Raw genomic sequence first — 221,755 nt, 5'->3', positions numbered from 1 at the left:
CAGTCTAACGTTACAGTCTAATATCACATGTTAGTGTTACCGTTTAGCATTACCTTGTGTTACAGTCTGACATTACAGTTTACTGTTACAGTTTAGCATGACAGTATAAATGTTACAATCTAATATTACAGTCTAATGTTACAATTTAGCATCACAGTCTAACAGCAGAGTATACTGTTACAGTTTAGCGTTATTGATCACCATTAGCCTCCCTTCTGTGTCCACGCAACCAAGGAGACAGTGATTGGCAGAGCGTTACAGTATGTCACAACGGCATCAAATGAAGATGGACCACTGCAGATAGCCTAACCATGGGGGGTTCAGTTCCTAGAGCAGCCTCAACTTTTGCAGTGTAGCTGGGGGCCAGAAGTTGTCAGAGGAGTATGAGATGGTGCATGAAAAATGCCATGTCTTCAGAAAGGAGACTGATGACATTTTCTATAGGTACAGAATCCTCCAACTGAGGAGAACGAAGCTGTGAACTGGATGGCCAACGGACAAGTTTCACTCAGTTCAACTAAGGGGCGAACTCAACGAAAGCCCACAAAAACACCCACGCATGTCATCGTTTAGCAACAGTGATGTTCATTCCAGGAATTATATAAGTTGGAGTTTTTTTATTCACTATTTGCGAAAAGAAGTTTCCAGTTTAAGTGCCCTTAAAGAAAAAAAGGTGAGAGTGCACTTCAGATGAACATGAGTGTCACTCCTCAGTGAGACATGTGACGCGGCTCTTAAAGTGACAGTGTTTTGTTCGTACTTCACACCTTATTCGGTATGCTCAGGCTCAGCGTGAAGGAAAGCACGAGTAGGTCCATTCCAATCTGGATACTCTCCCAGCCTCCCCAGACTGTTTTATTTGGGGGTTAGACAAAGCATCATGGGAAAGGTGATCAGGATAAATCGGGGCTCTTTCCCTTTAAGGATCAGATAGGTGTGCTACTTCTCCTGGGCTTGCTTTGAAAGAGGTGTGGCCCGTCTCCTCCTGGAAGCGACCTCAGCCTCCGTGTCAAGGAGGTCGGGGAGCTGCGCCTCTGAGAGCCTGGAGACACACCTGCAATTTGTCAGCCCTGATGAAGCACCGTCAGCGTCGACGCACTCCTGCAGCAGAGACTGACGCTCGCCTCCGGTGTCCTTGCTCCATCTTGATCACGCTCCCCCGTGTCTCCACACGCCAGCGGCATGACGGAGCCGTACATGCAGACGCCGCATCACCCACCCCGAGCGGGCGGCTTGCACACCGCTCGCAGAGGGGACCGCAGGGCGCTGCGGTAATTCTCCCCTGACGACGGCTTTGGACTGAGGCCAGGGCTGAGTTCTTGGGGCCTGCAAGCCAGTGCACAGCCACAGCACGGTCTGCGTTACAGCGTCGGTATCACACATTCGCCAGGTGTCATTTATTGCCGTATAAATCGCACAATCCGTAGCTAGCTAATTGGCCCCTGCGAGTGGCCCCAGGATCATCATAGAGGAGACACTGGTTACATTCTGTAATTCTGATTGGTGGTTTGGGCTGGGAGGTGGAGCATGATTTCCCAGCAGGCTCTGCCCTGGCCAGGGACATTTGCGTATGCGTGACCCGAGATTCTCATGCCTGTGTGGTGCTCAGGGGGCCCAGGGGAGGTGAACAGACCCTGGCTCTGAGAGGCTGCCTCTTGTGGCCAGAGGTGACACACATGTGGGTTTAATTTGCTGATTAATCAGCCCGTGGGTCCGTCTCACGCACGAACCTGACTCCTGCAGTTCGTTGTGGGTAAAGCCGGCACATAATTACAGAGAACAACCGTTTAACGCTGCGAAAACCAATGTATCATACATATGGCCGCAAAAGACTTTATGACAAGCCAGAACATAATATTTTTAAACCTCCTGGAACATAATCAAAAACTCGGCAAGGGGGGGTGGGTCTGTCCAGGGCAATAATCCCCGTACAGCAGGTCTGCTTACAACAGACTGGGAATGTTAACCACCCTGAAGGCTGAGAGGAGCAAAACCCTTTAATCTGATAGCTGCACAAGTGTGTCATGCCGGGCCACCGTGTGCGGCTAGGGGGGGGTTACAAGCCTGCTTGGGTTTGGGGGGGCGTGGGTCACCTGCTACACCAAGCGAAAGAGGCCCCAGATCCAGCCAGCTCTGTAGCTGTCCTCTCACACCAACCATGAGTGGAGTTTCCCATCATCCTTTGCGTGTTTTCAGGGGTAGCTGATATGGGGACATTCTTCACCCATGAAACTGCATTTAGAGCTAAAATTATAAAATCTCGTTCTTTGTTATCGCCTTTCGGTCTCATGGCAACAGGCAGGCAACAAATTTGACACAAAACTTGTAAGGTGGAATGCTGCCTCCTCTTAACCTACTGGGATGAAGTTTGGTTTCTTGATAGAGATGCTCTTAGCCTTCCTGGCTGGTTAGACGCCGCCGCTCCCCACATACATACACTTTTTACTGTAAACTTCTGCTTGTGTTTGGTCTGCTGTGGACCATCCCTGCTCTTCACGTCAAGGATGTTCTGATCCAGAAGGACCTACAGCATATCCCACTGAATAACCAGCTACATTTCTCAACCTTTTTTCTTCATAATACAGGCCGGTTCACCAAGAGGCACCTCCTCGGAGGTACACGGCGAACTCCTTCGATCCCCAGCCTGATTGCCGCTGCCCCCGTCTCCCCGGCTCGGCCCAGCACTCAGGAGCCGAGGCGACGCGTGCCAAGACCGAGCAGCTGGACAGCCAGACAGAGTTTCGGACCAGAAGGGCGTCTAATCCACCGCAGCCTGTGATCTCAGAGCCTTTCTCACCAGGGCAGCTCAGCTGGTGGAATCACTCTCATTACTGGGGTTGACGTCTCAATTTCAATTTTCACTGGGGTGGGGTGGGTGGCTGGGGTGGGGGGGACACACCTGTTGTTCCCACTCACACATACACTAATAATAAAGCTGGTTGAGAAGAGCTGGTGTTTTCCTTTCTCCTCAACCTCAGAGGCAAGGTGCACAACACACCCCCCAATAATCCTCTCCGGCTTTCAGGTTCTCTGTGTTTAGACAGCTTGGAACGTGAGGGGGGACAGGGTGTCCACACAGGGGACAGGCCCCCCCAGACACACTCACATACACACACAGCATGAGTATCTGTGTTTGCGGGTATCCTGCTCCGTTTTTCTGTAATTAACCCTCCCCATATTTCAAAGAAGCTAAAAGGACAGTTTTCATGCTTTTAGCTTAACAGCGCTTTCCTTGTCGTTATTCCCACAAGGTACGTTTTATCCAATCTCTGACACCTGATGTTGTAGGGTCATGTGTCACGCCTGGGTGTAACAGGGCTCTAGGTGACAGTGCGATGGTCCTGTTAGTGTTAGAGGTCCCTCAAGGGGGTGGGCAGGGGGCGGGGGCATGCGTGCCACACCTTACAGAAACTCACATACAAAGAATGTGCTGACAGGAGTACTGACAGTCGTCTGTGTGCCGGGATCTGCACGTGCTCTCAGCTGTGCATAACTCGAACCCGGGGTCCGTGCGCAGCCGTCTCGACCGCTTCACACTATTGGGCAGATTCAGCGTCCAAGTGACTGCGACAGGCTGGAATGATCCCTGCTTTAATCAAACGTCATCCCCTCGACACAAGGGCGAGAAGGGAGCTTCAGCTCACACTGTGTATGCGAGACTGCGTGCATGTGTCTCTTTAAGGTATTCCTGCCTGGTTTTGCACTCTCCCACTGCCCTGCCTTTGTGATAATGTCTAAGGCTTCGTAATTAAGTACAATCTTTAATGGGGTTTACGAGAATTTGCCCGTAATGTGATCCAGCAATTAGGGATTATTGTCTCTGAATATTTTTGGGCCAGGCACCCTTGAGAGGAGTGGGAAGGGATGAGGGTGCTGAGAAGCTGCCTTACTAACCCCCCACCCTTTCCCTGGGTTGCGGTCAGGACCAGACCTAAGGATCACAAAGGAAACTCTCAAGGCCAGATGGGATCTGTGAGCCATGGACTCGAAAGGAAGATTGTCAGCCAGGCCTAATTTTAAGTGTGTGTGTGAATGTGGGGAGGAGGGGGGAGTGGAATCACATGTGGACAGCGATTACTTTTCTAATGTAAAAGGAATAGCACTTCTTCAAAGCAGTTGTTCCAGCACATTCCAAGTCTCCTGTCCTCGACTCAGATCATTGTCTGGAGGCCGTCTTGAGGAAATCCACTTTTTAAACCTTTTCACGCTGCTGTTCACCGACTCCAGCAAGTTAGAACAAGTGAAGTTGCCCTCATGAGGAGGAGGGAGAGCTGATGTCTGCACGTACGGGGGCCTTTCGCGGTCCGCCTTTGCCGCAAACTCGTCAAACATGATTTTCCTCCTCCAGCTCTGAGCAGGCTCGACCCGCCACCTTGAAGACGATCTGTCATGTGCAAGTCTAATGGCCACTGTGTCTTACTGAGAGCCCAATAAACTTGCTCTAGGAGTCCATTCCCATAATGCACCTGGACTTGCCCTCTTCCATGAGCCCTCATGAGGTGTGCAGTACTTTCTTATACTCCCTTCCCTTCCTTTAAAGTGGGAAGACAGAGCCTGTCTGGGCCGTGAGCATGACCGCTAGATTTACAGGGTCACGTTCAACTGCAGAAAGCTGGAATATTCCATGGTTATTAGCGGGTCACGTTCCGAATGGTGTGGAAATTACGGGCTCGGGCGTCATCGTAAATCAGGAAGCCGCAAGAAAACGACACCCTTGTACACAGACAAGCACACCGCCCCCCCCCCCCCCCGACACACACACATTCTTTAAGGAGTTTCTAATTTATTATCTTAAGTGAAAGCTGACAGGATTCCGCTCCATGCTAAACATTGCTCCCAGTGAAAAATATATAAGAGGGCAACGGTGGCAGCTATAAATTATAACCTGTCTGGCCCTCAGCGTATATCAAACGGCGAGCCCTGAGTTTTCCGAGGCGCCCCTGAGCCTGGGGAGGTCCTCCTGCAGTTACTCTTACCAGCCAGGGGTTAACCTGCAGCGGCCCAAGCCGTCACGCTAGCCAGTTATGCTAATGAGCCCTCCAGATGTTTGTTTAAAGCACCACACTCACACTGATTAGTCTACAAGCATTGCTGGTGTTGGAAGGGGGAGTGTCGGCTCCCAGCATTTATAAGCGTGGACTCCTCGCTTGTTTTCACTTTCTGGGCACTGGGACACTCCATGCATGGGCCCCGCATCCTGGCACATACCTTTGGAACGTCCAAGTGGAACTCCCGAACAGATCTTCCGAACGGAATGCCGCAACAGAATGCCCAGACGAAAATGTTCTATTTGAATTCCGGATTCAGTTCTCAAGAAAGTTCATGAAGCAGGCGGATGACCTAATGAGGCCGAGAGGGGAGCTTTGAGGATGATGCGCAGTGCCAAGCGTTCACTCTGTGACGGATAGGACGACCAGGCCAGCGCTAATGATCATTTTGGGAAAGTAAATACGCTCACCCTAACAGCGATATTTCTTAATTAAAACGACTTCCTGTGGAATTCTCCACGGACAAAACATTATAAATCTTCCCGCTCGCAGTGTTCCTGGGAGCAGAGCAGGATAAAATGTTTAGGTTTAGAAGAGGAAATCTCCCCCCCCCAGGCAAACCCCAAGTGATAATTAGGACTCCCCATGTCCCTGGTCACATGACTCATCCATGTACACCCACGCCATGTGTGTGTGAGAGCACATGTGTGTCTTTATGCATGTGTCTGCGTGCTTGTATGTTAGCGTATGTATGACCAATATGACCATCTATTGAAATATCTGGCCAGCAACTTGAAAACATGTGAGGTCCCCCCCAACACACACATAGATATCTGCCATTGGGGTGTCAGATGAGGACAGCGCAGTAGGGGTGTGAGAGTGTGAGGGGGGGCTTTAAGGTTCTTGGCCAGATGGTCACAGATCTGGCACACACACTCATTATGTCAAGGTCGGTGGGATGTCTGAGACCCCCCCCATGGTGCCATCGTGGGGGATGGGGCTCCGTCCTCCTCCTTGGTAATCCCTGGTCATTGTGGGCCAGGGGTGTCAAGATCACAGCTGCTGCAGACGTCTGCGAAGTCTTTGTGAGTGTGTGTGTGCAGGGAGAAGGGGGTTGTGAGGCTCCTTCCCTTAAACACCTTCTCCCCCCCTGGCACTCAGACAGCATTTGCTGCAGAGCAGGGTCCCGCCTCAGGGAAAGGGCCAGATTAGCCGCGGCTTAAGGATCCGTGGGCCCGACGCGCCGTAGCTGAGACGCACGCCCCACACGCCCCACACGCCTCGTGTCTCGGTCGCCATGACCTCATCCTGCATCAGCTCGGGAAAACACGCCACGGCATGATGGGAACGCCCCCGGAGTCAGGCCCCGAGTACGCCAATTGGGGGGGCTTTCTGAACGCCCGTGTGCAGTGCTCCCCGGGTCTTACCTGCATCAGCTTGGGAAAACACACCACGGCATGATGGGGACACCCCGAGTTTGGGGTGGCTTTCTGAGCATGCAGTGCTCCCCAGGTCTTACCTGCATCAGGTCGTGGCTGCCCTCATTGTCTGCCTGTCACTGATGAGGCTCCGGGCGAGTAGGGGAGCCCCAGGGGGCGCTGGCAAGCAGAGAACAAGGGGAACCATAACGAGCCCGGGCCTCTCTTAGAGGCACATAGGCCCCCCACTCAGAGGATGAGTGGAACCTGAATAGACCTCGACATCTGACAGAATGTGGTCAGGCATTTAATTAAAGGAGAGAAGAGCTGCAGTTTCGTGTCGAGTGGAAGCAGCTCCCCGAAAATGAGGAAAACCAGCGGTTTCCTTCTGGTCTTGACGGCTGTTGGCTATCTATCCGTTCTGTCACTCTGTCAGAGTTTATGGGGCCACCATTCAAATGGACCTCCGGGGGTACAGATGGCCCCACGACCACAAATTCAAATGTAAGAAATTACTCTATAATCAACAAAGGGTTGGTGAGTACTGGGGGGTAGGGTGGGACCCAACATGAGTGATTATGAGGGAATCGTCCAACTTAGGGTCACTAGCACAGTGGCCCCGCCAAACCCCTCCCCCCCCCCCCGCCCCGCACCCTCCACCGGTGTCCCGTGGACGTCTCCTTCCTGTGGGGACTGACCACTATTACATGCAGAAAAGGTGATTATGGTCTTGCTGACTATATTCCCCTTCCTGACAGCATAAATATATTCATCAAACAAGACAATATGTCATATGCTTAAATTTTTATTCACTCACATACTTTCATAAACACTCAGGAACACAAGTGAGAATTTATAAATACTACCTTTATGTCCTTGTAGAAAGGTAACGGTCTTTTGCAGATTCATGCGCTGATGGATTAGCATCATTTTTACTACTATTACAATAACCTAGACTTTTTACAAGCCAGGAGAGAAGCAGCAGATCTTGTTTGTTCAGCCAAAACTGCATTAGCAGCCCTCTGGGTGGCTGAGCTTTTTCTCCATAAGAGAGAGAATAAGGAGATGTGGGGGGGCAGAGACCCAGAGAAGGTCGTGTTTCTCACAGTGTCCTGAAGATTAGTAGCCCTTGGTGCGGGGACCCTGATTGCTGGCCCCGGATGTTGGGCGGGCTGGGTTAAGGCCCCCCGAGGTCTCGCTCCAGGTAGGGAGCAGACGATGTCAGGAGCCTCGCTGACACCCCCTCCCCAACCCCTGTCTGCCCCACGCCGCGCATTCCTGATACACGCCGGCGTGTTATGAGTCGGAATTCGCCAGGCCGTTCATTTGGGGGATTGGAATGACATCGGTTACAGATGAGTGGGCCTAGCGCAAACTCTCAGGCCGCGGGGGCCAGGGAAAACAGAAGGCGGTATAAATCACGCGGAAAAGGAGGGAAGGGCGGAGGAAAAGAAAGGAAGGAGAAGATCAACAAGGAGGGAGCCACGGGAGGACGATGGGGAGCTCTCACTGGTGCTGGTACCTTGTTAGCAGGTCGGCTGTGCCATTTCGCCTGTCTGCCAATGTATCCTGTCATGTCCGCTTTCAGGGACTCGATCGCTCTCTTCCTCTGGCTCTAAAATGCAGACTTCACTGGCATCTCATGCAAGCAGAACCGCTGTGCAGATTAATAACATCAAATAATGAAAATAACTGGCATGCTTCATAATGAATCCGACTTCACAGACACTGTTTAAGGCATCACTCAGGAAGGCTTCTTATTCTGGCTGCTCCTGTCCCTGCGGTTGGTGTCCAAAGGCCCTCCAGCCTGTCACAGACAGACAGGCCGACAGTCACTGGGCCACAGGCAGAGCAGAGAGCCACCCCTTCAGATCTTCTCCCTCATGACTTTTTATTGAAATCAGTCTCACACTGTCAAAGAAACTATATCTCTGGCTACCTCTCCAGCCTCACATGAATCATGAATCTGTCCTCCCTGACTGCTTGTGTCCTCTGAGGATCTGTGGACCCAGAGTCCGTCCTCTCTGACTGCCAGTGTCCTCTGAGGATCTGTGGACCCAGAGTCTGTCCTCTCTGACTGCCAGTGTCCTCTGAGGATCTGTGGACCCAGAGTCTGTCCTCTCTGATTACCAGTGTCCTCTGAGGATCTGTGGACCCAGAGTCTGTCCTCTCTGACTGCCAGTGTCCTCTGAGGATCTGTGGACCCAGAATCTGTCCTCTCTGACTGCCAGTGTCCTCTGAGGATCTGTGGACCCAGAGTCTGTCCTCTCTGATTACCAGTGTCCTCTGAGGATCTGTGGACCCAGAGTCCGTCCTCTCTGACTGCCAGTGTCCTCTGAGGATCTGTGGACCCAGAGTCTGTCCTCTCTGACTGCCAGTGTCCTCTGAGGATCTGTGGACCCAGAGTCTGTCCTCTCTGATTACCAGTGTCCTCTGAGGATCTGTGGACCCAGACTCTGTCCTCTCTGATTACCAGTGTCCTCTGAGGATCTGTGGACACAGAGTCTATCCTCTATGAACACTCTGTTATTGTCTAAGATTTTTATGAATTTCACACCATATGTGACCTCCTCCTCATCCCACACTCTGATTCCCCCCATCCCCACAGTACCTACCATGCTTCACTGTGCTGGGGTTTATAGGGGGCACTGTGAGTTTCCTATAACCTGGGGGGGGGGAGTGGGCAGCCAGCAAGCACAGAATGAAACAGCACCGCCCACAGCGTGTCACCCTTATGGCGGGCTCAGGATGCAGGGTCAGTCTCCCTGGGTGCAGGAGGGGCCTCATTGATCAGGACAGATGTCCGACAGGCTCCTTTGGCATACAGATGCGAGAACTCACAGAAGCACTCTTATTCATTTATGATTTACTGGTTCAAAAATATTACTAAAAATATAACTATAAATAAAAATGTCATGCCATGAAGCATAACCACAGAGGCGAGCTGTTTATACAACTGAACAAACACTTTAAATAGCATTTACACATTTACCCCCATATCAGCGGTGGTCACATGACTTCTTCATGTCGCTGTGGTCCAAGCTCTCAGTGTCTGAACATGGGGGGTGACAGGGTACTAGCCAGGGGGAGCCCAAGTGTCAGAGGGATGTATGGGATGTGTCGGGGGGGGGTCACTGTCTCTCTCCTTTCCTTATTCTTTTCCTCTCCTCTTTCTCTTTTTGCCTTCCATGCTTGTTTCCTGTCGTCCTCTGTTTCTCTCCCCCCCCAGTCTATCTCTCTCCATCTTTCTCTATCCTCTGCTCAAGGTAGGTCGGAAGTCAGGCAATGGCAGCCAGGAGGGGGAGGCATGCAGCCCGGGGGGAGACATAAAGCCAGAAAGGGGGGGCACACAGCCGGAGCAGGGGGAGCAGAGGACCCAAATGTGAGGGGGGACACGCAGCCAGGAGGGGGAGGCGCGCAATTACAGAAGGTGGGCATGCAGTTAGGAAGGAGTGGGTCATACAGCTGGGGGGGGGGCATGCGATTATGGGAGGGACGGCACACAGCTGCAGTGGGGGCACGCAGCTGGGAGGGAATATACAATTGTGGAGGGGGGGGGAGGGCACGCCTTAACCGCAGCCCACAGGTGTTATTGGCAGCTAATCACAGAGCAAGGAGACGTGACTGTGGCTTATGGGGGCCGCAATGTGGTTAGGATGCGGCATCAAGGAGGAGCCAAGGAGGAAGTGTACCCAGGGAGCTCCTGGAGTAACTCCCCCCCACCTTCTGCTCCGAGGACACGCCCAGCTGCTCTTTCACAAGAAACGTTTTTGTGAATGTATTACAGAGAATCGCTTAATTGCACAGCAATGCTGACAGGAAGTGGCATATCACTCAAACCCCGCCCTCCTCCCTCACCTGCCCCTTCTCCCCGGGGGTTTTGGCAAGCTGGGCTGTAATTAGCGCACCTTGGCCCTGACAGTGGGCTTGGAGAGGTGCAGGAGCAGCCCGTCCCTGGGCAGGGCCTCAACGGAGGTCTGAGCTGGGGGAGGAGGAATGTAAAAGCCCCGTGGCTGTTTACCCCACACACCTGGGCCATGGGCCGCCCCGGCACACGCAGGCACCTGGGAGAAGAGAGAGCAGACTGCAGAGCGAGGCAGCTGGAGAAGGAGAACGAGGCAGCTGGAGAAGGAGAGCGAGGCAGCTGGAGAAGGAGAGCGAGGCAGCTGGAGAAGGAGAGCGAGGCAGCTGGAGAAGGAGAGCGAGGCAGCTGGAGAAGGAGAGCGAGGCAGCTGGAGAAGGAGAGCGAGGCAGCTGGAGAAGGAGAGCGAGGCACTGTCTATTCAGACGCCCAGCAGTTTGACAGACAGCTTGGGGATTTAGACAGGCATGGTCAGCATAACCAGCATGGCGCATGATCCAGAGCAGATAATCAGCATAACGACAGGATAACCCTGGCTTACCCATGTCCCAGCATCCTCAAGTCAGAAGGAAGTGACACCAAGAAGATCTTAGGGTTAGTGAGTTAGGGTTAGGGGATTAGGGTGAGTGGGTTAGGAAGTTAGGGTTAATGAGTATGAGTCAGTGGAAAAGGATATGGTTAGTGGGTTAGGATTAGTAGGTTTGGCAGTTAGGGTTAATAGGTTAGTGGCAGGTTGGGTGAGACAAAATACCGATAGGGCTGTTTTTATCGCCGCCACATGCCGTGTCTTTGGAACCCGAATAGAGCAGACTGTGGTGTGAATAAGCCCTGATACATAGCTGTTCATACATCATGGATCACTGATTACCCTCCGCTTTGCAAACCTACAGCCCCACCCCCACCGTGTGGTTTTCACATCAGCAGGAGGACTGGGGCTCTGGGGCTCTGGGGCTCTGGGGCTCCAGCCCTGTTTGTTCTGCACATCCCGGTAAACGTCCCCTGGGCAGCAGTCGCCCTTATGCAGGATGTCCCCAGTGTGCTGGGGCAGTACAAGGGCTGGCTGCCCACAGGACAATCCCCAGTGTAAATAATTACCAACACACAGGGTGCCTGAGCCTGCAGCTCCTGCCCCCGCCAGCCAGGCCCCCCTCTGCGACTCCCAGGCCAGGGAGGGTCCTGGACATGGCCAGGCCACTGACACTGACCTGCTGACCGCACACCCTGAGGATCTGTATCTAAGGCAGACCAGCGGATGGCAGCCGGCAGCCCTGGACGCCCCCTTCCAGTGCTTAAGCTAAATTACTTGAGTAAAAAAACTCCAGTAAGTAACAAGGTTTAACAATCCAGCCTGACACTTATCAGCCGTTCTGGGCCAATAAGCAAAAAGCGTCAAGCCAAGCCAATGACACTCGATAGCAGGCAGCTGAAACACGAGCGGAGAAGGGAAACCGCGAGAACTGAAGTGTCCGTCCATCACGGCCACTCATGTGTCAACGTAAACACCTTCCCATCTCACGAGCCTCCACATGCCCGCCGACGGCCTCGTAAGCGGCCGCGGGACCGCGGGCTGCGTCTGGGGGCTGCTTCTATTACCCCCCAGGGGGTATCAGGCCCAGGAGGCAGCTTCATGGCACGTGTTACTCATCGGGTCGTCAAGGGGGGATGTGGCGGAGGGCCTGCTGGGGGGGTGGGCACCACCCACGGAGCATTCCTCGGGCCCCAGTCCGACCGCGGGCAGAGTGCTGGCTAATTTGCATCAGTAAACATGCGGAGTGTCCCTTCAAAGCGATGCAGGAATGCCGTGTGTGCGGTGGGAGCGTGAGCGCCTCACCCCCCCCATGGCGAGCTGTCAGGTAAACACGCCGCAGAGTGGCCGCCCAAGAGAGTGAGTCCTTTTTCGGAGAAGGTATCAGGGGAGAACCAGTGCTGATGGGACACCTGATATGGCTTCAGAGAGGTGGCGCCAGTGGGCAGGGTGAACACAGTTTGGGACCGACGAGACCTTAGCGAGCAGCCAAGGGCACATAGGTGCACGAGTGGGGTGTGGGTGTCCCTGAGAGGGGGGGTCCCCCTTTAGTATCTGCTGGACCCGGTCCACCTGCAGGACACTGCCGAGGGGAGCAGAGCAGACAGATAGTGATCACTGTGACAGTGAGGGACTAAACTGGATGCAGCAGAGGGCAGGGGACAGAGCTCAGAAACAGTATTACTTTGCACAGGAGCAGTTTGAAAGGGCTGCCAGAGCGGAAAGCCCCGCGTCAACGAGCGGGTTTCTGGACATCGGGACCTGTTCCTGGGGATGAGGTAAACAGCCAAGCCCTGCGAGAGCCTACCCCCCCGCCCCCCACCTCGCTTTACACCAGGTGCTCTTACACTCCAGTGCCACAGAGGGGAGCTACAGCTTTTGCTAAAACCCACAGCAGACAGAGAGTCCGAGAGGCTGGTCAGAGATCGAGAACGAAACAGGCGACTGCGTATCGACACATGATGCGGCAGGCGTGTTAAACCCGTGCCTACGTGTTCTTGTGCGTGGACACGTGAGTTTAAATTCACACACACATGCGGACATTTAGCCTGTATTTTTCCAGTTATATCATAGTTATATATTATATTATAAACAAAAACAAGATCCATGGATCGGAAGGTATCTCCAGTCTGCATGAAATACATTTAATGATTTTTTTTGAAAAACAGCATTTGAACCTCGTGCTGCATGAGTAGCCATGACGATGACTGATCATTCTTCTTCACTGGCCCCCTGCCCCTCTCTCTGGCGAGTGTGAGCAGCGTGTGATGGGTATATGGGGCCGTCCTGACCCCCAGCCACCTTTGCCTTGTGTTCCCTCATCCAGGGGAGTCAGAAGGTGTGGCCAAAGGAAGGGCTGGTCTTGACGTGGGGGTGCGGCATATGGGTGCGGCAGACCATCCTGCTGTGGCCTGGACCACAATTTAAATGCAGCAATGGCCACAGATGACCGGGAAACTTACGGCTGTGGGGAACCGCTGAGGAGAGAATGAGACCGTTCAGGGTGACGAGCTCAGCGAAAGGACCACCCTGCCGTTAACGACCTTCTTTATTAGCCCCGTGATTAACAGCTTCATCATTCAGTGTTCAGTGTTATCAAAACTTAATTAAGACAATCAGACAGTGGCTATATGATCTCGGTTGTGATGGGGTCTCACCAGATCACAGAAAAACATTCACCACTCAGAACTGAGCGCAAACAGCAAAGGAAACATTTCATGAACTAAAAACAGGGACGTTTTCTTTTCCAGATGCTTTTCATAAAAAAATAATAATAATAATAGTAATAATAATAAGATTAAATGTATATATGTATTCCTGCACGCTGTCTTATATAAGGTTATCATTCTGTGGAGGGGGGGGCTCCCATGGGATTATTCATTCCCCCCCTTATCATGCTGAGCCATCCTCCCAGACTCCTGCTGCAACGCCTCTCCGAGGCAGTTTCTGCGAGTACAAGACGAGGAACCTTTTCATAAACGGGGGGTGGAAGGGCACGCACTGACAGGAAGATACAGATCTGGCTATCCATGTTTCGGCCCAGCCCAGTCTCATCGCGGTTCCGAGTTCCGGCACTTTCCATAACCGTCCACCCGGCCCAGAGCAGTATCAGCTGAGCCCCCAGTGCATCCCAGTGGACATGCCATAGCTCACCAATCACCTAACATTGCACTTTTGAGCCTGTAATTAGCCGCCAGCCGTAGTCTTGCACCCCCCACGGAGAGAGCCTGAGGGACGGGGGGGGGGGGGGGGGGGGGGCATAGGCAGCAATGTGAGTCACACACATGCAGACACATGGTCCTCCATCGCTCTCTGTCACCACACTTCCCAAGAAGAAATCAAAACAAACATATGGAATTTTGGTGGGGGTATGTTTGGGTTGTCGATGTATTAAAATAATCAGCATATGGCCCCCAAGCCAGGCCCCTCTGACAACTGTGATTTTGACAAAGTATGCAAGCACGTGCACTGAGTCACAGTGTGGACTGAGTCACAGTACACCCCGAGTCACAGTGTGCCATGAGCTACAACACGTAGCATTCCCCAAGATACAGCATGCCCTGAATCATAGCACGCTCCAAGTCGCAGCATGAAGCGAGTCACGCTTTGTATACGTCCCTGACCGCCATCATTGAGTAGCCACGGGGCTTGATGAAAAAGGTATTGTTGGGTGTGACTTTGGAAGCAGGAGTGAGACCACTGACCGTCCTGGTTTTGAAGGAGAAAACGCGGCCTGTGTCTGTCATCGTCTGGCCCCGAGCCCCCGAGCGGCCTCTGAGGGAGGTCCATTCCCCACATTGTTCAACAGCCATGGTACCTCCTGATCATCACTAGGGCACCACCCTTCTGCGGACCGTCCCCTGACTAAAACAGACAGCTACAGTTGCAGCAGTTTTCCTGCCCCCGGCATAGTCCGGTACTGATGGGACCCAGCCTTGGAGTGCAGGAGGCCTGGGCTGCCCGCCCATCCACCGCTCTCCGCCGGGTCTCCTCCCTGCACTCCTGGCCGTTATCATCGAATCTACAAGCCCTTCATTTCCTGTGCTCGCCTACGGGAACCTCACATGCCTTCCGGTCCGGCGGTCATCTGATGTACCCTTCCGTAAAATACCACAGGGGTTTGGCATTTCGTGGAAGCGGAGGAGTTATCGGGTTACACATCCCAGACTTGGCTGCTTCCCATGCAAAGTATTCAGCACGAATCGGCCGGGGAGACCCAGCAAGGTGAGCATGGCGCGTTCAGGCCAGAGCATCTCCGCTTAACGTTCAGGCAAACGCTACTGCAACTGACAAGGCCGCGCCGCCGCTCATGCAGTCTTTACGCCAGCCTCCTTCGGAGGAGCGACTGCGTGACGCACTGGTCTGGCGCTCACCAAGTTCACGGGCCGCCGGTTCTGATTGGTTAAGCGGGTGGCGGTAGTTGCTGGGGCCATGCACTCCCAGAGTGTCTTCAGACCCCTTTGCCAGAAACAACATGAAAGCTTATGGGATTTAAATAAATTCAGACTGGGGGGGGGGGGAGATAGGGGGGGCTGAGAGTAGAAGCCATTCAGGCTCAAACAGGCGGTAAAAGATTTACAAAAAACGGAGAATTCATGCCTGCATGCTGCATAGGTGTGTGGGTCCACACAGTGGGAAAAAGCAGCCTTAATTAATTTGGGCGATCAGCAGGACCCTGGTTCCATATCATTAGTTCCTTGTAGCAAGAATGCCAGCTATTCAGGCCCTGTCCAATCACAGGCCAGGAGAGAAGAGGTGATGATGTCCAAGGAGCTTGAGCAGAGATAGCAGAAGTATACTTTTCAAAAGCTAAAAGCTTCCCAGTTTTTAAGACAAAGGTGTGGGGGGCGAAGACTTTGAAAATAAATCTGCTCTCAGGACCCAAAACATTCCAGCATGTTTGCGCATTCTGCGTGGCAAGCCAGACCGACCAGCACCGGCCCGCTCCCCTAAAGCGAGGGGGGACCTCGGCCTCACCTCACAGACCAGACCACCAGCAATCACATCATTACACCTTCAAAGTCGAGCCCTCGGGACCGAGGGAAGGAAGAGCTGCAGAACACACACCTCCAAACCGGGCCACTGGCGGCTGGAATAGAGGGCCCTGGCGTATGGCACCCCCTATTGCGGCGTGACGGTGACCCGCATCTGCTGGTCTGTTCCGAGGGGCCGAGGGGCCGAGGGCCAGGCCGCACAGAAGATCCAGGCGTCTGTAGGGATGTGTCGAAGGCCACGGTTGGCAGCTGTCAGCCCGCTATTTGTTAGCTCTGTAAAGACGTGCGGAGAGAAGGACTTCCCTGCCAAATAAACAAATAGCAGTCCCACACATCTTCTGTGAGATCTGGGCTGGCACAAGGCGACGGCGATGCTATCGCCCCTGGATGCTGTGCGTGTGTGTGTGGGGGGGGGATCACTCTCTCTCAGATGTTCCTTTTATTTGAAAACCAACGGAGATCAATCCTAATAAAAATGTTGGTGTTCTTCCTGAACTGCCCCAAATCAGCAAAAAAGCCAAACAATTTTGTTCCTAATTACAGAAATTTTGTACTGTGAAAAATTTTAAATGTGTTATACTGTCTACCTCGCTATACCCCCCACAACGTCGTTTTTTATAAAAAAAATCTTATTAACAAATAAAGCATGTTTGCTACTATGATTTAATAAAAATATATAATTAATCCCTTACTACAACTATACTCGAAATATAAACATAAATCTAAATTAATTCTTTGAAATTTCAAATACAAATGGTTAAATATTGAGTATTTATTCTCATTTAAGCCATTAAAACATGGTCGAAGCATTCGGCGACGATCATAATATTGCAAGACAGAAGTCGTGGAGTTTTGGAGGCCATTGTGGACGGTTTTTATATTAATAATAGTTGTTGTTGTTTATTTTATGGCCCGTGTATGTTTAATTATAAAGCGTAAAGCTGTAGGCGTGCAATCAATGTCCCTTCATATACATCTAAATTTTGTCCGCATGTCTGTTTGTGAGACTTGCCATTGGTCGGTTGTGGAAAGAAGGAAAATTGGTTAGTTTCAATCTGCTTTCAAAATGCCGTTCGCGCTTATATTTCATCTATATGTGCCCTTTGTGTTGTAAATCAGAAATAGGGATAGCCATGGACAGCACTGCATGGTCTGTAATTAAGGAAATAAGTGCGTGATGTGCATGAGAGAAGCAAAGGATCATGACCAAGGAGAGAGAATGAAATGCATGCCTGCCGACTTCACATTGGTTAACATGCGCACATATTGCCCAAAAAACACAGAGTTAAATGCAAACAGGCAATGTGAATACTGAAAATGTAACATGAATTCATACGATGATGAACTGATGTGATATTTATTAAGTAAGTAAGCAGGACGATAGTGGTCCTCTTCTTCCTTATCGCCCACCATCGCTGCGGTTTTCGTGACATTTTGGGATTTCCTTTGCGGGTGGGACGACATGTGCATGCGCAATTCTGCAAGTTAAACGCGTAGATACTAGGGACACTTGGGATAGCGGATTTACTAATGCGGCCGCCCACTTGCGTAAAAGTCTATTGTGTTTTTATGTGCATGTCCTTACTCAGAAAATGACCAAAAATAAAAAATGAACACAGTAAAACAGGAAAACTAGGTTTTTCGAGCCAAAAAGGAAGCGTGTTTGCTGTAAGATTTCAAACTCCGACACTTTATGGTCTCTTTACATTGTCACATTTTCCAGTCCGGTAATTTTTGCGAATTTGTTTTTGTTTTTAGGCCCACAGTCCACACTAAAATAATTAATGAAGAGGGTCCGACCTGTTTCCACCCAATATGAATTAAACAGACGTATTGTCGGGTACTGGTATGAAAAGGCGAAAGCGCTGCGCCGTGTGCGAGGAACGCACAAAACATCTGTATTGCTGTGAGCAGAAATGAGAGCAGAAACGGATGGGTGATAACGGGCATGGCTTAGAAAACGGGCGCTTATAGGCGTTTTACACACGACGGCACTTCAGTCTTATTTTGTCTTTATTATTTGTCAGGTTTGCACTTTCCCATTAGAGCCGTGTGGGAGCACAGATTTATATTAGTAAAAATTATGATTTTTTTCCAAGCTTTTCAAACGCCCGCATAACAATGTTATTCTACAACTTCACAATGTCCTTGACTAAAAATAAACCAGGGATTTTATCTTACAGTCCACCAATTACTTGCTATCTATCTATCTATCTATCTATCTATCTATCTATCTATCTATCTATCTATCTGTCTGTCTGTCTGTCTGTCTGTCTGTCTACGTCTGTCTGTCTGTCATCTGTTTTACAAATTCACATTTGTATTTTAGTCATAGGTTATTATAGTTTTGACATACCTATCATCATTTCTAACCGAAAGATTCGTAAGAACGTGCTTTTAAATAATTAAACTAAATTTATATCCACTCCAAAATCGGGTATTTTATTGCATCGAAGGCCTACATGTATAGGTGGGAAAAGCCAAGTCGAATTAAACGAGTAATATTTTCTCACTTCAACATATAGCGTCGATTCACTGAACTTGTGTAACATAAAAAGTATTAATAAAATGACAATCAAAAGTAGAAAATACCTAAATAATTAGAAGGGCGCCAAAAAAGTAACATTTAATTGACTAATTTTCAGGTAAATTAGTGAATATACCGGCGACTGAAACGTGCATGAACATTCGGAGCTGTTCCGTTCTTTATTTCATCCGTCATTAGTTCATAATTGTAAAAAGAAATGGCAAATATAAGCGGTACAGTAAGTGCCAGTTAAGAGTATATATTAAGAAATATATTCGAATCTCTTAATAAATATTGTAATATTCATTGCATAATTTACAGTGTTTATATTTCAGGGCGCCAATGTTATTATGATTTAACAAAAACAATTATTAGGCCCATATGAAGAAAAGACCAAATGTGCTGTTTCCGGTAAAACACGCGCGTTTTGGAGGAGATACAAAGACATGTATATATATATATATATATATATATATATATATATATATATATATATATATATATATATATATATATATATATATATATATATATATATATATAATTTGCTTTAATTGCTCGGATTTTATTTATTTTTTATTTTTCGGTTTCTATTAAATTTCAGATGGGACGAAAACTATTCTCACTTTTAGCCACAATTTCCGTTGTTCTTGATGCTACTGTGGTCCTTGTTATTGACTAACGAATATAAATATAAAAAATAATGTAAGGTTATTAAAGTTAATAATTGTCAGTCAACTGTCTGAAATAAACATTGCACCTACGTTTGCCGTTCAGCATACGTGAAAGCCGCACATTTATTAAAGTAAAAGCGTTTAAAAGTGAAAACTCCGAAAGAGAAACTTTATACCTAAAATAACAATCCGCTTTCCTATAATCTGTCTTGGTCGAAGTAAGAAACAGTTACTCTTTTATGTCAATCACATACGACCATTTTAAAATTAAAAAACAATATTTGCGTGTGGGCGGGTGTGGGTTGGTGTGTATCGGGTGTGTAGGTGGCAGTGGGATGGGTTAGTAACAAAATGTCCACAGTATTGTCCAATGGCTGGAGAAGGGCTGTTATTGCTGAAATAAGACTCCAAACTTCCCGTCTCCAGGCGGCAATTACACTGCTGGATGAATCACGTCAACAAGTTTGCATTTAAAACAAGACTTTGATAAAACTCGCTTGCCCTTTCAGTCAACTTTTTTGCCGTCTTTTTGTGCATAGGCTGTTTTCACAAGAAATAATTCTGTCAGTTCCAACGGAATGCTCCCAGATTATTGGTACATTACAGACACATTTGTGTACATTTAGGATAAATCTCATGTTTCGAATTAAAGAAGGCAATTTAAAATGTTGGCTTCATGTTCGGAGTATTTTCGAGATCCGAAGATTCACAAACAGAAATTAAAATCAACAAACAATGCTGATTTTCGCCATAATCAATGAAAAAAAAAGATGTTTATAATAGCAATTAAATCTTTCGAAAAATTGCTTGCCAAACTGCTACATAGATAAATGATACCATTCCATCTTCCGATCATTTAGAAAAATATTTCTACATTATATGTCGTATTAGAAATATAGCATTCGGCTGTTTATTCGTTTCAAAGGACAAGGCAAAGGACACCAGGGGTAACTATTCAGTGACTCGACTGTCAGCGGTCAACTGCTAACTTCCCCTGTCTTATTCAAGGATTTAAGCAAATATTTAGATAGGCTAGTGTTTTATATATGGAGCACGCGGCCCAAGTCCCTGCAGACTCAGTCACGCCGTATGAAAGTTACAATTATTGTTGCTGGTTCCTTTGACACCGTGTGATTTATTATCTGCTAATTGATCTTCGGTCTTAATTAACATCCGACCTTTCTTGTCCAGGAGTTCTGTACAATTGTAAATATCAGTGGGAGCCTCTTTCAGTCCATGATCTGGACAAACGCAAATGTTGAGCAGTTGCTTTGGATAAAGTGATAGCATGGTTCTAAGCATTGGGAAATATTAAGCCTTACATTAATCAATATATTTTAATAAATAATCAATAAGGAAGCGCAAATGATGTACCTGTGTGCTGCTAAACGTGTTTTTAATAATGCCCCGATTATACTTTCAAACGGACTACGGGGGCCGAGCATCAAAAAAATCGCAATTATCTGCATCCATTTTTATCAGCCGGCGCTTCGGTGTTTGCCAATGGTTCAGAACGTGTCTAAACATATTGGACATCCGAGAAAACATCACACTTAGCCGTGTTACTGGCGTGTGGATGGTCTTTCCCCATTTATCATGTTTCCCCAACAAAACGTGAAGCGCATTTCAGCGAACCACATACTACATGAAATATACATTAAACGACGGCACGTTGCCAGCGCAAAGCTTCTGTCAATACAATGCAGCTACAAAAATCATTTGGAGCTTAGTGTGCAATCAAGGCATATTCTGTCCAATACATCAGTATGCTAAATGCATGTATATGTTCCATTAAAATGCACGTGCCATACTCTAAAATTAGAATTGATATTAAACATCCCACTGTGAAATAATTTTGCCTACAACTACTGCTTTTACACTTGCTGTGGGGTTTCAATTTACTTTAGTTTTCATTTAGTATTCGAATTCATAAATGTATGACGTTTTATCTACATTTGACTTTGTACGAAACCTATTGCCCAGGAAAGCGCAAGGTAATGGAAGACTCGTTTAATGTCAACAACTGGGCTCAGGGCTTAAACTGAAATGATGAATTACGTTTCGCGATATGGATTTTATTGAACAAGCCACGCGTAACTCATGCTGACAGAATATGGAATCAAAACAGGACTGTGGCCAGCAGAAGAACATTTATTGCTTAAGAAATGTGTGCCTATAAAAGGACACTTGTTCTGAAGCTCAGGCGGGGAAGACTGAGCTGCTGTGCGCGTGGGGTGGAGAGAGGTGCGTAGGTGAGACGGGCGCTAAACTCGGAACTCCGTGGTGAGGCGGTTAAACGCCCGTGGTCACCGTAGCTACACGTATCCGCGATCTAAAAGCGCTAACGCATTTAACACTGTTCACCTCTCTTCATTTACTGCGCAGTAGGATATTATCAATTAACCCAAGATTTACCGTTTGGGTGCGTGCAAATATAACTCACAAAAAAGGCTCGGGGAAAACCTGCAAATAAGAAATGCGAAATGCATAATTAATAAATTAATATAATTAAATTACGTCCTATTATTGATGTCCGTAAATTACTCATATGACTGTATCATGCTTTAGGCAGAGCAAAAATACCAACCAAATTACATAATGCATAATCAAAAAAACTGGCTACATAATAATATAGCGCCGCAAATAAGAACAAACTTATATAAATTTAAGAGGCATGTAGAAAAAAAGATATGCTTTAGTTCGTTGAAGCACCGACCTGGCATCACTTCTCAACTTAACACAGCCTCCGTGCTTTGTATGGGTTGCTCATATTATTAACCTACCCACAATGAGGTATTCAAATAATTACAGTGATTGTGCGTAATTCTCTCTGGCTTTTAACATTATTTAATTCACGCGAGAAGCGTCATATTCTCGAGTGTGGTTAACCGGAAATCTCAACAGCGTGTGTGGGTGACTTAAGAAGGGATTGTCCAGAAATCCTCATCCTCATTTCTCTTACGTTTCGTAATACATATTTTTTTTCCAAATGTTCAGATGTGTTAGTTTTTCTTATAGGCCTATTACACCAAATTATCTTCAGTTCAACTAAAGTTTATTTACGTTTCTATAACCATTTTAATTCAACAGGTTTTAAGATCCTTGATGAGTACACAGAGAACAACTAAACGTTTTTAGGAATTGTTTCTACCAGGACCAAGCGCCGGTCTGTGACTCTCATCCTCCCGGCTAAACAATTTTCAGTGTTTTCTCTTCCACGCGCCGAGGTTGAATTTGACGACACTTCAGTCCTGGGTAACATTTACGTTGACAGGTGTCCTTGAGAATGTGTTTATCTCGTGTAGAAAAACAAAAAATAATTCAATTATTTAAATACACCTGCTGAACCCCAAGAAAACACTACATTAATATTGAGAGAGTAATATCGCTCAAAATTCACAGTTATAAGAAAATAGAAATATCAGGCCTATATATGAAAATCATAAACGGTTAATTTATGTGGATTTCAGTGCTTTGATAGAAGTTCTTCACCTTCTTCTAGTAAACATCGCCCTACATTAACAGACTGACCACAACAACACAGTTATCGGGGTTGTGAGACATGTTTTCTGTCTTCATAAGTAGAGTTTTAGGTGTCTTTGATATTGAAAATATACGATCACCATGCAATCTGATGTCGCCTTTTATAGAAACACAATTTAAATTAATTTCATTCGAACTTGACAAGCAAATAATAACAAAATATATACTGAGATGTAAGACGTCATATAGTTTACATGGTACGATTTATGGGACTACCGTATATTTGCCGGGTATTATTATCAGATTAAGCTGATTCAAATGTTGTGTGATTTATAACTTTGGCGTGTCACAGTAGCAGTGTCTCGGATGAATTTGACGTGCGTTTAATTATTTGTTTAGCTTAGTTAAAAAAAAATTGATACAGACGTCTTACATATACGTATAGAAAGAGGAATCCGACAGCCGCGGTTTCCGAATCTGTGTAGATATATAACGTGTTCGGGGTCTGTCTTGAGCCCCGAAGCAGTAGATTTTGTTATTTTAAACGTAACAATATCAGTTACATTTTCCAAGATGTTCACATTAGCATTATGATAAGGAATTTAAACACGAAATTTACGTCACATTTTACACATCGAACCTGCTGGCGATTATAGAAGTTGAATATTAGCGGGATAAAAGAGCCGCAGCGCGTTAACCTCGAACTCAAAATCGTAGCGCATTTTTCGCCTCGTTTTGTTAATACCAAGAAAAAATAAGTTCAATTAACCACTATATGCTTCGTGGAAATTTTTGCCAATTCGTCTAAGTCGGCTGACATTAATTTCCAAATGTTATTTAATTTTTTACGTAGCCTATTTAGCAGATATCATACCAAGATTGAATGGCTCGCATTTTAAACTGCATTACGTTGCGATATTAAAAACACTGGTTTGGAAAGAATTTCAACAAGTGAACGTTTAGTAATTTAATTACAACTTTGTGGTATGTGATAAATATAGAAACTCACCGAACCGAATTGTTGAAATCAAGGAAATGTCGATTACTTTATTTAATTAAAACCATTACGACTCCAAAACTCCGCACAGAATCATAATTGAATAGTGTATGCAATCCGCCGAGGCTTGGCTTCTAAGTTTAGAAGTAATACGGTATGCGGACAGGGGCTGAGCACACCTGGTGCATAAAGACGGGTGCCAGGGAGAATGAAAACAGGAAGCGTGCAGCCTGGGTGCGTCAAGTCCCGCAGAAGCCCGTTAAAAAAAAAGTTTGCTTGAGGAAAAATCTATTATTCACTTTAGATAAACTACCACTGTAAAATAAAAAGAATATTGATGATGATAATGACGATGATGTCACAAAACAACAATGGCAGTAATTGTGTTTTTACCTACAAATATTTGTTACTAAAATTTACCAAAATTTTGGTTGTAATATGCGGCTGTTATTTATAATTATTTGTGACCACAATGAAATGTTCATGTACCAACAGGAAAGTACAGGTATGGGCTACTCCAAGCGAGTGTGAGAGTAATCCAGCTGATTCCCGGCGCACAAAGGCAACAAATTGGAACTCACTGCATTAACAAGCCTGGACCAACGTGAAAAGCCTGTACCTTTCATACAAGCGGGCACTTTGCTCTGCCAGGACGTCTCTGTGCACATTTGGGAAGAGGAAAGAAATGTATCTTCAGCCTGTATCTGTCTGGCGTAGACTTGTTCAATGAAACGCTTCACCGGTATCGCTTAAGCGCGCTTTTGTTGCTTTGGCTCGGGGAATGATGTGTTGAAATTTGCGTATGCGGGATCCGATAAGGACTTTGCCTCATTACGTCCCAATAAGGACGCAATTGATCTAAGACAAGCGCTGATCTAAGAAAAAACAAAAGCCCAATAATAAATGGTCACTGCATTTTACACATTACTGCTACGCCATATTCTGTCATTTAAATTAACAGGTAACGTCATACATCTACGCCAACAATCAACACATAAAATAAGGCATCAATTTAAATTAAATACATTGTTGCTATACTTTTTGACCCCTTTTTCTTCAAGCTGTGCTACAGGCATAAATTTTGGAGTCTCTTGTGGCCCATCGGAACGGCCCCGGTAGCCTTTTACATTCTGTTGCATGGCTTCAAGCACGAATACGGGGCACATTCCAGAATACCCTCCTTTTTATCTGCTTCTGATTTTTGTCTGTTATCACCTAAGTATTTACAAAGGACGCTTCCGACGTGGCATTGATTAAGTGTGATGGAATCACTGAAAACATCAGATAAAAAAGATCGGAAAACACAGACAAGACTTATTGTAAACTTTCTGAACTTTAAATACTATATCTTTATGTGTTCCGAGTAGCCTAGTTTGTTGTATGACAGTATATTGATGGGACAGCAAAGCAAACTTTGAATTGTCACGCGCCATTCAAAGCCGTACCCAATAGGCTACCTGCCGAATTAAAATACAGGGGTAAAAGCATTATTAGAATATTAACTGACGTAAATGTTTGTTCTTCTTGCCCAAATTGTGTTGAAGTACACCTGAATTCATTTTTACGCAAAGAACTAGATCAAAACAGTAGTTCATTTACGGTTGGACGCACAAACATACTAAATAAACACCGCTAAGCACAAAGGATCGCGTCGCTGCTGCTAACTAGGTTATCCCATTAATACCCCGCTGCTTTGGCCTGTTATTCAATCGCTCAGGTGTAAATTAGATTAAATCCAGTTGCTATCGCAGCCGCTCAACAAAACATAACTTTTGTTACTATTCATTAATTATGAACCTTGATAATCTGATAACCAGCGAGAAGCTGTAACTGCGAGATAAAGGTCAAGTGCTTTTGAAAAGCGCAACGCTTATTATGTTACACTGGCATGAGATTTCCAGTTAATTTATTTTGCAATGATGGCCTCAACTTTAGTTTAACGATTAGGCACCACACAAACCGGCCTCATTCACTAAAACACGACATTCCGAAAATACCAGCAGTACCGGTTAATACTAGCAGTCTATACTTAAAAACAAAAATAGGAACAGTATTGTTGCTGTTGATTCTGTGCGATATTGTTTATATTGCACGTGCAATTGTGCGGCAAAATGAAACAAAACACCAAAAATAAGATTTTGGTCCATTTCTACTTTTCACGACTATTATTACAGTACGTATGCATTCATCCTGCTAAAAATGTCATTATTATATTTGATCCGAAAATGTTATTGCATTAATGTATTAATGAAACATAAAGAGGAATGAAATCTGTAAACATTTACATTTGAAATTTTAATAAATAAGAAAGCAGATAGATAGATAGATAGATAGATAGATAGATAGATAGATAGATAGATAAGCCACGCATAAATGTTTGCAACAAATCGTTATGTATATCCCCATTTTCAGGCAAAAGAGTAATACTTCTAAAAAGTAATTATAAAACCTGAAGAGAAGAGTGAGTGTCAGTTTGCAATAATATGAATATGATATATGATATCATCGTATTATTGTGCAAAATAAAAATATGAAAAATGCATAACTTTAATGCCGGAAATCCGCAGTGACGCGCAATGTTGTTTCGCAGTGAATACAAATATGGAACAGTGATTGACAAGGTCCTATTCAAATTAAACATGCAGTGGAAAGCGTGCACGCTTTTTCGAGCTGAGCAGGGGAGGCGTGGATCTCCCGCTTTTGACATTCCCCCTCAGTAGTTCCTCTCCTCAAGGCAGAGTAACTTACTCATATGACATCACCAAGCCACTGAATGGGGGAAGTTCGCCTTTAAAGAAAGTAAAACTTTTTTAGGATTTGCGCTGTCAAAATACGAGAGAGACTTCTTAAAGCTGGCGTTATATTTCAGAATATTTTTTTCAGTGGGAAGGAAGCCTCACATAAAATGTTGACATTTAATTTTAAACTTATGTATGGGAATGGTTCCTTTTGAAAACGGTGAGCTGCAGTACATCGCCAGCGGCCCATCACCAACGAAGTTTGTATCACAGTACAAAAGTTGCCACTCACCTTCGCTTTTTTCTTGGTTAAAGTAGAATATTCTTTAGTCTGGGAGCAGCACGCGAAGAAAGCAGGGGGACCGCTTTTCTCGACCCGATTTCTCGCATATGGACGACAGCAGTCCTCTTTCTCCAAAGGCAAATGCTTTCAGTATTGCCTCTCTGATTTCAGCGGCAGAACAAGCAGGAAACGCAACATTTGACAAACACGGCACTGGCCCGGACAAGCAAGACCAGCGTAACTGCTGCAGATCCTTAAAAATGCACTACAGTACTGTCACAAGGGAAATGGAAGGTATGAAATCGCTTTGTTTGTTGTCTGTTTTCCACTTTCTTTAAAGAGTAACTTGGTCGCATGTTTTTTTCATGCAGCTGTAAAACGCGACTGCTTCTGTACCTTACAAAGCGCCAGTCAGATGCATCAGCTAGTAGCGCGATGTTAAAATGCAGTACTCCCCGGCTGTTTGCCCGCAAATTAATTCTTGTGCACTTAATCCGCTGCATATACAATGTGCACAACTTACTACCATCCGGATAGCTAAATTCAGGTAGATATCTAGCCGCCGAACACTGTATAGTTTGGATTGGGAAAGGCAATGCCTCAGTACTTATAGAATAGACTATTCAGTCAGGTTGTTAGTAGTTCTGTGCATAAGTCTCCAAGTAGCACTTAAAAGTAAAATAATATTAATAACGTTAAAAAGCTTTTGGGAATTACGTATTGGGTTCGACGCGTCTTGTAAAAGCGTGTGGACACCAAGGTATTGAATCTCAAGTGATCTACAAATTATTAAAACGAGGGTATAGATGGGCGTGGGGATAGGGGGGCTCGCTGGGTCGTACTGTAGGTACTGCTCGTAAAATAGTTAGATATTACCGATTAACACTCACGGGACCCACCGAATTCACGAATGGAGCTGCACTTGACAGAATAAGAGACTCGCGTCCAGTCAAAACCCACAACATAGCCTATCTCGTTTGTTAGCGTACAATAGATGTTTGTTTACCTTGTAAAGGGGTACACACCGCGGTGCCAGCCAGCCTTCCTATTGTTAGGGGGGTCGACGTGGGCGATACCCTTATCCGACAGTAAATGGGTGCCGGATAGCCCATTAAAAGGGGCGCACTTCTCTGTCAATCAGCCTCGGCCCAAGGCGAGGAAAGGCACATTACCTGTAGTTCCTTATCTAAATAGAAATAAGAACCGGTTTTATCGTGAAGGGGAGGCCCTATGCGGAGATAAGAGAGAGGTCTGGATTGCTGAGTAGCATTCGGCGGCAGCGCAGCGAACAGGCCGCTTAGAAAGCGATCCACAAATAAAGGGGGAATACGGTGTGCTTTTCATTGAAGACTGTGCATTAGTTTTACCAGAAAGAGAAAAGAAGGATTCTTCTGCGAGGACATTAAAGGACCTGAAACTTTGTGCTATCTGGAAATTTCCGCGATAAAGACAAAGCTTTCCTTTTACGTATTCCATTTTATAGACAGTTTGTAAGATCAGGTTTATACCACATTGGATACAATTTTCAAGATTCATGGGAAAACTGATAGACAGCGAACCTGACCCGTATTAAATACTAATTACTTTGTTCTGGAGCTTTGTTAATATTTTTGTTGATTTTAAAATCTGACTTGTTCTCTTGACTACTTTTATGTTGATTTTTTTTTGTTATCAAAAAGTTAACGCACCGCAAACCCGTTTTTGGAATGATTTCAGCAATATCCAGTCCGTGGCTGACGCAGCTGTCCCATTTTTGCGATGTTGCAGCCTTCACGACCAGCAGTTTGAGCAACCTCAACACACCCGGGAGCTATCACCTCTCCCCCTCCCCTGGGGATCCGTACAGCCAACATGAAACCCACTTCGAGCCCTGCACGGCGGCCCAACACAGTTACAGCTACACGGGGTCGAACCCGGCCCAGGCCCAGCCGAACGATACTGGCACGCCAAACTGTTCCTCGTCGTCCTCAACTTCAACGCCTAGTAACAAGTCGCTGGTGAAGAAAAACCCGAAAGTTGCCAATATTAACGTCCAACTGGAAATGAAGGCTCTCTGGGATGAATTTAACCAACTTGGAACCGAGATGATCGTTACCAAGGCTGGCCGGTGAGTCCATACATTTTGCATCTTTGAAGGCTGCTGTGAGGAATAAACGTTCTCTGTTGTCGGTTTAAATAATTTTTGCTGTCAAACTAAAACGCACAACAGATAAGTACGATCATACAGCTTTCGCGTTCACTCGTGGGCTTATGTGCATACTATATTTATATATGCATATTTATATATGATTAATGCGTATATATAAAACTAATGTAAAAGAAATTTTATGTCCCAGTAATATTTGTATATTCCAAAAAATAAATATTGCGATGACAGTTTTACGGCTTAGTGAGCTATAAACTTATATTTCCACAATAATTTTAGTGCAGCATGACGATATTTAAAGTATTGATTATTAACGCAAAACGTGAGTGTCGTTGTTTATAAACACACGAGGAATCATGTAACTGCAGCGTGGAAAATGTTTGTTCATGTTCAAATGCGTTAAGTCAATAAGATTATCAAGACTCGTAAACAATAGCAGCTATTATCCAACCACATTTTACAAACATTGGCTTTTTAATTTGCCCATGTGGAAATTGGAGACTGGATTCATTTCATGGGTTTTAGCGGTGAATCCTGAGATCGCTTAAACACCATGAGGCACTTTGGCGCCTGGTTAAGTCTAAACGAATTTCAGTCGTAAAATACCCTTGAATCAGACTTAAAATGCACTTGTATCCGTGATGCATTGGGTTTTATTTCTATACGTTTATACAGTGAAATTTCCCCCCTATTTCCGCTTATTAATTTAGTGTCAGTATGTTTACGGTGCAGTTAATGTTAATTACGTGGAGAGTAGGCCTATATAAAAGACTATATATATATATATATATATATATATATATATATATATATATATATATATTACAGGGGATGGCATAATTATATATATAATTAATTATACACACATACACACACACAAAGTTACCATATGCCTATACGGTATACAAGGTATTAAAATGCACAGGTTAAATGTTGATTTTAATAGCTATGAATTAGCCATGCAACAAAACTTTTTTTATATCACATTTGGAAACAGAAAGTGTACTATCCTAACTAGGCAAGAATAAGCACGAGTGTTTGACTTATTTGCCAAATTAAATCCCGTTCCGATCAACTGCCTACGTGCATATATTTATAATTAAAGTTCAAAATTGAAAGGTTCAATACAAATAATCGTTAAGAAAGTATTTACGGGTGTATTGCAGGACTGCAAGCCCCCTTCTGTGTCATAACGATAACGTTTTTTAAAAAACAGAAATTCGTACGGATCTTAAGATTGTGTAGCCTAAATAGAAACGTTACTGTGTCCATGTACCGTTTATACACTATGTTGATCCTGATTGCCCCATACATTTTCCAGGGCCCATCTCGGCTCGCGTCAGATTACATCATCTGGCAAAAACAACGACCGAAAATGCGTAAAAAGAACGCATGATGTGCCAGTGGGGTTAAGCGTGCGATTGTTAAGGGAAAATCTACAAGTGACGCTCTCTTGTGCTTTCTGTTCACGGACTCTTTCGGTCAAATTGCAAACATCTTCTGGTTATAGGAACAGTTATTTCTGTTATCAAATTATTTAAATCCCTTAAAACTTTAAGTTACATTTTGGAAAATCATCGTGAACATTAGCCTATATAAACTGTAAATAATTAATCAACACCCTTAATGATAATAGTCAAATTCGAATAACTGCGTGCTTATAAGGTCTTTTTTTTCGATAACTCAATACCGAAATAATAGTATGTTTAATGACTGTGTAGTGAAGGGTTTGCTTTAAGATTTTTGCAATTAAATTCCTAAAAATCCCCCAAAACATATTGGCTATAGCAGGCCTATATACCTCTATCGGATATAACATATATAATCTATGTTGTGTACCAGAACCGTATTTTTTCGTTCATGACAAAACGCGCGTATTAACATAAGTGCATGTTGTGTTAATGTGACAAACCTGAGCAATAGCGGCAACCGAAATGAGTCATCCCCTAGTAATCCACACATCAGACATGTTTACGGTTGTTTAGTGACTAAAATGATCGCATTGATTTACAATGTGGACATTTAAAAATATTTTACTTGTGGTCGCTTTTAAAAGTTTTTTCATCCGAATTTTAGAGGCCTTCAGACCGGAAAGCCCACCCAAGTATCTCGATTGAGTCATCGATGATTTTATTTCATGTTTTGAAAAACAGTGTCTTGTATTAATACTTATTACGACTTTATTTATGTAAACGGAAGGCCTACATTTGCCATTAAACGGTATAAGGGATACATTGATTAATCGCCCCGTTTTTTTATTAACACTGCTGCCAAAAGGTAAACGTTAGACGGTAGACAAATCATTTCAAGGACACAGAAAACATGGAGTGGGATAAATGGCACTTCAGCCTCACGTAACCTCGGCGTCTCTTCAGAATAGTAAGGCGATGTTAATTGAGCAGTTATTTTAAGGTGCCCTTAGGTGATACTGCGCAATGATCTTACGCCAGCGTTAATAAAGGGAGGTGAGCAATTTGCCAATCTGTGTTTGGTGTCTTCCGATGTTATTAAATAAAGGGCTTGCATGTAAAGGACATGCTGAGTGTCAGTCGATGGTCAGGCTGTAAGAGTGCTGGAATATTTTAGAAAAGTTACAGTTAAGCATCAGATCAGCCAGACCAAACGCATGAGATCCCGTCCGGACTATCGGACCGCAGGGCTTGGTCTGGACGCCAACAGATTAACAGTTTCACAACTTTTATTCGGGAGACGATAAAACTGTTTGATTTTTTTAACTGTACAATATGTTTGAATGTGTTTAAAATACAAACGCACCATTTACAGTGTAAAGTGGAGAGGAGGTCTGCTGATCATTTTTTGAGAATGAACTAATACGGTTGTCGGTCCTTGATTTAAGAGCTGTTAGGCCTAATATCATCTTAATATAAAATGCTACTTATTTTTGGTGCTGACATTGAAAAGTATTATAATTAAAGCGAGGAAGGTATCATTTTATATCCAAGTACAACTATAGAACAAATATTGATTTAGGTCTTGTTTTATCGTGTTTAACTTACATTATTTTTAGGAAGTCAGTTTGCAAATGTTTTGACCATGCACTTAAATATAAACAGCCAAATTATTAAAAAGCTGTATGTATTTTTAATAGAAAAATCTTTTTTTTTTTTTGGTTGTGTAGTTCTAACAGGAAATTTACTTTTATTTTAAAAGACCGACAGAGTAAATAAATAAGTAAAACACCATCTGTTTTCTTTTTCAGGAGAATGTTTCCTACGTTTCAAGTAAAAATCTTCGGAATGGATCCCATGGCAGAGTACATGCTGTTAATGGATTTCCTACCGGTGGATGATAAACGATATCGGTGCGTCAAACTTTAAAGTGTCTGAAACGGCCCCTCTTTAGACAATAAACAAACCGGGCTTTCATCAGCCCTAATATTTAGTAATTTATGTTTATTTGTTTATTTTATTTTTATATTTTGCGAGTCTGGATTGTCTAATCGTGACCGCACTAACTTAAATTTAAAACACCATTGTAAGGCTTCGCGTTGAAAGCATGTCGTGGTTTGACAGCGGGGTGAGCAGAACTGTTGTGTTTCCTTGTCCATCGGCGACCTTTTTGACGATCTGTTTCTCGTGTTCCGTTTTAAAGGTATGCCTTTCACAGCTCGTCCTGGCTGGTGGCCGGCAAGGCTGACCCGGCCACTCCCGGGAGAGTTCACTACCACCCAGACTCTCCTGCCAAGGGCGCACAGTGGATGAAACAGATCGTCTCATTTGATAAATTAAAACTCACGAACAACTTACTGGACGATAATGGTCATGTAAGTATTAACCAATAAAAATCTGCATATTAATTAAGGACGGGTTCTAAATTAAATTTCCTTAAACGGGAGGATATCTAAGATTTTAACCCAAGGTCAATTTACAGACTTTATATGGGTATACATATATATTATAAATGTCTAATATATATATGAGTTGAAAAATATATTGTAAAGCACATGATTATAACATGGAAGTGTACAATTAGTTCACTTTCTACCTTTACTACACAGAAAGTCCAAAGATCTTATTTTAAAACCAATGCTAATGCTAATAATAGGTTACTATATCAATATATCCTAATATACTGATGCTAATTGATATCTGCTATAAAAGCAATTCAGAACAATTCTGTTCTGTTTGAACGCTTCATTTGGTTCAACTGCCAAAACGGATTCGTCTGTATAGCAAGTAAAAACCTTTCAAAAGTCTTTACACGGGTCGTATAATGGTTCAATTGTAGGGAAAAAAGCTTTTTTTAAATGATTTGAGAAAATATCCTGTAGGATCTGAACAGAGCATCTTCTTCTGCTGCAGATTATTTTAAACTCCATGCACAGATACCAGCCAAGGTTCCATGTCGTGTATGTGGATCCGAGGAAAGACAGTGAGAAGTACGCTGAAGAGAATTACAAAACGTTTGTCTTCGAAGAGACACGGTTCACAGCCGTCACGGCCTACCAAAACCACAGGGTAGGTATTGTGAGGAATGTTTTGCGTTTCCTTAAATGTGCGCCATGAATTATTGTGAACCGTATTCACATATGAACAATAACGGGATGAAATGCCGATTTATCATTATTTGGAACTAAATATACCGGCATTTATGTGACTATATATATAAACAGTTGTTCAGTACAATTTGTGTGATAGGGGCACACACGCGCACACTCGTCTGCGAAGTGGACGTTTAACAGCCATGTGACGACCACAGAAAAGTGATAAAGGTCTACTTTTGTGCATTTATTTCATTAAAATGAATTGTTTTATTTTTATTATTATTATTTTTTTAGCTAATTCTGTTACTCCACGTTCGAAATTAGATCGGTCTATACCGAAACTGCAATTGGTTATTCGCGATTGGAGCAATTCATTAATAATAAATAACAATAATATGTCTAATAAATATCAGAAATGTATAAAAAAATAATTTAACTTTGTTGCAGTTACATACATCTATCAGTTTCTATAGAAACTAAATGAAGGAAAATCTTGAAACCCGTGTATGTTGTCTATTACGCCTAATTACACGTACGTGATATTGATATATGAAAAGGCCTACCCAAAGACACATTGCTTAGCTATTTGACATTTATCGTTGTAATGTTATGCTTGTCTACAAACTACGAGGAGTATTTAGCCTTATTTAAATGTTTTAAGCTTTATTGCAGGATTTGATTTAATAAAATCTAATTATGTGTGATGTTTAATTCCATCAGTATGTTCGTAAGGATGAATTAATGAATTTAAGAAAAATGAAATAAAGAATCGATAAGCCACTTAGGGTTACACACAGATGTTTTACTTCTGCGTTGGTCTCTGTCTTTCCTGCTCTGTGTCCTATCAGTTTGACCCTTCCGTCTCCAACTTTCACCAAGGGGGTTTAAGTTTGTTTTTCAACTCATTCCGGAAATTCACCAGCACATAACTGTATCCGCGGAAGCGCTAGACATCTGGTCCGACGCATTACTTAGACTGATAATAATATAAATGATTAAAGTGCATAAAGGTGAACGAGTTTGGCGGGCCTCCGCAGTCTTCTGTCTGTTTGCTCTTATAGGTTTAGAGTATTTAAGTAATTTCTGCGCCCTGCCGTGCACAAAAACGCACTATTCGGGTAAGCGAAATGGAGTTTTTCCACGGCATATTTGTTGCTTTTATTTGTTTGTTCTAGCAGTCTGTGTTTTACTGCTTAGATTACACTTGGATCTCTTGTTTTCAGATCACGCAGCTAAAAATCGCCAGCAATCCTTTCGCAAAGGGATTTCGAGACTGCGATCCGGAAGACTGGTGAATATAGCTTTTTTTTCCCCCCTCACAAGCTTAAAATCTTTGTTAATTATTCTTTTGTGACTTGTTTGTTTGACGTCTGCTGCAAGCGCTGTTTTTTTTAAATGGTTTATCTGATTCTTAGAGCAATTTTCAGGACTTACTTTGGTCGTTTGGTCAGCCTTTAATTTAAAGTTCTCCATCCACTGAAATACTTACGATAATATACAGCTAATTAACAGGTACCTCACAGGGAAATATGACACAGTGCTTGATGTGTGGTATGGTACTGAGTTCTAATCAAGGAGGTGAAATGACGAACTAGAATAAATCTTCAGAGAAATGTGTCACCATTATCTTTTAAGTGCCAAGTAACCGGCAGCCTGTTTAAAGTGGCAAGCAGTGCAGAGTCCCTTGGGCAGAGCAAACAATTTTATTTGCATAAAAAAATGCACCCAAATGTGTGTTCGCTCGACCACTTTGGAAACTTCGAGTCTCTCTTGATGGCTTCTCTTGGGCTCATTCTCTCCAGGCCCAGAAATCACAGGCCAGGCTCCTTGCCAATAATGAGTGCCTTCGCCAGGACGAGGAACCCCATGGCATCTCCGCCGCAACAGAACGGCACAGACAAAGGTCTGCCCCTCTTCCTCGTGACTGCTGCATCCCAAAGGCCTACTCAGCCTTCCCGCGTTTTGTCCGTCTCGTAGTCTGTGCCTCACATCATGAAAAAACACTACTCTGCTTAAAGGAATGTCGTGACTGGCCTTTATTTTAGCCGATATTTCTCAGCCAGATTCAGTAACGTGGCCCTTGAATTTTCATAACTATTTTCTATAGACTTGGAGATGTGGAGAATCAGTTCTGCACGAGAAAGATCCAGAAATTCATGGTGTTGGAAGTTTGCTTCATGCTGAGCTACTAGTGACCTATAGTGACCTGAGCTTACCTTCCACACTGAGCTGATAATGACCTATTATTACAGACATGATCTACTGAATTGTAATGGGTGTTTCTTTTTTTTACGGCTCAGAAGACAGCAGGAGGGACTATGACCGGGACCCCAGCGGAACCCCTATCCACGCTGACCCAGCCCACCAGATCATGTCTCGGGTGCTGAGCCCTGCGCTGCCCCTGCCGGGGGGGCTGCATGCCGTTCCGCTCGGCGCTAGCCGCCCAAGCCCCCCACATGAGCTGCGGCTCGACGGCCACGCCCAGCCGCCCGACACGCTGCACCACCACCCCTACAAGTACCCAGCCACCTACGAACACTACCTGGGAGCCAAGACCCGGCCGTCCCCGTATCCACTGCCCAGCATCAGGGGGCACGGCTACCAACACATGAACCCCACTGCTTCCAACATGTACTCGGCTACCAGCGGCCCTGCAAACTATGACTACGGGCCCAGATAATGCATGGCTTCGGCTCTCGGCCTATCGGTGCGCAATGACTCGAGCATGCATAGCACGCCGAAGACAGCCAGTGGGGGGCGTTGCTTTGCATGTCTGGTTAATGCAAAATCAATTGTGGAGGAGTAAGATCAGGACTAAGGAGCTCCTCTGAGGCCTCAGCAAGGCACCGCCGGCACAGGTCCATCAGCACTGGCGCAGTGCGGCCTCTCTGCCCGTCCGTCGCATGTGGCTCACACAGTGAGGCTGCCTCCCTAAGAGCATGAAGGATGGTCTTATCGATGTGTGAAACGCCTCACAGCGGGACTGGATTTTGACCTCGTGTTGGATGCACTTTTTTGTTTTCGCTTGGAGAAACAAAGCCATACGTTGTATAATCTTGAACCCGAGAAGCTTCTTAGGTAGGTGAGATATCTGCATGCTCAGCTCACCGAAGGACGATGCAGGTGTCTCCATCCATGCCCATGCAATGGCCTGGGCAGCTCTGCCAGGAGCCTGTGGAATGACCTGGAAAGCTCCAACAGGTACCTGAAACCATGGAACGTTCTGGAGAGCTCTCATAGATACCTGCAGCATGGAAAATCCAGGAGAGCTCTCATAGATACCTGTACCATGGAACGTTCTGGAGAGATCTCATTGATACCTGCGGCATGAAACATTCTGGGAAGCTCTGATAGATACCTGCACCATGGAACGTTCTGGAGAGATCTCATTGATACCTGCAGCATGGAACATTCTGGGAAGCTCTGATAGATACCTGCACCATGGCACTGATTCAAAGTGATTCTTAGAAGTTTGGTAAATAAAGGAGAGATCCCATGCTTGTGCTGTAATTTGTAAAATGAATATTAAATTCTTTCCTTTAAATTTTCCCATTTGATGCATTCATTTGGTCCCTTTTTCACTCAGACATATGATGATGAACACGTCTCATATTATCCGCACTGGCACGTCTGCACAGATTGATAGGCATAATCATCATGTCACATCACCCTAAGCATTCAGGCGCGCACGTGTGTGTGATAGTTAGAGAAATTTACCATTTTCAATTTTCAGCACTACCACGTAAACGATGTCGCACGTTCGCCATAAATGTGATAATGACTTACGATTTTATCTAATAAAATGCTGATAATTATTGCACGTAAATACATCACATTGTGTTCTCAAGTCTTCCCTGTTTTAAAGCACTTTAAATTCAGGAAACGATGGTGTGATGTGATTTACGGAGTATCCATTTCTTTTAAGTGAATATTTTGAGTCAGTTCAGCACCAGATGACCTTACCAGGTGATAAGTACGCGCGGTGACTTACTGTTCACACAAACACCAGACTGCAAGCTTAGCGCTGCCGATCTGTCGAACAAACAGACATTTTGCTGCTCTGAAACTAGTGTTACGCAAATACTATACAATTATTCGTCATTAACACTGATGTGATTCCTGTCGCATTAGGTGGCATATGTCAATATTTTGCACAGTGTTAAGTTTTGAACATGAATGAAACAATTGTCAGCCGTATAAGTTAAATTGCTATATTTATTGATCAGTTGCTGTTTAGTTATGAATAGATTTGACTGAATATAAATTTGGAATGATTTTGACAACAGTGCATTGATATTCGTATAGATTAATACTTGGTTCTGTGTAACTGTTCAGCACATATATTATACAGTATGAACACAATTTACATCGCGTTGAAATAATGAACGCGTAGGTCTACCGTTTTCAAATCGTTACTGGCATTTTGACAACGACAGCTGTCTCATAAAAACAATACGCAATATTGCTCAAAACTACATTTTTATAAATGCAGAAAAAGCCGCGAAATCATAAATTATATTTAGAAGCAGGATTCAGACGTCAAATGCTGGAAGCCAAAAGTACCGTTTACGTACCGGTGCTCTGAACAAAGGATTGGTCGCGGTGTTATTATTTTCCAACGGATATTATCCCTGTAAGGTGACCAGTCATAAAAATTAGGAAATGCATGATGATTTATTTGAATGTTTTTATTTAACTTTTCCCCCGAGGGAAATGCTGACGGGTGGGTTGAGTGGAAGAGAGCGGGACGGACACGCACAGTCTGACCCCTAACAGCTAATGGCTTTCTGATGGGTTAAAGGTTAAACAACGTTTCCAGCAGATAAGGTGACATCGGCTGATCCTATAATTTCTATTCAGAGGGCAAATACTTACAGCTAAATTGTAGGGTACGTGAATATATATCGGTAACCGTTTCGCTTCTAATCAACAGCTCATTTAAGTAAAAAAAAAGACTGAATGCAGTTTTGTGGATTTATACCTAATGCTGACAGTCACTAAACACAACACATCGGAATCATTGTTATTTTAAAAGTATGAAATATAAAAAGCGCTGATTTTAATCATTTTATTAATTTCGATAAACGTTTAAAAAATGATTTTGTGAAAAACTATTAGGACAAAAAAGAAAATCAGACGAACGATTCATATAGCTACATTTTCTAGGCAATATTAAGCATGACTTGACTATACGTGTTTAAATTTACACTGGCGGGAATTTTAATGTTAAACTGAACTTTAAATTTACGTTTGTAGGAAAGAAATGATGACCAGCATAAAAATAACATTTTAAAAATAATTCTTGTTGAAGTAACAAACATCATATTTCGGCTGTCTCAAGTATTATGTTGGATACTAAAACCTAAATTTTACCAATATATTTGTTCAATGGTTGATGAAAGTTGCCTTATCAGACTTCTCCTTTTCTAACATCGGTAAACAAATTTTAGGCATCGAGCCAGATGTTTATACAGCCTAAATTGTACGAATTCGTGAAACAATAAAGAAAAAACTCTCTGCAGAAATCTTTCCGCTAGGAGGACAGCACACGTTTCCTAAGTCTGGCTGTCTAGGTTCCTGTGCATGTGGCTCATGGTGAATTGAGGGTCCCTTTGCGTGAGCCGACAGCAGCCGGGAAGGACTGAGCATCCGTCCGTCGGCAAGACGCGGACGCGGGGAGCCTGGGCCCTTCCGTTCGGCCGGCCCAGCTGTGTTTATCTGTGATGTGAGGCCAGCAGGTGAGGACGGGGTCCACGGCCGTCGCTGTATGGGCAGGTGATGATGGCCTCAGAGGGATCATCTATGCGTGAGAAGCGATTTCCAGGTTCAGATCTTTTAAACGTGACGATGGTTCCCTCAGTCCCAGGCGACGCTGCAGGTGACTGCTAGATCCGTCTACCGACTTATGTTCTTAAAATGAAATTTTAATATTTATAATAGCCTACAAGAATGTCTTTGTTATATGAATAATGCTTCGTGCTAAGTTTTTTCCAGCCCCTACTTTATATCGATTGAAGTATAGAAAACATTCAGTCAATAAGATGCAGAATTATTACAAAAAAAGCTGACTAAATGTAAGACCTAACACCAATGAAATGTATTGACCCAGTGGAAAAGATAAAATTATGCTTGTAGTACTTAGGATGCAAATATGAACCATTATATAAAAAACAAGCCAAATTATGTAACAAATTTTACATCAAGGGTCACACAAGTGTGGGAGATGGGAGTCTTTTACAGAGAAAAATTAAAAACCTGTTTGCGGAAGTCAGTCCTGTTTAAGGGAGCCGTGACAAATTTTAATTATAAAAATGTCTGTTCCTATTATCGGGTTACCATATTAATTTTGCTCTGATTAACATTTTATGTTATTCCTTCTATAAATCTAAACCAGAAACCTTCATCATTCAAACTTGCCGGTTCATGTTTTGATAAGCAGTGAATGTATATTTTGTGCACGCTTAAGGTTTCTGGTCAGAGGATACATCTCGGGGTAATTTACGATTTACTGGTGCTCACCGAATTCCATCTCCTTTAGGTACATGGATGCCGTCCCCAAAATGACACTCTGCCAAATTTTTAGCAGAGACATGCGGGGGTGGGGTAGTGTGTGGGGGGGCAATGAAGCTGACATAATGATCCCCCAGTCATCACTTGGCACTCAGCAACATCTGGAGCAGCTGTTGTGACAGGCCTATCAGAGAGCGCTCCGTTCGCTTTGCCTCTGCACACATTTCTTACATCGTCCGTCTCGGGCCTGACATGTCTGTGGGCTACCACTGAGAACAAGTGAGTCAGATCCAGCTGGACCATTAACGCCAAAACGCACACGGGTGGGGGGGGGGGGGGGCACCATTCAAACCGCACCGCATACCTGCGCGACCTCAAGCATTCTCTGCAAATGCTAGGCATTGTGACGCAAGCTGACAGTCCGTTGTTGATGCCAAATTAAAATCCAGTGTTATTGACTGAAGCATACAGGTTTAATAATACTCAGACATGACCTGGTCCACCACAGCTCCTGTATTATGACATATATGCACAGCATACACAATACCTGGCAATAGCGTGTCCAGTGAGTGTCATGGATGAAAGCTCTTGACCTCCAAGCTACAGCTGGACGCTCCTGCCCCGCATTATTACCACCCCCCTCTTGAGTCTCTTCGTTTTATGGACTTCCTAAAGGATCCATTATGATGTGATTTATGAGGAGACCTCCTGAGCCCCTCGCACATCTGCGGTGCTCCATGCGCGTCTGGCCGCTCGCAGAATGGACGGAAGCTGCCTCGGACGGCCCTTTGTTACAGCTTCAAAGTGCACGGGGAGGGGGGAGCCCGTCGCAGACTCGCGAGGTCGCCGCAGAGATCACGGACGAGGAAAGGGAGGCCGGGAGGCCCACAGGTTGCAAGATCGCTTCGGTCTGTCCCCGGTGTCTGTGAAGGGGCCTCGGACCTCCCTCTTGCCTTTAAAGTATGATGGGTTATTAGCTCCTACTCTGTCCCACAGGACTGGGGCTTTAGTGTCTGCGTGTCGTTTGAAGTCTAGTTCGCATCCCTCTGGAAAGGGCTCTGACCCCATTGTGGTCCATCGGATCGCTCCCATTTGCTTCTGTGGTGTGCGGAGCGGGCTGAACGGCAGATTAACAGAAGTGCCACCTCACCACCCGGGCACACGGAGGGATGGACTCGTAGGCCGTGTGGTGCAGTACGCTCAGCTGCATGTGACCAGTTCCACCAGCATCCCTCAGGCTGAGGCTGGCCTCCTTCCAGCCTAAAGCCTGTAAAACCATCCATTGGGTTTCGAATGCACCCATGGCTGAATGAATCACATGATGTGGGGTGTGTTATATGGGGCGCGTTCACCCAGGCCACCGTTTTCCCACCCGCGTTACACCGGCTTCTGTCACTAAAAACATATTTCTACGGCTCAAAGGAGCATTTGTTGCTTTAACGCATAATCACTCCATTTCCCTTGAAAAGATAAACTGACTTTAAATCATCATTTATGTGAATCAAAGCTCCATATTAATTCATAGGGGTTTTGTTTGAGTTGCACAGTGAATTAAATAAAGGAAGTGCATTTCATTAAGACAGTCCTGCCCGGACGCATAGCCGCTGTCTAAAAGGCTTTACCGTTAGCACAACTGAAAAATGAAGGCAAGCTCCTCAAACCAACATGTGTGCTTAGACACAATTTAAATCAACCGATCTACTCAGTCATGGGTACAATCAAAGAACGTCAGAGTGTGGCTGAATAGAAGGGTAAAGCACCCCCATTTTGCTAGGGCTGCAGTCTGACACGACCTGAAATATGGCCCCCAGTCAGACGCGGTCAGTGTGTGCTGCAGATCGACCTGGTCAGGACACGTCTTACCTACTAACCATCGAGCTCGTGCATGTAGTGTTGGGTCCTCACATGTGTGCATGTTGGCCTGCTGGATGCATGTTCGACCCCCTGTGGAGTCACATGACGTACAGCAAAGTTGGGCTTTATCAGGCGAGGCTTCCCCTGCATCACTATCGGGTCGCATTCCTCCAGGCTGGGGGGAGCAGCTCCTGAGAAAATCTCATCTATTAGAAGCACTTCCAGCTTCCTGCTCTGAGAGAGCCAATCAAATGTGAGCAATTGCCTGAGCAATCCTGGGCCATGCTGTACACTGTGTGTATATCGCAAGGCCGAAATCACATTTCAAGTTGGAGCAAAATGCGAAAAATGATCCAACTCTCATGGTAGTCATCCTGTGGTCCAGTAGGTTTGTGGATGTCTCTTTTCCCAAACTTAAGGAATGCTTTCCAAACAACGAGCACAGCACATGGATGAACGGAAAACAGATGTTAAATATCCCACCACACTCGTGTGAGTGCATGCAATCGGGAAAAAAAACACCTACCAATCAAAAAACAGGACACTGACAGCAGGCAACCACTTAACGACAGGGTGAAATACACGTCAGCCCAACAACAGCAAGCTCACTCACACCATGTGTTTGCTTTGTTCCGTGATATGAAACCCACAAGGAGACTTGACTCAGAATGCAAATTCCACTACCTCTCAGGGAGGGGGGGCGGGTGGTTTCAAATCAATCTCTTGTGTCTCAGTGTGTGTTATTAGTTGTAGCTGATTAATGTGGTTTGGGTCAAGAAAGTCAACAGGGGGCAATGGCAAACTCTGTAGTAGTAAATATATACGTATAAACTGAGAAATATCTAATTATATACACACAGTTAAATACTTTGTGAATGGGACAATTGTTCAAGACTATCAAAAAAAATGCTCAAGTACACTGGAGAAGCAAACAAGATCCCACTGTGACATGTGACAATTTTAAAGGCGAAATTCTTCCAGCGCTGTATCTAACATGATGAACTGCGAGTGGCGCCTGAAACCTAACGGACACCTGCGCTGCACGTTTGATTTGCGGAAAGACCTCGGGCTCCGACGTGTTCCATCTTGGCCCGGCGCGATCCGGAGCGACCTCATCGACCCACAGGTTTGAAGGGAGGAGCCCAACACAATACTAGACGAGGACACGGAGTGTTAAACCTCACCGTCCACCTGCGGCACAGGGTTTAGCGAGAAAAGGGACAAAACACAAAAAATGTATACTTTGAGGCAAAAAGCCGTACCGAGTTCATTATTAACCCTGAGGGTGTCAGGTGACTGAAGATGGATTTTTTACTACCAGCACAGGCAGGTGTCTCGTGCTTTAGGCTGCAGAGAAGGCAGTGTGGTCATGAAGAGGGACACAGGCTCCAGGTCCACAAGACCTCTTGATGACTCTCCTCATCTTGCGTTGTACACAGACCAAATGCTGATCCTCTGGTCCTTGGATCCAGCCGCCATGAGCCTCAGACTTGGGTCCGCATGGTCGGAGAAAGCAACAGAGTGCACCGAGTCTGCGTGGTACTGGAGCACTGCTAGAGGCTTCAACTTCTTCCATCCAAAAAGGCGGACGCGGTGGTCCCAGCCGGCAGACGCCAACAGCTTGCGATCAGCCCGTAGGCTCAGCTGGGAGATGCCTGGGTTGACCAGCTCCACGGAGACAGACATCTGAGGGAAGCAGAAGGTGCCTTAGAGCCACGCAGGTTACCTTATAGCTACAGAGTACTGTTTCCCAGCCCAGTCTGTTAGTCAAACCTTTTATCCCTAGGCTTAGTCTACTCATGATTCCTCTGGTCTGAATGCAGTGGTTCCTAAACCTGGTCTATTTTAAGTTTATCCGAGCATGCATGAACTGTGTTCATCAAGGTCTGATTAATCTCATGTAGGCTTTATTTAGGATTATTAGTCTACAGAAAGTGCTTTAGACTATAGTTGTGAGCCATCATACGCGCTCAGATAAACTTAAAGTGGACGAGGAGTAGGTACCACTGAATCAACAGTAAATCCAAGCCTTGGAAACAAAAAGCTTTGACAGACACATGTAAGTGGAGCCATTCGCAGTGCGCTCAGTTTTATAAGGGCATGGCACAACCTCAGAGGACTTTGTCACCAGAAGGTCTCAGGTCATGTCCGGCTTCAGCACCGGTTCTGCTGTCCAACTCGCAACAGCTAAGCTGCTCAGAATTCGGTACCTGCGGAGTTCTTACAGACTTATGCGGTAACTTTACACTCTGCGGTGATAACAGGAGGACGGAAGTTCGTCATACAGTCGCACAAAAAAACATTACGATCAATAAGCGTATCTGCTTATCTAATCGTTCTGGTCCGTCAAAACCCACCTTATTAAAAACACGGAGGAGTCACGCCTTTCAGTCACCTTGAACCCGTCAGCTGACCTGATGATGGAGACTCAAATGGAAGGCGATATAAATGTTTAACCTGGCAGGAGAACCCCAGGCCCTCAATCATCAGCCCAAAAACATTCGGCTATGAGGTCTGTTATTAACTTTTTTGGGCTGCTGTTTGGTTTGGAGTGCTGATCTTTTACTTTTTTTTAACTCGCCTTTGTTGCTATGTGAGGGCCGTTTGGCTCAAATCTTTATTTGCAGAACCGTGTTACTGTAAGCGGCCCAGATGAACAGCTCGAAGCACTGAAAGACATGGTCAACAGGAGAAGAGGCTGATTCACACGCACTGGGAATGATTCTGCGAGGCGCCCGTGATTTCCAGCATGCCAGAAAAGCGAATGAATCCTCCTAAGCTGAACCTGATGGCTTGTTAAGAACCTCTAAGAGTGTTTGTCCTACACATGCTTAAGGGACACGACGAGCATGGCGTATGAATTCTGATGTTCTGATGCTCATACTTCTAGTTTGACACAGAATTCGAGCTTTACAGTTTAACTAAAACCACCAGCCTGAATGTCCATGAAACCTAATTCCAGAATCAGAAAGATATGCAAGGAAGATGTTTTACTCCTGCAGATGAGTGGACAAGACAATGAGCCCTGTGAGTATAAGACACAACTAAACGTGAGCAAGCCATGGGAATGGGCACGAAACGCAAAGGTCACCCAATGACACAGAGAGCCCAGCATTCGTAATGACTCCACTGCCATCCGCACTATTGCTGGGATAGACCGGGTCAGGGCACCAGGAGCACACAGGTTAATTGCATTTAGCAAAATGGAAAGATCACTACCTGACTCTGCAGCTATGTTTAGAAAAGCATTATCACAGCAGAGAGAAGGTGCTCCATAGCAAAGCAATAACTGAACTCACATACATTTATTTTCCATACTCTGTCTTGTTTTGTTCCTGTTGTTTAGGGGCCAATCCTACACATGAAGGTGTGTGACCACGCCCCCAAGAAACATCCCTGTTGACCCCGATACCTTTTCTCTCGGTGAGGATGACAGCGACAAGAGATGCTCGTAACCCCTTTAAATGCTAAGCCAAACACGGCGGGCCGGTCTGTTCCAGTGGGTGCTCCTTCACGTTTAACAAGGTCAGCACAGAGGTAACCTCAGCCAGTGTGTAAAATATCCACATAATAATGCCTATTCATACCTAGACGGGGACACAGAACCAGCTCCCCGCTCACTCATAATACCCTATTCAAAAGGAGGATTGCTCTGCACATTAAGGGTTTTTTTGGGGCCTGAATGTTCTCTGTCGGCTCGCCTGATTGTAGCAGTGAAACATTGGTGATCACTCTGGCTCACGAACGTCGAAGCCGTTTACACAGGCTTCGGGTACGACCTGGGAAATCCCTGTAGAAGGTGAGGAGGAATTCTGGGGATGGCAGCAGTAAAACAGTGTGGGCAGCACTGGGATGCCTCAGATCTCCGGAGTTGGGCGTTTGAATCTCGCCTCTGTCCTGTATTGTGGAGTTTGCGCGTTCTCCTCATATTACAAGGGTTTCCATTTACTCCTGTTGTCCAAAGACACACAGTTGGACTAACTGGCACCTCTAAATTGCCCATAGTGTAGGACTGTGTGTGTGCGTGCCCTGCAATGAACTGGCATTCCGTCCAGGGTGAACCCCAGCCTAGTGCTCTCTGCTGATTTGAATAGATTCCAGGTGACCATGATGAGGAGAAGCAGTTGGAAGATAGAAATACATTTATAGACAATATGTGTTGTCACTTAGGTACAATAATTACCTCTTTAGACGGCAGCTAATGTGATGCTAACCTCAAGCTAACCTCTTCAGAAGGCAAAGTCAATGCGATGCTAACCCCTTAGCATAAGTATAAGGAGCCTATTTGCTACCCTGTACTGTGCAGAAGGCATAATGCAGATATAGCACAGCTCTATACATTTTTCTCTAGGTGAGCAGGAATGCCTGCGACCTGTGGAAGCTGTCATCATATCTGAAACAGCGCTCTGAGGGAGCCACGCCTGATTTGCACTGCTAATCTAGTCTCTATCCCCTCTCTCTCTCTCTCTTTCAGGAGCACACAGAGCAGAGGAACCTGTCTGTCAGCGCAGCAGGCTCCTGCAAGGAGGGACAGAGCGCACGCACACACACGCACACACAGAGTAAGGCACAAGCGGGCAAACTCACAAGCGTCAGCAAAGCGCTGGCTACCACACATGCGGCAGATTAGCGCATTGCTCAGTGTACTGCGCTTATCTCTGGCCGACGCCGAGTCGCTGATAGGTGTGTTCCCCTGCCGCTCAGCACCGCGCAAGCCTGAGGCCTGTCTCCCACTGCGTTCTGTCAAATGAAGTTTCCGTCCACCATAAATTGCCAGCACTTGGCCCCCCGCTGTCCTGGGCAGTCTGGGGTCGAGAGGAACCGTGGGGGGGGGGAGTTCAAGCAATCGACAGGTCGAGACCTGCGCCGCTCTCCCTCCCGGCCCGGCCTCCCACTGCGAACTACTGTTCCTCCTGCCGCAGATGTGTTTTTTGTTTGGTTAACGGCCGCTAAGGTCCTGATATTTTTACCGCCTCTCGCGGGTCGTTCATCAGCGCCGGGCGGCCAAGAGGCGCAAACGCACTAGCGCTGGACAAAAATACTTTTGTGGGAATGACTGGAGATGTCATTCCGTCTGTCTGGATGTCATACTGCGCTGCGCCTAAACGTGATTTAGGAGTCCCAGCGGGAGGCCTAGCTCAGCGGGCCCCCCTCCACGTCCTACCACAAACCTTTATTAGATGCACATCCTTGCTGGTTTCCCGGACATTTCCAGGATTTACTGGAGACGTGTTCCGCAAAAGACCCCGAGACATTCTGCTTAATTCATCCGTTCATCTGTGAAAAAGCACTGGAAAAAAACCGGAGCCCCCGTTTCAAACGTCGGGGTGGCTCCTTCTGGCCACGAATCCAGAAGTAACACCAGAGCCAATAAGACGTCTGAATTCAGATGCCCGGCTGCTGCGACCTGCGTTTTCGGAGAGGGGCGAGCTCAGCTTAATGGTAATAGGCAAGACACGGAGGGAGAGCGGGACGGAGGCGGGAGAGAGACACCGGCCAGGCAACCAGCGGCTGATTAATGAGCCTGGACCCTCGGAGAGACTCTCTCCGTGACCAAATATTTTCCCTGCCTATCAGGGCACCAGAGCAGAGCCAGCAGGGTGAGTTAGGGGTGGGGGTGGGGGGATCCCCTTCCTGACCTGGAGGTTCTGCTGTCCGTCAAGCGTCCAGGAGCAGACGGCTCTCTCCGCAGACCCCGAGACGCCCCTGAGTCGCTCCGGGTCGAAGTCGAGGCAGAGGAGGGGCTCTGAGTGGGCGACCAGGGTGCTGAGGGGTTGCCTCTGGGAGACATCCCACAGGGCCAGGGTGCCAGCCTCGTATCCCGCTAGGAGGAGCGGGCCGCGACCACTGTCAGGCTGGGGAGGGGGAGAGAAGGAGGGGGTGGCATGGAAGTCAGATGCGGAAGCCCGCGGTCACAGGGAGCAGCAGAGGTTATCTGAGCTTCAGACAAACTCCGAGGATCATAAATCAGACTGGCCCGCCAGCAGTTAATCACAGCTCCCATCACAGCACTCCTCCACTGGGTCACGTGGAGCCCTGCCAGGCGGCCCCCCGCCCCCCGGGGCTACCCAGGTACTGAGAGCTTCCCGCTCCCGTCAGTCATGCGTGCAGATGACGACAGCTTTCAGACTCTCGCAGGTAATACACTCACGCCCATGTCAGATCACAGCCCTGCCTGTAAGCCTCTGTTAAATCAGCCCATCTGAGGAGGATCGAAGGGAAGCACGATGCGTCCCGGCTGGGGGGGAGGGGGGCGCGAACAGGGCTATGGCGATAAAGGGGTGGGGGGGGGGAAGGTCCGCCACATTTCACCACAGTGCTCGGGGGGAGTACATGACTGAGGAGATTTACAGCACAAGAGGTGTACCCCCCCCCCCCCCCCCCCCCACCCCAGGCACGTGCCCCCCCCTCCCAAAAGCACCTTGCTCCTGTGGCTCTGACTCCCTGGTCCAAAAGCCCCCCCCTACCTTCTCGCTGGCTGCCCCCAGCCCCTGCGTTACCTTGTCCATGCATAACAGACTCAGCCTGCCGCACATGTGGGCCTCAGCGGCCCCCCCAGCATCTGCGACCCATTTCGCTTCATGTCCAGCAACCCCCCCCCCCCCCCCCCCCACCCCACCGTCACTAGAACAAATTACAGGCAGGATCTTGTGTGCCTTATAAACAAAATCACTAACGATGATATTAAGAGGTCAAAAAAAAAAATAAATGAAAGTAAATGTGAGTCAGTGCCCCCCCAGCGGCCGCTTAAGCATTACCGTGTGCTTGCCCCCGCCCCCACACTTCAGCTAAGTGTAGGAGCACTCTGATTGATGATGTCACGGGGCAAAGGTCACAGAACCCTGGGCAGACACCTAATTCATTTTATCCTCTAGTGCTCCTCTGCACCAGCACGTCTCACTGGATCACGGCTGGGGGAGAAGGAGCGCATCCCCTGCCCGGCGGGTGGGACACGGTGAGGCCGACGCAGGCCACTGGCCGGGGGTGTGCCTGCTGTCCGCCTCACAGTGCTGAGGGCGAGCCTGGCGCTTCGCATTGGTGGGGGGCTGAATCACACCTCAGACACATCATGGGGGGGCAGCCCTTATGCTGAGCCCATGCCAGGGCCCAGGCAGCGACGACATCATCAGGTGTCAGAGCGACAGGGCCCCCCCCCCCATCGTACATCACCACCAGCCCGAGACCGCAGCCCACATATGGAGACCACAGCTCAGGCCAGGAGGTGGCCACACATAAAACAGCTCTAATCCCCTCCAAAGGTCCAGCGGCGGGCTCCTTAATTCCAGCCATAAATCTGCTGTGGGCCAATGCCAAGATGATGGAGTGTCTCTGCTGGCCTGGGAGGCCAACGCGGCTTCGCGCCATAGCTTCCGCTCCTCCTCTCCTTCCACAGACTGAAGAACCTCTTCAGGCATAGGACAGTGACTCGGGGGTGGGGGGCGGTGCTAGATGTCCGGACGGGGCCTATCCACGCGTGTGTGGGCGCCCGGGCCGTGTGGTACGGCGTGTCTGCTGGGATGCAGAGACCGGTGACATTTACGGATTACCGCAGCGGCGGGATGAAAGCCCAGCGCCCTGCCGTCACGCGCATACTTTCATGCGCCGGGTTTGCTGCGGAGGGGGCAGTCTGAGCCTCCCATCCCAGAAGGCCTCCACAGACACTATCCGCGATTCCTCTCATCCTGCTGCGGCCTCCCGGGACACCCGACAACACCAGGCTGTCGACTGACTAGGTAGCATTCACACCTCGGTTATTAAAAAATAACTGAAATAGCACATTAACTAGCCATGATAATAATTACAGGCGTACCGGAGCTGGAATTGAAACAGCAAGTCAACGTGGGTGCAGCCCATTTTGGTGCTTCAGTCTCTCCAAACAGGCTAATTACAGTGCTGGGATTGACACAGGCTTCACAAAGCGGTCGGAGACAGGTCGGACCGTAAATCACACGTCACGTCTCCTCCACGCATCCGGTTTGGATCAGGCGGCTCCCTGCCAGCCGACGAAAAGGAGGACGACCGTGTGAAGATGAGGAGGGAGAACGGAGACAGACTGGCAGGCTCTTCTCAAGTGGGACAGGCCCCGGGAGGGGTGGGGCCTTACCTGCCACAGCTTGGTACACATCACCATCCCCAGCTTGGCATCCGGCTTCAGGGAGCAAACCGTCGTCCCACTCGGGAAGTCGATGACCTTCACCTGGGAGACAGAAGGGTGACGTGAAGGTGCAGCGGGGGTGTGAGCTGACTGCCACCGGTCTGACTGCGAGGAGTCCTCCGATACAAATATCACGAGTGGGTCTGGGCTCATCCTACGTGCAATTTTATTGGCTCCCCAGAAAACGGGGCAAACGTACGACACGTTCCGACTTGACTCCGTCCTGCAGCGGCCTGCAGGTTTCCTCAGGTGTAAAAGACAATAATAAAATAAATGTTTTCCTTTTCATAAAAGCATTACAGCTATCATTAGGATGACATCATCAGTACAGAACCAACTCATCACGCCATCTGAACCTTTTGCTGCTTTCGATGCCACAAAAAAACTCAAGGGATAACCAGCCATGCGGACCCATGTGGGGCTGAGCCGGCTCTCAGCGAGGACCCCGCTGCCAGGGAAACGGGCACCTGTGTGGTATGGGACCTGGCAAATTAATAAGGCTCCGTTAATTAAAGCTTCAGGTGGGGCTGTGCTCGGTAAACATCAAACCGGTTACTGACAGACGGGGAGGAAATTGATGGTGTTGCGGTTGCCTGCAGGCATACCCAATCGAAGGAGATGCAGCACTCGGAGATGCCCGGGAGGCAGCCCCCCCCCCGTGTAGCATGACATTCAGGAGTGGGGGCCATGGTTCTTTGCACCACCAGTAGGGCAGCAGCTACTGCAGCAGCTATATCTTAGTAATCGAGTATTCTATCGATTATTCCATCGATTAATCAAGTAATCGGATAAGAAATACTTCTCTTACTAAGGAGCAATAGTGACTTTCTGTAAAAGAACTAAAGCCTTCAGTGCATTTATGTCCATGTATGTATATATTAGTTTGTTTTTTAAAGAAAACACTTTCTTAATGCTTGTGTACATGGTACTTTCAGGAAACACTAGTTACATACCTCGGACCTTCAGTGACCCAGCATATATGGACTGTATTTCAAGGTCAAGTCACAAATAACCGTAACTGTGCAGATTTATATTGAATACATCTACCCTGGGCACTAAGAACAGTTTTTAAACAAATTGAACTTTTTACATCTCAAGCACCGGTCCTCCGGCAAGAGGGACGTTGCTGTTTTCACAAGGAGCATGTCAAAACGTAACCACTGAATTTTTAAGGGAAAAAAAATCATTTCACAAATTAGCATAGAAATGCTAAACCACAACACAGTATTTTTACAGTGCAGCAAACTGTAACCATGAAGCCGTTGATCACCTGAACAGCTTAATACGTAACATTACCCTGCGTCTATAGTAACTCAAAAATCATCATTGAAATGGGAACATTAGCCTCCATAGCTGCTTACCTACCTTCATAACTATTAATTATGATAAACATTAACAGCTAATGCTGAACACAAATAGAAACAAAACAATATTCAGTATAGTGATGACAGCTAATGTATAAATGTTTCTTTTTGAAATCTCTTATTTTATCGACATACCGCTTACAGTGCTTGGTAAGCAATGGAATGAACGTGATTCTATGCCGTATTTGTCAATGTCTGGAACTTTTCACCATCCCCATGACTCGGAAGCTGGCTGGAAATTTCTCTGCCATTTTTCACACAGGTCCCTATCGGAGTGCCGCCAATCTGTTTTTCCTACCGCTCTGCTACACGTAGCAAACTGTGCGACAGTAATAATCCTCTGTGTGAAACACGGTGATCACTGAGCAGTACGTAGTTGTAAGGCTTAAACGAAGCATCGAAGCAAATAATTTGCATGGAGGATTTTTTTCGTAATCGAATTATCCGAGGTCCTCGATGAATAGTTGCAGCCCTAGTCTCCAGGACCCGCTGCTGTCAGGTTCACCGTCAAAAAAGCCACTGTGACCGTGGGTCTCACCTCTTCCATGGTCTCCACAGGATGTGCTAGCAGCCGGCTGCGGAGTCCCGTCTCCAGCAGGGAGCACTGGCAGAAGCCCACGCTCCCGGTGTGGATGGAGTCTGTCACGGTGCCGCGGCCCTCCGCCAAGTCCCAGGTACACACGCGCGAGTCGCGGGCCTGGCTGCATCACACGCACACACGCACACACACAGAGGACCGTTTCTATCCCTGATGATGGAGAGCCACTGTGCATGCAGGTCCAGTACGTCACAGCTCCATTTACCGCCCAAGCCAGACTAATTCGGGCCTCTCAGAATGACAGGAAACTAGGGGTGCCGACAGTATTAAAGTGGAGGGCATTTCAAGTTCCTAATCCTTGCTAAAGTTATGGGCTAAATATCCACTAGGTTATTAACAGAAACAAATACATTTCACAACATTTGCTCTTCAAGTTCTGCCCTGGGAGTAAAACTCCACTGAACATCACTGCAGGAATTGCAGGCGTCAAAGATCAAAGATGTGATGAAAGACAGGACATCTTAGAAACCATCCTCAAGCGTGAAAATCTAATCTGTACAACGTGAATCAAAACCAGAGGAGAGTGTTCAGCCATTGCTTTAAGAAGGTCTATCTGTAGCCCATAATGTTCAGTAATTATCTTATGAGCACCTCTCTGGGCTACACAGTGCTCGGTAATTACTATACGAGTTTCTATGGGTTACACAGTGTTCAGTAATTACCTCATAAGAATCTCTCTAGGTTACAGTGTTCAGTAATTACCTTATGAGCATCTCTCTGGGGTACACAGTGTTCAGTAATTACCTTATGAGCATCTCTCTGGGGTACACAGTGTTCAGTAATTACCTTATGAGCATCTCTCGGGGGTACACTGTGTTTAGTAATTACCTTATGAGCATCTCTCTGGGGTACACTGTGTTTAGTAATTACCTTATGAGCATCTCTCTGGGGTACACAGTGTTCAGTAATTACCTTATGAGCATCTCTCTGGGGTACACAGTGTTCAGTAATTACCTTATGAGCATCTCTCTGGGGTACACAGTGTTCAGTAATTATGTTATAAGCATCTCTCTGGGGTACACAGTGTTCAGTAATTACCTTATGAGCATCTCTCGGGGGTACACTGTGTTCAGTAATTATGTTGTAAGCATCTCTCTGGGGTACACAGTGTTCAGTAATTACCTTATTAGCATCTCTCTGGGGTACACAGTGTTCAGTAATTACCTTATGAGCATCTCTCTGGGCTACACAGTGTTCAGTAGCTACCTTATGAGCATCTCTCTGGGCTACACAGTGTTCAGTCATTATGCTATAAGCATCACTCTGGGGTACAGTGTTCAGTAATTACCTTATGAGGGTCTCTCTAGACCCCAAAGTCTTGAGCCAGATGACCGACGCCCCGGAGTGACCATCTAGAGTTCTCTCGGGTCGCCGGGTTGTCAGGTTCCACTGGTGAATGGTGCCCTTGCCCGAACTTGAACAGAAAAAGCCAACAGCACATCAGCAGCCGTGTCAGGCCGGACCGAGGCACCCAACAAAAGTGTAGGGCAGGGGGAGGTGTTCTCACTCACCCAGAGAAGAGCAGAGGGGAGTCAGAAGCGCCGCAACTGAAGTGCAGAGTGTTGACGGTGGCCCCTGACCCCCGCAGGACAAACTGTGGATCTGGAGGAGGGCTGGTCATCACTGGGAGGACACAACAGCACTGGTGCCTTCCATCATCCAACAGCACCAAGAAGAAAGCCCAATCAAACACAGGAGGCAGTCTCTAAAACAGTTCCCATAACTATAGCTCACTGCAGTTCCGAAATACAGAACACGGCCATGTTCAGCACATATGCAGGCTGCAGAGAACACATTACAGACACAGTCTAGACACCAGCCCACCCTCCATATTTAAGTCTTCAGTCTAGATTAAATAAAACCATTTCCCACAGGCTGTAGGGCAGAATGCAGTGGACACAAGAATATCAGGCTCATTTGCTGTGGTGTCAGTCTGCGTCTGAACAAAGAGTAACATGTTTAAAAAAGGTGCTGATTTAAGGGCAGGAATTCATCAAACCAAGTCAGGGTATTAGTCTTCTTCTTTAGGTGTCCGCAAATTCCAGTCTAGTAGCATTGTGATGGTAATTAAAATTATCTTTATATCGCCGGAACTAGATTCCCAATAAATATAAACAAGGCCTTGGGGTAAAGAGAGAGGGACTGGCATTTCTCTCTCTTTTTCTCCACACAATAAGAGCGATTACCCAATGCATCATAAATCATTCTGCCAGACAGTTTAATTACTGTAAACAGAATGAGACTGAAGCCTCTAAAATGCACTTTTTCTCAAATCAACAGCAGAAGTCGGGAGGATGGCAGCACGGTCATATGCGCGCTCGATCGCACCAGGAATCCCGCGCACGAGGAGCCGCAGGGCTCATTCCAAAGCAGGAGGGGAGCTCTGCTCCCCAGTGCTCTCCTCACCCATATTCCACATTAACCCCCCTCCCCACAGCGAAACCTGAGCCCATACCATCCCAGGTCGACTCATTTCAGGAGGTTAGTGGTTAAATGGGCCGTGCTGCCCCGTGGAGCGGAGACGGAGCGGCCCTCCTAATTAAGAGCCGGGCACAGCCATGCCCCTTAGCGTAACCTCTCTGACAGGGGGCAGCCAGCCAGGCTCCTCTCTGCCATTACTGAGCCGCCCGAAGCAAGAGGGCGCCTTTCCATATCTGCATGTCAGAGACGGTCACAGCACAGCTAAAGGGCGTGTTCTCACAATGAATGCAATACTACATAAAAAATGACATCCTGATTTGTTTTTTTACACTATATTGTGGTCCTACCACCCTGACCAGGGCTAAGCAGTTAGATTACAGGATGCTTACTGTTGTGCAGATTGAATACAATTCGAACAGATTCGGGACAATGCTTTAATCCATCCATCACCGTAACCACTTATTCCTAACTGGGGTCGCTGGGGGGACCGGAGCCTATTTCGAGAACAAGGGGTGCAGGCAGGAACCAACCCTGGGCAGTCGCCAAAACACCACATGGCGCACGCACACACACACACACACACATACACCTGGCCAATTTAGACTTGCCAATCAACCTGCCCTGCACATTTTTGGACCGTGAGAGGAACCCGGAGCCCCAGGCGAAAACCCACACGAACCCCATACAGAAAGGACGCGGGATCAAACCCAGGACCTTCCTGCTGTGAAGCAGCAGCACTAACCACTACGCCACCGCGCTGCCTTCAATGCTTTGATGCTGCCCCTTTTGCTGAAATGCTATCCCAAATGTTAATTATGAAGAGCCAGAGACATCTAGAGGGGGATAACACTCGCCATAAGACCCCTGCACTGCCCCTCACAGCCAGCTGAACATGCACCTGTAAGCAGAGGGGTGTGAACACATTCCCTGTGGCTGCTGTTGTGATGTCAGTAAACGGTAAAAGCCCGCCCCCTTTTGTCACGGGAAACAGTGCCCCTCCCCCAGTCATGGTCCCAGTAGTTACTCCTCCTCCCCATGGCACCGAGGACACACTTCTCCTCAGGTCTCATGCCCAAAACCCCCCGCTGAACCTTCAACGCCCCCTCTTCCTCCACAGTCGTGTAAGCGGTGAGTTCTGGTCATGCTTCGTGTTTCTTACACACGTGACTCACAAACAGGATAAGCATACCAGGGCAGCTGGAACAGGCAGGGTGATGGAATGGTCTGAGTCAGGTCACGGGGGTCACCTGTCCACCAGCTGAATGCAAAGACTCCCCAGGTAGCAACAGGACGACTGATACGAACATCACATTTCTGCTCAGTCACGTCACCAGAATTAGACCAAATATGACTGCAACCATAAAACAAAAACAGGAATTGAACTAGGTAGACAGCACCTACACTGAAGGTCTGATCCATATATACACCAGAGTCCTATAGAACAGCTTGTCCCAATGGGAAGAGATGAGAGCAGATTGGGGTTTAGGTTCCCATAGTAACAGATAAGCCGATCCCAGTAATCTGACTCTAAGTCAGTGGATAAAGGCAGTTTGTCTCCTCTAGGCCGTCTGTCAACACCTCAGCAGTAATTAGGCCTAATTATGAGAGAGAGACCTAGCTTCCCCCTTCATGTTATTAAATAAGGGTCGGCTTCGACGGCCAGGTATCTCTCAACGCTGTCGAGGGGCCAGCGACCTTCAGATCAAACGGAGCCACTATCTGCGGCCCCCTGGTCGCAGGGGCCGGCCGGCCCATTTAACGCAGCCTTCAAAGATAGGAGACTAAGCCGTCCGCATTCCATGGCGGGCCCCGTGGAGCCGCCGTCCCGTGATCGGCAGCGGCATCGCTGAATCCAGCCCTCTATCACAGCCACCCATTCATAAGCGGGAACCCAGTCAGGATGCAAAAGGGTCCTTATGAAAACCCCACTTAGAAGATAGGGTCGTGCCGTGGACTCTCCCGTGACTCGCCCTTTGTATTCAACAGAGACGCCTCGTACCCCAGAGTCATCGTAGGCGCGAGTCCCTTCATGCAGCGAACGCCAACAGGAGAAGGAGAGAAAGCACGTAGCAGATGATCGCAAGCTAGAGAGGCACGTAGAGCATGGTATTTCAGTGCAGGCTGACACACCTGTCACCCACAGCATAATGCATCCGAAGGCGGCATCAGAGGTCACTGTGCTTTTGTGACGCCTCTGTCAGGAGCTCCGCCTGGATGAGATCATATTTAGCTGTCAGTCATTCAGCTCATAATGAAAACATTCTTATCTCAGGTTTTTTTTTACTCCTCCAGTGTCTTGGTGCGCCTGTCCACTTCACTGGGGTTCTCTATTGACTTTTTTTTGACAATTAGTCAGAGAAACCCACCCCCCCCAACCCAAAAAAGTCAAGCGCTCCTTGGGAGGAAACAAATTTACTGAATGGAGCCGGGGCCCATTATAGGGGACGGTTAAACAAATGCGGGAGGAAGTGCAGACAGCTCCACACCCAGCAGGGCAGGAGCCCGGGCTGGAAAAACACGCGGGCGGGACGTGGTGGGCGAGGCGCAGCACGGGCACAGCGACGCCCGCCATCACTCACAGCACGGACAGAGGAAGCGGCCGCATTGTTCCCCATTGGCGGCACGAATGCTGACCGGGGGCCGGCTGCAGATAAGGTCTGAGCGGCATCTTTGTGGAGCACGTGGAGTTGGGGGACACAACAGCTAAGAGGCAGCAGAGAGGCCCACAGACCTCTCTTCCAGACCTATGAGCACCATTTCCAGAGTACCCCAGCAGGTGTCAGGTCAAATGTCTAAGACCAGAACCGACAAGGTGATTTTTAAACATAAGCATTTTGTGGCAATATGTCCCCATCCTCTATTGTGCCCCTGTTATGAAACTTTATTATGTAAAGATAATTAAGTATGAGAGGGAACATTCGAGCCACCCCTGAATTTAACTGCTGCCCTGCAATGTGGTTTGCATCATAATTAAAAATAATAACAATAATAATTGGATCAGCTGGTACAACAAAATGAAGCACGCAGATATAGTGGTCCTAAGGGTCTCCGTCATTTAAAATATCGAGGGTGTAATCAGACGCTTTAACTACACATTTCACAGCCGAAATGACGAATGAAAACCTTGTAGTACACACCTCAAAAACCCCTGCGGTTTCGCTTTAATTCCTCCCCCCGGACCGGTCTCTCAGCGGAAGCAGAATCACATGAATCTATATACAACGATACACCGAACCGGGAATTTTTTACTGATAGCCACGGGTCCGCCGATGAAGCGCAGCGCCGCACTTTAAACACCGCAGAAGTGCACAGGACTCGCATACACCGGCGCCCGGAAACCAAACCTGCGACTGGAGGACGCGAAGGACCCAAAATCATGGCACAGGGTGTCCAACGAAGCGCCTGAAAATTTACATATACCGACGGAAAAGAGCGTATCGCTTTACCCATTTCATAACTGAAGCTTTAGAAACAGTTGCATCCTCTGTTATTGCTGACATTGGGGTAAATTTGCGAACTATATACGTGAACGAGTGATAAGCTATCATAGGGCTTGAGTATCTTTTCGCAAAGCGCCTGTCCGACGGCAACGTCATTTTAATGAATGAAATGCAGCACCGTATACGCTGCACTGTAACAAAACACTAAGTACTGCATTAAACTGATACACACATTTTATCATTTAGCCGTAATTTAACTGCGTTTAACCATCGAAATACTGCGTGGGTGTTAAATATGTTCCGTTAAAAGTGAATTTTATGGCTCGGTGTTTCAGATGGTTTATCAGTTTATTCGGCAAACCCAACTGCAGAAGCATCAGGAGTTTCATTTACAAGTGCTATAGACGCATTTGTGGCGACATGCATAAGGTGCATAACATTAGATGAAAGACAAATAATCATAAAAACAACAACCGCGTTTCTTGTCACGAGAAAGGTTCCAATGTAGGAAAATGAGCAGCAGAGCGAGTGAAGCCCTTCCTAAGTATTACACCGAACAAACAGACAACTCTTTATTTTTTATCCTTTTCAGGCTATTATAGTAAGAGAAAAAAACGTGGGTCCCTAATCCATAGAGCACACAGTGTCCTTTCATGAATGAGAAACCTTTATTTGTCCATTCCTATCATGGAAAGGGGAGGTTTCAAGCTTGGCTGGGTCTGAGCGAGAAGATTAGATGAAACAAGAGTGTTTTAAACCTCTTTGGGGGCCCTGGATTAAGTCAGATGCAGGCCGTATATTGTCTTTCCCTGGGCAGCTAAATGAATGAGTAAAGAAGAAATGGTATTCGGTACAATAAGGATGCTGGAATTCACCATTAAATAAAACCAAAGTGGCCAGTGTAACGTTTTGTAATCTGTGTGTCTGTGTTTCATGCTTGAAAATTCATAAGCTTCCACATGACAGTGGAAGTAGTACAATTCCTAATTTTTATAGATGACTCAACTTCATCAAAAAGCCAGCAATGCATTTTCAAAAGAATGAAGATTAAGATGAGCTTTAAACAGACAATGATTCACATGATAGATTTTGTTCAGAAGCATTACAGAGATGCAATGTATCACCTCCAAACACCTAGTTTGCATATTCAGACATAATAACTAAAGATTTAAATAAAGATTTAAAGTCTGAACATTTATTTGTACACATTGAAACTGCCAATTTGTAAATGTTGAATAAGTCCTAAATAAATATTTCTATACTCCGAAGTGAGTGTGCCATGCTTTATGAGAACAGAACCTGCTGTCCTTGAGTATTATCTCTGAAGAAAGCATTCGGAGGGAATGGTTGAGATTTAGCCTTGAAGGGTCTGACGTTCCTCTGGTGGGACATCATGAGGAAGAGGAAAGCAGAGGTGTAGGAGTATGGGAGTACTGCAGCCACCATGTCGGAGGACACTGGTGGCCGGCAAGATGGGGGTGACATGAGCGGCATTACTGGGGTTGGTAACTGAGACGGGGGGGAAGTCAATTACAGCAAATGGACGCGGCAGGATAGTGACCCCTCACAGGGGGCCGCCAGCAAAGCCTGATGGCTCAGCGGTCAGATGCCATGCCCCATGTGCCCATGAATTATTAGTGCCATCTCGTTTTACCTGCCACAGGCTACAATGGCAGTACTGCCGTCATGCCTGTGCTGGTGCGTGGGGGGTGGGGGCATTGTCATGACTGTTAGGAGCAGGTAAAGAAACCCACCGACTCCCACTGTGTCCCTCATAACGGGGGCACGTGGGGTCACCTTACAGCTCATCAAATTAGGAAGGAGTTGAGCTGAGGGGTGGAGTGGTTGGTGCTGGATGTACTGAACACCGCTGCCCGTCGTAGAAATGGGACAGAGTGACACGCGTATCAGGGGCGGCAGCCAACAGGGAGGTTAAGCATGTGTGCTGGGGTCCTCTTCTTGGGGTGGGTTCTGCTGTTGTACCCTTGGGAAAAGGACGTAAACCTGAAATGTTTCAGGAAAGTGACCGGCAGCAGAAGTGCGTGAAATGGTCACTTAGCAGAACTCCATTTGAGTTGGGGAGGTGATGGAATAGACGCAAACATTAATGCATGCAAGAAAATATACTTTCATCGATCCAATAATCTCTCACCCTGGATAGGGTCGTGGACAGGACAGGTCACAGTGTGTCTGTAGATTGTCAGCAATGAAAGACAAAGTGGAAACAACCATCTAATAATCACAGACTGTAGTTCTCTTACTTTTACTGAGATGCAGGAAACGGATGAATGGCATTAAGGTCGCGATGGCTACATATTAGCGAAGACGTATGATCAGTCGTGCGATGAACTAGTCTTATTCTGACTGGGAATTCACATCCCACCGTTCTGGAATCCTCTTGCTCCTTTGAGAATGTGACCTTGAACGTCTGCAGCTTTATTAATTTAGAAAAAACCATGTCCTCTTGTAAAGGTTTCTGAACAAAGTGTGTGTGTGTGGGGGGGGGAGTTTGTAAGAATGTCCGACTCCCCAGTGGCAGGGAGCCGCAAAGCCACATGGCAGGTGGGGGGGACTAAGACGAGTACACTCATCATCACACCCCCACGAGGTAGCATGGGTATCCCCTGTGGGGGGGAGAGGGTGCATTTTGGATGAGGAAATCATACAAAGTTGTTAAAGCACTTTCCTTGTCTCCCCACACTTGCCTAAAGCTGCTTCATATCAGGACGAGAAATGAAATCTTATTACATGGACCTGATCAGACCCCGTTTATTCCCCACACACAAGGGGGGGGGGGGGGGGGGGGGTAACACAGGTATCCAGAAAATGTGAGATGACCATCCTCCAGGGGGTGGCCTTTTGGGGGAGAACGGCCTGGGTGTGAGTAGAGCGGTTGCAGGAGTGGTGTGGAAGGACAGGCTGGGCCAGGGTGTGACAGCATCCCAGCCCAGACGCAGTGCGCGTGCGGGGGAGGCGGAGAACTGCGCATGGAACACAACAAGACAGGCAACTGAAGTCCAAGGGCTCTGTCAGTGACACCCTGTCAGCCACGGCCTGCAGTGGAAGGGAAGCACATGACATTAACTGCTAAATCAAGTCTCTTTATGCCACAGTAAGTTAGTGCGGCTGGACAGAAACAGAAACCTGTATTACAGCCAGCAGATAATCTAAACACGGTCACGTTCACCTGAGTCTGTTTACCTTTGTTTGCAAAAGATAAAAAGGAAAAATAAAGATATTGAGAGAGGGCCAAGCAGTGAACACCCTGTCGAGCTGTTCAGGTAAACAAAGACGGCCGTGTCGGCAGGGAAGACAACACACATCCAGGCGCAGACCGAGAGTGTGTGAAGTCTGCGTAAGTGTTGGGTGAGGGAGCAAGTCTCCGATTCATTGATCTCCCCCAGATCTGCTGTGGTTTAGAGTCCAGCAGGGATCACCGGTGCTGACAAAGGATCTCTGCAGGAACGGGGATGCAGGTGTTTGTTAGGGCACTGCGGTGATTCACTGGCCGTCCGTGCCCAGGCTTACCGCCTCGCTGTCCGCGGCATGCAGATGGCACAGATAACATCTCGCAGATTTATTACGGCGGAGGGTAACGATGTTCCCGTGCTCGCACACATCAAGATGATTAAAGGGCAGGGCGATTACTGTTATCATTTTGTTATTCATGTCTGGAGATTAAAATCACTATTAATTACATGTCAGACTCCAGAAGCTCTTAGAGGAAGGCAGGGAGATGTGAAGACAGTGAAAACAGCCAAGGCTGATACTCATCAAGCACCTTCACGAGCCGGTAGAACTGGTGCAAACGTAAACAACGCTGTATGGCCTAGAGCAAGCAGCACTCGCGTCCTGCAGCATAGGAAACAGGTTACAGGCCAGGTGAAGGTCTGTGTGGGGAAGTGGGCCACAGGGTGGCAGCGCGGTTAAGGAGTTCATGGAAAATTCATCTGATTGGCTTTATGCAGCAGAGTCACACGCGAGTTCGATTATGTTAAAGATGTCTGGACAAGCAACCTGGTCGCAAGAGCAACACGTCAAAGCATGTGCCAACTCCCCATCCGTATCTGAGTGCACTCCCCCACACACGGTGGGCGGGGCCAGCGTCTAGCTATTCTGCTCCGGCTGAGGAGGAAGTTCGAGAAGAGAGATGTCTTTATTTACCTGGGCTCACCATAAAGCACCGATCCCTGCATTCAGTGTCCGGACACAGTAGTCCAGCTGTGACTGCATGCATTTCCAGATGTGCTTCTCAGAACCAGGTCACTGGAGACTCGTTGCCAGTCCTCTAGGGGAGGCGGGAGTAATGGGGACACTATCTGTGCCCATACCCTGCTGTGCAGAGATCCCGGGCTCATGCCGCATGAACAGGTCTGTATGGTCAGACTGGTGGGGGGGGAGTTTCCAGGTCTGCTGGTGAAGCTGGAGGCAGGCAAGGGGGAGGGGCAGGTTAGCCATGTCCTTAAGTAAACAAACCGGGGGAATTTCTCTCATTGTTGACGCGTCGGGCTGAGTGACAGGGGGGGGGGGGGGCGCGGAGTGTCGTGTCAGCGGAGATGGCAGGGAGGTCAGGGCGAATTGACCCTGTACCGCCATCCATGGCCAGGATGGAGAGGCACACACACACACACACACACACACACACACACACACACACACGTGCACTTTAACATGGAAAACACTGACACACAGGAGCACTATTAATCCTTGCTTTTATTTGTGCACATATTCACTATACAGAAAACATTAACAGCAACTCGGATGGTTACCAGGTGATTTCAAACTTGTCCATCCCATTCTGGGTTTTAGTACAAGTCATCATTAACTGGTTTCCATGGACACCGAGCCCTTACCCTTACAATGGCGACATAACCAGTGCTACTCATCTCACCACAGCACAGGAGTGACACAGGAGTGACACAAAAATATGGGACTACAAAGAGCCTTGCATACAGACTCGGGGATGTCCTGAAGCCTTCCCAAGGCTTATGGGAGCACCAGAGACCTGCAGCACAGGGTGTGAGAGTCATGCTGCTTCTATGCCATGGTGGGGTTGGGGGGGTGTCTAGGGTCCTCCATCAGCGCCCCGTCCCAGAATGGAGCTCGCAGGAATCTCGGCCAGGCCGGGCTGGGCCGGGCCCTCTCCAGGTACAAATAAACCGGGCAGCACACACCGCCAGCCTGGCCCGGGTCATTAATCAGTGCCGGCAGATTAGACTTCAAACTAAAATAAACCCATCGACGACTCTTAGTCGCCGCCCCCCCCGCTTTCCCATCATTCCCAGGCAGGCCTGAGAGATGCCCGCTTTGACGCATTTCAGAAATTTTAAGCGGGCCAGCTCAGACTGAAAGTAAATAAGCAAAAGCACGCAGGGGGGCGAGATGTTGGCTGGGTGCCACCACTCCGTCGCGGCATCTGGTACGTGATGAACGCGGCCTGAACCAGCAGCCCAACAGCAACAGTCAAGCTCAATTTTCCTGCAGGTTATTCATTAGGTGAAGCTGGTGCCATTTAACTCATTTTCATTTCGATCAATGCTTCAAAATCCAGAGTCATCAATAAGAACAGGAATCAAAAACTAAACAATAACATGGGCAAGGGCACCATCTAGTGTCCAGTTTAAGTATGATGGCCACTGCCTGCCAGAGTTATGCCCCGGAGCTAAACCTCACTGCACAATGGGGGACCGACCGCCATTATTGCAGTACCACTGCGCGTCAACCGGGGCGATGGCAGCAGCCGCTGGGCCCCCTGAGTCTGCCAGAGACTGACAGGCAGCCCCGCCCAGGACTGGTTTGGGTCCATGGGAAATAGGGGTGTTACCAGAAGAGCTGCCTTCCCATCCATCAGTGTCACAGACACCCACTGTGTCAGAAGCCAAGACGAATGAGCAGGAAGCAGAGCTGCAGGAACAACAACATTTGGCGAAGATGCTAGCAGAATGTTTCTTCCTGAACTTTTACCCGTAACAGCTGCTGGACGTCATTCCAGACGGTCTTTAATAACCTGTGTGTATCTGTACACTGCTGTATTCATAACAGGGCCAGACTCGGAGAGGCGGGGGGACCTCCAAACTGACTTTTTAGCCTGTACAAACTACAGGAAAACCACGTAGCCACGCCCACAGTGGACACACCCCTAACATGCTGGCATCCAGCGGAGAGACGGGGCTAAGCGACTTATCAGCCCGGGGCCGGGCACTGCTGCGAGCTCCAAGGATTAGGGGCGGGGCTTAACCTCAGCACCCTGTCACCGTAGCGTCCAGCCCTGAGCGCTTGCTGATGTGCAGCTTGGTCAGCTCCTCTGCGCAGGTAGGATGTATCCCTACTGTATTCATCAGGTGGGAGTAGGTGGCCCCACACCTAGGAGGGGAGGCAGTGAAATACAGTCATCACACTGGAATGCAGCACTGTTGTGCAGTGAAATAGACATCACACACTATCTACACATCAACACTATCAACACTATCTAGCACATTAAAGAATCTATGTGGTGTAATGCATTCATCACACAATGCTATGCAGCACTGTAAAGTGTCTATGCAGTCACTGCGCAGTGCTGAGTAGTCCATGCAGTGACTGATTCGGCGTAGCAGCCTCACCGAATCCCCAGTGTGAAGCCCTGCATCACCTCCCCGGCATTGGGCCCGGTGAAGTGCAGGCCCAGGATCCGCTGGTCTCCACCTCGCAAACACACGGCCTGCAGGATACAAGCAGGAGAGATCAGCACACTGAAACTAAAGGACAGGTTACAAACTTCAGCACCTACACTTCAGCACCTACAAAAAATGAAGCTTCATGAACCAATTGCTGTATTTCTTGACCCCAGCAAATAGGGCCTTAAGCAAACCAAGAGCACCATCTAGTGGGGTCGAAAAATACAGCAAATGGTTCATGAAGCCTCATTTTGTCCATCACTAATAAACTTTATGAAAAACAAGCCAAAGAGGATAACTGTACCACTCAGGAGCCTAGTGCATTATTCCAAATATTCTGCCAATGCGGAGAATCGCAAGAATTTACCAGAAAAGAAACTACCACGAAAACCCAAAAGCCAAGGGTGAAGGTATTTTGATTTGCAAACTGAAAATTGTTTTGTGCAAACTCTGTCAAATACAACTTGTATACAGACTAGTTTTGATTAGTTTGGCGCTGAATCATATAAAACTGAATCAAGGATGAGGCTTTAAAACATAGACAACTGACATTTACTCATTTTGTTGATTCCCCGGTATGGAGCTGGGAGGGAACAAAGCCAGGGACTGTCTGGGGGCCCCATAGACCGGGCTGGGAAACACTGACCTGGGCTACATATTACGGCTGATGGTTCTGCTGCTTATTTCCATTTACAGGGTCAGAGGGGCACAATCATGATAGTTTGTTAACTTGCAGTCACAATAAAGATTGTGCATTTACTAGTCTATTCTGTTTTGCGTTTATTGTAGTCTTATGTTGCCATGTGAATAACTGAATGACCGTTGGATAACACTGTCAGTTGTTCGAATATTGAAAACAGTCTGCATACACATCCTTAACAAAAACCCAGAACAGCCTGACCCGTTTGGCACATCATGCAAATACAGCAATTGGTTCCTCCAGTTGCCGGCCGATTCTGACCTTGATGTAGCACTGGCTAGAATCTCGCTGAGCCGCGGCAAACTCCAAGGGCTTGTAGAAGGCATGGTACACCTGTCAGGGCAGGAGAGCGAAGAGCAACCATGACTATTAAGGTAAAAAAAAAGGTGATGGGATAACACAACCCTTCAAAGAGCGCCACCCTGTGGTCATGCATTTAACAGCTCTATTTAAGTGAACGACACTCGCAGCTGCATGAACACTGAGCCACAGGTGGGCGCCACCACCGAGGTCAATTGGCAGCACCTCCGCCGGGGGGGGCTTTTGATCGCACGCGGTCTGTCAGCACCCACTGGGAGCTTCCGTCAGGCCCCCCTACTCACCCCCCGCGCCGGGATGTCAGGCCGGGAGTGAGTCATCGCAGCTGCCTGCTCCGCACAGGTGGTGTGGAAGGCGTGTGTGCCGGCTGGCCTGTTGTCACGGCGACGGGGGAAATATGCACGGTGTACTGACTTTGCGTGACTTGGCTGGTCAGGTGTGGCAGACGTGCTGGGGGGGGGGGGGGGGATCTCACCTCAATGCCATCCTCCCTGTACAGTCTCCTTGCCTCTGCCTCGGACAGACCCACACAGCTGTACTCCAAGGGGGTGAAGACCGTGGTGGGAACCTGAGGGTATGGATCAATTGAGAAAAGGACACCAATTAATCCCTACCCTCCCCCCCAGGCGGCCTTGAACACCCCTCCACAACATACTGTCCAGGTGAGAGACAGAGTCAGACAGGGAGGATGTACTGGAGTCTTACGTTGTCGTAGTCCATGATTTCCGTGGAGACTCCAGCCAGCCTGCGGGCCAGTAGCTTTCCGGCCCGGATGGAGGGGGGGGTCAGCTCGGGGCGGCCCTGCAGCGACAGCATGCTCACTGGTCAGGAAAAGGAGCGTGGTCACATGGACTGGGTGACAACCGTGCTTTTTGCCTGGGTCACACCCCGCCAGGCCCGAAACGCTTCCCAACCACCCAAGAAGACATCTTTCAAAGCGGGGGTGTGTGCACGCGCTGGCTTAGCTTCCAGGTGTTGATCGACCCCCCACCCCTCCCCCACCCAGTGTGAGAGAATCGCTCAGCCCGCGCACACAAACAGGCGTTTGCGGTTATTTTTAAGAGATCGTCCCGAGCCAAGCCAGGCATCTGTTAACATTAAACAAACTGGCCGTGCCCCGCCCTCCGCTTTAAAGCTGGCCTTTGATTTGCCGACGTGTCAGTGATTGGCAGTCTGCGATCCACGGAGCTGGCCAGGGTTCAAGGACATCAAGGCAGCCTGACGCTGAGCCTCCCACAGGGCAGGCGTTTGCCATCGCACCCCGGGGCGCCTTCAGAGAGACAGCGTGCCCCCGACACACTGCCACGGTGCAAAGCGTGTCCTACGCAGCACACCTGCACTGGGGTTTTGGGTTACGCGTCCATCAAGCTGACGTCTCCGTTTTAAACGGCCAGGTTGCTTTTTTGGGGGGAGTTGTTGGTTCCATCCCAGCAGGCCCTACAGTTGTACCTTTGAGCCTGAACGGAAACCTGCCACACTGAAAGTGTTCGGGTCAGGGACTGTGCTGCACCCCGGCCCCTGACCTTGGCCACGTCCCCCAGGGCAAACACGTGCGGGACGGAAGTCTCCTCACTGGCGGAGACGACGATTTTTCCTGTGTCTTCGTCGAGTTTCACTCCAGCAGCATCCAGGTTGAGAGCTCTGGTCACGGGGGCTCTCCCTAACAATATAAAAAGAACAACATCTGATTTAACGTGTCACGAGTCTGTATACAGGCCCCCCCCATAGTGGAGCTAATATTTCCTGTCATGTGGTTAACTGCAGAGGAAACCATCCGTACAGCCTTGGGGGGTAAATATGGTGTCACCTTCCACCAGCTGTCACTTCCTGTCTGTCACTTCCTCATGGATATTACACATGCCCCCCCCACCCACACCCCCACCAAAAAAACAAAACAGTCATCACTGTCCCATCTACTCTACACTCTCCCCTTTGGGACTCATACACAGCAAAACAATCAAGTGGCAAAAAATAATAATGTTTTAACGTTTTAGACCACCTACACCCCCCCGCCCCCCAAAACCCGTCACGGAGGACCCATTTCCTCTAACTGCACAATGGGTGGGGTTGTAGAAGTCAGCTTGCTGCTTCAGTGACAGTGAGAGAACACAACATGGGGGGAAAAAAATCCCAATTATGGCAAACGACCCCAACTGCAAAGGCACTGCGACGCCACCTGGTGGCAGGAGGTATGAAGCTGGCCATCAGACTGTTCTGAAATCCCACCCCCCTCAATGGGGACCCATCCTACAGAGCCCCGCTGTTCGGCCCTCTTATTAGGTGGAGGGGACATGATGCAGCCAGCAGGCTCAGGGGCTCCATGTCCAGCCATGGAGAAAGGTGGTGGTGCACTGGGGACTCCTCAGACAGGAAAGAGAGTGAGGGGGCAGAGGCTATGGGAGCTGAACAGGTGAGATGAGGGGTGAGGGGGAGCTGGGAAACAGACACCCCTCTGGGGGGAGGCAGGAAGCTGGGGGACAGAGAAGAAAGGAGGCAACATGGTGACCCCCCCACACTGCCAGACATCCTGAACATGGATCACAGCCAGGAGGGGGTTAAATCTCCCTAAGACAGTTCTATCCCCATCCTCCGGGGGTCTGCTGATGGTGCAGCCTGATAACCAGTAAGATTACCAGACACACCAGAATTAACTAGCTAGCTACCTAGGTAACTAAGGAATACACACATACACATAACGGGCTAAAAGAGCCCACAGAGCAAAAGCGAAGGCCTTGGCGGTGTGCACAATTTTACACAAGGCTTAACAGCGCCACCTAGCGAAACTGCCCAATTGCAGTGATGCTCACAAGCGCAAACCTCCTCCGCTCCATTACTCACCCACAGCCCAGAGCACCGTGTCAAAGGTGTCCTGCTCCTCACGGTCAGAGCTGGTCTCCACCCATGTCACCTGCAGGGACCCGGATAGCAGCTTCTCCACCTTCCTGGGGACACGCCTCCAGAGGAACTTGGTCCCGTGAGAGTCCATGTGCTCCGTCACCAGGCCTGCCATTTGCTGCATGGACAGAGTCACGACACTCAGTGCTGTCTCTGCTCCACGCAGTGTCCCCGACATCTGCCGGTGTTGTGCAGTCACGAACCCCCTTTCACAGTATTATCAATGATTAATTCCAGCCAGCACTGTCTTCCTGTTCCCACCGCTTGGGGCCTGTTGCCTTAGCCGTCCAGTGTCTGCCTGACTCAAAAGAGAAATGTGACTCTCAAACCAAAGCAACCAGCAGTATCCCACATGGTGTATTTTCACCACAGGCTGGCTAACAGCTACAGGGCAGTGGTGCTAATGGAGATGGAACACCAGATCTTATGCATCACTGAGATTCTGAGATGCACTTCAGCCAGCTAGATGGTGACCGACAACTGAACATTTCAGTGTAGTGACTCTCGAAACACCTGAACGCCCACCCAGCGTCAGCCTGACCCTGGCACCCTGTCCATACCTGGTCGAAGTCGCGTAGTGCCACGCTGCGGACCATGACTGTGACGTCCAGCCCGATGCCCGTCAGGAATCCAGCACACTCCAGGCCCACATCTGATTTAGTGTGTTCAGGAAAGTGGCACGACACGCCAAAATGACACCTGACCAGACCATAAGGTCCGGTCTCACTGGCTGAGTGGGGGGAGATTCTGTATCCACAATAACATTTGCACCCCCCAATACGTACTGGGACCTTCAGTATAGGAGTCAACTTACTGAGAATTGACAGTGAACACTAGTGATGGCCAAATGACATTTAATTAACCATTTACTGTATTTTTGACCCCACTGCTCCAAAAAGGGATCAAAGCAAACCAAGAGCACCATCTAGTGGGGTTAAAAAATACAGCAAATCTGTCGTGAAGCTTCGTTCGGCCATCACTAGTAAATACTGTCAGAGTTACTACTGACAGCTTTAAATGCAGCATTCAGAGTAACCAGAGGAAAATGGCCCAAAACCCCCCACCCCAGGTGAGTGCATGCTGGCTGGGTGATGCAACCTGAAGACCCCATGATGCGGCTCAGGAGGGAGGATACAGCTTGCACCGACGACAAGCCTGGAAGACACAGGAGGACAGAGCATGAGGACAGGCAAAGGCAATGGGCTAAGCTTCCCGCATCTGTCCGTAACCAAGGGCGATGGGCAAGCCTCCCGCATCTGTCTGTAACCAAGGGCGACGGGCTATGCTTCCCGCATCTGTCTGTAACCAAGGGCGACGGGCTATGCTTCCCGCATCTGTCTGTAACCAAGGGCGACGGGCTAAGCTTCCCGCATCTGTCCGTAACCAAAGGGACGGGCAAGCCTCCCGCATCTGTCCGTAACCAAGGGCGACGGGCTAAGCTTCCCACATCTGTCCGTAACCAAGGGCGACGGGCTAAGCTTCCCGCATCGGCCCGTAACCAAGGGCGACGGGCTAAGATTCCCGCATCTGTCCGTAACCAAGGGCGACGGGCAAGCCTCCCGCATCTGTCCGTAACCAAGGGCGACGGACTAAGCTTCCCACATCTGTCCGTAACCAAGGGCGACGGGCAAGCCTCCCGCATCTGTCCGTAACCAAGGGCGACGGGCTAAGCTTCCCGCATCTGTCTGTAACCAAGGGCGACGGGCTAAGCTTCCCGCATCTGTCTGTAACCAAGGGCGACAGGCTAAGCTTCCCACATCTGTCCGTAACCAAGGGCGACGGGCAAGCCTCCCGCATCTGTCCGTAACCAAGGGCGACAGGCTAAGCTTCCCGCATCTGTCTGTAACCAAGGGCGACGGGCTAAGCTTCCCGCGTCTGTCTGTAACCAAGGGCGACGGGCTATGCTTCCCGCATCTGTCTGTAACCAAGGGCGACGGGCTATGCTTCCCGCATCTGTCCGTAACCAAGGGCGACGGGCAAGCCTCCCGCATCTGTCTGTAACCAAGGGTGACGGGCTAAGCTTCCCGCATCTGTCCGTAACCAAGGGCGACGGGCAAGCTTCCCGCATCTGTCCGTAACCAAGGGCGACGGGCTAAGCTTCCCGCATCTGTCCGTAACCAAGGGCGACGGGCTAAGCTTCCCACATCTGTCCGTAACCAAGGGCGACGGGCTAAGCTTCCCACATCTGTCCGTAACCAAGGGCGACGGGCTAAGCTTCCCGCATCGGCCCGTACCCAAGGGCGATGGGCTAAGCTTCCCGCATCGGTCCGTAACCAAGGGCGACAGGCTAAGCTTTCCACATCCATCCGTAACCAGAAGTGAAACCTTCAGACTGAATCTCAGGCAGTAAATATGGCATGAGAGGGTCAGAGGGTGGGTGACTAAGAAAGACTTTTGCTAAAAGGAGGTTTAAAGCAGCACTGCCGGCAGAGAGGGAGTACCAATACAAAATGGTATCTTTGTGATTCTGACTCCCACACAACACACTGTGCTCCACCTCCAGTTTGGATAAGCAGACTATTCACTTGAAGTGACGCTGACAAGAGACTAAAAGCCTTTAGATCTAATCACACAGGAAGCACACTGCAGTGAGCCGGTGTGTCAGGATGAAAGGCTGACAAATAACTGAGGCACGACACCCAAAGACAGACTCCTGTACCCAAAGTGCAGGAGACGCCCCTCACTCACGTTTTTCCCGGGGACTCCTTCATCCAGAAGATGTCATCACTGGAAATGCCATGTTCCACTGCGCCTGGGACCTGAGGATGTTGACAAAAAAAAATGAGGGGGGGTAGGGATTCTAATAGTCCAACCTGGGAGTAGACCACGCCAAAACACTGCCTTTAGGTCCTGAGATCAGAAGATGTGGGAAGGGGGGGGGGGTGGTGAGGGTCCACAGACCACTGAATTTCTGAGAAGAACACAAACAGGTACTGAGCGACAGCTCGGGTCAGACTCACATGCACGGGGTATTTTGGCCGGCTTCCAGTGGCAATCACAACGTCCTGGGCACTCAGGACCGTCTGGGAACACAGCAACCAAGAGGCTTAAAGCCCCATGGGGGCAGGGTTACCCCCTTACCCGTCATGGTGGGCGGCATTCGTTTACCTCCTTCCCAGATTTGTTTGTTCCGATAACAGTATGCCCGTCTGCCAGCTGGCCTTTCAGGTTAAAATACTTCACCTTCCTGTCAAAAATCAAGTGGGGAAACATGGTTGTGAGGGAACCCCAGCCCTCTGGGATGCTTTAAAGGACCCCTCACCCCAAGGGGAGCGGACTACTCGGGGGCTGGGGGGCCACACAAGGATACCATGACTACTATTTGCCACGGATCTGCACATACTCAAAGGACTACAAGCATCAGAGGAATCAATGCTCCAGGAATTTGAGGAGGTCAATGTTGAAAGCAATAGACCACATTTCCCAGCATACTGTGCTGTGTCAGGCCACAAGACTCACCTGTCCTGCAGCTGAACCCTGTGACCCCAGTTGAGAGACTTGACATAGTTCTGCACGGCCAAGCTCATGGTGGCCCTGAGCATGTGGGAAACCACAATCAGAAACACACATCCTTCCAGCATAGCCGGGAAAAAGGGATTTGCTGGAGTTTTCTCCAAATACTTGCCTTGAGACCAGCTACACCCTATATGCACCCAAGATCTGAAGTAATTACAGTCCTTAACTGGAATCTACTTAATTACTCTATAGAAAGACTGTCAGTTTCAAAAGACACTGACAAATGTACATAAGCACACAAGCCCAGATAAAAGACCAGCCAATAAAAGTATGCCTTTTAATTAAATCAAAAATGGCCAGTTAAATTATCAAAATTCAACCAACTCATGCAATAATTTGACCGTCATAATCATATCCAACATTTTAGAGCAGAAGGCCTGCCTGACTCAAAATTAAAGGTTAATTTAATAACTAACACTAGAGGGCACCATAGAATCCGTTTCAAACCAAACCGATCTTCTATTCACATTTTTCAGATGGTCCGTGATTAAGGTTTAAGTTTCATTGTACTGCCATATAAAATATTAACAGTAGTGGATGATGATGAATTCCAAAAAGTAAACCAGGGCAGGAGAATACACCCCGCCCCCAGTACTTGCCAGCAATGAGAAGGCTGGTGGGGGACATTCCAGCCATACTTGGAGGCGTCCTTCAAAGCTACTCCCAACAGGGCAGACTGGTGCATGAGCTTTTTGGGGATGCAGCCTACGTTCACACAGGTCCCCCCCAGACCCCACTTCGTGCCTGAAACCAAACCCAGCCACCGGATTTACAACCAAATCAAACACAGATTATTTCAGTTGTGAAGATGGCTGTAATAACACTAACAAAATACAGACACCGGTGCGCACACTCTCACCTTTAGGCGACGGATCTACGTAGTCGAGGACGGCAACTTTCTTCCCATACTGAGCAGCTGGACGAGTGAAGATAAGACAGGGACGTCACCAACAGGCTGCGACAGCACGTTAGCGGCCGGATAGGAGGCTTTGGGTTTTCACAAGGTACCCAACGGCCACAATACCCGAATCAAACGGCGAACAGAGCTAGACCTAGTTTAAATCACTGTTTTGGACCTATGCAAGGATAATAACGACCGGGTCATCTAACAGAAAAACAATCATCACCTGTCAAAATAAGGCATACCTTCTTTGGCACAGGCGAGTCCCCCGGATCCTCCGCCAATAACCACAATATCATACTCATATTTACCTGCAAAAAGGCACGTGTGTCACTTGGCATATAAAAGAAAATAAACAAAGCGTTCAGTAAATTAATCCAATATTTGAGATGTATAAATATAGCGGAGTTACATAAAATATTACAATATTCATATATAAAAAATAAGCCTATATTTTTCTTCCGTGTCGCATATGCACTGCGGGAAAAATATTAACTGTCCGTAATGAATAGTTAGTTACGGTGAATTCAGATTAAAACAACTCTTATCTTAACACGTCTGTAAAATAGATCTTATTTGAATCTTTAACTGGCTCTATATTATAAAACTCCGTATATTGAAATATTGATTTGTCACTCACGGACATACCTGAAAACCCTCTTACTAAACTGTGGCAAAATATTATTCGTTTAAACCGGCGTGCGCCTTTACAGAAGGCGGCCATGTTGTTATTACCAAAGGACCGTATCCGTAATTTAGGTGTCCAACACTCTGCCGGCTTTAATATTCTTGTTTATTTAGGAATGCAATATTATGCCTGATTTTTGCAGCTTTCAAGAAAAGAAAAGGCTGCAGTGGTCCAATGAAAAAGGTCAAAATATAATTTCACCTCCGTTTCAGTTTCAATCCTCTGAGAAAAGGTTCGAGGTCAGTAAAACCAAAGCCAAATTAATCCGTCTGTTTCTTCAGTATTCGGTGTTATTCGCAATGTGCTTCGCGCTTTATGTTTCACTTCCCTGCAGTTACCCTGACAGACAGTAAAATCGCAACACAGCTACTGTCTCTATTCATTCCTGGCACATATTCTATTGATTCATTTATTTATTGATATCCTCACTTTGTGTTTTTATGTGTACCTCAATGCAGGTATGCAAGTTCCATGTTAGTGTCACACCATCACCAGGAGCAGAACAACTCTTGTATATTCCTGTAATTGCTCTAGGCAAATGAACGTGATTCTGATTCTGAAAGTAATCAGGCCTCCCCACATTTCTCAAACATTGTTTCTTAGATACTAGGTTGATTTCTGGGGGACTTGGTGGCCCAGTATCACTGTTGCCTCACACCTCTACTGTTGGGTTTGAGACACATCCCTACTCTGTGTTTGCATGCTGTCACCCTTGATACTCCCCACAGGCCATAGATGTGGCCTCATAGGTGTTTCTCACATAACCATAATGTATATTTGTGTGAGCATGTGCGCTGTGATACCCTCTGTGAGCGTGACCATAATAAGCAGGTCAAAGATGGATGAATTCATTCTTTTTGCGGCATCAGTCATCATGCCTAAATTACCCCATAGTGACAAACTGAAAACATGATTTTTGGATTAAAAAAACAACTTTATTACACATCAAAGAATGCAAATCCTCATATAAGTAAATGAGAGACAGGAGGACTGGTAGGGAGTGACAGTAGAGGGGTTCAGTTCTGATTCAGCGGAGGAGGGCAATGGAGGCCAGCAACGCCAGCAGGGTGGGGGGGGCGTGCCGCTCGGTGCGTCGGGCACTATTGCACAGCTCACCATGGCAACATTTCACCCTGGCACCGAGCAATGAGCTCAGCTGAACGGTGTCCTCATCAACTGGGCAGAGGTTTTCAGATACGCATCCCCTATAATTCTCCCTTTTTGTCAAATTAATCCAAACTTACAGCAAAAGAGAAATAAGAATTTTCATTAGAAACAGGAATTTAATTTGCCCTAGGGCTAATGAAAAATGAAATGTAGTACATGAAAATCTAACAGAGGCCTGACTAGAGTGTAGATTAACTTTGGAGAAAATGCTGGAGAAAAGTGATATTCCTGATACCTTCTAGTTCCTGTGAAATTGTGTTCAATATGGTTGGTAACCTATATCAAGATGCTTCCAGAATATGGTGCAATATACATCGGAACCCAAACAGTACTGTATGTCAAAGATGTGATAATGTTACATGTTATATATACTGTTGAAATCAATTACTTTTATGTGGCTTAGCTAAGGATACCAAGCCTTTGCTAAGGGTGTGCAAATGGATAAATGCTTCACTGAAACTAGTTTTACTGGTTAATTTGAAGCTCATCTACTGTGATTTCTGCACTCCATATTTTTAAATAGCATAATTGATGGTGCAAGATTGTCTTTTAGAAAAACGGGGCAAACATGAAGCGTCACCTGAATATTTTCCCACGCATTCTTACCTGTAGCAGTAAAGCAAATATTTTCATTTCTCCAACAGTCAATGATATGTGTGCAGTTATTCTTTTCGCAGCTGAAACACTTCTTTCCATTCTGGGACATGTCAGTGGGTACTGTAATAAGTCAAAGTATTTACAATGATTATAAAACACTGAAATCTAATGAAGCAAAGAGCACCAAAGAGGAGTGTGTGTGTGATCTGCCCTCATCTCTTCCTCTTCTCCAGTGACTTTCCTGCTTCATACTTCTGAGAGGTCCGATGTTCTCTCCCTGTGTCACTTGGTTCTGTCTGCTATCCCCACCCTGGGAGCATGACCTACGTTGTCCTATCAGGACATACCCTGAACACCCTGACCTAGTCGTAGATGGTGGTTGTGGGAAGTGTAGTCCCTCATAATTACCATTGAGCATTCCGTCATTGCAGAGGTCACTGTCGCAGCACTCGGTGTGGTACAGAACCCTTTCAGAACCGAAGCTCACAGAACCAGAGGAACACTGTTCAGGTTCCACACAGCCCTTTGTGTGTGTGACTCTCTGAACCGTACCTCCTCCTGGAAAGAAGAGAGTGCAGGGGATGCATATGAAACCACCTCTTTCTATGTTGCCTTGAGTGAGTTGGGCTGCACATCTGTTACAGTGCTGCCCTGTAAGTTGGGACACCAGAGGCAGCCAGGAAAAATCCAGCTACATGCAGGTTCTGCCCTCCAGGTACCATTCAGTGCAGTTCACTTGTGAACAGAAGTGAAAGCAGTTTTCAAGGTCCTGCAAGGAACTATGGGTAACTAGAAATTTCAGTTCACATAGTAAAAACATGGTGGGAAATATCAGTACCATTTATATATTAATTAAAGCCATTTACATAGTTTTCACTTGATACCTCACAGCTACTTCTGTACTGCAGCCTTACCTTTAGCAAAAACGGCACTTCCACAGCGAGAGACTGTAGACAAGCACATTTTATATCCTTGGCATAATGTTTGGTTGTCACTGACACAATCATAGCACCTAAGTGGACAAGCTGAAAGACAATATATTACTGTTAGCAATACTCTTAATCATGAAATTGTATGAAGCATCCAGTGAAATTCAAAGAAACTTTCTCCTGCTGCTGTCATACTCCCGTTTTATTTTGTTAAAATAAACAATAACATAGGTCTTTGGTTATAAGGCACAGTACCTTTGGAGAAGAGCAGACAGGCCAGAGCCAGCCGAACGAGGCGTTCCATCGCATACGGTCCACTTTGGGAACGGTAGAAAGCGTGTTCCCCAGTTTCTGAGGCCGAATTTGTCTTAGGGGAGCTGGAGATGTTACACTCCTCCAACTTCAGTGAATAATTGTTGCAGCAGGACTCATGCTGGTTTTTCTTTCACTTGATACTTTCCTGTAAAAATCAGTGAAATGTTGCTTGTTTACACTCCCTTAAGCCGCGATGATGCCTCTGAAGGTCTTTGGGGATCCTCTAGTTTAGGACACGCTCTTGGAGGCTGGAATTTAAGCACTGCGCAGATGAGATTCCTCCTGCAGTGATGCCATGCTGACGCAGGGGAAGCTTGTACCAAAAGACTGTCTTGCAGAAGGCAACATGAGACGCGCGGCCAGCCTGTATGTGCTGGGATCGGCTTGCATCTCTATGGATTATACATATTTATACATATTTGCAAACTTCTCAGTGAATCACACTTCATTTTTTGGTCAGAAACTGTAGCCTGACACCACATCAAGGGATCGGAGGACAGACGGATGGCAGCAGCAGCCTTTAAGCATCCAGTTATTCCACTCCCCCACCCCATAAATCGTTCCGTGTAATTTCACTCACGTGGCTTTGGTGATTTATCATTTAAAAGCTTTAAATAGCTTTTCCCTGTTTTCCTCTTCGATCAATTATTTTATTTGTCCCTGTTAAGGGCAAATGGCTGAAATAACATTTGCGAGGTGCCTTTTGCTGAGAAAACCCATTGGTCGGACTATTCAACATGAATCGGGGGAGTGAGACAGTGAAGGACGACTGTAGGAGGTGCAGCCGGTTGATAGAGCAGGATCGCGATGAGGGTTGGGGGGCGGCTGGGTGTATCTCACGCAGCTCTCCGGGGCAGCATTCCTCATCAGCACTCAGAAATGGGACAGTTGAATATTATGGCCACTACCCCTCAGCAGAGGTGGGTGGTTCAGGCCTAGAGAGTTGAAATCCAGACCAAGATTTTGTTTTGACCAACCACTTGAGTACAAAGAGTCACAGGCACAGAGTACTTAACTGGTCGGTTGAAACAAAATCTTAGTCTGGACCTTTACTCTCTGGAACTGAATTACCCGCCTTTGCCCCTCACTGTAAACTTTAAATTTAGTTTTCATTAATAAGTCTGGTTACATTAATAACAAATGACAATAGAGGGTTATTTTTTCCCCAGGCATGGTTTATTGGAAACACACCAAACTGATTCTCTACAAACCTTTTATTTCACCTTTTTATTTGACAAGCGTGTCACTTGCACCAGGATATTAGTGGATTTAGGATATATTCTCAGTGTCGCGTCGTCACCCTGCCAGAGCATTTCAACAATGAACTTTTATGAAATCAGTCCGGTTTCATGTCCTGTTTTTATGGTTTATAATACAAGGTTTTACAAGGCAGAACCCCACGAGTGGTCTATAATACACCAAGAACAGCGTGCGTGTGTGTGTGTGTGTGTATCGGGGAAGAGGGGTGTTACAGAAAAAGGGAGAAAGCGAGGGCTGGAGGAAGGGAGTGTGAATATGTGTGTGTGTGTGGGAACAGGGGAAGGTGAGTGAACGAGAGAAAAAAATCAATAACATGGAAGAAAAGCTATTTCTCTTAAAAAACTGATGGTTACTGTTACAGTCTTACCATGGAAAATCTTAAGGCACATGATAGTTCAAACACGTCTCGCATTCAGCAGTGGTTGCTTCCCCTCTACCTTTTCATCGGTATCTGCGGGCAAATCATTTGCGCCGACCCGCTGTCGGAGTGGTGATCTTGCTTAGTGTCGTGTGGGGAATCCCCCCCCCCGGCGGTGCTGGGACCCCCACGCTAATTTCCCGTGTATGTTTACACAGGCACAGATACACAAAGCCAGGGCGTGTGGTCGTGTACCACGGTAAGGGACACATCCCCTCTAAATGAACACAAGACTGAGGATAGAAAAACAGGACAGTTTTCTTTTAATTGTCCAAATTAGGATTTTCCTTCCATTACGTGTATATTTATAAATACTGCAATGTTTTAGAAAGTGACACGATAAAGGAAATCACACTGTATAACAGGAGCATGCCAATCACCTGGAGAGGAGGTCTGATGGGTAGCAGGAACGTCGCTCCCATGCTTCCCTGCCTACCTTTCAGCTCATGAAAGGAGAATTAGTAGCTTTCAGACTGATACTATAACGGATGCTAGTATTGCCTTGAAGTTAGCAGTGAAAGTTTCCAAGTTCCCTCCCAACCAGCTGTGAAATTTACACCATGAAGAAAAAAAAAAAACTGACACACAGAACATAAACATCCACAATTTTTTCATGCTTGTTTTGAAGGACATGAAAAGATGTGTTAGAAAAATGGACTGAACTGCATCAGTGCCTGTATGGGCTTCACACAGCTGCGGTGAGTGAACGGGACCTGTGTCCGCGTCAGTCTCCCGCACCCCATTAATTCTCCGTGCCCGTGTTTGCTGATCCGTCCTCCCCCCAGCCATCCCTGATAGTGTTTGGCAACCAGCTCTGCAATAGAAAATGACCTTTTTTCGCTTCTAAAAAGTGGCAGATAAGTGTTTTGCTCTTGACAATACAAAAACGTAACCTGGTAATCAGCATTACTACTGGTTTTCACACTGTTAGGTTAGCGGTTATTACTTTGTACAAAAAAAAAAATACCAGCCAAACCCCAAATGCAGAGCCTAGGCTTCCAGTCCATCGCTTTGCTTGGCTACATGGCTAACGACAGATAAAGGTCAGTATTTGCTTATTATTTTAACCCTAATATACATTTAAAAAAACCAAGAAAAATATAAACTGCTTTGAAAGGAAAGAGCTCCCAGCAAAGATCTATTCCTCTCCACTTCTGTTACCCTAAATCGCCAACGGATTGCTCACCAGTTACCTTCCTGAAAACAGAGGGCAGTGAACCGGGTTGTCTGACCACGCTCAGTGCGTCCAGCGGATTCACCCGTCTCTAGCAGACCTAAAACACGAGGAAACCTTTCATTCCACATCTTCTGGAGATGCAGGAACAACATTTACATTCAAACGCCTCACCACGTCAGAGATCTACATTTAGAATACCCATAAACACCACCAGATCCTTCACCCAGCCTTCGGACAATCAAACGTCACCATATCCACCATCCAAACTTTGGACAACTTTAAACATCAGATCCTCCATACATCCTTAGAACACCCAGAAGCACCACCAGATCCTTCATCCACATTTAGGATGCCCTTAAGCACCACCAGATCCTCCATCCGACCTTTGGACACCCTTAAGCACCACCTGATCCTTCATCTACATTTGACACCCTGAAGCACCACCAGATCCTTCATCCACATTTATGACACCCTTAAGCACCACCTGATCCTCTATCCACATTTATGATACCCTGAAGCATCACCAGATCCTCCATCCACATTTATGACACCCTTAAGCACCAACTGATCCTCCATCTACATTTGACACCCTGAAGCACCACCAGATCCTCCATCCACATTTATGACACCCTTAAGCACCACCTGATCCTCCATCCACATTTATGATACCCTGAAGCATCACCAGATCCTTCATCCACATTTAGGATGCCCTAAAGCACCACCTGATCCTCCATCCACATTTATGACACCCTTATGCACCACCAGATCCTCCATCCGACCTTTGGACACCCTTACACTTCATCAAATACTCCATACACCCACTAGACAACCATAAACACCACCAGAATCTCTATTCACCCTCTGGACACCCGAAATACTACCAGACCAATTTGCCAAGTGTATCAGACCCTTGATTTTTACACAAGAAAGAGGCGTGTTTCAGCAACTAATGAGTAACCGTGTTCTGTGAGGCACGTTAATGAAGCCGTGCAGTGTGAGCGTTACTGCCGTGCCTCCCAGCCGCCCATCTGCTTTCCATCCACAGTCTCACTTAGACGTCTCTCACCTCACTCTGCAATCCTTCACGTCTCTAAACAAGCAGAAAAAGCCTTGGGAAAGGATTTTAATAAACCAAAAAGAAGCGATAAGCTGAGCTCAGTGCCCTCCAAAAAGGAAGAATGCTGAAATAAATGGACAGAGCAGTGCCTCAGCAGCAGTGCTCCTTCTTGGCGTTCCCGCTCCTCTCCCCATCTCACGTCACATGTCCGTTTCTCCCAGCATGCACCAAACCCCGGGCACGCTGAAGCCGTCGAGATCGCCCGGCGCTTCCAGAGGGATGCAGATGTGAAGAGAAGGAGAGGCTCTGTATTCCCGGCCTCTGTTTAAATAGCCACGTTATGCTGAGAAGTTGGAAACGTCGGCGGCAGGATGGCTGAGTCTTCGTGTGTGAACGTGTATAAAATCTGCTTCTCCGTGTGTGATGGCAGTGATATATGACATCCTCTTCTCGTTGACATGTTGCGCTGTTTTGATTTTAAGCCTAAAACAAAGGGGGGTGGGGGGAGCAGGCCAATGCAATTCATTAATTGCATACATACAACATGTTTATACATGTAAGCATGACAGTTTAATTGTCAAAAACGCTGCCACGTTGTCTTTGTACAAGCCGGCAAATTCCACTATTCTCACAAAGCATTGAAATATTGCAGAACCAGTGACAAATGAGTAGGAGGTGATTCAACAGAGGGGGTGGCAGGTGATAGGAGCTGGTGGTAGATGATAGGAGCTGGTGGCAGATGATAGGAGCTGGTGGCAGGTGACTAGAGTACCCAAGTTGGCAGAACTTTCCTGGTATGATGGAAAATTCTGCTGATCTGTATTTTATCACATTTTAAGAACTCTTTTCAACCACACCAGGAACCATACTTTTGGTACTTTGAGAAAGCACCAAAAGAACAGTACTAAAGGTGTTTGGTTTCCCACTGGCGTAAAAACTGGTACCGGCGCCAAATGACATCACAATGCAAGGCAGGTATTTTGCACTGAATTACTGTTGTAATTCATTATAGGGCTGGATGATATTAACATCAAAATCGCATTATCCACATGCAATTCCTATACTGCAAATCATGTATATTTAAATCAGACTTTTTCTTACTTTCAATTCTGCATGGATATTATTGTGCAGGGGGGGGTTAAAGTTTTTGTCAAATATTTTTACTCTGTCACAGGAAATTTTTTTTAGCTAGCTTTGCAATTTTAATTATTATTCCTTTTATAGATTAATATATGTTTAAAAATCAGTTTAAAGTTTAAATGCAGTCCTTCTGCATGAGTGCTGCATGCGCTCTCTGAGACAATCGCTTTGTTTATAGATGTTTTCTGAGTTCGTAACTCTTTTCAATGCGGCATTTGCGTTGTGTTTCAGCGGCAGGCTATTTGCATAACCAATCGACAAAGACAGCATTTCAAGTCCCACCCCAAAGTACCAAAGAAGTACCTCAGCTGGTTTGGCACTTTTGGTACTGGTACTCAACCGGAAGTCAATGGAAAAGCAAAAGTATCAAAAGTACCGTACTTGGTGCAGTGGAAAAGCACCCAAAGTATACAGTGTCCATGTGTAAGAACGATACTATGAACATCCAAAAGGGAGGTGGGGCAGCATTCAGCAACACAAAGGTTGGTAAGAGTGGCGAAGGGATGTAAGCCCTTTGCACAAGCAGACACCATTCCTCTGATGATTGTCTGTCTTTCAAATGCACACATGTAACAGGGCGCAGCACTAAGCATGGTGCCATCCATTCCCTGGGGGAACACTGAGGGGGGTGTGCTGACAGGCTGCTTGAAGGGGGGCACTATGGGGGTATACTGAGGAGTTCCTTGGAGGGGGTGCTCTGAGGAGGTATACTGTGGGGCTCCTTGGAGGGGGTGCTTTGAGGGGGTATATCGTGGGGCTCCTTGGAGGGGGTGCTCTGAGGGGGTATACTGTGGGGCTCCTTGGAGGGGATGCTCTGAGGGGGTATACTGAGGGGCTCCTTGGAGGGGGTGCTCTGAGGGGGTATACTGAGGGGCTCCTTGGAGGGGGTGCTCTGAGGGGGTATACTGAGGGGCTCCTTGGAGGGGATGCTCTGAGGGGGTATACTGAGGCTCTGTTTGGAGGAGGTGCTCTGAGGGGGTATACTGAGGCTCTGCTTGGAGGGGGGGTGCTCTGAGGGGGTATACTGTGGGGCTCCTTGGAGGGGATGCTCTGAGGGGGTATACTGAGGCTCTGTTTGGAGGAGGTGCTCTGAGGGGGTATACTGAGGTGCTGCTTGGAGGGGGTGCTCTGAGGGGGTATACTGAGGCTCTGTTTGGAGGAGGTGCTCTGAGGGGGTATACTGAGGTGCTGCTTGGAGGGGGTGCTCTGAGGGGGTATACTGAGGCTCTGTTTGGAGGAGGTGCTCTGAGGAGGTAGGCTGAGGCGCTGCTGCTTGGAGGGGGGTGCTCTGAGGGGGTATACTGAGGTGCTGCTTGGAGGGGGGTGCTCTGAGGAGGTATGCTGAGCGCTTCTTGGAGGGGGGTGCTCTGAGGGGGTATACTGAGGGGCTCCTTGGAGGGGGTGCTCTGAGGGGGTAGGCTGAGGTACTGCTGCTTGGAGGGGGGTGCTCTGAGGGGGTATACTGAGGGGCTCCTTGGAGGGGGTGCTCTGAGGGGGTATACTGAGGGGCTCCTTGGAGGGGGTGCTCTGAGGGGGTATACTGAGGGGCTCCTTGGAGGGGGTGCTCTGAGGGGGTATACTGAGGGGCTCCTTGGAGGGGGTGCTCTGAGGAGGTAGGCTGAGGCGCTGCTGCTTGGAGGGGGGTGCTCTGAGGGGGTATACTGAGGTGCTGCTTGGAGGGGGTGCTCTGAGGGGGTATACTGAGGCTCTGTTTGGAGGAGGTGCTCTGAGGGGGTATACTGAGGTGCTGCTTGGAGGGGGTGCTCTGAGGGGGTATACTGAGGCTCTGTTTGGAGGAGGTGCTCTGAGGAGGTAGGCTGAGGCGCTGCTGCTTGGAGGGGGGTGCTCTGAGGGGGTATACTGAGGTGCTGCTTGGAGGGGGGTGCTCTGAGGAGGTATGCTGAGCGCTTCTTGGAGGGGGGTGCTCTGAGGGGGTATACTGAGGGGCTCCTTGGAGGGGGTGCTCTGAGGGGGTAGGCTGAGGTACTGCTGCTTGGAGGGGGGTGCTCTGAGGGGGTATACCGAGCGCTTCTTGGAGGGGGGTGCTCTGAGGGGGTATACTGAGGGGCTCCTTGGAGGGGGTGCTCTGAGGGGGTATACTGAGGGGCTCCTTGGAGGGGGTGCTCTGAGGGGGTATACTGAGGGGCTCCTTGGAGGGGGTGCTCTGAGGGGGTATACTGAGGGGCTCCTTGGAGGGGGTGCTCTGAGGAGGTAGGCTGAGGCGCTGCTGCTTGGAGGGGGGTGCTCTGAGGGGGTATACTGAGGTGCTGCTTGGAGGGGGGTGCTCTGAGGGGGTATACTGAGGTGCTGCTTGGAGGGGGGTGCTCTGAGGGGGTATATTGAGGGGCTCCTTGGAGGGGGTGCTCTGAGGGGGTAGGCTGAGGCGCTGCTGCTTGGAGGGGGGTGCCCTGAGGGGGTATACTGAGGTGCTGCTTGGAGGGGGTGCTCTGAGGGGGTATACCGAGCGCTTCTTGGAGGGGGGTGCTCTGAGGACGTATGCTGAGGCGCTGCTGCTTGGAGGGGGGTGCTCTGAGGGAGTATACTGAGGTGCTGCTTGGAGGGGGGTGCTCTGAGGGGGTATACTGAGGTGCTGCTTGGAGGGGGGTGCTCTGAGGGGGTATACCGAGCGCTTCTTGGAGGGGGGTGCTCTGAGGGGGTATACTGAGGGGCTCCTTGGAGGGGGTGCTCTGAGGGGGTATACTGAGGGGCTCCTTGGAGGGGGTGCTCTGAGGGGGTATACTGAGGGGCTCCTTGGAGGGGGTGCTCTGAGGAGGTAGGCTGAGGCGCTGCTGCTTGGAGGGGGGTGCTCTGAGGGGGTATACTGAGGTGCTGCTTGGAGGGGGTGCTCTGAGGGGGTATACTGAGGCTCTGTTTGGAGGAGGTGCTCTGAGGGGGTATACTGAGGTGCTGCTTGGAGGGGGTGCTCTGAGGGGGTATACTGAGGCTCTGTTTGGAGGAGGTGCTCTGAGGAGGTAGGCTGAGGCGCTGCTGCTTGGAGGGGGTTGCTCTGAGGGGGTATACTGAGGTGCTGCTTGGAGGGGGGTGCTCTGAGGAGGTATGCTGAGCGCTTCTTGGAGGGGGGTGCTCTGAGGGGGTATACTGAGGGGCTCCTTGGAGGGGGTGCTCTGAGGGGGTAGGCTGAGGTACTGCTGCTTGGAGGGGGGTGCTCTGAGGGGGTATACCGAGCGCTTCTTGGAGGGGGGTGCTCTGAGGGGGTATACTGAGGGGCTCCTTGGAGGGGGTGCTCTGAGGGGGTATACTGAGGGGCTCCTTGGAGGGGGTGCTCTGAGGGGGTATACTGAGGGGCTCCTTGGAGGGGGTGCTCTGAGGAGGTAGGCTGAGGCGCTGCTGCTTGGAGGGGGGTGCTCTGAGGGGGTATACTGAGGTGCTGCTTGGAGGGGGGTGCTCTGAGGGGGTATACTGAGGTGCTGCTTGGAGGGGGGTGCTCTGAGGGGGTATACTGAGGTGCTGCTTGGAGGGGGGTGCTCTGAGGGGGTATACTGAGGTGCTGCTTGGAGGGGGGTGCTCTGAGGGGGTATATTGAGGGGCTCCTTGGAGGGGGTGCTCTGAGGGGGTAGGCTGAGGCGCTGCTGCTTGGAGGGGGGTGCCCTGAGGGGGTATACTGAGGTGCTGCTTGGAGGGGGTGCTCTGAGGGGGTATACCGAGCGCTTCTTGGAGGGGGGTGCTCTGAGGACGTATGCTGAGGCGCTGCTGCTTGGAGGGGGGTGCTCTGAGGGAGTATACTGAGGTGCTGCTTGGAGGGGGGTGCTCTGAGGGGGTATACTGAGGTGCTGCTTGGAGGGGGGTGCTCTGAGGGGGTATACCGAGCGCTTCTTGGAGGGGGGTGCTCTGAGGGGGTATACTGAGGGGCTCCTTGGAGGGGGTGCTCTGAGGGGGTATACTGAGGGGCTCCTTGGAGGGGGTGCTCTGAGGGGGTATACTGAGGGGCTCCTTGGAGGGGGTGCTCTGAGGAGGTAGGCTGAGGCGCTGCTGCTTGGAGGGGGGTGCTCTGAGGGGGTATACTGAGGTGCTGCTTGGAGGGGGTGCTCTGAGGGGGTATACTGAGGCTCTGTTTGGAGGAGGTGCTCTGAGGGGGTATACTGAGGTGCTGCTTGGAGGGGGTGCTCTGAGGGGGTATACTGAGGCTCTGTTTGGAGGAGGTGCTCTGAGGAGGTAGGCTGAGGCGCTGCTGCTTGGAGGGGGGTGCTCTGAGGGGGTATACTGAGGTGCTGCTTGGAGGGGGGTGCTCTGAGGAGGTATGCTGAGCGCTTCTTGGAGGGGGGTGCTCTGAGGGGGTATACTGAGGGGCTCCTTGGAGGGGGTGCTCTGAGGGGGTAGGCTGAGGTACTGCTGCTTGGAGGGGGGTGCTCTGAGGGGGTATACCGAGCGCTTCTTGGAGGGGGGTGCTCTGAGGGGGTATACTGAGGGGCTCCTTGGAGGGGGTGCTCTGAGGGGGTATACTGAGGGGCTCCTTGGAGGGGGTGCTCTGAGGGGGTATACTGAGGGGCTCCTTGGAGGGGGTGCTCTGAGGGGGTATACTGAGGGGCTCCTTGGAGGGGGTGCTCTGAGGAGGTAGGCTGAGGCGCTGCTGCTTGGAGGGGGGTGCTCTGAGGGGGTATACTGAGGTGCTGCTTGGAGGGGGGTGCTCTGAGGGGGTATACTGAGGTGCTGCTTGGAGGGGGGTGCTCTGAGGGGGTGTATTGAGGGGCTCCTTGGAGGGGGTGCTCTGAGGGGGTAGGCTGAGGCGCTGCTGCTTGGAGGGGGGTGCCCTGAGGGGGTATACTGAGGTGCTGCTTGGAGGGGGTGCTCTGAGGGGGTATACCGAGTGCTTCTTGGAGGGGGGTGCTCTGAGGACGTATGCTGAGGCGCTGCTGCTTGGAGGGGGGTGCTCTGAGGGGGTATACTGAGGTGCTGCTTGGAGGGGGGTGCTCTGAGGGGGTATACTGAGGTGCTGCTTGGAGGGGGGTGCTCTGAGGGGGTATACTGAGGTGCTGCTTGGAGGGGGGTGCTCTGAGGGGGTATACTGAGGGGCTCCTTGGAGGGGGTGCTCTGAGGAGGTAGGCTGAGGCGCTGCTGCTTGGAGGGGGGTGCTCTGAGGGGGTATACTGAGGTGCTGCTTGGAGGGGGGTGCTCTGAGGGGGTATATTGAGGGGCTCCTTGGAGGGGGTGCTCTGAGGGGGTAGGCTGAGGCGCTGCTGCTTGGAGGGGGGTGCCCTGAGGGGGTATACTGAGGTGCTGCTTGGAGGGGGTGCTCTGAGGGGGTATACCGAGTGCTTCTTGGAGGGGGGTGCTCTGAGGACGTATGCTGAGGCGCTGCTGCTTGGAGGGGGGTGCTCTGAGGGAGTATACTGAGGTGCTGCTTGGAGGGGGGTGCTCTGAGGGGGTATACTGAGGTGCTGCTTGGAGGGGGTGCCCTGAGGGGGTATACTGAGGCGCTGCTTGGAGGGGGTGTTCTGAGGGGGTATGCTGAGGGGCTTCTTGGAGGGGGTGCTCTGAGGGGGTATACTGAGGTGCTGCGAGAAAGACAAAGGGAAAACCCTAAGGGTTTGTCCTAGCAGTGAGGTTGAGCAGGAAGGCTGCAGATCCCTTGTAGTGCACGTCTCCCCTGTTCGGTTCGGACAGCCTGACTAAGGGTCACTCATGCCTTCTCTGCAGAGACAGCGTGAGGTAGCTGCTCTGTGGGACAAGCACAGCAAAGTGAGGGATGGGGGAGGGTGGGGGGTGCAAGGTCTGGTTAAAAGGAACGATCTCTGGATAAAACAAAACTAAGAAAAGCAGAGGAGGGACCTACCATGCATGCATTTAGACCCAGGAGTCTACAGGCTGAGGTTTAACATCACAAGTGTCCACCAGATTCACCGTTGGTCTGTTAGTCCTGACAAACTGTTTCCTATTTGTGTCATTCTGCAGTGACAGGAGAAGGGTTAACAGCAAAACGAGAGTTAAAAAAGTGAGCCATACGGAGGCGTGTGAGCCAGTGTTAGTCCTCACACTCACACGAGGAAAGCTTCCGGGCAGGATAGTAAAACAGAGGCAAGACATGCAAAACCAAGGCAACGGAACATTTCAGACAGCAGAGAGTGCTGGGGACGGCGCCTCCCCAAGGTGAGGCAAGGCACTGCACTGGCAAGTGACCCAGGGGAAACAAGGCATTGCTGGGGAAAATGATCTTTATCTCTGTAAATCTGTGCTAATCTGGCCATTGACAGGCAAGCTGTTGATAGAACAATCCCAAGTCAACGCATCACATGGAAACTTCTGGCAAGGCTTTGCTTTCACGTCCAGCTTCAATTCTTGATTTTCTCCTAAACAAAATTTGGTTCTATATTTCTGTCAAAATTAAAATAGCCTGAGGCTAGATAGCATAGAGTGGATCCAGCCATCTGCCAAGTCAGGATCGTTTCATTTACAAGATAAATGTGGAACAGGGGCAGCACACCAGCAAACAAGACCCTTCCCTGCACATTTGGGTTATTGCCATTCATCTGCAGAACCTGTTAAGAATGCTTTCAATTCATTCTCCGTAAGTCTCACCCTTAATTAGCACATCTAGACCCAAATTCCAACACTGGCTCCATGAAGGACCATCCTTTCCTGCAACACTGATGGTAACGGTTGATCCAAACACACCAGATACTGCAGCTCAGGTCTGTCTTAGGGACAGAAGGTCATTTACACGAGCTGCTTGAGGAGATGGTGGAGCGAGTGGTTAATGGCTTCTAAATCTTACGGCTGGTACTGTGAATAAGCAGAGTACCACATAAGTAGAGCCGAACTGGACCGCATTAGTGGCGTCACCAGAATGCGAAGACGGCAGATATGGGCCGCTTACAAGAATTAATCAAGGCGCCCAGGTCTGTCCATCTTAGCGCGGCTCACTGTGGAGAGAACGTGAATAATGACTCAGAGCCACATCGCAGGTAAGACACCGTTAATCACCCTGTCCTGCACATTCTAGGCAGTACCTCAGAGACTCACGGAGGCTATAATGTACCTTCAACGGCTCCCGTTCTGCCGGGTCAGTTGACACATCCCCGCTCTTGTACTTGCAGTCCTTGTCCTTCTGATCGATGGTGGAATATCCATCTGTGTAGACAAGATACGAGGGTTTTGGACTGCAGCTTCTCTTCTTGAAGAACGCAACCCAGATGCGTGCAACAAACTGAAAACTCTTGCCGAAAGAACATTACCCCAAATCTCATCACCCAAGCTGCCTACATTTACAAACGTCTCAACGTTATAATTCATTCTGTAGATTCTGAAGGTGATGTGAGAGGGTCCCTGCGGACCAGCGCTCTTCATGACCAAGTTTAAGTGCTCAAAATGGTGAAACGTGGCAGAGAAACAGATTTGCGATGAGCTAACCAGAAACAGAGGGCCCAATCGTAGATCACTCGGTGAGATCATTTTTACAAACCTACATCACCCAGACCGATAAGCACCTCTACATCTCCAACACCAGCATCAGTTTTCACAACCTTCTCTGGTGCACGTTCGTTGGAAGGTCTCTGGTGCTTCAAAGCAATAAGGACATCTTTGGCAGGTCTGTATCATTCACTGGCAGGTCTGCACCATACACTGGTCTGTTTCCTTCACTGGAAGGTCTGTTGGGACTCCCTGCAGCTGAGATCCTACTGAACACTACGCCTGCTCAGCGCACTATCCAGCCTCCGGCTGTCCTCACTGCCTTAAAGGAGGGGACCCCGAGGTCAAACCACAGCCTGCACCTTCTAAGCCACCACTCCAGAACGTCCACCAAGCCGGGTTCTCCATAGAGCCACAGATGGATGTTAAAATTCAAAACATTATGCTATAGCCTACATATGGTCTTGACAGCCACAGTCGGACACACATCTCGTTAACAGAGGGCTCATTTGGTCAGAGCAGGGGGCTCTATATGAGAGCGTATCCATGCACAAATCATTTCCTGCTTATTGTCATTCCCCGAACACCAAGAAAAATGTGGTCTGAAGCTCGTAGCATAACGGAAATTGTTTTCACATGAATGAGACACACTTTGCCAATTGCTCTTCGACGTCTCGGCATGTGGAGTGGGGTGAATGGAGGTCACGGTGAGTAAGGACGGCACGACCCGACTCCTTACCTGGATCGAGCTCGTCCATAGGTATCATGTCAGCACTGACTGATTTCTTGTTGCCTGTAAGGTATGTATACACACCATTTTCACATTATCACAACGGCTGAGCTGCTGAACACAGACGCAGTTGAATACCTTCCATACTTAGGTCTATGTGAATCACAGCATAGCGGGCGGAGGGAATGACAGGCATGGGGAAATGACGCGCCAGGCAGGCGTGGAAAACAGGAAGCGGAATGAGACGCGCGGCGCTGGCGAGGGGCGGGACCACTCTGTCAATGAGATGTGTGCAGCTGTAGGCAGGCAGCTCTCTCACACAGCCTGGTGATTCGCACATGAATGTATGCAAACACCTGACACTCATTGTCTGCAGCAGTGTTTCCCAGTCCGGTCCTCGGTCCAAGTTTTTGCTCCCAGCTCCCTTGTGGACTGTCTGAGTCCTCAGGGACCGGACTGAGAAATGGTGATCTATAGGCATCGGAGCTGCTGCCCCACAGCCAGGGCAGAGCATTTGCTAAGACCAAGACACAACAGCTGACGGGAGACAAACTGCACGCACATGGCAGGCAGGCAATGGGATGAAGCAGCAGGACGAACACCAGGGCACCTCCATCTTTAGCGAGCACACACAACACATTTGAATACTTCCCAGGCTTCCCCATGTCAGGCTCCTCCCCTAAGCAGGGCAACCCCCAGCTGTGACATCACACACTGTGTCACACCCCAGACTCCTCAGAAGTCCAAAGCTGGCGACTGACCTTGATTCTTCTCCATCAAGGGGAGGGTGGTGTCATCATAGGCTGGCTTGTTACTCCTGGTCCCCTTGGTCTGGCTAGTGGCAGTGGGCTGCAGGACAAGGTAGGGGGCACTATTACCAGGGGGTGGGGCTAGACCGGGAAGGGCGGAACTCTTTGGGGTGGCATACCTGGAAGTGTGTCTTGTTCCAGCCGTCCTTGGCAAGGCTGTTCCTCAGCTCTTTGTGACTCCACACGGCCTGCAGGACATAGGATGCTGCCTTGGTTTCCCTCTGGGACTGGCTGTTTGGGGGGGGGGGTGTGGTATTGGGGGGACAAAGAAGCAGACAGGCTGGAGGGAATCAGTGGAACAGAACTCAGTGAGATCCTCTCAGTGGAGTCCAGGGCTCGTGTCTTGATGGGGGATGGGAAAACCAAAATTGAATTTTACAAATCTATCATGAAGAGGAAAATAAAAGAATGTCTAAAGTTTGTCATCAGCCCGGGATCCTTCATATAAGGACCATGACAGCAGAAGAGAAGGTCTGGTACAGGGGGAGCCTCTTAGAGAGCCCTGCCTCACACACCTGGTCCGGTTGATGGCCACCAGCTTCTCAATGGCCTGGGCCTGGATGAGGGAGCGTGCGTTCTCCGAGCTGTCCGTCACGATCTCGTGGATGGTGTTGAGGACGGCCACCACTGTGTCCTCCTCCAGGTTCTTTGCTGGCCGCTGCTGCCCGCTGGGTAGGTTGCTGACCAGGTCTCTCATGGCGTAGCTGCCTGTGGGAGGCGCATGTGTGACGGGTCCTGAGCTTCACCACACACTGCACTCAATATTCCTGAAGTGTCCCCTTCATCTGAACCGATCATGCAGCTGTTACCTATCAGGTCTTTGTTGCGACGGTCCATGGACAGGTTCCTCAGAGCGATGGCCACCGCCCGCACCACCTTGTCTGAGTCCGAGCGAAGCAACTCCACCAGGATGGGTAAGCCCTTCTCCTTGCGCACCGTGGCTCTGATGTAGTTGGACCACTAGGGGGCACCAGAGAGACGGTTTTCAGAGAGGAGGGCTGGAAATGCGTGAGTGATTCACAGTGTGATATTGTATGCTGTCGGCCCACAGGAAAAAAAAAAAAAAAACGTGTGTGTTAGCAAACAGTGCGTTTTCCCTTGTAATACGTACAAACCGAGCTGTCCAAGAATTACTTGGCTTTGGTTTGTTGTAAATAACAAGTTGTCTCAATTAAACATAAACGGATTAATGTGAAACACTTGGCTTTGATATGAAAGAGCTCTCAGCAGCACATCAGCAAGCCTCCAGAGACACAATTAAACCAACGCAGTACCAGAAGACTGCCACTGAGTGGCAGCGGTGAGTTGCCAAGCAAAGTAATCCTTGTGACTCCAAGAAGATGAAAAGATATCGGCAAAATCTCCCATTAAAGCACAGAAAGACAGGACTGAATGATCTCTACTTAAACTATGTGTCGGCGAGTCAAAGGTTAAGATGGCGAAGCTCCCCCCGCCCCCTTCAAAGGCGAGCTCTGACAGCACCACCAAGGTGTCAAGCCCCCCCCCGCCGCCCAGGCCCACTCACAGTCCACTGGCCTGCACTCAGGTTCTGCAAAGCCCCGGCTGCAGCCTCCAGGGTGTTATAGTTCTGGCTCTCGGTGAGCAGGGACAGGTAGAGCCTGACCACCTCAGGCTGGTACAGTAGCTCAAAGCCTGTCGGGAGGGGGGGTGGGACAAGGGGGGAGAGATATCAGACATCCCATAGCTCATTGGACAAGGCAGGGCTACAGCCACAAGCAGACAGACTGAATACTGGAGAAAGAGTGAATTCAGTCAGTTAAACATGTAACAGCCGGACCTCCACATTCAAACAAGGTTACAGCTTTTAAAAATGGCCGCACACTTTGTAAGGGATTACGGAGTCCCATTCGGTCCGGCCCAACCCAACTCGTGGATAATTCACAAAAGAGATGAACTGGGGAAATCTGCCTCCTTATCCCTCACTCCATTCAGTTCCGTGGTTCTTCATAATTAGGCATAAGAAAGCAAAACGAAAAATCAGTGATACTGAGCATGGCAATCTCCATCCACTGGCCTGATGTCCATCAGGGGGCGCTATTGCACAGGAGAATCTCATCTCTGTAGTCAGCTGACCCTACCTCAATACAGGAGACTCTGGGGGTAACCATAGTGTCAAAGTGCTCTGGGACACAGCTAAAGTACAAGGGAGTTCACTGTAAAGGTATAAGAACAGCCTCGTAGGCTGAGCGAGACGCACTGCAGGCGTCCCATCAAGGTCACTTAGCTGCCCCAGAAACCTTTAGCTGCGACGATGAGGAAGCTTTAGTCAGACTTCTTATTCAAACATGTTTCAATGTGAACGCTTTGCCCACTTGGGGTTTAGATATCCCAGAGTTCACTGCTTTAGACAGAGGTGAGATTCTGGCAGGACAGAGCCAGCCTTTCCGAGTTGGTATACAGCAGCCAGCAGACTTGGAAGAAATAATTATTCTGTTTCCATTTATGCCAGCTCTGCACCCATTGCACCCAGACCTCATGCATCCATTCATAACACATCTGTAAGAGACACAGACCTACTAATGAGAAAAGCCGTGATAATTCAGTGATACTCCTGCATTGGCCAATAAGAAACAGGACTTTCAGCCTAAACAAACTGATGATTAGCTGATACATACATCCATCATGCTCACAGGTGACAAAAATAGCCAATACCAGTAATAAGAAAAATACCAGTGGGGGAAAAAATAACATGTTGCCAGGCCAGAATATCCCATGAACAAAGAGTGGGCGGCACAGAGACCCCTTCCGTTAGGCCCAAACTAAATCAACATTGTCATTTCAAATTGGTTTGAAAGGTCGTGTCATAAATATCACAGATATAATCTATGTACATATTTAACCTTCCAGCATCCTGGGCTGGATCTGCGACAGATTTAATTACATCTTTTCCTTACGCCTGTTATTACTGCTGTCATATGGGGGCTCTTTTCACACTCCGGGGGATATGACAGAATTAGCTGCAGTGGCGTCTGAAGGGACCTGATATTAATATGCCCCCCGTCTGAGCCAATCAAACGAGCCGATTGGCTTTTCCTGTGCAGTTTATTTAATGGGAGAAACGGTAGCCTTGTAGGGATTCCACCAGCAAACTACCACCAAGGCTGGATCAGCCTCAGCGTCCATCTCCAGAAAAGAGCTGCTTCGGTTCCAGGGATCTTCTGAGGGTCAGACTGCAGGGTGACCACATTTCTGATTTGATAACACATCTACAGAGAGAAGTCGTGGATCCCGGCAGAACGTAGAGCAAGGCGAGGGAGCGGATCCCCCACGCTCGCAGTGAGGTTTCATCGTCGTATTGCGTTACCGGGATGGTGTGGGCATGACGGCTGCCCCAATTTCTCACTCAATCGGAGGCCCCAGAGAAGCCGTCCGACGAGGCTAGTGGGAGCTGTCAAGGGGTGCTGGGGTCTGAGGAGGGTTTACTGATGTATGCAGAGGAGAAGTGACATCCTGGGGAGCTGAGCTGCCCCCCCCCCACTGTATTCAAATGGGGAAATCAAGAGAGAAGAAGGAAGCTAATGGGTGGGTGGGGGGCAGGAAAGAGGAACAGACGCATCATACAATGAGTCTAACAGCACACTAGTGCCAGCTGGTTCTGTTGCCATGGAGACTACATCTCCCTAAAACCAACAAATATGTCCATTAGCAATGAGACAGGCAGCCCAATGAGCAGCAGAAAGCAAGTGCACAAACAGTGTTAGTTTATTTACTTAATCTGTATTATGACTGCAGTCACACACTAGGTGGCGCTCTGGTGTTTTATGACTCTTCTCTTAGGGGAAGATGGTGGCGCAGGAGGTAGTGCTATCGTTCGGCAACCGGAGGGTTGCAGGTTCGAGCTCTGGTTCCTCCTGACCCCATCAAAGTGTCCTTGAGCAAGACACTGAACCCCAAATTGCTCCCGGTGAGCAGGTTGGTACCTTGCATGGCAGCCTCCGCCACCGGTGTATGAATGAGTGTATGAATGGGTGAATGTGAGGCATAAAATGTAAAGCAATTTGAGTACTCGTAGGAGTAGAAAAGCACTATATAAATGCAGTCCATTTACCATTTACCATCTTAGACAGCCTCATTTTTCCAGTGCGATTTTGCCTTAAGAGTCCAACTTATCAATGATGGTTCTAGAGTCTTATCAAATGTGTGCACTGAAATACACACACATGGATGCACACACTCGGAATCCTCTCTCCACGGGTTAGTCTGAAGTGGTCAGAACGTTTAACATAAAAAAACCATCGAGAAATCTGTCTCAGGTCGGCTCGGATTCAGTCTCCCTCCTAACTCTTGTCATCTTTCTCCGTGCTTCCAGACAGGAATGCTCTCGGCCGATGCTGGGGAGAATCGCCATGGAAACTCGGAGGAAAAGTGGAGCTGGAGGTACTGGGAGCCCGGCGACAGGTTTGATAAATGGGACAAGCGGCTTTCCATTTCAGTTGCAGTGTGGCCGCAGCAGACACATCCCCTCCCAGCTTCAGCGGGCCGTTGCCTGTTACTGGGACTACCAGTGCGACTACCAGGGCTTCTGGGAATCCTGGGCTGTGTTCCAAAGCCATTTCGTACAGTGGGAATGCAGGAACAGTCACGGCTGTCAGGGTGACTGTGAGGTTGTATTAGTGAGATGCAGTGGGCTCATTAGGGCAGTATTTTTGGGGGATCTGCAGACAGTCCACAGTTTTACTCTTTCCCGGCTCCCGGTAAAAATGTGGACTGTTCCCGACCTCCACAACACAACCGCAAATGATCTGACACAAGAGAGTGCAACCACCTAATCCGGGAAATGCTACAAATACAACAAAGAGATCCAATAACTTCAATGCTACAGTGTTCACAGCAAAGGAGGGTTCGAGGTCCCTGTATCAGAAACCCAAAAGCAAAGGATTCCTGTGGATTTCTGGGGCAGCATACAGCCCAAGCTAAATACCACTCCAATTTATCCATCTCGAGATTCAATATCAGAGAGACGAAAACAAACCAAAACAAGTTAATAAACAGAAGCAAAGTGAAAAGTAAATCTTACTGTGGGCTCCTTTCAATTTTAATGGTACACTGTAATCATCCTGTATCTTGCCAGGGGTGGGGGTGGGAGTAAATCAGTCCCAAAATCCCCACAGAGCCCCCAGGCTCCTTTCAGTTTGGTGGTATTAATCTCACTCCACCACCAGCTATTCAGCAAAAGTCATTTCAGAACTTCCAGACACGATTTAGCAACATAGCTGGAACTAAATTGAATTGTGCAGTGGTGGCTTAATGGTTAGGGAAGCACACTTGTAATTGAAATGTTGCTAGTTCAAATCCCCGACCCTGGCACACAGAAGGTGCTTAGCAAACCATACCGTGGAACAGAGAGTTCTGGATGGAGACATTTGGGCCGTGAGAATCAGCTTGCCATCTATTCACACCACACCTCAGATTTCCAACCGCATTGGCGTTCTCGTGGCTTGAGGTGCGGCTAGTGGGATCATTGCATACCGAAGAATTGAGAATCGATTCCGCAGTGTTACTGATTCCGAGGCAGGAATCAATTGGAGCCACACACACACACACACACACACACACACACACACACACACACACACACACACACACACACACACACACACGCGCCTTAGCTTCAGGAAGTGAGGACGCTCCCCCGCTCCGGCTTCCGGAAGGAGCTGCTAACAGGGAGCTGTCTTGAAAAGCACACCAAACGTCTCCAGATAATACAGCATTACAGAAGCTATTTAATGAACAAGTGATGAGCCACTGGGTATCACTAAAGGAAACTGAACAGACTTTGGCTTCTGCACCATGGAGGGTGAATCACTGAATGATTAAAGTCACATTGAGGTGATGATGTTCTGTTGGGGGAAGTCCTGGGTTTGGGAAATCTGCGACCTGGGCAAAGACGACCACAGGGTCACATCCAAAAGGGGGGGGGGGGCATTAACCTCACCTTCAGTAGCTAATATGCATGTCCAGTGACACATAATTGAGTGATTGTGGAATCAGCCAGTTCCTTCATAGACCCTTAAAATGATCGCTCTTTGCATTTTTGTGTTTTTATAGCTCACTCCTCTCAATATATACTCCCCGAGTTATAAATTCCCTTCCATAACGCAACCTTCCAGCACGCTGTAAAAACTCTTCTTAAGTTCATTTTTCAGTAGGAACTGTCTATTATGTGCTGCAGCGATCATTCCTAGTACTTTACTACCATGCAGGCAAAACAGTAGTTTGCCACTGTTCCACTAGGGGGCACTCCACCATCACCAGCACTGCCTGTATTGGAAGGCAGGATGTTTTTTCAAAAACTAACAGGGTTCCTGGTCCTTGGGATGCAGCCTAACAACAATAAAATGCTGGGACCATTAACCTGGGTTCAGCACAGCAAAAACCTTCATGGTCTGGGGCTCTCACCGGCATCTGGATCTAGAGTGGTTAGAAAACAAGCATCCCACAGTGATTCAGAGAGAGCTAACCACAGCACAAACAGCGATTGTGACCCGTCACCATCTCACAACAAATAAAGACAAAATACCCATAATCTTCATAGTGCTGACTCCAGTTCTCCATCCAACAAGTTCAGGGACAAACAAACAGCGACTCATTTTATTTCCCCCTCCCCCAACAAAAAACAGAATTTTTTTCAACCAAATAGAGGAGACTGCAAACTGAAGGACAATATGTAGGCTCCCGCTAACTGAAGGGCGGTAGAAGTTCCTGCTAGCTGAAGGGTGGCTCCTGTTAACTGAATGGGACGGTGCGGAAGTTCCTGATAACTGAAGGGTGGCGGAAGTTCCTGCTAACTGAAGGGTGGCGGAAGTTCCTGCTAACTGAAGGGTGGCTCCTGTTAACTGATGGTGATGGCGCGGAAGTTCCTGATAACTGAAGGACAACGGAAGTTCCTGCTAACTGAAGGGTGGCCTTGGCCAGTGGGGGGCCACGGACTATCCTGTGTGTGGCATAGTAAGACAGAGCGTCCTGGGCACTGATTTTTCTGGGCCAGACCGAATGCCTTATGCAACCATCAGGCATCACAGACCCGGTCGCGGGCACGCCAATACCTTTGGTGGGTTCCGTCCGCTTGGGCAGGTCCAGTGTGTCGTAGCTTTTGTCACTCTCTCCGTTTTTCCTGCCTGGTTCGGGGGGGAGGGGGAAAGCAGGGTTAGGCGTCGCCTTCTGGCAAACGGGCCGCCCCGTTAGACCCAAGGGTGCCGGCTGCGTTTTCCCGGAAGGTAACGTTTATTTGGGAGATGTGGGCAAGTGTTACATGGAATGTAGAGGATTGGGGGAATGGCAACAGACTGAGGTTCAGCGCTGTATAGCTGATGGGGAGAGTAGGGGTAAGGCTGGGTCAGTCAGTCGGGCTGCAGGGGGGGCTGGGGGGCATCCGCAACAGCTGGGGGTGAAGCACGAGGTCCCACCTAGGGGTCTTTTCAAAGGGCCCTGCTTCCTGTAGCAGTATGGTCAACAGAGCAGGACATTACAGCTAGGGGAGCTCCAGGGAAGAAGAACAGGCGATGCAAGTGTGATGCAAGTGAGGTAAGAGGGAACTCACTCACCTTGGTTAAACCACTCCTCTACAGTTAGCGGAGGTAGCAGCAGCGAGCATGAAAACGCAAGCAGGGCGGGAGTGGGGGTGGGGGGGGGGGGAGAGAAAAGCAACGATATAAGGTGTGGTCTTCTGGGGGACAGATTTATTGCCGTGTAGTTCAGCACTAAACAAAGGCTGTTGATAAAAGGAGTGTAACGCGAGTGAAGCGTCAGAGAAGGTGATGGAGTCTGCTAACACAAAACCGCGCAGAGAAGATGGATTCCTGACAGCCAGGGGCAGGAGATCAGTGATCTACTGCAATTTTACAGGATTTCCAAGAGCAAAATCAACCTACAGCACATAGCATGTGAGTGTACCAACTGCCGAAGATCATAGGAATTCATCTTAAACTAAAACCTTGGCTTACAGGCCATACTCTTGGGTTTCATTAATAAAATCGCAGAAACTGATTAGCCAGGCAAGATTCAATATCATAAGCAGAGACAAAAACCGCCATTCTAATGCTTAAATAAGTACAATTTCTGTTATAATTTGGCTTAGTAATTATTATAAGTGATTTAAATTTTTTATTAGTTAATGAGCCAGGCAAATTAGTAAACATATTTGTTCAAGCATTGCTTTATCTGAATTAAACTGGGAACCCTCTCAGTCCATATCCTTAACTACAATGCCCCCTACTGTCCATATGCCATGTTACAGATATCTTTCCAGGATAACTGGGGGGCTGTCGGGGAAAGTTCTGGATGCCATCACACAATCCTGTTTCTGTACATTGTTATTATATATGAGCCATACCAAGGTAATTACCACCATGCCACACGTCACACTCTTCCGTCCTAGAGCTGGTGTTGATGCCTTACTGTTGGCAGCTGACGCTTTAGGAAGCGTAATGGAGCATTCAGCATGTGTGTGTGCGCGTCTGTGCATGTGTGTGTGTGTGTGTGTGTCTGCATGTCTGCATGTCTGCATGTGTGTATGTATGTATGTCTGTGTATCTGCATGTCTGTGCTCTGACCTTTGGTCTTCTTTCCGCCAAAGCACCCAGCATCATCCTTCTTTTTCCTCTGCGGCCCCACCGATCCTGGCGTCTGATTGGCAGAGGGCTCCAGGAATTTCTCTGCCCCTGGCACCTCTTTATGCACGTGATAGGACAGGTTCCGCATAATGCACACACAGTTCTCCACCGACTGGCAAGGCACAGATATGTAAAAAAAAAAAAAAAAAGCCACGTAGGGTATCACACTCTGTACAGGGGAGCACGTGTGCATGCGTGTGTGTGTGTGTGTGTGTGTGTGTGTGTGCGCGGACCCACCTTGTTATCCATGTCCTTCTTGCCCACTGCCGACTGCAGGGCATGCAGCAGCGCATCCACCAGGCCCTCACACTCTCGCAGCCTGCGCCGTGCCTCTGCCCCGTCTGAGCTCACATTCCTGCAGCGTGTGACACGCCGGAGTCAGAGAAACCAGCTGTCAACGGGGGACACGCTGCTGTGCCATCAACACGCCCCGAAAAATACGAAGCTTTATGTCACTTCAGACCCACTTTAGCAAGGCCTCTGTCTTTCAGAGGGTTACGGGCTGCTCTCCATGTTTGGGGGGCCACCAGGGGCCCGTCATGCACCACGCGGTTCCCAGAGTGGCGTCTGGTCGTTAGGGCACTTGAAGCTGATTAAAACTAATTAACAGAGGAGTGCAGATGCCGACCACCATATGGAGCAGGGACTCTCTCCTCGCCTTTTACGCAACCGGCTCTTGCACCTTGGTGATGCCATCTGGCTTACAGCTTGAAGCGTCTCTTCGTTTGTTTATAATAGACGCTGCAGCCACCCGGATCCACCGCCTTTCTCCCGCTCTCGTTATATCTCTCTCCTCTTTTATTTACCTATTTCCTGAGCAGCAGTCTGCCATCACTGCGTTTTAGGGAGGGTCAGAGGTCACTGTGTAGGACTCAGCTGTTGGTGCTGCGTGGTTGTTTCGCGTGGGCGCCCTGTCATTAATCATCCTAATGATGGACGCCCCCTTAGGCCAAGATGACTCTTGGAAACAAAAGGGCCTGACCTTTGTGCTCTGTCGCCAAAGCTCATGGAGAACCTTTTATTTTACTACAGTCAATAACACACCAACCTCACAGAAGGTCATCTGTGGGCTATCGCCACGGCAACCTTTTCACCTCAAGGTCAATGACGTCCTTGACAGGACTGACTATTATCAGTCATCAGTCAAGATAGCACGACTTCATAAAGGATTCAGAGACGGAAGCATGGAAGCTGGCAGTAAATCTGTTTACTAAGTTAGCTGGTGAATTTAACTTATTTGTTTACCAGCAAATTCCCTAATCATTTATGCAGGATGCTTCAGAAGCCCAAAATTAAGTCGATTTCAGTTTCATCGAGAAACCATAATAAATTCACCCAGACGGCAACAGCACACAACCCGGGTCTGTTTACTGCCAAAGTGGCATCGCTGCTAGGCAACTTACTAGGCAACAGATGTCACGGGTTACCGTTTCCATAGAGACGTGGCTCCACAGCCAGTTCAGACTCACACAGGAGACGCGGAACTGCTGGGTATCAAATAACTCAAGGAAGGTCCTGGTTGAGGCCCGGGTTCGAGGTTTGCGGTCAAGGTTTGGTAAGCAAACAGGGAAGAGACTGTAACACTCAACTAAGCTTGTTCCATCAAGCCTTAAACCAAGCAGCACTGTGTCTGACTTCAGTCGTTCATGGTCCAATCTGTAATGGCTGTCCTGCTGGCCATCCCAAGGTGGAAACTGGACCACTGGGGTAACAGGCATACAGCGTAAGGGCAGTGAGATCAGCCAACCCTCCCCACCATGAATAGGTCACCTAAGCAGCCCCAGATGTCTAAGAGGAGAAGCCAAAGGAATTTAATCTGGAATGTGTTAAACTGGGAACTGGGGGTGGGGGAACAAGTGTTTAGCTGGAGCCAGGCCAGCTACTGGGGGGGAGGTTATGGGCCCCATGGTTAACAGACAGCCCCCGAGAACATGTGCATACCTTTGCAACTTCTGTGGAACAGGCCCTGCCAGAACTGTAAGTATGTAATTCAAACCAGACCCACAGGGGGCAGTGTACGTGTGTGTGTGTGGTCCAGGTGTATGTTACATTGTGGGGACCAAATGTCCCCACAATGTGATAAAACCCTGTTATTTTGATGTTACTTTTCATAAAATTCAATTTTATGAAAATCTGTGACTGCGTGTGTGTGTGTGTGTTTGTGTATGGTGCAGAGAGCTGACTGCATTGAGTATCTACTTGAAGATCACATATCCATGGCAGTGTGAACATCTCCACTCGTCAGGTTCACTGCTCCTTGGTTTTGGCATGCGTGCACCGTGTCACTCCAATGATGCGGCATAGTGACACCGGGTGACAGCAAGGTGACGACACCACAGGCTTCTCACAGGAAGTCCAGCTCGCTTTGATTCGGCAGTTCTGACATCCAGCCAGAGGCCAGCAGTTTGTGGGGGCGTCCAACCCACGAGCCACGCATCGCCTACACATGTAATGTCGCCGGGGCTGGTCACATACAGTAGGCGCTGTGGTCGCAGAAAGCAAGCTGCGGGAGACACTTAAGTGTCAGTTGCCTCTGTCTCCCAATGAGACAAAGAATCAATACGAATGCAAGGTCACCGCTGTATAGCAAAAAGAAAGAAAATATTCCAGGAGCTCCAGAGGGGAGCCCAGAGAGGTCAAGATACTTGGAGATCACTAAAGGCAGAAATCTGACAAAGAGGTTTGGCTGCTCCATGGAGAGACATGTCAGGCCAGCAGCCATACGGATCCACTTGCGTCCGGCACGGCTTTCCATGTCATTTGGCAGTTTCTCTTTCTTTGCCCACGTGCGAAAACCCAGACAACAAAAGGACTAGAAAAGACAGCAGCAAAAAAAAAAACACCAAATGACGCAAGCGTTCGCTAACACTGAGGAAAGCGAGGGGAGGGGGGGGGGGGTGGGGATGGCAGGGTTGCTGCGGGCTGAGTAACCGTGGCGATAGCGCTAACCCTTTTAGCGCCAGATATCCAGCCGAGGGCGGAGCATGTCAGGCAGCCCCTCCGGATCCCGTGTGCAGAGAGGGCCTCCATCATTAGTCAGCAGTGCTAATGGGCCCAAATCAGAATGACTAGGGCGACTGGAGCTGGCGTGCCTGCCTGCGAAATGGGCCGCAGCCAGTGTGAAAGCGGGCCGTCCTCCGCAGCCGCTAATGGCTGCTCTCCTCATTCACGTCTTATCCGGGAGGCCTGGGCTGGAGCGGCACTATCTATAAATGTTTCCCAAAGCAGGGCTTTCATTGAGATAAATGCATCTAATGGCTGCATCCTGCCCATAACCTGCAATTACAATTAACTAAAAGCATTTGCTTATTAATAAATGGTGACCAGATTCCAGGGGGCTCACTAGGTTAAGTTTCTGTGCCTGTGATCAGATGGTCACAGGTTCAAATCCCCTCCTTGGCAGAATAGTTACATTACATTGCTCCCTTGAGTAAGGCCCTTATGCCCCCCCCCCCCCGCAAAGTGCTCCAGGTGTGTCGGAAAAATGCCGGACCCCGTGCTTAGACCGCATGTGTTGATCTAAACTGTATATATGTGCGTATGTCTCAAAGCAGAGCAAGATGGGATATGCAAAAAGCAGCACTCCAATATACCTGCAGTCTTACATTTACAAATGGAAAATTAAGCATCATTTCATTTGATAATAAAGCCTTCCGTGGTCCACGGTGGGAAAAGCGGGGTCCTGTGGTCACATGACCGTACCTGAGGCATCCCGATGTGTTCTTGAAGACCGTGGTCCACTCGGCGTCACGTGGCTTCGAGTCCTCGTTTGGCTCCTGCTCCCACCCCGAGTGGGGAATGATGACCTCGTTGGTGAGAGTCTGCAGCCCGTGGTTGATGATGACCATCTTCAGTGGCTCATAGGAGGAGAGGTTCCACAGTGTTCCTGATAAAAAGTGGACACAGGTCAGCCTGAGATGGGGGGGGGGGGCATGGCAGCCTTTAAACCATAATCTGCTCCTTCTTTTAATAGCTTTCGGACACCTAGAGAACATGTCGAATGTGACGATACGGGTTCTGTCTGTAACGACAAACGACGGAGCTGTACAGAGAACATGCAGCCAAATGATAGCCAAAGCGTCAAACGACAGCCAAACAACATAATCAGGCCGTGAGCTGGTGTTACAAACAGCCGTGCGAGATCAGAAGCCAAGGAGAGCTGGGTTAACAGCATATTAATAGACGACTTCAGAATCCAAACACGTATGCGGCCAAATCTGTGTTTTATTAACTCGAAAACGCCCCCAGCCACGCAGTGTACACAGCTCCATAGTGGGGGTGGGAATGAATGGCAAGGCTGGGGAAAGGGGGAAGGATTCCCACAGCACGCCCAGGGACATGCACCCAGACAGACACACTGTGCAGGAAAGTAACATGACTAGTCGAGTCTGCCCATGACTCGGCTAACAGGGTCTGCCCGTAACGCAGCTAACAGGGTCTGCCCGTGACGCGGCTAACAGGGTCTGCCCGTGACGCGGCTAACAGGGTCTGCCCGTGACTCGGCTAACAGGGTCTGCCCGTGACTCGGCTAACAGGGTCTGCCCGTACACAGCTAACAGGGTCTGCCCGTGACTCGGCTAACAGGGTCTGCCCGTGACTCGGCTAACAGGGTCTGCCCGAGACTCGGCTAACAGGGTCTGCCCGAGACTCGGCTAACAGGGTCTGCCCGTACACGGCTAACAGGGTCTGCCCGAGACTCGGCTAACAGGGTCTGCCCCGTGACTCGGCTAACAGGGTCTGCCCGTACTCGGCTAACAGGGTCTGCCCGTGACTCGGCTAACAGGGTCTGCCCGTGACTCGGCTAACAGGGTCTGCCCGTGACTCGGCTAACAGGGTCTGCCCGTACAACAGGGTCTGCCCGTACTCGGCTAACAGGGTCTGCCCGTACTCGGCTAACAGGGTCTGCCCGTACTCGGCTAACAGGGTCTGCCCGTGACTCGGCTAACAGGGTCTGCCCGTACTCGGCTAACAGGGTCTGCCCGTCCCTCATGTGGGTGAGGCACAACCATGCCTCAAAAAATAACATTTTCTACCTCAAAGAAAATCTTACGATGGGCTGGGAGGTAACAAGGAGCGACCCTCCCATGCAGCTCAGCGGCTGAGAACACGGGCCACCCCCCCGCTGGGGGGAGCGGGTGTCAGAGATGGGCTGAGGGGGTCAGTATGGATACGACTAAAAAGAGGAGGAGAATGGCCTCATTAACCAGAAAGGTGAAACCACTAACCCTGAAGGTAACCACACATCAGAGATAAGTCAGCAAATAACACAGCTTTCTGTGCTAATGCTGCTGTTTCTCTACCCCTTTTCAACCCAGAGCTGCCGTAATGTGACATGAATAAAAGCAGTGAGACACCGTGACGCACGCTACGTGTGTTTGTGCAGCTGTAATGCTGTGGGCTGCACATGGCCTCCCAGTGAGCCCTAACATCACATTCCTGACTCCACCCGGGTAAAACTCAAAATCATGAAGAAATGCGGCAACAAAGATGACCCCAAAAGTGGCACTCCACCTCCCACTCCAACTTAACGGGGGCCCCGCAAAAGGCTGGTTATTCCAGGATTTCCTATATTTGGGGCAAAGTTTACCCCAAAAATACCCAGATAAGGTTAGGGCACATAGACACTCACATGTGTTTACGCACACCGACAGAATCACGCACACACATTTACGCACACCGACAGACACACGCACACACATTTACACACACCGACAGACACACGCACACACATTTACGCACACCGACAGACACACGCACACACATTTACGCACACCGACAGACACACGCACACACATTTACACACACCGACAGACACACGCACACACATTTACGCACACCGACAGACACACGCACACACATTTACGCACACCGACAGACACACGCACACATGTTTACGCACACCGACAGACACACGCACACACGTTTACGCACACCGACAGACACACGCACACACGTTTACGCACACCGACAGACACACGCACACACGTTTACGCACACCGACAGACACGCACACACGTTTACGCACACCGACAGACACGCACACACGTTTTACGCACACCGACAGACACACACACACACACACACACGTTTACGCACACCGACAGACACACACACACATTTACGCACACCGACAGACACACGCATACACATTTACGCACACCGACAGACACACGCATACACATTTACGGACACCGATAGATACACACCTTCACGCATACCAACAGAAACACAGACACGTTTACACACACTGACAGACACACACGAGTACAGCTGGGGTTACTGGTGGCACTGAAGCATTTCCCTGTCATCCTATCTGAAGAGATTCACTCATACCCCGCTGCCATGGCAACAATGAAATTTCGAAGGGCTCATGTTGCGTTTCCAGTCCCTCCCTCCAACTCCCACTTCCTGCTACTGCTAAACAGTCCAGTAATCCAATAAAAGTTGGTAACCAAATTAAAATAAACGAATGAATGAATGAGAGGGAGGCTTCAGCGTGTTCCCTCCTTCCCCTAACCCTCGAAACTGCTTCCTTTAACTCCATCTCCTGGGTCTGGAGGACATTCAGAACAGACTGCTACCGCCTGTGGTGTCCCCCCCCCCATTCATCTCCGTTAGCACAAGGAATTATGGGCAGCAGCGGCGCGGGAGCGGGGGAGATGGAGCGGGCCTCAGGGAGGCTGGTGTGTGGCTGTGCTCTGTGCACCTGACTGGGGACGGTGGTCAATCAGGTGGCGGATGGGACAAGGCCTGGCTTGGCTGCATTCACAAATGCAACCCTCGGGGGGCGCTTCAGGGGAATAGGGGCTGCAGCCGAAAGCTCCACGCTTTTCATCTGCAACGGGACACACCCCGTCTCTCCGGGCAGAAGAGACAGGCTGTTCCGTGCGGGTGCCCGGGTCTCTCGGCTCTGACGGACCCAGGAAAATCCAGGCTGTTTCTCCTCACAATGTGTTCCTCTCAAAATGAAAACCAGATTTCCAAAACCTAAATTAAGGATTAAATAATATAAAGCGGATATATTTTCGGTTGGCTTTGTGAGTGCGGCCCGTACTGGCTGGCTGACGGATGCTTTGGTACACAGCATAACGCAGAAACTAGGAGTTACGGCACATAAAGGGCTTAAGAAAATACCGACGGCTCCGTCCGTCTCAGCTGTTGAAGCCATCGGCTGCAGCCACGTCGGCCCCGCACCGGCCCCGCGGGCCCAGAATAGCACAAACAGCCGACGCAAAGAGCTCCATTTCCAAGACATGCAATTACGTTTAATTGTAGCAGAGCGTGCTGGTGCCAGGCACGTTGCAACGCGTTCACCGCAAAACCCACATGGCCTGTGCTGACCTTCATGACGGCACAGCCTTTTTTTAGCCTGGGGAAATGCCACAGACCCCTTTGAAAATCGTAACTGGGGTGTGAACGGAGCTTATGAGAGGGAGGGATGTCAGCCTTCTGAATTTCTTATAGAATGAACTTGATTTTAAATTCAATGTCTAAACTCTATTTCGCTTTAAAAATACATCCAATATCCATGAGCCATTCATTGCAGAGTTCAGGAGAGACGGGAGCCCAGGTCAGGAAGGACCATGCTGCCCCACCCCCATGGGCACAGGGAGAGCGTGTACACTCACGTGTCACACCCACAGAGGGGCGAGGCCGCAGCAAGGCACAGCAGGACCCCGAGGCGTCTTCCCTGCCCAAGCTGTGCCCCCCTCCCTGAAGCATGTCCCCTGCTCAAGCCATGTCCCCCCTAGCCCCCCCTCCCTGAGGTATGTCCCCTGCCTGAGCCATGTCCCCCCCCCCCCCCCCTGACGTGTGTTCCCTGCCCGAGCCATGTCCCCCCCCCTCCCTGAGGTGAGTTCCCTGCCCGAGCCATGTCCCCCCCCCCTCCCTGAGGTGAGTTCCCTGCCCGAGCCATGTCCCCCCCCCCCCCCCTGACGTGTGTTCCCTGCCCGAGCCATGTCCCCCCCCCCTCCCTGAGGTGAGTTCCCTGCCCGAGCCATGTCCCCCCCCCCCCCCCTGACGTGTGTTCCCTGCCCGAGCCATGTCCCCCCCCCCCCCCCCTGACGTGTGTTCCCTGCCCGAGCCATGTCCCCCCCCCCCCTCCCTGAGGTGAGTTCCCTGCCCGAGCCATGTCCCCCCCCCCCCCCTGACGTGTGTCCCCTGCCCGAGCCATGTCCCCCCCCCCCCCCCTGACGTGTGTCCCCTGCCCGAGCCATGTCCCCCCCCCCCCCCCCTGACGTGTGTCCCCTGCCCGAGCCATGTCCCTGTCCCCCCCACCGCACTGACCCGTGACGAGCTCCCGGACTTCCATGTCACTGGTCTTCCTCAACAGCCGGATCAGAGCAGGGATGCCGTCACAGTTCTTGATGGCCACCTTGTTGTCGTGGTCCCTGCCGTAGGAGATGTTCCGCAGGGCCCCACAGGCCTTGCGGTGCACCTCGGGCCGCGGGTGGTCCAGCAGGCCCACCAGCAGCGGGACCCCCTTCAGCTGCCGCACCTCCTTCTTCACCTTGTCATTCTCGTAGCACAGGTGCTGCAGGTAGGCGGCCGCGTTGGACTTGACCGGGTCCACGGGGTGGCCCAGCATGGCGATGACCTCGGGCAGATCGGGGTCGCGCCACCGCGGATCTTTACGGACGCTGTCTGCTGACGGGGAGCGCCGCCCGCCCATCGGCCCCATGCGGTCCAGGCTGGCCAAGCTGCCCAGTTCGGCCTGAGCCAGAGGGGCCGGGTACAAGTTGGGCATGTAGGGGTGACGGTCATCGATCAGGTCTGCCTCGATGGGGTCCTCATAACCCCCTCTGGGGTAAAACAAACAAAGAGAGTGTAAGGGGGGAGACATTTGGGGGACTGAGTCAAGAGGAGGGATGATGGGGAGATAAAATGAGAGATGGAACGATGGGAGACAGGTGAGAGAGACAGGGAGCTCAACACATGCCATCCTGAGAAGAGCACCGTCCCAAAACAACGCCCCCCAGGAGATTTGGGTACCTGTCTGCGTCAGCAGAGGGAGGCAGAATGCCTTCTGATTTATTAACAGACAGGGAAGGAGATTGGGGGGGGGGGTGGCACAGTTCAAGGGAATGTGGTGAGGAACGCATACAAGACGCTAAGAATCATCCCACAGCTAACACCCAGCTCCTTAGGTAATGGTGTATTCCTGTAGCTGTACCTAGGGTACAACAGAAAATCCCCTTTGGCTCTGTGTGGCCGAAAAGGAGACCATCTTCAGGCAAACATCCTTCCAAAAATCTACGAAGATTATAATGGACACAAGTTCATTATAAAAATGCTCACCGGCCAATTTCCCCTGACACAAGGGGAGAAGGGTGGGGGAGGACAGCGCTTTGGGGTCAGTGCCCATCTAGCCCACGTCATTCTGCTTTTTAGACCAAAACACAGGCTGCTCTCAACATTCCTCTGGCCCGTGGGTACGACTCCATCCAGAAGGGGGCATCACACTTGAAGACCAGAAGCAGATCTGGCACCCCTATCTGCAGCCATAACACCACCTCCCAGACGGCTCTGATTTACCTCACATCTCTGGCGTATACGCCAGTCTGAGTGTCCATCTTTCAGCCTGTCTGCCTCTCTGTCCGTCCGTCCATCCACCCATCCATCCATCCATCCATCCATCCCTCTGCTGGTATCTGTCCATTTGTCTCTCTCCCATGAATCTCATATTGTCCTTTTCATTGTTCTTAATTTGTTCCCCATCAGCCCCCAAGGCACCTGTTCCAACACTACAGACTGCCCCCCCCCCCCCCAATCTCCACTGAGGCCGGCAGGTCGACAGATTCACGCAAAGTGAGACAGGCCATCAGAATTGGGGCAATGATCCCTGCCATTTAAAAGCAGCCATTAATCATGCTGACAGGCCGGTTGGGGGACTAGATGTGACATCACATGATTCACTAATGAATTAAATATACTACAGGGACTAATAGGGACCCTGTAGAAAGGGGGACCGTTTTCAGAGAAATGTCTTCATTTAAGGCTCTTTTAACATTAATTACAAGATCGTAACAGGCGCAGCACAAGGCTGTAATTAAGACACTTTAATTGTAGCTCTCACTAAATTGGTTCCTGTCAACGTCTGTTTTTATAGGGGTCCGATAAGAATGGGGGGCCTCCATGGACACTGAACACATTCGTCACGCAGTCCTGGGCACAGTGTGTGTTTTGAAGGATCCTTGGTAAAACACGCCGGGGAGATTAAATGCTCCCCAGCTGGCTTGTGGATGCTGAGCCAGGGGTGTCAGGCGACCAAACATGAAAGACCGAACGGACACCAGTAGTAGGAGGGGTCTCGTCCATGGTGTCAGTGTCTGTATGCTTTAGGGCCTCATGACCCAACATGACACCTACAGGTCCATGTTGACCGCCTTCCAGCTGGGGGAGGTAGCATACAAACATTAACCCTGAGAGAAACTAAAATCACTGGGGAAGGGAATGGGTTCGAATCTCTCAGTGTCCCCAGCTCACAGCTTTGTACATCTTGCATTATGTGTATTGCAGGAAATGCCCTGCTGTACGACACGGAAGGAGGAGGAAGCAGTGAAGAGCTCCGAGAAGAGACACCCAGTATCTCACCAAGTATGGAGGGGGTCACACAGAGGACAAACAGACCTCCCTCCAGGAGGCCTCAGGAGACGAGGCGCCCTCTCCGACATTGACGTGCTTGAGTCAGCCACATTAAGTGATTCCTCTCTTGTCTTTCAGGGACAAAAATATCATCTATTTACATACAAATGCGCCGCTCCTGTCCTCCCGCTGACAGAGCGCGCTGGTGCGTTGTACACCAAATTACCGTCTCGCACGACTGTCATACTCATCCTCACAATCACAGCACTGTCTGCTACCAAACCAAATGACACCTCTCCTCATGCGATGCTATTCTACTCAGGAAATCAAAAAAAACACGGGAATGAAATGTCTATTTCTGTAGGCAGAAGCCGCAGTGTGGAGAGACAGAGAGGCGGACAGGATAGACACGAGCGTACCTGACCCGGGGGGTCTCTCTCATATGTCGGCCATGGTTGGCTCCACCCAGCGTGCGCCGATTGGCTGTAGAATAGTCGGACTCCAGGTCGTATGGCTCATCATCATCGGGGCCCAGGCTGCGCCGATCGTCCTCCAGGCCGTAGGGCTCGGCCTGGAAGCGCTCAGGCTGCGAGCGGTTCAGGTCGACGGTGCCCCCTAGGGGAACCTGGGGCTGCGCCACGTGACTGTAGTCATCCTTGCGGATGGGCAGTGTGTAACTGTTCTCGGGCCGGTAGCCACTGGAGGCCATGTATGGGTAGCGGGGTCGGTAGTTAACGCCCCGCGACAGGCTTCCATAGCTGTCAGGCAAGTCCCCGTAGCCGTCGTGGAGCCCATAATGGCGGTATGGGCCCTCCGGCGTCTCGCCGTACGAGTCGCTGTAGTTGTTGTAGGAGCGGGTCAACGTGGACGTGGCCTGTGGCGTGGAGAAGCGCTCTCCGTTCTTCATGAAGCGCCGGTCGATGGAGTTGGTGTAGCTGCCCAGAGGAGACGAGCCCTCGGGGAAGGGCAGCCCATCAGGGCCGAGTGGCAGCTGGCGCACGGTGCGAGTCGTCACTGTCTTCACCATCTTAGTGACCTGTGAGAACCGAGCAGAGAAGCGTCACTCTGGGGCTGGGGCTGGGGGGGGGGGGGGGGGGTCAATGCAAACATGCACAGCATCAATTCCACTTTCAGCACATGAGGCTTGTAGGAGGCGCTGTTCAGTATTCGAGAATGATCTTCCCAGAGACCAGCAGCGGAGCCCCTCTGCGTTCAAGGCCCCCACCCCACCCTGAGCCCCATGAGGGACACCAGAGCCCAACCACACTGTATGAACAGGGAACTAGTCAAAGACCAGCGATACAATACAGCATGAAGCAGAGGCAGGAGCTCAATGGAGGCCAATGGAGATGGTGTTGTCCTTCATACAAAACACGAATTATGCTCTTTATTTTATTAACCATGTTAATAACATATAATTATGTTAACTACGGGGTGGCATGGTGGTGTAGAGGTTAGCACTGTTGCCTCACACCTCTGGGTCCCGGGTTCGAGTCTCCGCCTGGGTCACATGTGTGTGGAGTTTGCATGTTCTCCCCATGTCGTTGTGGGGTTTCCTCCGGGTACTCCGGTTTCCCCCCACCGTCCAAAAACATGCTGAGGCTAACTGGAGTTGCTAAATTGCCCGTAGGTATGCATGTGTGAGTGAATGGTGTGTGAGTGTGCCCTGCGATGGGCTGGCCCCCCCGTCCTGGGTTGTTCCCTGCCTCGTGCCCATTGTTTCTGGGATAGGCTCCGGACCCCCCGTGACCCAGTAGGATAAGCGGTTTGGAAAATGGATGGATGGATGGATGTTAACTACACTCATTAACATCATTGCTAAGAAGCTAACCCAATAGCTAGACATATTCAGAGGGGTAAATTATACCCTGTAAATTTCATATGGTATTATCATGTTTTCCATCTTTACAGCTTGACATTTTGGCTCCTGCATATTTGTAGGACATGTTGTACATACTGATGATGTGGAACTCATTACTACGACCAGGTCTACGAGCGCACAGTGCAGTGGTTAGGACCAACATGGGACCCGGATCAGGAACTTACATGGAATCTCCCCCACAGAAATAATTATGATTTGACTGACAATGCCTGCTACTGCATGGAAGGATAACAGTCGATAAAAGCTGGGTACACCCCGCTGTAATCTCAGCACCGTAACACACCTCAGAGTACACTCCCCTGAAATCTCAGTCACGTAACACCTTGGTGAGTATGCTCCCTTGTAATTTCAGCCACGTAACGCCTTGGAGAGTACGCTCCCCTGTAATCTCAACCACGTAACACATTGGTGAGTATGCTGCCCTGTAATCTCAGTCACAAGACACCTCGGTGAGTATGCTGTCCTGTAATCTCGACCATGTAACACCTCGGTGACTATGCTCCCCTAATCTCAGCCATATAAATTCTTTGACGTAAGACACAAATTTTACAGTCATTAGAAGCAATGTTAAAAAGTTTCTAACATCACAGCAAACAGGATCACAAAAAGAGGTTGTGAGGGTCAGACTGACACACTGAAGCTGTTAAGAGTTTAGTGTAAAATTGTTTAATATCACCCAGCCACATCAGAGGAGCCAGCTGAATACTCAAAAAGAACCCAGCGTTTTCTTCAGCACTTCTGAAAGGGCAGGTTTTATTTTAGCTTCCCACTAATTGAAGTGGTTTGCTGAAAAAATGTTACCTAAATTAACAAAACATTTAATTAAAATGGGAAGCTTGATTAACATGTATTACAAGTTTCTCTCTCCTTCAGTTGTTAATTCTATGCGGCTCTTGTTTGGATTTACACCTTGAGTGGCGCAATGGGTACCAATAATGCCTGATACCACCATGGCTGAGGGTTAGAATCCCCTCTCCGCCATGTGTGGAGTTTGCATGTTCTCTCCCTCTCATGTGAGATTCCTTCTGCAAACCAAAAACAAGCAGTTAGGCTAATGATTTCGCAGAAACGTCTATTGTGTGTGTGTGTGTGTGTGTGTGTGTGTGTGTGTGTGTGTGTGTGTGTGTGTGTGTGTGTGTGTGTGTGTGTGGTCATGCATGTTATACATTGGGGGGACGAAACGTCTCCTTAAAGTGATAAAAACCTGCTATTTTGACCTCGTGGGGACATTTTTTTTTGACCCGATGAGGGGAAAATCAAATTTTATAATAAAATGAAATCTTTAAATGCAATCAAAAAACTAAAAATGGTAAAAGTGTGAGTTAACATAAGTACTGAGGAGCAGGCGATTAGCCTCCCAGGGAGCCACACTGCCAGAGTCGTTACTGAGGCACAGCGTACATGTTAGTACAGGCCGAGCCACATCAAACCAAAGGAAACCAAAGGAAACCAGCTCATTACAGAGTCAGAGTCCGCCGGGGTGGGTGTGGCCGGTTTGGACCCCACCAGTGTCTCGCTGACCACCACAGGGTGGTATGTGCGCCGTGTGACAGTTTTCACCACCTTTGTCACCTGTGGATGGGTGTGGGGGGGCGGGGGGTTATTCCACAAACAAAGCAACATTTACAATCCATTTAACCATGTCAATGAGGTCGATGGGTGGTAAAGTGAGGCGATGGGCTAGTGCTATGTGACGCATGACTGTGACCCGTGATGCGTGAGCCGTATGTCTGTGACCCGTAGTGCATGTGTCGTGTGTCTGTGAGGCGTGATGCATGAGCCGTACGTCTGTGACGCGCCGTATGTGTGTTAGACATGTGTGGATGTGGTGCCTGTGCCGCGCGACTGTGAGATGTGGTACCTGTGCCGCGCGTCTGTGAGATGTGGTGCTTGTGCCGCGCGTCTGTGAGCCGTGGTGCTTGTGCCGCGCGTCTGTGAGCCGTGGTGCTTGTGCCGCGCGTCTGTGAGCCGTGGTGCTTGTGCCGCGCGTCTGTGAGCCGTGGTGCTTGTGCCACGCGTCTATGAGATGTGGTGCCTGTGCTGCGTGTCTGTGAGACGTGGTGCCTGTGCCGTGTGTCTGTGAGACGTGGTGCCTGTGAGACGTGGTGCCTGTGAGACGTGGTGCCTGTGCTGTGTGTCTGTGAGACGTGGTGCCTGTGCTGTGTGTCTGTGAGACGTGGTGCCTGTGAGACGTGGTGCCTGTGAGACGTGGTGCCTGTGAGACGTGGTGCCTGTGCCGTGTGTCTGTGAGACGTGGTGCCTGTGCCGCGTGTCTGTGAGACGTGGTGCCTGTGCCGCGTGTCTGTGAGACGTGGTGCCTGTGCCGCGTGTCTGTGAGACGTGGTGCCTGTGAGACGTGGTGCCTGTGCTATACTGACTACATGTCTGTAATCACCCCACTTCCCAAGTAGCCCAGTTTCATGCTCTAGCTGTACCATGGTCTCCATACTTTACTGCGTTACAAACCTTCTGAGCTGTGAATGTGAGCGTTCAAACACAACAAACTGACCTCTGCTGGCAGGTAGCACACAGCTTAAACAGCTCTGAAAAGCGACCAGCCAAGGTTGGGCGTAACAGTGAACAAACTGTGGTTTCAAAATGTTAATTGGTGAGCCCATTGACACAGCAAAGAAAATGGGCCCACTAAGTTCATTGTGGGGTCCCTTACACCCTGGGTCTGGAATAGGGGGTAACAGCTCCCCCGGTGGACAACGCAAACATTCTGCACTGCCCCACTTCAGAGGATTCTGTTAAGCAGACAGCTGTCACCTTTGTCTCTGTACGACGTGTGGTCCCGTCATCGGAGGTGACCACGGACACGTGGGATGTGGGTGTGCCCGGGTCCTCCTCAATGGTCACGGTCTCCTCCACAATCTCCTGAGGCTCCTGCATCATTGCCAGGGACGTCTGGTTACTGGGACTCTGCTCCTGCGAGGAGGGAGGAGGGGTTAGAGAGACTCGGAAACGGAGCGGCAAGGTGCCAGGCCTGCTCCCCGCACTTGCAGTCTGGGAAGGATTTCACAGTCTTCCAGAGTTATAAGGGTGGGGGGAGTGTTTTAAAGTCTAAATTGGTCTTATTTTGGTACATTACTGAGAAGCACCCCTGAGGTATTCATGTTGATACTTAACTGCAAACAATGAACATTTAAATATCAGTCTTTGTAACTGACTCTAACTGACCTCCTTCTTAATTGCCTTCAGCAAGGATCTCAAAAAAAGAAAAAAAAACGTAACAAAACCCATAGATGACAGTGCGCCACGTTTGGATGGTTTGGCTATAAAATCCTGGCTGGCTTTCATGCATTCTTCGTTTGTCCCATTCATTAAGCGCGTGCCTGTTGTACGGCGCTTTTTCCGGGCGGGACCACACCCCCCGGCTGCTCGCGGCTTTAGCACGGCGGCGCTCTGACCCGCTGCGGTCAGTACTACAGCCTGGCGGGTTGCCAGAAAACGGGGGAATTAGGTCGAGCTTAACAAGGACTGTAAAATCGCTGCTGCGTCACGGGGAGCTGAGTAAAAGGAAAGCAGCCCGCCGAGTGCAGCGACATTAGACGCTGGAGACACGCCCCCAATTATGGTCTGGAATGGGGGGGGGGTTCGCACTCAGCTGAGTAGCACCACACAGATGACACGGGGGGGGGGGGCGGCAGGTACCCGTCAGGGCAACCACACCCCGGCATCGCAAAGACTCCCCTTATGAGGAACCCTGGTTACCCTAAGGACTCATATTTCACGTGTCTACTAAAAATACCATCCCCAACCCCACTGACGCCAGACACAGGGGGAAATGGGAAATTCCTGTGGCAGGACCACCTCTCCCTCCACCGGCAGAATGCATGCAGTCCTGCTGTCAGAGCATCCATTGTCAGGCAAAAATGGTGATCTGCTCGCAGGGCAGAGAAAGGATGGACCCTGGTGATCTGCTGACAGGGCAGAGGGAGGCCAGACCCTGGTGATCTGCTGACAGGGCAGAGGAAGGTCGGACCCTGGTGATCTGGTCACAGGGCAGAGAGAGATTGGACCCTGGTGATCTGCTCGCAGGGCAGAGGGAGGCCGGATCCTGGTGATCTGGTCACAGAGCAGAGGGAGATTGGACCCTGGTGATCTGCTCGCAGGGCAGAGGGAGGCCGGATCCTGGTGATCTGGTCACAGAGCAGAGGGAGATTGGACCCTGGTGATCTGCTAGCAGGGCAGAGGGAGGTCGGACCTTGGTGATCTGCTCGCAGGGCAGAGGGAGGCCGGACCTTGGTGATCTGCTGACAGGGTAGAGGGAGGCCGGACCTTGGTGATCTGCTGACAGGGCAGAGGGAGGCCGGACCTTGGTGATCTGCTGACAGGGCAGAGGGAGGCCGGACCTTGGTGATCTGCTGACAGGGCAGAGGGAGGCCGGACCTTGGTGATCTGCTGACAGGGCAGAGGGAGGCCGGACCTTGGTGATCTGCTGACAGGGCAGAGGGAGGCCGGACCTTGGTGATCTGCTGACAGGGCAGAGGGAGGCCGGACCTTGGTGATCTGCTGACAGGGCAGAGGGAGGCCGGACCTTGGTGATCTGGACCTGATCCTCACCTGCGCCTGTTGGGTTATATGGCAGCGTCGATGAACGTGTGTGTGGGAGGGGGGGTAGATCTGTCTTCTATCGCCCCCGCTACACAGTGAGTTTTTTCTGGGATTCTGCTGACTTTATTCTCAGGTTCTTAAGAAAACCTGGTACTTCCCGGGCAGGTGGGCAGTACCACGGTCAAACGCCACGTGGCCACACCAGCACATAGTACAGAGCTCAGCACATAGTACAGAGCTCAGCACATAGTACAGAGCTCAGCACATAGTACAGAGCTCAGCCCACAAACGCCTGGGCCGGGTACGGCCTTGTTTTAAGGTAACTGATCGATAGAGCTGACAGCCTAAAGAGAAAATAAAATATTTACAAGATCGATTTTATCTTGTAAGTAACACAAGACTACTGTTGGTTAGTGGTCACCTACTGCTGGGTAGTGGTCACCTAGTGCTGGTCAGTGGTCACCTACTGCTGTCACCTTAAATCACCTTTCTCGCTCACGTTTTAGACCAAATGCCCCTCATAGAATTAATCTCTCTGCAAAAACTATTGGTGTAGCCTGGAAGTTTCCAGTTTCCCAGAATTCCCGCCTTCTGACCAGCGGCGCTCTGGTAATTATGGGGCGGATCACCAAGAGGCAGCATATCTTTACCGTCATTAGAGGTTCGGACAAAGGCTGCACTGTAGCGCTCATCGCACTGAAACAAGACAAACAGCGTGAGCGTGGAGGTCAGCTGGAGGCGGGGCGGCTGGAGCGGATCCCAGCAGCCAGGCCGTCCCTGGAGGGGGGCACGCGGCCACTCTCTTAGCTAGTTAGCTTGTTAGCTGGCCATTTCCTAATCGACCGCGACGTGGACAGGAGGAAAGGGGGGGGAGCCTGATCCCTGCTCCACCTCTGTTCATCAGGGACAGGGAGCTGCTGGCATGGAGCTAATGGCAAATGATTGATTGTGCGGGGGGGGGGGGGGGGGGGTGCAACTCGATTGGCTGGACTCCTCCCCCCCCCCCCCCAGGTCACAGGAAAGGAGGCCAACAGCTTTGGCAGCATGCTTGGGGATCTGATCAGGGGCTGTGACATCTCACCGTCTCCCGGCAAGCTCCCCTGCCCAACTCACTTCATGGGCAAATATCCAGCCCTGCCCTTGAGCTCCATGGTGCTTAACCCCAAAGCACCAGCACGGGTCTGGTATCGATCTACCAGGCGCACTAATGTGCTGCCGCAAGCAACCTCTGACACCAGGAAGTAGAATCCACACAAACTGTGTTCGAAGCGAGCCATTTTTCCTCCTCGAGTTCCACTTTGGGACAGGAAAACATTTTGTGGTCCGACAGACATGTCTGGAGTAACTCCCTTAGGTACCAGTTTAATTTAAAAAAGGGTTTTCTAAGATGCTAACAACACAGACAGGTCAGACAGAAGGATTATAATGAGGAAGGTATTGCAGCAGATGATGCATTCTCCCCGAGAAGCATCGCAGTCGCTAAGGACAGGTAGACTTTTGTTTTATGCCATATTAAATTCTGATTTTCTCATCAAGGCTTAATTACTGTTTAGATTGCTTCTTCTGACACATGAAAAACTTAAGTGGCCAATCAATCGTTTGAGTCAAAACAACACGAAAGAGTCCTCCAAGAACAAAGCAAACAGCTATCAGTGACGGTGGGGGGGGGGGGCCATCAAAACACACACAAAAGGAGAGCAGAAAGTGGCTGTGAATATTTAAACCATCCCCGTCTTGGATCCCCCCCCCCACAAATTGCATCCCCTTCTCCAGGAAAAGTCATGAGAGCTTTTTCAAAACAATGACATATTTATTCAAAATTAGGGAGTGCTGAAGTGCCACACAAAGCCTACAAAGGATTCTACATCACTCTAAATCATTAAATATATTACTACTGATTATTAATCAAGTTGCTAAATTGCCCGTAGGTGTGCATGTGAGAGTGAATGGTGTGTGAGTGTGCCCTGCAATGGGCTGGCCCCCCATCCTGGGTTGTTCCCTAACCTCGTGCCCATTGCTTCCGGGATAGGCTCCGGACCCCCCGTGACCCAGTAGGATAAGCGGTTTGGAAAATGGATGGATGGATGGATGATTATTAATCATTGCTTCTTCTCAATGAATAGTAATCAGTAATTAAAGAAATTTAAGATGCTGAAGCATTTACCATCCACTGACTAGAATTATAGCTAAGTGCACAATGTAACACAAAGCCTCAGCGAAGTCTGAAAAAGATCGATCAGATACTTTTTTAGTTACCATTCAAGTGGGGTCAGTGGTGGCCTAATGGTTAGGGACACATACTTGAAATGGAAAAATTGCTGGTTCGAAACCTCGCCCATCAAAGTAATACTGAGGTAGCCTGAGCACGGTACCGCCCCAAAACACTACTCCCCAGGTGCTAAATTAGCTGTCCCCTGCTTTGTCACGGTGTGTGAAAAATGACAACTAATCACCTTTTCCTTCCCTATACAATGTATGAAATACTTTTTGAGTTATTGTGCTAACAGGAACAAGTGTCTGTGGTAGAGGACCCATGCCAAAACCATATGTTCTCCCCGTTCAGGGAATACAATTATGCAAATAAAGCAAAATACTACTGTTAAGTGATCTAACCAGATGACAATCAAACTCTGCATGAGAAATTCCATACATACTGGAATGTTATTTTAGGTTTACATGGGCCTTCTCCCACTGTCCTTGGGCGTTTGGGCCCTCTCCTGCGCTCCCCGGGCGTTTGGGCCCTCTCCTGCGCACCCCGGGCGTTTGGGCCCTCTCCTGCGCATCCCGGGCGTTTGGGCCCTCTCCTACTGTCCTTGGGCGTTTGGGCCCTCTCCTGCTCTCCCCGGGCGTTTGGGCCCTCTCCTGCGCTCCCCGGGCGTTTGGGCCCTCTCCTGCGCTCCCCGGGCGTTTGGGCCCTCTCCTGCTCTCCCCGGGCGTTTGGGCCCTCTCCTGCTCTCCCCGGGCGTTTGGGCCCTCTCCTGCTCTCCCCGGGCGTTTGGGCCCTCTCCTACTGTCCTTGGGCGTTTGGGCCCTCTCCTGCGCTCCCCGGGCGTTTGGGCCCTCTCCTGCGCTCCCCGGGCGTTTGGGCCCTCTCCTGCTCTCCCCGGGCGTTTGGGCCCTCTCCTGCGCTCCCCCGGGCGTTTGGGCCCTCTCCTGTTCTCCCCGGGCGTTTGGGCCCTCTCCTGCGCTCCCCGGGCGTTTGGGCCCTCTCCTGCTCTCCCCGGGCGTTTGGGCCCTCTCCTGCTCTCCCCGGGCGTTTGGGCCCTCTCCTGCTCTCCCCGGGCGTTTGGGCCCTCTCCTGCTCTCCCCGGGCGTTTGGGCCCTCTCCTGCGCTCCCCGGGCGTTTGGGCCCTCTCCTACTGTCCTTGGGCGTTTGGGCCCTCTCCTGCGCCCCCCGGGCGTTTGGGCCCTCTCCTGCGCCCCCCGGGCGTTTGGGCCCTCTCCTGCTCTCCCCGGGCATTTGGGCCCTCTCCTGCGCACCCCGGGCGTTTGGGCCCTCTCCTGCTCTCCCCGGGCGTTTGGGCCCTCTCCTACTGTCCTTGGGCGTTTGGGCCCTCTCCTGCGCCCCCCGGGCGTTTGGGCCCTCTCCTGCTCTCCCCGGGCGTTTGGGCCCTCTCCTGCGCCCCCCGGGCGTTTGGGCCCTCTCCTGCTCTCCCCGGGCGTTTGGGCCCTCTCCTGCGCTCCCCGGGCGTTTGGGCCCTCTCCTGCTCTCCCCGGGCGTTTGGGCCCTCTCCTGCGCTCCCCGGGCGTTTGGGCCCTCTCCTGCGCACCCCGGGCGTTTGGGCCCTCTCCTGCGCTCCCCGGGCGTTTGGGCCCTCTCCTGCTCTCCCCGGGCGTTTGGGCCCTCTCCTGCGCACCCCGGGCGTTTGGGCCCTCTCCTGCGCCCCCCGGGCGTTTGGGCCCTCTCCTGCTCTCCCCGGGCGTTTGGGCCCTCTCCTGCGCTCCCCGGGCGTTTGGGCCCTCTCCTGCGCTCCCCGGGCGTTTGGGCCCTCTCCTGCTCTCCCCGGGCGTTTGGGCCCTCTCCTGCTCTCCCCGGGCGTTTGGGCCCTCTCCTGCGCTCCCCGGGCGTTTGGGCCCTCTCCTGCTCTCCCCGGGCGTTTGGGCCCTCTCCTGCTCTCCCCGGGCGTTTGGGCCCTCTCCTACTGTCCTTGGGCGTTTGGGCCCTCTCCTGAGCTCCCCGGGCGTTTGGGCCCTCTCCTGCGCTCCCCGGGCGTTTGGGCCCTCTCCTGAGCTCCCCGGGCGTTTGGGCCCTCTCCTGCGCTCCCCGGGCGTTTGGGCCCTCTCCTGCTCTCCCCGGGCGTTTGGGCCCTCTCCTGCGCACCCCGGGCGTTTGGGCCCTCTCCTGCGCCCCCCGGGCGTTTGGGCCCTCTCCTGCTCTCCCCGGGCGTTTGGGCCCTCTCCTGCGCTCCCCGGGCGTTTGGGCCCTCTCCTGCGCTCCCCGGGCGTTTGGGGCCCTCTCCTGCTCTCCCCGGGCGTTTGGGCCCTCTCCTGCGCTCCCCGGGCGTTTGGGCCCTCTCCTGCTCTCCCCCGGGCGTTTGGGCCCTCTCCTGCTCTCCCCGGGCGTTTGGGCCCTCTCCTGCGCTCCCCGGGCGTTTGGGCCCTCTCCTGCGCTCCCCGGGCGTTTGGGCCCTCTCCTGCTCTCCCCGGGCGTTTGGGCCCTCTCCTGCGCATCCCGGGCGTTTGGGCCCTCTCCTACTGTCCTTGGGCGTTTGGGCCCTCTCCTACTGTCCTTGGGCGTTTGGGCCCTCTCCTGAGCTCCCCGGGCGTTTGGGCCCTCTCCTGAGCTCCCCGGGCGTTTGGGCCCTCTCCTGCTCTCCCCGGGCGTTTGGGCCCTCTCCTGCGCATCCCGGGCGTTTGGGCCCTCTCCTACTGTCCTTGGGCGTTTGGGCCCTCTCCTGCTCTCCCCGGGCGTTTGGGCCCTCTCCTGAGCTCCCCGGGCGTTTGGGCCCTCTCCTGCTCTCCCCGGGCGTTTGGGCCCTCTCCTGAGCTCCCCGGGCGTTTGGGCCCTCTCCTGCGCACCCCGGGCGTTTGGGCCCTCTCCTGCGCTCCCCGGGCGTTTGGGCCCTCTCCTGCGCTCCCCGGGCGTTTGGGCCCTCTCCTGCTCTCCCCGGGCGTTTGGGCCCTCTCCTGCTTTCTGCATGTTTGATGGAAGTGGCACAGATGCACATGACACTTAGATAACCTCCACAGCGTTAGCTTCTCTATCCCGCCCAGCCCCCAACATATTAGCTGACGAATCTGTTAGCACTTTTTCTCCGAGTTCACCCCCAGCCTGGCGCCTCATGCCGCGACCTCCTTCCTGGTGCCTCCCAGCCCCCAGCGTGTAGGCAGAATGCAGTAATACTTGTCCACAGGAACCAATGAAGAATGTGGCATTAGCTGCTCTAGGGCCAGCAAGGATGAGAGACTGCAACCTAATAAACATGATGGGGAATGGGGGTGTTGCCGATTTGGGTCTCTCTCCAGAGTCACCCACACACCTCAGTGCACTAAAATCACACTGTGTCACCTTGGTAACCCCTGACCCCAGCATGGTCTCTATAGAGCTTTGCACAGCCCCTGTCTCAGCGCAGACCTCTACTACACATCTGACAGGCTTCCACATGGTAAAGCGGAGGATTCTGGGAGAGGAGTCGTATTCAATCTGCTTCAACAGATTAACTGAGCTGCTTTTAAGCCCTACATACTGTATCAGTGTTTTTCGGACTCTTCCTGCTGTTACCTGTCGACAGACTTGCCAAAAAAAGTGTCCTTAAAGACTGCGGCATCTGAGGACTAACCATCAGCAGGAGAGCAGGCTAATGCTTGAAACTCAGCGGGTCATAGGAGACTGACGAGGAGGCCCTGTTAGTGTGGCCCGGTCTTAATATAGATGCCTGGGCAGGGCTGCCCCTTCTGGTAGGGGATCTGGAGCACGGGGAGCCTGGAAGATCTCACACACTCTCCAATGCCCAGACTCTCACATGCACACACACACACACACACACACAAATACAAACGCTGCCGGCTGCTCTCTCACATACACAGAGGTCACACTCAATCTGATGCCGCCCAGCCAGCTGGCCGGGCTGCCACTGTAAGACCCTAATCCAATCCCACGTGCTAACAGGCTAATCAACCCGACATGCTCGGCCAGCACTGGTTCAGTGGCCAGTCACTGGTAACAAAGGGGTGGGGGGTTATGTCCGGTCAGGGGAACATTAAACAAAAAACTGTTTAGAAGGCAGATTTTTTTTTTACTCTACAGCAGGAAAGCAGAACTCTAATGCAAATAGGCAGATAGCCTTTATTGACCTTCAGAGGAGTCCAAGCAAAAAAGTTGGGTCTGTTCTTTCAAGTTTAGTTTTCCAAGGCAGGAATCAGACTCTGAACACACTGTGTCACCGATGTCCTCAGAGGGAAGGAAAATCTGGGAAAATTTGACCAGGAACAAGAAGCTTCCAGATTCTGAAGAAACAACTGACAAGCACACTGATGTCCCTCTGCATGGATAGAAAAGTATCACCTTCCAGCTATCGCTCTCAGCACTACCAACCACGCCCACATCTGTCATGTGCCCCACATCTTCTCAAGGATCCTTGGACCCCAAGAAATGTCCTAAGTCTCCTTGTAGGATTACTTCAAGTCTTCACCTTTCCTGGAAGCTTAGCCCCCAAATCCTGAGGACCCCACTGGTTCTGGAATCAAAAGCACTGGAGCAGAAATGACTCACAGCCGCCCCTGCCCCCCCAGTCCAGAACAGCTTTTGGATGAACTTCCCCACTCAGGTCCAGAGAGTTTACACACACGTTGTAATGCCATTAGTGAGGTGACCACATCATCATCCACAATATCATCTTAACTTAAAATTATAATTTGTTAGAGGCGAGCGCTGAGTAATCAAGATATTCAGTGCTCCCCACAGAAGGTCGTCCTGCTGGCTTTCTGAGGTCACTGCTTTCAGTTTGCGACCGTTGCCCTCTATCACACTTCTAGAATATTCTCAAACCACTTACTACTGAGCGCCTAAAGCCTCTGTGAAATATTTCAAAGGAAGTGAGGCTGCTGATCACAGCACTGGATTCGGGTGCAGGGGCCGAGATAGCAAATAGCAGGAAATGGAGACAGGCATCCGCAGGGGGGGAGCAAGAGGACGCAGGGAACCGCGGGCTTCTGGAATGTAGTGGCTGACACCCCGACCCCGCCCAAGGCCATGTCCCCTAACATTAACTGTGCACTGTGGAGAACAATAGTGTCCAAACCCCCCCCACCGCCTGCATTCCTTTTGAGCCCTAAAACCACTTTCGACAACCCTGGGCTGAATGTTTACGCGTTACTAGAACTTTCTGTACCCTGTAATCTGAGGCTAGCTCAAATTCCAAAAATACAAGAGCCAGGACAAGAGTCAAACAAACAACTAGACTTCAGCAGGAAAACTGACCCAATATTTGATAACGTCAACAAAACACAAAAAGGCCATACAATAGGCTAACAGAGAGCCAGGCAGTTACATGTGGCAGAACCACCGACTGCCATGTGTCTGGCAGTAACATTGAGACTGCTGTCATGTAACAGGTACGCCTCAAATATCAGCCAGCAGGAGGAGCAGTCAAATCCGGAGGTATCTGGGCTGTCTGGCTGTCCAGTCAAGATTGCACACAGTCAACAGCATGACGGTTAAGCACATTGACTTGTAACCCCAAGGTTGTCCTGAAGCGGGTGCTCTGGTAAAAATGAAATCAAGTTCTATAAGTGGGTGAAACTAGAAGCTGTTTTTTTGTTTGTTTTGGAGGAACAAAGAGACAAAAACAAATAACAGCAGCCAAGACCAAAAATTGATTTAATTTAAAGAGAACCCCCAACCACAGTATTTCTGTTCCACTCCATATTTGACTGCAGCCACGTTGGAGGGTCATCTTGTGAAACTGACCCCTAGTGGTGCTCAGTCATCGCCACATGCCACATCTGCCTAACATCTCCCAACACCTTTGCTACCAAGAGCTATAATAAGTTCTAGTTTTTGCTCAAAAACAAACCCCCCTCCCCCCAACAAAATTCCATCCATGTTTAGTGGATTAAGGGGAGACATCACCAGAATTCCTTCCCCATGGGGTGGCAATGTGCCAGACCCCTTTCGAGGAGAGAGGCAAAGCATGACTTCAGCTCTTTAAATACTTGAATGACAGGAGAGATAGGCACTGGCAGAGGAGGGATTGTAATGCAATCCTTCTGAGATGGTGACTGAATCCTCACACTACAACCGGAAGAGTTTCATGAAAGAGACCACTCCTATATCCAGCATTTGAATAGAACATTTGCTGCATCACATGTAACTAACATGTGGGTGTGTGTTCCAGGTACACCTAGGTCCAGCTTCCCAACATTCATTTCAACCTCCTGAAAAACACCTGAGAAGCCGTACAGACTGTTATTTGCTAAAACAAATATTGAACCAGTCTTGGTCTTTACGAAGCAAGAAGCTAAGAACTAGACACAGTAAACTTCAGATCTTACATGCTGAGAGATGAGCTTGGTTATAAATTGTCATCCTGATCGAAGAACTCCTGTGTACCCTTTCATTCTAAGGCACCTCTTTCCAGGCTGCAGATCATAGCAGTCAAGAGCTTGAAGCTTTTGGGTAGACTTTGATGTTGATGAGTCTTGGGTGTTTTTGAGCTGAGTCTCTGTCACGGCGATGGTGTGCTTAAAGATCATGGATGCCTTCATTCCACTTGAGCTCACACATTTAATTTAAGAAGTGATCAAACATAATCCTGATGTAGAAAAGAAAGTGTGTTCATCACAGCACATGGATGGCATGAAGGTGTCTGCAAAGATAACCTCCTTAGGAAGAGAGTCCACGCGTCAATCAGCTATTGTAGCTACAGTACAGCAATGCTGTTTTAGCCACCAAGCCTGCGTGATTCCTCGTGTGAAGCTCTAACGATACTCTATGGATGTGAGTGGCTCCTAGACCTCTGACGTGCCAAAATGGAACTCGGCAGGTATAACCAGAAAGCAAGTTTGCATTTTCATAAAACCTGTACGGGCAGGCCAGAGAAAAACATAAAAAACAGCGGTAACCTAAAAAAGGAGGAATTCCAAACCATGACAACAACAACAAACAACAACAACAACAAACAGAACTCACTCTGGTGACCCAGAAGATGAGGAAGCATCATATGGTGAGTCCGGCTGGTCACCGCCCACGGCAAACGCACATTCCAGACAGCTTCGGGGAAGACTCTCAAGAAGAGGGCTGAGTGCTGACCCACTTTGCACCCACACTTGCGGTAACGATGCTCCGACCCAAACCATACCCATCACCACATTAAAAACAGACTGTCTGCACACCAGCAGCCGTCGCACGCCTCCCAACAAAGCTGCCACCGTGAGAAGCTCCCTTCCGATAGTCACTAGGATGTTTAGAGGGGACCTACCCTAGCACACTGCAGGACCATCAGCCAACATCCATATGGGATGAATGAAAACACAAAAGGACAAGTTTCTCACTCAACAGCTTTCTATTCCAGGTTTGGCCCCCCAATCTAATGCCCAGAACTGTTTGGCCGAGGGGGGGTCAAATAGTTTTTTGTCAGTCTAATGATCGCATTGTCGTCTGAGTCTCCATGGTAACACTCGTTCACTTGTACCCTGTCCGGAAAGTCCCCCAAAGGAACCATGAGAGCAACCACATTCCTAAGAGACTCTGATGAAGAATTAAAAAGTAAAACCTCTGTTACTTTTCTGCTGTAAATGCTGAAGTTTGCCATAGGCATTAAAATAGTATTAATGCTCACTGAGGAAACACTATTACTGGTAATAATAAAAAAAACAGACAGGACACAGTGCCAAGGACACCAAGCTATTGCAATTCACTGTTATTTATGACCGTCCATTATTACTCTTATTTAAATTCACTTCCAAAGGATTTCATTTCAGCCGTCATGCTGGTCTAATAAAACATGCGAGACATTCCTCACAGAGGAACAGGGGTGGTCATGCTTCTTCAGGCACCCACAAGATAAATAAACCAAAAAAAATACATAAATAAATAACTCATAAGCAACATTTCTGAAGCTTTAGCAGTCTCTCCCCCCCGCAGCGGGACATCAATATTCTTTCGCGAAAAGCAGCCACATCTTGCTCGGCGGGTGAAGGAGTGGATATAATCGAGTGCGTTTCAGGGGCATGATGCGGCAATGACACGGTAAAATGCAACAAGCTATTCGGAGTCCGGAAAGGCAGGCAAAAAGAGGCACAGCAACAGGCCACCGACTGCTCAGTCATGTGAATTCAGATTTTTTTCAGCATTAGATTGAAGACCACCTCCCTAGAAAATGCAGACACCCAGACAATGAATTAGGTCTCAGATTATACCTAGTCTGTGGTACCTACTCCATAAATCCCTTCTTTGTTGTCACTCAGACTCCCTTTTCTGTCTGAAAGGTTATGGAGGTGCAGCAAGACTCACTCATTAGGACTAAAAGAGCCGGCAATGCGGGGGGCTATGGACACATGCCACACTGCCACGATGGAGGGGAGGGTCCAGCCTTGATTAGCTGTGAGAGGTTTTTCCAAACCACCGCTCTTCACTAGTCTGGGGGGGGGGTTCTGCGAGCTGCTGGGTTAGGGAGGGAAGGACAGATGGAGGAATAGAGGGAGGATTTCTGGGAAAAGGGCGCGGGGGACTTAAGAAAACAGCTCTCCTGTGTTCACGTGAAGCCATGTGACCCCAAAAACACTAACTCTGATCCCGCAAGGCTTGAAAAAATACCATGTTTTGGACCCTCCTACTCTTTTAAAACAACAAACCCCAAAAATACCAGACAGACGACAAGCAGGAGGAGGGGGAGGATCTAACAAAGAGCAGCCTTATCCAATAAGAGGGGGCTCGGAAAGGGAAGCGGTCCTCCGTCAGAAGGAGATCTGAAGGAGTTTTCAGCAACAGACCTCTATTTACATAACTGCGGGACCCCGACTCCCTCTCCTGTCATGTCCAGTGTAAATAAGGTGGCTACATTAGCTTCCCGATGAGCCGTATCTCTCTTTGACCTTCGGGGGGGGGGGGGGTCCGCTCGGCTCCCTCCAAGACTCTTCTGTATGGTCCATTCTCTTCCACAGCAGCGTCGTATCCTGTTCTGACAGACGCTTGGCCAAAAATATACCAGACGGGGGCTGCCACCAGCACAGACAGAGGGTGCGCCCCACTGAGCTTGCCGTAGCGTAACAGCGAGGACACGGTCTTGGTGACAGGGCCCACAAACGCGGTCCAAGCGGATACTTGTAATCACGGGAAAAGCAACATTAGGAGCCATTCAGACCTCCAGCTCATAATGTCACGGTCCGCTGGCAAAGAAATGTAGCGAGGAGCCGTTTTCAGTCTATAGGCCCACAATTACCCAGCATGCATCAGCCACTCCTTCCTGTAACAGGGATCCACAGAATGACTTTGGCTTTTCATGGCACCAGGCTCCGCTGTGGTGAAACCAGGCCAGGCAAGGACACTGCGATTCACTCCGGTGTGACCAAACGCTTGTTCTGTGGAGAGCATGGTAAGGGCTGCCGGCAAATGTTAGAAAACCCAAAACGTCCCATAAGGACTGTCCACACGACGCCCCAAATCCGAGATAAGAAATGGCATCATGCGAAACACGGGTAAGGGTGTTTGATGGCCGCCGCACTCCATGTGGATCTACAAACACCCAAGGTGGGCTACTCTTGGGTTTAATTCCCAATGGTGCCGATAAAAAAAAACACAGCAGAAGTAAGGGCATGGGGGGCGGGGGGGGGGCACAGGCAGGTTTTTGGAGGTTTTCGTGCTTGAGCGGCAGACATACCGCGTTCTGTGGACGACGGCCACAAACATTGAGATCTATTGTCTGGCATAGTAAGGGATTTCCTGACGGTGCTGAAACGTGGAGCCCAGAATATGACAGAAGCCACGGAACAAAGCGAGGATCCGAGTTTAAGGGCACATAAGGATGAAGGACTTGGAGAATGATGCTGCATGCCGCCTTCCCACCAGGGTCAGCACACCTGGATATGTCCCGAAGAGCCGTCGTGGAAATCATTAACCCAAAATGACATTTGAGGCAGATGCCTTAATGTCCACCCTATCTCCGGGTCTGATGGCCATTAGCCAGAAGGGTAATCCCAGTGGAGAGGTCTGGGAGGTAAGGAGTCGGGTATAAAGTACCAGTTGGTGCAGACTGAGGGGTCTCCCTATGCTTTTGGGGGCTGACATGACCTTCCCCGCTGGGCCTCTTTCCAAGACCCCGGGGGTGGGGGCAGGGGGCAAACATGGGTTACACTTCTGTCAAGGGGTCATGATGGGCAAAGAGGCAAGAGAGGGGCTAGATGAGGAAGTGGGGGGGGTGGAAAATGAATTTGCACTTAGCCGATCTGCCCTGTCAATGCCCCAAACTGTGCGATGTGTACAGTGGGGTGGAATAATGAGACTGGCATTATTATGGCACTGGGATCAGCCCCACGATGCCAGGTCCACACAGCCTGGATGAGGGTTACCAGGCCGGGATCAGCACCACGATGCCAGGTCCACACAGCCGGGATGAACGTTGCCAGGCCGGGATCAGCCCCACGATGCCAGGTCCACACAGCCCGGATGAGCGTTACCAGGCCGGGATCAGCACCACGATGCCAGGTCCACACAGCCGGGATGAGTGTTGCCAGGCCGGGATCAGCCCCACGATGCCAGGTCCACACAGCCCGGATGAGCGTTACCAGGCCGGGATCAGCACCACGATGCCAGGTCCACACAGCCGGGATGAGTGTTGCCAGGCCGGGATCAGCACCACGATGCCAGGTCCACACAGCCGGGATGAGTGTTGCCAGGCCGGGATCAGCCCCACGATGCCAGGTCCACACAGCCCGGATGAGCGTTACCAGGCCGGGATCAGCACCATGATGCCAGGTCCACACAGCCGGGATGAACGTTGCCAGGCCGGGATCAGCGTTACATGGCTGGGATCGCTGACTGCACACTCATGTTGATGCTCCCTACTGCTGAAAGCACTCCATGCCGCATTCTGTGTACTTCACTCTTCGCAAAATAAATACTAAGTAAAAATAAATAAATTCAGGATCCCACAGCTCAATTCCAGTCCATCCCCCCTCTCCCCCCCCTCCCTTGCTGTCTTCCCCAATCTCCATCTCCCGTTTCACGGATCTGTCTCTGAAGCGAACGACGTTCCCACTCTATTGGTGCGGCCCACCGCGCTCCACCCCACTCCGGAAACAAAGCTTTTTCAGTCCCACTGACAATAGGAAGAACAAAATGCCCCACAGGGGGTCTCTGTGATTGGGCCCCATCAATCACAACGCTGGGGGTCGAGGGTCGCTCTGGGGAGGGGCGGCCCTGTCCGTGGGCCGTGCCACACTGTACGTTCCTACATGAGGGGGGATGAGCCCCAGCAAAAGCCCAGTATTCACCAGCTCCCACGGGGGGGGGGGGTCCACAGGCGTACACAAGCGAGTGCCCCCTGATAGCCCCACGACTCCCATAGGATGACAAGCATCAGCTCCAGATCATGTTGCCTTACCTTGGCTCCCTGTCACCCTCATACCCTCCCGTCTGGGTTGTAGAGCTCACCACACTCTCCCTGCAGTTGGGGGCTATTTACATGGGGTGGGGGACAGATCACTACACATCTGGTCCATCTACAGCACTGCCTATGAACTTCCAGTGGAAAAGGCAACCACCCCCCCCCACCCCCCCAACATAGCAAGCCTTGTGAGGAATGTTTGGGGTGGGGCTGTGGAGGGACTGGAAGGTGAAGTAGTAGCTTCTCACACAAGTAAGGTCCGCCCCTGCTTGCACCCCCCCCCCCATGCGAGACCACGTAAATAAGAAGCACGGGGCCACAAAGGCGCAGGCCGGCTTGGACACACTGGGGTTCGATCTTATTTGCGGGTTCGCAACCGCACAGAAACTGGGCTGGTAACTGCTTATGGAGCTCATTAGCATGTGAATTCAGGCTGTTCATCTGCAAATGTTCAGGCACAAAAAAAGTATTTCAAAGAGACGTACACACACACACACACACACACACACACACACATAAATCTGACTCGTTTCAGATGATGGGGGGAGAAAACAAAGAATCAAAGGCTGCGTTTGGCTTCCTGTGCATTTCCATGGAAATGAGCTAAGTCTTCAGATGCATACATCAAGGTCTTTGAGGCTCTTGGTTGAGATTCTGCACGGGTCGGCTCACGATCTCAGCATGCCAAACGGGGCATGACCAGCCGACTTACTCCGTATTTCCTGGCCCGCTGTTGGCTGTGGACCGCATGGTATGTGCGTGGGTGGGGGGGGGGTGGGATCGGCGCCTGCTGACTTGGCTCACGTTTGGGAGGAGAGGGGGCCGGACCTCAGGGCACCCACGGAGGTAGCGGTCAGCTGCCCCGTAACCCCAACTCCAGTTTCAGGAGCCTTGGCAAACGCGAGACACACAACAGAGGCCGGGAAACAGGCAGAGGGGAGTCACGCACGAATGAGAAACGCGGGGGCTGAGCGGGGACAGGTGGGACCCCAGGCCTCCCAGACCATCAATGCTCATCGGGGCTCTTCCGGTCAGTAGTCATGAGTATTCCATTTCGCCGAAGTAACCTAATCTCTACCATGCTCTTCTGCTGCCTGCCTCTCCCAGCGGCTGTCAGTGAGGCGACGCGAGCTTCATCTCCCGCGACACAAAGGGATTTCATAAGCAACTGTTAACACAGACACCCGGGGACAGCCAGACCAGGGATGCACAGTCTCGAGGTATCTTAGAGTGGAAAAACTATTTCAAAAAACACAAAGAATATCGACCTTTAGGAAGGGGGAAGCCAGAGTGTTTAGCAGAAGCATAAAAACCTAAACTATGTCCAAAAAACAAACTGTGGCCAGGATTAATGCTTTTATGAAGAGTATCCTGTTTTGAAGCAAACCCAACCTCCATTCTTCTCTGTCACACAAAATCGTACAAATTTACGTTACAGTGAGGCAGTCGCGAAAGGAGCCAATGCTAACATTTGCCGTTATTTTCCGTTTTCTTTTTCATATAAGGCTGTGGCATCTGGCAAAACACCAGCCCCTTCGGTCAGAACCACTTTGGGTCCAGAGTCCAGCCCTTTGGGTTGCTGTTAAGTTTAAAAATAACGGTTTTCAAACTGAGAGATGTTCTGGTGGACTCCTCCACTGTAATTAAGGAACAGAGCCCGCGGTGTGCCTCGGGTCAGGCCTGGCACGGGCAGGACGCCACGCTGTCCAAGGCTTGCCATTGGGTCGGAGCAGATGGGTGTTTCTGCAGCTCCATCCAGGGCCTTCGGGATGTATAGCACATGCTAATAGGATCGAGGGCTGCTAACAGGGATAATTAGGCCTCATCTCTTGGGGCCAGCAGGCAGCATCCATGTGGAAGCCCGTTAACCCAAACAAACAAGTAACATTTACAGACTACAGCTTGCTGCACTTATCTGACAGATTCTCCACTTTTGAGAAACTTTTATTCAATGGAATAAGAGAGCAAACACCGTTCTGTAAAAGGCACAAATGGGTCAATATTACAGGAGAGTGGAACAGGGGCTCCCCCGAGGTGAGAAGTCAAGGTAAGGTCCTCCACGTGTGGAGGCCATGCTGGGCATTTGAGGAATCTATGGCAGCGGGCTGTGGGTGGGGCCTGTCACATGCCACATGTCATCCTCAAAGATGGTGCAACACACGTTGGAGAGGAACTGTCATGTGTCCCCGAACATGCGCTTTAATTATTAAGCTGATCACTTAGACTGTTCTGTAGCAACTGATGTTATCATCGCTCCAAGTCAGGCGTGAGTATGACGTTTGGCCGGGCAGGCAGCAGCTTCGTAGACAGGGGCAAAGTGACACAGGAAATTCAGCAAAACAACAGGAATGAAGGGAAGCCAGCAGGACGGCAGCCCCATTAACAGCCGGAGAATTTGGCAACCTTTGCCGGCAGCTTCCAAAGGACCAGCAACGGCTCCCGGGGTCACTGGGACGGAGTCCATCCTTCCCCCCTTTCCTCCCGACGTTTTGGGCCCCATGTGCCAGGAATGAAGCCACCTCAGATGGTGCCGACTCCCTGCTACCCGCTTCGTACAAAGCTTGCCACGGTGGAGAGATCATCTCACTGCTTCCATTACCCCCCTCCCCCCCCGCCCCATGATTTAGCCACAGCTGTGACTCTCATGAATTTATAATGTTTCATACCGTACCCACAAACAGTCATGACTTCACGTTAAAATCAATCTGCTGCCCATGCAGATGCTCGCCGCTCACGATGATGAGAGAGGGACCCCCTGGTGGGGAAAGAGATCCACCTTCAAAGAGCAGCGACCTAAAGCTCTCCGATCCGCTCTATGAAAACTTAACAGCTCCCAGGAATGGAGCCCTGATTCCAGAAACTGCCAAGCGGTGTCCAGCAGTCGGGAATCTCAGACACAAAGACACGACGCGATCAAGCCCCCAGAAGGTGGGACAGGAGAGAGACAAAGTTTAGGGTAGGAGCCTCACACACACCTGGCTGAATGATGGACCTCCCCCATCCCCCAGGAGCTCCCGGACTACACGTCTCCAACCCGCCGCATGGCTCCAGACCCCACGGACAGAAGCGGCAGAGAGATTCCTCTGCAGATATGCACCACTGACCTGTCTGACTTCGGCAGGCATTGTCAAGGATCCCTTTGTTTGTCCTTTTCCAAGAAAATGAAAATTATTTTCCTTCTTCTCCAAAAGTTACCCCCGTTTCTCCTCCACCTTCCTGTCGAGTTCTCCGGCTGGATCGGAGAAGGCTCAGATTTGGGCAGCCATTCTGTCGCTGCGCTTTCACGAATGCACACGCGCACGCATGCACACACACACACACACATACATGCGCGTGCAGCCGCTGGCTCTCATACACGTGTTCAGCTCTCCTCTTCCAAAAAACAGAGCCCCTTCTCTCCTGCTTCGGCTTGGACTCCGGCTGAGAATGGGAGGGGGGGGGGGGGGGGCGGTGGTGGAAGGGCAGAGGAGGGAAAAAAAAAATCCCCCTGCCTGATCGCGAGTCTCCACAGCACACAAAGGCGAAATGCACACACACACCGCCGCGCACTGAAAAGACCGCTACCCAGCGAGTGAAGAAAAGCCCAGCGCTGGAGGGGGGTGTGAGCAGGGGTGTGTGTGTGTCTGTGCATGTGTGTGTGTGCGCGCGTCTTTCCAGCAGGCCAGTGGACGGGGCCAGGCTCACACCGCTGCTGCTGCTGCTTTCTCCTCCTCCTCATGTAGCATCTATGCAAACAAGCTCCCCCCCCTGAATGTGAAGGGGGGGGGGGTCGGGGGTGACCGACAGGCCCAGCTGGAGCACAAGAAGAGTCTCTCATGGCCCCTCCCAGCCCAAGGGGTCGTGGCAGGGGGGGTCCAAGGTGTCCTAAGTTCTTACTGATCAGGGTGACTCGATTTTCTAGGATCCCATTTCGTCACTTTTGGCCCCTAAGAACCAGTGGTTCCTAAAAGCCGAAGCAAAAACACTGAGGCGATTCTAGGCAGCGCAGTTCTCGGCTTTGGCCCATTGAAAGGAGGAATGTTAATCTAATAATGGGATGTGTGGAGTGCTGAACTGTTCACAAGGACACGGTGAAGAGCCTCCGTCACACGCTTGCTGTGTGTGTGTGTGTGTGTCTGTGTGTGTGTGTGTGTGTGCCCGCGAGCGGGTATACCTGTCCTTATGGGGACACAATGTTGGACCGGTTTCCTGGTCCCCATAAGGGAAAATTCTATTTTATAAAAATCAGTGACTGCTATGAAAAAAATAAAAATGCAAAAACTCTTGTATTTTGCTTGGTTACTTATGGTTATGGTTAGGGCAGGGTGGGGGTTAAGGTTGTCATAGTTAGCGTTAGCATTTTTCCCATAGAAGTGAATGAGCGGTCCCCATAAGGATAGGTATACCCTACATGTGCGTGTGTGTGTGTGTGTGTGTGTGTGTGTGGTGCAGAGCCCCTGCTCACTGAAGGGACCACGGGGAAGGCCTTAGAAACCCACAGGCGCTTGCTTCTGTAACCATCTGCTGCCTCAGTCTAGGTGCTTTAAGAATGTTAATCTTTTTTTTTAACTTTGCAAACACTCAGACATTAATGTGATATGCCTCTGTACTTGTGTTCATTCCCTGGTGTTCCCCCATAAGAAGCAGAACAACATTTAAAAAGTATTCATGAATAATATTTTGCAGGTAATCTAGACCTACTTGTTCATTTTTTTTTCTGTCAGATGAGGCTGAGGAGCAGATGGTGGGAAGGTTAATGTATTGCAACACGCTGCAATTTGGCAGCTGAGTGCCGTAAGAGAAGCTGCAATCTGTTAAAACCGTCTTCGGCACTCTGCGCCGATGCGCAGGAGGAGCAGTCCAGTTCCTGACACCACCGCATCCTGTCCTTCCGTGTTAACGTGCAAATTTGCACCAGACAAGCTAATTTAGGCTAGAAAATTACTTTTGCTCAAGAAAACGGCATACGGCGCTTAGAGAAGAACTCATCGAGTTTGTTGTGAATATTCTCCCTTGTGCTGGAAACCATGCAGTCAGCATAACACCATTCGGAGCATAATGCATTAGCATATGATCACGAAGGCACCAAATGGAGATCTCAGTTGTAGGATGAAATCGTCACTCATAGCAGCTTTGCTAAAGTTACAAATGGATTCAGCCCTCTCTTTTGCCAACTCCTTCTTGTTCAAACTTTTTTAATGACCAAACCAGACTTTACGAAGAGGCAAATGCAATCCAAGGATAAATATCGTGCTAAACATTGTACCACAGAAATGTTATCTGGGCTCTTGAGCCAAGCTGGAAAGTTCTGGAGAAAGTCAGAATATTCCCAGCACCGACATCCTAGGAAGTTCATAATACATCTCAAGATAGGAACTGCATCATAAAGATTTTACACCCACCCCCACTTCTGTGAAGATGCAAACACAGACATAATTTAGAGGAAGCAGGAGGTTCGCTTGCAATGAACCTGAGTTCAGTGTTGTAGAGGAAGTATCTGATTGTCTTTTTAATGCTCTGTGATGGCATGACCCAAAGCCTGCTCCAGAGCATCAGGACCGTCCCGAGACTCCCAGGGCAAGCGACGCTACCACCCTGGTCTTGCCCATATATGGCAAAGTCCTGCTCCTTTGCTATGTCCGTTAAGTGTACGTCCCAAGTCCTCAAACCCCACCTCCTTCTCCTCTTTCCATCAGAGCCAGCTGCCCTTTCTAACAGGAAAGGTCAGACACAAAGCCCCGACCTCGCTGTTCTCCCTCTGAGGAGCGCAGGAAATTCTGTGACTCAGCGTTTCAGATGTCGAGCTCAAACCGACACCCACGGCACGACAAACATTTGCAGTTATACACAAAGGAGAAGCAGCGGCAAAGAATGAATGGCCTCGACTCATTTCTCTTCAGATCTAGCAACTGTTCCATACGGTGCCTATAGCAGCGCTAGAGATTCATCCTTGCAAAACCCTAACCCAAGTCAAATCACCACACAACAAGTTCTGTCTCCCATTATTAGTGACAAGTTCACAATTGCAGAAAAATCTCTGGATCTGGCTGCCAAAGTTCTCTGTAAAATGGCCTAAACTGATACACAGATACGCTTCAATGACGGTTTACACTATAGAGGTAACAATTTCTCTAATTGATAACGAAGGGCCATGTCATCACAATGATTTAAATGCTATACAGCTCATTGATAAAAATAAGAGCAAGGTGAAGGGCTTCAAAGGTTTAGTGCATTGCGACCAATATGAGAGATGCAATTACAGCACGGACAAGCACAAGAAACACTGGGAAAAGGAGACCTGAATGGAGAAGTGTAGACTGGCCTGCACACAATGGCATCCTGTGATGAACGCTGACGGGGACAAAATGACCCCACTGTTCCAGTGAACTATCAGTCCATTAACTACAACTCAGAGTTGATGGACACACCCCTAGTCTGCCAGTACGGGGTATGACTTTCTACCCGGCTGAGTTTGGGGAATAGCTGCCGATATGTGTGACTTTTCCATTTACAAACTATTTTGCTCCAGCGCATGCGAGCGATTAACTCGGCAGTGATGCTGGTTTTCACCAGAAAGCGGTTTTCCTTTCAGAAAAAAAGAAAAAACATTTTTTAACGCTCTGGATCCTGCTACTTCGCCTCGGCAATAAAAAATGTAAATGTATGTTAAACACATAAAAAATAGATGTCGCAAACTCATTCGATGGTTGTCATGGAGACGCAGGAGAGCGAGAGGCACACATATGCTATTATGGATGTGAATGTAAGTGTGAGGGCAAGGGGGCGTGTGTGTGTGAGAGACTGGGGGATAAAGTGAGAGAATAAACAAATTCACACCAAAGTAATTACACACATTTATTGGGGGGGTGGCTGGGATCTTAGCAGAGAGAAGAGAGAGGGCAGGGAGTTGGGAGTCATTGTTGAGCAGGAGATTTATGAGGTCATGGGAAGTTTACGGAGCCCCACTGTCACACTAAGACAGCCAGGGCGGTGACACAGTCACTCCCGCATCACAGCTCCACTCTCCATTGTGCCAGGGCAAGGTGCATGAACGCTGGCTCCATCGCTGGCCCAGCCTGAAGCTCCTCAGCTACGCAAATGCACCTCCCTGTCTGCTCCCTCTAACTAAGGCATCTGTTTGAGTGCAGAGTCTGGTCAAGCTGAGCCCGAGGAACGTGGCTAGATGTGGGAGGAGAAGTAGGTCAACTGCAGCTTTAGAGTGGGAAGCAGAGGAGCTGTGTGCCATGAGAGCTCCCATCCCCCAGTGCCGTGGAGAGCTGAGCAAGCAAAATCAATTTGGACCTCTGGTAAGAGGAATCGACGGAAAATGAAGAAATACAATAGTCTGACTGAACTGTCTGATTGAGCCATTAGCAACCTGGACAGAAAGGATCATCACCAAGACTGACTGTACTATTAGCAACCTGGAAAACAGGGATCATCACCAAGACTGACTGTACTGTTAGCAACCTGGACAACAGGGATCATCACCAAAACTGACTGTACCGTTAGCAACCTGGACAACAACGATCATCACCAAGTCAGACTGTACCATTAGCAAACTTAGGCAGAAGGGACCATCACCAAGTCAGACTGTACCGTTAGTGATGTGGGCAGAAGGGATCATCACCAAGTCAGACTGTACCATTAGCAAACTTAGGCAGAAGGGACCATCACCAAGTCAGACTGTACCATTAGCAAACTTAGGCAGAAGGGATCATCACCAAGTCAGACTGTACCACTAGCAACCTTGGAAGAATGGCCCATTTTCTGGGCGAAAAAAATCTCCAGTAATCCCAGAACATTTAAATTAACATCACTAAAAAGTTATTTCTGCATTCAGAATAACTGTTGAATCAATATACACAACTCCACAGAATTCATATTAAGATAAAGGCCCATCTGAATGTCTGTAGATGCAAGGATATATTTATTCTGCACGATGCATGTGGAGTTTTTATGTTCTCCCAGTGCTATGCATGGTGAACTGGCATCTCAAATTTGTATAAACTGCATTAGCAAGTAGAAGATAAATGGATGCAATAGAAAATGGTCTAAGTATCTTTCCTGTAGAAGGGACAGGTGCTGAGGAAGGTTAGAAATGCAAAGCAAACATCTTGAGCTAATTCAAGGAAAAGCTAAAAGAATTTTCACAAACACATCATAATGTGAGAAAACAGCGAATCAATCGCAGAAGGACTAGATCCATATTCTTAAATTCTCACTCGCAAGTGTTTTTTCTATTGGTTTCAGTTTGAAATCATAAAATATCATTATTTGGTCAATAAGAAACAGGAAATGTGATAGAATTGAAAATCAAATCACAATACTGACAAGACTAGTATACCAAACACATCTAGAGGAGCTTCATTAACACCGTTACAGCGAGAATAACTGGTCTCAGGTCCAGTACCTGTTCCCAGAAACCACCGTGAACCCCTGTGAGGTAAAGCTTAACCAGGCCTTCAGCTGGCAACGGACGCACAGAAAAACGGCATGAGGGACTCGGGCACACAAACAGTTCTGTGGCACAACACAGGCAGCTGATGTACTTCTAGAGCAAAGACCACCCCCTCTTGAAGATCCAGTTAACTTGTGACAAAACTCATGTTTCTGTTGAAATGCTCTGTGGGGTGGGTGAGCAGGTCAACCCAGCTAAAGGACTGCACTGCTGATTGCTACTATAACGCATCCCTTCTCCTCCCAACATTCCTGAAGTTCTGACCTCCAACATACAACCTCCAGGAAACCGGTATTTCATCTATAAGACTGAGCTGAACTCATGTTTGATGGTCACAGACACTTGAATGGCCAGTCAGAGCCGGGAGGACAGGAGCGGCTGCGAAGCAGACGACCGTCACTTTCGGGTGAGCCAAGCATGATGGAGCAGGAACAGGCCACAAGGGGCAGCAGTGAGGGCTGGGGGGGTGCTTGGATGGCTCCGTTACCTGCATCACCATCTGCTGCCAGGCCAGGCTCTGGGTGCCGCTGGCCGTGGGAGGTAGGGTGCCACGCTCCAGCTGCAGGGAGACGGTGTGCCGTTCCTCCTCCAGCGCACGGCTCAGCCGCTCGAAGCGAGCTTCCTGCTCTTTAACCGACGCCAGGATGCTGGCGGTGGAGCGCACGTCACACTCCTCCATGGCCCAGCGCCCAAACAGTCTGGTCTTGGGTGGGGAGGGGGAAGAAAGGGGGCACAGGGTCATGGGGCTACTTCTTACACACCACACCCTCGGAGGTGCGTAGCTAGAAATTCCACCCTCCCGGCCAGATTATTTTTAGATAATTTTATGTATGTAAGGGTCCCTGTAACGTGCTGAGTCCCCAGAATTTGCCAGGGCATCCATGTCCCTACTGCACCCCTGATAAGACACTGAGCGCTAACTTTTAGCATGTGGTAGCATACTGGCTAGCAGAGCACAGACACTGAGCGCTAGCTCTTAGCATGTGGTAGACAAACCGTTAGCAGGCACATCCTGCACCTTGCTAACAGCACTGGCTGTTCTTCTGTGATTGATGGTGGAGGAACAGTGTGTGTGTGTGTGTGTGTGTGTGTGTGTGTGTGTATGTATATGTGTGGGGGGGGGGGGGTTGCGCAGGGGACAGTTACAATCATCCAATAAGACAGACATTCAAATAGAAAAATAGGGGCTGATACACACCGGTTGGATTAGTAGTTTGAGAGGTTAGAGCAGAGACATCCCTCACTACGGACAGAGAAGCGGGATCAGGGGACAGGAGGACCAGAGTGCTGAAAGAGAAATGCTGAGAGAGAGAGAGGGAGGGAGAGAGAGAGGGAAAAGGAGAGAGACAAGGGTTAAATCGGAGGTTAACAGAGAAACGAAAGCCATGGACCCCTCCTCTGAGAGCCCGACTCCAAAACGATGATCATCACCTCCACAAACACAAAGGGTGGAGTTGTGGTGTGACCACAGAGGCTGGAGAAGCTGAGCCCAGCTGATGAATGCAGACACGAGGGAGACGCACACTCTTGGGAGGGAGTGTTGCCCTCGGGTTTGAGTCACACCCCCAGGATGCTGTGTCAGCCCCAGATTCGAGTCAACACGGATCAGGGAGACCTGCAGGTTGTATGTAAGCTCCCGTATAGTGGGGTTCTGATGCCCTGATAAGCAGGTCCTCATTCAAATGGCTCCTGCTGCCTACATACCCACAGTACTTGGGAGGGGTGGTATTCTATTCTCTTCTTGCTTTCCAATACATGGCTTTCAACTGTCATGGTGACACTAAATGACAAGATGGCTTTTGCCCCTTTAAACAAGGATTATTTCTGTTAGGCCTATTTTAGCCAAAGGGGATTCCAGCCCAAATACCCAGCTGGACTCTTCACTGGGGCAACCAGTTCTACACTTAAGGGTACAACAGCATGTCCCATCATCAGGTCCAGCCAGTCTTCAGAAAACACATATTCCCTGTGTCACTGCAGTCCCAGGATCTAAAACTTCTAAAGCATGTAAGGATACCCAGCGTTAAACATTAAGGGCTGTAAAAATCCCGAGACCAGCTGTTCCGCCACGACGAGGTTGCTGGCCTTTTAAGACTCAGTGCCTGTGTGGACGTTACAGCGACTGTAAATTAGCTGTGGAGCGTCAAAGGCATGTCAGCGGTGCCCAGAATGCGTGCCGTCAAGGCGGCGGTTTTGGGAATAGATCAAAGCATGCTGGGAAGGAATGTGAGGAGCCTCTGCCCAAGAAACGGGAGCTCACTGGCCGACACACGGCAGCGCCGGGGCTGATGGGAAGCAGCCAGCCGTTCAGCCCCGGCTTCGCTCAGCGGCGCGGGGCCCGTGTACCGGGGCTTTGGATCACACAGACAAAGAGGCGTTGTATTTACGGAACAGGGCAAATGAGGCAAAACGCACACTGTGTCCCTCCAGGCTGCCCGGGAATCTGTGATTCCCTTAAACTGAAAATGCTGTTAATGGATGAGAGGAACAATGCGTACATTCCCTCTCCTCTACGGCTCAAAATGAAATGCAGAGATTTCACAGGAGTGTGCTGGGCTGGGCTTTCCCCACAAGAATAAATGCCTTTCAGCGCACACCTCTACCTAAAAATAGACAGCTTAAATTTTACTCACAGGCAGGTGTACCTTAAGCACTGTTCGGAGACGAGACAGCATTCTTCCAGTTCCCACAGAAGGAAAAAAAAAAAACAAGGGTAGCATCCCTGGGTCCCTTCGATACCGCATTGCTACAGTGGGATGCAGAGCCCCCACCCCCCTGCCCCCCATTTAAATGAAGGAGCGTCCTGGAGCTCCACACCAGCATCACCGAGAAGCAACGTGGTGAGAGAGCCCCGTATCCAGATACTGCCGGCCGGGGTCCCCAGGACCTGGGAGCTATCAAAACAGAGACCAACTCAGCTCCATCATCACAGTCACTGTACTCTCACCAAGCGATCAGTCGCCTCCCTTGGCTGTTATTATAATTTAAATTAGGTCCTTGTGCAAACACACCTGGGGCCTGGTTGAAAATGGCAGTCTCGTGGGGGGGGGGAGTATTACTTAAAAACATCTGCTCCCCCCATAGAAGTGCTGGGTCTGTTTCCCACCTGAGCTCTCCAATGCTGAGCTCGCTAGGACCACACTGGACCATTCTATGATTAAGACCCTTCTTGCCAGGGGTCTAGGAACCAGGGAAAGGGAGAATGACCCCCCCCCCCCCATATTTAATTTAGCTTCATTCATCCACCCCGGCACACAGACCAATGTATTTAAATTTTTGTGCCCCCCGGTCTCAAACGCTCTCCTACACCATTGCTCCCCACCTCACACCAATGGATTCGGATGTGGGGTAACTGTCATTGTTGGACCTCACAGTGGACAAACAGCTAGCTAGGATGGAGACAATGGAAACTCAAGCCAGAGAGGGGGCTGAAATACCTGATTCTACACACCATCAATCATCCACCTGAACAAAGGCGAGCACACCCACATGGAGCCTGAGCGTTAGTGTCAACTAAAGATCAGCCCAGCGCGAGGACATCCGCACACACACACACACACACACACACACACACACACACACACACACACACACACACACACACACTTACTTCCTCTTGAGCGTTAAACATGACCAGTGGCTGTGATTCACTTTCATCAACAAACCAAAGCAGAACAGAAACACTCAAAAATTACAAACATTTATGTACAACAAATAACCATTTTAATCAGCATATCGATGCTGCATGAAGGAAAGTGAAACCCAAAACCAGATTATTAACACGTCCCATTTCAACTGAAATTATTTGCTAATCCTAATGCTACAATAAAAAAAAAATGTTTCCGATGGTAATAAAGGCAATGATTTTAAAACATTGTTTATCTGTAGAGCTGAGAAGCTAGGTGTAAATCACTGGGAGGATGGCGTAATTACTAAATGACGGTGACCTGCGGGAGCTCAAAACCCTTCAAAGGCCAAACTTTCAGCCATGCGGCCGAAAATGTCTAAAGAATGTGCAGCGGAGCGGATGTTTCCGTTCGCAAGAAACGGGGGGGGGGGGGTTTCCTCAGCCATTAGTCTGACCTCAAGCCACCCTGTGGGGCATCAAGGAGAAAACTCTCCAAAAAGCCCCTAGAACATAAACAACTGTACAGATATGAATCCCGTGCTGATAAATGCTGCCACAAAGTGTCCCTCACAATGAAAAGCAAATAAATGGAGGGGAACAAAAACATGAAAATTAGCAGCGGCTGCAGGAATGATGAAAGGCCGGCCGTAGCTTTGATGCGACGCAAAGCCGGCCGCGGTGTTTCGGCTACAGCTGGCGGCCGTCAGCGGCGCACCCAGAGAGCTCGGCCTGGTGTGACGGCCGTGTGGGAGAAACGGCCAAATTCGGCCATCACTGGCACGGACAATAATGCCCCCGCCAGGGTATATTTGCACCGGCCCTTTAAGTGAAAGGAACCTTCATCTTTGTTGTTTTAAAGGAACGGGACTGTCATATTCCTACACACTAGGGTGACAGCTTCTTAAAGACATCGCACACCAGAAGGGGGCGACACCGAAACGAACCGTGTCATCAGGAGTAACCCGGCAGTAGGTCATTCTGTCCACCCGCATGAACAGCCATCTCCCAAAACCATGTCCGTTTCCACAGGTCAATTTCAGAAACTCCATTCTAATGACTTCCTATGTAATTCTGTGGCTGCGATTAAACTCCTCCCTCTGTTGTCTCTCTCGAGATTTCAGGACAGAGCAGATCTGGACACCACAGCTTTTCTGGAAAAAACCAAAATGCAAGCTGATCTATCCAGTCATCTCTCAGCTATATTGCTCCCAAACAGGCGGCAGGTTAACTCAGGGGTCTGAGGTCATTGTCCTCGTGGGGTGTGTCAGGCGGGGCTCATCTTGGGTGACTTCTGAGACCAGCAGATTATTCATTCGTCACTACGTGTGTATGGAAGAGTACTGTAGAAGCAAGACAGGGGTGTCAAATTCGGCACAGGCACACAGACAAGACATACAGACACAGACACAGGGACACAGACACAAACACAGGCACACAGACACACAGTCACAGATACAGGCACACAGACACAGACACACAGATACAGGCACACAGACACACAGACACACAGACACAGACACACAGATACAGGCACACAGACACAGGCACAAGCATACAGACACAGATACAGGCACAGGCACACAGACACAGATACAGGCACACAGACACAGGCACAGATACAGGCACACAGACACAGATACAGGCACACAGACACAGGCACAGGCACACAGTCACAGATACAGGCACACAGATACAGACACAGGCACACAGACACAGGCACAGGCACACAGACAGATACATTCTGCCATTCAGGAAGTCTCGTTTGCTTGGATATTTAAAATCTCATTCTCAAAGATTAATTTCTTCTGGAGTTGAATTTAATAAACGTCAGGAGCCGCTCCCACCCAATACTGAGGACCTTACTCCAAACCCCTACTGGCCCTTATGCAAAGAGATGTTTTCTGAACTCTGAAATAAACAAATTTCCATCAGTGTCTGTGGGTTTATGAAACAGTACCAGCAGTCAGCCCCCCCCCCCCCTTTAAGAGCAGGGAACGCGCCCCGCGCCCCCCCCCAGGGCTCCTTGCTGTACAGTAGCCATACCGCCTCAAACGGTCTAACCTGCATTCCGGGGGGATCTTAGTTGTGCAATGTGTAACCCTCAGCACATGGTTAATCACCGTCTCCCGCCATCATCCTCCCAAAGCTGCCTGGAAGCATCTGAATGACACTGGAACGTTACAAACCTGTCTCTCTGACTTCCTGCACAAACCAACTTTTTTCAAGGGATCCACAGCCCAGACGGCAGAAGTGCAGCGATACCGCAGCCATGAGCTGAGCTACGCAGTGTTTCCTTATGCAAACTCAAGAGGGAGTGAGATCAAACTAAAACTCAAATAATTCAATATCCAATTCAGGAATGTCGAGAACTGCTCACACTAAACCAACTTTGTTCAGCTGTTACTGTGTTTTCATGTCTCAGCTTAGAAAAATTCAAACATTCTTAGTGAGAGAAATATGAACAATGGGACCTTCTACAGTGACTACAGAGTATGGCACAAATTGCGCAGGAAGGCCATACTTCTCATTTTCAAAACACCAGATACTGTAGGCCAGAGATTATTAAATTCATCATTACCCTTCCCATCATGCACTGGGTGTCAGGCCTAAACGCACATGGATCACATGATCGTAAAGATATCCTGAAAGAGTTATACAAAATGAAGGGTGAAACAATAAACAGCAAAGTCTACATCGATGCAACAGTTCACCCTCAGGGGTAGGACTGTATAGGTCAGGCGCGGGGATTAGGGGTGTAGAGCTCCCATGATCTCGAAAAACTGTGCAAAATGTTTGGGTCCCCCTTAATCCCTTTACCGAGCAGGACAAAAACAAGATGAAGAATGCAGAATACAAAGAAAATCACTGCGAGAAGCTGCCGCAAACACGCTTGGCATCCTCTCCACCAGCACCACACGTATACAAGTTAGCAAGTTTTTTGTGTTGTGTTCTGAATTTGCCATTTGCTGTATTTGGATTTTGCAAAAAAATCCCATTTAATTTCTTATGCCAACCCTATAATATATTAAAACTGCGATGGAGAAAATGCAATGGTGGACTGTATAGTAATACTTCATTGATCCCTCTGGGCAAATTCTCTTTTCGCCCTACCCCATGAGACAGATAGGTAGGTGCGAGCAAGCCTGGGGGTCACAGTGTTGGGTCAGCCAGGAGTTGGGGCTAAGGGCCTTGCTGAAGGGCCTAGGATCATGTGACTACTCTGGCGAGGCAAGGGATGGAACCGGCAACCTTCTGACCACAAACACAGAGGTTTAGTTCACCGATTCCCAAACATACCAGCTGTGGAAAGTGTCCTACTCCAAACCATACTTCATCTCCAGAAACAAGAACGTGGCTGAATGGTCCTACAGCTTCGCCGTAACGCAAAGACAGGGACGTCTGAAAGGGCACTAACCACACCCCAAACGGACCTGTCGAGAGCTCAGCCCACTATCAGCCCCCAGAAGGCCCCTTCATTTAGAAAATCCTTGCATTTACAGTTCAGAAATAAGACGACGACATAAAGCTGTGGTGGTCTTAAGGCCGTCAAGGTTTCAGGAGAAAGAAACTCACAAAGAACATCAAAGGACAGCAGAGCCCAGTGACAGGCCTGACTTCAGAAGAAATCCGTCATCCCATTAAAAGAATTTTAAAAGTTAGAAGGTTTACCACCCACTCAAAACTGGTTTATATGGAATCAGCAGCAGCAATATAACCAGCTTTGTTCGTCTACCTGATTCCTGGTGAAGTAAATCCTGGTGAGAGTCGGTGTTGAAGCTCTGCGAACTTTTTCACCAAAACTTTGCTGTTTTTTAATCGCTAAAAGCCAAAAATCAAGTCAATTATTTAAATTATATTTTGAGTACATTTTGAGTCACTGTTTAACTTTGAGACAGAACTGGGACAACCCTCTGCTGTGGGCTAATTAACAGTTACAGGCAGTTACTTTATAAGACTAATTAAAATATACAGTGATTCCAGATGACATAACTAATGCTTTGGGTCTAATGAAAAAAACGTGGTAAACAGAGTAATAAGTGCTGGAGAAGGATGGACTCATCGGCAGGTAAGATGGGCACTGAGAAGTTCAACTCCTTAGCAACTGTTAAAAATTCAAAACACTCTGACGTTTGCCTCAGGTTCGATCCAGCCGGCATGACGATAAAACTCTAATGCTGTATCAGCAAAAATATCAAGGCTGCAAAGACAGATGCAGGCGATGTTAATATGACTTTAAGAAATAGAACTATCAGAATAAGATCAGCTTAAGCTGTTAGTCTGCTGGAGATAGTTACATGTGATTATAGGCAACCAAACAAAAAAATTATCATCATGTATTAAAAACATGTTCTAGCTGAAATGGGTGGATGCTGAAGGTCATGTTGGAAATAATTTTGAAATTGTTTTTTTGGGCAGTTGGTCCTGCAAAGTCCCGCTTTAAATGTATGGTTTGTGGGTAAGAAACTGAATAATCTATTGTTAACTCAATTCAAACCAATTCCATCCCCCATTATGTCTACCAGTTTTAACTGGACTATCCCCTAGAGATTGCGTAACTTTACCTCCCAGACAGGCTAATGACTCTGGACTAAGGATTTTAATCATTACACCTTTCATGGAAAAACCAATTATCAAATTATTTAATTATCATTTAATTCCCAGGGAAATCAAATTCTTTGAGTCTAATGACTGTCCACATACACAGGATCATTCCGGAAGCAGAAGACCATCGTCTTTCTCCACGTGTATAGGATCCCAAGGGGATGATGCTCAGCCTTTTCATGCAGCGATTCCAAAGCCTCCTGACATTTTAAGTCACGCTGACAAAGTAAGAGGGGAGGGCCAACAATATGCTATTGGCTGGAATTGCGAGTTCATCAAGTGGAATAAAACACTGTCTAACAAGGACAAGGCCGTCCTTACAAGCCATTAAAGTCAATTTATTCCCCAGTTTAAATCAACCGGTTGGGGTTACATATGGTTGTCAGCTCCGGCTGTTATGCGTCTGATTATCAGCATCCTATGTACCTGAGGTGGAGATTTCAGGTCCAGATAGTCCAAATCCAGACCAAGATTTTGTTTCAACCAACCAGTTCAGCATAAAGAGTCACAGTCACAGAGTACTCAACTGGTTGGTTGAAACAAAATCTTGGTCTGAATTTGTACTCTCTGGACATGAAATCTCCGCCTCTGCCATTTACTCACCATTCATCCCCTTCCACCCTTCATAAGGTCATACTGAAACATGGGCAAGTCGTAGCCATCTTGTCAAGCACAGGGCTACGCCCAGCGGTCAGCTCTCGTGATTTAGATCGTTTAATCAACGATTCACCAGTTATTGAGTCTTTTCTCTGCCATCTTCTTCAATCGCCAGAACTTCCCAAAGATCTTTTCACCGCATGTGTGACGTGATTCCCCGTGACTTTGTGAAGGACGTAAAGGAGATGCGACGGATCGATGAAGATGCTTAATCAAAGCAATGGAAAGAGAGGCTTTCACTCATTCTAAAGTGCCTGCTTGTTAATGCTTCAATCATCTATTTCCATTCAACAGTCTGCGTCTGTTTAAGCCCGGGCCTACAAGAGTTCCTCTTTAAACTCAGAATTAACATTCGACTGGAAACCAGTAGGGGGTGTCAGGGTCAATGACCTGTCAACCGATTTCCAATGAAAACGAACATCTCTGGGAGCCAGAGAGACGACCAAAGTGTTGCAGGGCAGTGGGGTTGGGGGGATGCTGAACTGGCCTGGTGTTTGGCTGTAGCCAGCTCTCATTAAAAGGGTGGAAAAGACTGCAGTGCTTTATCCACCGAGGGAGCCACCGGCGAATTCCGGCTGACTGCAGTGGCAGGTATCTCAGCATGTGGATGATCCGTCTTGTGCTGGAAGATCGAAATTTCGCTGAGAAAAGTTTGCTCCAGCTGTCAGCTCGAGTCGAAGACGGGGAGGTTTGGAGATGACAGATGGGTGGAGACAGATAGATCTTCAATTATGTAACACCTAGTAGAGAAGATGCTCAGCTCCTCTGAATGCAGATTTAAAACAACAAAGATGAAGGTTCCTTTCATGTGAGAATAGAAAAAAAAAACATGGATCTGATTCCACCTCGGGGAGATTCAGTCTGAGGCTCAGTTTCGGTGTGTGTCCCCCTGTGTGTGTGTGTCCCTGTGTGTGTGTGTGTGTGTGTGTGTGTCCCTGTGTGTGCGCTCCAACGCTGCACAATACTGCCATATCAAGAGTATTAATAATAGTCTTTTTTGATACATGCATTGGAGTGTAACTGAATGACTAGATCGGTCTGAAATTAGTAATTCATTATAATTATGTTACGTGATCAGTTTTGCTAAGAACTCACGTTATTTGAATTCACAACCGCCAATCATTGCATCTGTACCATGTGAAGCAAGTGACCATTGTTATTCAAGGAAATAGGTGACCACAGTATGGAAGCTCCCTTCAGTGTCTGTGTGTGATGTGGCACTGTCTCTATACATCTTGATATCCCCCCAGCCACCCCACCCAAACATTCAACTAGTCATTCCTTGTCTACATTTTCTCCAAAAACATTTAAGACTTAGCAATGTTAAAAAAAAAAAAACAAACACGCTGGTCACTGATACAGTCAAAGCACGTCATTTTTTCCCCCAGAGGAAAATGTCCAGAAAGAACGCAGTACTGATATCTCCAGTGTCATTTAGTCATGAAAAGCATGGTAGAGCGGTAAAGAGAAAAACACAAAGGTCTTGAGGGGAGTGACAGACACGCATCACCTCCTCCCTGAGCAGGAGCCGAGACATTAACTCCTCACTCCCACCTCCACCGCAGGCTCTGCAGACATCAGTCCGAACCAAAGGTGAGAAGATTCTGCATCAACATATTTCTGCCCACCCAACTCACAAAATCTTTACATTAACGCAATAAAAAGTTTCACGTCACCTCTCCGCGATGCCAAACTGCTATGGTGTTGTCAAGCCTCCTGCAATAGCTCCACCCCAGCTCCTAACTACATAAACGAGGAGTGAATCCTCAATCTGCAGGACATACTGCCAAAGCAGGTGTTAGTTCAAAATTATTCAGGGAAAATACCAATATTCATTGGCTTTCGCAGGTCGGGTCATTTATTCCAGAGAGGAGAGAGAACTTTGTCTCATTCTGAATCGATGACAGCCTACCCCCCAGCCCCACCAGCAGTCTGCACGCACGAGACCCCCCTAGACCTCCTGGCCAGAAGAGAGGGGACCGGACGTTTGGACCGATGAGGAAGTAGCTTGTTAATTTTTCATCAGTATCCTGCCAGGGCTCCTCTTTCAAGACTGGATGCCTGTTACTGATATGTCATTTGGGGACTCATCAGTCAGAGCCCAGCCGGCCTACGTCACCACCCCCTTCCTGAAAGTGTGCAGCGGGGGTGGCAACTTAGAAAGGGGGGCCAGCTCTGGCTCTGTCGATCCCCCCCCCCCCCCAGCCCCACCCCCAACAGAAAACAATTTACGGTGCGTGTCAGGTCTGGGTGAATTAGAGGGCTGTGGCTACAATGGAAATCTTGTTTTCCCACAGAACTATCTACTGTTTGCCAGGTTCCTTGCATCAATTTGCAGGGGAGACGCACATGGGGGAGGGATGCAGCAGCTATTCTTAGAGCGCAGGTGATGAATATGCATCAGGATATCAGTGTCTCACCCAGGCCAGTCTCTTAGCCTGGTCCATGATCAGGCGGGTGCGTTTACAGCATGACAGGGTGTGTGAGTGTGTGTGTGAGAGAGAGCCAGCCCCACTGCCACTGCCCCATCAGACAGCCACTAATGCTAAGACTCTGGTATCGTCTAGCACTGCCTGTAGAATCCATCCTATCCCCAAAGGGGCTAAGGGAGTTCATGTAGAAATGACTAAGATGGTCATAAAGATGGCTGACATCACAGCCCCGTGTCACACGGGCAGTAAGACCAGGCCCAATCCGCACGCTGGCTGCTCATTTCTTCCACCACCCGCCCCCCAACCCCACCATCTTATAAAGCTCCTCTCCCTTTAATCATTATTTTGAAGTGATGTGTTTCAGCTCCTGGGACACACGTAATGGAACAGAGGCAACGGCGTAGATCTCAGTGCCAGATCCCTGGACACCCTGAAGTGGGATTGAGGCCTAAATACGCGAGCGGCCAGGACCACACCCCCCCCCCATCACCACCAACAGGCAGGACCACACCCCCCATCACCACTAACAGACAGGACCACACCCCCCATCACCACCAACAGGCAGGATTACACCCCCCCATCGCCACCAACAGGCAGGACCACACCCCCCCATCACTACCAACAGGTAGGACCACACCCCCCCCATATCACCACCAACAGGCAGGACCACATCTCCCCCCCCCCCCCCCCCAACAGGCAGGACCACACCCCCCCCCCCATCACCATCAACAGGCAGGACCACACCCCCCCATCACCACCAACAGGCAGGACCACATCCCCCCCCCCCCCCAACAGGCAGGACCACACCCCCCCACAGTCCCAGGCAGCATCGCTGTAATAATTGGAGGGGATTTGTACACCAAGCCTTATGGAATGAGCCACTCCCACCTCGTAGAGGCTCACCGACCCGGGTCTGTTTAAAGCCGTACAGTTAGACACAGCAGTATCGGCCTCAGAAAAAAACCAAAAGAGGTTACAGTTATTAGTACATGGAATGACGATGAGTCCAGTCCACAGTGCAGGAGCACGGACCTACCCAGTGAAGGTCACAGGAGGCAAAGATTCAAAGTGTCGAAATGCCACCCGGCTGGCTGGGCACACAGAGCCTGCCCATGGCAGGAGGGGGGCAGAGATACCCCCCTCCAAGGAAACACCCCAGCTCTGTCATCCCATGGGACCTGGTTGCTTCGGTAGACCTTGATCCATGCTAAGAAGCAGCCAAAGGTTCCGCACACAAAAAGGGGTGACATCTCTCATGCATCTGGCGTGACTCATGTTTCATGACTCTCACGCTCAAACAAGAAATCTTACAAAACTATATTATTCCATCACAAATCTAAAATTAGCTATATCAAAAGCATTTGGGTAGTTTGCAAACCCTACAGACTATTTACAAGGTAATGAAACCGTTACATACATGTGAATTGTGTGTGCATGCGTGTGCCGACGCGTCTCGATTTGAAAATCTCACTCCAGCCAGCCGACGAAAGTAGACAAGCCTGCAGTTTGGCTCAGATTACAGAGCGGAATTTTTATGTACACGGCCGTTGTAATAAGTCTTGGCATAAACTCTTCTCAAGAATGCACCCACACACACTATGACTGAGCGACAAAACGATTTAAGAAAACTGGCGTGAGGCTGGACGTTTGTTACGTTTGGGTTCCGCTTCAGTGCCCCATGATAAACTACTGAATTCACAGGCGTTTAGGGATTTCTAACCATAACCCAAAGGCCACCCTGCAGACACAAACCCGGAGCAGACTTCATTCACATGTGGGATCCCCGAATACTCCAGAGCTTCCACTTGGATTCTGAACAAGCCAGATGATTCTTGGCACAGGGGTGAATTGAATATTCATTACGGGCATTTGTGAAAATGTCATGGTATTTACACCAATTTAATACCACTCCATCCAGGGACAATTACCCCAAATAAATAAATAAATAAATACATTTTAAAACCCAGAATGCGTCTCCTTGGGGCTGGTCCACTGCCAAATCTTGCTGAGAATTAACATTTTGTCAAGTAAAAATACTGCAGGAAATGCTGAGAGAGAATCTCAAGGGGGGGGGGGGCAGTAAACCTCTTCTTATATTAAAATAAATTATGACGGGCATTGAGAGGCCAAGACTCTCTGATTGGTTTGGTGGGAGTCCTTCACTAAGGGGGGGGGGGGTTCACTGCCAGATGAATGTTGCACACCCCCCAGGCACAAAGCTCCAAAACCCTGTCGAGTGCCCAATGTTACTGCTTTGGATCGGGACCTCGGAGACTGCCTTACCGGAGCTCGACAGGGTGTGTCCGGAGTGTCACCCCTTCACGGGGGTCTTAAAATGGCTGCCGCTTGATCTAAAAACAGAGCACCGGCTGAATTTTAGGAAAGCAGACAGTATTGAGAAAAGGATTGCGTTTGTCCAAAGGGTTAGAGGGGAAATCCAACAGGAACATGCAGGAATTCAGACCAGTTCCCACAGCTCCAAAGCAGCTTTTTTTTTGAAGATGACAGCTTACAGCAGAGACATGGACTCCGAGTTCAGAGACCGACGAGTGTCTTCCGACTACCAGAAAGTGACCTTCTGAAACCGCATTCCTGCATCACATTCCCCGCCCCCTCCCTGTTCCACCCAGTTTTTCAAAGGGCAGGATGAAGGATGGAAAAAGAGGGAAGGGGGCCCACCAACACACAGCTGTGGATCACACCCTTCCTCTAAACATGACACTCTTCCCCAGCATATAAACAGCCACACAAATATTTTAAAATCACATGAATTACAAACAGTCATATAAGCTACAGTAAAGATCCTCACAGATTTTTTTTCCATGTCTGCTGTAAAAGTCTGACACAAGCATGCCCCCCCCCCCCAGACTGCCGGGGCGATGCTGCCAGACAGGCCCAGTAGAACCGTGGCCCAGCCACGTGCCACTATCTGCAGGTCCACCAGGGCGGGCGATAAAGCTGTGCAATTAATCGAAATTGAATCACGATTACAATTATGGCTTCTCACGATTATGAAAAAAATTATCGATAAAAATTATCTTTCTTTGTATCCCGTACTGAAATGGTGCCCTATTTTATCTTGCCCAATAAATTCAGATCGGCCCACTAATTTTTCAGGGGTGCGCTTTGCCCCTCCCTGTTAGCGAATTCCTTACAGCACAGCAATAAAAACACATTCACGGTCGAAATGGCAGGACAGGTACCTTTGGTCAACAAAAGAGGTTATTTGTCAGTTATTTGGAATCGTTTTGGTTTCAACGATTCGGACCAAGAACAACAGCAAATAATGTGCAGATTGTGTCACAAAGCTGTGTCTTCACCACAAGGCAACACGATCAATTTATTTAATGTTAGGTTGAAGAAACTGTTATTAATCATTTTGTTATCACTCCTGTATGATCAGCAATGAATGTAAATATGTATATATATTATTTTGTTTTCCCCTAGCCTCATACTTTAGATTATATTAATAATAGCATTCCCACCTTAGCAAAACCAGAACTTTCTCTCACCTCCCTATTCTGCATGACTCTTGCGCCTCCCACTGACTATAAATAAAGGAGTCAAGGGGAACCACCCTTTGTAACACATTCTGCTGTAGTTTGCATTGCAGAGAGTGTGGGTACCCTTGCAAGTAAAACTGTAACCTGTGTGTGTCTCATAAATGTGGAGTTGGGGTGGAAACGCCGGGCGCTTTCCCCAACATAGAATTTGGTCCTTCGAGCCGGATCCGAGGAACCCCGAAGACGTCTCCAGTACGCCGAGAGAAGCGACACCGAAGTCTGTCGACAGCCACTCGAAGTCGGGTGCAAGAAAGACCTGTGATGTGAATTCGTCATCAGGCCGGTGGTTAGAACTGCGCTCGACGTCTGGTGATGTCTGAAGGACCTCGGTGACGGAACAGAGAGCACACTATACAGGTGAGAAACACGGCACCTAAGTGAATAGGTGGCCAAGTGAGAGATACGGCACCTAAATAAGTAGGTGGCCAAGACATGCATGTGGTTGAGGTTAGCCGAAATTAACCGGGAGAGAAAGTAGGCGTTATTGGAAATATATATATTGATGTATGTGGATGTGTTTTTATAGGTTTTAGATTAACCTACACGATCCACCCTAAAAGCAACAACATACTGGTGACTGAAGGATAAAGGACGGGTTTCATCCCTGAAAACTAACACCGCTGCTCTAATAGTGAACAGTAGAAGGCCGTGTTGGTGTCCTCCTGAGGTCTCATGCCAGGGACTTGCTTTTAGGATTTTTTATTTTTTGTAGTGTATTCAATAAAAGGTAACAATGGGAAAAAATCAGAGTAAACAAATCAAACTAGAGGGAGATGAGAAGTTTATGGAAGGATATAAACCAGGATCAGGACAAATAAGTAGTCAGAGATGGAGGAAAAAACATGGGTTTGAAGGAAAACTCCATACTCCAGACATATTAAAGTTACAGGGAAACTTAAAACTGGAGATGTTACAGACTACCAATAATAAAAAAGGCCAAGATAGAAAAAAGGAATACGTTTTCTCTGATGCATGGTTAGAACAGAGTAAACTAAGAGATAATAAGAGACAACAGAAAAAGGGAAATAAGGAGAAAAAACTGCAGGTGGCTTTAATCACACTAGACGAAGAAACGGCAGCAAGACCTTCTGCCCCTCCAGCTCCTCCACCGCCCCCACAAATTCCGGTGCCTGCACCGGCGCTGGTTCCAGCCACAGATAGACAAGAAGCAAGGGGGGGGGTGGAACCATCTCGCATGTTAACTCGAGGGTCTGATCCCTCTCTATATCCTGTAAAAGATTTGGCCACAGCTAAAGTACAATGGCATCCAAAAAATAACACAGAACAAGAGGAGGTAGAATGGCAGTGTCCCCTCGTAGAAGTGGCAAACCCAAATCGAGGGCCAAATAATGCAGGACCCGAAACTATGTTAGTATATAGACCCTGGACCGTTGAGGATAGAACAGCGGCTTTAAAAGGAATACCCCCGGTTGAAGAAGGGGTACCCGAGTTTTGGACTGCCATCCTAGAATTACAAAGTAGTTTTCATTTGAACGGCAGGGAAATGTATAGATGTCTCAGACAGTTGTTTACCCATAAATGGGGACGTGTAGCGGGAGACTTCACAGGACATGGTAATAATGATGAAGTCTTAGCACATAACTCACAGGAACTCATTCAAGCATTACAACACCTGCGAGAGAGAATAGACACAGTCTTCGTGAGACGTGCAGATTATGGGCCAATAGCGCAGTGCAAACAAAAAGATGGAGAGGAACCTGAGGATTTTATGGATAGGATGCGAGTGGTGTTCAGGGGAAATTCAGGAATTCCTCACGACGAGGAAGACGGAGGAGTGTATCAGCAACAATTAAAACGAGCTTTTGTCGCAGGCCTAAAGCCTGAATTGCGAAAATATCTCGACAAACATTGGGTACATCAGAATACTGGCTCAGTCCAACAAGCCTTAGAATATGCCCAACACGCACAGAAAGCGCAGAAACAGCAAAAGACAGATACAATATTCAGCGCCTCTGACGTGGTAGCGCTAGTGCAAACGAACCCTCGGGGACGCGGGGGATTCAGAGGTAGAGGAAGAGGAAGATTTAGAGGCCGAGGAAGATTTAGAAATAAACAAACAGGAGGGTTTTCACAGGAAACAGAGTGTTGGACATGCGGGAAACCTGGACATTTAAGCAGGGACTGCAGGTCAGGGAAGCGACCATTTAATCCAAACTCCACCGAAAATGACCAATGACCCTCCTCGGAGACCCCTGTTGCCGACACTATCCGAGGTGAAACAGAGGTCATTTTAAGGGAAGAAACGGAGGTTACCTTACAAGACCTCCTGGATGAGGAAATAGATTTGCAAGCAGTATGTCAGCTATTAGCAGAAAGGCAGTGGGGAACTTTGCCAAGTCGGAAATTAATCATAAATGGCAAAGTATACGAATGCCTGTGTGATACTGGAGCCTGTAGGACTGTCCTAACCTCCAGTCCTCCTGAAGTCACATACTCCTCATCTGTCATAAATATAAAAACAGCAGGAGGCCAAACAGACAGTCATCAGCTAACAAACCCAGTTGCAGTAAAAGATAAGGAAACTGGGATTGAATGTCAAGCACAAGTGTTAATAAGCCCTTCTTGCCCTGTCAATCTGTTAGGCCGTGACCTTATGGTACAGATGGGCATTAGTGTAGTTGCCACAAACTCTGGCATGAAGGCAATCATAAATGAGGAAGCCTATGTTGTGCAAGGAACCGGAGCACCACAATATTACTGGTCACTGGACCTAGGGGGAACTGCACAGACACGAGAATTGTTGCGAAAAACTAGAGAAAAGCAGTCCCCTAAACAAACCCAGTTCATGCCTGACGATGCCTTACACGTCACTATGTGGTACAAAGGCACCCCAGGACCAGATTATGCCTATGACAAAACGTTTCATGCCCTCCAAGACACTTGTATTACCTTACAACATTTGTATGTTAACTCCACTACTGGCTTTTCTGCTGCCTCAGTCATCTTATCTAATAAACAACAGGCTGTGTTCAGAGGGGAAACACCACACGTATCTCTATCAAAATCACCTCAGATGCAGTGGAGGGATGTAGAGATGTTCTTACGAGATTCCATGCACAGTTACAATGACTACCAACCCGTACCTGGCTCCTGTTGGAGCTATGACAAAAAACACAATGTGTGGCGGTTCCCTTTGGGATGGAGAGTTCAAACCACTCTCACCACACACTTGCAGGACCCAACCTGACAAATTTTTTCTGTTCTGGAGGGGGGATCATGTCCAGATCTAGATCACCTCCCGGAAGGGTTGTGGTCGTCCTCCCCCACTGATGTAGGACTGGTAAAGGGGTTCCCACCATACAAAGTAATTGTGAAATCAGAACACCGCCCGGTAGTTAGACAATACCCGTTAAAACCTGAGGCAGAGAAAGGTATAGCCCCTGTAGTGCAGGATATGTTGGCATCAGGAATATTGCGAGAGGCTCCTGAGGCCACTTGCAATACTCCTATCTTCCCTGTCCAGAAGGGACATACAGGGAAATGGCGCATGGTGCAGGATTTAAGACCAGTTAATAACATAGTGCAACACGCAGCACCAGACGTGCCCAACCCACACTTATTGCTCAACTCATTAACCCCTGATAAAAGTTACTTCTCAGTAGTTGATCTCAGTAATGCATTTTTCTCAGTACCATTGCACTCTGATTCTCAACATTTATTTGGTTTCACCTATAAGGGAAAAAAATACACATATACTAGACTCCCTCAAGGGTTTTCAGAAAGTCCACATGTATATACCATGGCCCTTAGATATTCTATGAGTACCTGTAAAATACCATCCCATAGTCAAGTGCTACTGTATGTAGATGATATATTAATTGCTTCAGATACAAAACAGCATTGTAAGGAAGCCACACTGTTGGTGTTACAGCATTTATATGATACAGGACATAAAGCATCAAAACAAAAATTACAATATTGCAGGGAGGAAGTTATATATCTTGGACATAAACTCTCCCAACAAGGTCGATCATTATTAGAAACTAGAAAACAGGCAATACAAGAGGCACCAAAGCCAAAGACTAAACAGCAAATGATGTCCTTCTTAGGACTTTGTAATTATTGCAGAGAATGGCTACCTGATTATGCCGCACTCGTTCAACCTCTGCAAACCTTAATTTATGGGAAAGACATGGCCTTAAAAGATAAAATTCAGTGGACAAAAGAAGGAGAATTGGCATTCACAAACTTAAAAATGATGCTACAAACAAATGTGATACTTGCCTTACCAGATTATCAACAACCATTTACCTTATGTGTTGATGCTAATCAAGGTTATATGAAAGCGGTATTAACACAGCCGTTCGGGACAAAGGAAAGACCACTAGCATTCTATTCTAAACGATTAGATGCAGTAGCAGCTGGTTTTCCACAATGTTTGCAAGCATGTGCAGCTGCTGCAGAAGCAGTAAAATTATCAGCAGAATTAGTGTTGTGTCACCCACTCACCCTGAAGGTGCCACATTCAGTTTCATTAGTTTTACTGCAGACACCGCTTCCGTTCCTCACACATGCTAGACATCTGACCTTAGTCTCACTCCTGCTTTCACAGTCAAACATTACTATACAGCGATGTGGTCCTCTTAACCCTAGCACCCTTCTTCCGACAACGGAAGATGGAGAGCCACATTCGTGCAAAGCAGTTGTGGAAGAGCAAACAAAACCCAGAGCAGATATTTTACAGACCCCAATATCAGATTCAATGGTTGTTTATGTAGATGGATCAGCATCAAAAAATGATATGGGAAAAAATAAGGTCGGGTATGCTGTGGTTACGTCCACTGAAGTGTTAGAGGCCAATGCACTCCCACCTGCTTGTTCAGCACAAGCGGCTGAACTCTATGCTGTAATTAGGGCATGCGAGCTATTCAAAAATAAGTCACTTACTATATACACTGATAGTCAATATGTGTTTGGAGCTGTTCATCACCATGCAAGAGTGTGGAAAAAATAGAGGTTTTAAAACATCGCAGGGAACGTCTCTAACTCACACAAACTTACTACTTAGATTATTAGATGTTGTACAATTACCGACTCGCCTTGCACTGTGCAAATGTAAAGCACACCAAACCGATGCTTCCACAATAGCTAAAGGAAACAACTTTGCAGATAAAACTGCCAAAGAAGCGGCCCTGAAACAGCCCACCTTATCAGTGGCAGACATTCTTTTCATAGATAGTGATGTGCTGTGTGATGCACAGATTCATGCTCCTAAAACAGAAATACAGAGTTGGATCAAGAGAGGAGCAATACAGCAAGGGAAAGTTTACTATATGAATGACAAGCCCATCCTACCAAAAAACTTATACAAAACAGCTGCCTTAGTGAGCCATGGAAATACTCATGTCTCAACAGGAGGGATGGTACATATTATCCAGCAATACTTTTATGCTATAAATTTTTCTGATTATGCAAAGCAATTTTGTAGAACATGCTTAATTTGCTGTAAACATAATGCACAGGGTAACATGAGACCAAAACGTGGCCAGTTCCCTGTAGCTGAGTACCCGTTTCAAGTTGTACATATGGATTTTATTGAATTATCTTGGTCACAAGGGAAGAAGTACTGTCTAGTCATTATAGACACCTTTTCTAAGTGGGTAGAAATATACCCTGTAAAGCACTGTGATGCAATGACTGTTGCAAAATGTTTGGTAGGCCATTATTTCCCTACTTATGGCATACCTCATATTATAAGATCAGACAATGGGACTCATTTTGTAAATCAGACCATGTCCCTTTGTTCACAAGCATTAGGTTTTACGCTTAAGAATCATTGTGCTTATCACCCTCAGAGTGCAGGCTTAGTGGAGAGAACTAACGGCACTATTAAAACAAGGCTCAGAAAAACAATGGAAGAGACAAAAAGGCCGTGGCCAGAATGTTTGTCTCTAGTAAAATTGTGGATGAGAATAACTCCCATTCCTGCAGGATTAACACCTTTTGAGATAGTGTACGGAAGGCCGTTTCCTCTAGCAACCGAAATGAGTGATATAGGGAAAGCGGACAGAGAAAATACATTGGCTAATTGGATGCGAAAGTTGCTATCATCACAACAAAAACATAGCCCCAGTAGTCTGCCAGTAAATTCTGTTTCTAACCAACAGGATAACTTGCAGCCAGGGGATTGGATCCTGGTCAAGGTCCTGTTGCGGAAGGAGTGGAGCACACCCCGGTGGGACGGTCCTTATCAAGTCCTCCTCACAACACCAACAGCTGTGAAAATAGCAGAACGACCTTCCTGGATACACAAAAGTCACTGTAAACCCATCAAGCCCTTATCAGAGGCCTCAGCGACAGAGTAGCAGTGGAAGTCCGCTACAAAGGCACAGTAACCAATAGGGTGCTGCTGTCTCAACCCGGTGAAGAAAACAACTGAACTGCACTCTATTAGGATGGCTCTGACGGGGTGGGGATGTGGTAAGGTGACTCTAGGGGTCATTCTTGTTGTTGGACTTGTATGGTTGTCCTTGCTCCCACTAGCTCCATTGCAACACCTACGGCGATGGACCCATGACGACTTCCATCTGCGCCCGTTGCCTGCTCACACCCGTTCATGAAGAACTACTGGTATCAATATGTACATGACACTGTAACAGCAAAAAATGTGACGAATTGCTATGTTTGTTCTGTGATGCCTACTCATAGTGAACGACCCACTGTATATGGAAAACCCATGAATATGTCACAGGCCAAATGTGCCGCATCTTTTGCAGGTATAGGGTACCAAAGTATTGTTTCACTTATATTTTCTTTTGTTTTGTTTTTTATTTTGTTTTTCTGTTGTTTTATAACTGTTATACCATGTTTGAAAATGTTTATTAATCAAGCTCTTAATGCTGCTTTTCGGACACACAGTACAATGTTTCTCTCCCTTACTCAGAATATGGAGACAGAGCCTGTTTCCAGCGATAGCGATGAAGAAGACATGTAATTCATAATGACGGCTGAGCCGAAAGCACCCGTGCAGGGCTTGGACCTGAAGTAACGGAATTAGATGTTTTTCTATGATAAACAGGAGGAACGACTCCTGATGGTTTTCTGTACTCCACAGTTAGGATGATGATGATGTGATCTAAATGACAGTTGTACTGGAAATGCTTTTGCAACTTGTACAATACTGATGTTTTTGATCATACTGTCATGATAAACAGGAGGGACTGTTAGGTTGAAGAAACTGTTATTAATCATTTTGTTATCACTCCTGTATGATCAGCAATGAATGTAAATATGTATATATATTATTTTGTTTTCCCCTAGCCTCATACTTTAGATTATATTAATAATAGCATTCCCACCTTAGCAAAACCAGAACTTTCTCTCACCTCCCTATTCTGCATGACTCTTGCGCCTCCCACTGACTATAAATAAAGGAGTCAAGGGGAACCACCCTTTGTAACACATTCTGCTGTAGTTTGCATTGCAGAGAGTGTGGGTACCCTTGCAAGTAAAACTGTAACCTGTGTGTGTCTCATAAATGTGGAGTTGGGGTGGAAACGCCGGGCGCTTTCCCCAACATTTAATCACTTAAAGCTTAATCATAAAGTGGTCTGTGATCAAACAATACATGAACAAAAACTGAGAAAGGTGAGGCGAGCTGATCAACTCGAACTGCGACGCAGTTTTCCGTTAAGGAAACCCTCTATAGTGCAGCCGCGTATCCCTCAGGTTCTCAAAAACGCCGAGATATAACAGATGTCATCACATATCATTTAGCAAAAGAGAGGGTCTTCAGCACAGTTGGAAATATTGTCTCCTGCTATCGTGCATCACTGAAGCCAGTTGTACTTTTTATATCAGTGGACTAAGCATTTGACTCTAATATGTGTAGTTGGGGTAAAAACAAATCAGGTTTTTGCACCTCAGAAAACAGTTCATCTCAGTATAATTTGTCTGTTCATTTAAAAATATATATTTGTACAAGTTCAGCGTATGTTATAAAAATTTTATTTTGGTTTCAATTCAATTTCAGTGTAAGTATATAAGTTTCATTATTATGATTCAATAAATACAATGTTTCTGCAGTCAAGAGTAATTGTGGTACATAATCGTGGTAAATAATCATAATCCCAATATTGGTCAAAAATAATTGTGATTATGATTTTTGCCGCAATCGAGCAGCTCTAGCAGGCAATCTTCAGGCAGGCGGCTTAGTGAAAAGCTATTAATTTACTCTGTGTCCCACAATGTGGGGGGGGGGCTCTCCTGAGGAGCCAGGGGGATTTGGGGGGGGGGGGCAGTATGGTGGGGACTATGAATGTTGTCACCTCTGCTATTGTGGCAGGGGGGGTTGCTAACTGAGGGCCAAAGGGAGATCACAGAAGGATCAGTCAGTGTGGAAGACCCCCCAGGCATCACACTGTCCCCAACAGGAGAAATAAAATCAATTTCATTTGTCTTTAGTGGTCTTCCGGATTTTATGAAATATCCTCTGTAGGCCCTCTGCACAGCACCCCCTGGAAAGGCAACATCCCCCAACAGAGCCCTAAGTCTCAAAGAGAGGGAGACATGGAGGCGGCCCGACGCCCAGGTCCATCGGAGAATAAGGCGACAAGCATCACTGGGCAGGAATGCTGGAAGACAGAGCGGCGCGGACATGCTCCAACGGGGTGGTCGCACGCCCCCCGAGGACAGGGCTGCTTCGGCTCAGCGGACGGAGAAATTGTCTCCCATTCAGTTCAGGGAGAAAGCAGAGCTCAATACTGAGCCTGTTAGCATTCTATGCTAATTCCAAAGCAGCGACCCGGGCCACAGGATGGGGTTTTACCGCGCTTCTCATCACCACATCTGGGCAGGTGTGCTTCTCTGCAGCGCCACATCGCGGGGAGAACACACACACACACACACACACACACACACACACACACACACATCAGCTATTAAGCCGCCACAGAAAAGCAGTCTGTACGTGTTCAGGGATGCTGACCCTCATACGGGCCCCCAGGTGCCCCCAGGACCGGCAAGAGCCCCTGATCACGCTGAAATGGACACCGGTCCTGACACAGGCCTCTGGAAGGTGACTCCACGGGAGGTGGGGGTCAGGGAAAGCCCGAAACATGAGGCCTTACGTGTCACTAAAGGCAGAGAGAGAGCAGAGAGATTCACTACAATATTCATACTCACACACACACACACACACAAGGTATCTATGTCTTTTTGGGGACTGTCAATTAATTTCAACAGGCATAACCCTAATCCTAGATACAACAACCTTAATCCGTAACCAGCACCATAAGTAACCAAACAAAATAGGACACTTTTGGCATTTTTAGTTTTTTGATTGCAGTCACAGATTTTTATAAAATCGAGTTTCCCCTTTTGGGGACTGAGAAAATGTCCCCATAATATCATACACACATGACCGCACGCACACACACACGTTTAGGCATCTAGTGTAAATATATTGGGGGGATATTTGTATCATTATAAACTACATTACTGTACTGTACTGAAAAACCAACACACAGTGAAACACGACAAATGTAAACAAGGTAGCCCGGTCTCCCTCCAAGCATGTTCATCTTTAAAAAGACTGTACTTCAGATAATTAAAATGAGAAAACAGGCAAACTGGCCCAAATCCCAGTTCTGATGACCGTCCTCATGTATGATCTACACCCATGTCAGAGGCTCTAATTAGTCCTCTTCCTGGACCTCCCCATCCTCAAATAAACAAACATGCTTTGTTTTGTTTTTTAAATCATCAGACACAGAGTCCTTATCTATAAAAGAGCACATTCATCCTTAACTACCCTGCTATTTCCATCAGCCACTGAGACATGCCCACAAAGATACACCTACATATGGATACACCCATACATGGACAAGCTCACACCGAGACACACCCACACCGAGACACACCCACTCGCAAACACGCCCACACCGAGACACACCCACTCATAGAAACACTCACAGAGACCCACCCATTTGTGGACACACCCACACAGAGACACACCCACTCGCAAACACACCCACACCGAGACACACCCACTCATAGACACACCCAGACAGAGACCCAGCCACTTTTGGACACACCCACACAGAGACACACCCACTCGCAAACACGCCCACACCGGAACACGCCCACACCGGGACACGCCCACTCATAGACACACCCACACAGAGACCCAGCCACTTTTGGACACACCCACACAGAGACACACCCACTCGCAAACACGCCCACACCGGAACACGCCCACACCGGGACACACCCACTCATAGACACACCCAGACAGAGACCCAGCCACTTTTGGACACACCCACACAGAGACACACCCACTCATGCTAACTTACGTGTGAGGAGGGGATCTGCAGTCGAGTCTGGGCTGCTGTCTGTGACTGACTCGCTGAATGTATATTCATAACACAGGTACCTGTAAACTGTTGCATATTTTATAATATTTAAATGGATTTTAGTATAAGAGGAGTTAGCTTTGCCAGTGGAATGTTAAACTACATGAATAATAACATCAAAGTACCAAACAATATTGGACTTCTTTGATGCACTTTATCTTGTAAGTCCTTCACGTTGTGACAGCATAATTACAAGCAAATATAAATCACCCAATATACAGTTATCCTGCAAAACACCGGTAATTACAGAAACATAGTATCTTAGCGCAGAATGTCGATGCCAGTTCTGAAGTGAACATGCCGGGCTGAGCCGGCTTCAGTGCCGTTTATAAGGAATACATTTCGCCATGCTTTGGTGGTGTTTAAAGGGCCGTCTGAACAGCATCATAAAAGTTTTATTCATGCGACGCGTGTAAAACCTTCAGAGAGATGTTCGCGTGGAGCGTGAACAAGCAGAATGAATCCTGAGGCTCATTCTGTGGTAATGAGCCTCATTAGCAATGAGGACAGACCAGGCACTGAAATGACTTCACACATATAAGGTGTGCTGTGCCTGTAAAGCACACCGCTGGCTGAAGATGGAGCTTTGACGGATACTTTCTAACACCGCAGGGCGTTTACATCCACCCCTTTTACAAGCCTCACCTGGCAGCCCGAAGAACATCCAGACAGGGAGGACTTGCACCACAGATCCCGGGATTAGTCCTGGCCGCCAGCCCTCCCGCCACCCCCAGATTCCTCAGCCTTGCTTCGCATTCCAGTCTAACCCCCAAAAAACCAGTCGCTCCTTCATGGACACAATGCACCCAGAGCCCCCCCCGAAACCTAAAATCTGCAGAGATGGGGATCTCAGTGGCAGGCCTCAGCAAATGACTGCAGCTTCACAGAGAGGCAGAATCCCACCAGCAGTCAGTAATACCGGAATTCCAGGTTGTCTTGGCAACCCTGTCGGAGGAAGCCTTTGAAAACGCCTTGGATTCATGTGCAGGAACCCGCAAGACTTCACAGTCCAAGCCCTCGCAATCAGAAAACCCCCATCTGCTGGACCGAGGTCTGGTGTCATGGGCTACCTGTCATTGGCTTGAAGAGCAGAATAGAGACACAACAGAAACAGAGCTTCACCATAATGCAGACAGAATCGTCGACATCGTCGCCCCCCCCCCCCCGAAATAGAGAGGATGGGATGGAGAGAGGCAGGATAGAAAGAGGAATAGATAGGATAAGACTGAATAAAACAGTAAGACCAGGCCGTCCAGTTCACAAGACACAGAAAAACAAAATGATCCCCAGTATCACTGGTAAGGTGTCACATGCCTAAGGACTCAGACCAGCAACTCGGTGTTGTTTCCATGGCATGTCAGTTTTTAAAAGAGCTGTGCCTCAGCCCCATGAGAAGGAAACTTTAATGTGCTCTCCAAAAAGGAGAGAGCGCCCCCATGTGGAAGGAGGGAAATGACAGCCACGATGGGTAGGCCAGTCCCCATTACGCCCCCTGCTGCCAGCCCACACAGAGGACATTTGGCTAATAATGGCTCCCCCCCCCCCAGGGCATTTATTCGCACCTCCAAACTGACTATTAATTGAGCTTTTCATAAATTAACTCCAGAGATTTAATTAAAACCCGACTTCGCCTTAACTGGCAGAGGTTTAGCGATGACCTTATTTTTTAATCACCGTGAGGGGACAAGCGAGCAGTGCCGCTGCCGTTTATGGGGCCCGTCTTAATGTTATCACTGTTTTTTTTTTAATCATCTAAATATATTTACCAGAGGAAGAGACACACTGACCCCACTTTTATTCCAGGGAGAGTCTGTCTATCCACAGCCATTAAGAAAAACACTAAGGAGGTCTGAGAGGTAACAGCACACCAAACCCGGGGAAAGCAGGAAGGGACCAACGAAGATATTCATTAAATGCAAAGGTGGCGCAGTTTGCACCCCTAGCCCCTTATCTGAAAGCCCCGCCCCCTGGCTGTTGGCTGTGGGTATCCCTGAGCGAGGTTTTTACCCTACTGCGCTCCAGTTTGATGTTCAGCTGTAGAAGTGGGTCATAAACTGCCAGCCGCTTTGGATGGAGGTGTCAACTGTAACAAGTCCGAAGTAATTAAAATACCCAGTCACATAACTCATTTGTTGCATGTCAGATTGCACGAAATCGCGACAGGAAGACTCGCAGGCAGGAAAAGACGGCGTCTCACATATACACCTTAGACCAAGCCAGCCGGGAGCTCCCTCACATAGGCACAGGAGCCACGCATCACAGCTGTGACAGACGGATGGCAATCTAGCGGTTTGATGTTCAAGTTTCTTGATAATCATTACAAACAGCTTGGGGCCAGTAACACCTAAAACGACCGTGCGGCTGGGGATAACCCTCACAGCACAGTGCACACAAACACAGATAAACGACGCCGGGTGCCGTACCCTCACAGCACAGTGCACACAAACACAGATAAAGGACAGCGAGTGCCGTACCCTCACAGCACAGTGTACACAAACACAGATAAAGGACAGCGAGTGCCGTACCCTCACAGCACAGTGCACACAAACACAGATAAAGGACAGGGAGTCCCGTACCCTCACAGCACAGTGTACACAAACACAGATAAACGACGCCGGGTGCCGTACCCTCACAGCACAGTGTACACAAACACAGATAAAGGACAGCAAGTGCCGTACCCTCACAGCACAGTGTACACAAACACAGATAAACGACGCCGGGTGCCGTACCCTCACAGCACAGTGCACACAAACACAGATAAACGACGCCGGGTGCCGTACCCTCACAGCACAGTGCACACAAACACAGATAAATGACGCCGGGTGCCGTACCCTCACAGCACAGTGTACACAAACACAGATAAAGGACAGCGAGTGCTGTACCCTCACAGCACAGTGCACACAAACACAGATAAACGACGCCGGGTGCCGTACCCTCACAGCACAGTGTACACAAACACAGATAAACGACGCCGGGTGCCGTACCCTCACAGCACAGTGTACACAAACACAGATAAAGGACAGCGAGTGCCGTACCCTCACAGCACAGTGCACACAAACACAGATAAAGGACAGCGAGTCCCGTACCCTCACAGCACAGTGTACACAAACACAGATAAACGACGCCGGGTGCCGTACCCTCACAGCACAGTGTACACAAACACAGATAAAGGACAGCGAGTGCCGTACCCTCACAACACAGTGTACACAAACACAGATAAAGGACAGCGAGTGCCGTACCCTCACAGCACAGTGTACACAAACACAGATAAACGACGCCGGGTGCCGTACCCTCACAGCACAGTGCACACAAACACAGATAAACGACGCCGGGTGCCGTACCCTCACAGCACAGTGCACACAAACACAGATAAACGACGCCGGGTGCCGTACCCTCACAACACAGTGCACACAAACACAGATAAAGGACAGCGAGTGCCGTACCCTCACAGCACAGTGCACACAAACACAGATAAATGACGACGGGTGCCGTACCCTCACAGCACAGTGTACACAAACACAGATAAACGACGCCGGGTGCCGTACCCTCACAGCACAGTGCACACAAACACAGATAAACGACGCCGGGTGCCGTACCCTCACAACACAGTGCACACAAACACAGACAAAAGGACAGCGAGTGCCGTACCCTCACAGCACAGTGCACACAAACACAGATAAACGACGCCGGGTGCCGTACCCTCACAGCACAGTGCACACAAACACAGATAAACGATGCCGGGTGCCGTACCCTCACAGCACAGTGTACACAAACACAGATAAATGACGCCGGGTGCCGTACCCTCACAGCACAGTGTACACAAACACAGATAAACGACGCCGGGTGCCGTACCCTCACAGCACAGTGCACACAAACACAGATAAACGACAGTGAGTGCTGTACCCTCACAGCACAGTGCACACAAACACAGATAAACGACGCCGGGTGCCGTACCCTCACAGCACAGTGCACACAAACACAGATAAACGACGCCGGGTGCCGTACCCTCACAGCACAGTGCACACAAACACAGATAAACGACGCCGGGTGCCGTACCCTCACAGCACAGTGTACACAAACACAGATAAACGACACCGGGTGCCGTACCCTCACAGCACAGTGTACACAAACACAGATAAACGACGCCGGGTGCCGTACCCTCACAGCACAGTGCACACAAACACAGATAAACGACGCCGGGTGCCGTACCCTCACAGCACAGTGCACACAAACACAGATAAACGACGCCGGGTGCCGTACCCTCACAGCACAGTGTACACAAACACAGATAAACGACAGCGAGTGCTGTACCCTCACAGCACAGTGCACACAAACACAGATAAACGACGCCGGGTGCCGTACCCTCACAGCACAGTGTACACAAAGACAGAGAAACTACACCGGGTGCCGTGGAAACAGCATCCGCGATTCACCGGGAGCTACGAGTCTTGAGAATATCACGAGTCATTATTGCACCTAGACATGAGATAATGCCAAATCTCACCCCCCTCCCTAAAAAAAACACACTGCCTTCATTTGGAAGGCTTGTAATTTTCTTTCAGTTTGGATGAATAAATCAAACTAGCACCAAAACCAAGAAGGAGCTGCCCATGAGAAAACAGACAAACCTCAGACAGGTCTAGTTCGACAGAGGTCTCTGATGGACCGATCTCAAGGTGCTAAAATATTCAAGAGGGTGCTAACAGCCTTTTAAAAGGGTCACAGACATTAGCGGTTTCCCAGCAGCTTCATGACTGCACAAGAAAATGCTTGTTTCTGAACACAAGTGTCACGTTTCCTCAGAAAAAAAGACTTTAGAGAATTTCCACTAATTAATGTGTCAACAGGAGCAGTAAAACCTTGACCCCAAATGTTACTGACGGGAAATCGGGTCCCCTAAAGGTGGGTGCCAGGGGCCGCATTTAAGCAGAATAAAAACCATCAAACCAACCAATTAAACAGTACCTTAAACCCCCCCACTCAGGTAAGCTTGGGAGATCAGCTGCAGTCAATCAGATAATGGAAAGCTGACAGTGCTGATGGCTGTAAAAGATTGTTCAAAGTGCATTTGTTTTGAAAATGGATCGATTTTCTGTACATGATGCCTGACAGGCCCATACGTCTTTGGATTCCTCCTCGCTTCAGCAAATCTAATTTAGATAATCACGCGGGACGTTGGCCCCTCACTCCGTCGCAACGTCTTTAAACCGCGTCCATCCATCTGGACCACTCAATCCCACAGAATAATTAAGCATATTCTAAAATGAGGGGAAGACGGATGGCCACTCAGGGGGCACGCTGGGGCCCCTCAGCAGCCCGCTCAGCAGCCCCCTCAGCCTGTTTGCTGATTAACAGGGCTTTGGTCATAGGTATCATCACACTGTTACAAATAATGGAGCAAAGACCTGAGAACACGTAATCTGGAAAGTAGCTCGGGCTGCCGCTGACCCTACACAGGCTAAGAATAGGGAACACCCCCCTCCCAGACCCTCCAGCTCCCCCATCAAGATTACTGTTAAGGAGACCGGATCAGGGGAGATTACTGTATCGCTTCGGAAAAATGACCCTGTTCAAATACTGCCCCAGTCTTCCCTATGTAATTCATAATGCCCTTGTATAGTTAGCAAAATAACAAGTAGCACATTACTATGGCACCAGATTGAGCAGCTTGTTGCCTTGTGACAAACAGCTGTGTGCATTCTCTACACACTACGCAGAAACCTGCAGCGCTACACGAAAACACTCTCCTGTCATTGGATGATACTCCTGTCTATACTAACCAGAAGGTCATTTCTGACTGTCCAATGGGGATCTTTCAGGGGCCGGCATTTTAAAGACAGCCCAGCCACCACCATCTCAGTACACCAGCCTATAACCCCCCACCCCCGCCCCCTCTACAGTTCACCATCGTACTCATGCCCCTCCCCTGGTCGGCTTCCACTCACCAGATGAGAAACACCCATAAAAGTGTCAGTGGAGGTTGGCATCCATTAGACCGGGGGCCACGTCAAGAGCTGCGGCGTTAAACCTGAAAGACCAGATTCCACACACTTCAATATCATACACATTATGAATTAAAAAGACTGAACTTCTTCAACTCGAGCCTGGTTTCATTTAGGTCAGAAGACTGGATTGACTAAATAAAACCTTCAGATGTTCAACGTCTGACATTCGCAGAGATCATTTAATTTCAGACACCCAAGCAGGTCAACAAACGGACACAAACTGACGTCCCTTCAGACCAGCAGAAGGTTTAAAGCCATGTATGTGTCTCTGTAGACCGCATTCATCCGCTCGGGCTCTGACAGCGAAATCAGCATTACAGCCCAGCGACCCACCTGCTGTGTGCTGCAGGCTTGTTAAAATTTCGCCCTTTCATCCTCTCGAGGATGCCTTTTCCCTAGAGAGCCTGGATTTTATGGTGAACAGGAGACCTGATCAGGGAGATGTGTTAACCTTGGGCCTGAGAGAGAGTAGACTGAAACCTTTTAAAATCTTTCTGCGCAGGCAAATGCCAGGTCATCTACATGGTGGCCATGGTGACAGCAGAACAGTTGGGACTGTAGGTCACCCAGGCTGAAGAATGAGCCAATGGGAGGTCTTACTTAAGGGAGTGGTGCTACACTTCACACAACAAAACATAAAATGGCGGAGAGGAACAGGAGGGGGTTTAAGAAAACAGCACGGCATACAGGAGGAGTTACTGCAAAGTACTTTAATTAAAGGCTTATTTAAATCAGGACAGAGTTGGACAGCTGTAGAATGTAAACATGACCCACAGTGTTGAATCCTGCCTTCAATAAAAAAATTGCAGTTCCCCCACTGAGGTTCACAGAGGAAGAACATTAAACATTAAAATTAGGTTTGAAATCCAGCATTTTAATCCCTCAAACAATGTAACAAAGGAAGCCAACAAGGGAAGAGAATGCTGATGGGAATCTGTGCTCGGAACGTTCTGGAAACACGGATCCAGCTGCTGCCTTTCCAGGATACAAAGCCATTCTCTTAGCTCGTGTCACAAAACATGTCAGCTCTTGCCTTTCGGTGCTCTCGTAAAAATTCATATATAGATATATTTATAAATAACGAGTCCGTATCGATTTCAGATTTCTGGATGTCTGGAGGAGGCTTTCTAATGTTTGTGCACCTGTGAGACCAGAGGACACAGGAAAATGGAGTCCCGAAAAAGAAACAGCTTTGCTAAATAGAGGGTAGGGTTAGGCAGGAGGCTGGTTGTGGTGCTGGGGGTCAATATAGACCCTGTAATATTTATAAATTAGAAAGGTCATGAAGGGGGGCACATGAATTCCGCCAAATCGATCTTCATCACAGGGTGTCTCAGGAATGGACCGGCATGGTTTAGATTGGCGGCCTTTTGCCAAGTGGATCAGAACCTGGAACATTAAACCTGAGTTTAAGACTCCTCTGCCATACTATAGGCACCTCAGAGACCCAAGCAACATGAGGAGGACTTATAAACTGCACAACCACAGACGATGAGTCGAACCCTCAACCCTGGAGCCGTGTACCACCCCACAGCTACCACACTGCAGACAGAGCAACAGAATTTTTTTTTTTTTTTCCTTTCCCCCACCCACCCCCTTTGATGGAGTGTAGCACAGTCCCAGGGACAGCCTAAGATAATCTATGAATGGACGGAGGGTCACTGTCGCCCCCTGGGGGGAGGGGTGTGCTACTACAGTGTACACCAATACGTGACAGCGGTTATGTGGAAAACGGACACGGCGGGAAACGGCGGCATCGTGCTCTAAGCGGAGTCGCTGTGCGGGGGCTACTGATGAGCACAGCACACGCCACGACCCCCCCACCTCCCCACCCCCGGCAGCTCAGCTATGAAAGTGGTGTCACAGCGTGAACCCGGAGTACAATGACTCTTTCAGGGTAAAACTATGTGATGTGCCAAATTCCCCCCCCCCCAGAAAAAGCAAGGCGACGTGAATACAAACACTGTGTCCTCAAATAAAGTGTCGGGGGTTTTTCAACTCAGACACTGCACCCCCTCCCCCCTACCCGATATCCACTTAAACCATAACCCACAGCCTGCTGGGCTGGCCTCCTTCCAGTGGGAGGGGGGAAATAAAGTGTATATCCCAAACACAGCAATAACACATGGGAAAATGAATTCTGGTATGCAGAATTACTGTGTAATAAAATAGCACAGTGTGAGGCTGTTACGGTCCACGTAAAAGCAACGCACAATCCGAGGTTTACAAAGCTGCGATGCAAGAGAGATGGACTTCTTGGGGGGGGGGGGGGGGGGGGGGGTGGTGGAGTTCAGAGGAGAAGGGGGGCCGGGCCTCAGAGGGACTCGAGGAGAACAGAAATCACAGCCGGTAAGGTGACAACGGGCACATTACTCTCGCAATGGGCAACCAACATGCTAATGAACTGGTGCTAAACAGTATTTAAGCGACGCATCAGTGACGATCTGCGCTGACGTGGCACTGTCACGACCGGAGAACAAAAGTCACAGAGAAATGAGAAAGGATAAAAGGGGACACGGTTAATTTAAAGACATGCACGGCACAGAGGCTCTTTGAGGAGGTGAATTATGTTTCGTCACTGATCCCACTGTACCCTACGCGGCGGTATTCCGGGGACAGACAAACGTGCAGTCGGTCAGGAGGACCTGGTAAAGGGCCTCGTACTTCATTTAGATTCATTTTTCTAAAACAGACACAGGAGTTCAAGAATTGATCCAGTCAGCAGCCTTTGAAGGCCCCCATTGCACCATCACAGGAGCTTAATGGGACACCTCCAGTGCAGCCCCTCCACTGGGGATGGGGTCTCCATCGTCACACATCAAATGCCTACTCTGGACCTGGTCTGGAGGCTTCTCTACTAACTTAGCTGTGTGTTTGTGAGCCACAATGGCTATGGACTCACTTGGGTAACTTCAGAGAATGATTTGGTTTTAAGAGGGAGTCGGTCTGCCGTAAGAACATTCGGCTTGCTTAAGTCCACATTTGGGATGCCGCTGCCATGCTCCCCTAACGTGGCACGCAGACCCTTGCTGGCGGGCGACACAGGTGGCACTGGCTGGAGGTGGCTCCGACTCTCCTCGTACCCGGGCAATGTGAAGACATGCCTCCTTAAATCACCCATAATAATCAAGCGCGGGCTGGAATCTCATTAGAAATGGGCAGAGCCACCCTGGCGTGGACACTTCCCGATCCGGTGTGGCAGGAAAGCGGAGCCTCCAGGAACCGGGGCACTCCAGGGCACTCCAGGGCACAGGCAAAGACAACAAATACTACAAACATCGAAAGAATCTCAGGGATTTCTGCCTGCTGTGGCACCTCACCGATTCCTCGTTTAATCACCCTGTCTGGCCATCTCTGCCCATCGCCAGGGCTTCAGAGCATATATATCCCGGCCCAGGATCGACATCTCACATTGCCAGTGTGCACCTGAACCTAATTCTAGGGTCATTTTAGGTAAACAGACCCGTGACGGCAGGTTGGCGTTTGCGTTTGAACCTCCGGGGACCTTTTCAAAAGTAATAAAAACCTCGTAAAGGAACTGGAGGCAATTGGGAAGACAACCAAGCAGTCTCGAACTGTGAGAGAGCCCCCCCTGTGCTTCAAAGAGTAAAGAGCAGCAGTGCACCTCCTCCACCGGGAAGAGAGAGACAACAGAGTCTTTCAGGGGCCGCAGGGAGCTGAGAAAAAGCAGCACGGAGGGGAGGCCAGGATGAGCATCCTACACACCGTCATTCAAGCAAAACCCGGGCCAACGTAGACAGGAAGGAGAACAGGAGGGGCGTGGGGGCGCTAGTGAGTAACGGGCAAGGGCAGCATGTCTGAGTCCCGTGACGACGGCCGACGCAGCTCTGCATGGGGCCGACTGAACACAGCTGAACACGGCTCGATAACGTCTGAACAAGAACACCTGCGGATCTCACAGCACACTGTGGGCAGCATCCGTGCGTGTATGGCGAAATTACAGCGTTCGTCACAATCCTGTCTGCCGTGTAAAGCCCAGCCCAGCCCAGTAGATAATGTTTAATCTAATTCTTGTGACAAATTACCAGCATTTACACCTGTTTTAGGGTAATGATTGACGGCAGTTGATCACACAGACGTGCCAGATGTTTATCCTGAAGCATGACACAGTTTGTGGCTGTCAGACTTCCTCTGATGTCCAGGTATGTATCCAACCGCCCCACCCAGACACACACATGCACAAACACCCCCCTACCCACCCGCCCTGAGCAGGACGGCCATGTCTCATGGCCATGATAGGATCATCAAAATAAATAAGCCAGGAGGATTAAAGGGGTGAGACCCTACAGTACATCCTACTGCAAATGGTTACTCTACAGAAATGCATGAATACGCTGATTTACTTCACGGATAAAACTTTAAACAGTGCCTGGTATGTATCCTTGAGTATTATCCCTCAATCATTCTGCTCTTTTCCAGAACATTTAGCCTGTGTACTGATAGAGCCTTACATACAGGTCTACAGGTTGTTAACTACAAGAAACTGCAGTCTGTGAGGCCACCTGGATGTGACCTTCAGAATGTGATGGAGTTTTAGTGACATCTGTGAATGTGGGATAAAAATAGCCACATCAATCAAAGGGTTAGTCTGGCACTTCATTAACAGACACATTCACACATTAAAGGTTTAATCTGTATCCTGCTCCAAGCGATGCCAGTCCCGTGTGGTTTCCATGGAGAACAGTGTATGAAAATGGAAGCTCATTCTGAAGTGTGAAACATCCTCCGAAAAGAACAATGCTACCTTTGTGGTGCATAAAATAAATCATCATCAGCATCATCATCACCACCAACACCTCCACCTATCATCAGAGATTTCACAATCAACAGTAGCTGACAAGTGAGTTATGCATCTGAAGTAAATAACAAGACTTTGAAAATATGCAATTAAAATTCAACCTGATCAGCAGAGCAGTTCCAAAGGAAGAACAACAAACATTTTTGGGATCCGAATGTCAGACAGACTCTAAATGACACGTCTTTTATAACCAGCAGATTTGTAGGACTCTTACGGCTGATTCATAATTCTCTATCCTATGGCATAGCTATGGCACAGGCTTCGTATGTCAATTATACTGCAGGTCGTAGGCGTGGTTACAGGGCCTGCAGGGTGTGCGCGTGGTTACAGGGTATGGATATGGTGCAGACTCAACGCAGCAGTATAAATAACCTTTTAGCTCACACAGATTGGGGACTTGAATTGCAAAGTGCATGTTACAGTCACTCATGAAAGGTGCTCTTCTCTCATTTAATCCATCCATCACTGTAACCACTTCATCCCAACTGGGGTAGTGGGGGGGGGGACCTATCCTGGGAACAACAGGCACAGGCAGGAACCAACCCTGCAGGATGTACACACTCACACCCACACAATTACGGGGCCAACTTACAGTCGCCAATGAACCTACCATGCACACTTTTGGACTGCGGGAGGAAATTAGATCTCCCCGCAGAAACCCATGCAAACACAGGGAGAGCATGCAAACCCCACACAGAAAGGCCCTACGCCCGACCTGGGCACCGAACCCAGCACCTTCTTGCTGTGAGGCAGCAGCGCTAACCACTGTGCCACCCTCTCATTCAATCACAAATACAAAATCTACAGGAATTAACACAAAAGTAGTGAGCAGGTCTGAGAGATAGAAAGTGAAATTATGAAGAAGATTTTTACCAGGCTAACAGCACGCAACTGCATCACAGGATGTCAGCCAAAACACAAGAACTAACAACATTTTTTAAACTGTCAACCCTTTCATCCAGAAATACGTCTTTGGATTAAAGCACACTGCCTACAGTCTCCTGGCTGCCAGCTGTGTTTTCATTTGCAGGGATTTGCCATCCCACAGTGGGGGTGTAAGATTTTGGCGAAATTAGATCGTGAACGATTACAATGTCTCCACTATCTGCCGTATGGAGAGACTGTTAGTGTTGTGCTACAGTAACACTTCCTGCAGTTACAGAACTATGGCTCATGCACGCATCTGAAGGTGCTTTGCTAGCCAAATCAATATCGACACCCCAATAAGGAGTAGGTAGTGCCTTGGATTCCCTTCCTCTCTTCCATTTGCATCCTCGTGCCAACATGCAATGCACAACGTGCAGCACAGTCCCTTCCTGACAATGTAGCGGAATGGGCGACTTCAATATTTTATTTATTTGGAACATGTTAGTTTTGGAAAATTGTAACGTGGTGCAATCAATAGTTACCTGCAAAATTTACTAAGATAAGGTTGACATGTCAGGTGGCAACACGAGAAAACTTGTCTTTTCAAAAAAAAATTAAAATAAAAAAACAAAGATGTAGAGTATGTTCTTTTAGGGTTTGTTATCGTTTACATCTAGCTTTTGGTTTTGTTTAATTGAGGAATTAGCATGGTTGTGCTACTGTTCAGTATCTTAAAATCCGCCATGATGATATGGATACTTAAGTCATATCGCCCACGGTAACCGGTCCTAAGATTTCTCAAACAGTACCCATGATGCTTTGCTCAACATATGACGTTAAATTGACGCAACGTCAGCCATACCTGCCAAACCAACGAATGAGAAAAAACTATTTGTCGTCACTTTCTGACCCAGACAACCCATTTCCGGATTGAGTGCGAGCGATGCGAGTCCGGGCTGTGAGGAGGAAAGACAGCCGGCTGACCCAGATGAGTCCATGAAAGGCTGGGATGCTGTGGTGAGAATCTTTGGCAAGATTATGAAGTTTCCTTCAAGGGTCACACTTCAGGAAACTGCTTGTCGCAAGGCCAGCGATACGCATGTCCTCAGCTGCAAGACACAGCATGGCTGTGGACCTGGCCATTGATAGACCCCTTTTACTGAGGTACATGCCCCAATATTTATGTGCTGAGCCCCAGTAAAATCTCATGTTCAGCTTTCAAACATCATATGGGTAACAGGGGGTGGGGGCTTGAGCCCCAGTGGAGCTTCGTGTCTAGCAACGCCCCTGGCTGTGGAGGAACTCCGAACCAGGAACAGCAGCACGGTTACCTTAGCCAGTACAGTCGTGTGCCTTCGAACCGAAGTCGTGGTGTGAGGCCCAGCAGGCATCTGTCAGGCCCTCCTAACTCCTGAGGCTGAAGGTTGTTCTCATGAATTAGGGGGAGATGTTAAGCTCCTCGCAGGTTCACATCCTCACGTGTGACATTCAGTGACCCAGTGACGACCCAATTTAGCTACATGTCTGCGACAAGCACCTCAGCACAGTGACAGCCAGGACCACAACACACTTCAGATAACGGTGGCAGTTCGGCGGGGGGGGGGGGGGGTTGGGCGTTTAACGAAATGCATTTCCTCAGATTTCCAGGGGTCTGTGTCAGGCTGATGGGAACCAGGATCACCCCTCCCCAAGAGAGGTGAGAGGCTTGATGCCCCTAGATGAATGTGATACAGGTGCACAGTTGCCATTAAGAGAGCCCAAGGGAGATTGTGTTTCTGATGGGGCACTGTGTCAGATTCCACCTTACGTTTCCCTTTGGGGAGTAGGTGGCAGAGTAGCATCATATCTCCACAATGCTGGTTTGACTCCTGCCCCATGCAAACATTTCCACATGTAAACTTACTCCAAACTTCTCCAGTTTTTTACATCAGTTCTGAGGCATGCTGATCAGGTAGGCCGAGGGGGCGTAATTCGCTCTAAATTTTGTGTGACACTGAGCCATGTTACACTTCCCATTCCAAGGTGTTCCCTGCCAGGGGCTCCTCGATCATCAGGACCCTGCATCAGTTATAGTAAAACTGACAGAAATATTCTAATGAATTCTAGAAGCTTCTCCTGTCACCTGAGATTCTGTGGGTCAAGACTGCCAGAGACTGGTGTACCAAAACGAAAACCTTTAAGACAAAAGTCCGTCCTGCTCTCACATTAGCTAGATTTTAAATACTGTGACCTAGTTGTCACTGCTAACTACCTTCATTAGAACAGTTATATAAGCTAGTTATCAGTTATATTATGGTAGTTAGCTTCTATTCATTTCACTAATACACTTCCGCTAGCTAGCTTCCATAAATTTCATTCATATTTTCCTGTTGAGTGGCCTCCATAAATTGTAGCCATGTTGTCCTGCTAGCTAGCTTCCATAAATTATTGCAGTCTTCTCCTGCTAGCCGGCTTCATCACCTTGACTCCATAACAAACGGGGTTTTATGCCACAGTAATTTCTCATGGTTTAAGGTCATGTTGCACGTACGACTGCATCCTCCGTGCCCTAGAGACACAGCAGTAAATTCTCTTCAGACAATTAGAGCATGGATGCTAATCAGTAATCAGTACCCAGAAGTAATACTCCGAACACACAACTGTAGTTTGATTATATTGTAAAATCCTCTGACACAAGAAATAAAATTCACTGGCAGTGTGTTACAGCTTAAGCATGTGATTTACCATTAGTCAGTGCAGTTTTGGTTAAGATTACTGATTACTAGTCATAAGTTACACTGATATGGCTAAACATTAAAAGTATTGTTAACAGCAGTTCACACATTTTTATAACGTGTTCCACAAAAGGCTGCCAAACTGCCCACCCCACCCCCAACAGACCTGTACTCATACCTTAGGGGGCGGGACCGCCCATTCATTCTTATGGGCATAACCCTAATCCCAACTATGACAACCTTAACCCCTACCCAGCACTAACCTTAACCATAAGTAACCAAACAAAATACAAGACTTTTGGCATTTTTAGTTTATTTGGTTGACACCAATCTTTATAAAATAGAATTTCCCCTTGTGAGGACCGAAAAAAGTGCCCCACGACATTGAAACAACAGGTGCTTATCACATTGTGAGGATACTCGGTCCCCACAATGCAATGTATACCTGCACCACACACACATATGCACACATACACAGGAGTCTTTTTAATAAAACATTTCAGTTACACCACTCCGAAAATCCTACAAAAAATCTCTCCCTGTACTTGAGTTGGCCACTCTTTTGTCCCAAGTCCAGCTCAACTGTTACCAACCTGAAAACTTCTCGTACTGGAAGTCCTCATCAGGCTGGAATTACCCTGTGTCCTACATCAGCAGGTTCTGTTTTTGTCTGAACTCACCCTCTGTGTGAGCCACAGAAAGGTGGGTAAGTAGCAGGGAGGTCCACAAGTCCTCCAGAAGACCATTCGGAGATTGCTCCTGGATGAGACTCACAGATCTGTCCTCCAAACTGGCCAGTGATTACCAGAAAGGTGCCATGGCAACAGAGCGCCCTTCCGCCTCTCGCCCGACCCCAGACAGTTCCCCCGCTATTCCGGGGCATCCGTCAGCTTTGGAACAAAGAGGCTCCCCAGCTGTGTATGTGTGTGGCTGGGGGGGGGGGGGGGAGGGATGACAGCATGGGTCACTTAGCCACTAGCGCCCTCTAGACATCACTCAGAAGTACAGTAAAAGGGGACATGGTCTGTTAGGGGAGAGTATCTGAGCAGGCCACCATCAACCATACATACTGACCGATGGCCGGCTTAAAGACAGGGGAACAGTCAAATGATTCTGACTACCTTAACAGGAGCCCTAAAAAATCTGGATCATAATTTGATGGGTTTCAGTTGGGGGCCCAATACAATATGCTTTTATGGGGTGCGAAATCTCTAAGATGGAAACATGAAACATCAGAGGAAAATGAATGTCAGTATAGCGAGCCCACAACGGTTAGGCTGCTGCAGATGCGGCAGTGGGCAGCGCGACACCTTGGCTCCCAGTCCAATTTCACAAACAATTCTAAGTATTTGAGGGCCCATGTAGTGTTGGCCCCCTGAGTCTCACAGGATATCCATGCCCCTACTGCACCCCAGACATGAAGGAAGCAGGAGAAAGCACCTTGAATTTAGGGTCACATTATGTTGTCTAGACAGGATAACCAGACCTCAAGAAGTGATCTATGAATATACACATTTCCCTGTTGGTGTGGAAACCTCCGCAGCCTGTACTCTAAGCACATCCACATCTCCGCACATCACGTCTGTTGTCGTCTTCACTTTCAACCAAATTCCACTAGATAACTTGACCGAAATAGGTGGTTAACCAGGTGATCGACTGGTTTTTGTACACCCAGACCACGCGGCCTTTTCCACATGCATCTTTCCACGTGTTGCGGAGCCTTCTTCCTGGAGCCATCGGGACTGATGTTTAGTCACATCAGGCAGATTTATATGAAAATGGGGGTTTGGCTTGCAAGGTCTCAGAGCCAGTATCGTTCTCTAAGGCACCAGCACCACGTTGGTGGAAATGCAGCTTGACTTTTTCCCAATCCGGCACTGGTTCCATGCGTTTCCACTGTAAAAAAATGGCTCCGGGCCAGAAAAAAAACAGCTCCAGCACGGCACCACAGAAAAGCTGGGCTATGAATTTGGCACCATAATGTCAGCAAAAGTGGGACGGGCTATCCCACCCAAACCAAACGCATACCCGGAAAATTCAATCCATAAGTGATATAGTTAGTCTAATAACGGCAGTGAAACTTCCGCCAATGTAACATGTAACATTTCTGTTCTGTTCTTTGTTTAAACGAGTGGAAACGCAGGCTGGTTCTCAAAAGACAGCAAGCGAGAACCAGCCCAGCACCAGCTCCAAGTTGGTGGAAACGAGGGTACTGTAATAGTAACCAATCAGAGGCCTGCTCCGTTGCTGGACATTAGAAAACTGTATTACATCATGCTTCAAGCTGCTTACCTCCTGATTCACTAAGTAAATCTGAGCATCGAGCTTTTAAAGTGACAGGAGGAATCCTTATTTTTTGTTTGAAGCTATTCTGTTCCCACAGCTTTCCTGTGGCTCAAATCCTCCTAGTCCTCCGGCCTCTGCTCACTTACTCGACCTTGGACGAATTCCAGCAATTGAAGAGGCGTCTCTCATTTCCCACCCCGACATCAGAGCCTGTCATTAGCAGAGAGCTGCTACGCCTCTCGTGTCAGTAATTGTGAGTAGTGGAGCCTCTCCATCTTGTTTTTGGCTGACGCGCTCACATTTCCCTCACTAGGGTGTCGGAGTCCTCGTCGGCTCCAAGTGAAAGGCCTCAAATCAATACATGTCGCAGCAGAGAATGTAATCTCTTATTACACTCAATAGCACTATAAAAATGATGAGCCCTAATCCATGTTTCTCCGGACGGCTTCATTCAGTAATTGTGTGAGATTCCAGACCGATAGCTCCGTCTGATTGCTTGCTCAATAGTTCACCACTCTGTCGGGGGGTTGTAGTGAGTCAATTTGAGATTTGGGTCATGGAACAACCAGCGAAGAGCTTGGTATGGGCAGAATTGGGGGCAAATCCACACACACACACACACACACACACACACACACACACACACACACACACACACACACACACACACACACACACACAGACGTTCTGCATGCTTTAAAGATGAGAATGAACACATTTAAGCTGTGCTTTGGGCTGCCAGGTGAGGGGATTTTTAAGTGCTATTGTTTGCGGGGATCCCCTCCCTTTCCACGACGTCTACCTTTTCAAGTTTGTCTGGAATCTCTCTCACTGTTCCCACAAAGACAGCAAAGGTTCTGTCCCTCATGCACACAAACACATCGAGCAGAGAGAAATCAATCCGGTAATTGTGTTGAAGGATCCTTTGCTTTGTGGACCGAGAAACGGCTTTACAGCCGCCCCCTCAATCTGTCTTCCTCACAAAGAACAAGGTTTTCATTTTGTCAGCAGTGGACTTGCCGTTCGATCGGGGTCGCGTCACGCCGAAGAGTTCCTGGTGTCGGGTCATGCTTGTTGCCCTCACCAGTATCTGTGGAAGATGGTATTTATATCTGCAAAAACTGCAGGTCTCACACCAAGAGCGAGGCAAACGAGACAGACCTCGCATTTAACGGGATTTCGGTGCTCGTTTTATCTCTCTGCAACGATTGGTGAACTAAAAATGAAACACCTTCTTATTTGCCATATGCATAAGTACAGGTATATTGGATGGCTTCTTTTTGCATATTCCATCTTTCTCTCCTTTGACACACGTACAGGTTAGAGTAAAGCTTGGGATCTGAGGGCAGGGTCAGCCATTTATCCGGCGGCCCAGGAGCATTTCAAGGGGTTTATAGCCCTTACTCATGGGCCCATAGTGGAGATGTCACCAGGGCCGGGATTCGAACCAGTGACCTTCTGATCATAGTCACAAAGGCCTAACCCACTGAGCCCAACATCACCCCCTGAGGAGGACTTTATCGGTCCCCTTTTATCTGTTTAATGTTCCCTACATGGTTTCATTTCCACCTACCGGCCGACCCGCCCGCCCCGACAGGCCGATGTAGGAGGGTAGGGCCAAGCTTGCTGTGGATTATTCATGCGGCAGAGAAAAAGGCCCATTTCATTTCATGCTGCTTAGTTTTCTCACAATCACACACTGGGGTTTTAAGGACTCTGTGACAAACTCGCAAGGCCTGTGCTACCGAGCATATCGATCCCAGGAACGCCCTCCTTCCCAAGAGAGAGGAGTCCTTTTCGCCTCTTCCCAATGGGAGCCCATCTATGAGGTCGAAATCGCTGTGTCCCGGTCGTCGTGACACTCCCTTGTTTACTCGGACCGAGGAAAAGTGGAAAATTGTCCTGGACACAGCCAAAGCAGCTCGTCCCTGAGGTAGATGGTGTGACAGCCATGCAGGATCGATGACAAACGCCTGGCACTTTTGCACCCACTACTTCCCCCTCAATCTGCGTCTCCTCACAGGCAACTTAACTACTAAATGTACCATCACTCCTGGCTCCTCCATCACCAACAATTAACTGATAGCCCCTAATCCCCCTTTTCCTCAAATCGACCATTCAACAACCCCCCCCTTCCCCCCGATCCACCACCTTCCCAAATCTTCCCCAAGCAGTTAGGAATGGTGCATCATGGGACTTATCATCATCCCTGGGGCAATTTCACTGTGCTGCATTCTCCTTCATCCCTTCGAGGGTGTGCAGTACAAGGTGAAGGGGACGCCGCTTTGAGTCGAGCGTGGAGGTGGTGAGGCGCCCCAGGCAGTGCCCCCCAGCCAGAACTGCAGAAATGTTCCCCGATAAAGCACCAATCAGCCGCCCTTTAAATTATCTCCGTGTCACAGGAGCTCTGGAAAGTATCTAAATATGGCGGGAAATGAGCAGCCCTTACCGCCGCTATAAACGGGCCGGGGGGGGGGGGTATGTGTGGCCGCAGGAGCAGCTATTTAAAGGCAAACGAGAAAGAGGGCAGTCATGACCCGGCCAGCTTAACCCACTCCAGCGGCGGAGGGAGGGAGGCCTGCACGTCTGCTCGGCCCTCGTGCCAGCCAGCCGGAATCACCACAGCATTCTCAAACTGGAGCGCACTGCGCAAATGTGTTTCTGTTCAGTGGACTGGATTAGAGATCCTGCTTTCCTACACTCTACGGGTATTAAATGACCCTAGTCCAATTGAGAAATCACAGATATCTATAAAGACAAGGCATTGCCCCTACAAAACCCAGGCTAACAAACAAGGATGAAGAATATTTACATTTTACACATTTAGTAGACCACATTTGTCCAGAGCAACATACAAGTGACGCAAAGAGCACATTTCAAATGTACATGCTGTAAAAAGTTAACTAGGCATAAGTGAAGCTCGGCTTCCAGTGAGCAGCTTCCAGTGAGCAGCTTCCAGTGAGCAGCTGTAAGTGGTATTGGGACAGGAGCTACACAAAATGCTGCTACAAAGCAAGTACCTGAGAAGATTATTGAAATATCGGAAGTGCGAAATAAGAACATTCAGGAGACATAAAAAGGCATCAGGCCAGTAGTGACAAAGACACACAAGCTCATTATGGTCAAGTCAACTTTCGTTCAGTACACACAGAGCTGGCGGAGGAGTTTAGCCAGGAACGAGACTCAGGGAACTTCGCCTTTCTACTGAAGGCTCTGTTGGATCTCCTCACCATTTTCACAACAGCAACAGGTAATGGATAAAGAAAAAACTGAATATTAATCCAGGGTTGGCTGCATGGGAGTTAGTAGCCTGTAAGAGCACTAACGGGTTAAAGGATTCCTGTCACATCAGAACAACGGGGCAGTGATAAAGCACATCGCTCTCTATTTAAAACGGCCGACAGAGACCACAGGAAGCACGATATGGGCGGGACAGCAGGCTGGCAGGAGCTCAGAGCTCAGCCTAAATATAGGCCACATGCTTTAGGCTTCAACTGCGAGTTGATCTCATAGGATGTGAAGCTGACCGGGGGGGGGGGGGGGGGTGGGGCTCACAGTGGGTGCGGGTCCATTATGAGGGGGGCGCACAACTGCATTTCAAAACCCAGCAGGGCTGGGGAGAGGCCCGAACTGGGGAGTGGGGGAGTGCTGGGTGGCTTTGAGAAAGACGGCCAAACACGGGCTGCTTGGCATCTATAGGACAGACATGTTTCTAGAACATTCTGAAGGACGCTGTTGACAAAGACCTTCTGGCACACTCCTACGGCACCTTCCTGGTCGGAATGCATCTTCCCAATCGCTTACATATTCCCAAGCTGCCTCCGCCAGCTCCAGATATGGGGGCCAGCATTTGTGAGGCTTGGAAACCATTCCTAGGTAGAAATCCACACACAGGAAACACACTGCAAGCTGTCAGACACCCCCCCCCCCAATGACGGATGGCGCTCAATCCGCATGGATTAGCAGAGGCTCCCAGCCTAGGGAGAAGTCATTGGGTGAAGATTTCCAAATGGATAAGAAAAGGAAATAATTACTTCGACAGAATTCCTCTTTCAAGATCTCAGGCAGAGAAGATCAATTTAAAACTAGCTGAAGCATGACCTGTAGCTATTTAAAAACGACTCACTGATCTTCCAAAAAGAACGTCAGTTAACGACCAAGATGACACCAGGCGAAGCACAGCCGCAGTTTGGCAAGAGCCAGTAAGAGGACGTATTCGAAGAACATCAGGGACAGTCAGGACGTACGGTCTCTCCCAGAAGTGGCAGACTGTCTGTTAATTGTGTCCACAGCTGTTCGGAGACAGACAGGCCTGTTAGGGACCTGAAGTCAGCAGTGAGCCTGACAGAAAATTTAAAAGTGATTTTCTGCCCTTTCAGAGCAATAAGTTCCAACTGTCAAAAAACTAAACTTCAGTCACTCGAAAAACCTGCCCATTTCAGGACAGCGCAGAGGTAACTGTCTATACTGGTGAGGGCACAGCGTGCTCTGCTGGGAACATGATTGACACCATAGCGACACAGAGGCGTTGGCCTCCATGCGGAGCACTACGACAGATACGAGAGAACCTGTCGGCTTTTCTGCACGAGATCAGGAGCGCAGGGAAAATTGGGAGGCTCGGTCCAAGCGGAATGCCCGCAGCACGTATTTTGGCCTAGCTGCAACTTTAAAGAGCACCACAGACAAGTCCAGAGAGGCAGAAGACACACATTCCATTTCAAAACAGCAAGCGGATCCCTCCTGCCCTACATGGATCCCCAGCGGGTGTCACAGGCCCACAATGTGGGTCACTTTGCAAACAGAACCTGATGCTCACCTTCAGAGCCCAAACCAGATCACGGTTCAACCAGGATTAAATTAGGCAATATTAGGCACTGAGATGCAGAGAAAATTTACCAAAATTTACTAAGACCTGAAGAAAGAGGACTAACTGTTGCTTTAGCAAATTCATGCCACACTGGCATCCCATGCAGGGTGTACCTCAGCCCGGTGCTCTATGCTGCCGGGATAGGCCCCCAGCAACCAAGAGGTTAGACGAAGGATGGATGGATGGGAGCATTTTAAAAACTGAACAAACGTCCCAAGAATTTGTCCCCAGCCTTTGACCCCCTTTACTGCATGAAACACTAACATTTTAGCTGCACCCCGTTCTGCATCCGTCGCCAATGCTAACCCAGAACTTCGCTTCCAAGGCGCACAGATGTGTGCAGTGGAAGGCACGTCCTGCTCAGAATACAACCGTAATCCCCAAAGGAGCGCTTAGCACGGTGTCTTCAGCCTGGGACTCCCTCGTTTTACTGTGCACTGTGTCACCGAGGCCAAGCAGCAGGTAATTGGGGTCACGTTGCTCGCTTGTCGTGTGTGATTATTTTCAGGCGCGTCTTACAGAGCAAAGTGGGCAGAACATCTGGGAGGTTTAACGGCTGGTTGGGGAAACATGTGTCTCGGGTGAGATGAATGGCAGAGGGGCAGGGGCTGGGCATTATCGCAGCGACGCAGCAAAGCTACTGGATTAAGGCGCTCCCCCAGGTGTCAGCGGCCCCAGCCCAGGCGGGAAATCTCAGTCTGCAGGGAACGGGGCGTGCCCAGTGATTCAGGCACCTCAGGAGGAGGAGGAATTATTCAAACGAGAGGGTAATTCATTTCAGCTCGAGTTCTTCGCGGTAATGAATAAAAAAATAAATAAAGCCCGAGGGGAAAAAGAAAAGGAAAATTCGTGCTGCTTTAAAAGCGGAAAGTGTAATTTTGGTTCACAAGCGTAATTCAGGCGTTTAAATTTGATGGTGTTATTGTCCATCCTTTTTTGGTTCAACGAAACGATTTTGGACGCACACAGACACACAAATGCGCATACAAACACGCGACTCGCCTGTAACAGGAAGCAAACCCTCTCAACATGAAAGAAACTCTCGGAAACACGAGAGTGTTTGGGTTTCTGCTGACGCATCTGGAATTCAGTGCGTGATCTTCTGGCACCTAAACCTTTAGAATCATGGAGCTGGGGGGGGGGGGAGCCAGCGGGGCATTCCTCAGCTGGCTGAGGGGAGGGTGGGTGGGCTGAGGCCTTGTTAAGCATGTGCTGGAGAGGGGGGGGTCTAAGGAATGTAGATTTGCACCAAGGCACCTCTATCCTACTGTTGGCGCTTAGCAGGTCCATCACATTAGGAGGTGAAGGGTCAAAGGTCGAAGGCCAAAACAACAGCGCTTGGGGTAACGGCACTGAGCAGGCCACAGGTTCTGAAAGGGTCCATTTCTGCAGTGACTGGGAGTCTTTTCTCAATCTCCACAGGAAACAGGCCATTCATACATATAAAAGGGCACAGCAGTCGGGGGGGGGCAGTCCAGAGTAAATACATTTATATTTATAGGGAAAACAAATATAAACAACCCCAGGCACAAACAGTGACTCCTGCATTTTTGCCATCAGATTCACGAGGGGACATAGAGCGATGGCAGCTCCTCCTCTACAGCAACAGCCCCCCCATCTCCCCCCTCCACCAGCAGCTTCACAGAGTGCTTTACTGGCACAGCACATGAACACCAGCGAAACCACAAAGACCTGGACTGCGGAGCTGCACTTGGGTGTCTGACAGACACGGATCATACTGGACGCCAACCAGCTGAGGCAGAGGATGGCAGCCCCTCCCCTCCCCCGGATTTGGCCGAGACCGATCCAGTGAGACCGATCCAGTGAGACCGATCCAGTGAGACCTCTTCACTCACAGCAGTCAGCATGGTGGCGAGCGAACAGACATGGCTTCAGTCAATTTCAGCCAATGAGGCTCGAGTCTGCAAACAGCTTTTCGAACCCCCACACCAGGCCTCCGCCTCAGACACATTTTCTCCCCCACACTCCTGCTTCCAACATGCTATGCAGAGACACCATTTTTAACCGAATAAGATAAGGCCGGTATGGTACCCAGTCCTCGTGCTGATAACGGTAATTGCATGTTTGGCATCACCTGTGTGAGAATCCCTGTCTAATGACGCCCTGCCAGTGGTCCTCACAAGTACACACGCTGCTTCTACAGCTCAGCATAACGCACTGTGGAGGCAGTGAAGTCTCTGACCCAAATCCTTCAGAACTGGTGACTGAGCGGACGAGATCCGGAACAGCCAGTCTGTGGCGATGAATCAAAGATGTTCCAGTTAGTCAGAGGGAAACTGCAGTACCAGAAGGTTCCAGAATGACAGTCAAACAGCAGTACTAGAAGGATTCACACAAATTACAGAAAGCCTAAAGGTTAGGGAAGCGCACTTGTGATTGAAAGGTTACTGGTCCGAATCCCCGACCAGCAAGGTACTGCCCCCACGCACTGCTACCTATGTGCTACATAATAGCTGCCCATTGTCACATATGGGTTAAATGCAGAGTTCCAAAATTATGCTCAAAATGCAGTACCAGAACATTCCAGATACAGACAGCGAAGATGCGCTACAGGACAATTCCAAGTACTGGCAGAAGGGAGCCACAATGCTAAAAAGCAGCCCTGTGATGTGTTCACCACCACGCCCCCTGCTGGAGCCATTGAGTCTGGGACAAAAAGGGCATACGCTCCTGGGAGGGTTCATTTCTGAAAAAGTGGGGTCAGTTCCGGGTTAAGGCCATCATCCAGGTGGCGAAATTGAAATCATTCTGCCGACTCTGGGATTTGAACCAATGACCTTCCAATCAGAGGCACAGCATCCTAACCTGCTGAGCTGCACACTGCCCCCCCCCCCCCCACAGGCTGCCACTGAGCCAGAGGATACAGCAGCCATTACATCAGAGGAAGTGCGACGAGGAAGGGGAGGAGCCCACCATATCCCATTCTCGGCACACCTCAGGTGCTCTGACCATCTCTGTCCTCCTGGCCATCAGTGGCACCGAAGCCCTCAGAGACTTGGCGTGCAGAGAGGCGGATGTGGGGCCCCGAGGCAGGAGGCTGGTGGGGGGGGGGCTACGCTTGTGCCTGGGCCCTGAGCCCGGAGCGGCCGGGCCCAGCGCATGAAGCGGCGCATTGATAAAGCATGCCGACGGGACAGGCCCACCTTGGGCAGTGGTCCCACGCCGACAGCGTGCCTTTCATCCGCTGCCAGCACCGGGAAAGAGCCAGTGGACCTGCGGAGGATTATCTGACAGCGTCTTTATAAACGATCCTGCCTGGGCACTCAGCGTCCAGATAAGGGGCACCGCCGGGCGACATGCCCAGAGACAGGGGGGCAGCATTCACAGCTTCCCTTTCGGATGATGTCGTCCGAGGGGGGTCGTTTCTAGACTGGCGTGTTACCCCACCTTCACCTACAGGCCAAACAGCAGCACCACGGTATCCAAGGCGACCTGGGTCGTCTGTCATTGAGAAACACAAATAAAGAATCTGGAACACATACTGAAACCCAATCTTGCAGTTTGTACCCCCCAGGGGATGCTCCCCGGGTCAGACCACACCCTCCCTGTGGTGAAGCAAACAACAGAATAAGACTAACAGTAGTTAACATTCAACACTCGCACAATAAATCACAGCTAAAAGACTCCTTCTGAAAGTATGACACCTCACACCACAGAGCAGGCAGTGTAGCAGTGTAGGCAGTAAGGATGGGCTGTTGGGAAAGGAGGGTTGTGGGTTTGCATCCCACAAGTCCCGTTAAGGCAGTTATCATTGTTAAATTAACATGCAAGATTGCTGGCCATCCTACCTGGTAGCAAAGTCATGTGAGCCAAGAGCAGGACTTTGAGTATAAAAATCTGAACCTTATTTCTGAACACTTTTCATGGGACTAGGAATCGCGTCTCCCTCCTGCCTCTCAGACTTGCATATGATCACAGCAGAGCTCTCCTTATCCGGGAAGCCGCATTCAGTTACAGCGTCTACATTAGAGCCCCAGGACAAGAGCATCATGTACGCGGATTAACACTAATACACTGCTGGTACTCCTCCAGCTGTACTGCGACGGCCTCTAGCCCTCATTCCACAGCTCCTCGCGCGCTAACCACTAATTACCCCTTAGCGGCTGCAGACACACACCGGATAAAGGCCTTTAACCCCCAGATAGTGGCGTGTGTCCACTGCACATGCTCAGTGAGGTACCACAGAAAGTCTTCGGTGCTCCAGAATACGCTGTTAATCTTGGTGCAGCAGCATGCAGGAAAAAACAGCACATTTAACGGCGATAAAGGTTTTCCTGCTTTTAAGTGACCTCTTTGTACCGACCTGCTATCCTGATCACGCCGCACAACCCAAATTAGTCATCCTCCAAAATTTGGAGTAATTAAGTGGCTTCCACTGAAACAGAAGAAGATCAATGGTGGAACCTAAACAGACCCACTCGGTCCCGGGGCAGAGCAAGCACACAGCTGACGAAACAGGCATCCCTCTGGCCTACTGCCTCGCCCACAGCCCCACAGAGTTTGATTAGTTGTACTTAAGGCTGTTCCTCTTGTAATTGCACATGTCGTTTTGTTAACGAGCAGAGATTAGACTCTCGCCCCATGGGACCACCAGCTGGGCTTTCAGGACACACATTTCCTGCAGCGACGATGACATCATTCTGTTTATCGGGAATAAACGACACAGCAGTATGTAGGCACGCTAACACGCAATGAGGAGGCACTCTTGGGGGGGACCGACGCACTGCTTCCCATTTCAGGCACTCACACCTAGACCCTAAACTCAGCCTACATGACGAAACCAACCTTGAACGGGAAACTAATCTGTAAGGTGATCTCAGGACTAAAGCTGCTCCACGGTTTTTAAAACTGCCAGGTGTCAAAACTCAGGAGGGCAAAAGGTAATAAACATACTATACGATCACAACAAAACCCACATGCTAGATCATCCACCGGAGCAAATGTCAGGTTTTTAGTCATCGGTCACACGTTTACTGCGGTGTGGGCTCTACACTGCAGCCCGGCCCGCCCAACCAGGGGACCGTCTACAACAAGACAGAGAAACTTGGTTTAGGCATTCAGTCTGTGATGGGACAAGAGAATTTGATTTAGCTACTGAGAAGACCATACTTGAACAGGGAACCAAGAAACAAGGACAGAGGAACTTTACAGAATGGAGACAAAGTATAAATGTTTAGCAGAAAAACAGTGGGGGTTTAATTACCTCCAGATTCATGCTATATTTGGACTGGCATCGACAAACAACAAGCCGTCAGGTAGGAGATAAGCCTGTCAATGGAACCCATGTCCGTGAAATTAAATTCACCCCCCCCCCTTCTGAGAATTTTAACCAGGATGTTTTCAACAGTTGTGGCTGAAGCTTAAGCACTCTATGGGCCCTGCTGCCCCGTGATAAGAGGATGTCCTGGGGGCATCAAACAGTAAAGCTGACAACTGCCCGCTCAACCGAGTCCCTCCAAGAATTAAACACAAAATATCTGCCCCTCAAAGAGTTAACAAGCTTTGGGCAGGAAGACAAGTACGTCAACACTTTAAAATCGGATGGAGGGCTAAGGTAAGGCTCGTGGCCAAATACACTCAGCGTCCACTTTATTGGGTACACCTGGTGATTAATGCAAACAGCCAATAATGTCGCTGCATCCAAATGCAAAAAGAATTAGAAAAACAGGAGGCCTGTATCAGGCAGGCGGATTTCTTGATTAGCTGGATAACTTGTCGGATTTAAGGTAGTCTGGGCTAAATGTAAGTGAACAAAGATAAAGTCCATTTAAACTGGGGTACCTTAAATCCAACAGGTTATCTGTGTACAGGCCCAGGATGTAGAGCTTCAGTCACTGTGCGGTTAAGCATTATAGCAGTTAGCGCAGTGATCCATGTGATTCAAATTGTGGGATCACTGGAGGTGCTAGACGGGGTGGTTCCAGCGTCTCAGACACAGACCCCTTCCAGAGACGCACACGGAGTTTACAGAGAATGGTGTGACGAAGCAATGAGATGCAGTCAGTAGCAAGTCCCATGGGTGCGAATGCCCTGCTAATGAGGGGTTAGAGGAAAGTGGCCACACTCATTACCGCTAACAGGAAGGCCATGAGTGCAAAAACAACGGCCTAGTGTGTGTGTGTGCAGAAAGGCATCCCCAGACACGTCGACCCTTCAAGTGGTTTGGGAGACGAAAGGCTCCTACCTAGCAATACGTAGACTAATGAAGTATATAATCAAGAGAGACCGAGTCAGCCTGCTTGGTGCACTGTCTTCAGACCTCAGTTCCATGGTCAGATGGGATTTGTGAACCAATGGTCAAATAGTAATGGGCACTGCGATCTAGTCAAAACTGGTGTCTTGTGCTCTTGGTGTATCATCTGGAAACACAGGGGGGAGCAGGAGATCAAACAGGAGCCCCTGAATGTGCAGCTGCTCGTTTAGATGTGCAGAGGTGGAAGTTAGCAAGGAAGTTGGGGGGTGGGGGGGGGAACAGGCACGCTCTATATTCCAGGCCATGTGGACACAGGGCTCAGCCTGCCTGAAAATATTATCTTCCAAAGTGGAGATAAAGCTATTTTGTTTTTCACAGCCAGCCAGAATCAGCGACCAGAATCTTTTGGCTTCATTTAAATTTCAAAAGGGTTATATTATTTTGTGGCCAGTCTTCTCCTTTACAAGGAGCATGGCAGACATTTTGAAGCCTGAGGAATTGTGTAAACAATGATATGGACACTCAGGAAAGGTATGATTACCGACGACGGCTTTCTGTTTAACAATGAGACAGTCTGGGATCCAAACCGCCCTGACTTGCAAATGAGAGGAGAGCACTGTAGAACACTTAATCCCCCAGTACAAAGGAACACAGACGTGTGTGTGTATGTGTGTCTGTGTGTTTGTGCGTGTGTCTGTGTGTGCGCACATGCACGCCATTGCAGGAAATTCTCTGCTGGACTAATTGCATTTTTCTTTTCCCCACAGGAAGCGATTTCCTAAGCGGCAAAATCCAGCTCTGGACGTCGTCTATATTTAACCGCAGACTGAAGAAGCCTCTGCTCTGTATTTCCACACCCAGACAAAGGCGAGTTAGTTCCTTTGCAGGAGGGATGGGTCAGAACCGGAGCCACGTTGCCATGCCAGTGGGGGTGAGATGGGTCCAGCAGCATACCAAGTGCCTCTGAGTAAATAAAGTGAGGCTTCCCAGCAGGTGTCGGCCTACAAAGGGCGATTGACCAAACCTTGCCGAGGCTGCCTCTGCCCCTTGGCAGCGGTCTCCACGCACCGCACCAGCTAGGGGCCATTACGGAAATTCGACACGCCTAATGTGAGCTAAATATGAATAGAAATCATCAGAAAACATGCAATTAAAGTGCTGAAAAGTGACCACTGACTGAAAGAGAACCGAACCTACGTACACAATCAGACAATCCTCTTATTATTCTGCAGAATTACAGAGATAAAAGTCAACCTGCTGTTTAACACACATAGATTAGTACAAATGTTTTTCTTCTGGGTTTTGTTTCAGCAGGATAAACTGGGAAACAGCCTCTATTGAGAGAGAAAACTCTGCAGGCTGATAGAAACAAGTCAAGTGTCAAGTGGCGGGAGTGCAACGTAATCAGAGGCACTCATTAGCATGTGAAACGCACTCACAGCCAGCGCAGCTGAAAAGGAGCGCATTCCTGCACCATTGTCCGGCGGGAAGCATGGCTGAATGGCAGCACTGTTGGCTGGCAGGGCACGGGTTCCAGAGCCCGGCTCTGAAAGGCGGGGGGGTGGGGGCTGCGGCTGGGGCCGCTCAGAAATTACCAGAGAGCTGGATAGCGAGGATGAAGCTGGAAGCGCTGAACCTCTGTCAGCAGTCAGCAGGTCAAAGCCATGACACACGGGGTTAGGTAAAGCTTCCGCATCCCATTCAGGAAGAGGAGGACGCAGAAAGAGCGACTTCTTCATGGGGTGGTTAGGGTCAGGGTTACTTTGTACCAGCACCTGGGTGAACAGCCCAAAAATGGCTCAAAATGTGACCAAAATGTGGACCCTGAGATATGAAAAGTCACACCAGGTGCAAGCACATGAAACCCAAGGAAAACGTTGCATTCACGGTGCAAAAAAAAATACGGATTCTGCTGCTGAGCTAAAAAGAATTACCCATCTATGTCATGATCGAGTTTGTTTACAGAAAGGGCCTATTATCAATATAACCGCTGCGACCTCCTTTTAACCACCAGCAGCGACGGACTACAGTGCGTCACACCTTTCATGTTTGTTATGGGCCGTCACATTAACACGCCGCTAACCCGTCGAGGAAAACGAGGTAGTCAGTAATCCTCACAGCAGCAGAGTTACTGTCGCCCCAAAAAGCCTTAAATCCCATAATATGGTCGTGTTCATGTCCTGTGTTTTTGTGCTCATTGATTTAAGTATAAATTTCGATAGATCAATATTGTGAAATCTTAATCCCACACGGTAATAAAATAAAAGTCTCGCTTTAACACAAACACAAAAAGGAACCGATCATTTTAATCGCTATTACAGTTGGGTATGGGCGGTCTTATTATTTCAAAAAATAAAAAGTGACACAAATGTTCTCTCATATACATTTTATATTTGTCGGGGTAACAACGCAAAGGGAACGACATGCCACTTCAGTTAGAAGCGGCTATAAACTCGGGAGGTTCGTTCAGGCGGAGAAGAAAATGTGGACAACTCACTTGCGGCTCGAAGGACAAAACAGGGTTTATTAAACAGAAAAACACAAGAAACACTACAGAATAAAAAGACCACGAGGGCTCAAAAGTAAATGGGGATAAAAAAAAGTAATTACAAAACAGGGCAGGTAAACAGGTAGGTAAGTAATATCCAACATACAACAAAAACAAGGAAAGGGCTGAATACAAATGAAAACACAGAGACTAGAAAACCGATACAACTGAAACACAAGGGAACAAAATCTACAAAAACTACAGAAACAGAGGCGGAGGGATTAGAACAAAAGACAGAGGGGATCCCAGGCACCTAACAGGCTGACAGGCTGAGAGGGAGCAAGGGAAACCACTAAGACTGACAACAGGAGGGACGGGATGACCAGCGACGCCTGCTGGCCAAACAGAGAAAGGACACAGAGTGAAACAGGAGCTGACCCTGACAAAGGCATTTTCATTTCAACAAAAAAAAGCAGATTTGAAAACTTCAGTCAGCATCTGGAGTGAGATTTATGTACGTAAGAGTTTCATTACATTGTAAATAGTCTGTACGGTTTGCCCCAACACTTTTGATGTAGCTAATTTTAGGTTTATAATGGAATAATATAGATTTGCTATACGAGTCTGAAAGCGTGAGTTTGCAACCCTGAAAACGTACATTTTGTTTCACCTGAATTGATTTGTATAAAAAAATAAACATTCATTTACACGGTTGTTAAAAGCCAGAAACTTTGGCCAACATGAAATCATCAATAAATTACATTTATTTATGCAACGTTTTATAAAAAGCACGTTTGAAAACTCAGTTTCACGATGTCAGGACAGAGCAGCCACTCTCTTAGGAACATTACGGCTCTTTGGTTGAGGGTGTTAGATTTGCTGCTGTTATTAACACTAATGACACATTAGCGCAAACAAAAGGGCTGCATACGCCAAAGTATGTCTTGCTTGGATTAGGGATCCAAGCAGCGTTAGCCACAAGATCGCTATTGGTTTTCTTTTTGCCGGAATAGTTCTCATTAGGACCTATTACTTTATTTAACTTAACACAGTCACAGCTTGTGTGACAGATTTATGTTCGATTGTTCAAATTTAAAAAGGAAAGAAATACATGATGGAAGCAATTCACATCCTTGCATTAGAATATAGACCAGATAATATTTTGATGGTATCTGATGTGGTAATGCTGTGTCATATTTTAAATCTATTACACACTGAATACTAAACTGAAGCTTGACATAAATGATAATCGCAAATCGAATCGTAAATCGCGACACGTCAGAAAAATCGCGACAAGATATTTTCCCCAAATTGTTCAGCCCTAACTGACAAGAAGGCCAGCTCATTGGAAATGATGTCACCACATGCAGCAACCACCTGTATCCCAGGCAATTCCATTATCATGGCACTTTAATGGCATAGGATAAGGATGGAACACCTTCAGAATGCATTTCCTCCAGTTCCAGAGTAGGACTGACACCACCTTCACATTTTATTTGTTTATAAAAGCAGATGCTTTTTATCTGAAACAACGTACAATTGAGAAGGCAGGGCTAGACAATCCCTGGAGTAACTGGGGGTTCAGAGTGACAGTGAAATCACTCTGCTGACCCTGGGATTCGACCTGACAACCTTCCAATCACAGGCACAGCCTCCCAACCCCCTGAAACACACACCATCCCCACCTTCAAGGCTCACTGGAAACTTCTGGTACGTTACTATGGCACTAACCATACCTCATTCTGCTAGGATATGAGAGAACGTGCCAAGTAGTTCAGTATATCTAGTTAAATGGCAGATGTGTGTGTGCTGTGTTTATTAAAGTAACAACACCACCGTGGTCTATGACCAATCCCAGGCCAGGTAGAGGGCTAAGCTGTGCTACTGGACTCCAAACACCACTCTAGGTCTGGTCACTTACATGCAAACTGAAAGGACTCTGACAAATGCCTCTCTTTTCCTCCCATACAGGAAACATTTTAAGGCTCCGGAGTGAAAAAAAATGCAAGTCAAAATCATGAATAGCAGTATGAGATGCATTTCACAACAGTTAAATTACATCACTGTAAATGCAATGAAATTTCAGAGATCCTGGCTATTGGCAGGGTTGCAGGCCCATATTAATTCATAATTTTGTTAGATGATAATTTTTTCATAACAGATCATTTATGACGGCACATTTCAGCCACACACTAAAAACACCAGACTTGCCTGCACACACTGTCATCAGGTATTATTATTAGGCTGTCTAGTCCATGTTCTTGTCTTATGTCCGGTTCCTCAGGCCTCCCAATGAAATGGTCATGCTCTGACTGTTCCGATCCTCCTGTGTGCCACGCCCCCTCATTTACCTCGTGTGGAATTCCCTTGTTATCAGCTGTTTATAGTTGTGTTAATTGATTCTGTGCATTTAAGTGGGTTTCTGTGAGTGATTCCCCAGTCCGGTCACTGACGTCAGTCCTGCTTGCTGCTCCGTGTTCCCGATTGTGTTTACCCTGAATACATTCTATGTTTCCCCGACTCCCTGGACTCCTGCTCCTATTTCCCCGCTCCGTGGCAGCGTGTTCGACAGAAATGTTCAGTGCTGGGATGAATCCAGTCATTCATCTTGTTTCTTCTTGTTCAGCTTTCCAAGTATTATGGTCTTCTCAAAATATACTCAAAATTGCATTTACTGATGCCACAAGACATTGATACGCGCTCTGCCCTCCTTTTACACTGTTAGAGCTTCTAGAAAGAGTCACAGGGAATAGCATATTCCGAATGCATTCTTTGTTCTTGGAGAAGTGTCACCTTTGAAGATGAGCGATTGAGCCTTTCCTACTCATTTCACAAGGAAACTAGTACTATGCAAAAATGGAGGATTCAGAAGTAGAATATTAAGAAATCTGACAATTAAACCACAAAAATGTTACTACGAGCTACATAATAATGAAGAGGGTTAGCCTAGATCAAAGTAAGGACAAATCAACAGTCTCCCTCAACTTCGCACGTTCAATGTAACTAAACCTAGTTCTTTCATGCCAGTAGTTTTATTATGTGGGGAGATGGATCAGACACACTCAAGATCCCGGACACCACTGAGCGTGATGCTCACGACACAATTAATTATTCATGAGCCGGCTGGAAATTCTCTTACAGATCTGTGGTCACATCTCTGTGACCTGAGGTTGTATAATCTGTGGGGAGTGGGGTATTTTAAAGAGGAAGAAAGAAATAAAATCGATAAATCAACTCTCGGGAACATCAGTGCAGAAGCTCGTAAAAAAAGTCCTTCACAAATGAAAACCAGAACAGTCTTTGTCATGTAGACAGATTTAAACCCAAGTCATTGGCTTAATTCCGTCATGAAGTTACAGCTCGATTGGAGCAGGCAGAACAAAGGATCACATGCTGCATTAGCTTAAAATGTGACCGTTATCTGTTTGATAATGAGGCATGTCCACACAGAAATACAGATTTTTTTTCCAGATTAATTTCATCTTTTACTTGCATTGCTGAGATGTTATCAGGTGGGCTTAGAAACCACAGACATGTCCCTTCACCAAATCCAGCTCTGCAGAGTATCGTAAAGCCTCACAATGCACCTTCTTCACTGGCTACTCACATGGAATGTCAGGTGACGTTCAGCTCAGGGACTGGAGTGCTTTTCCACTCCACCAAGCACGGTACTTTTGCTTTTCCATTGATTTCTGGTCGGAGTACCAGAACCGAAAGTTCCAGCACCAAAAGTTCCAAACCAGCTTCTTTGGTGCTTCAGTGCTTCAGGGTGGGACTTGAAACACTTTCTTTGTCAATTGATTATGCAAATCGCCTGCCGATGAAACACAATACAGACACCGCCTCGGAAAGAGTTGTGAACTCAGACAACAAATGATAAACGGAGTAAAAAAAAAAAAAATGTAATTGCGATCTGGTCGGAAGAACAGATAAACAAAAAGATCAGGATAGCATGACAGGAAATTTTTGAAGTATTTTGTTTAAGATACTAGTACAGCACAGTAAACATACAAGCTAAATACAAGTATAAACGACTGCCTAGACATATTGTGATCTGATCACTCAAACCACTTGCCAAGTGGTCCGGGACACATTTCACCACATGTCTTTTGTACTGTAATTTCCATTATTGTTACGGGGCAGTAACAAAATCTGAACTGGTCAGCTGGGCACCTTGGAGATGCCCGATAGACACAGATGTAAACGGCGATGCGTCTCGGCTGTCTGCTTATGATCCAATCGCCCAAGACACACTTTAAAGCCAAATGTAAACAGGGCCGAAGACTCCAAGATCTTTAAGCCGCGCTGGGACTCTGGCAGCCCTTATTTGTTGAATCTACACCTAACTCGACCTGTAGCTCTTTCCCAATATTAACTGCATTAACATTCAGTACATTTACATGCACAGCTAAGTCGAGCTACGGTTATAGCTCCACTACGCGACTTAATCGACTTATTGACCGAAGTATGTCCAACTCTGCTACAATAGGTGGCGATATGGCTCCTGTCAGCTTGTTAGTATTAGGCTTTTTCCGGATGACCGGTTACGCTACATAGACGGAAAAAAATTCAAATTTATAATAATGGATGTCATGCCCGGCTCGTCCGATCCTCGCGTGTGCCACGCCCCCTGATTATCCACGTGTGCCTCCCCAGTCATGCCCAGCTGTGTCTTGTTATTTCGCCCTGTCCTTTGTTCTATATCAGTCCACGTCTTGCCCCTGGGCAAAAAGTCCATCATTGATGTTAGTTGCTGTCAGATGTTTCCTCGTCGCTGTTTCCCTGGTCTCCCTAATAAATCCCCAGTTTTCCCCGCCTTCCGCCTTCCTGCCTCATCCTTGCCTGCTTCCTGCCCGCCTGTCTGCCCATCCACTCCCGCGAAACCTGACAATGGATGCATGGACGAATTAAGTGGCACAAGCTTTAACTGCAATCTGGTTAAAACAGAAACACAGAGATCAGGATAGCATAATAAGAAATAATATTTGTATAATATACTATGATAGCACAGTATGGGAAAAATTTTCAAATAATGCAATGTGATTTTCTTGTAATAAATATTGGGGTATTTATGAAACAAAAAGGGAATTAACATAAATGTCTCACCGACCCATCAAGGACTGATTTAAATGGCAGGGATGAAAACCATTGTCACTGTCTCAGAGAAAGCATGGGAAAGCAGAGAAGGTAAAATTTAAACTGATTTTTAAATATATACTAGATGATCTTAAAAATGAATAATCGTTTAAATGGCAAAACTTGCTAGGTTTTTGTTGTCCTATGACAGGGTAACAATGTTTTGGCGACACTTAAACTCCCTGGTTACAATATCCGAGCCAAACTGAAAAAGGCCATTCATACTTCAGTATATGCATATCCACTTTGACCTTACAGTGTTTCCTTTTTCTGCAATCAGGAAGTTATGGCATCTGAATCACCCACATCCTGTAATACCCATGCGACACACACCTCCCATTCTTTCTTTATTAGCCTCTCAAGGTCCAGTTGCACACAAAGCATCAGCTTCTCATGCACACCATACGAGTTTGAGAGGGCTTAGAGAGGGCTAATCTCCGTCCAAACATTTTCTGTAGCCACTTGTCACTTGTCCTATTCGGCATCATGGGGGTCTGAAGCCTATGAGCACAAGGCAGGGAACAACCCAGAATGGGTTGCCAACCCACTGTAGGGCGCACACACACCATTCACACCTGCAGACAATCTGGTAACTCCAATTAGCCTCAGCATGTTTTTCGACTGGGGGGGGACCGGAGTAGCCGGAGCAAACCCCACGACAACACAGGGAGAACATGCAAACCCAAAACACATGGAACCCTGGCACAGACTCCAACCCTGGTGCCAGAGGTGTGAGGCAACAGAGGTAACCACCGCAACACCCCTGCTACAGTCTACCATACCATCTATTTAGTAAACTACACAGAATTAAAATATGCTCTTAAATATGGACAGAATATTATTTTTCTTCACTAAATGAACCATCGTCCTGATGCTCTCAGGGTCATTTACTGAAAAAAAATAAGCACCATAATTTGTTTGATATGAATTAACAAGATATAGCTGGCGAAACCAATGGTCTAATTAAATGACCATTAGTTCTCACGCAAAAGCTACACATGAAATGTATTTGTACAAATTATCATTTCTTTTAGTGTTTATTTTTCCCTTTGAATTTCCCATTACTTATAGGTAAGTTTCATGTATTGCTATGGTTCCAAACATACGAGACCAATGGAGTTAACTTCATTTATGAGTCGAGCACGCAGCGAAAGTTTACAACACAAAAGCGCACTTGTGGAAGTGTTATTTTTAAATGAGTATAAGGATCATATCCATTACTGAAAGTCAAATGCTACACTGTACAGTTATACTCAGACACAACCATGCTTTATACTTATTACGCCGCACTAGAATAAAGTAGCTGAGTTGCTCCGTCTTTATTTTAAAAGCGTCCATGCCATGGGACAGACTCGCAGCAGGTGTGTGAACCTTTCCTCACTGCCATCGGTACCTCGCCAAGTCCGTGCGATTCAGGCTGCAGACCCCCCCATGAAGAATACTTAACGTGCGGCTACTGAACTATTTCATTAACGCAATATTTTTACTTCAAAGGACTCGATGTAAAGCTGGACATTTGAACAGCCGAACCCGAACCGCATGGGAGATCGCATTATGGTCCCACGGGGCGAGAGAATAGACACATTGTTCCACAACCACATATCGCATTGTTATCTAGCAAGCCAGCTAAATCCATGGCACCCATACTTTGTCACCGGGGGGGGGGGGGGGGGGGGGGGGTTATGCATTCGCTTATTGAAGACACGCAGACAGTGAAAATGTACGACAGTAGCCAGGCAATCCTATGGACGATGAGGGGAACTCCAGGGAAGCCCTGCAATTTCTCCTTTCTTGGCATAGTGGGGGAAAAAACCTCAAATCACCATGACAATTGCCAAGCGTCTGCACAAAGGTGCCTCTCCGCATTCATCAGAAACTCGGCCGAAAGCCCCAGCAGCGTGCACGGCGAAACTACCACGATTGCGCCTCTGTGTTTCCCTACCTTGTGTCCTGCTCTCGCCTGGACCCAGGGACGGAGCGGACCGTGTAGTAGTCGGTCTGATCAGCGGATCCCCCCTCCAAGGCGTTTCGCACGCACCCCGGGGTGTCTTATAACTGGATTATGAGGCTCTTGATGGGAAAACCTGTAGGAAGAACAGATATGATTATAGTTCTGATACTTCTGCAGTATAAAACTGGTCCAAAATGACAACTTTATTATTATTAATAGTAATTAGTTTAAATATTGCACGATCGACAATAGGATTTAAGTTGTATGTTTCACTCTGTAGCTGTATACCAACTACGCTCTTTTACTCAACAGAAATATTAACTCTTGGAGTTTGCAGTCAATGTGCAAGCGAATATATGCAAGCGATACCTGTCAGTTTTGTGCAAACGTTTTAGATTCGTTAACGAGGATGCGTCAGTACCGCACCAAACTGTAACGCGGTTTGCTGGATCTCTAATCCCTGTTTTCAGATTGTGGATTAACAACAGAATGAACTATTTTCAGGTGGGCATTTTCTTCTCCATTATAAGAGGAAGCATTTAGAATAAGATTGAAAAATACAAAGATTTCCTTGATGAATTATAACGCGAAAAGTATTTAGATAATGGGTGTAAACGATTCTACTGGATAAAACAAAATTTAAATATAATGTAAATTGTTTTCCTCGAATAAATAGAATAGAATAAACCTTTATTATCCCACGAACCATAAACCAGTAAACCAGTGCCTACCGATCGCCTATCAGTTCAGCCCTCCTGAAATCCACGTTAAACACCACCAACACAACCTAGATACCAAATACGACTCAAGTCCCGCCCAACACCGTTACATTCGGGTAAACTTTACCTTGATTGGTCAGATTGCGCTGCCAACCAAACCATACATCAAATCAACCCAATTCTAGTCTTAAAAAAGATGCCCGTCTCAACACGATCAGTTGTATTTATACTCCTGTATCTGAAAAAATAATTTTTGTTTCTGTTATAGTCGCCTGTAAAGGTCAACTGGAAAATATTGCAACAGGTCCGAAGAGGATCACCACAAAAATAATTATAATACTGTAAAGTATACCTAAATGTATATATTGTAGTAATTTCGTACAATAAATGATCTACGGCGCGGTTGGGATTTGTAACTTCAGTGATCGATACTTCGTTGAGATTCACCTCTCTTAATTATGACAACTTGCCGTATGCACTTTCCCCCATCAATTTCACAACGTGACAACCTTACAAGCCCTACCTTAATAATATTAACAGGGCGGGGACTACAAGGCTACTTATTATTTATAGACCAATCACGTCTCTGATTACTGCCGTATAAAAACACAAGGTTATAAACTTAAATTGGTCATTCAGTTAACCCAACTGACTGTCCATTAATGACAGTTGAGCGTGTCAGTAATATAAATGCATATATAATGTATCACATAATCCAAAGACGTTATATAGTTGTAATACCGTACCATTATTTAGAAAGCGAGCATAGAGTGTCATTTTTCTGGCCAATCGTGTGACGTGTTGCTGGAGCGTCAGAGAGACAAGGTTATAAACTGGCAAGGGGTAGATGGTCAAACTACAGATCTTTAGCAGCAGTTGGACTCGTGAGTAATGTTAATACAAACTTAATGTAATGCAGCTTTATTATGAGAACACACTTAGAGGAGGGTCATGTGTATAGGAAGGAAATTGTAAGCCTTACCGAGTTAGCCGGCTCGGCTAGACGTTAGCTAGTAGTTCTGCATAGCCGCGTTATCCGGCTAGCTACACAGAAGCCTGCAGAAGTTCGGTTAGTTTCTGAATTCACACTTGAAGTTTAAAGTGTCATGTAATGTGCATCTTAAAACACCTGCTGTCGGGTTGTTTTGTGCGTCTGTTGTCTATTGGTTTGAAAATACGGTGGCTATCAAGTTGCTAACGCCGCACCTTTAGTCGTGTTGACGTAAAGTACCTTCAGTAACCTGAACACAAATAAACACTCCTTTGCGATTTACTGTCTGTTTTAACTTAGTTTTTTTGGCTCGAGGCTGATTTGTTTGAGTGACAATACTGTGGTGCCTTCGGGCTTGTGTTTACGCTTTTTAAATGATCAGGGAGGAAGTTTTAAAGATAAGCCTCCCTTTATTAATAGGAAGGACATAAACGTTTATTTATGTCTACTCGTCTCTAAGAGCTTCAGTAACATCTCTATCGTTATTGTCAACATAAAAGATTGTTCGCCTTAAATGGTAGTATATGAAGCCGCAATTCTAACGTCTAATTGCTTCATAATTAAATTGCGAGAATAACATAAACTGGGCTGTACATCACGGTTGCAAGGCTTTAAAAGCCTTAACAGCTGTCTATTGTGCACCTGTTCCGTAATGGGATTGCTAGCCTGCTTTTAAAAGTAATGCATTTATAAAGTGAAGTGGCTGTTTTTTAAAGTTACGAACCCGTTTTTTTAAGAGGTACGGAGTGATCCATTCCATTAGATAAGATAGGAATGGGTCGCGAGTCCATCAGTCTTACACAACTTCTCGCGAGCTCTTTCCCAGTTAGTCTTTACCTGTCTTTTCTGTGCCAATGCTAGCTCCTGTAAGGCCCCCATGGGAAAACGTTTGCTTGTTTCTTAAGGAGTGCTTTAAAATCCAGCGTTCATTCTGACACTGGGCTCGGGCAGTGGCGGAGTCCGATGTCTCCCTCTGAGGGCTGTGATGACTTTATTTGGGGACAGAAGTAAGTGTCCTTTCCTGGCTGGGTTTGGGTCAGTCTAAGCTGTACACTCCGCACGGGGTGGTGTTAAAAGTAATGGACTTCCCCAACTGCACAGCTGCCCAGAGTTTTGATGTCTTAACATCAATCCTGTCAGCATCAGAGAGGACATTCAACTGGGAATGCATTCATTCGTGATTTATTTCCCTCAAAACGTTCTTTGTAAACATGTGGCTTGTTTCTTGGTCTTTCAGCAGCAGCATAGTGCCTTTGTTAAAAGGGAATTCCACTGTAATAATGAACACTGTCGCCTGTCCTGTTGCAGAAATCTGCACCCGAGAGAGTTTCAGTAGTTTATGCAAGCAATGAAATTAGCTTTATCATGTTTTATTCTGCAGTGCATTTATTTGTTGTCACTAGCCTGTTTCTAGAAACTCCCAGCATGCATCTTGAAGTCTAGACTGGGGCCTCTTGGGGTCTAATTAGAGGCTGACCTGCCATTAGGTGACAATAGTCGGATACAAAAATAGCTTCAGAGTAAAGGCAGTCAGGAAATCTTGTGGGCAAGTTCAGCTTGTAATCGGGAAATACTGATTTATAGAACATGTTTTACTGCCCATGATGTCCGAATACCTATGTAATGATGTCATATGGTGAACAATGGCTTCAGTTTCCTCTGGACATGTAGGACACAGTCAGGTGATGATGCAAATAACCTGTAAGTGGAGTTTCACTTTAATTTGTTGGGTGCACTTTATTGCAAATTACTTTTTGGAAAGGCCTTAATTAGGAAGTTCTCCCTGAAACGTTTTTATGCCCTTTTAATGTATAAGCATAAACTGTAAATGCCTCTGCCATAATTGAAGGACCGCAATGCCACTCTGCTTTAACAGGAGCCTGTTGTTGCTTTAAGATATCCTCCTGGTGGGTCGACAGAGTACCAGTTCTGTTCTTTATCCCCCCCCCCCCCCCCATGACCAATTAACCTTAAATGGCACGTCTGAGGGAGAAGTATGGCACAGTGGCATCTGTGTAATTATTTTTTACTGGTCTGCTTTCTATCAAAACTGCTTGTGTGTTAAACGCCCGTAAATTAGCTGCCAGGCTTCCTTGGGCTTGGGTCGCCATACTGACATAGGTGTGGAGCTGCTTCATGATGGCCTGTCTTCCCTCAAGCATGTCCAACCTCATCAGGTACCTTTCCATAGCCCAGAGCGTGACTGGACCCATCTCTCAGTCGTTAGCTGAGTATATTGTGGGGTTGTGTGCAAATTAAATCGGGGGATTAAAATCCAGAAAGATGGTGATGTGTGGAATGAAAATCGGCTGATTTGAATTTGTTCCTTTTGATGAAAAAGCCAAGTGTATTATGTCCCAGTTTGTATTCATTGTGTGTCACAGCACATAGCGGGCCAGACTGAAGCCTTCATTTCATTTAGGTCATGCCTTGCAGCACTCTGTTCATGTCTCATTATTAAACCAAAATTTTGAAAAATGGATATTGTAACTATACTAAAGCTCAACCAGTTACATATTCAATCTGTTTTATATAGTAATGTGGCAGATTTTGGTGCGTTCTGTGGCATTCATGTATTTTGAGACTTCAGATTTTCATAATGCTTTTTCAAAAGGATTTATAGCCTTTCCTTATATTAAACTGATGTATTTTTTCCCCTTAGGTTCTGCTTATGGCTGTGTTTCCTAATGCATATTAATTTCTCAGTGTGTGCCGCCCTCTTATTTGGCTCTGGGGGTGGTGTTCTGTGTGTTAAATGCTGGAGCACCGAGGACCTGGCAGCTGGGCCTGGCATTCTTGCTGCATTTGGATAGTCTTTTGAGTTTGTGCCATTAAGAGACGTATGAATTGTCTTCTCAGGTCACCGTCATCAGGGGCATTGGTGTCTGTGTCCCTGCAGACTCTGTGGGCATGGTCCTGTAGAAGCAGTGAGTGTGACGCCCACGCTACCCAGCACCATATGAGAGAGTGCCCCACCTGACCCCACCCTCCTCCCCCATCCGTGGAAACTACCCCATGTGCATCATCTTCTTCAAGTTCGATGCCCGTCCTGCATCAAATGCCTACAGGTACGGTATTTGCAGTGGCCGTGTGTTGGTGTAGATGAGCTGTTCTCACCCGAAGGAGGGAAATGGCTCCATTCACAAGCCTGACTGGTAGATATGAGTGGTAGGTCTGCCTGAATAGACCATATGCCTCACTGTCAGGCGTAAATGTGTCATGTTTATTCTCTTCCGTGGGAAAGGCAGTGGGCGTGTTGGCATCATGCTGGCGCCTTCAAAGGGAAGATGCTTTGTATCAATTAGCCTTTGAAGCTACTGGCCCCCTCGCTTGTGGTTGTTTTTAATGATAATCCGGCTCTGAGGGTGACTGCGATTCTATGTGGTCACAGTCCTGACGTGTGGGCAAGTTCTCCCTAAGTTTGGGTGCCACGAAACACCATTCTCCGCGAGAATCACTTGCCTACCCACCCGACCTCCTCACTGTTCCCCCATTCCAGTCCATCCCATTGCGCCCCTCCCGTTCTGTGTGTAACAGGGTGGTTATCTTGCAGGCACCATGCAATGGCCGTTTTGTCATTCGGTTTGAGAACTCGCTGTAGGCGTGTTTATTCTTTTGCTTCCCATTGGGACTTTTGGATTCCTTAGAAGGCGGAACAGAGACCGAAGTGTGAATCTGGGGTAAGTGAGGGTTAGTGGGGGGGGGGTCACGAGGCTACTGTCATCCTGGTGTGCAGTGCCGAGTCATAAGTGGCCATCTCACTCGGCTTGCATTGACTGTAGACCAGTGGCTGTGAAAGAGGGTACAGGTAAGGGGCCTGGGGCAGGCCTCATGGGGTTGTCATGGTGACACTGATTGGTCGGGTTCAACTGTCATGCAGTATTATGCTGTGTTCCATTTACCTCTGAGGTCAGAACTTGGAGCTGGGAATACAAGAAGTCAGAAATCCATTTAGCTAAACCAGGGACCTGTTTCAAAAAGATTTTAAGCTTAGCCGGGTAGCTTGTTGGACTTAAGGTACCTCAGTTTTAGTGGCCTTTATTTTCGTTCACTTACATTTAACCCCGACTAGCTTAAATCCGACAAACTATCCAACTACAAAAGAAATCCAATTCAAGACCTGTTAATTGTTAGCAGTTTCAGTTGATAACATGTTACATGGTGTTTTTAGCATAAAACTCCATAGCAACACATCCACAGATAGCAGTTGGGCAGTTCTGTGCGTACGAACGATTCAATGAGCCAGAAATAAAATGTACGCGCCAATAAACGGTATAAAACTACAGCTTTAACTCCTGTTGATAAAGGCCGCAGCCGTCTTGGATTTTGTTGAGAGGTTATGTCTTCCTCCAAGTTCACAAGTTGGAATTCCGACTTCAGGGGCCATTTCCGAGTTTAAGTGGAATGCAGCATTAAACCCTAAAGGTTTCCTTTCCCTTCACTTTGTTCCCGAACAGTCACTACACCTTTCTTCTGGACATCCTGAATTTGCTTCCCTAGGTCCAGCTTGCGGGTCTTACAGAGGTGCTTCAATTCCTACACTTCTCCAGTGAGAAGGTGGGGCTCTGATGCCCTGGGGGTCACCAGCCTCTGGATGTCCACTGTGCTGTGGTTAATCTCGCCTCTCTTACCCGCTATTTAGCCAATGCGTTTGCAGCCATTTGCCAGTTCATTATTGTAATGAGGAACAGCCCAGAACAAGGTGGAGTGGGCACACATGGTATGATTGGGGGGTGGGGTGAATGAATGGTGTACTGTAGCTGTGCTTAACAGGAGTTTGATCTCTAAAAACACATCAGATCTCTTGCGGGGTGGCATGAATGTTCTGCTGTAGCTTTGTTTAATGGGAGGTATGGGCTAAGCTGTTGGTCTCTCCTGTACTTGTCGTATGTATCTGGTTATATCAACCGTTTCATTTGAGGTTAAGGCAGGATGTACATAAGTATATGTGACCCATGCTGGCAAAATGAGTCGGAATGCGCTCAGGCTAATTATGAGCTAGAGTCAAAAATGTCAGAAAGTGAATTTTCGGCGAAATTGAGATTTTCCCAAAAATGAGTCCATTAAGTCATCATCTATCGATCCCAATAATCAAAATAGCAAATAAATACCTTGAACCATCATAATTTGAATGTTTTGTACGGGCTTTGTCTTCAGAAATTAGTCCTTATTCTTAAATTTTCTTAAAGTCCATGAAGTCCGTCTGGGAATCCCCCCACCGATTGTTTGGTATCACCGTGAAGCGAGGCTCACCTACTTTCTAAAAGTTTGCATAGAATTTCCAATGACATCACTCTGAACCAATAGAACTCGATTTTATAAAGCCCTGTTGATGTAAACAATTTCTAACGGATGTGACTCCGTCATTTTTTGTCCAATTCCAACAAACCATACATCACTTTGAAGGTTTTGAAAAGGAGAATCTAAAAATAACTCCATTTTGAAAATTTCCTCATTCCGACTCATTTTGCCAGCACGGGATGTATGTGTATATTTCAACTGCCTTTGAACGCCCCCCTCCCCAATAGCAAGCAAGTCTTTAGAGGTACGGTCTCAAAACCTGAAAGTCCCAAAACAGACCTTTGTCTTGTACCTTTGAGAACTCTGGACTCATTACACCAGAGAAACTTAGACCATGACTGATGGCGTGCAGTAAATCAACAGGTTGTGAGTTTTGAAGCCTGAGTCCAGCCTTCACATCAGAGTAGAGTTGCTGCCAGTCCTTCCTTTGGCAAGAACCTTCTGGAATCTGCCTTTATAGATAGTGCTGTGGGGCTCATCTCTCCCTCTGTCTCTCTGCCTCCCTCCATCCCTGTCCATCCTACATTTCAGGCTCATTCTAGCTGCCAACAGGGATGAGGTCTACAGCAGGCTGTCCAAGAGCGCCCACTTCTGGGGAGACGGTGGCGAGATTCTCAGTGGTAAGTGCATATTATCGCCTATCACTTCACCTTGTGGGCTTTTACCGGTGCAGAGGAAGCCTTTCCACAGTGAGTGTCTGCGGGTTTATCACCTGCCCGTCTGGAGCCAAAGTGCAGGAGTGTTTCAAATCTGTTCCCTAATTTTTTCCTCCCGTGTTCATAAGATTGCTTCGTTTACATGCTTATACTTGAGGAACTGAATGACATTCCTTTGGGAATGCCACTTTCCTCATTAGGAAGTACAACACGGGTGTCTGGCTAACCACCCAATCACCAGTAATCGTTGGGGGGCTTGTGTTGCTGTGCCTTTAATTGACCAGCGTGGCCCTTTTCACTCTCCTGGTACCAGTCGATTGGCCCTGTTCTCCTGCATGTTTGCCAGGAGGCCCAGTCAGTACTGGCTTTTCTGTGTGGGGGTCACGCACACACTTCAGTCATTAACATGGCCCAGCTGAAGCCTCCTTCACTTCGGGTTTGTGAACCGTAAATGATCACTTCAGTCTCCTGGCAGACCTTTGATTGACTGCTTAATTAGATCATTGTTTTGGTCTGTTTAACAGTGAGTGTTTTGCCATGCCTTCTGGAAATATCTGTCATAATTCAGTGTTGTGTACAAACTAAGCACTAATTAAATAATTAAGGGGGGAGGGGTGCTGTACGGAGACCATCCTGGCGCGCACCATGTCAGACTGTGTTGTCTGGCTGCTCTGTTCAGATGCGGAAGGGTGGGTGAGCAGGATGTCGGTAATTTCGGCAGCCCCTGTTGCTTTGATTCCCACCCTCCCAGGTGTGCTGTTCATCGAGGCCACGTTGCCACTACAAGCTGGGCTAATTTGCTCAGCCTGGCTGCACATTTATCCATGAAGGAAAAGGTACAGACTTTATCTGGTGAGCTTGGTTCTCATTGGCATTTATGGATTTGGGTTTTAAGGACTTTAATTATGGCTTTTAATTGGGTATAATTTAACAATATTGTATAGTTTACTTTTATTGATCTGGTTAGAAGGCGTAAAGCTTGCTGCAACTGAATGTCGTTAAATGTCTGGATATGCAGATTTTTATTGACTCTAAGTGGTGGATGTATTACGCTGCTTGGTTACACATTAAAGGCGCAGGCAGCTTGATTAACGGTTGATTTAATTAGGGAGGAGATGGGTTGGACTGAACTTTGGCGAGATTTCAGGCATTTGATGGCTTTCTGTTCAGAGCGAATTTTACTTTAGTTTAATCCTTATTAATTGCTCTCGGGGCTGTGTGCTGCTGGAGGAAATGGCAAGGTAAATGCAGAGCGGGGAGCTTGGGCCTTAGAGGGTGGCTGATGTGTGTGTCCCTGCAGTGAGGAGATTGTCTGTCTGTTTTTGAAGCATTTCTCCAGGCCTGAGGGGTACAACAGCGCTCCTGTTAAAGTCGTCTTCAGATTATAGCTTGAAGTGATGAGGGGTGAATAAGTGAGACAAACTAGCCACCCCCCTCAATTTGTGGTGTGTAAACATTAAATGGTCCAGACACCTGCACCATAATGAGTGATGAGCTCACCTCAGTTCCCTGAGACCGGCAGCACAAGCGAAAGCGACACTGTCCACACAGCGGGGTCCCTGCTTACCGTCTGGGCTCTGTGCTGTGTGACAGGGTTAGACCTGGAGGAGGGTAAGGAGGGCGGCTCCTGGCTGGGCATCAGCAGACGGGGCAGGCTGGCGGCCCTCACCAACTACATGGATGCCAGGCCCAATCCGGACCGCCAGGGAAGAGGTGAGAGGGAGATCGCCTTGGGGGTCCACTTTGCGAGAATGTAGCTGGATGAGAGCAGATCGGCATTTCAGGAATGTATAAAAAGAGCCAGGGAAATAAACACGGCATGGCTTTGTTCCCCTGTTCCTTTCACGTACATGAAGCATTTTATCTCTCTTCTCTGCCTTGACGCCTCCATGCCTACATTTCTTGGTTTATATTGCCCTTGTAAATGCTGTATAGTCCATTGAATGCGAACACCCAGGGGGATAGTGTTTTTTTTTTTTTCAGCATGTTTTTGCTGTGATACCCTTTACTGTGTTTACGGAGACTGTCACGGAGTGGAGGAACCATTTACTGCAGACGAGCCAAGCGTGGATTCCCTGGCCTTCCAAAGAGGGAGCAGTGGGTTCCGAAAAATACCTCTGAGAAGGGCAGAACCGATATAAAATGCTCAGTGTGGGGGAGGCGGGTGCTGTTTGCTCTGATGTGTTTTTGAACTGTTTGTAATGAATGTTTCACTTTTTAGTTCATCTCAAAAGCAGGATCATCAGAAACGGGAATTTTTCTCACTGTCAAATGTAATCCAAAGAATTATATTTAGGTTGTTGAAGGTTTCACTCTTCCAAATATAGGAGACTAAAAAAAAAAAATAGTCTTGCACTTTCACTTTTCCCTGACTTTTTGACAGTTTACCCACATCAATTCAAGATTAATAGGCTGTCTTTATCGAAGCAGCACCACATTCTGCCACATAAATCGTGGTTTTGACATTCAGCCAGCCATCAAATCTGTCACTAGAGGAAATGGAAATGTAAATAGCATCTCATAGGCCAAAAACCAAATTTAATCCATTAAACATTTGGCCTTTCCACGTTATCTGAACATTGGCTGGTCACCCATCACCCAAACATCCGCTAACTCTGGCTCTTTGTCTCCCATTGCTGAGTATCTCAGATTGAGGCTTCACGTGATGTATCGCCACACAGTCGGAGTGAGAGAAACGTGTCTGCTGGAATTTTGTACAAGAGTTCCTGACCTGCATCAATCAGTCTGCAGCTTGTACATTTTTAAAACATTCTCTACATAAACGATAGATCTCTTTTTGGAACTTTGACTACTCTGAAGGGGGGGGGGGGGTTGTCTGTCAGAAGGAAGCATCATCTGAGGGTCAGGGATAGGTCAGTACTGACCAATGGCTGAATGGAGGGCTTTATTTCATACTGGCACATAGCCACAATCAAGTTAAGATTATGACCTGCCGACTTTCAGGTAATCAGGTAAACCCAGTTAGCTAAGTATGGCCCAAGCAGATTTTTAGATGTCACTATGGCCAGTCAGACGTCTGCGGATGTTTGCATATCTGTCGCTATCAGTGTTTCCCGCTATCCCTGCCCCTGACACCCCCGCCATTGCCCTTCTAAAACATTCAGATGTCTTCATTTTAGGGGCCTGGAGGCTCAGGAGTGAGGGAAATTGAAAGTGATTAGTTTCAGCTGCAGGGAATCTGTGATGAGTGCTCAACCTAATGGGTGTCATGATTTAGAGCGCAGGTTCCCGGAGCCAGCTGATTGGAGGACTCGTGTGATGAGTCTGCTGGCCGACATGCGGCAATGCACTGCTGTCTGCTTCACCCTTCTCTGAACTGACAAGCTCTTTCTCCTGGATAAAGATTCTCTTTTCCATGTGTGACTTTTTTTACTTTGTACTGTAGGCTTTCTGGTTTCGAACTTCTTGACAGACAGCATGGACAGCTACTCCTACCTGAAGAAGGTGTCCTCCGAGAGCCACCTGTACAATGGCTTCAACCTGTTAACGGCTGAGTTCAGGTGAGCGCCCGGTTGGTTCTGAGCACCCTGGGGCCCAGACCCGGTGTCCATTACCATGTGGACAGAAACCCAGACTTCTTACTGAATAATTGGCTAGTGTCTCTTTGCAGACTGTTACCCGTGGCTGTAACCTGCGTGTGACGGGCCCTCGATGTTGGGATCTTCCTGTAGTGTCTCCTTTCACCTTCACGGTTTCTCGCAAACAGATATGCAGCCATGTTTCCTCTGGTCACTGCTGCTACAGACGTGTAGCTTTCCCCTCAGGCTATAGGCTGAGTCTGTTTTACTTCATGTCTGATCTCCCAGCATTCCTTCCCAGTGCAGCCTCTGGTTCCATAGACCATGATGGTGACCTTACTCCAGCCTCCCTGCTTGAATGGGTTTTCTCTGCTGACCCAGAGTTCACAATTAATGATTTTTAAACAAAGTAGATAGGCTGAAATGTGCTTTTTTTTTTCTTGTTTACTGCTTATTCTGAGACATAATGTTTTTCATTGTGCAGGAATTGAAATCGTATTTAATCTTTACCAGGAAACACCTTTGCCGTGATGGTGTGTAATGCACTTGCATGATGTGGTACAGGTGCTGATAAGTATTTATGTAGCGAAATAACCCAAATGTATGTTGTGGGCTCTCTAGCCGTAAAGCTCCACATTATGCTGGCAGTGCTTTGAGGGAGGATTTTGGTCTTTAACTTTGCTCGGCTGGGAGGCCATCAGAGCTTAGTGCTACAGTGGCTGGATGTCTGGGTTTACGGAAGCCGCCCCGTCCTCCTGCCATCCTGGAGCTCAAGCACACCCTGGTGGATAAGCAGGCCCTGACCCACCAGCGTGGCTAATGCGGCTTTCGAGAAGTAGATCGCGCTTTTTCCCGGCACTGCGGTATTGCTGCGGCCCGCTTGTCAAAGCCGTTTCGGAAATGCAAATGAGCTCGTTAAGGCTAGGAATTACTGGCGCCGTGGTCTGAGCTGTTGGGGCTACAGCGCATTTGGGTGAGATGGCGGGTAGGGAATTCATCTCCTCGCGTCAGCCAACATCCACCACAGCCAGGCTGTTATCTGGAGCAGTGATTGCTCACCACCACCCCCAATGCAGGGGATCCAATGTATCCTGTGCAAACAGTGAAAGATTAATTGACATGCACGGCTAAATAAGTGACTTTTTTTCACGTTACCCAGGGTGCACTGCAGCGGGTGAATTGGTCCCTGAGGGATCATGGCAGCCTTTGAGTCCCCACTCAGCAATGTCACTTGGCAAATGGAGGGCTCTTTTATGTGACTATTAGTGTTTCACATAACAGTGCCGTCTGATCGGACATGTGGACCTGTCCTGCTCTGGTCACTCCCGGAAGCTTGGAGCCTGTTAATGTCACGCTGTCCTTGGGTGAGCAAGGAATTGACATAGTAGCGATATCCCATTAGACAACCTATTCGTATGGATGCCGGTTTCTATTAAAAGTGTGCATAAGTCATCTACAGAGAGACAAATTTTCCCTCCATTTGTGGACCTGCATCACTTGTCATATTTCCATGTGAATATGACATTTTAAAGCATATAAATGTAATATAAGGGATGTTCTCGGCGTAAAGACTTGGCGGAGCCCTTCTGGCTGCATGGCATGCCCTTTGGCTGCCCACCTGCAGGCGGCGTAGTGTAAAAAAGTCAGACCGCAGGGCAGTCAGGCCCCCCTCCCCTACCCCCAGTCATTGAATAGGCCAGTATGAGAAGTTTGTTAGTCCTGTCACATGTACACTGCAGCTGGTCTTGGCCCCTGCACATATTCCCTCAGCCTCTCCGCATCCTCCCTGATCAGCCACTTGCTTGGTCGTCCGTTTTATGAGGACTGGCCTGATGTGAGCAGGTGCTGCGTATCGACTGTTATACCTATCCCCTGATCTGGGCCTTTTAAAATGTGTGTGTCTTATCATATATTATTTATATATAATATAATATAAAAAAACCCGTCCATCTCAAATGGGAGAGGTTCTGCAAGAATTGTGGAATCTATCCTTAAATGTTGGCCAAACACTTATTCAGCGCTGATATTTATTTCAGTTAATTTTATTTGATTCATTTTTTAAGTTATTGAATAGTTCTTACCCTGAAATATTAGGCATTAGTGTGTGTTGCAACATTATTACATAATGTTCTATTATGTAATAACTTGAAAACATGGTAGAAATTCATATACTGGAATTTCATATTGCAACCTTACCCTATTATTATTAATGATGATAATATCATCTTTATCATTCAGTTTCTTACATTCCGTTAAGTTATTACCAAACGCAGCATTATTACATAATGTGTTACAGGGTGTGTGAGTATTTTTTAATGTACTTAAATCTTAATTTCAGGTCATTAATACAATAGAGGATGGAATTCAGGCACATTAACTTTAATAGCAGAGCCAAAGGGGTTCAGTTATCTGCAGCAGCCTGTGGTTCTTTCAGCTCCCTACAGAGCTGCTTTGGTATAAATGCTCCATGATTCACAGGCGTTTGGGTAGATGACCATGCGATGCCACTGACATTGCACCGTGACCATGTGCCATTAACCTGCCAACAGTCAGCTTATGAGTACAGAGATGACCAGGCCACTGCTCTCATACTGTTAAACACTCTCTACAGTTAACGGTAACCAGGTAATGAATGCAGCTGTTGTACGGAAGCATGAACTTCAAAGGCATTCATGGTGTGAGACAAAGGCTTGAAGACCCTTTGCAGTTTATACCGTATGAAATTTACCCCTGCTTTTTAGCGTGAGCTCTGCATGCGCTCTCTGAGCCAATCATAATCATTTTCTTCCTTGTTCACTCATAAGTGAGGCGAACAGGAACTAACCGGAAGTGATTTGTTGGCCAACAAGTGTAATAGAATCTGGTTATGCTGCTGCCCTAATTTTGTATGTACAAAATTTAGGCTGTCGTGGCTATTAAAATGTTCTTGACATTCATGTTTTGGGAAATTCATTCCCAATAAGCTTATTTTAAATAAGCGTTAATTGTCAGTGTACCAGTAGAAGCTGTTTGACGAGTTGTTTCAAGGCAACTTCAATTAAAGTTGCACTTTACATAAAAATTTACAGCATTGAACGGTGTCTTGTTTTGTATAGAAATAAATTAATGGAGTAGCCTATAAGCCAGAGAAGTATTGTTAGGATTGTGCTGTTAAAAATAAAGAAATCGCCATGTGCCGTAACTGGGCCTGGCTGTTTCTGTCCAGGACCGGCTGGGCTGCCATTTCACAACTGACCGCAGCTTCTACCTTTACCCCTCTCTGTTCAGGTCCAAAGGGGACACCACTATGTGTTACTATGGAAACAAAGGCAGCGCAGAGCCTGTGGTGCTGAAGCCAGGTTTGTTCCTCGTCCCCGCTGGTGTCTGTCCCTGTGTCCGTGTGTCTGCTGTCCCACATGTGATTATAAGTTACTCCTCATGTTGGGGTGACTGAGTGTCCTTTAGCAGAAGTTTGAGATACTATGTGGTTACTTTGATCAAATATATTTAAAAAATGTTTGGCCTCTTCATTGAAAAACAAATTTTGAATCAAACACCTTTAGTATAGATTTTTATCTATACTAAAAAAACGACTCCCATTAACAGAAAGCTTTCGAGTTGTAACTTCCTAAACAGTTTGCTTCCCTGGAGATCACTCTGCTTGACATTAATGCTCGTAAGCAGTGTTACACCGGGAAACCTGGTGAGGATGGATCAGGTTACACTGGCCTCCCTACGCACAGTAATGGATGTAGTTAATAAAAGGTGCCGATCGAAGGGCTCAGTCTCAGGCTTTATTGCATTATTATTGCCCATGTTTTTCTGCATTAAAAACCCCCAAAGTGACTAAACTTTGACCACCTTACAGCAATAAACAGCAGTACTTCTCTGGCCGCCAGGTGTGCCTGGCATAGTGAAGAGTTGTTTCCCTTCCTGAGATGAGGATGGCTTTACGGATTCTTCTCTCACCCTACATTCTCGTGTTAGTGATGTCTGAAATTAGTTTTTATTTATGCCACATTAAATTGCGTGCCGATTAATGTCCCACAGACACTCCAGATTGGAATGTACCACTAAATTACTTTTTCAGGGGTGGGTAGGCTAGTGTAATGTCTGCTTCCGGCAGCTACCGTTCCATTGTCCTTGTTTTAAACCACTAACGGGGCCGAGCTCTTTCTCGGACTGTTCTGTTCCCTGTAGGGATGGGGGCATGCAAGTCGATCTCCTGCACTATCTCTGTGGAAGCCACAAGTGGGTGGGACCTAAGGTGCCATCAGTCGTCAGCTGTGATTGACAGCAGACAGCAGCAGGCCACACTGCGCATTTCAGATCCTCGTCTCTCCTGTTTTATCGACTCTGGTTTAGGGCGATGCCTGTGCAAAGAGGCAGGAGGAATGTGGACAGGGACTGAAGTTCAGAGTGTGTGAACATGCTTGGTTTGAACAGGACACTTTAAGCACCCTTTTTATGTTAAGATATTTTAAATAGAGCTTTAGTGGCCTTTGGAGGCCAATTTGGGTTTTACATTCAATCTTTGAGTAAGATCATACTGAAACTTATCGTAACTTTTTGCATTTTTTTAATGAGCGCTCCCCTACCCCCGCTGTCAGGTCTGTGGTATTTAGAGAGGCCATAATCTCCCCCAGATTATTTCTAGCCCCTCTGGGGATCACGCTCTTCATCCCACATGTACTTGTATAATGAGCCCGAACTCTTATCTGGAGAAGATGTATGGGGGGGGTGCAGCTTCTGCTCTCTGATGGAATCGGTCCTAATTGGCCTGAGGAAGTCAGCCATGGAATGCCCCCCCCCCCCCCCCCAGTACCTCCAGAACTGTGGCCTGTACTACTATGTACGAAGCGGGGTTACTGGCTTATCGGGGTAACTTGTCAGATTTAAGGTGGTCTGGACAAAATGTAAGTGAACGAATATATATACAGTATCTCACAAAAGTGAGATACTGTATCCATTTAAACTGTGGTACCTTAAATCCGACAAGTTACCCCAATCAGCCAGCAACTCCGCTTCGTAGTACAGGCCACTGGTCTTGGAAACGTGCCACACCCCCTCCCCATGTCTCAAGCCACCTGATAAGTGAGATGGGCATCGCTTAGTCTGTTAAGGATCAGGCCTTTCCTTCAGTGTCGAGCTGCTGATGTTGGCTCCTCATTTCAGGGGTTTGTTCTTTTTTTGGCTATAACAGCCATTGTCGTTGGTCTCAGACTACAGGACTGACATGTTTGTGATTATGCCATAATTTGTAGTTCTGACACATTCAGGGCCTTTCCTAGCCAATGTAGCACCCTAGAGGAGCATTACCGCCGGCGCTGCTGTGCGAAGCAAAGAGAAATTGGTTGGCAAGGCAGCACCCCCTCAGAAATTGTCTTCACAGATGGCCATCTATGCCATATAAGATTGACCAGCCATGGACAAATGTATTCCATTTTCACTCCAGTTTTGGGTTCCCCAATGACAGTTGTCTGGAGGTGTGAGGCCTTGACACCTGTGATGAGCAGGATTTTGTACCCTGACAATCATGGCTCTGTTTAACCCGCTCATGGCTGGTTATCCGCTAATGTAAACCGGACGATGACTGATGGAGCTAGATTTCTGTGAAAGATATTTGCAGCAAAAGACCCTTTTGTGGCACAGGAGACTCCAGACCTACTTTAAGAGTCCTCTCCTGAGCTGGCTCAGTTTCATCCTCCAAAACTGATTGCCTTTCAGATTTTTCTGTCGAAGCACTAGACAGAAACGAACTGGGACCCTAATGCATCTGCGTAAACCTCAGCCAGTAATACAGGGGTTTCTGATGTGTGCTGTGTTCCGGCAGGAATCTATGGGCTGAGTAATTCCCTTCTGGAGACTCCATGGAAGAAATTGCAGTACGGCAAGAATCTGTTCACCAGCGTGATTGGCCGGGACCTCCCAACGGACGGCTTGGTGCAGGAGCTGCTGCAGGTCCTGAGCAATCAGGAGATGTGAGTGTCTGCCTGCCTGTCTGTCAGCCCCCCCTCCTTCCCCTATGTGTGAATATACACTTGGTCGACCTTTATACCACTCCTGAAACAGGCTTAGAATAGGATATGAAGTATCCTTGGGAGCCCTCCAGTAATGGGGTCCACATTTTTGCTACTGGGATCGGGGAAGGAACAAAAATGTGGAATGTCTGGCAGAGAGCTGGGAGGGGCCAAAAAACGTGGACTGTCTGAGGGTTCCCAAGGACAGGATTGGGATTGTAATGAGTGCCAAGTGTCTCCCTGCTGGAGCAGACCTCTCAGCTTTGGAGTTTGGCAGCCATGTCCGCTGCTGTTACCTAGTGTGGCTGAACTTCCTGAAGTCAAGCTCCTGCTTCCTGTATCCTAGCCACTCGCCGGACCCAATCCAGGAGCTCCAGGGGGACGGCTACAGCAGCGCCATGCTGCGGGCCCTATCTGCAGTGTGCGTCCGGTCCCCGGGATACGGCACGAGGTCAGAACGCACCTCACACATGGCCATCTCTGCACAGAGCTTTTCCGGCTCTAAACACAGAAATGCTCAGAAGTTCTTGTGTTTATATGAGGGATTGTTTAGTTTTTCCTGGTAGGAACTTTGAGTTGCATGACTGCATGCCAGCACTCATCCACCACAGACTGCTGCTTTTTAACATTCATCCTGTGTTCTGCTTCCGTCTAGGACTAACACGGTCATCCTCATAGATGCTTCCGGAAACGTGTCCTTCACGGAGAGAAACATGCTGCACTGTGACATCAACCAATGGGAGGTGAACACCTTCCACTTCAAACTGCAGGAATGAGGGTGGCAGGGCTCAGTGGAACATGCTTTGTGTCCCCACCCTCCCCCAGCCTTGCCTCCCCCATGCGCTCTGAATGTCAAGTTGTTAATTTGTTTAATTAGTACGTCAGGTTTCCCCCCCCCCCTCCAGCAAAAAAAGCCTTATTTCTCAGTCTTCATTCACATCTGTGTGGGAAGACAGTCAGACCCCTGAGACTGGAAATTTCAACCGTGATCTCTAACACAATCCATGTAACAAATGGTTTTTCTTTTTTTAATCTGCGAATGTTAACTTTATTAATAAAATTTAACCTGCATATATCAATAAACCATTGAATGTTTTAAAATGGTGGGCTGTTGACATTAGCCCTTCCAAAATCAAAGTGACTTGAGCGAAAAGGAGCATCCAGTGTAAGGTGAGGCTTGGTGTGTTTGGTGTGTGTTTATTGTAGTTTGAGGGTTGTATTGCGTTGTAGTGCTCTGTCGCACGTCCTCTGCTCACTCTCAGCGTCAGCACAAATCGAAAGCGATGTCAATGCATATGTCACACAGCCAGTAACTGGTAGTGTCTGCTTTTATCATCTGAAGTATTGATCAGGAATTCACCCTGCTCAGTGCCGGCGTGAGGCTCTGTATAGAGCTGAATGCCTACTTGATATCTTTGGGATCCATTGATCAAAAACAGGCCTTCAAAAGAATAAGGCCTCCAGGCATAAGGTATAATTCGACCACAGTTAACATGAAAAATATTGTATTCAACTTGTGTTCCAACCTTCTTGCACAGATTGCATAAATTTCCCCCAACATTTTGGTGTGAACTGCAACAGTGGGATTCTTCTCTTTCCTTACAAAATTAGGACTGAAATATTAGCTTTCCTACTTGTGCCAAAACACCTGATTGTAATGACTCCATGCTTAATTAACACTACTATTAATAATACTGTTCACAGAATGCTGTGGTGTGTGTGCCTAAAGCTTCTCTGCCACCCTTCACAGTGTTAGTGAGGTTTAGCCATATTTAAAATTCATACTTTTGATAGTCAGTGAGGTCTGCTATGCTGCCTCTTGAACGGGATAACGGGATAAACGTGGAACTTTCTGCAGCTAAGTGACCTTATTGATTTCATGTTCAGATGACAAAAATATATAGTATATCCATGCAAAAGAAGAAAATATAGTTGTAATCTTCTATGGGATGTGATCTATCAAATCTAAAACCTAGTGTTTTCCTTTCACATGCACTGTCTTCATGACATTTCCCTTTGTGACAGTTCGATTGGCTAATGGGTGCATTTCTCAGTTGAAACTAGTGATGGAGATCATGACTGAATTAATAGATAATTTTAATTAGTTCATACTGGTTCATTGATTCATTGACTTCCAACATGTCCACCTCGAATGGGTCTCCCATGCATATTTTTCCCTTGGGGGGGTGATCCCTTTTATTTTTAATTACATTTTATTACATTCAATGTATAATTATATGCTGCAATGGGTTGGTGCCCCATCCGGGGTTGTTCCCTGCCTTACGTCTTTTAGCTTCCGGGATAGGCTCTGGACCCTCCCGTGACCCTGAACAGGATAAGCGGTTTGAGAAAATGGATGGGTGGATATTTTATTATACATTATAATTAACGTTAAATTATACTTTGGCACCTGTACATCTCTACACCAGCAGGGGGCGAAAGAGAAGGCATCTTGGTTGTGAACTAATGTCATATTGAACCAGTCAATACAGTGACCACAATCATTTCGGTCACTTACAAGGTAAAAAAAGAACGATCCAATCAACCACGGACATCACATGTCTAATTAAAACTAGTGCGGCTCATTTAAAAGACACGTCATGTGAAGAGGTTACCTGCCAGAATAAAATGCTAAATGCCTTAAATTACAGCTTGACTAAGGGTTTATAGGCATTCTAATAGGTATTTAACCACTATAATTTAGCCAATAAGCCATATCACGAAGCTAAGGACGATTTGACGGATAACACCTTCCACCAGAGTAGCCTGGGAGAAATGGCCCCGTGGCTTTCACATGCACAATAACAATCCGATTTTGACGTGTTCATTATCATTTTCTGTATGACCTTTCCAGCTATACTGAAAACATTAAGGGGCAGACATCTCATTCGCTGCAAATGCAATATTGCAATTCGCAGTAGAGCATGAATTAATTCTTGTCATACACCTCTTATACCAGGTATGACTGTGAAATCATGTAATCCCAAAAACGCTGACAGGCGTAATAAAACCTTCTTATCAAAAGACATCTCTGTGACCAGATTCAGTAATGTGATTTAGAATTAATCACGGAGGCTGCCCTAATCCATATTAATGCACGGTATAGTTGTATACACCCCTTAGCAATTGCTAAGGTAATTGAAAATGTTCTGTATTCTTTTATTTATAACGACTACATTGTCTGCTTGGCAGTGTTCCCCTTTAATGGTTGTGAATTGTGATTTCGGAAGAGGTCATCAACCAAGTACATAGAGATGCATTATTTCTAGAAACAGTAAAACACTGTTCGTTGTCTGGTCATTAATTTAGAAAAGTGGAAATCAGTGCCGGGTTGTCCTTATTATTGGCAAAGATGTGTCATATGAAATAAAGGCACCATACTTTAGTGTGTTTCTAGGTCACTGGTGAAAAGTTCAGATGTAAAAGGTATTAGGCCTAGCAGATTCTGTAGAGGAAATATTTTGCTGCTCAAAATATTGACTGCAGAGCACCACCACCTGTAGTTCATAAAGATCCTTCATCATTATTCAGTTGTGTTCTTAACGAAGTTATGCGACAAAATAAAATTAATGAATGCATCTGTGTAAATGTGATAAGTAAAATCATCACTTTATTGGCATAATCCTGATTAGTATCACTGCTGAACAACAGGACCATATTTTTGCTGCATAGTAATTAACAATAATCAATCTCAAAGTCATATATGTGTGTTATGATAACAATACAATTAACAGCTATCTACTGTAATAATGATGACATTTCATTGATCCATCCATTTTCTGTAACAGCTTGTACTGTTGAGGGTTGCAGGGAATCTGGAGCCTATTGGCACAAGGCAGGGAACAATCCAGGATGGGGCATCAATCCATTGCAGGGCACACTCACACACCAGTTACTCACATGTGCACAACTAAAGGCAGTTTGACCAATTCAATTAACCTCAGCATGTTTTTGGACTGAGGGGATGGAAGAAACTGAAAGAAACCCCACAATGACATGGGGAGAACATGCAAACTCCACACAGACAGAGCCATAGCAGCAACTCAAACCCTGGTCCCAGAGGTGTGAGCAACAGTACTAATCACTGCAGCGCCACGCCTCCCCTCACTTTACTGATCCCAAGGAGAAATTCTCTTTTTGCCTTGCCCTCCATGACACACATGTAGGTGAGCTTGGCAGCAAAGGGCA

At 48.3% G+C, this 221,755-nt stretch overlaps 6 protein-coding genes across 25 annotated transcripts; 2 read left to right on the top strand and 4 right to left on the bottom strand.

The window, feature by feature from the left end:
* Positions 1 to 26,226: 26,226 nt before the first annotated feature.
* On the top strand, positions 26,227 to 36,688 carry tbx1 (T-box transcription factor 1). 4 transcript variants are annotated; one of them, XM_049001196.1, is made up of 8 exons: positions 26,227 to 26,784; positions 28,258 to 28,597; positions 31,857 to 31,958; positions 32,249 to 32,420; positions 32,959 to 33,114; positions 34,364 to 34,431; positions 34,943 to 35,043; positions 35,444 to 36,688. In XM_049001196.1, the coding sequence occupies exons 1-8, from the start codon at positions 26,598 to 26,600 to the stop codon at positions 35,818 to 35,820; spliced, it is 1,503 nt and encodes a 500-aa protein (XP_048857153.1). In that variant the 5' UTR covers positions 26,227 to 26,597; the 3' UTR covers positions 35,821 to 36,688. The 4 variants fall into 4 exon arrangements, with proteins under 4 accessions (XP_048857153.1, XP_048857143.1, XP_048857135.1 ...); XM_049001186.1 differs by having other exon boundaries at positions 35,441 to 36,688; XM_049001178.1 differs by having other exon boundaries at positions 28,207 to 28,597.
* Positions 36,689 to 40,101: 3,413 nt separating this feature from the next.
* Positions 40,102 to 57,370, bottom strand: gnb1l (guanine nucleotide binding protein (G protein), beta polypeptide 1-like). The gene is made up of 7 exons (XM_049002416.1): positions 57,180 to 57,370; positions 53,133 to 53,270; positions 52,910 to 53,035; positions 51,562 to 51,724; positions 49,609 to 49,701; positions 47,144 to 47,359; positions 40,102 to 43,190 (listed from the first exon to the last, which is right to left on the bottom strand). Exons 2-7 carry the CDS (start codon positions 53,240 to 53,242, stop codon positions 42,924 to 42,926), a joined length of 975 nt encoding a protein of 324 aa, XP_048858373.1. The 5' UTR covers positions 53,243 to 53,270; positions 57,180 to 57,370; the 3' UTR covers positions 40,102 to 42,923.
* Positions 57,371 to 62,177: 4,807 nt separating this feature from the next.
* On the bottom strand, positions 62,178 to 73,207 carry txnrd2.2 (thioredoxin reductase 2, tandem duplicate 2). 2 transcript variants are annotated; one of them, XM_049001254.1, is made up of 17 exons: positions 73,117 to 73,207; positions 72,714 to 72,779; positions 72,427 to 72,483; positions 72,167 to 72,311; positions 71,511 to 71,585; positions 71,160 to 71,238; positions 71,012 to 71,074; positions 70,740 to 70,810; positions 69,187 to 69,206; positions 68,612 to 68,703; positions 67,995 to 68,169; positions 66,680 to 66,816; positions 65,862 to 65,957; positions 65,632 to 65,724; positions 65,100 to 65,171; positions 64,085 to 64,182; positions 62,178 to 63,845 (listed from the first exon to the last, which is right to left on the bottom strand). In XM_049001254.1, the coding sequence occupies exons 1-17, from the start codon at positions 73,190 to 73,192 to the stop codon at positions 63,722 to 63,724; spliced, it is 1,539 nt and encodes a 512-aa protein (XP_048857211.1). In that variant the 5' UTR covers positions 73,193 to 73,207; the 3' UTR covers positions 62,178 to 63,721. The 2 variants fall into 2 exon arrangements, 1 of the variants encoding a protein (XP_048857211.1); XR_007387204.1 differs by lacking the exon at positions 62,178 to 63,845 and adding an exon at positions 65,441 to 65,528 and having other exon boundaries at positions 64,160 to 64,182.
* Positions 73,208 to 74,069: 862 nt separating this feature from the next.
* Positions 74,070 to 77,174, bottom strand: LOC125721143 (urokinase plasminogen activator surface receptor-like). Its single transcript, XM_048997165.1, has 5 exons — positions 76,105 to 77,174; positions 75,835 to 75,945; positions 75,329 to 75,478; positions 74,930 to 75,040; positions 74,070 to 74,395 (listed from the first exon to the last, which is right to left on the bottom strand). The coding sequence occupies exons 1-5, from the start codon at positions 76,151 to 76,153 to the stop codon at positions 74,184 to 74,186; spliced, it is 633 nt and encodes a 210-aa protein (XP_048853122.1). The 5' UTR covers positions 76,154 to 77,174; the 3' UTR covers positions 74,070 to 74,183.
* Positions 77,175 to 77,318: 144 nt separating this feature from the next.
* Positions 77,319 to 201,029, bottom strand: arvcfb (ARVCF delta catenin family member b). 14 transcript variants are annotated; one of them, XM_048994103.1, is made up of 22 exons: positions 200,732 to 201,029; positions 200,354 to 200,495; positions 168,961 to 169,043; positions 138,248 to 138,463; positions 113,989 to 114,147; positions 112,681 to 112,791; positions 109,757 to 110,373; positions 107,040 to 107,554; positions 102,456 to 102,639; positions 98,991 to 99,108; positions 98,694 to 98,865; positions 97,686 to 97,703; positions 97,188 to 97,259; positions 91,646 to 91,773; positions 90,930 to 91,080; positions 90,636 to 90,828; positions 90,240 to 90,351; positions 90,073 to 90,160; positions 89,321 to 89,374; positions 88,211 to 88,302; positions 87,008 to 87,120; positions 77,319 to 80,559 (listed from the first exon to the last, which is right to left on the bottom strand). In XM_048994103.1, the coding sequence occupies exons 3-21, from the start codon at positions 169,000 to 169,002 to the stop codon at positions 87,019 to 87,021; spliced, it is 3,144 nt and encodes a 1,047-aa protein (XP_048850060.1). In that variant the 5' UTR covers positions 169,003 to 169,043; positions 200,354 to 200,495; positions 200,732 to 201,029; the 3' UTR covers positions 77,319 to 80,559; positions 87,008 to 87,018. The 14 variants fall into 14 exon arrangements, 13 of the variants coding, with proteins under 13 accessions (XP_048850060.1, XP_048850088.1, XP_048850150.1 ...); XM_048994131.1 differs by lacking the exon at positions 168,961 to 169,043 and adding an exon at positions 138,959 to 139,061; XM_048994193.1 differs by lacking the exon at positions 138,248 to 138,463.
* Positions 201,030 to 201,807: 778 nt separating this feature from the next.
* Positions 201,808 to 218,650, top strand: tango2 (transport and golgi organization 2 homolog (Drosophila)). Of its 3 annotated transcripts, none has more exons than XM_048994312.1 (9): positions 201,808 to 201,965; positions 204,932 to 205,140; positions 207,905 to 207,993; positions 209,623 to 209,742; positions 211,436 to 211,550; positions 214,836 to 214,906; positions 217,381 to 217,528; positions 217,914 to 218,018; positions 218,223 to 218,650. In XM_048994312.1, exons 2-9 carry the CDS (start codon positions 205,088 to 205,090, stop codon positions 218,341 to 218,343), a joined length of 822 nt encoding a protein of 273 aa, XP_048850269.1. In that variant the 5' UTR covers positions 201,808 to 201,965; positions 204,932 to 205,087; the 3' UTR covers positions 218,344 to 218,650. The 3 variants fall into 3 exon arrangements, with proteins under 3 accessions (XP_048850269.1, XP_048850276.1, XP_048850283.1); XM_048994319.1 differs by lacking the exon at positions 201,808 to 201,965 and adding an exon at positions 201,972 to 202,150; XM_048994326.1 differs by lacking the exon at positions 201,808 to 201,965 and adding an exon at positions 204,067 to 204,249.
* The last annotated feature ends 3,105 nt before the right edge of the window (positions 218,651 to 221,755 follow it).

Source organism: Brienomyrus brachyistius, chromosome 2 (genome assembly GCF_023856365.1).
Source record: "Brienomyrus brachyistius isolate T26 chromosome 2, BBRACH_0.4, whole genome shotgun sequence".
Classification (NCBI taxonomy): Eukaryota; Metazoa; Chordata; class Actinopteri; order Osteoglossiformes; family Mormyridae; genus Brienomyrus; species Brienomyrus brachyistius.
Note: the sequence above shows the minus strand (reverse complement) of the source record. Positions and strands in the feature narration are given on the sequence as shown.

Coding starts and splice junctions, on each gene's coding strand:
- tbx1 (XM_049001169.1), top strand. CDS start 26,598: ATGGACGACAGCAGTCCTCTTTCTCCAAAGGCAAATGCTTTCAGTATT. Junction 33,115..34,363: donor CGGCCTACCAAAACCACAGG/GTAGGTATTGTG, acceptor TCTTGTTTTCAG/ATCACGCAGCTAAAAATCGC. Junction 34,432..34,942: donor GACTGCGATCCGGAAGACTG/GTGAATATAGCT, acceptor CATTCTCTCCAG/GCCCAGAAATCACAGGCCAG.
- gnb1l (XM_049002416.1), bottom strand. CDS start 53,242: ATGACCAGCCCTCCTCCAGATCCACAGTTTGTCCTGCGGGGGTCAGGG. Junction 47,360..49,608: donor TGTGTACCAAGCTGTGGCAG/GTAAGGCCCCAC, acceptor CCCCCTCCCCAG/CCTGACAGTGGTCGCGGCCC. Junction 43,191..47,143: donor ACGGACAGCAGAACCTCCAG/GTCAGGAAGGGG, acceptor TGCTTCCCTCAG/ATGTCTGTCTCCGTGGAGCT.
- txnrd2.2 (XM_049001254.1), bottom strand. CDS start 73,192: ATGGCCGCCTTCTGTAAAGGCGCACGCCGGTTTAAACGAATAATATTT. Junction 72,780..73,116: donor TTTAGTAAGAGGGTTTTCAG/GTATGTCCGTGA, acceptor GCCTTTTTGCAG/GTAAATATGAGTATGATATT. Junction 65,172..65,631: donor ACAGGGAGGATGGCATTGAG/GTGAGATCCCCC, acceptor CTGCCCTGACAG/GTGTACCATGCCTTCTACAA.
- LOC125721143 (XM_048997165.1), bottom strand. CDS start 76,153: ATGGAACGCCTCGTTCGGCTGGCTCTGGCCTGTCTGCTCTTCTCCAAA. Junction 75,041..75,328: donor CAATGACGGAATGCTCAATG/GTAATTATGAGG, acceptor GACTTATTACAG/TACCCACTGACATGTCCCAG. Junction 74,396..74,929: donor TATTTGCTTTACTGCTACAG/GTAAGAATGCGT, acceptor TTTTGCTGTAAG/TTTGGATTAATTTGACAAAA.
- arvcfb (XM_048994103.1), bottom strand. CDS start 169,002: ATGCCAACCTCCACTGACACTTTTATGGGTGTTTCTCATCTG. Junction 114,148..138,247: donor GGCAGCAGATGGTGATGCAG/GTAACGGAGCCA, acceptor CCCTCCTCGCAG/GAGCAGAGTCCCAGTAACCA. Junction 90,352..90,635: donor GTGGCCATCAACCGGACCAG/GTGTGTGAGGCA, acceptor CCCCCCAAACAG/CCAGTCCCAGAGGGAAACCA.
- tango2 (XM_048994312.1), top strand. CDS start 205,088: ATGTGCATCATCTTCTTCAAGTTCGATGCCCGTCCTGCATCAAATGCC. Junction 207,994..209,622: donor CGGTGGCGAGATTCTCAGTG/GTAAGTGCATAT, acceptor GCTGTGTGACAG/GGTTAGACCTGGAGGAGGGT. Junction 209,743..211,435: donor TCCGGACCGCCAGGGAAGAG/GTGAGAGGGAGA, acceptor TTTGTACTGTAG/GCTTTCTGGTTTCGAACTTC.